Source organism: Melopsittacus undulatus, chromosome 2 (genome assembly GCF_012275295.1).
Source record: "Melopsittacus undulatus isolate bMelUnd1 chromosome 2, bMelUnd1.mat.Z, whole genome shotgun sequence".
NCBI lineage: Eukaryota > Metazoa > Chordata > Aves > Psittaciformes > Psittaculidae > Melopsittacus > Melopsittacus undulatus.
Window position 1 is genome coordinate 86,593,114 of NC_047528.1, and position 288,358 is coordinate 86,881,471.

The window sequence follows — 288,358 nt, forward strand, 5'->3', positions numbered from 1 at the left end:
CTGGTTCAGGGACCTGGGGGAGCTAGAGGTGCTCTACCTGGACCGCAACAGGATCAACTACATTGAGGATGGGGCTTTTGAAAACCTCACCAGCTTGGTTGCATTGCACTTGAACAGCAACAACCTGACAACCCTGCCCTTTTCTGTCTTCCAGCCGGTGTACTTCCTTGGGCGGCTGTACCTCTTCCGCAACCCCTGGGAGTGTGACTGCCGCATTGAGTGGCTGAAGGAGTGGATGGAGAATTACAGGCTTGTCAGGGATATTCCCTGTGCCTCCCCCTCCTCAGTAGCTGGGATTGACCTAATGGATGTGCTCTATGAGAGATCTCCAGAAGGTTACTGTCTTGACCCGGCTGAGCTAAATGTCACATCTGAAGGCCCGACCCCAAGTGGAGAGCCTTGGTCTACCACAGAGAGCAAGTTCAACAGCCTTATCTCCAAACTCTTGCTTCAGATGGGCCTTTCTGAAGAGGTGGCAAATACCACTGAAGTCTACAGTAATACCACACAGCTGGATGGACTGACTGATGGGGTTTCTTCTGGGGTGGGGGAAGACAGAATGGAGGCTGTCTCCTTCTCTTTTTACCTTCCAGCACTTTTTACAGTGATTGTTTGGCAATGCAATTAGTCCAAGGGCTACATGAAGTATGGGTCCTGCATAAGCGTTCCTGTACCTACTCAAGTCATTAGGGAAAAGTTTGTATTATGAGCCTTCAATACATAATTGGCTCCAAACTCTCCCATGTTGGGTTAGTTGGGTCTGACTCCTGATTCTCCTGGGAGCTGGTGGGATCTGGTTCAAGGCTGGGTCACACTCCAGGTGAGAAACCTGTCCTGTGGGTTCTTAGAGCCACCCAAACACTCACACTGCTGTATGGAAGATGAGCAAAGACAGAATAGTTGCAAGGTGAAGTTTCACTTAGAGACATGCAATGGCTCCTGCTGGGAGCAGAGGGAAGAGCAGTCTGTATGGATGTCAGTGTCGTACTCTGTATTCTGTTGGGCCTACTCCAGTTGACCAAACTGTCCACTTTATAAGAGCAAGACAAGGCATCAAAAGCATCCCCCTCTTCATATCCTGACAGACACCCACACACACAGTGGGTGCTTCTAGATGCTGGCAAACTGATTACCACCAGCATGTGTGGGGGGAACAGGGCTGTCCTGAGCAGCATCCAGGGATGAAACACTAGCCCTTGTGAGCAAGAGAACAGCATCTGGGGATGGCACCTGCCCTAGGCGGGGCTGGGATGGGCACATTCTTCTCTGGGGAAAAGCTATTTAAACAGAACAGCTTACTTACTAACATTGGTTCAATGTGTTTTCATTTCTCAGTATATTGTTTCAAGGAATGTATTGTATTTATTTGTAGATTATTTCATGGCATGAAGGGAGGGGCAGAACACTGCAATGACACATGCACCCACACCCTGCTAAATATTTTGTGTTTCTACCACTAATGTGTACCACATAGCATGTCATATTATGCTGTACAACCAACTATGCCATCATTTTCTTTCATAGAATCATAGAATGGTTTGGGTTGGAAGGAACATTGGGTGACATGGTTTAGTGTGAGATATTCCTGCCCATGAAGAGGAGCTGGAATTAGATGATCTTAAGGTCTTTTCCAACCCAAACTATTATATGATTCTATGATCTAGTTCCCCAATCCCCCTGTTATGGGTAGGGACACCTCACGCTAGACCAGGTTGCTCAAAGCCTCATCCATATGGCATCTAACATGTTTTTAATTTGAAATCTTTGATGAAAGCTGCTAATATGATCAGAAATAATTATCAGGCTTTATGTGCCAGAGCACATTAATAAAATACTTCGATATTTTGCTCACAAAAATAAATTAACTGCTCATACCCCCTTTTTATTTTTGAGTTCCTTGAATTATTCTGGTAGGTTTTTTATAGGCTACTCAAATTAACACACATGAATGTCCTTTTTATGGTCTAGAGCAAATGGCACTCTATTTATTGCAGCATAAAGAATAGACACTCTAACTTAGAACATGACAGTGCTTACATTTGTGTTAAGTAGTAACATTAAAAAATAAGTGACTATATAGAAATACACTTCTGTGATATTTTAACTGTATTAAATCATTATGCATGGCTTATCATACTATGATGTACATGTTCATACGAAATGATAGATATATACAATCTTTTATTACTGCTAAAATGTCATGAAATAGGAATAAAAATGGAAATCAATTAAAAACCCCTACCAAACATTTCCCTACCCCCTTTTTTTCCACTCACCCCTACTGCTTCCTTTCATGACCAATTCAACATGAATATGACAACTCCTGCCCCAGTTCAGTCCCTGTGTGTGCTGGAATAGCAGTGTCAGAGTGGGAGCTGCCTTGTCTCATGCTTTGCTAAGGCTGTGGTTCAGTATGAACAACAGGTTGGCTAAAACCTACTGAGAGTAGCTGTCTTTGCCTCTGGCCCCTCCCCCAGACACACACTGGTGAGTACCCAAAAATGCATTCAAAGGACAGATCAGCTAAGGGTGGACTTTGGGCATAGAACAGCTGAAAAGTGGTGGGTAATGAGCAAATTGATGCATGAAGACCTTTTATTAGCAGCTCCCATGCCCTTTTACGTCTGCGATGGTCTGAGAGAACTGGGGAAATAAATAAACTTCTTCAAAAAGGGCTCAACCCTTCAGCAAAGGTGCCTTGGGTCAGGTCTTTTCACACTCTTCAGCCTTTGGCTTCAAGCAGCACTGGCACCCCAGCACATTTGTAAACAACCCTATGGATGGTCCCACACCCTATAGGGTTGTTTAAACAGCTCTGGAGAAACCAGCATCAGCTCATGTGCAAAATGACTGTGTGCTCCTCAACTACTGGAGCAGCTGCTGCAAGAAACAGGGAAACTGGTTTTTTTGCCTGCAAAAAGGAGGCATCTCCAGCAGGTTCAAGACATATGCTTTGGGGCAGCCTGCTTTGGTCTGCAGCACTCTGTTCAAAAAGATCTACTGCTTTCTAATTAGCACCAGAAATTTCTAGAGGAAGGCTGAGTACAAGGGAAACCAAACCCTCCCTGTTGCAATGGCTTCTCAGCTATCTGTAGCTTGACCACAGCATTTTCCCCAGGGAAGAAGAGTGCCAGATGGTATGATAAATGCCCATTTGATCTGTTCTGTGAACTAAATTCAATGAGTTTGGATTTCCAGGCTATTTATGAATCCATTAATCTTCTTAAGTGCTAAAATTCATCTGTGTATTATAAAAGGCTGTTTTTCAAACCTAGTCCAGCCCAGTGCTGAAGAGGCATATTATGTTAAGGATGCCTTTACAGGGGCAATATTTCATCCTGTCAGGGATCAATAGGCTTGGCACAGATGGTAGGATATCGGGCACAAATGATTGTATTTCAGTTCCTATAAGTACGGATGCCTCATGAGTGAATTGTTTTTATAACCCACATTTTCATTTTCTGTGATGAAATACATTAAATCTGAAGATCGTCTTACTGTGCAATTGTTGAGCATGGCTTTGATGTTAATTAGTGCTTCAAAGATGCTTCTGCTTTATCTGCAAGAATGGCACATCTGAATGTGAAGCATCTTAAAATGTAGGTGTTAGCAGAGGTGGCACTGTCAGGTGACAGCCAAAGGGACTGTGTATCATACTTTATTGTGTAACAGTGGGGCCAGTGACCTTGGATACCAAGGATTTAAAAATTTCTGTAGTCAAATACCCTAACTACTTGCCCCAGAAAGCTTTCCCTGTGCTGCTGTAACAGAGCTGTGACTGCCTAGAAAGTGCGTGGCTGGCATTGTGCTGCATGTAATGGGCTTTCAGCTTCCTGGAAGCAATGGGAACAGACTTCATGCTCACCTGCTCTGAAATCCTGCTCTTCCCTCTGAGCCAAGAGATCAGCAATGTGTGGTTCCAGCAGGACAGAGCATCTGGCATGTGAGTGCTCTGAGTCAATCAGAAGTCTGTGAGTCTCCCTTTGCTCCTCTCTCCTCTGTGTTTGTCTTTTCTTGTAACTGTTCAGCTTGGGCATTGTCTTTAGCATGTGCCTACCTGGAAAAGCAGCAGCATTCTACAAGGGGCAGCAAAGTATGGCTGCTCAAAAGCCCTAAAAGGACTTCCAGCACCACAAAATCTTGTATTAGACTAGAAGTACCTGATTCATTTTCATAATCCTGGTTTCTAAGCTCTTAGCAAAGGGCTTCTTGTTTCACTGAATAGATGAATAGATGTCAACTCCTCATTTCCCCCCCCTAATTTTGCATCTCTTGATTGGCAAACAAGTTAAATTAAGGATCTACCTTTTGCATTAATAATTTGGGGGTCTTTATTTTCTTAGACTAGACTCCTGGTCCAAATTGTGCTTCAGATGGTAAACACGAACCAGCTGTTGGTTACTATTCCATGGCACAGCTCCCTTTCACAAACCGATTCTATTTTAAAAATTTGCCCCTGGACTGAGACACACCAAAGATGTCACAGAACTGCAGGTCAGGCCCTGCTGAGATGCCAGTCTCAATGATAAGGATGCCTTCCAGTCCTGTCCTTAGCGTGAGATGCCAGGAATTTACTTAAGGCAGTGGGGAGGGATGGTCATAAGTAGTCTGGTGTTAAAATACACTTCATAACTGAAGTTTATTGAGAGCTGGCGTTCCCCAGCTGAAGCATTTGAGGTCTTGGGAGAAGGCAATTTGTTTTACTGTATGGTACTTGTTAATATGGTGCTCTTCACTGGTTACAGGTGTTTTTTATGCTTTACAACAGTTGCTATTAAATTAGAAGGAAGAAGCAGTCAAAGTAAATAGAAAAAAGAATTTGGATATCATCTCCTGGACTCAGAATTCTGCCTGTGTTACATTCCTAAGGGTCCTACTTGGTGTTTAATATCAACACAGCTATGCTCCTCCTTTTTTTTTCTTCTTTACATTTATAGCTACTGCTAGTAATCTCCTGTGAAATGTAGCTATTGGCTTTTTGCTGATCTTGTGGAGTCTTACACTGCTTTTCTGCTTTGGAAAGAAATAAGTCCAGGAGGACTCAGGAATCATGGTAAATAAAGATGACTTTTGTTAGAAAGGCAGCAGATACTGACCAGCTGAGACTCAGGAACTGTTACGTATTTTAGCTAATTCTTGTCTTTATGACATCAGCTGCTAGCTCTTAAAAACCCTAAATCTTGATTTGTTGAGTTTTCCCTAGATAATTTTTGTGGTCACAATTTCAGGTGGAACCAAATCAACTGAGTTAAAGTTATTTCTTGCAGAAAACTGCTGTTCCTCCTTCAGAGTATATGAAGTCTTGAAAGAAAATAACCTGCAATGATCACTGCTGCCCCAGTGTGAGCTTCACAAGACATGGCTAGTCTGGGTGAGAAAAGAACACTTTCTAGGTACATGAAGCATGCCTTTCTCAAGGTCTGCTTTTGCAGAGTCAAGGTATGGGCTTTGCACATACACTAATAATATTGGTCCTTACTTTCCCCCTTACCCAAATCTGGTAGAGGCCTGTGGAGTTTGAAGACTCTGCTGCAGTGACCTCCAAAACAGTTTTAAAAGAGCTTTATGGAAAATGTCAACCATGGAATAAAGACCACAAATAATAAGAAACATACCACAAGTATTACTTAAAAGCATGAAGTTTCTGCTTTTTTTTTTTTGCAAAACAAAAGAATGTTCATGCTGAAAATGCATAAGGTCTAAGATGCAGCTGTGTCAAGGAACACCATCAAGTGGCCAGCTGTTGGGAAAACTTTAGATTTTACATGATGAAGCAGCACCTATAGGTCAAAAACAAAAACATGCACAAAGCCAACACCAAAAGTCTCTTTGTCTTGGGGCAAAGCTGGTCTTTTAAACTTCATATAAAGATGGATACAAATATGGCAAATAGATACTCCTGAACAGAGAATATCTTGCCCAAAGCCCAATTTTGTTGGCCCTGTGGTTAGTTCAACCAGTCTGATGTACTGTGTGGTCAGTTTTATCCTTGAATGCAAAACATTCATTACTTTGGCAGTTTTTCTCATCTTTGACCTTCACCGCATTCTTTGATTTCTATTATACTTCCCTCTTCATCTCTCTCTCTTTTAAGGATGAATTTAAAGTTAATTCTTAACTTTTATAGCATAAATCTCATATTCTCTATGAAGAATCACAAAACATTTTAAATAAATAGACATAAAACTTCCATTAGCTTTACTATACTCACCCATCCCATGGTTTACTTCAGGTACATATCCTATTTATTTACTTATTTGGATTACAAGCTAATTTTAATTTGTGGTTGTTCAGCATCTAAGACAGGGGCTTTGACCTGTGCCAGGAGCTTCTTGTTGTGGCTATAGGTTTACAATGAGACCATCTTAAGGTGTTCTTCTTCTGCCCTCTCCTTGTTTCCCCCTGTTTTCCTGTTCCAAGCCAAAATTTGCCTGTGCCCTTGGTGCACTGCTGCACCAGGCCTGGCTGTGCCTGAAACCGGATCACCAAAATGTTCCAGTTGAAAACAATACCTGTCCCCTCTGCTGTTTTTATGGTTAGAAGCCCAATTATTTCCCCTAAAATTTTATGACCCAGGTAGGGCATAAGTAGGTTAAAGTGGGGATAATAATAAGAAAATGAAATTGCTGCATTTGAAAGGGGGACAACCTAAATTGGAAAGACTGGGCTCAGCTGCTGATTTGCACCATATGATTTGCCTGTGCTGGCATGGATCTGGTTTGAAGGTGCAGGGAGAGGTGTTCTCTTTTTTTTAGGGCACAAATAAATTAATAATTGAATTTAAGAAACACTTTAGCAAAATAGGTCCTACACTATATTCTAAGACACACTGTAAAAATAATCTTATGCTAGGATTTTAATCGTTAACTCTTGTAATTGGCTGTACTCGGTGCAGAGAGCTTTTTTTGAGGCTGGCATCATTGCAGCTTGTCTACCTTGTCCCATATCTCCCCTGAAACAATAGATGAACAGCCTCTGAGTTGGTTACTTACATACTTTTATTAAAATGATGAACAATGAATAAACATCTAATAACTGATCAGATCTGATGGCGTACTATGAAAATGACTGCTGGGAGTTATCTCACTTAGCTGGAACAGTGTCAACCCATGCCTTAGTCTAATGAGAAAGGAGGAGCACAATTCTGTGCAAGGACACAGAGCTTGTGGTGTGGGATCCCACAACAGAAAGCTGTGGTTGTGTGGGATTTTCAGGGAGCTTCAATCCAACGCAGCCCTGTAGCCCAAATGAGGTGGAGGTCTCAGGCAGTGGTCCTGTTCTCCCTCTCTCCTGGGCTAGTGCTAGCATTTGAACAGCTGTGTGATAGCTGGATTAGGAACCACTGTCCCTGGGTCAGTTTTGGACAAAACTGGTTTCCTGAACTGGCTCCTGGGGAATGAGAATATAGGTAAGTGGCTGTTCTCATCAGTAGCAATGGGGATGGATAGCACAGATCCATGGGGAGTACGGAGCATAGAGAGTAGGGACCATATTCTAGCATAGATTTCAGCAGCCATGTAAACACAAACCTCTCAACTCTGAGAAGCTTGTCTCTGAGCACTAGAGAAAGGGCTGTACCAGCTGGCTGTTAACCCCTGGGAAGGACTGAGCTGTGAGCATTCATGGAGGGAGCAAACTGTGGGGCTGGCAGGAGCTGGGCCAAGGCAGAAGACAGCAGCCAGGGCTCCCCACCACACTGCTAGCCAGGCTGCCTCCTGCACCTTGCCTGGGGAGCTGCCTTGCCTGCCCAAGACTTCTGCTCCTCACAGCCCTCATGTCTGCCCAGGGTGGGCAGATAGAGCAGCAGAGGACAGGCAGCGAGGTCTGGATCTGGCATGTGTTTGCTCTAGCTCTGGATGGGTGAGATGGGATTTTGCTGGGAGCTCTGTAGGACCTGCCTATAGCTGACAGCACATGGGGACAGTGGGCATTAATTCTTGAGTAAGGGTTTTATTTTTTTATTTCTATTTTGCTTAGACTGAAGGTTGACTCATGGGCACAGGAATACTGGGTATTAGGGAGGCTTGGGCTTTGCAAGAGCAGACAAAGGAACAAGAAGGGTTTCCTTGATGCAAGCAAGGAGGCACTGCATGCCTGGTGGGATGAAGACTTGCTGGAACTCAGAGTAAACAGCATGCAGGCAGGTGTAAAAATATGCATAGCTTTGTGGGGTTTTGCTTCTGGGCTTTTGATGCTGAAGACAAGGCTGAGTGCACAGTGCCAGGAGCAGGCAAATGGGCAAACATGATAAATCAGTAACAAAAGACAGCTAGCTTGGGATGGAGTTGGCAGTAGCAATTCCTCACTGTACTGAAAGATTATGTCTCAATGTGCTGTGACATTAAAATAAATCTCTGTATAGACACTGTTTAGACAGACACTATCTTGATTTATAAAACTGGCAATCAGAAGACAAAGTATAGTAATAAATGATAAACTTGCAGTCAGACAAAGCTTGTTGTAAATATCTGTGCTGAAACAGGTGATTGCTTATTTTAATAGGCAAAAAGTAGTGCTGAAATTTTCTGACACAGATGTTTTTTAGGCCAGTACAGCTTAAAGTAGGTTTTGAATCGAGACCATCTTAAGAACCTGAACGTACACAAGTCCATGGGCCCTGATGAAATCCACCCACGGGTCCTGAAGAAGCTGGCGAATGAAGTTGCAAAGCCACTGGCCATCATATTTGAAAAATCATGGCAGTCATGTGAAGTTTCTGATGACTGGAAAAAGGGAAATATAACCCCTATTTTCAAGAAGGGGAAAATGGATGACCCAGGGAATTACAGACCAGTCAGTCTCACCTCTGTGCCTGGCAAAATCTGGGAGCAGATTATCCTGGAAGGCATGCTAGGGCACATGAAAAACAACAAGGTGCTTGGTGACAGCCAGCAGGGCTTTACTAGGGGGAAATCCTGCCTGACCAATCTGGTGGCCTTCTATGATGGGGCTACGGAAATAATGGACAGGGGTAGGGCAGCTGAGGTCATCTACCTGGACTTGGGCAAAGCGCTCGACACTGCCCCGTGTGACATCCTGGTCTCTAAATTGGAGTGTCATCAATTTGATAGGTGAACCACTCAGTGGATAAAGAACTGGCTGGATGGTCACACTCAAAGAGTTGTGGTCAACGGTTCAATGTCCACCTGGAGACCAGTAATGAGTGGTGTCTCTCAGGGATCAGTGCTGGGACCGGTCTTGTTTAACACCTTTGTCGCTGACACAGACAGTGGGATTGAGTGTGCCCTCAGCAAGTTTGCCGATGACACCAAGCTATGTGGTTCGGTTGATAGGCTGGAGGGAAGGAATGCCATTCAGAGGGACCTTGACACACTTGTGAGGTGGGCTGATGTCAACCTCATGAAGTTTAAACATGCCAAGTGCAAAGTCCTACACCTGGGTCAGGGCAATCCCAGGCACTGCTGCAGGTTGGGCAGAGAAGGAAATTCAGAGCAGCCCTGAGGAGAAGGACTTGGGGGTGTTGATGAGAAAATGAACATGAGCCAGCTTCAGTGTGCGCTTACAGCCCAGAAAGCCAACCGTATCCTGGGCTGCACCAAAAGAAGCGTGACCAGCAGGTCAAAGGAGGTGATCCTGCCCCTCTGCTCTGCTCTTGTGAGACCTCACTTGGAGTATTGTGTGCAGTTCTGGTGTCCTCAACATCAAAAGGACATGGAACTGTTAGAACAAGTCCAGAGGAGGGCCACGAGGATGATCAGGGGACTGGAGCACCTCCTGTATGAAGACAGGCTGAGGAAGTTGGGGCTGTTCAGCCTGCAGAAGAGAAGGCTGCGTGGAGACCTCATAGCAGCCTTCCAGTATCTGAAGGGGGCCTATAAGGATGCTGGGGAGGGACTCTTCACTAGGGACCGTAGTGATAGGACAAGGGGTAACGGGTTAAAACTTAAACAGGGGAAGTTTTGATTGGATATATGGAGGAAGCTCTTTACTGTAAGGGTGGTGAGGCACTGGAATGGGTTACCCAAGGAAGTTGTGAATGCTCCATCCCTGGCAGTGTTCAAGACCAGGTTGGATGAAGCCTTGAGTGATATGGTTTAGTGTGAGGTGTCCCTGCCCATGGCAGGGGGATTGGAACTAGATGATCTTAAGGTCCTTTCCAACCATAACTGTTCTATGATTCTGTGATTCTATGAATTCCAAATTACTTGAAAGACAGGTAATTTGGAGCAGTGTGACAGATAAAATAGATGCTGACATATGGCATACGACAGGGTCATTGGCCGAGGTGAGCAGCTCCAGAGAGGAGCCTTCAACCACGGAGCGAGGGGAAACCCCTCGTGCAGGGGCCTCAGTTCCGAGCGGCGAGAGCCACCGAGGGAGCCTCGAGCCCAGCCAGGCCTTGCCCGGGAGCCGCAGCTCCGCTGAGGAGAGCAGGGACTCACAGGGGGCGGGGCTAGGAGGGACGGCCCCGCCCTGAGCGGGGAGAACCCGGCCCGGGGAGCGAGCGTCCGGGTGAGGGCAGGGCCTGCTCTGGGAGCTCTGCTCCGGCTGCCCCGGCGGTGGCAGCGCCGGCACCAGACAGAGCCGATGGGAGGGGAGGCTGCAGCGGGGAGCTCGGGGGGCAGAAAGTGCCTGCACTGGAGTCGTGAGGGGAGGGTGCGCCATGGGCAGGGCTGCACTCGGTGCCCTGGTGGAGGCCTTCCTGCAGCAGGGGCTGAGCTGCGGGGCACTGTCAGTAGCTGAAAGGTGTCAGGGGAGCTGAGAGGGAGCTGGGCTGCTTGCTCCGGGCCCGAACTGTGCAGGGGCCACAGGCGTCCACCATAGCGCTTACAGAAAAGGAGGAGGACAGTTACTAGCTGGGAGCTAGTTACAAAACAAAACAAAACAAAACCAAAACAATTAAAAACCAGGGGCTTCCTCTGAAATCCAGTGCCCCCACTCAGAACCCCTTCACATTGCTGCAGGAAGCTAATGAGGAAACACCACACCAAATGAACATCCTGCTGATGCACCAGTAAAGAGGATCACTACCGGTGCTTCTGGGAAAAAGCCATGGGTGCACCTACTTTGAAAGGTACAGAGGCACCCATCTGTCAGCCTGACTCAGTCTCAAAGGAGGTGTGTTGCCTACTAGGGGTTTGTATCGGGATGATCTTGGAAAGGACCTTAAAATCATCTAGTTCCAACCCCCCTGCTGTGGACAGGGACACCTCACACTAAACCATATCACCCAAGGCTCTGTCCAATCTGGCTTTGAACACTGCCGGGGACAGAGCATTCACTTCTTTGGGCAACCTGTGCCTCACCACCCTCAAGAGCTTCTTCCTTATACCTAACTGAACTTACCCTCTTCAAGTTTAAACCCACTGCTCCTTGTCCTGTCACTACAGTCCCTAATGAAGATACCTGGAAGGCTGCTATGAGGTCTCCACGCATCCTTCTCTTCTCCAGGCTGAACAGCCCCAACTTTCTCAGCCTGTCTTCATACAGGAGGTGCTCCAGTCCCCTGATCATCCTCGTGGCCGTCCTCTGGACTTGTTCTAACAGTTCTATGTCCTTCCTATGCTGAGGACACCAGAACTGCACATAGTACTACAAATGATGTCTCACGAGAGCAGAGTAGAGAGGCAGGATCACCTCCTTTGACCTGCTGGTCACGCTCCTTTTAATACAGCCCAGGATACGGTTGGCTTTCTGGGCTGTAAGTGCACACTGAAGGCAGCTCATCATCAGTTTCTCATCAACCAACATCCCCAACATCTCTGCAGGGCTGCTCTGAATCTCTTTTCTGTCCAGCCTGTGGCTGTGCCTGGGATTGCTCTGACCCAGGTGTAGGACCTTGCACTTGTCTTGGCCGAACTTCGTAAGGTTGGCATCAGCCCACCTCACAAATGTGTCAAGGTCCCTCTGAATGGCATTCCTTCCCTCCAGCATATCAACTGAAACACACAGCTTGGTGTCATCGGCAAACTTGCTGAGGGCACACTCAATTCCATTGTCCATGTCACTGACAAAGATGTTGAACAAGACTGGTTCAAACAACCCCAACAACATCCCTGATCCAAACCCCTGGTCTCCAACCAGACTTTTAGCCGTTGACCACAACTCTGCGTGTGGCCATCCAGCCAGTTCTTTATCCACTGAGTGGTCCACCTATCAAATTGATGTCTCTCCAATTTAGAGACATGGATGTCATGCTGGACACTGTTAAACAATTTGCCCAAGTCCAGGTAGATGATCTCAGCTGCTCTACCCCTGTCCATTATTTTTGTAGCCCCATCACAGAAGGCCACCAAATTGGTCAGGCAGGATTTCCCCTCAGTGAAGCCATGCTGGCTGTCACCAAGCACCTTGTTGTTTTTCATGTGCCTTAGCATGGTTTCCAAGAGACTGCCCTAAGATTTTGCCAGGCACAGAGGTGAGACTGACTGGTCTGTAGTTCCCTGGGTCATCCCTTTTCCCCTTCTTGAAAATGGGGGTTATATTTCCCTTTTTCCAGTTGTCAGGAACTTCACCTGATTGCTATGATTTTTCAAATACAATGGACAGTGGCTCAGCAACTTCATTCACCAGCTCCTTCAGGACCCACAGATGGATTTCATCAGGGCCCATGGACTTGTGCACATTCAGGTTCTGGAATGATGATGATCCCAAAGCTGATCCTCTCTCACAGTCCCTGCATCTGCCTTCCAAGACTTGGGCAGTGTCTTCAGAGCATTTGCCAGTGAAGACTGAGGCAAAGAAATTGAGAACCTCAGCCTTCTCCAGATCCAGGGTAGCCAGTTCTGTTTCCTTCCAGAGAGGGTCCACATTGTCCCTAGTCTGTCGTTTGTTTGCTACATACCTATAGAAGCCTTTCCTGTTATCTTGCACATCCCAGAAGCCCGTCCTGTTATCTTTCACACCCCTTACCAGATTCCATTGTAAGTGGGCCTTAGCTTTTCTGATCTGGTCCCTTGCTTCCCAGACAATATCCCTGTATTCTTCCCAGGCCACCTGTCCTCACTTCCACCTTTTGTAAGCTTATTTTTTCCCTCCTAGTTTCCTCAGCAGCCCCTTATCCATCCATGCAGGTCGCCTGGCCCTCCTGCCACATTTTCTTCTAGTCAGGACACAACACTCCTGAGCTTGGAGCAGGTGATCCTTGAATGTCAACCAGAAGTCTTGGGCCCCCTGCCCTCTAGGGCTTTATCCCATGGAACCTTACAAAGCAAGTTCCTGAAGAGGCCAAAGACTGCTCTCTTGAAGTCCAGAGCAGTGAGCTTCCTGTGTGCCCTTCTCACTGTCCTAAAAATCTCAAACTCGACCATCTCATGATCGCTACAGCCAAGGCTACCCTGGAGCATCACATTCCCAACCAGCCCCTCCCATTTATTAACCTGCCAAATCTGCCTGTCCTTTTCAAGGTCCTTTTTGTCAGCCTCTTCTTCGCTTGGTCACTGTTCACCATCGTCATATCCCAGCCTGATCTTATCTCCAATCTGGAGTCCTGCATCTTCTTCTGATCCCCCTTCTGACAACGTTGCTACATAGATACCCTTGTTGGTCTTGTCTTCAGAGAAAGGATTCTGAGTAGGATCCTAATCAATGCCACCTCCAATACTGAACCCCAGAATCAAACTGTCACCTTGATGAACCTTATGTATTTCAATTCTTCGAACCACAGCAGTGATTGGCTGCCCCGGCACGTATGACATGGCCCCTTTGGTATGACATAACCACAACGTCATACCATGTCAGTTGGAAGTGGTCCTTTCCATCAGTTATCTCTTTCTTGTCATGCTGTGTTAAATTTATGAAGTGTTACAGCAATAAAACCATAATTTTATGTGAATTTACATGCTTTTGTGATACAGTTCAGTAAAAGGTCCCCAAACTTTAAAACAAGGCATAAATATTTAAAACTTTGGACTTAAACCCAACATTTCCATGTGAGGTTTCAACAGTTTGGTATTTATGGCAACATCAACCAATAAAACCCACCACATAGCCTTCAAGTATGTCATATATGGAACTGACCTTTTTGAGAGGGATTTTTTTTTTCATTAAATCACTAAAATGGGACTAAGTTTGTCAGAAACACTTCGGAAAACAGTGACAAACCAGCCAGGAGACAGACACAGCAACTGTAGAAGGAGCATTGCAGTTGTTGTCACACTGGAGAAGACAAGACAGTTTAAAAAAACAAGGCCAAAAGCCCTGAAACTGGAAATAAACCACAAAATGCTACAAGCAACAGATATGAAGTTATCTACATCCCACAGTCTGTGAAGTCGCAGTTAAGCTCTGTGGGCAGCTTCCTTTCCACTCCTGTGAATTTGTCATCTCTCAGTCTTCAGTCAATGGAGGCTTTTACTCAGGATGCTGCCTGTGCAGCTTAGTATTAAAAGAGCTAGTGTTTAATACCTCTGATTAAAGTACATCTCATGGTGGAAACCTGCTTGTCCTTTAGGCACACAGTGAACATCACACCTGTATCTACAGCACCTACTGAAACAGATTTGTGCACTGAATGTTACTGTGATGGGGGTAAATCTTTGATGAGTTACCTTACATGGAGCATGCCTGCAAATGCTGCTCAAGGGAATGTTCAGCCTCCCCATCAACTTTAAGCAGTGGAAGAGTTGTTAATATCTGTATGTTCTGGTGTAATCTCACAGCCTTATCTATGCCTGACACTAAAACACATGTTGAATGTCAAGTCCTTATCCACATGGCTTGCAACCTAAACAGATAGCAAGCACAATGTAGGAGGCTTATGTAGGGAGAAATGCAGTGACTTACCCCATCTTGCACAGCAGATGACTCCTGGAGTCCAGCACAGTTCTCATGTTCTCAAACCTGTTGCTTTATTTCTCAATCTTTGTCTATTTATTTTATTTGTAAACAACTTGGCCTTCTCTTTGTTCATTCAGTCATGTTTAATTTCTATTAGCAGGTACCTTACAAATCCAAACAGGGTCGGTTATGAACTCTTGAAGAAAGCATGTGGATTACTTATGTAAGGTTTGGGGATTTTCAAATGACAAGAGGAAGAAAACCTGTTAATTAAAGTCTGAGCTTAGACTGCCTTGATCTGTGGATTGAATTTGGTCGCTGTCACCTTGTTTCTGATCTCTGGTGCCCAGAAAGACGCTTAATTTTATTTAGTAAAATGTTTTCTGTTGCTTTAAGTTTTGGGCTTTTGCTGTTGACTGTTGCCCTAGACTGGGGTCCAAAAATTAATGCTTTTGATATATCCCCGTCTTTGTTAACTGTGACATTCAGCACAATCCACATGTTATCCCTGCTATTTTCAGGACTTGGTCTACCACAAACATCTAGTGAAAAACAGTGAAGAAGTCTCCATTTGAATGGCCGGCAATGGAGAAAAAGACTCATGTTTCAGTTTCAAGATGAGTTACAATAATCAAATTCCTCCCTTCCCCTTGGGTATTTTCTTTATGCAGATAGAAAAATTAGCTACTGATAAGGGAAAATTTGGAATGACTTTGCTAATACTAACATGAACTCTTGCAAGGACAAAGTGTGGAATGTGCTACTAATTCAGTTCTCTTCCACAACACAAAACCGGGCTCAAGTTACACATTAATCATAACACACATCGTAGAGAGGTGGCCAGATTCAGTTTACTTGTTATTGATCTTCCCGTGGCAGTTGCTAAGAAGAGATACAGCAGAATGCCTGAATGTGCATATACATGCTCTCTCCCCTTTGTTTTTTTCTTAGAAAGGTGTTAAGACTACATGAAAAGCAATTAACTTTCTAACTGCCTAAAATCTTAATTGGATTACAGGGATGTGAAACATATTTCCCATAATTAAGGTAAGAATTGATTATTTATGTATTGTACAGGTCTGGGAAAGAGTCTTTAAAAGCCTTTAACTCTGAGGCTGAATCATAAGAAGTCAAAAAGAGCCTGTATTTGCTTCAGTCCAATCCAGCCTTCATTGGATTGGATGACTGCTAAAAATCACTTATGGGGGAGAAAGTAAAAATTACTGTAGCTGCACTAACTGTGTGTATCAGCAAGTAGAAAAATCATGGTATGCACACAAGGCACACTCACTCATGAGAAGTTACTTCTGCCCTGTTTGTCTATGATGTATTTCCTGTTGTGCAGGAACTGATATGTGACTATATGACATAATGTGCAGCAGTCTCCTTGGTAAGAGTTATGAGTATTTCTTAGCTCATTAAAAGTAGTGGAGAAGCTAGTCTGAGACAGGCTTATTAAGAAAATGAATGTGCTTTACAAAGAGAAAGACTTTTTGTGGTATCTGCTTTAGCTCATACTGTTGATTAACTTACAAAAACAGATGACTCGAGTCAGTCAAGAAATGTACTTTTCCTTCAGTTTTCACAATTCCTTTTCTACAAGTATTTTAAAGCACCAAATTGAGTTCTAACTGCTTTCATTAAAGATGTTGAGAACTAATTGCAGTGGAAGCGAATGGGCCCTGAACTGCATCTAGATTTACAAAAAAACATGAACTTTGGCAGTATTTCCAAGTATTTGTTTAAATAATAAATAATTTCATTAGAGAAAAGAATAAAAGTGGAACAAATAGTGAAGTTAACCTGTGCATTAATTTTCCCTAATGGCTCTGGTATCAAGTTCTTCAAGTATACACTCCAGTTCAATGCTGCTCGTGCTGTAACATCTCTTCTATGTTGTCATTTCAAAATCAACTGAGTAACCTTACTAATGAAGTTTCTGTAGTAGGTAGCAATATTTTCACTTAGAGGCTAGTGGCACAGTATCTTTCTTGACCCAAATCAAATAAAAAGATAACCAGTGCTAAAACATACTGAAGAACTCAGTTTTAGTGATGAGTTTAAAAATGTCCCTCTGATTTTAAATAGTTGCATGACAGTGTCCAGGACTCTCTAAACTAGGTTACCATTTCCATACAATAATCTTACCACTCTGAGACATTGCATAACCTAGTGTACTTTTATTAAGTAAATGGAAGCAGAGGTTGATGAACATTTATTGGACTAACTTTAACACCTTGAAATCACAGGCATCAGTCAGACTGAGAGGCAGCATACTGATAAGACCAAGTTTTCTTTACAAATCTATGAACCCCTGTACAAAAATAAGGTATAAAAGGGGCAAACAGAAATATTTGTTTCTTCCAAATCCCAGGGCTGCTTCTGAGGTCACATTCAGCATGAATTTAGAGAAGTCCAAGAGATGCACTAAATTATGCAGTGATATTTACAACACTAGGAGGATGCTTCTCCAGTTGGGGATTGGAAAAAAAATAGAAATATTGTAACATTAACTCTATACCTGCATGAGTCTTCCCTATGCAAGGGAAGCTTCTAGCTGAATTTATGGCAGCCTTTTGCCCTCTACATACCACACAAATAACAGAGATGCATCAGAAGGATTTGGGCAAGGCAGAAGGGAGAGAAGGTGTGCATTGGGCAGACTGAGAAGTCCCTGGGCTTGTTCTGTGCTTGCTGGGACTGTGCTGGAACCAGTTCACAGAACTCACAGGGGTGCCTGGTTCAGCTGTACTTAAAGCCTAGGGGGCATTCCAAGTTAGTCTTTTGCTACTGAAGGTTCTCACAAGGAAAACAAGTCTATGGTAAAGGGGAGACAGGACAGTATGCTAACTGATCTGCTTTTACAGTTTTTGTCCCTTGATAAAAGGCTATACATAGGAATCAAAGAAACAGAGCACTCCAAGTTAGTCTTTCTACTGTGTAATATTAACTGAATGGTAGCTCCACTTAAGATAAGTGTATTAGTTACATTGAATCACTGCTTATTGTCATCTATATAAGGCAGAAGCACCCTTATGGGAATTATGAGTTTTCTTTCTTATAGGACGGGTACACAGAAACTCCAAGAAATCACTTTAACAGAGTCAAAAGTATGTAGTCAAAACATTTATGGCGGACTGTATCCAAATTATCAAAATTATTTACCTGTTTAATGTCATAAACATTTCAGAAGAAGAATGTGTCACTTAAGTCATATACCAGTGCTTACCAGAGAAGAAATTTGTATTTCTAACATCAGAAACACTCCACTGCTTGATTTTCAGTAGTAGGTTGTCCCACCTTTGTGCTTTACTGGGAAAAGAGGTAGTTTTCAGAGTGAATGAATCTGTCACTTCGATGAGCTCAGATAGCATGTCATACTACTATTGCAACAGCTGATCTACAGGAACACCTGATAAGGTTCATCCAGGACTAGAATGAGACAACACAACTACTTGAAAAATTATCTCTTACTCACTAAATAGTTCACAGTTTGCACCTATCCCCCTTTTCAGGGGCTAAATTCAGACCACATGAGCAGCTATCACTACTCCAATAGGTTCTTTTTTACACGCTGGCTTGCTTACCCAAGGCTCACACAGATTGTTTTTCATCAGTTAGTTTCCAGCACTTCACAAACCACAAGCTCAAGGAACCTGTTACAGTACTTGCTTTGGGATGCAGTCAGGTGAGGTAAAGTGATGAACCAACCTCCCTTCTGTGCTCCAGGCTGTAAGCTGACCTGTGGGTGCTGCACAAGACAAGCACCTTGCCTGATCTGGCTGGCTAGGAGCCCTAGCTAGACCTAGACTTTGCCTAAGGATTTTACAGGAACAGAGATTTGATTACCCCACCTGCAGTAGGAGTAAGCAGAAGATTAGCAACCCATGTGCTATATGATGATAGAATCATAGAATGGTTTGGGTTGGAAAGAACCTTAAAATCATCTAGTTCTAACACCCCTGCCATGGGCAGAGACACCTCACACTAAACCATGTCACCCAAGGCTCTGTCCAATCTGGCTTTGAACACTGCCGGGGATGGAGCATTCACTTCTTTGGGCAACCTGTCCCTCACCACCCTCAAGAGCTTCTTCCTTATATCTAACTGAACTTCCCCTCTTCAAGTTTAAACCCACTGTTCCTTGTCCTGTCACTACAGTCCCTAATGAAGAGTCCCTCCCCAGCATCTTTACAGGCCCCCTTCAGATACCTGGAAGGCTGCTGAGGTCTCCACATAGCTTTCTCTTCAGGCTGAACAGCCCCAACTTTCTCAGCCTGTCTTCATACATCGTGGCCCTCCTCTGGACTTGTTCCAACAGTTCCATGTCACTGTGTTGAGGACACCAGAACTGTATGCAGTATTTCAAGTGGGGTCTCATGAGATCTGAGTAGAGGGGCAGGATCACCTCCTTTAACCTTCTGGTCACGCTCCTTTTGATGCAGCCCAGGACATGGTTGGCTTTCTGGGCTGCGAGCACACACTGCAAGCTCATGTTCAGTTTCAGATAATTACCCCTATGATAAAAGTTGAACTGTGAGAACTTTTTCTGATTACATGTGCAGTGGTGCTAAACAACTGGAACAGCCCACAGATCAATTTCATCTGACAGTTCACCTCTGAGGATAAATCCTTTGAGGACACTGTATCATTTTAATATAAACACTAAACTTCATACTACACAACAGCACACCGACCAAGCTTTGAAGATAAATTGTTTTAAGGAACTCTGCATTTCTGACACCTAAAAAGAGGTGTCAATGCTTGCTCCTGGTAGCCATTTTCAGGAAAAAATGCAAAGCATCTGGGCCAGTAAGAGCATGAAGAAGGGAAACAAAACACCAGGTCAGCACGTAGTTAAATTTTCTTACTTGGCTCTGCTCTTAATTCTAAATTAGTTTAACTTGTGGTTGTACAGGTGGAGCAGAGCCCCTGGAACACACTGCAGGCTGTGCCCTTCCAAGGGCCTTCCCTTAACGGACTGTAAGAAACCTTTGCTTACTGCATGAGCCGCTGATTTGTTCTTGAAACTCCCTGCAATGAAATGAAGGACCCAAAAGCATTTAATTGTTGAACACATAAAAGGAAGTATATTTAAAATAAAAAAAATTGGTCAGACTGTAGAGTCAATTACCATTTTTGAAGGAATTTACAGGGCTGTTGTAGATGAGTCTTTTGGAATAGTCAGTTTATCGCAATGCCTAAACTGGTTTCTTCATTGCACAGTATTTTCCTTTAAAATGTGTGCATTTTTAAACAATTACATACATATTAAAAATCAGCATTTCTTTGCTTAAACTTAATTAAAACGTTAATACTCTCAGACAACACGGATCTGAAATGGTGAAACCAGTAATTGCCCCCTCCCACCTTACAACAAATTAAATTGAGACAAAATTACAAACACATTTCACTACATGATTATTATTAATAAAAATCAGTTTTGTTTTTTTTTCTCCTTTTTTTTTATAAAGTTGCCCAAAATGCAAGGGATGTGCATAGGTTTACAACTTAGTCAGAATAATATTTTACTTTATTCCCTTGGGTACGTGTTCCCATGAACGGAATGTACTTTGCTGTAGGTTACAGGTTTTATCAACACAGATACACCAACGGCATGAACGCTTGCGACTGTCCACATGCATTAAGAGTCAAGACCCAATTTCAAATTTCTAAGTTTTACAGAGTTCTTCAAAGAGACAGTATCACATTATCTGGATGTTACACAAAAGTACTTAAAAATGCTATCCTAGAAAAAAAAAAGAGCGAAAAAAGGCCTTTAAAATTTATGAATTTGTTTCGTAACCACTAGACTAATTACTTCAAATAAATAAAGGAAAGCGAAGTATTCCAATCCATAAAATCAGACTCTAAAAAGAATGTAGTGTTCCACCCCCAAGTTAAGGTAACAGAATCATATTATTATTACTATTAAAATAGATTATAGAAAGCAGCATCTATTTTGTGCAGTTTTTAGGGGCCCTTGAAATAAAAAGCTATGATTTCCAAAAATATAACATTCCAAAGGACTGAATAATACATATATTTAAAGATACATTTTATTAAAGTTTAGGAGAAATGATTAAAAAAAAGATACTGTCTCTTTAAATTAGTGTTTGATTTTTTTTTTCCCCCTCCTCCTATCTATTCGGACATGACAATAATTATATTTTAGGTCACACTACATCTAGGTAGTCTCTAGGGCCCAAGACCTGTTGACACAAGGTCAATAACGAAGAGGTTTTCCATGTATGAGGTGGTTCCCAGTAATGACAGATTTTTTTCTTTTCAATTCTCTCATGACTGGTCTAGTAGACCCAGGAGACTGGGACCCACTGTGAGGCTGTACACACAAGCTCGATGGCTTCCTCCAGGTGCCTGATAGTTTCATCAATTTCATTGTTGATAATTGTTAGGTCAAAGTAGTGTGCATATGTTCTCTGTAAGATTTCAGACTCCTTCTGCAGGCGCTGAAGAGATTCATCCTGTTTGGTGGTCAGAAAAGAAAATGGGAGAGAGAAGTTGGATCCTTTTGTATGCTTCTAAACCAGCTTTCTAACTGTTACTTACAGAGAAGGAAACAGGAAAAAAAGCCTTAGGGAGGTCTAGGTGGTTTAGATCTCCCACCTCTATCTATGGAAATTGCACGGGAGAAATGACACTATTTCTCTCTTGAAGCTGACACTCAAACAGCACTCAGATATTAATACTGAGACAAAACACGAGTCTAGTGTTAACAAAGGAAGGCAGAGAGGATGGAAGCTTAGAAAAGCAGCACAGACATGAGCAGCAGACACCATATGTGAATAAAATGTATGAAGTGCACAAGTATGAGCACAAACATGGCCTATGGCCAGGTAAGAACATGAGAAACAGGGCAGGTATATTGTCAGGTATCAGCTGTTCCTGATTTTGGTAATGTTTTCTGTTCAGCATCAGTCTTCTGGGCCTACTTCCTTTAATAATAATTTTCTGATACGGAAGTTTTCAACCCATGTTACTTTTTGGTTCCTATTTCAGAGCATGCCATTCCCAGCATCTCCTAGTGTGAGATCATGAGGAACAAACCACATAGTCCATGCTCAAGAAGGGCAGGTACAGCAGACTGGTGCTCTCCATGGCTCGGTGTCAATGTCCTCACAGAAACAAGTGCATCCTGCTTTATGGGTGCGCTGCTGGACTCCATGCAGCCAGCAATGCTACTGTGATAGGCTTTGTTAGTGAGGTCTGCCTTTCTGAGAGATCAGGGTTGCAAACAGCTTCTTTCTAATGCTCTGCAGCACTTACAAGTTTGAACTTTCTTCCTGCAAATTCCCTTAGAAATGAAAAAATAATCAAACAGAAGTAAAAAAGTAATTTGCTGCTTTTGTGAACCTTGAAATAGTCACAGGAAAGTGATCAAGTCCATTCCACCCCATAGGTTTGAACAGTATAAACTCCTGCTGCTCTGTAGTATCTATAGGATCATCCTACTTGATCAGTCAATTTGGATACACTTCATTATGAGAGTTTTAGGCTCCAGGAAGTACGGATATAGTGCCCATAGCTGTTTTCACAATAAATTATTATTATTTAATCCATCTAATAAAAGAATCCCTGCCTTCCCTTTTTTTCTGTTTTAGCTTCCAAGTATTTGCAATTATAGTGACAAGTAGCTATGGAACAGTGGCTTTCAGGTCCTCTAAAGAGAATAACCTGCATTGAGACAGTTCTCCTTCCCTATAGCAATGAAACCAGCCACTTCTGGAGAAGTTCTGTTACCAAAGTTACAGTTCTGCTTCTCTCCAGAAGCTGCAGCCTCAAACTGGGGGAGGGAGGATATTCTCCTTCACATGATAATCACTATAAATTTCATTCCAGGTTAGACAAATATCCCTCACATGCACTCTGTCCAAGGGATGCTCCTTACATGGACCATTATGCATTGCCAGCGATTCCTGGAACTTCCATAGAAAATACTAGTGTATGGAAATACAATTTCTTCTGTTAAGAAATTGAACAATATGGATCAATACTAATATTAAATATTTTTGTGCAGTGTTTCATATGGCTTAGTGTCATTAAGCCAAAAACCTAGTTAGGTACACTGCCAGCTTCTCATGGATTCCAAAAGAGACATCAATTTATATCAGCACAGGATCCAAACTTTTCTGCTTACATTAACCTACAAAGAAAATAAAACCATACTTGTCAAGCAGAATATTTCCAGTGCTTTAAATACATCTAGCTAAGATTTATTTTATGTTTAAATCCAGTCTTAACAAAATCATATTGCACCTATAAAAGAGTTTTAATCTCATGGCACAAGGCTAACAGTACCTGAAAACTCCCCATGAAACCTCAGAACTGTTAAGTCCTATGTAGCTTTTTAAATGCTATTCAGATTTCCCATGTCATCTTTACATACAAGTATGAGAATTAACTTTTCTCAGTAAAGCATCTGTCTTACTGTGACTGACAATAAAAATCTTAAAAATTTATAGTGATCTCACTTTAAGAAAACCTCAGCTGGTACATAAAGAAGACTGAATACTAATTTTTATCTTGTACATATAGATGTCACAAAACTGTTTAAAAAATTGTTTTTTTAATATTTTTCTGTCTTAGATTCTCTTAGATCTAACTTTACTGTATTTTGGAATATCTAAGTTTCCTAGTCTGTTGGAAATGTAAAACATTACTTCTTTCATAAACTTTTAAGGGCAGTAGTAAGTTTGACAAAGGCCATTGCAGCAGTTTTCAAATAGGTTCAAACTTTCTCAAGTTTTGCAAAAAGAGATTACAGTTCTTGATTTTTGTGCTATTCTGTGACCAAATTTCACCTGTGTTTGTGTTTTGTATCTATTTGTACATTCAAAACCACATCAGACTTTGCTGTTTCCTCTGTGTAAGTCTTAAATGCATCTTTGAAGTTAACACTTCCTCAAAATTTTTGCTGTAGTGAGATCCTCTCAATTTCTTTAAAATTTCTGAATAAAATTTTGAATAGAGAACACCTCAGATTATTCTCCAAGAGGAATATTCTCCATCATTTGTGCTCTCAATAGTGTCAAGAAAGATATTTACAGAAATGTTCAGCCAGCTGCAGACAAACAAACAAGTGGCCACAACTTCATTAATTCCACATCTGGGAGCAGAACATATCTGTCTTTTCTTCTTTCCTCAGCTCTCATGTAACAGGCTAATCTTCTCTCATTCTCCATCGTAGGTGGGACAGAAAGGAGTGAAACATGGCTTTTATCTATGAAATCTCTTCCCTGTACATAATGGCTGCAAGTAGTACCTTTAGTATCTGAGGGCTGGTTTCTTTTTTATTTTTTGCCTTTAAAGTACATAGGCCAATAGCTACCACTTGTGACAGCCAAAGCACAGCCTAACAAATTACTAATATTCCCTTCTAAGGCTGTGAATAATGTATAAACATACCATCGAGCCTTTGCCAATTTTGCTTCAACAGAAAGAAATTCTCCTCAATTTAAACAGCTGGTGCAATGCACAGTTCTTGAGAAAATACACTTTTATTCTTTGGTGGTAGGAAGGGAGAATGCACAGCTAAATTTCAGAAGAATTTGGCTCAATAAAGATTTACACACGGCTCAGTAAAGATTTAGATCAAAAAAAGTGGAGCCTGTCAAATCCTATGTGTTGCTGCCTGGGCAGTGTGAGTAAAAAACAGCTGGAGGAAAGAGGAACTACTCCATTGTTTCCTGATATCCTCTCTTCTCTCTGTTTTAGCACAGAAATAATCTGATTTAAGCTTTCTTTGTGATTAGACAGGTGGTTACACTCTGGGAGACTTCGTATATTGTTTTTATTGGTTTTGTGCTTTGCAGAATTGCTCATAGTCCAACCCTAACTATTCTATGATTCTATGTATTCTGTTAGAAAGCATAATACTTTGTCTCCTACCTCTTGCTGTGTGGTCCTTGATTATTGAGATACTTTGTGTGGTCTGTGACAAGCTAAAGTGTCTCAAGAGAGATACTTTTAAGGTCAGGCCTCTGCACTGATTTTACCACGAAGTTCAGATCTACAGCTGTAGGAGCAGAAATCTTATGCTGATGATTTTACTGCAGGTATCTGAAGTCATCATTACTTTAATTTTTTATTTCAATGGCAAAAGTAACGTTATATGGGAACAAGCATATCTACATTCTAAAACTACTGAAATAACCACGACTACCTTGTCCACCCCTAGCTGGTACTTACAGGCAATTTTCTGCACCATTTTGGCAGCTATGTACAATTAGTACGAGCGCGAGAAAATGAAAAGAAAAGCAAAGATGAATTTAAGAAAACATAAGGGGGGAAAAAGGATAGTCATTTACAGAAGTGTTCTCAAAAAGCATAAGTAAAATAAACACAGCAGGATAAGAGGATAAACAGAAAGGGATACTAATTATGCAAATGAACCTCTTCAAAAAGGAAGCATGAATGGGAAATATGGAACACACTCTCCACCTTTGTTTGCTGCCTTGCAGGCTGCTCACACACAGACACAGTTTGCATATCTCCTTCATGCAGGCCAGTAAACCTTGGAAAATAGGATCCTCTATGTGGGTAAGGTCTGTTCCTATTATGATTTCCTGCCCCTCCCTTTCCTTAATTGATTCCATAAATTAGCATGCTTAATAAGCATGGCCTCAGTTCAATTCATGTGCCTGAGTGAAACCCTGTTTGAAGAGACTTTAGTCACAAAAGCTTAAAATAAAGACAGTCTCACAGCATAAAGGCAAATATTTAGAACATAATACTTCTACATATATTTCTTTGGCATGAAGAAGTAGTTCCCCACCACTACTATAAGAGGTACATTTCTGTCTTCTTCCCAGCGTACCATAGAAAACATTTTCTGCTTCAGATGAACTGCCCCAAATTATCTCTGTATTATATCCTACAGCTGGAAGATTAAAAGTTAAGTGCTACTGGCAGGTGAGTGAGGGCAAGTAATACTATGTGGGAGCTGAGACACAGGAATGGAGGCAATATACCCAGGCAGTCAGATAATTCCGCAGGGTACCTGGCTGCCTGAACACTGCTATAAGCACAATGCTTGCCAGACACATCCTAAGAACAGTTAGTTTTCTTAAGAACAGTTATTTTTTTTAACTGCTGTCATGCCATTTGTTTGCACAGTGGCAAAGTCAGTGTAGAATACAAAATTTTAGTATTTTCTCAAGATTGTACTAATTTACAGCATACATCAACACCTGCAGTTGGACAAACGGTCACTTCACTAGCACTGCAGATTGTGATATCTTGAGATATCTTCATCTATACGCTCATGACATTTACCAGTTAGGGTATGGGTCCATAACATACAATGAATGCTTTTTCTGGCATTGGTGCTTGTCAGAGCCTTTGTGAGATGCTTCAAAACTGACAAAAAATCCCATTTAGAGCTAAAGTAGCTCACTAAAGGATCTGGTATGTGCCATGGCCAGTGCAGAGTGGCAGTACGTGTCCCAGAAGCAAGTTGGAGAGAATCAGCCCCTTCAGCAACAGTGAACTAGTAGAGTGCCTCAGCTGCCAGTAAAATTGCAGCTCAAGACCAATGTTTTTAACTCTCCACTTACTATTTTAATAATCATTCAGGGTATTGGCATTTAATACGTTTGTCTTGTTCCTTATTTTCCTGCAAGCCTCTGCTGTAATGTTTCAGTTTCATACTTATGATATTGTAGTTACATTTCTATAGAAACAGGGATTCTGAGTTTATTTTTGCATGATCAAGGAGACATGTAGGAGACTTGGAACAGATTCATGGTCAAATCCAATTGATTAAATACCTTAATATCATGGCTTAAAAAAGGCTGAGCAGATAAAGTGTTCATATAAATACTGTTTGCCCTGTTGTGAGCTCTAAATCCAGAATTGCTTGATAACATCTTTGATATCAGTAATAATCTGCAGAGTGGATACTCTATAGAAATAATGCCAGAAATTCAGGATGTGGACCTCCATGAATACTTAACATTGTTCTAGAAGCAATTAACCCTTTAGTCAAAGCTTCCAATTCTTAGAGAACAGTCTCTGAAACTAACCAGCTTATTTCTCACACATATGTTTGCTGTATAGAAAAAATACTAAAGATAAAGGTGGGATGTCAGCACAGTCACGCACATCCATTTCTTCAGTTCAGGCAGGCTGTGATTTAGTGCTAGCATTGCAAGTCAGAACTGAGTAATTTGTGCTAATAATTTGTGAAGGACTTGGAAGCAGGTCTCTGGGCTAGGGAATGAAATAAAAGAATATGTGTTTTTAGAATACATTGTATGGAACCTTTAACTTGAAGTTTGAATTTCAAATTAGAAAAATCTGTTACTAAACAATAAATATCTCTCAATCAATTTAATAATGCTGCCATACAGCTGTCTTTCTACCTCTCAATTTACAGACAAGGAAACAAAGAGGCTTATCTGCGTATTTGAATCTCATCCTTAATTCTGCCTCTGATAAGACATTAGACTGCAATATGCCATACCTCATTAATGCCTGGGGTAATTGTAGGTGCAGCAATAAAAACAACAAAAGGAGCAAACTCTGCAGTTCTCAGGACCTTCAATGCCTGGGTGAAAAAAGAAAATCAGATACTTTAGAAGAATCCCTCAACAATCAATATGAAACAAGTTTAGTCGCACAAGCAAAAGGTATAAAATCATGATTTACCAACATTGGTATTTGTTTTTAAATGAAAAAGAATCAAGACCTTTGTAATACAGAAACTTAGCTTATTGCATTATTTTACATTTTTGGTGGTTGAACTGTATCTTTATCCTTAATCTAAGTAAGTTTTCAAGACAATAAAAGTTTTAGCATTTTCAGAGAGGCTCCTCCCATACAGTCTCAAAGATCAAGAATTCCATTTGCATTTAAACTGAATGATTAACAGGTAAAAATATTTAGTCATGCCATAAATGGGGAAAAGAGCCAACTGTATTTTAGAATAAATACCAATTAGAATATATTTTTTTTACATTTTTTTCTAAGTTTTTCTACCCACTCTTCATTATTATTCTCTGAAACAAATAAAAATATGATGTGAGTGAAGTTTTTAAAAAGTGAGCATAGCACTGATGCAGTAAATGCAGCACCAATGCCCTGAACCAAATTTATACAAAAGAAAAGAATTATCATTAGAAGTTGACTCAGTCATAATTTAACTGAGTGACACTCAGAGCTGCCATATGTAAAACTTTGGTACAGATCCAAGCTAGACTGAAGCACAGGAAAGGAAATAAATGTACATCAGCTGAACTCACATGGATGGACAAGATGAAGTAAGGCTAAAGGCCAGTCTTTTGCTCCTTCTACTTCCTGTATTTTCCAAAGTTTGTTTTCTTTTTAAAACAAGCAAACAGACTATCCACAATCCACCCTTTTCCCAAGCTAAAGAGGTTTTCCTCTCTGCTGCTTGAAACTGACCTATGTATATTATCTATGCCAACATGCTCAAACCAGAGAGATAAATCCCATATATGAAAGTCAAAACTCACACAACTAAGAGTACCTAAGGGAAAAAAGGCAAGTGGTGTAAGGTAACTAGGAATAAGTCCACAGACAGGCTGGTCTTACTGAGCTAAGATGGATGCATGAGGAAGCTAGTTAAGAAAGAGGATTCCTATAGACATGGTAGAGGAAGTGTACCAAAGGTGGCTGTTACCAAATGTAAATGCATGCTAAGAAAGATTGAAGTGGCTTCTGAGAATTGTGATGTTTCTGAATAATGCAAGTTGAAAAGGTTTATCAATAGAATTTGCTTTTATTAGCTGCTCCATTTCAAGTAAGCATAAATGCTGCTCTCCCTGAGAACTGTTAAATATGGGGTTTTATTTTTCAGAACAGCACCACACCAGCGTATTATGTGAACAGTCCTAAATATTTTAGTCAGGTATCTTATTTCTGTTATGAAATTCTTAAAGAATTTGAAGTTCCTGAATCCATTCACAAAAAAGAAAGAGGGCAGCAAATTTCTGGTAACAATTCTGTCTTTCCTCCCATTTCCATCAGTATTGTAGAATAACATAAACATCATGTTTGTCCATATTCATGTTGTTCCACTTAACAAAACATACAAATGCATCCCTGTGAATTGCAAGTCATGACTACCTGGTTGTAACAAAGGAAATGTATCAGCATTTTCCACTGAAGATTCTATATAAGGAATGAACAATCTCTTAATGTTTCTTTGGAGCCTGATTTTCCTTCCTGCCTTCTTCTGAAAAGTCTAATACCGCAGCACAGAAAGGAGTTTATGAAGTAACAACACTGGTCTGGTCCCTCTGCAAACAGGATTAATATTGGTTTCTGACCATGTTCAATAGTGATATGGAGCCAAGAGTCAGTCAGGAGCAAGATTACCATCTGTAACAGCTTCAAAGAGAAATTTTTGAAATATCTAAAACATTACTGCTAGCAGGCAATGACAATCACTTGTTTAGATACATTTCACTGGACATGAGGCTAATATAGTAAAAAGTTACATGGTAAGTAGATTTTCAAGCTACAGTGTTTGCACACCAAGCTAAAGTATTAACTTGTTTCTGCTGTTTTTCTTCTAACCCAACCAGAATTCTACTTCACAAATTCATACCTTGGTGGTGCAGGGGTTTTTGTTTCATATTACTGTATACATTACTTATCTACTGTGCAACCAATAAATGTATCTCAATAAAATAAGGTTGATTTGTGATGAGTCCCATTTTCATATACTTCTCATGGTTACCTGAGGTTCTACATCAAGTATTGCAATTAGTCCCTGCTCGTGGATCTTTCGTATTGTTTCCAGTTTTGTCCCATACATTGCATCCTCATGGCTGCCATATTCCAAATATTCATTGTTTGATATATCCTGCATCATTTGGTCATGTGATACAAAGTAGTAATTTTTCCCATTTTCTTCATCTTTCTTTGGAGGTCGGGTTGTATCTGAAAACACAAAACATTTTTAGTACAAAAGCAATATTAGGCTTGTATATGGCATTTTGTTTTGTTTATCAATATTTATTTGCTGAATGATGACCCGTCAAATCACACATAGAACCATGAAGCATGAGCTTGAGGTAGGCAGAATGACAGAGGCTGGGAAAAGCAGGAGAATAAGGGATGTGGAAAAGGTAAAAATGAAAAGGTAACAGAGTAAGAACAGAAGCTCATAAATAACCTTTACTTGGTTGAGACTATCAGATCCTATCAGCTGCTTTCAACAGCAAAAAAGGCCAAATCCCACAGTTTTTACAGTTTCTAATCAATTCAATTAACATCTCCATTTTACTCCAGGGGCTAGTACTGGGTCCAAGCCTGTTCAACATCTTCATTAAAGATCTGGATGATGGGGCATAGTGCACCCTCAGCAAGGATGCCAGTGATACAAAACTGGGAGGAGTGACTGATACACCAGAGAGTCCTGTTGCCATCCAGAGTGACTTGACAGGCTGGAGAAACAGGTTGACAGGAATCTCAAGAAATTCAACAAGGGGAAGTGCCTAGTGCTGCCACTGGGAGGAACAACCCCATGCATTGGTACATGTGGGGGTCTGACCAGTTGGAAAGCGGCTATCCAGAAAAGGCCCTGAGGGGGGTCCTGGTAGACACTCAGTTGAACACGAGCCAGCAGTGTGCTCTCGTGGCAAAGGGCTAAAGGTATCCTGGACTGCATTAGACAAAGTATTGGCAGGATGCAGAAGACAATTCTTTCCCTCTACTCAGCGCTGGTAAGGCCACAGCTGGAGTGTCGTGTCCAGCTCTGGGCTTCTCAGTACGAGAGACACACGGACCTACTGGAGAGAGTCCATTGAAGGGCTATTATGGAACTGGAGAATCTCTTCTATGAGGAAAGGCTGAGAAAACTGGGACTGTTCAGCATGGAGAAGACAAGGCTCAGGATGGTTATCATCAATGAGTACAAATATCCAAAAAAGTGTAAAGAAGGTGAAGGCAGTCTCTTTTCAGTGGTGCTCAGTGATAGGACAAGAGGTAATGGGCACACACTAAAATATGTGAACTTCCACCTGAATGTAAGGAAATACTTTTACACTCTGAGGGTGACTGAGCACTGGTGCAGGTTGCCCAGAGGTGATGGAGTCTCCATCCTCAGAGATATTCAAAAGCCACCTTGAGATGGTCCTAGGCAACCAGCTCTAGGTGGCCCTGCTTAAGCAGAGAGAGGGATTGGACCAGACGATTTCCAGAGGCAGGGATGTCAACCATTCTGTGCTTCTGTAGGCCATCTGCTTCTCTTTCCCACACAGGCATGCTGACATCCACTTGCTTCTCTTTCTTCTAGTATTCTCTCACAAACTGATTTTCTCTCATATTTTTCCATTATCATATTTATGTCAGTGACAAATCTCAAACACCACATCTCTTACCAATCTAATCCCATATCTTCCAAAACCCCTACCATAATTTCAAACAAGGTATCAAAGAATTGAGCTCATCTTCTGTTTTCAATTATACCTATTATTGTACTGAGGATTAATCAGCATATTTCAAAGATGAAAAGTTCTATAGATGCATTATAGATCATAGGTATTATTTTAAGGAATGCAAGAACAACGGATTATATAAACCATATAATATCACTCTATTACTCACTGCTGCCCTATGTCTACTGAACTTACATACTCTTGTAGTTCCCCCACACCTTTTTCTTTTGTAAAAAAAGTCTGTATTTTCCTTTTTTTTTACTTAATTTTTTGTGAGGTTTCCTTATTCAGTGTGAAAGTGGAAGCCTAAAAAGTGGGTGAGGGCCTAATTACTTCTGGTCCAGAGAGATGAAAGCTACTTAGCAATAATGCACTTTTGAATATATTGCTTCTGCAGACCTATGTGATAAGAGATGTATGGCCTAATAATCCTTTTAATTAAATACTACTGTATGTGACATGATTTTTACAATCAGGTTTTCAGTAGGTGCATATTTTCTTCATAAAGCACTCCCCAAAACTCCATACCCAACTTAAGGCCTATTTCAAAATATACCTACTACTACCAGAGTTTTGTAAAAGAATGCAGAAAATGCAGTGAAGTCCATCCCTGAGAGTTGTAGAGAATAAATTCAATTACCTAGAGTCCACTGAAAGACAGAGCAGGTTTCCATAATACTTAAAGGGTATGTGATATATTTTATGTGACCTATTTATATCACTAACAACAAACTAATATAGTCTCTAAACACCAGCATAAAGTGCTATTTCAAATCCCCTAAATGCCTGAAGTCTGAAATATACATATAGGAACTACTAGATATAACAGAGGAGTTAAAGGAGGCCATTGCTCTTCTGGAGTGGGTCTGGAGGTCAGGTGATGTCTAAAACAAGCATCTAAACATCATACTGACGCTTAAGCACCTGAATTTCATGCTGATTTGCAGTCTAGGCTTTTTAGCCTTATATAATCAGTAAGACAATTCCAGTGCTACCACAGAGTGAGCAGGAACCTAGTGTAGGCAATCTAAGGCATGGCTGCCACAATTTAGGTGAGTCTGTTTTAATATGTATTTGAAGGTGAACTCACTAGTTCAGCTTCTACCTCCTCACAGCAATACAGTTAGTACTTGAGAGAGACCGGATGAAAAGTGTACTGTAAAGCATTTATTACTCTTTGTTTTAGTTCTTTGAAACTGAAAGCATATTTGCTGGGTTACTATTCCCTTCCCCCCATATAATCTTGTCTGTATTGGCAAGATTGTATATATATTATATATATATACAATTTTATTGAACATTCCTGGCACTGCACTTTTAAAGTGTCTAATCTAGGATTTTAGTGTCTAGATATAAACACTAGTGTGACAAACAGTGCAGTTTAGCGTTGCTGCTGGGGTGATCCAAAGGCTCATGCTTTTGAAAGGGCTACTAGGTCTTTCTGTTTTCCATCTGCTGGCACTGGTCTTCGTGTAACTCCTTAGCAAACAAGCCAGGGGAACTAAAATCAGCAGCCAACTAAAATCCTTTTCTGTTTCCAAATAGGTGTGCAGGTAAGTTCTTAAAAATAATATTTTTTAGCAACAATGAAATCCTCATAGGTAGCAAACCATGCATGTACCATTCTAGAGTAAATCACTAACAAGGTATAAAGAAAATAAATCAATGCATAGCAGTCATCAATGTCACTTCTGAGGCATGTATGACGTTTCTGAAGTCAGCCTGAAACACAGCAGACAGATAAAGCTGCTGGAACACTCTTGTTTCAGAATGCCTAGTTTGAGGAAAAAGAGTGCATCTCCAAGAGATTATGTAGTAGGATATGCTGTTCCTGGATTGTATTGATAGAGGTTGTCACAAAAGAAAAACACACCAGTGTTCTTCATAACAACTCACTTGTAAACAGTAAAGTTAATTGTGTTTTCTTTTTCTTATTATCATCTCTGGAAACTTGAAGTTATTTTAGTGTAATACCAGTCCTCAAGGCTAGGCTGTGAAAAGTAATGTAAAACATCCAGATAAGGAACACATTAAAGGTTTCCTCAAAATCCAGTTCATATGTCTTCTCACGGGAACTATCCACAGTTTTAAATGTCAAGGCTGTTCCAGTCTTACCTGAACTGTAAATATAAAATTAGCACAAAAAAAAAAGTTTTAACCTTCATTCTAAATTAACAAATCTTTGGGTTAGAGGCAGGTGTGCTTAACAAGAAGGTTTGTGAATATTAAGAAACATGCGTGGTGCTACTTACTACACTTCCACCCCAAAAAAGAAGAAATGTACCCAGTCGTATCATAGTTCCCACCTTGAAGACAGGATTCGTCTCAGCAGAACTGAACACACATAGCAGTACAATAGGTATGTTGTCAAGGATGATACAAAGAATTTTGCAGTACACATTGAGCATTGCTACTTACGAGGAATGGGGTAAGCAAATCTGTCCGGGTGTTTTGTGATGAGTGTGTTTTTTATGTGTCTTCTTCCAACACCGTGTGCACCTAATCCACAACACAAAAATGAATGATAATTTTTCCACCAGAAAAGATTCAAAACTATGCTACTGTGTTCAGAATAATAACTCAAAATTACCTAGTAAGACTAGCGTTTTCCTTTTGAATGCTGGCAGTTTTACTACTTCTTCGTATGTGACGAGATCTAATTGATCAAACACTAAAACACAAAAGAAACCCCAACAGGGATAAGAAAAAAAGGCATATTAAGGGTAATAATCAACTGTAGTACAAATTATAATTTTAGCAAGGTTTAGGTTTATAATACAAAGTGATGTATTATGGAAAATAAAAGCATTTCATTATGCAATTTTTACAAAATTATTCATAAAAAAACAACCGTTAAAAAGCAATAAAAAAGGTACTGAAATGCTCAGGAAAGTTTGCATGTTCTTTCATGCAGTATTCAGCAGACGACAAAAATTAGCTAAAATGGCATGCCATTCATTTTTGCATTCCTAAGAAATTGCAGTACTAAAGAAAAATCAGTAGACAGTGACCAACATGAATACAATATGAGAACATCTATTTACACTAAAGATAGGAATATTTTCATAGTCATGTTTTAACAAGATTTATGAGAAAAGTATAGAGAAGAGTGCTAATACTTTGATGCATAGAGAAGAGTCTTAATACTTTGTGGTATTTATTCTTCAAAACTACCACCACATTAATTGTACTTAGAGTTCTCTTTAAACAAGTGTGCTAGTTAAATGGACATGCTTTTAAAACTTGTGACAGAAAGAAGAATTCTAATGAAAAGTGATGGCATTACATAAAAGAACCTCCACCATATTTAGGGAAAAACTGTAAAAGTACAATTTCAGAATTTCAACTGCAGTTGAAATTGGATGAATTCCATCATGCCCATCAGCCTATTGCCAATTGCCAAGGCATACAAGGACTGACAGATCAAGTTCTGTTAATTAAAACCAGCTTATTCCTCCTGTGCCCAGTAATACATAATCTTTGGTAGTTCTTGCAGAATTCTAATGAAAAAAGAAGCCAGGAGGCTGTTAAATACAGTTATAAAATTTACAGCTATCAGCAATTGTGAGCAGAATAACGAACGAGTTTTCAGTTCTGCATTTATGCATGCTATAAGAAGGAGGGAGGAGAGACTGCATCTAAAGTATGAGATCTCTGAGTGTTTCTAAGCTGGTGTATTAACCTCTACTACATACCATCCATCTTTTAGGATAAGTCCGGATATATTCCTCCCCCCCGTCCAAAACCATGTAGGAAAGTAGAGGCGGAAGCTTTAGTTTGCTTGCTCCAGAAGTCTCCAGCCACCAAGATCAGCATTAAGACTGTGGAGTGTACCAGAAGGTACAGGCTTTTTGTGCAAAAGTCCCAGTTAAAGCAGCAAAGGATTTAATTTAATGCATTTCTTTTTATAGGGCAGATTTTTCAATTCACTGGCAGTCTTTTTTACTGAAGCGAAAAAGTATAACTACTTCAGTTTGGTCAAACTGCACATCAAGCAAACTGACATACTCAGCTTTAATACCTTGAAAAGATACAGATATGAAAATTTCCTAATTTATTTGAAGCATTTTGAATTTCATCCTAAGGAATCTCTTTCAACCTTTTCCCAAATACTAAAAGCAAGAATTTAGTCATATTTTTCTTGTATTCCACACACACGCAATTATTACTACAGTCCTTTTTGCAGCTTCACAATATTTAAACTAATTAATAACTCCTTTAATATTAGAAAGGGCTAAAGATCTGCAACATGCTAAACAGTTTTACCATTCTAACTATCTAGTCCTGCAAGTATCTTTTCCCATTAAAGAAAATAAATAATTAAAAAAAAATAAAATTGTGAATGCTCCATCCCTGGTGGTGTTCAAGGCCACTTTGGACAGAGCCCTGGGTGACATGGTGTAGTGTGAGGTGTCCCTGCCCATGGCAGGGGGGTTGGAACTGGATGATCTTAAGGTCCTTTCCAACCCTAACTATTCTATGATTCTAAAAAAAAAAATCAATCCTTTCTTTTCTTCATGAACAAAACCACAGTATGTTAGATAAACCCAACAAGAACAAACAACAGAAATGATACATATTAATGCCTTCATCACAAACTAGCAGCATGGAGAAGATGTGTCTCAGTAAACATGGATTTCACTAATGATTGCAGGGTTTTCAAATGCAAAAGAAAAATGATTAATTTTTTAATACACAAGATAAGGAATACAGGGCACATTTAAACACTGAAATTTAATGTTTCTGTGTTACTAGCTAATAAAAGGAGATCTTGAAAGGAAACAGTAAGAAGCAAATAAAGAGGCATTGTCACTTGACAGGTTACTTACATGCACAGAGGCCATTGGGAGTAAGACAGCATGAAAAATGTACAGGGGTCATTGAGATATGGCTTGTAATATATTAGTAAAATAAAAAGTATATGCACAAAATAAACTTTACCATGCAATAGTCTAAACACAAGGCAAATAAATCACATTAAAAAATGATAAACATATTTTATAAAAGCTTGGTAATTTTCTGCATTATGCATAATATGAAGCAAAGTTTTAGTATATTCTAAAGACTGTTATTTTATGAAGTCCTGCAATAATACTTAAGTAAAATAAAAAAATATATCTAGATATCACTGCAGTATATCTCTAGAGCATTTATAAAAATGTCCGTGAGATTAATAATGGAAAATAGTTCTTTTTTTCCTGTGGGCTTTGGTTTAAAACTGACTTTACAATAAGATGCATGATTGCGAAACTCTCTTGAAAGACACAATACTTTAATATCAAGTATGGAGGAAAGAAAAACAGGATATTTTTCTTGTAAAGGAGAATATATTTGCATTTAATTGTAAAAAGTAAGTGAAATATTTTCCTCTACTTCACAAACTGTGCTTGATTTGCAGAATAATTTAATTTCTAGTTCCAGTAATATCCCAATATTTCACAGCAAATACTCACTCTCAAATCATTAGCTAGCCACACAAATCTTAGCTGACTATGGAGTATTGTGCTAGATAATTTCTCAGTACCCCAATTCAGTCTCATCCCTAAGACAAAAATAACATGGAAGTCCAAATAGATTACACACTGCTAAACGATTTACTGAATTTTATACTAAGACGTAAGGGAAATAAATTCTACTTTATTGTAAGAGCAACATTTTGACATCTTGATTAGACTTCTCAGAGCTAAGTTAATCACACTTATTCTGGATATAACAGAAGAGAAAAATCTTGCTTTTATTCTGAGACAGATGCACTGATGGCTTGTAAAAGCCAGTGTTGCTGTATTTCTGATTAACAATACCAGACATGATAAGAGTAGTTCAGAGAAGACAAATTTAATATCACCTTAAACTTAAGTGAGCACCATAGCATTTCTGCAAACCTCTTTATATCCTACATTTGGCATCATTCCCTGCAATTTTACTGGCATCACCTTTAGTACCTCAAGGACACGAAAATCAATAAATATTTCTAAAAGAAATCGTGATTGTAATCAGTGCTTTCATTAACCTGTTGACTTCTGAGGGGAAAAGGAAAGTGTCAGATGGTATTCAGAAAAGAACGGGTTTTTTTAATTGTCATTATCATAATTTTTAATCCTTATGTGTCAGGCATTGGAACAGGCTGCCCAGGGAAGTGGTGGAATCACTGCCCTTGGAAGTGTTCAAAACCAGTGTAGATGAGGCCCTTAGTGACATGGTTTAGTAGTCAACATGGCAGCACTGCGGTAACGGTTGGACTTGGTCTTTTCCAACCTAGTTGATTCTATGATTCCATGTTTCCAATTTTTGGCAAACACTGTGCTCTGATGTAAAGTGGCTAACAGCACTGATGGTGGCAAGCACTAAGGCAAGCAAATTGTGTGACTCAAAGTGCTGTCAACCTTCTCCAAAATGTACTCCCTACATCAAGACAGTGAAGTCTAGATTTACTTCCTTTCAGGGTTAGCCCCAGCTGGTAGCTGAGCACCACATAGCACATAGGGGTTAACTGATACAAAATCTTTGAGCTAGTTTTACTCCTGAAGTAATTGTCTGCTCCTTCTCTGGCCATCCTCTTTCCTTTGCTTATTCCTTTGTAGCATGCTGTGCTTTGTCATGCTGACATTATTAAATATATACCTGCACTGTGAACTATATTAAGAAATATATCTGCCTTAAAGAAAAAGAATCAATTTTTTTTGTCAAGTGGTTTTTCAGTTAATCCAGTAAACAGCAGGGTCACAGAAAGTTATATTGACACAACTGAAGGGAGCAGCAGTGCTGTGGGAATGTATGCTGGAAGCAATTGATAATACTTAAAAACCAGTACTGTCAAAGACTGTAGGTCATAAAATCCAATTTAATCCCAACACTTTTTCTCAAGGTCATAATTAGTAAAACATGGTTTAGTCTACTGCAATGGGTGGAAATATTAAACCAAATAGAATGTTAAACCAGCAAAAGGAAGTAAACAAGTTAAAGCTTCCAATCTGTACTTATAAAGGGTTTCTGGGTAACAAGTAATTTTATATTTAACTGTGAACACCTTAAATGTGATGGTGAATTAAGGACTATAAGTGACAATTATTGTTCTTTGACTTTCTAAGATTTTCAAATTAGTTTTAAGGAAACATAAATTCTGTAGCACTGATACATGGTGAGCTCTGATGTCACAGAAAGATTGCACAGGTAAGAAGAAATGTGAAAATAGAGATTTATATTATTTAATTGGTGCATATATAGCCTGTATTAGGATATATTATGATGCATTTATGTTGTTGCTTGCCTCTCACTGATTAAGCTACATGTTTAAACAGCAAAGAAGAAGCAGCGTAATAATGTAATAATAATTAGAATTTTGCTTATATATTCCTAAGTACCTCATTAGGTTTATGTAACAGTGCCAGCTGAACAATTAGGGGCAAAGTTTAGATTGTGAAAAATATAAGCTGTTAAAGATACTCGTGTCTTTTTTTTCATACCTGCATTGTGCTTTGCCAAATATTTGTCTTTGTACTGCTTTTTTTTCTTTCCAAACCAAGTACAGCTGGCTTGTTGCTCCTGTTTGGTCTTCTCCATGGCAATACAAGCAACTCGCCTGGCATATGAAGGAGAAATTTTTTTTCGGTTGTAATTATTGAGTTTTAAAAAGTCACACAGAATGAGTTAGAAAAATAAGACTTTTAATAGTACAAGAGTACAGTAAAACCTTTCAAACCCTTTTATTTTTCAATGACTTAAACCCACGTTGATATAAGGAAAATCTTGAGGACAGATAATTAAAGCTCACAGATCAAGTGAGCATGGGAGGAAGGGTTACATTAGACTGGAAGTGCATCAGGTCTGAAAAGACCGCTATGGTCTAAACTAATACAGAGCAAGTTGTGTTGTGGAACCGTTGTAAGGTCGATCTTTAGGATGAAGTATTGCAGGTGTTCCTGCTGCAATGTGTACCAGTGTTCCCCTTGTGTCAGGGCTTGCAAGGGAGGTCTTCAGATGGAATGTATAGTCTACCTCTGTTTCTCTTCTAGTAAAATCTCCTTTTGTCAGTCCAGGTGTCACAGGTGCTGTTAAACCATTATAACACTCGAATTCTTTTATGTAGCAAATCTCCATGAAATATTTTGGGCTATGTTCTCCATATTGATACACTTTCTTGAGTTATGACCGTGACTTTCACGGCCCAGTGCTTGTTGCAGATTTTGTGCTGATATACTTCAAATATTTACTAACCAGCTTCTGCAAGAGGTTGTTCAAAGGCTCTGCATTGCTTTTTTGGTACTCAGTGCCATTGCTGCTCATTGAATCTGTAATTTGGGAATCTTTGCACTGTGATTTCTTTCTACTTTTTATCTTTCACAGGAAAAATGAAAAGGAGAGAAATCACAAAATTCTCACAATGACCTCTGTGCTTGATGCCTTGCTAACACCTTGTTCTTGCAGCACTTATGTGTAAGCAGTACCAATGAAAACACTAGTTAGAACCTAAAAGAGAAATTAAATTGACCCCGTTACATAAACAATTTGTATGTGGCCTTCAATCCTAGTTTCCTGTAGTATATCAGAAAGTACAATGTTTACTAACAGGGGAGCTTATTTTTCTAATGTAACCACACACCCGATACTGCACATAACCCTTACAGCTATGCATGTACAAGAAAAAAAGAAAATCAATGCCACACAAAGTGAAGCAATAGACCCTTTTTTCCCTGAAAAAAATATACAAAACGAAGCTATACAACAATGAAAAGCATGAAAGACAGAAATAAAAACAAAGCCAAATTATCTTTTATAGAAAATTTAAAGTCATACCATTCTTGAAGCTCAGGAGAAGGAATAAGACCTGCAGTACCATTTTTTGAGTTTTCAAGTTTACCCTGCCACCAGTTATGATCATCTTTGCTAATGATTTGGATAATATCCCCAACTCGGAATCTGATGCCAGCTTCCTTGCAAGGAATGAGGTCATCCTTTGCTGGATCATATTCAAATTGTGCTCTTACATATATCTAAAAAAAAAGAGTTTATAAAAGACACTGCGATATTATTACAGGTACAGTATTGAGCGTAACTGCATGTAGCTACATAAACTGCAACAAGCAAAGGAAGAAACAGAATGGCAAAAGCACGAGTGACTGAATGATAGCTGAAAATGAAACAATCCCCCAGCAAACAATAAAGACATACGATGTTATTTTTAAAGCAGTCTCCTACATAACTGCCAAACCTGACAACAAAAATGAACACGTGTAATAAACTGATAAGAGTCCTTCAAATCAATATTGACTATCATAAAATATTACAGACTATAAGCCAGGACCTTACAACTGAACTGTGCTGTACTTTCCAACTGAAGTCCCATGATTTAAAAATTTGTCTGACAGGAAATTTTACTGGAGAATATAAAGAATTTAGGCTACAGTACTGATCTTTAGTATTTAGACTGGAAAATCAGTACTTTTTCTGAAACTTAACAGGAAGTTGCACCTACTACATACAGCTACTTGTGAGGAATATGGGAATTCTCTGCATGGGTTTTTCAGTAGAACTCTACTCATACATGAATGGAAACTAACAATTTGAGTAAGTTATTATCTAAGCAACATTAACAGATAGAATTCAGATTCTGTCTTGACAATTTAAAATAATATACCAATCCTCGCTTTGTATGTTAGTGAGGTCTCAACTCTAGAAAATAAAAATTGAAGTCATCTCTCATTTTGGTTGCTAATTACAGCCATGATGCATCCAAGGGTCTTAAAATTGGAATTAAATGTCATGTCCAATATGGGTAATTTCTACTGTGTATGAACTTCAGACATCATCCTATAGCATCTCAGATGGCCATGTTTATTCTACTGCTGATTTTCGTACTAAAAACTGACTAGATTAAAAAAAATTACATTGCAAAGTCATATCTTTCATTTGAACTGCAACTAACACTTTTCAATTTTGCTCAAATTCTGCTTCAGAAGGAGCTGAAACTATACAGTGTTAGCACTATTCATGGCACTTAAAAAAGTGAATTTTTATAGTAGTCCAACCTGCAACCCAACCTGTGAATAAATTAACATGGAATATACTAAATCTGACCCTTGTTCTGCTGCGCATTGAGTGTGTGATTTCAAACAAGTAACCCAACTTCTTTTAGTTACCTGAAAAATAGGATCTTTTGAAACCAGTTACTTTTATGCAGTAATTGGCTTTCTATTGAGTAATCAGTAATGAACCAATCTCATATTTCCCCTCAACCTTATCTAATATAGTTCCAGAAATGTAAGCAGTATTTTTACAACCTAGAAACTTCCTTGCTTTTCAAGTCCCTCCTCCAGTTTGAGCCATTACCCACCATATATTGGCAGTTCATGGAAAGTAACAAGAGTTTTGTACAAATAGCAGGATATCTGTTATCCAAGCCCCTACAGTGTTCAAGGATTACAAGCTACCAGAGAAATATGCTGGCTTGATGGGAAAAGACTCTTGAAAAAAAACCCCATGTAAATGGTGTAAGTACAAGGAACACCATTATTTTGATGTTGCCTTGAACGAAGTCTCTTCTTACGGAAAAAACACCTTATGAGAGACAAATGAAAACCTAACAGCTTGGAAGGCTTTTCAGCTGGAAATCTCAGAAGACAACAGGAAGTTGAAAAAAACAGACAGCTATGGGAAATGAAGTGATAACAATCCATTCTTGTAATAGATATTTCAGCCAATTTAACCAGATGGTAGTATAAAAAGATTTTTAAAAACAACAGATCCTGGAGTTAATTGACTATTCTGAATGGAATTGCAAGAGTTATTATTAAAGCCATTGCTAGATAAAGAGGCTGAGTCTGTGGTTCAAGATTCAGAAGCAGATTCTGGAAGGGCCATATATAAATGGAGGAGTTACTGAAGAGGAAATGCAAATCACTTGATTGTACGTGTTGATTTGGAGGCTGAAGTAAAAAAAAAAAAAAAAAAAAAGATTAAAACTGCAAAAAGAATCACAGGAAATCCTCTGAAGAGCCCTTAAGGGCTTTCCTGGAATTCTCTGGAGAGGGAAGATTTTTCTTCGGTCCATGATGACATCTGCTACCAACAGGTCAAGTTGAGGGAGGTTATTGAATCTAGGCCTTAGGACTGAAAATGTAAGAGGCTCTATTCAGACTTACTGACCATTAATAGAAACTGCCCTTAATATTTTTGTTTGAAGAGCTTTGTTAATGACTAGTTATAGACCAACTTAAGCTTTAGATTCTTTGTCAGTACAATGTTTTAAAGTATTAGATATTTGCCCGACTTGTCTCCATTTCAGCCAAAATATAAAGTTAAGCTTTCCTCTAAGATTAAAATCTGCACAGGTCACTGCACAACAGTAAATCTATTAACGCATTCTGAACTAAAACAACATCTCTAGTTAAATGTAGATTGATTTTGTAACTTTCACATGTATGGAGACACACACACACACGAAAAGCTATTTTGAATTAGCCACAAACAAATGAGTTAAAAAGAAAAATGAAAATGAAAAAACCAAAAACCAAACCCCAAATTTTCCAGGCTTAAAAGTTTTAGTCCAGCACATACAGGGAAAAAAAAAAAAAAAGACAAGCAGGGATGTTCACTAGCAGCTAAGTTTACAAAAATTCCCACGGAAGATATCTATTCACCTGTCGTCCTTTTGGTTGTGTTGTCGATGGCAAGTCCTGCAGAATAAAGTCAACCCGGGAGAAGAAATTTTCATTTTACTTTTTAAGGGTATACAACACCATTTGTTAGTGATTCATACTACAGTACAGTAAATGGTAAGTCAGACAAAAGTATAAAGCGTTGACCAATGTTTAGAAGTATTTTTTTCTTTAAAGAAAAATCAAACCCAGGCTGTTTAGCAGCAAGCTGAAGAAAGCAGGTAAAAAGTTTAAGCAGATAGAGAATGTGCTTTTTAATAAATAATTCAGCATCTTCAACACAAAAGCACCAGCAAGTGAAAGAGGCTCTTTATCTGAACGCCTTTTCCACTTAATACTTAATCTTGTTTTTAAAAGAGAAGGATGGCTATTATAAATAGTAAAAAATTATAAAAGATGTAATTGTGCTGAGGAATAAGATTATAACTACTAATCATGTTACAAATGAAATTTAATTCACAACAATTTCTTAGATTTTGCAACTATTTCTATTCTTTTTTCTTGTATCAATTAAGCACTTTACCTGGTTGCAAATAATTTCTAATAGTCAAAAGAGTAGTTACTCGGTTTGGGTTTTTTTTTTAGCTAGTCCCATGAACTTCTAATATTGACAGCACTGATACTGAAGAAACTTGCGTGTATCATTACCACATTGGTCCAAACGATGACAAATGATAAAACAGGACAAATTTTAACATAAATATACTTTAGAAAAACAGCAGATCAACAGCACCTTGCTACCTGAATACATATGGAACGGAAGTACTTTGTGTTAAAGATGTGATGACAACAGCTTGGTTTGTAGTGCAGTTTAAAGCCACTTCCTTTTGCTTTTCATATCCAGGCAAGGCTCATATTTCACAAAGTATGTGCACGTACCACAACAGCAGAGGGCACACCAATTCGTTAACTCAGATAGCGGAAACCAGTACACATTCCAGATGTCTCTCAAAACACAAAACTTAAAAGCTTCTAAAACATCTTGAAATACCAACTGCACAGTTACTCCTTCAAACACTGCTTCCCAGTTCAGGATGGAAACAAAACTTCCACTTTAAACCCTTGCTCAGTTTTGAGGAAAATGCTAACAATGATTTAAGGATGACTGAGTATCACATTACAGTTATTAACATTTAATTCACTATATGGCTTTTAATGAGAAGAGGATGTTGGAAAAAAACCCTTAAAAACAGAAAATGGGGAATTACATATATAATAACCCTGGTTCTACCATCAGGACAAAATATTCCACTGACCACACAATAAGTATCACAGTAATGGCAGATGAGCACCAACAAAACTTTCACACTTTCTCTGTGTGGAACTGGAAATCTTACCGAAACAGAATTGTTAGTGCTGCTATGACCATTAGCTGGGGACTGTCTGGATGTAGAGGGGGAATCTCTCTGAAATAAGACACAAGGTTCATTAACAACACAACACTATCACAGGAACACAGATATATTTAAAAGAACAGTTACATCCACAGCCTTATAACCATTTGCTTAGCTGCTTTATCTGTGAAAGTTTCCCCACTACAAACTCCGTGAAGTCTGACAAGTTTTTTCACAGTTTAAGACTCAGGTTTGACATCTTGATGTATCCTAGATACTGCCTAAGCTTTTTAATTACTGAGTATCTGGGCCCTCTTAGATCTCATTGGCTGACAATGCTAAAGGCCATTGGTCATACAGGTGTCTTTGTCAGAGGTAATTACCATAATCACCTCAAAGTTATATGCTGAGCAACACATTGAATAGAATGAGGCACATGTTCCATTTTTAAAATGCTTCTAAATTTTCTTTCAGCTGTGTGGTGGTGATCAGCGTTGATCACTGTGACTTCTACTCTGTAAAATGCATCTCTCTTCAGTGCCTCAAAGACACTGAATCTAACACTGAGAAGGAAGCTGGACACTCTCTTCTCTCTCCTCATACATTTTATAGCACACTGAGGGCTTTTTCCTCCAGCATTCTTATAGACTTAAATGTGTTAAACCTTGCCAAAATGTATCACTTTTTAAAAAAGCCACCTCTTACGAGTCAAGACTCCAGTATGGTCCTACACTTCCGTGAGGAGACAGCAGATGCAGAGTGTATAGTGAGCAATTCTACAGAGAGGTTAATAGGAATTTCTGACTGGGTTTTGAGAAGGCAAACGAGTAACTTGCAGAGCAATCTTTTTCACATGCCATTTTGATTGTATGGTACTTAATTCCATAAGATCAGGTAACTGAGCCACCTCTTCAGGAAATAAAACAATTCACTCATACACCATGGGGAAAAAAAATATCTCATTGACCCTCCCAAGAATTTTGAAATACAATATTCCATGTCAAAGGTCAATCTAGGAACATCTGGTCATTTTGCATAATGTCAAGGTTAGCAGAAAAGAAGGGCTATAACATTCTTCAAAGAAAACAAAGTTATCCCTGTCACATTTTGTCAATACAAAGTGCCCTGTGTGAAGAAATTAAAACCCAGAATTGGAGCTAAACTGTTCATGCAACAAAGTAAGGGTTTTCTATTAGTATTCTTGAGCTTAGACTAATTACATGATAGCACTCATAGCTATTTTAAAGCGTCAAAATGACAGGCCATACTTCATCTCTCTTGCTACCTGTATGCTTGACGTATAACAACCTCATCTAGGACTTCTGCACTTTTTTGTGGACTCATTAGATATGATTTCACAGAAAGTTCAATATGCAGTTGTCTAGATACTTCCTTTGGTTTTCACACAGCTGAGGACAGATCTGACAATATCATGGCTCTAAAATCCTTGTGGTTCAAAGTATGTAGGTCTGTATACTTCCGCTACAGGCATAAGAACAAAATACTCAATACAACTATTTGCAACATACAATAACAGACTGGGGGAAATCAGCTCTAATTCTATCTACAAAATCACTCCAGCATAACAGGTTTAAAAGGCTCAAATGAGACCAAATAAATAAGCTATTCACTACTGGGAAAAAAAAAAACAAACAAAAAGGCAAAGAAAAGCCTAAAGGAACCATTAATCTGATTTTTTTTTTTTGCTACAGGATTATCAGCATTACCTTTTTCAGAAAGCAGCTAGGAGATACTGTTTTCAAAAAGAGCAGTGGCTTCCTTCATTTATAAGGAGAATTTCTGCTCACTATGCACTTCTGTCTCTGCCATTTTCTCACTTTCAAGAGGTGAAAAATTAATTTTATCTTTTTTACTTTTTCTTCCTTTTTTTTTTTTAACCTCGTTTATTATGATCTGCTAGTCAGTGATGTTTAGTAAGGGAAAGCTTTGGACAGTGATGCAAGCACCCAAGAAATCTGGAGGAAAAACAAGTTTAAAGTAATGTAGAGAACGCCACTATTTCTGGACTCTTGAAGGTTTCTCCCTTTGAAGGAAATTTTCTCGGTTTGAGAATGTTTTGATTTGTATTCCTCCAGCAATTCTCAACAGAATACAGGATAATACTCAAAGCAACTGTTCATCATAACATACTGAGGAAAATGCACATTTTAAGTGCTGTTGGTGACTTCAGTACTAACTGTAAGAAATTAATCTATCAAGCTAGTCAAGAGGCATATGTACAATTTTTAAATAATGAGGCAGTTCAGCCTTGATTTCAAAGTCATTAAGATTCTTTATTTCCTAAGTGTCAGACTCAAAAGTTAAGAGAAAAACTGCATTGTGCACAATCTTATGAAGCAAATCAGTCAGTAGAGAGATTCCTGTAGAATGCTAGGACTGCTTAGGACAGGACTGAAAACTTCAGTTGTGGTTATGAGTTTGTTTCTCCACTATATCAGAAAAAGCCCTGGTTTTCCTGGCAAGAAGAGCAGAGGAATGCTTGGAGGATTCAACAGTTCTGAGTACTGTAGAAGTGTTATTGTATTTCTGCGATAACTTGACTAGAGAGAGACTCTTCAAAATTCTGAAAATACATTTCCATTTCAGACTTGCCTGAGGAACTTGCCTGGCAATATTTTTAATACAAATGTAAAGAAGTTTTAAGGCTATAAGAGTCTTATAATCTGAGCACTAATGGAAACATTGCAAGACTAAAGGAAAAAATCCATGGTGGTTATCACCACATTTTTAGAATATCATATACATGTAAAGGCATTTCTTCTTAATGAAACAGCTGAAGCATTGCACAAAAATGATCTGAAGTGATTTTTGGTTTTGTAAAACTTAAAAAAAAAAAAGGCAATTCCCTTACCTTTCTCACATATCTGACACTTGGAATGCTTTGTCAGTACAAAGTAAAAATGCAAATGTAGCTGAAGCAAAATGCTTACTCAGTTGGATAAAACTGAAACAGCAAATCCAGTCATCAGCCATAAGAATATGTTGCAATAATTACGTAAGTTCATATTTATGTAACCCTAATTTCCTGGGTTTCTGAAGCAGATAACATCCTGGTCATTGTGTTATGTCAGTAGCTGAGTACTTCAGGTCATTTGCCACACCAATGGCTAAACAGGTCATCTCAGAGCAGATCAGCCAATCAAATTTTTATAGAAGGGAATTCATAAGTATTATGTATTCAAGCAAAATCTGTGCCACGAAATACAAGGCCCAGTAGCTGAATGGAAGGTGTGAGTGCAGGAAAAGCCACAAATCCCTAAGAAACTTCAAATTATTCAGCTGAGATTTTGGAAATTACCTAGTGACACTGAAGTGCCATTACATGCTATAGGGACAAAACTTCCTAGGTATGCAAAAGTGGTTTAATACTTAGAAAACACCACCACAACACTTCTCTTAAATGCCTACAAAAGAAGAAAAATATGGCAAGTGAAATATAATTCTTAGTTATTTTTTTAAAAAAGAACATCCTGTGCTCCCCCTCTATACCTTTGTGTATAGAGGCTTATAGACAGATTCTATGTAAAAGGCAGGTCAACTGTGATTCTACTAATATTTAGTCTTTCTTATTCAAGATGTTTTTCAATCCAATGACATGATCATGGTAGGAGACTCAAAAATCCCCAGTTATCACTTCTGTTTTATACTCCTCCTCTGATAAAACTATACTATGTGTGCACCAGTCTATGACTGAAGTGGGAGGGTGAGGCAGGATGGGACACCAAACACACATTTATACTAAATTATTGCAAAAAAGTACCTTAACTAGTAACATTATACTAACAAAGACCCAATATCTCTGAATTTATCCTGCTAGACAGCATGCAAAGCAGGCTTTCAGTGTCTTAGTAAAGTGTTTCAACATTCATTTTTAGTCTTTATCAATGGTTAAGAATTTGATTCATCATTTGAATCACAATCCTAATAAATTCTATAAAAAAAAATTAAAAAATTGTGTACCAAAGGACCAGTGATGCTTTAAGTAAGGTGATTTAAAAATGTTGGCTTTTTGTGTACACTTGTAACAGCTGAAAATCTAGCCAAAGTCATAGTGTGGCTGAGTAGGTGGCACAGATTCAGCCACCTCTGATTAAATGAATGCTAAATGCCACAAAGTGTGATAATTAGACATGCTTCCCCTACCCTGTATTTGATCACACATTTCTAGTTTTGCTGTTTTTTTTCAAAGGAAGGTAAGAGTCCATTTTTCTTATCCCTGTGAAATAAAGTGATTAAGAACCTAAGGACACAAAGCTAAGGAAAAGAGAGGACCGGCTACTACTAAAATGACACCTAATAGTATTAATTTAAAACTTTACGCTGAATTATTTTTTTCCAAATAATCATCTTCCCAGCAGGTCTGTAGTTTCATCAGTTTCTGTATTTAAATACTGGGGAGCGAGATAGCTTTTATTATTACTTTTTACAGCACAAAAGTCAGTATGTGAATTTGTCAGCACACTCTAAATTTCTATTTTTTTTTCTAAAGCTTCTGCATTTCACGAAAATCTCTTGCTTTCATATTTGTATCTTTTAAGAAACTCATCCTCATAGGTGAAAATTTGTCAAAACTTCTATCCCTAAAACCTTTTAGTTCTTGTACTTCTATTAGAAGAACAGAAGGCAACCAAAAGGCAGTCATTTTTTCTTGCAAACAGATTGTTCTGATAATCACAATAGCAGTTTGTGTGTGTTCTAGCATCTGCCAGGACACAAAAACACTTTGGGTGAAATCACAGCTCTAATTAAGATAAGGTGCTTGACTTCAACAGGGGCTGTGTTTCACTCTCAGAATTCTAATTCGGGAACTGTTTGCGCAGTTAAGCATGCGGCACAGAAAGACTGGCATCATCTACCTACTGCATATGCCATCTGTATGCTTAAATTGGAACAGTACTCTGAAGTAGCATTTTCTAGAATTTAATTCCCTTCACTTGCAATCTGGAACATAACTTTGTGAGCAGAAGGGAATTAAATGTTACTGTGCACAAATCATAATACCAAGTTTCTAGTTCAACAAGAACTCACTCCAAATCTGTTTTTGTTCTGTAATGACAACACCATTTTTTCATGGAAACATACTATTAAGCCACATGTAACTGTTACAGACAACCATCACAAATTTACCTCAACAGGGTTATACAAAAACAAATTCTTCAATTAACCCTTAACAGCCCAAAGCAGTAAAATAACATTTAGTGCTTAAAAAATGATTGTTCCTCAGCTTAGGAACTTTAATAGACTTCCTGGAGAATAAGTTTAAATGGTAATTTATTTTAAAGGGGCTTAAGGGGCTTCCTAAGTGCATGAGTTGAGGATCCCCTTTCCTTTCCCTTTTTTTTTTCTTTTTTTTAAAAAACCAGGCTGTAAAGAGTTAGTTAAGGTGCTGATGAGATGAATATGAAGGTAGGGCTGAGTAGGTAGGTGGGACCTACTCGTGTTCCGTTATCTTTGTTGTAAAATTGGTGTGCGTGATCTAACAGGACAGGCAGAAACAATTTCCCAGAAAGCAGTAACATTCAGCCATCAGCAGGCAGTTAGTTACAGAACTGAGGAAGAAATGGGATGGTTCATTAAATTCATTACCTCACAGGATGAAGATTGCGTGCGGTAACTTGGCACAATCTTAAAGGTAATACTTCCACGCATTTCCCTCTGCAAAAAGAGAAGCACTTCTTTAAAGACTAAGATACTGAAAATAGAATCTCCAAATCACTAATTGTTTGAAAGGAAAGCATTGTAGTTGGAGAGCAGCAGTATGTTTTGCTAAAATAAATATACAGCAAAGCTAAAATGCAAGGGCTAATTTGCCATATCACTTGTAAACAAACATTTAAATTTCCTCTCATTCATCTAAAAGATAAATAATTTTATTAGTTTGTTAGCCTGGACGTCCCTTATGAAGAGAGGCTGAGGGAGCTGGGTCTCTTTAGCTTGGAGGAGACTGAGGGGTGACCTCATCAGGGTTTACAAATATGTAAAGGGTGGGTGTCAGGATGATGGAGCTGGGTTCTTTTCAGTGATATCCAGTGATAGGACAAGGGGCAATGGGTGTAAACTGGAGCATAGGAGATTCCACGTTAACATCAGGAAGAACTTCTTTACTGTAAGAGTGACAGAGCACTGGAACAGGTTGCCCAGGGAGGTTGTGGAGTCTCCTACATTGGAGATATTCAAGGGCCGCCTGGACAAGTTCCTGTGTGATGTACTCTAGGTTACCCTGCTCTTGCAGGGGGGTTGGACTGGATGATCTTTTGAGGTCCCTTCCAACCCTCAGGATTCTGTGATTCTGTGACAGATTTTGAATGCTTAGAACCTAGAGCTGTATTTTAAGGTGAGAGATTCAGAAATGTGTAGGTTTCTTCCATGTCAATCTTTTCTTTGTAGCTATACTAAAGTGACATTTTCTTCCCTTTCATCATATGTTTCAAATAGCAAAAGCATATTCACAGTTTCTGCAAAGCTGCACGTAACTCTACTGAAGGTAGAAATGTAAGAAATAGTCTTTCATCAAAACAGAACATGGGGTCTGCTAGTTTGCATTTACTATGGTGCAAGAATATTCATAACAAGTAGTAACTGCGGAGTAGCAGGAGATTGTGGCAACACACTTGCTCAGCCATATTTTCTCAAATGACATTTTGAATATAAGTGTCACCAAATATCTGACAACTGCAGGACTTGACCTAGGCAGAAAGGTAAGCGGATTGTTTCAAGTAATCTTGGAGTTTTTTCCCTTTCTCTCTGTCTGGCTTATTGTGAGCCAAAAAATCAAGAATGCTATTTGCTTGGACTCACTTAAGTTTGTTTATATGGTTCTGGACACAACAAAAGGATTAGTGATATCCAAGATCCCGAGGTGATGGCTGCATACAGGAAAAATTTGCAAGTTATGGAATATCAAACTTTACTAGCAAGACCCAAGCATGAGTTTTCCTGCAAAAAGACAAGACTGTCTGAGCTCAAGATATGTTGTATTTTTCTTTTTTCTTTTTTTTTATTTGTAACATCAATAACTATCAACCACAATAGTTACAAATTGAAAGAAGGGATGTTCCAGCTACATATAAAGAACATATTTTTTCTCCATGATGATAATAAGTATTGCAACAGTTTGCCTAAAGAGGCACCTGTCCTGTCAAATTTCTGTCTTTTGATATTTTCAAGGCTTAATCTCACAAAGCCCTGAGCAACCTGGGCTGCATTCAATGTTGAGACTGCTTTGTGCAGGAGACTGCACTGGAAACCTTTGAGGTTACTTCCAACTTGAATGGTTCTATGATCTATTGCCCTTGTATCTGGGTAACAAGTATATCAATAGTCAAGAAAAGCTTATTCTCATAGTATACTCAGTTCCTACACTTGATGTAGACTGAAGATTTAAAACAAGGGCATGAAGTTTACAGACTACGTTGGGATGAGTAATAGGAGGAAAGCAGTATTTTTTTCTGTTATGTCCACCAGAGAAAAGAAACAAAACTCCTGCATTTCAAAGTAAACTCAAACATTAGAAAAACCTTTCTAAAACACAGAAGAGTTGTAAACTAAAGTAAGCTGCCTGGAGAGTTTGGGGAACATCCATTACTCAGATTCTTTTTAAGAGCTGGTCAGATGTACATCTCTTAGGAATGATTTGGTATCAATAATCTTATTGCTGGGACTACTAAACTGAATAAATAAAATGGCAACTGGAGGTTCCTTATACCATTCCTGCGTATGAGGTGCAAAAAACCCACTTCACTAAAAACCAGGAGAGAGCCTGTAGAAGGCTTTCACAGCTGAACACAGAAAGACTTTGTGTTACATACATTAGTAAACTATTGAGAAGAAAAAACGATTTTGTAAAGAACATGTAAATGATTTCAGGCACTTACAAGCATTTTTTGTAGTTGTTCTACAGTTTGATTTGCCACACTGATTCCGTTTATTTCTCGGATCTCATCTCCTACATGGAGCGTACCTGCGGGGTTAATGAAACACAATCACCTCAAACATGTTTTTACAAAATGAGATAATTGTAAGACAGTACTAATATTCATAAAAAGGCATAAATATGAAACAACACTAAAATAAGGACATCAGTAGCTATTATGAATCTGTCTGTACAATCAATGCACCAGCATGAGATGTGCCGGCACCCTATAAAGTACATGTGAAAGATGTAAGTCCCTTATACCAGGACACTGCAAAACCCCTCACATTGAAAAGAAAGTCACATGCAAGTAATCAGCTGAAAATGTTCAACAGAGATATTCAAGCAGTATTTTATCAGATGACTACTTAATGCAGTTTGGTTTCTGGACACAGTCTTAATATTATCTGTTAGACTGCTGTATTTTTTCATTTTTCTGATTTTGTTATATCATAGTTACAGTATGCATTTTCTGTATGTACAGTTAACTTCAGCTTTAATGTGAACGATTGCTGTGACTACCTACAATGTCAGATGAAACAAATATCTACTTATCTTAGGCAAGTCATAAATTGACCTGTTGAAGCTGGGATGGGAATGGCATGCTACAACATGGCTCTAAGACACTACAAAAGCTAAACAAGGATAGGGCAGTGAATGAATTAGTTATCCTTAGGAATAAAAGCAACCTAGGAGGTTCTTTTTGGTTTATAATTTCTGACTTGAGTAGCTCAAGCCCACCCAATTCTCTATCAGTTCTCAAAAAGAGCTTCCATGGTTTATCATTAGCAAGAAATTTTTTTTTTTGGTTTTTTTTTTGTATATAATGAATCATAGAATCAGCTAGGTTCGAAAAGACCTTTAAGATCATCAACTCCAACCTTTACCTCCATACTGCCAAGTCCACCACTAAATCATGTTACTATGGGCCTCATCTACACAGTTTCTGAACACTCCTAGGGACGGTGATTCCACCACTTCTCTGGGAAGCCTGCTGCAATGCCTGACCACCCTTTTCAGTGACGTTTTTCCTAATATCCAGTCTAAACTTTCCCTGGTGTAGCTTGAGACCATTACCTCTCGTCCTATCACTTGCTACTTGGGAAAAGAGACCTGCCACTCCCTTGCTCCATCCTCCTTCATGTAGTTGTAGACAGTGATAAGGTCCCCCTAAGCCTTCTTTCCTCCAGGCTAAACAACTCCAGGTCCCTCAGCTGCTTCTCACTGAACTCCAGACCCTTCACCAGCTTTGTGCCCTTCTCTGGACCCACTCTATCACCTCAATATCTCTCTTGCAGTGAGGGGCCCAGAACTGAACACAGTATTTGAGGTGCAGCCTCACCAGTATGGGGAGGGAATGATCACTGTCCTGGTCCTGCTGGATGCACTATAGCTGATACAGCCCAGGATGCCATTGGCTCTCTTGGCTGCCTGAGCACAAGCTGGCTCATGTTCAGCAGCTCTCAGTCAGCACCTCCAGGTCTTTTTCCACCAGGCAGCTTTCCAGCCACTCTCTCTCAAATGTGACAAGACCATTTACTTCACATACATTTCTTTCCACTGTATGATTTAAGTAATTTGTCCAAGCACACTTTTCTAAATACTGTACCTAATACAATTGCTGTACCTAATACAATTAATCTTATTTGGGAAACTAGCAACTGTTAAACCGTTCCTAAACTAAATCATATATACAGTAAATTACCTGAAAAAAGTTAATCAACTTGAATCCTGAAGAATCCTTAAAATCCTTTCCTGAACCAAACTAATCAGTTTTTCCAAAGAATACCATGCAAGTACAACTTTCAGCTGGACAAAGGTATGAAAACTAAACTGTGTTCCTGCTAAACATAAGCACAGTCTAAAAGAGAAGCATCCTGAAAAGCTCTGTTCCTTTGGATCTCTTCTGCAAAACAGAAGCTCACTTGGCAGTGCTACAGAGAGTGCCCGAAGTTCACAAAAACTCCTGGTACTCTCAAGAGTAAGTCCTTCAGCCACATTAAATGCTCCAAACAATTCTCTAGGAAGTGATCTGATGATAGTGAAATTTTAAAAAAGGACTCATCACAATGATTATCACAATTCATAGTTTACTGAATGTGAATGCAACAGTCCTGCACCTGAATTTCAAATCAATCTAGTTCACATCTAGAATATTAATGACCAAACCTCTAGTAAAACACTTGGAAAGTTTATTTCTTTTCATGCTTTCTCAGGAAGCCATTAAATACCCAATTCTTAAAAAATATTATAAATAAATGAGGCTTTCCTTTGACTGTATCATGCCAAAATTAAATTGGGTTTGAATTGAGTGTAATTGTTATTAAATAACAAAACTGAATAACACTGCCCTGGAATAGGATTAAGATTCTTTAGCATTATTCAAAATATAAATCTGATAGGATTAAATATTAGAATGAGAATTAGAGTCAGTAATATCCCTGTATCAAATTATTTCAACAGTGCACTTAAATGAAATTCCCTCTTCTGGAGCATTTCCCACTTCTGTTATTCCGACAGAAGTGAATATTGTTCTGTTTGTGCCTGGAATGGAGCAGTATACACAAAAATTGGGAATAAAGCATGGACATTTAGTAGTAGATGGTCATTCTGTTTTGGGGAGTGGATGAGCTAAGAAACCATAAGAAGACATTTTCAGTCTCAGGGAAGAAGCTATTATTATTCTGTAGAAACTTTATACTCTTCATAAATATTCTTGTTGGAAAAGAGTATTCTTGACATCTTTTAATAAGGGGGGGTTCTGTACCATTTGTAGCTCTCATGATACCTTTGCTTAGCCATCTAATTTTGGTTGCATTTGGTTCCTTTTCTATTGACAGCCCAGTGTTTCTTTAGAATTTAAACTACTCATGACTTATTGATGCATAACTCATTTGTAACAATAAAGAATGGATGTATTTCTGGAACAAATTATTTCCTTCTTTGTCTTTGCAAGCAAGAGTGAAGACAGTTTTAGGAAGTGTGTGCTGTTGCTTTGCACAGAAGTAGGAGAAATCCTACCCTATTAGGAAGAGCACAGAACAAATTCTTCAGAAACATGTTTTGTAGCCAAAAGGAAATTCTGAAGCTGAAAAGTGAAAGGCTGTGAACATATAATCATATTTTCACCAAGTCTTCACATAGGTTTTGTTAGACTTGAAGAAATATTATCAGAGGTATCAGTGTTTTAAGAATTAATGTGAGATTTACATTAAGACTCTTCGAGAATATAGTATAGACAATGCACAACTGTTGTTTTTCTGGTGAGGATAAATGGGCAGCCAGTAAATTCTCTCTCTTATTTGGAAATCTTTTAAAATGCCATACTGGGACCTCTTCTTAAACGCATCTTAAGAATCGTTTCACATTTAAGCACATATGCCCCAAAACCAGTCAGCAGCAAAAATACGGGTTAAGGTACTGAGAGACATATGCAGATCCCCTGAAAATAATATTTACAATGTAAGTATTCTAAAAAGAATCCACAGGTAAAAACTGAATGGACAACTGAGCTAAGTTAAGGCACAGACACAGAAGTGAAAGACATAATTAAAAGCCTGAAATCTAAGGTACATTCATGTACTTATCCTACAAGAGCAGACAGGTCAACAAAAAGACAATTTTTAATGGCTGAAACTATCCTCTGGTAGGTGCAAGTAGACAGCATCTTTACAAGCCTATCTTCCCACTTTAACTTTTGAATAGGCACAACTATACTCAGCAGGACTGGGTAGAGCTGGCATACAGATAGAAGGCAGACATCATAGGAATTATGCAGTTTGTACTTAATATTGCTAGACCTGAAATTATACAGTTCCAGTAACCCTCCCAGTAGATCTGTTATCTAGTCATTGGTGTTATGCTCTGGCAGTTGTCCATACAGAAAGAGAAGACAGGAGAAACAACAGCATACCCCCCTCTCCCACCCTCTCCTCCCCAAATAAAAGCCACAGATCCTGTCAATAGGATTCAAAGACATGTTGTGCTCAAGATCACTGTGAACTTGCATTTATATTGTTCTATTCAGTAAAAATATTCTAAATATAGGTATGTTGAATGAAGCAGTGAATGAAAGCATCTAGAGCACTAACAAAAATAGAAACATGCAGAAGAGCTACCTTAAGTGCAGCACATATAAAATAGGTTAAGTTTCCCAAATCTTTAGAAATAAAAGACACTGTATAATTAAAAAGAAAATATCAGAGTGTTAATGGGCATAGTTGTTTTTTTAACCACTTTTAACAGGTTTTAGAAGTTTTACTACACCCATATTATGGAATACAGTCTTGTGAAAAAATTCTTTGTAGAGATCTCCACTATTTAAGTACAGTTGAAAGAAAACCTTTTTCCTGTGAATCTTAGAGCAATCTCCTTGTAAAATTCACTTTTAGAAGCCAAAAAATTTCAGTTCAGAGGGTCCTCTAAGGGAATACATAAGTCCATCTGAATTCCATTTTTGCTTGTACAGAAAGTTTTATCTTTCCTGCTTATTGATAGGTTTGATCATATCAAGGAGACTAAGTGAATATATCAGGGAAAGGACTGCTGTACCCTTTCCCTGTTTTATGTTCTATCTCCCTAATTACCTGTTCCTAACATCCTTTGAAACACAACGGTAGACTAGAAGAAACCTTGGTCTGACAGATGATGAAAATTTGTGTATTCATCAAAAGAAGAAGATGGCAAAGTGGAAAAACTAAAGTAACACTTCTAAGGTGCAATCCAACCTTGCAGCTAACAATGTAGTGAGAAGTTTATCTGTTTAAAGTAGGACAAATCCCAACTATTTTTTTTTTACATCTGGTCTGGACATACAAAATGGAAAAAGGAGTAGACTGGAGATGAGAAAAGATGTGTGTGAAGCATTTGCTACAGTAGTGAAAACTGAAAACAAAGATTCAAGTTCCAGGCACAAGAAATGTTTTTATTTCAAAAATCATTTTGATGAGCCTCAACATCAAAAGTACAAAGATGCTGTGTGAAAATACATGGAGAAATTTATTTTCATTTTTGTTGAACAAAGCTCTTTTGTTTTTACACGGAAAAGTTCTGTAAGTAGTCAAGGGATTTTTTTAATTTTTTTTTTTAACAGAGCATTAAATAAGTATAGCTCCAGAAATTACTGGCATTTTAATCTCGTATTGAGCTATACTTCCATTACCCTAGTTAAGGCCTACATGAAACACAGTGGGCCCTCATCTCAAAATGCAGACTGGAAGGTGACAAAGGTGGTCATCTGGACTCCATCCAGATAGAGGTACACTACTATGGAATAGCAGCAATCAAAATGAGGAGTACAACCATTACACAGTTTGTACACAGTTATTTAAATAACTGTGTTTGAAGACAAAGCTAATAATGACAAGTAATTACCTTGCCGGTGAATCATTCCTCCGTGCATAATTCTTGCCACAATGCAATGGTTCAGCTCATTCATTTTTAAAGTGATTCCCTAGAAAGAAAAAAAAAAAAAAGAAGAAAAAAGCTTGAAGGCAGTCTGTAAGTCCTAAAGTTATAATAAAAATTTTGCCACTCACTTATATATGAGCAATGAAAACACTCTTTATAAGTGAAGATGCAATACCTTAATGCATGAGCATTCTTGTTTGTTAAAGATGCAATTCTGTATTACAGTGCAAAGTGTCCAGTTTAGTAAAAAGCTTAATCTGCTGTAAGTACAAGGTTGTTTTTAAACAAGACCAGCAGTAGTATGAATGCATACATAGCATTTTAAGTATATACACAGGAGAATAAATATCTACAATGGCTGCTGAACTATACCAGTTATAACAGCAACCCCACTTCAAAGTGCAGAAAATGTCATTAAAATCGTTATAATACTGATCTTTACCAACACAGAGTCAAGAATAATATTGAGGTGTCCTCCATACCATTGGTTCATCTGTGTTCTTCTGGAACTGCACCAGTCGAACTCGTGTTACATTCTCCATATCCATATCACCGTTGGCGCTTTCTGGAGAATCCCCGTTTAGGTATGGAGAGGTGGGAGGAGGTGTAACTCTCAGCGCTTCATCACTGTAAACTTCATGTGCCACTACATCATGAGTCTGAAGTAAGGCCTAGAGGAGATTACAGCAACAAAATAACAGACTTCCATAATCTCGGATGCCAACCACTCGTTTTTTATAAATATTTTTGAAGCTTTTTAGAAATTAAAGGAAATCCAAGATATTTGTACCTCACAGTCTATATAGGAACTTTTCCCTTAAAGAAAGTTTAAGATAAACTTCAGCAGACTTCAAATGTATACACACAACCCTAGCCTTTAAAATCTACATGAGTAAACTAGATTTTTTACTGTAGATGTCTCAATAAGAATGATGCTGCTTCCCTTTTCTCCATCTTCTGCAAGGTGTCAGAATGAAGACATCTTTATTTATGTGCCTAGACACAGAATTAGGAAGCTACCTTCTTTCTGAGCAAACTGTTCTATAGTAATTACCCTAATAAGATGGAAAGCTATTCAGATCCTGTGGTATTTTATTCTAATTAGGACAGGCTGTGCATCCGTTTTGTCTGAAAGAATGAAATACTGGTTTTTTTTTGTTGTTTACCAGCATAATCGCTTCCATATTCTCTCCTTCCTCCACAGCATGGACACGGCATAACCACATTGCATTCTGAATGCCTGATAAAAATTATCATCTAAACCAATAAACTGCTCAAATAGCACTTTGTAGGTTTTATTCTGTTTCTTAATGTAGGGAATGGTACAGCACATAATTGATTAAATGTCATTTCATATCTTCATTCAACTTAACATTATAGCAAACTTGTTTCTGTCCAAAACCTAGATATTATTTATATGTGAACATGCTAGTTCTACTGTTATACTGACTCATCAAGCATCAGACATAGATCCTGCTTTTATACCCAAATTGTTACGTTTCTCAGATGGGGATTGATAAATCAAGTCTAATTCTTGCAGTATCTCTACAACAGTAGAAATATCAGCAACCACTGCAGTTAGAACCATGTATATTATAGTTCACATCTTGTTAATTTTCATCTAAATGCTCAAAGCTCTTAACTTACAAAACACACCAATCTTGCAAGGCTTCAGACTGACATCTAGAATTTATTTTGGCAAAGCAATCTGACTCTGTAACATTCAAAATGTTGAAGTAGAACTTAAAATGAAAAAAAGTGATAAAAGACGTTATTTCTAAAGTAGAATCCAAGGGAGAAATGGGAGTTTCATGGCCTCTACAAAACCCTCTTTGTCCCCAAGGTAGGAACTGTAAAGTGTACCATGTTATAAATGGTAATTTCATAAACAGTTTAAGTTCCCTTTCCTCAAATCAGTTTCAAACTATAGTTTGGAATTCAGCTTTATAATGACGGAATGGAATTCCCTAAATTAGCAAGGCTCTACCCACATTCCTTCCTGTTTTTCTAGTGTTTCAAGCCCACCCACACAAATACTGCTTTTAGTTAAATACTAACCTGTATCCGCATTTTCTGTTTTCACCTTATTTTGTCAACCACTAGGCTCAAATTTACAATTCCTCTGCATTAGTCTGTACTACTAAAGCAGCATTTTGTTAGAAATCTGGACCATACATGTAAGATAAATCACTTTAATTAAATAAATTCTTAATATGATTTTTTAATTGGGTGTAACCTTTTGTGTGAATACTCCTATATAGGTTTAGAGATTTAGCTTGATTTTCATTCTAGCATTTGAAAACCGTTTGAAGTTGTGCCAAATAAGATAAGAGCAGCTGTGTGCAAACATGCATTAGATCTTGCCATTACAAGAAACATCCACTCTAGGAGTGAGTGTGGTCTTGGCTTTGCGTGCAAGTGCTTTTTAACAGAGCAAGATAATCTTCTATGCTTCCTTCAGCTCAATCTATTCAAAGCTACTCAACTTCATGCACCTGCCTGTATATGTTATACTCTCCATGCTTCAGCATTACACTTTTCATGTAATGCTGGGCCTTACATTTGTTTCACAGCATGTATTTGCTTTGCTCTATACTATATTTTTAGCAATAATATACACTTTGTAGGATGCTAAAGTATGGTAGTTTGAACATTTTTAAAGGCTCATAACTATACTAGATTATTTCTGAATGTGCTAACAAAACACAAATTCAGAAACACCAGATATTAAAGTACAGCAAGCTCAGTTTAAATATTGAAAACCTTTAATATAAAGACTGATATTGGACTTAAAGATGCTAATTTTCATGCATTTCTGTTAAGTTTGATAACTTAGATATTTCCTGTCTCCTTTTCATTTGCAAAACATCATGATCCTGCTGAAAATTAGTGTAGTGAGAACAACTGCTTTCCACTATATTGTAGGACCATTGTCTGTAAAGAACAGCGTAGGAAGGCACATGATGATGGCTAAAACTTCAATATGTAATTAAGTAAAGTTCTTCCAGTACAGCAAGCATTTCAATTGCTGCCACATACTAAACACACGTAATAGAACCCTTTGCAAATAAAACTGTCGCATTTGAAAAACTAGTTGTCTAATGGAATAAAAGCTCCTTGAACACAACAAATGAGGTACTTGATAATCTTTTAAAGAATTCTTAAATTAATTATCCACTGGAAGATCTCTATGCAAAATTGACATACGTTCGTTTAAATTAAATATTAAGCATTTACAGACTAAATTAATAATTCACTCCCATAGCCATGAGGCACCCAAGGATAAACCAAAGCTAAAACAAGAAACCTTGAACTTGAAGATCTCGGTGCCAGTAAGTGTACCTACAAATGCTTTATTTGCTTTGGTTTTGTAAAGGCCTATACATAGTCTAAACCACTAACACTGTGTTTAAGTGCATGATTCAGACTATACTCCATTGTCTTCTGATCAGGTATACACATCAGATAATAATATAAACAATAGTAAAATACAATGCTATCATACAGGTGATAACACAAATGATCCTACTTATTACACCTTATTGTTTCAGTCTCCATGCTTCAGTCTATGGTTAGCAACTTACTAACCAGAGTATTGCTCTGTACAGTGTTTGGTAAACACATTGAGTGTAGGCTGACAATACTGTTTTATAAAATTATTTCCTTTCGTAATGCTATCTATTTTAAAGGCTTTGGCTCTGAAAGAAAGTTTAGCATGACACAGAAAAAACACCTTTGTAAGGTCTGCAACCTTGTAAGAGGTGTATACAGAAGCAGGACTGGGAATGATGGGAGAGGACGGGATTGCCTCTGGCATCTGGAGACTCCTTGGTGTCTGCACCTTATATCCTCCCTAACCTGGATTGTGTGTTTGTTCCCTTGCTTCTTCTGGCTCTGGCAGCATTTAAGTTGTCCCTAAATCTTTTTGCTAAATGGATCATTGTTTTTTTTGGAGCAGTTTTCTACTAGTTTGGCACAGTACAGTACCAAAGTGTCGTGCAAGGGAGAGGATGAAATATGGGGAGAGCGAATGTGACTACATCAACTAGCAGTTTAGCCTGGGACACCGCAGACTAACTGAAATTATTCCTCAGCAAAAATACTCATTACAGATTTGCAGCTTATTCCATATAAAAAACCCCACCCCAAATTTTTATAAAATTGCAGCAAAAGAATTCTGACAGATGGTTTTATGTTTAGGAAGATATCAGGTGTAAAAGATTATTTCCAGCTCACTTTTCCTATTGCTTGATACATGATTTTTTTATATGCCACAATCATTTTTATTGATGCCTACTCTGAAAATAATTCATACTTAAAAAATGGTCTTTCCCCACAGTGCCTAATGTCTTTTCAACACTGTGTGGTAATTATGCAAAGAAAAAGGTAAATTAAATGAAAGTAGAGCACCAGAGAGTATTATTCTTGTGTTTTTCCTTCTCTGTTTTTTCCTAAATATTTCTTACAATACAGCTAAGTACCATTCCAGCTTGTTTTATGTTCTATTTCAAGCAAGTATTCCTGTCAAATATTCAACCAGATTTGTTACAGACTTCAGGATAGGTATCATCTCCAGGCAATAGCATATCGGTGTTGCTAAGTACAACATCAAAAGCCAATGTCTGCATTAGTGATTAGCGTAATTAAACAGGAATGAATTGGCAAGTAAAACAATTGGGTTAGTTAGGATGTGATGTACACACTGAACATGTTGCAGGAGTGATTACTTCTGACCAGCTTCTGTCTTGCCCTGTGGACTGAATGTCCATTAGATGCTGGATTACACTGGCTTCTGGAGTACATCTTTGAATTTTATTTTAGCTGAAAGGAGTCTAGTTTGCATGCTCTGGGGCACATGATACAAGCCAAAGCACTATAAGGTAACAATCAGGAGATTCACTTTGAAACACACTCCTACCCTGATTTTAAGTACTAAAATAAATGTACCCAAGGCTACAGTGGCCAACAAAAGAACACACTGGGACATGCAGCTATCCAGATTTAATCTTATACCTGAATATGAGGTTTGTTTCAGCTCACTCTTTCCTGGAAATTAGGCTTATCCTTCAGACTTACTGTAATTCAGCTTTCAGTTGAGCAAATTCGACAAAGCCCCCTGCAATAACCCTTGTGTAAGGAAAAGTCAAATTCACGATTTTAAACTGACAATAGGGTACAGCAGATTTAAGCAAGCACTTTTATTTCTGAGTTTATTAACTTCATCAACAGCATAAACAGAAGAAATCCTTCAAGTAGTTTGAAAAGACTGGGCTTCACTAACTTGAATCAAGTTATTAAGCAGTCACATCCCAGAACTTAGGACAATTACTGCCAACAAATCAGGTTTGTGAAACAGACACAGTAGGAATTGATCAGTAACTAGACTGCAGAAGCTATTGATTTATAGCAAAATCGTGTTGAATAAACACTTATTTTGCAATTAATTCATTCATCTTTATCCTAACAAGACCTTGGAAGAAAGAAAAATAAGGATCCCAGTTTTGCCTATGCACATCCAAAAAGGATTCACTCTAAGTGCAACATAGCTCCCCTAAAGACAGTGAAATTGTTCCATAATTAGATTATTCCAAACTGCTAGTAATGAGGACCAATAGTAACAGTAACTATTTTGCCAGACCAGCAGAAAAATTTATGAATAAGTATATTGTATTATATGCAGTTTCATCACTTGCAGATTTTAGGGAGAACTTACTGAACTTAAGTTGTCTAATGTAAGGAATATTATAAAAAATAAACCCAAGAGGGTTATTTGCTTACCATGAAATGAGGTTGTGTTAAAATACGCTTTAGCTCCTTTGCATCATTGTTCTCTGGGTAACATGAAATTTCTTCCAATACCTGCAAAATAAGCAGGAGAAATGCCCATGATAACCTTCTTTTAAATAAAGCTATTCAAACAAATAAAACCCCTCACTGATCAGTCAGAATATCTATAACAATATACAAAAGAATATTTTTGACAAGAGAGCACTTAGGAGAATGTGCTACCCCCAAAAGATTTTTTTTCTGAGAGATTAAAGCAGAAATTTGAAAGAAACAGTTACTCCTTTTTTTTTTTTTTCAATTGAAAGTATTCCTCCAACAGCTAAATATATGGAATCAGAAAGGAAGCGCTAATAGGAGACACACAGCACCACCACCAATTGCTACTTTTACACATGATCTCAATTTATTAAAATAATCAGTTTAAAAGCAGAATTAAAAGGACTCATAAAGCCTTCTCCCACAAATTAGATTGTTAAAGACATCAAGTGTAGGTGCAGTTCATCTGCTATCTCACCTCCAAGCTCCAGATTTTGTAAAATTGGAGCCATACTTCAGCTTATCGCTGGGGGAAGGAAGAGGAAGTAAACAAGCTTTAACCCATTTGCCTGCAACCTGGTACTTACACCTTTATTTTCACATGCAACTACTTGGAAAACAAAAGCAGAGTAATTTACTTCTGGAAGCACCTTCCAGGATTAACTTACAGTAAAATCTGCTGAATAGGACTTTAGGGTCTCAGTGTGACTTCAGTTACTAGACACAGTTTTAAAGTCTACCTGTTCATTCTGTTTTACTACCACTATTAACAGTGTTTCCCTTTGACACTACCCTTAAGAACTGCACCTATTTATAATATGTAATACAGCTATTTTGCTTTTATTACTTGCAATAAACAAACAAAATACTGTCTGTCAGGTATACTTATGAATATCTGTCTCTATTATCTTTGGTCAAATGGGACACCATCATTGCATTTCTAGGTCTGCTCTTCTTAGAGCTATGTATGATAAACTTAGCTTTTGAATTTAAGGAGCTGATACCTAGAAATGTTTTTTTTCTTTTTGTGACTTAATCATATAAACATGAAAATTCTGCAGATAAACTGAATATTAAAGATACTGCATTTATCCAAGAAGAGTATTCCTTTTAACACCGCTATTGTTGCAGCAAAGGTTAAATGATAAAACTGAGTAATGTATGCAACACAGACATAATTCAATGATGCACATTTATGTCACTTAAATAAGCAACAGTAGAATTCAGAAATAATTCAGATTATACAACAAAATATGTATCGATGTCTTAATGAATAAAAAAGTTTCACTTGAAATACAATCAAACTTTCAAAGTAAAAATAAAATATTTTAAAGCCATTACCTCTTTGGCTCTCTGTACAGCATCACTTGGAGGATTCCTGATTTGTGGTGAAGATTTTGTGTTTATTTTATCATAAAGCTGAAATAACAGGAAAACAAACTTTTGAAATCATATGCTACTTTACATAAAGTAATGATGAGTGCTAATAATAGCCTGCTTATGCTACCAGAATTAACATGACTGTTAAACTGTGTGAGCCACAGATGTTTTATATACAAAATCTAGCAGCTCAGGGTTTTGGCTTTTCATTTTTAAACATTTCCAGATTTGAACAGTGCCATAGATTCAGAGTTCACAGGATGACATGGGAAAGTTCAAGAGGTTAAGGGATTCTGCAAACCTCTCATGCTTTTTCCACAGATTTACAGAAACTATATTCTTCTACTAGAAGTGATCCTATGAATCTCAAATAAATGCTGTGAGCCATACATTCTGCTATAAAATCAAATGATTCTGTGTATCACGCTTGTCTCAATAAATCAAAGCATCAAACATTCGAACAGTAATTTAAATAAACCTCAGAATATGGGAAAATGCTCTTGAAGACAGAAGGGTACAAAAGCCAAAATCTTATAAGAGCAAATAAAAACTTCCAAAGAAGGAGTGCTCACACACACACACACACAAAAAAAGTACCCTTATTTTTACTAGCATTTCCTATTGGACAGAAGAATGCCAAACTATTTAAATAGGAAATGTAAACCTTCCAGGTTAATTATTTGTTTTGAAGAAAACTTTTAAACCCCCCTAACTATGCAAAATACAATAGGAGAAAGATCTGTCTTCAGTTTCAAATTAGAGATAGATATTACAGGCTTTCTTTCATGCAGACCTAACAGACTGTGTAGGTTTCAAAGGAATAAACGATACTTAAGAACAAAAAGGCATTGTAATAAGTACTATTTTCAAATAAAAATCCTTTGGCTTACTTTTCAAATGATATGAAGATGGACATGCCTGTAATTATTCCTATTTATGTTAGATGACTTCTTTGAAATGTTAGACAGAAAAAAGACACAAATAACTATTTTCAGGATGAGAATTTTTTATCACAGTGAGGGTGGTGAAACTCTGCAACAAGTTGCCCAGGGAAGTTGTGGAGTCTCTCAACTTTGGAAATACTCAAAATTGGACTGAAATTCAAAATAGTGTACATAAACAAAGATTCAAAACACACAAGGGATTCTTAACACCTTTGGCATTCCTAACATTGTAAAGGATGAGTTGACAAGAACGCCCCATTTAGGCTGTTCAGCAGGGGTTGCACCAGAAGCTTGCTTGGAGAAGCTTACAGCTGCATGGGTTGGCTGAGGACAACCTCAGATATTTGAAAAAGGGAATCTTGTCATGCTGCAGAAGTGCTCTCTTGTATTTCTCATGTGAAATACTATTCCATTTTACAAGGGATGCAAATTGCAATAAATGCAATCCAATAGCATCATCATAATTTTCCTCGTGTTCTCTAACAATCTATCCCACATGCTGAACATTTCAAGTCCATATGCAAATAAAGAGGAAAAATAGAAAAGTCAAGCTAAATCAGTTTCTTCCACATCCAACAACTTCACTTTGTGCTGCCAAAATACTTAACAGTTTAAGCAGCACTGACCACTGGTGAAGTCTTTAAATTACAAGCTTTCTGCTGTCTTGTACTTCAGGAGACATTTTAGCTGCATACACAATTATTTGGTTTTTTGTTTTCTTAAATAAGTAAACAAAACATACCCGATATCCAACAACTTCAAACTGTTAAGTATCACATTCATACAACTGTTAAGAAACTGCATTAAGCACTGTATACTAAGTGCAGTAGGAGCTAATACCCAACATGAATACGATTGAGTGTATTTTTCTGAGTCACACATATATCCTGTTTAATGAAATTGCTGAAATCACAGAAAAGATTAATGAAATTACATAAGAGTTAGCATGAAAATATCTTTATTAGTTATTCTAGCAATTGTTTATAAGCTAAGTTGCTGAAGTTGTGGACGACTCAAAGTGCTGTTATTGCGATTCAAAGGAACTGGCAGTTTACAGAAACAATCTTTCTCACTATCATGGGAGAGTTATCTTCTGAGACTAGGAAGGAGGCAGAAAGGAAAGTAGAAAGCAGTGCCTCTAAGAATGTTTAGAAAAAAAAAATTAAGGCAAAGTTCAGACTAAACAAGGGTGCATTTATTTTCTCATGCTGAGGCATGGCACTTGTATTTCATCTTCCAGGAATGCTATTTGCAGAGATTTGCTTCCAAAGCATCGAACTATTAGGAGGGACTCTGACAGTACTTAAAAGAAAAAGCTTCATATTTGTATTAAGGCTTAAAGCCTATATATTACCCAAGACACAGGATCCATTAATTGTTTCTGGAGGTAGAAGACAGCCTCAATTAGAGAAAGGATGTATTTTTAGTAGCTTCCCTAGCACAAGCAGCTCTCTTCTACAGAATCTTATTGGGTACTTTACCTTCAAAGCTTATTACAGTGGAAGGCACTCATCCCAGAGTCTAATAGAAACACTACATAAACAGCCTACACCACATTACATTAACCCTAAGTATAATGTGTTTTTCTCTAAAGTTCTGTCCAATCTTAACTCTAAAAAGCAAGAAGGAAACAAAACACGCAATAAATCTGAAAAGAAACTTGGAACTTCTCCAACTTGAAATGCATATTTAAATGGTGAATTTCTAATTGAAACACGGCATGGTTGAATTGGTATACTCTAATTCAAATTAGCTCATGAAGTTTTTAGGATACAACCAAGACATATCTTTAAAATCATAGGAAGTACTAGTAAGTAAACCCAGAAACAAAGGAAGTATTAGCACCTCTTAGTATTTGCTTAATATTTTAATTTTTTTCAAGGTACCATTTCAGCAATGCTTTCACAGAATGTTTTGGGCACTAAAATAAATCTAGTTCTAAACTGTCTTGTTTGGTATGGACTCATATAAACAGAAGGACACATCCAGGATATTATTCTGTATCTCTCATTTCCAATTTTAGTAACTGTATGTGCAGTCTGGACAGAATTTTTTATGTTATTTTCATTATGTTATGAACCCTATTTTAAAGAACTCATTAACAATAATTAGTCTTTATTGGCTACAGAAGATTATTAGAAGCTTTCTGTCAGAATACAGCAGAATCTGGCAAGAGGAGCATAGCTAATTAATGCACCAGAACTGGTGAGCAGTCCTAGTTTCTTTGCAATCTTCGAAAAAAAAAAGATTGTTTTGCAACACGTTTCAAGTATTTTTGCACTTAAACAGCAGCCGTAGCAGAAGCAACTAAGAAAAAGAAATGTACAACTCTATAATTTGACTCTGAAGGCATCTGAGTTTAGATGTTTCATTTTAACACATAAGAAGAATATTTGTTCCCTTAGACATATGTATCTAACACACCTTTAAATGAATGTTTTACAAAATGTTTAAGAAAACTGTGAATGAAACCTGTTTGCACACACTGTAGATTAAAGTAAACATTAATGACAGTTCCAGCCAAGCCTCATATATTCCTGTGGTACAGAATATATTAACATGTGCAGTTAGCTACACAATTTTAATCACAGAAAACCAGCCTGTTTACAATGCTGCTGTTTTTCAGCAGCCCTGCAACTCTTAAGTCCTTCAGGGACCATGCTAAAGGTGGTTTCTTATGGAACAGAATAAAGTGGCTCATTTTTCACTGTCCTCAACAGAACGTTTTTCTATGTAATACCAACAGACATTCAGTGGAGTAAAATCTGTATGTGTCCCAACAATGGGCTCTCTTTTTCCTGGGATGCTTTTATTTTCCAGCAAATAACTCTGCCCTTCACTACAATAGCCCAACCTCCAAGAATTTCACTCAGCAATAAGCATAAAAATAACTGTAAATTTCTAATAATAATTAAAAATAACTGTAAAATGCCACAGCAATTGTAATAGTTAGAATTTCCAGACTTCTGAATATTTTGCTTCTCAGTCTCACTTCTCAGCACCAATTTGGCATTTGCTACACAGAAAGTCAGAAAAAGAGCTTGCTATAGAAAAGCTTAACAGTCACAACAGATATGTTAACAAAACCTAACAAACATTAATTGACATTAAAGCTAAATAATAGACTAAAACTACTTCTTAAAAAGACATATTTTGCTTAAGTTTTACATTCTAGAACACAAACAGTATGAAGAGAATACCCACAAGAAGTCAAGTTGTGTCACTATCTGTTGCCCAGCTTCGTAGGAGTTGTCTTCTATCTGTATAAAAGGAACTCGTTTCTTCTGATGTTTAAAAGCAGACAGCCCAAAGCCTAATCCACAATCAGGCAGGCGAGACAAAACAACAAACTCGTCTCTTCTGACTAGTTTTTCAGATGTGCAGAAATTCCTTTTTAACTGTTTCCTGTAAGAGGAGTCATAATACTGCCCAAACACAACCCCCATTCAATGTCACACTGAAAAATTTAGATGCATCACAACTAGGAGAAATTTAGCCTCACTGTCTGGTCAGATCTTGAATGCAATCAAAGATAGATCACACAGTGAAATCAGCAAATATTTTATCCAAAATCTGGAAGTTACTGTGATGCAAAAGAGAAACTTTTGTTAAAACAAGAGCTACTGAACTGCTAGAGCATAAAATCCCCTGATCTTTCAACACAAACACATGGTTTTTGAGGATTCCATTCTTATTCAGACAGATAGATATTGGGTTGCCAAACTCAAGTATTTAAATCTCCAAACTGAAACATCTAAATCATTGAAACATGTAATTATGTATTTGATTTTTGATTTCTGAACAATATAAATATGTACAATACAACGAGATTAGAGGACTGTTTTTCATCACTTTTAGGTTTTGTACCATCTAAAAATTCTTGGGTGGAGGTGTTGCCCCTTGCACAACAACATTTACTAACAAATAGGCTTGCTGCTCTGTTACCTTTCACAGCTCCCTATCATGGATCTCCGTTTACTCCAGAGGTTTCATGTGCTGCAAGTCTGAAAGAAATCCACGCTCTGCTGAATGAAATAATATTCACAAGCAGCAATATCAACGAAATGCTAAAATTAAAAAGCCAATTAGATAATAGACCACCTCATTCTTTTTTCCACAAATTCTGTTTCGTTTCTCCTTTTCTGTTTACAATATTGTAACCTTCCTATGGGTGCCTCTTTCCCTGGGATTCTACGCCTTTATCTCTGAAGGTAACAATTCCTACTGAAAAACATACTGAGTAACAAGGTCACAGTCAGCACGGACTTTATCTTCAACTTTGTTTAAAGACAGTTTGTTCATTTAAATCTCCTATTTTTCACTGTTAAGGTCTGTGTCTGAAGCTCACTGTTACCATTTTAGCATCAGTGACCTAATATTAATTTATAATGAATGCTATAATTCTACAGAACACATTGTAATCACATCTTGTATGAAAGTCCGAAACTTCTTTAACACTCTATTTTCTAGACTCTAAAGCATTACAGGTTTCAGTTCTCCACAGCTTCAAACTTCTTTATGCAATACACTTAGCAGTACGATCAACCTCTGCTTTCAAATTCCTTACACTGTGAAATGCTGTGCAATGAAACAGTGAACAAAGCTAACTCAATAGAAAGCTTCAGGAAGTAGTGAATCTGCTAAAATGAAGTCTCCCTGACACAGTATGCATAGAACTAGACAGTCTGAACCAGTACATTAATTCTGTCTGAACAGACAGTATTTGCTTCTGTCATACCACAGAACTGACAGCTGCCATCACTACAGCTTGTTAGTTCAGGCACTCAGACTTTCAGTAACCTTGACAGAGGTTACGTTAATTTGAAATACTCAATTTCTTTCTACGTGTTCCCATTCATGCAACGTACGAATTATGTTTTATGTAAAAAAAATTCTTACAGTAGCAAAGAGAACTCTGAACTTCACTTTATTTATGTGATAGAACTGAAATATGCATACTCTTGATTTTTAGAGGAACACTTATCTGTAAAATGTAGGCCAACTGTAACTTGCTTTTAAAAGTCATCTGCATTCTTACATATTCGCAATGTGTTACTTGCAGAATAGAGTTACACTTACTGCTACCTGTGCTAGAAATGAACCAGATTTTCTTATGTCTTTACCTAAAACAACAGGTAAGAAAAAATTATGCCAGGTAAAGTCAATCAATGCTATGGAATTTTAACTTCAAGCTGTTTCTTTTTTTTTTGGAACCATCCCACACTTGGGCTTCTTCACTTATTTTAAATCAAGAACTTAACTTTTGTGGGAAGAAGAGAAGAGAGGAAACTCACCTAAACCGAGCCAAATATTTTTCTCTGTGTATTAGCACAATTCCCTCTGCACATGATTGCAAACAATGTGACAACAAACACTGCCTGTCAGCTGTGGTCCTACTGAGTTGCCAGAGCAGCATCTCAGTAAAGCACAAATGATCAAGGTTCATACTACTGAGGATGAATATAAATTAAAGGACAGAAGGTGACAGATACATTATCTGTCTGACAAAGGTGGAACCCTGAAAAATCACAGTTGTCTTTTTAGAGGGAAAACACATCCCCCCAAACCCAAAGAAGTGCACAGCCGAAGAACTGTGTATGCATTGCCTTCACAATAATCCAAGGGGTAAAAAGAAACCCAGAAAGAAATCCTCCTCATTGTCTTCACAGGGTCTGTGTATTAGTAGCAATTTGTTTACTTGACAGTGTCCTTGCTCCTGCTGAGACAGTTAATTTTCTTCCTAGTAGCTGGTGCAGTGCTATGTTTTTGACTTTAGTCTGAGAACAATGCTGATAACACAACAATGTTTTAGTTGCTAAGTAGTGCTTACTCTAAATCAAGGACTTTTCAGTGTCTCAAGCTCTGCCATTGAGGAGCTGCATTAGAAGCCAGGTGGGAGCACAGCTAGGAAACCTAACCCAAATGAGCCAAAGGGGTATTCCATACCATAGTATGTCATGCTCAGTATAGAAATTGGGCAGAGTTGGTGGGGAGCTGCAACTGCTGCTAGACCATCGTCTGGGGCATTGGTCAATGGGTGGTGAGCAACTGTATTGTGCACCATTTGGGTTTCATTCCTCTTTCCTATTATTATTGTTATTATATTTTACTTTATTTCAATTATTAAACTATTCTTATCTCAACCTGCAGGTTTTACCTTTTTCTGATTCTCCTCCCCACCCCATCAGGAGGCAGGTAACGTGGTGGTGAAGTAAGTGAGCAGCTGCACGATACTTAGCTGCTGGGTGGTTAAACTGTGACAGACAGTTGGAAAGAAATCATACAGCCCTTTGCCAGTGTTGGCAACAGGCAAAGATGCCAAGTGGCATTACATATGTTACCACTCAATATTTTATCACCCAAATCTTGCATTGAAAGGTTAAGGTGTATTTTCATTTTGTTATGTAGCTAAATGTTGGGATATCTGTTGTATCTTTTCATCAAAAACTTCAAAAAGTGAAAATGTGCCCAAGTTTAAATTCTCTCAATAGGCTACAATCCTGTGGTGAAACTGCAGGCAGTTGTGAACTGTGGGGAAATCACACAAAGTTCAATCTGAAACTAAGACTACACAAATCTGTGCATCTCAATACTCTAAATCCACTGTGCTTACATGTGTGGGTGTAGCCATTTTTAACTAGTTCTTATACTGCTAGTTTGGACAAGCAGCAATTTCAGCTTTTAAAATGATAAAGGAAATATTTCTACTTCTGCATCATCCTTGGCACATTGCGTTTTACAGTCTTCAACAGAAAGTAAAACATTTTCACAGTGTTCTAAATCAATCTTAGACCTAATTTTATTTTTTTAAACTGATAAGAGTTAAAAGCAGATTCAAAGACACATGCTTATACTGGTTCAGACCTCATGGTCATGTGTCAAGATGTTCAGTAGTATCTCATTTGTTCGTTCTATTTCTTTGCAAGGGACTGACTTATAACCTTCAGCCTACATGAGCTATGAACAGATTTTAGCTCTATTGTAAAATGTATACCTTTTAAATAGAAACTACTGCATGCTATATATACACTTACCCTGTAAATTCAAATCCTTCACACTTTAGAGGTAAAAGTGCTAAGGACAATATTCTTACAGAACAAACTGCAGGGTGTGTGTGTTTTCCATAATCATCCTTTTAAATTGTGCCAAGAAGGGGATTCTTTTTTTTTTTTTAATTGCGTCATAGATGTATCAATAATGAACTATTACATTACTCCTCACAATCATACAGGACTTTACTTCCTTCTATTTCATTTCAGGCGTACTAAATACATCATCCATGTAAGGAATCCAGACTCCAGTATCTGACATTATATTTCACTATAAATTAGGACTCTAACCTAGTAATTTATTGCATATTTAAAGAAAAAGACCATATTAATAATCATAATAAAAATTCTATTGGCTGTAAGTGCTGCAGTTCTCAACAAGTGATAGCAGATGTTAAAAGACATGCCAGACAGTACATGTACATAGCTTGCCAAAGAGGAAGAGGTTGCAATTAAGAAAAATTCTAGATCATATGTGATACATGTAGGTAAACATATGTTCTCTCAAATTAGAAAGTGTGGTAAGCAAAGCCTGGCATTGAATAACCTTAAATGAATAGATGGTACACTTTAAAATCATAGTGACAAAAAAATTACTTAGATTTAAGTAGACTGGCCGTTTTCCTACCTCCCTAAAGGAGGTGAGAACTCTTCAGTTTCTGCTGCCATGAGCTGACTGCAGATATCCAGGATACCCTTCAGTTACCCATTACAGACTACAAGACATCTTCAGTATGCCATCTAATCTTTTTCTGTTTCAGGAACTCTGCCACAGCTCCCTGCAGCCAATTTTTCTTGGGGTGGGTGTATGGGTGCATGTGTCTGTGAACTTCATTCCTATATTGTAAACCAGATTTTTCTCCGTTCACATTGCAAAACCTTACTTCTTTTATCTTTCCAAAAGAAGTTAAAGACTAGAATGAGATAAAGGTACTGCTTTGCACATCGCAGTGCCAAGAAAATTAGCATAGCAACACAATAAATTCAGTGGTCACAATAAAAAAAAACCCCACTCTCATTCTGGAATGTAGCAGAAGCACTGCCTACTGGCACAGGCTTCAACTGTTATTTCACAAGGTTCTTTATCATATTTGTAATATCAAGGACACAATTTCTTTTTCTGCATCAGGTATGTAACTGAAGCTGACCTCAAGGAAACCAAGGCAAACCACCTTGGTTAAACCACCAAGCATCTGGTCATATAAAAGCAAGCATTAAAGACATTGAGGTGCTGGATCATGTCCAGAGAAGAGCAGCAAGGCTAGTGAAAGGTCTGGAGCACAAGTCTTATGAGAAGCAGCTGAGGTAACTGGAGTTGTTTAGCCTGGAGAAAAGAAGTTTGGGGAGACCTTATCACTCTCTACAGCCACATGAAAGGAGGTTGTAGTGAGGTGGGTGTCAGTCTCTTCTCCCAGGTAACAAGCAAGACAAGAGGAAATGGTTTCAAGTTGTGCCTGGAGAGGCTTAGATTGGATATTAGTTAAAATTTCTTCCCCATAAGAGTTGTCAAGCACTGGAACAGGCTGCTCAGAAAAGCAGTGGAGTCACCATCCTTGGAGATACTAAAAAGACATGTAGACGTGGTGCTTAGGGACATTGTTTAGTGGTGGAATTGGCAATGCTAGGTTGATGGTTGAATTTGATCTTAAAAGTCTTTTCCAACCTAAATGATTCCATAAGTCCCAGGGAAATCGAATCCCTCAACACAGGAAAGACTATAAAAAGAGCTATGTTACATGGACAACACCTTGATACACGCCACAGAATAACCTTTATTCTTCTCTTTCCCCACACTCTCCCCCCTTCAAATATGGACTAATGACCTGCAGCAGGAGCTACAGACTCAAGCCTGCTGTCAGTTGAACTAACTCTTCAGGGTTAGATCACCACCTTGAAGAAAAGGATGCTAATGACCACAAACATCATTCCAGGGGGATATAAAATCCATATAAAACTAATTAAGTCCACAGTGATTACAGAGGGTTGGCAAAAGCTTCTCACCTGCTTTGTGACATGAAGCATATCTGGCACCAGGAGTTGCTAATGTTGGCATTTCAGCCATTTTTGGTTTTCCCTATCCATGTAAATTTTTTGTAATGGTATACTGAGAATAAAAATATACCACAATGACCTCATTACTACAAAGAGCAGTCAACATGTAACAGCCAATTACTTGCGTAACTGGAAGTAAGAGGCAGTGAGGCCTGACCGACTTCAGAGAGAGAAGGATAGCTTACTGGGCTGTTACTATATTGCCTTGGGTATTTTAAGATAAACCAAGTGTAGACTAAAATATAATTCTGAAGAAAGCTCCCAGCACCAATGAAGCAAAATGTTATTCAAGACTTGCGGACTGTAGCCCAGGTGTTGTAGCATTTCTCACAGTAAGTCCCAAGCTCCTGGAGAAACATTAAATTTGAGAATCTGAAGTTTTGTAACAACCTTCCCACCCCACACAACCCCACCCCAAACAGGTAGCCCTTATGGTTAAAAAGGAAACTAACTTGAACTACACACAACATAAAAAAAAGTGAAGAAAATGTAGAAAGCCAAATATGAAAATGATTCTCTTTACCTCAAAACAATATCAACGAAGTTAATTAAATGTTCTGCAAGTGCCAGGAATACAGTTCTAGAGTACTTTGACAGATCAGGACCCAATAATATGAAAATACACTGTAATCAAGGGAATTTTTAATTCTACATGCTAAGATCTATGGATTTATGGTTTTGGAGTAAGATATGTTAGTGCACACAGACACACACTTGCACAGACATTCATAATGACACACCACTGACATAGGGAAGATGACATTAGGCCAAGAGGAACGGGCTGAATAGTACAATTCTCCTCTAAAGTACATACTTTATTAAGCTGAATTTCACCTCATGATTCACCACATCAGCTCTATGCTTATAAATATTCAGAAATGACAGAACATTAATTAGAAAGAAAATAGTCTAAGTGCGACAAAGCTACTATAACAGTGTCATGAAATCCAACCCAGAATTATGCATTGCTGGAAACTGGCGGATACACACATTCATCAAAAATTAAAATCAATATAAAAGTTACTGTTATTTCTTCTTTGTTTTAGTCTTAGGTTTAAGAGACCCAGTTGTATATCAGTGCTATATGAGATATAATAAAAACATGGAACGAAAATTATTTCTGCTCAGAAGCATAAATATAAGACAAATTCTGTATATAAATTCATAAGACAGAGAAACAGGAAAAACAAGAAAACAATGAGATGATGCTGACTAGCACAGTAATCTACATATCCCAGGAACACAGAAAATGAAATGCAAAGATATGAAGGAAGCTGAAAATGGAAGGTATTCTAGAAAATTACTATGAAACAATGTAGAAGGAATTCTAGAATAGCCTCTGCTTTTAGTGTTCTTGCAGATATGGCCTCCCAGAGAAATTACCTTTCAGAGAAAAAGCATACTGCACTGGTGATGATGATCTAGCCCACCTGCTGAAGGAATTCTTCAGACAGTTCTCCCTAAGGCTTGGTCATTGTTCCTTCTACACTACTTGGGAAAGGAGTTCCCATTGCAGTGTGAGACAGTCCCTCCCACTCCCTGGGGCTGAGCATGCTGCCTCTGCTGGACTGGGATAAAAGCCAGATTTGATTCCTCAAATAGCAAGGTGCTTTCCTGCCAACATAGCTTTTTTTTTTTTTTAAACAAATATTTTCCATTTGCTTTTGTCTTACAAACATATCTCTTACAGATAAATAAAAATAGGAAAACGAGGTTTCTTAAAAATAGGAAAGGAGTATTTCACATAAGCATAACATGTTCTGGGGGAGTTTAGCAAGACATGTAGTACACATACACTTTCTGAACTGTTTTTGTAAAAGAAACGCATTCATGTTTCACTAAAACATGTTCTGCTTATTCGTTTTAACATAATCAGTATTCAAGAGGGTATGGACCAATGTTCATCTGAAAAACTTGAACCATACCATGTGAGTCACATGGAAAGCCATTATTATTCAAATAAAAATATAGAAAAAAAAGATGACCCACTAAAATATTAAAGCTTTTTCTATAGAGTTGCTGGTTTTATTTCTTTTCTATATCATACGATTGATATTCCACCAGTCTATTTGTGATTTAAATGAAAAGAGAAGAAAACAAAAATGTCCTGAAAATAGAAATCAAAATGTCTCTTGTTTTTTTTTTATCAAAGTATATAAAAGAATTGTTAAATCAATACACTTTGTTCAGAAAAAAGCAAATGGGGAATAAGCGTTCAAAGAGTTTAAAAACATTTTCAAATAGAGAACTATAGTATCAGTGGTGGCTGAGTAACTGCAACTTTTACAAAAGATGTTCAAGTTTACTGTGCCAACATCCAGCATAGAGAGGGTAAACAGAACAAACCGAAATAAATCCAGTAGAAAGATTTAGCCAGCCATGTAAGAGGCTAAACTGAGATTCAGACAACATTGATTCTGGCAAAAGAGAAAATATGCTTCCTTAAAAGTCTGGACTTCAAGACCATATCTGTTTGGATGACTGAGTTCAAAAGAAATACTAAGGGAACTCTGAAGTGTGCATGGATGCATGTTCCATTTGAAACATTACCATTATCAGCAACCGGTAACAGACAAAAGTCTCTCTAAGAATCATTATAACTTAAATGCATACACTGTGAATATACATTAAACTCTAAAGGAAGGAAGTGGCTACACATGTAGATACAATACCTATAGCTACTCCAAAATTTATTTAATCACATTTAGTTAAAACCATACATGTGTAATGTGTTATGCCAGCAAGAGGTAAAATAAACTTTTAAGAAAGTTCATAATGCTCCTATCGTAGACATACTTTCAGAAATAACAACACTTACCTTCACGATTACATCTATGAAAGTAATATAACAAACTTCTTAAATTAACAGCCAAAAGATACCAGGCTAGAGAACTATCTGACTCAGGACAGACAGGCACAGACAAAGCCAGTGGCATAGGGAGGCCCCAGTCACACAAAAGCTGATATTGTTCTCCTGCTGAGTGAAAATCTCACTTGTAAACCGAACGACATCTGCATTCAGAATCACCCACAGAGAGTGTCCCTGAAGAGGTGACCAAACTACTTGACTCAAGAGGAGAATGATTTCTCTTGTCTCCTTCAGCGTAGGGAGCTGCATAAAACAGCAGCTTCTGGTTTTACTTTTTAGCAAACCTTGCTTCCTTTGATGCATTGTCAGAGATAAAACATAAACTGTAAAGATCTTCTCCATTAGGTATGGTCTTGAAGGCAGTATACTTTTCAAAACAAATAATTAAAGTAAAATCTTGTGTCATGATACAGAAAATAGCTGAACACAAATGCCTCCAGAATCAATAACCTCTTCACATTTATTTTCAACTTCTTTATCAGTACTGCTGACACAAGACAACACTGCCTCCAGGGTCTCTTTCATGACTGCCAATAAAAAAAGGAAAATCGCAATTCAAGCATTTGGTAAGACTTCTAAAATCTGTCAGTGGTAATTAAAGCTGCTTAACTACTGAAATTTAACTCTCTTTTTCCATAAAGTTATTTATATCCTTTACTTAACTTTATTACCTTCTTTATAATCTAAACAGGATACCAGAATGAAACCATGTATAAAGATTTACATAGTCATAAACCAGGACAGTTCTATGTCACAGACAGGAATGTCCTACAGTGTTCACCAAAATTTTGATCATGGCATTTCTAACAGAAATGAGAAAAAAAAATTATCCAACCCAAAATTACACTTTCATTTTATAAGAAACGTCAATTATTAAACGTTTATTTTTTTTGGTAGTTAATATTTTTAAATGGTTGTTTCCTGAAGGCCCTTTTATTTACTCTCCCCAGTAAACAAAATGATGTTTTTAGTCATGAATTGTGCAACTTTTGTACAGGAATAAAACACTGAAGGAATATAGGTGTTCTGTAAAATTATTTAACAAAAAAGAAACTAAAAAATTACAAAATCAACCCATTCAATAAGCCCACATCAGGATATGCTGGTGTATTGCAGGGTTTGGTCTGGAGTGAATATGAATTACTTGTAAGTAGTTGGCACCTTTCTCCCCCTTGTTTTGAAAAGCTTTGGCACCCAAGTAGTGTGGAAGAGAGTAATGAAATAGGTATCTAAACAGACATACATAAATGAATCAATTAAAAACAATTGATGGGATGACAGGACTGCTGCTTCTATGGCCTTCAAAGGCATCTCTGTTCTCATAACACAGAAGTTAATGAATTATTGAGAAAGAAGACTTTAATTTTGTGATAAAAAAAAAGTGGGTACAAAACATTGTACCTTAAAAAAAAAAACATGTGGGTAACCTGCACTCTTAACATAAAGGTAGACTTTTCCTTATTTTTTCCCCCTTCTTTCTGAAAAAGAGTTAGTTCAGAAGGAAAAGGAGGTATTTTCAGCCACAGGAGTGATCTACCATCATGTGCCTAGTCTAAAAATAAGGATAACTCTTGAGAAAGAGTAGGAACATGAGTACAAATTTAACTGTGGAAAAAGGCCAAGGAAAAGGAACAGTAGTTTTAATGCAAAAAGACAGCCACAACTTCAAAACAGATTAGAAAATTCCTACTTAGTGGTATATAATGCTTTACAGGTGACGTGTTTTGATGGCCTCATTAACCCCAAATACTCCAAGAGAGGTAAACAGTTTCCCTGACAGAACTTCATCCAAGTACAACTGATGATTTTTTCAGACCTCAAACAGAAACTGGAATAGTATCAATGCAATTCTATCATTTCCCTTTCACATAGTAGAACAAAACTGCATTTTGATAGCATTTTGTTCTCACAAATATATTATTATAGTGTGCATTTACATACATCCATTTCTGTCTAAGAGAATGACTATGACTTTTAAATACAAGAATGGCAAAATGATATTAATTCATTGCATTTTTTTCTTGTTTAAAAGGGTAGGGCAGACCATTACAGAAATAACAGATCATTACTGAAGTACTATGAACCAGACTGGTATTGTAAAGAACAGGAAAAAGTAAAAGCATTGCAGAAGCATGAGCTAATGTCTGGTAAACCTGTCATAGACCAAAATGCTTAAACAAAAGCCATCTGATTTATCAAAGCCCAAGAAGTTATATAACATAGAATCATAGTTTGGGTTGAAACGGACCTTCGAAGGTCATCTAGTCCAAACCCTTGTAATGAGCAGAGACATTTTCAACTATATCAGATTGTCTAGAGCCACATCCAGCCTGGTCTTGAATGTCTCCAGGGATGGCACATCCAACATCTCTCTGTACAACCTGGTCCAGCATTTTACTACCCTCACTGTGAATTTTTCTTTTCTCACATCCAGCCTGAATCTCCCCTCTTTTAGTTTAAAATTATCACCCCTCATCCTATCTCAACAGGCCCTGCTAAAAAGTCTCTCCCAGTCTTTCATATAGGTCCCTTTCAAGAACTGAAAGGCTTCAAATAAGGTCTCCCTGGAGTCTTCTCTTCTCCAGGCTGAACAACAACCCCAACTCTCTCACAGTCTTTCCTCATAGAAGAATGGTTAATAAATACCTAAAACCTTTCTGCATGAGTGACACAAGGTGTTTTCGTTCTCATTATTAGACTCACATTAATCTTTTCCTGTCCAGGTTTTTATTTCTCATTCATATTATCTGATCAACTTTCTATACTGCAGCTTGTGATATAAAAATACAGAGCAATGTAAGCATTTGGAACACAAGCTAGATGAATTGACTGGGGGCAAAAAAGAAAATATCAAATTTTAATGCAAATTGCAAGACGACTTGTTGAGATGCAATTCAGGAAAGTCATGAGCTCCTAATCCCTTCTTCCTGCATGCTTCATATAATTTTATCCCATGAGTGTTTAATGTAAAATGCATAAACAGTTATCAAGAACAAAAATTAGAATTGTAGAGTCTTGTGCCAAAGCAATGCACTCATCACTTAACAGCTAACTATCTATGACTCTTTGAGTCATAGAGCTACATTGTGGGGAAGCTCCACTAGAAAGCTTATGTTCTCATACAGGCCAGTTCAGAACCCTGCAGCTGGGTCCTCTTCGGAAAGAAGTGTGTGAGGATTTGAATCAGTTAAACTTGAAGGATATACAGAATTCAGGTAGCCCACTAATCACTACACAAAGTGTAAGAAGTGTACAAGTTATCTACTACATTTTAAAGAGTCTGGGCACCCGAGGAACTATGGCACCATTTACATTCGCACCATGCCCCTACAAAGCTGCATATAGGAACTAAAGCATTCACCAATTTTTCAGAAACTGAAGTTTCTACAACAATAATCGTCTATCTGCAGATGAGATAGCTGGGTGTCTTCCACTGGGTAAAAAGCATAGACATCTTGTTAGATTTGTGATATTCACTGTGGTATCCAAGCCGTTACATTTGGTAATAAAACAGCCATCATCTATATGGTCACATGAGCATTTTAGTTTTGATTCAGGAGTGCATTTTTGAAATGCATCTTCTGATTATGCTCATCACCCATTTTTGGTTTTCATTGTCCAGTGTTGGCAGAGCATATTTCCTCTCAAATTACACTAAATTATATAACTAATATAAAGCAAAAGCCCTCAAAATACACAATGAGCAACAGATACAGAAGCACATTCAAACTGCTTAGAACAGAAAACTTACATCTAGTAGCGTGTGAAGATGCTGATCCTGGAAAACACTGTGAAGAAAATCTAAGTCTTTTTCACTGCAGTCTGTAAGTGCATGAATTTCTTCCAGGCTATCCAGCACCTGTGAGACTGCTCCTATGGGGCAATAAACAGGAAAAAAGAAAGAATAAAAATCAATAAAGCAAAGACTCACGGTAAACTGAACTTTGGAAAGGGAAACTTTCACTTCATCTGGTATAACGAACAGGAACTTCAAAAAGCTGGAGTTTCTACAGGAAAACTCACTGAATAAACTTTACGCATATCAACAGTGCCTACATATAGTGCAATTATATACAAGAAATTATTTAATTGAAAAGAGGTTAAAGCCTGTTTTTATTAAGCTTACTTTGCTCTCTTTTACCATGGTTTCTAATGATGTCTTATTAAGTTACTTTGGTTATCTGCCTGTCCTCATCGTTCTCACCCCAACCTTCGCTTTTTTCACTTTTTGAACTGCTGGCCAACCTCAAATACATATTCCAAATCAGTAAAAACTTGAAAGAACCAACATTCTCACAAAATCTTTTAAAATCAGCATCTGGATAGAGGAGGGAAGAAAGAGCTCACTGCTCTGTCCTCCAGAGAAGGTAAAAAGGTCAGTAACATGAGCTCCGTTTTTTGTTCTGTTTGTTCTGCTTGCCTGGTTATCTCAGACTCAGCACTTGCTGCCTTTTGACCAGTGATTGTTTTGGGTCATAGAAAGGTGGGCATGATTTTTGTATGGTGTAAGGGTGAAAAGAGAAGCAAGAGATAGGGGGACAGAAAGGAGAAACAGGAGACATTATGGAAAATGGAAGTCCTTGAGGACAGTTGAATTCACAGCAGGGGAGGATACAGAAACACAACACGAATCCATAGTAAACCAGCCCATATGGGCTCCTTTTGGAAGAACTTGTTTTGAAAATCAGGTGGCTGCCACTTGTGTACATTAATAGAACAGTAACTTTGGCTTATCTAAGCACAGTCCTTGTCTTCGGTATTTCCACAGTGGTATAAACATCTGGAAAGGTGTTAGCATACCCAGTGTTCGTCTAAAATGGTGGTGTCTGATGGTGAATGTTTCTTCATACATAAATTCTTAATTCAGGATACTGAATTCTACACATTCTGTACTTCACTAATTTGACCTTAATATGCATATTTTGTTTATTTATTCATTGTCAGGACAGATAATATCTGAAAATTGAGATATTTTGTGAAATTCTATTCTTCACTACATGAACAATACTTACCAGCCTTCCTTAACACAACCCCTTTTATAATGTATTGCATTTTCCAATGCAATTTCAGATGCAACCTAAGCTTCTCTTAATCACACAAGGAAACAAATTTAATTATTTATCCGAAAACTTTGAAAAACTGGAATAAACATAACAAAATACACAAACCCTATATAAGGCTTGTGACCTCATGGCTGGATGAGTAAGTTACAAGTATTGAAACTTACATCACACTTAGTACAAGTCTCAACCTAGAAGTCTCCTCACCATTCTTTGTACACCCAGGCTAACAACTCCTGGCTTAGCAGCAAGAAGCCTTCTTAGTCCACTCCCACTGAGTGTGTCTGACTAGTTATTTCCAACTGATGTATTAGTTTAAGTTACAGTCTTTAAAGTGGTGGTTGGTCAGCAAATAAAACTAATGGTTTGTCTTACTGTAGTTGCTACACGAGTCAGGTACACTGAAGAAGACGAAAAAACTGCTCTGTCTTTGATAATGAATAAGTATACTCAGCTGAAAGAAACTGTCCACATTCTCCCGCCTTAGTCACAGCTTCCACACTGGGAAACACAGCAGGAAACCTGAGAAAATACAGGGGCTGAGAATCTGCTCGTTTAGCATGGAGACATAAGAGCTTAAAGGTAAAGAAGGAAAAAGCTACCTGAGGACTCAAAAGGGACTGTATTGAGTTTCTTTAAACATTTTCACTATGCCACTTAAAGGCTGATGAACTCAGGTTTTCAAGCCTGAAGGAAAGTGCCTGACTTTCCAGGATGCAGTTAGTGGAAGAAAATTCGTTACAATTCTCTTTCTGTTCTTGTCATGCTCAAGAGTTCAAATTACTTATTTTCTTTTCTAACACAACTTTGCTTCCTGGGTTCAAACCCTTTCAAAGTGAATTTGAAGTGTTTAAGGAAAACTCAGGATAACAGTTGGATATCTTAAGGCTATCTTAAGTCTCTAATACTGCTCAATGTTGCTCATAACCACCAAAACATGAGCCAAAACCAGAAGCAACGAGAAGTATGTTCAAAGTTGTTTCTATTGGTGTATTACTGTGAAACACTGAATGGACCATCACTATGCTCTGCACCATCACATTATCTATTTAACAATATTACTTTGGGAATTTTATTTTGTGGAATACTTTGGGCCTTTCAAAGAGAAATCAAAGTTACTATTTTTTTTCATATTTGCATCTCAACAACCTTTTGGATGTCTGGAAATTCCAAAACATTAATCTTTGCTAATTAAGTATTTTTTTCTCCTGTCCACTGATTGCACTGAATAGACAGCTGTAAAACAAAGTTTCCAAGAATATACTTAGTAAGTTTGATGTGAAGTTCTGACAGTGACTTTGCAAATCTCTCAGAATCACAGTTTTATCTTTCAATTTTTTAACCTAAAATCTTATGCTGTATCTACTGCCATGTCTTTCATGCTTTTACAAATAACATGAGCCTGCATGAGAAAATGGCACAGCAGCAATATACTCACAGTCTGTGATTATATAAAATAGCGACAGAACAATTCTACAGGCGTTTCTGTGAACACCTAAATTCTCTCTGTTACAGACATCTGGTTGAAAGCCTAGAAATGCTTTTCAGAAGAGTTTTAAATTCAGATAAAAGACTACACAAAATAAAACTAAGCAATCCTTGCACTACACCTGTCCCTAAAAAAACTCATACTCTATCACATTTAAGCTAAGTTTCTAACCTTTGGGGAAAGTGTAAAAACACTCAATATTTATAATTAAAGCTTGTATCATCTAGAAATAGGATTTAATGTCTTTCATCAATGCACCCATTTTAGCCTCAGCACAGATTATAAGAGAAGGGCTTAAATGAGCTATTATACAGCCATGCAATCTAAAAGCTCATACTGCTCATGGTCTGTAGCTGTTACAGACAGAATTCACAAATATAAAAATTAGAATGATGCATAAATATTAGGAATCCAGGCCCATAAAAGTTGACTAAATTGACTGGCTTTGTTTGTTTTAAGACTCTCTAAAGTAAACTGTGAGAAAATGCTGCTTACTGCCCAGAACTTTCAATCAGCTCCAACCACTAAAGTGACATGAATTTCACCCTACGCCTTAAGTTATTATAAAAATATATACACATATGATTGTGAAGAAAAGGTTGTAATTCCAGTGATACAGGCAGAAAACTTTTCTCCACAGTTAACAGTAACAAAATCAGCACAACACATTTCTGTGCGATCGTACTGTAAATGTATATATGTTCTCAGGGTGCAAATGAGCAGTGATACTCTGAGCCATGCACAGAACCTTGTCTTTCTTGTATTCCTGTAAGACTACCTAAGAAAGGATGGCTGCAACTATTGACAGTTTCCTGAGGGCTTTAAGTAAGTTTAAACCTATGTGTTCTCACTATAGTAAAAAAAAAAGTCAGAATGCTTATGACACTTAAGTCAGTACTGGTACATGATATGTTTTTATGGTTAGTGGAATGACTTTTTAATGTGATACCAAATTTCTTCTAAGAAGATGGAGATGAACTGAGTAGCTTTCTGCCTACTAAAGCAGTTCTATTATCTGTCAGTTTGACATATTTGTTTTAAAAGGCAGCAACTTGGGATTATTTCTTCACCTGGTACGTAGTCAAAGTTATCACAGTTATTTTCCTGTAGGTTCTGTTAACTCATTTATGGAGAGGACAATCCAGAAACAGTTCTATCTTAAAGCTGAATTCTAGTTCTCATACAGTGTTCTTAATACCTTCTGAGGTTGGTATGGACACTGGCTCATCAACGTGCAAGCAGATAAAGCTTTGGTAAAATAAAGTGTTGTTATTACATCCTAGCATCTAGCTATTCTAATCTGGATCAGGTGGTTTGGCTACAGAAACTGAATTTTAGAGGTCAGTAGGAGTTGCTTCCTTCTTTCCCACAAGAGAAAGAGAACAAATCCTTAAAATATTGTTCAAATAATTGCCTATATATCTACAACAGCAATATGTCTCCACAATAAAGCACCCCAAAGGGCTGCTTTTCCAAGGCTCAGCAAACCAGGCAGGTACAATTGACTTCCTCTCTCATGGAGCAGGTAGTATAGAGTTTTTTTTAAGACCAAGGACTACAAATGCCCATTTAATTCTTCATCAGTCATACAACTTCTGAGAAATCAAAACTTGTTACAGGAAGCCTGACCTCATTTAAATACAAAGCTATAAAACTGTGACCTTTTTGCAAGTCTCCTGCAATTAGTAATCCAGGAAATGACTCTGTAGAAGACCTTATGACAATCATTATAATAATAGTATATTTTTATTAAAGAAAGACTGATTATCTCTAAATCCCTTACATTTGAGGAACCGTATAAAATTTAGTTCCTGACACCAACCAGTCATTTTAAATCTGCTCATTCTTATGAACAACCTTAATTTGGATTGGCTTTTCAACTGTTCTTTATGTTGTATAAATAGGTAAGTAACTATGCCTCGTAGATTTACAGTGGTTTTTAAATGACTAACCAAATCTTAGCAGTTATTTGCAGTATCTCGATATATTGTAATCCAATCCTTACATCAGTCAAGCTAAAATCGACATAACCTGATTTTTCCCAGCTTCATCTCTTGGCTGCCTTCTTGTGCACAGCTGCTGTAAATGAAATTAAAAACCAAACCTGGCTCTCAAAGCACAGGCATTTCGGAAGGTAGGATTTACATTTCACTTTGTGAAGACATCTGAGGCTAGCACGTACAACAAGGACAGAAGAAAAAACGTCAGAAATGGTTACATTTTAGAGAAATAAAAAATTAAGATCACTAAATGAAGTAATTGGATACAATCTCATAATACCAAGCATGGGCATTATTATAAAGTGCAGTTATTTTTAGGAACAAAAGTATTTTATAAATATCGCAAGATTCTGATAGAGCACATCTGGTGAAGTGAGAATGAGGTAAGTTTCACCAGCTTTGTAACGTGAGATTCAAGGTTCACGGATTTAATTTTCATTTTTCATGTATGACAAAACAAAGATTCATTGCTTCTGCTTCAAGACCTCAGCAACTTACACCTTTAAATGACTATTTAGTGATAACTGTATAAATGAATGCTTCCAGTAGTTTTGTTTTGCTGGCATCTGACTATGATACCCTAAAAACACAAGACATAAATAGTTTACACAATTAGGTAATTAAACACTATGCCAAAATGATGTGGAAATGATGAAGAATCTGTCTGCTGAGGTTTGCAAATCACAATCCCATAAACATTTTAAACTGTTCACTTCAGGCCTGGCTTGCCTTAGTAGCAGTTGATAGGAGTCCACTTAAAAATGTGTAAGATAGAACAATACTACTGCATGTTGATTCTGTAAAGAATTTACTAAACATACACTGTTTCCATTAAGGGCAAGAAAAGAATCTTTTACAGAGGTGGGACCTTTACACTACTTGTGCTGATTAACTTCTTTGATTAAGAGAAAGCTGAGTACCAGATCCCTTCACTTTAAACCACATCTGCAAGGATCACTGGAGCTGAGATGCCTCCAACCTCACATAGTAATTTGTTACTCTTTGCTACATTCCAGAGCAACTATCTCTGTAAGGACAGATGACAGCCAAAGCATGAGTGTGCATTTCTATGTATGTATATGCCTATAATAGTTCAAAATAAGGTGGGAGACACATGCTTCACATATACAGTCATAGAATGGTTTGAGTTTTAAGGGACCTTAGAGATCCCCTAGTTCCAAGCCCCTGACATGGGCAGAGACACCTTTCACTAAAACAGGTGTCTCAAAGCCCCATCCAGCCTGGCCCTGAACATTTCCAGGGATGGGGCATCGCAACAGCTCTTGTGCACGGGCTCCGCTGGGGCAAACATTCTGAGACAGGGAAATAGGCGGATAAGGAACAACATCACGCACAGCCTGTAACATCAAAAGAATGAAACAAACAACAATCCATGACTTAGATCAGAAATGGATCATGAGCATATGTCATACTGCCCTGACCTAGAATGGAAGAACTTTTAGCTTATAAGTCTTAAAATTATGCAGGAAACCACCCAGCTTTTACAGCTTGTATTGAGACGCTGAATTTGTTTTCGAAATGGTTGTGGTTTGTATCAAAGGGTCTAGAATTTCACACCTTCTCCTCTGTCTAAATAGTCTATAGATAATAGAAGTGTTTGCATTTTCAATCTCTCATGAAGTGTGCAACTATTTTGCAGCAGAACCTCTTCCCTACATGTCAGTAACATTCCTTCATTAAGGAGACACATACAAGATAATTACATCAGGTGTATGCATATACAAAATGTATATGCATATATCATTTATCACATCAACACAGAATGGTCAAGAATGTTCATGCAAGAGGATAGCAAGAAAAGAATGAATGACTAATATTACAGTATATGTTCAGTGTTAGGAGAAAAAAGCCCATTAGTCCAGGAAAACATTTATTTTGGAACTAAAATGCAAACTCAAATCATTTTATCCTTTATTAATCTGATAAAAATTAAATTTTATTTCAGTTGTGTTGCAAGTATTAAAAACAAAAAACCCAGGTAATTTTAATACTGCCTCTAAACTAGAATCTTAGGAATTTCTTGGAAAACATATCACTCCTGGTTAATTATACTGTCAAAATTATAGAAAGATTTAGTAAAAAATGTACAGGCTTTTTTTCTTGAACAGGCAGTATTAAAACTGAAAATAGCAAAGAGAAGAAAGTTGATTTTTAAGCATGCAAAGACACAAACCATAACTGAATGATATGCCTTAAAGGAAAACAAAGGGATACCTACTTTCTGCTGCTAGAAGTCCTAGTAGGAAGGCAGCATTTGGACAAACAACAAACAGTATGAAGATTTCAGAACAAGCCATTTATAAAGCTGCAACCTAGCACACTATTTTAGCCACAAAATAGTACGAACAAAGTGACAAGGACCCCCCACCCCTTTTTTTAATATGGTTTCTATGTCTGAAGCAAATGGGACTTGCAGGCTGGGATGGGAGGAAAACAAACACTTGGCATTGGGAATGTAGCACATGTACACAGTGCTAGGTATCTATAATACTAGACTTTTTCCAAAATTGGTTAAACTATTTAAAAAAAACTCATGAACAAAAAAATGATTTCAAGTAAGTTTATCATAAAAGGTGAACTGAAAAACTAATTCAACATACTGTAAATGAAGCATAACATCATACTAATTTACTAATATTTATTAACTAGAATTTAGTAATACTATATTGAAGTTATTTTTACCAAAGTTTCAGTAAGAACCAATATGAGAATCATTTAGAAACACAACCACTTTATTACTGTTTTTAATTAATAATGACTTTCATATACTTAAAAGGTTTTGTATCTAAACATATCAGAACCAGAAGCTGTTAGCTGAAAAATTATAAAGATAATAATAGAATATTGGAAACACTCAAATTTATGATCTCAAACCTGTCAAACCTGTCAGTTATTCCTGTAATACTAAATAAGGAATTAATAACAGTAAATGATAAGGTAAATAATTTCCCTCCCTCCCCCAAAAAGTCATGCTTCAAAACATTACACAAGGTCCCTTGCAAATATTTACAAAATAATTCATAAGTTTTTCATAACAACAGGATTTCTTTTTCTTTCTTGTGTCAACGAAACTGATAGTTTTTAAGATATGGACTTATACTGCCCATTTCTCATGAAATCTAAATCCCATAAAACTATTAAGCACTCACTAACTTGTGCATTAAGCTAGTTTAATGTATATTAAAAAACTTGGCCAGACATTTGCTATTTGATCTCACTCTGAAATACTATTTGATTTAGCTTTTTCCCCATTGCCATTACTTTCAAATTTGAAAATCAAGATCTCATACTGCTAAAATTTTCTCATTCAATACAACAGTAGAACAAATTAAAAGAATGAAAATTTCAATTTACAGCAATCCTGAGACAAAATATCAAAACGCATTTGTAAAAACGCCACATGAAATTTATGCCTTGCAGTTGTGAAAACAAGCTAGAAACACTGATGTACGCTTAAAGCGCCTGCTCACTGGGCAATGCAAAGGCATTGCTTCCATGTTTGTCACCTTTATTGTTACCATAGAGCTCAGAAATCACAGAAATGTTCAGGAAGTACTGCAACAGTGCTATTTATTAGCCTACCCTAAGTAAGTACATTTGGTCAGTCAGTGTGTTATAAAATATGCTCCTGTACCTTCTTTGTGGTTAAACTGAAATACAGCTTTACAAGATACCTTACAGGAACCTAGGACTTTTTGCAGCAAAAAGCTACTCTGAAACTTGTTAGTCACATTTCAGAATATGAGCACTATAAACCAAGCAATTCAAGTAAGCATTATAGAGGAAAGTCCTTCAGGCAAAAAGTAAGGTTTGCTTTAATCTAAAAATCAGTTACGCAGTTTTCCAAAGTCTATGGGCTATTCACTGGCTTAACTCCAACACTGACTCAGTGGTTCTGAAAAGGTGGCTACAAAACAATTTTTGGGAATACAAAGTCATAAACACCCTGTTCAATTTATGGGCTTTTCTAATTGTTGGCCTAAAAACTTAAATATCATAAATCTATTTAAAACTCCAAAGTAAACAGAAAGGACTTCCCGAATTCAGCTTCCCAAGTCAGAATGTCAAACAATTCCACAGCCTTTCCTTGGGCTGCTGCAGAATGGGGAAGCTGAAGAAGGAGGAGGAGAAGTGAAAAGCTTTACACTGCTGATGTTCGTTCTTCAGCCTTCTGTTAAAACACTTGAAAATTATACTTCCGTACTCTCCATAAGGTGACAAATGGTCAGCATTTGACATAGCAGAGGAAATTCTCTATCTTAATCTAATTTTCAATCATGCAATGGGACAGCCAGGGAGGGTCAGGGAGAGAGAAGGGAGTTGGGTGGAGAAGGGCAGCAGAGAGTGAACTGACTGTAATTTCTCTGGAACCTAATTAATTTCATGGTCCACTTCTAATACTCTTTACTGGGCCAATTTTTCTCCTGTGTCAGATATAGCCTTTAGGGCTGCTGATCGCTATATACTTGTTACAGCATATTAAAAATATCCAAAACATTCACTAACTTGGGAAACTGACATTTACAATGACTTGCAGGCAGGCAACCTGGCAGTAAAATGTTTTACATTCTAGGAAAAAAGTATTTGCAAGATGCTTGTCATTTGAGCTGTTTAGTGGCTTTACTAAAGAAGTTACTGAACACAGCCTATCAGCAGCAAAGTAATATTATTTTAGTTAAAAAATATTTATTTTTCAAAACATTTTAAAAGCCTTTGCCATACAGTCTCAAAATTTAGTGAGACTGACTTCTGCCTTGTTACCAACAGAATGATAGTGGGTTAAGTCTAGTCTTTCTGAGGACAGCTACTGACTAAAGAGGAAATAGATCACCCAGAACAAGCTGTGGGAACCAATAAGTATTAATACATTCTATGAATGAAAGGAAGATGTGTACAGAAAAATACTTGGTTGATTTTATATGAAATGTATTTGTGTCCATTGCCATCTAATTTAGCTATACAATTTGCTGACCCTTGTTGGAAAGCTCTCTAAGAAGAATATCTTTTGTGATTCTACATCTAAAAAAGTCACCTGACTTGCTACCTATAGTGCCTTCATATTCCAGGCCGTCTGGTAATATAGGAAGATGCTCGAAGGTTCCAGCAATCCCAGGTTCACTGAATTTTGAGGAAGAACACCTCTAGATTGATCCAGCAAAAGGAAAGAACTGAAATTTTTGTTTCTCTGTTTAGAAAGACCTGGAGGAGGACAGGATATACATTTGCATAACCCAATAAGCATTTATATTTTTACATCTTTATCTTGGTATGAGTTCCTCATTTGCCCATTTCTGACAACTCCTTTAAATTCAATTATAAGCTCTATGAAATTTTATGGGAGGATTAAATAGGTAGCAACATTTAAAATATTAAATGCTCTTCATTAGAGTTTATGGTCTGGAATAGCATTATGAGCTGTTAGGAAGGAAACTTAAATATCCTCTAAGATAGCCAAGTTTTTAGGGCAATTCAAGAGTTTTATGTCTAATATCTATAAAGCAGCTCAGTTTAGAATCATTATAAGAATGTTTCTTTACAAGCTAAAAATATTTGAAAACTTTATTAGTGTTCTTCTGAAGAGGATTGATTTCCATATCTAGCAATTACAGAAGCTGAACATTGCAGTGTTTATTAGTGTTTATCCTGTGATATTAAATATTTTATCAGCTAATGTAGTCAGTCAAGGACACATAATGAAAACTACTCACTTAGTATGATTTCCTGATCACCCATCAGTGAGATCAATGATGTTATTCTGGGAACAGCTACGCTTTCCTTAGAAATCCAAGCTATTGTTTCAGTTATTTCAGAGATGAACAGAACATAACAATGGATCCAGCATACATATTGCATAGAATCCATACATAAGTAGAGGATTCATATATTCTGTGAGCAGAAAAAAATAGAACTTGTACCTTTGTTATATACTGATATCTGCAATTACATCACTATATGAGGAAGACACATGCCCTGTTGATGTGAGACTGAAACTGGAAAGAGGAATTGCAGTTGTCAGATTAGGAAAGATGCTACTACCAATCACATTGGTGGCCTGTTTGTATTATTGAAATGGGGGAAGTAACTGAAACGAGAATTAAAGAACTGCAAGTAATTCTGGGTGAAATAAACCAGACTTACTCTTTCTTTAAAAGAATATATGGATACTTACTTACAAGTACATCAAGTATTCAAGAGCTAGCTGCCTGAAGTTAGGCCATGAGGCTGTTATTACCCATTTTTAATAAACAATCTGAGATTCCCATTCACTTCTGTAGCAACGATAAGCAGTGTGCATCTCTAAAGATGAAGCGATTTAACTGAATTCCAAGAAAAGCAATTTAAGAATTTCAACCAAAAAAATTACCCCCAATTCCTACATTAATGACATTGAAATAATTTATGAAAACTACTTGCTCATATGAAAAAGCAAAAAACACTCAACATATGCAGCTGATAAATAATTTTCTCACCTATTAAAATATTAAGGAAAAGAATCATCACACAGTAGTTCAGCACCTGTAATTAAGTTCTTGAAATGTCTTCCAGTAAAGTTGATGTATACAATAAATATTCTGCCAGTAGTATTCAGTTTAGAAAAATAAAAGAGTCCAATTTGCTTTTGATTTTTCTTAAAAGTTCATTTAACCTGATCCTAAATCCTAATTTTAGGTCAGATAGGCCAACACAGACTTTTGCACTGCAAACATTGTGAGTAACATTATATCAGAATTAAGATATGTAACTATGATAGGGATGTGTTAGTATAGGGATTGCTGGGTTATTTGAATTCCTGGACGAAAGGACTACTTGGAGTAAGATCACTGTCCTGACCAAGGCGTAGCTATGTGCTCAGAGCACAGCAAAGGTATTATCTTCCCCTTTGAAGTATGTTGGGAGGTCCCTGAAGCACAGGTGTTGTCTCTCTCTGAAGATTTGAGTTATAATATCAGAAATACTGTTCAATACCTTCTAAAAAGAAGACATCTTAATTCATACTATTCCCCAAAACAGGGGGTCAAGAAACTCTGGTACACAATATTGTCTTTCTATAAATAACTACTAGTAAGGTATGAGAACCTTGCTACTGCCCTTGCTACTTGCCCCTGATTCAAGACAAAATTTCAATAAGCTTTTACACTCAAGTAATATAATGAGAAATACGAGGTTATAGTACCATTTGTAATTAAATGTACATAATTTAAAAAATTAAAAAATCAGACAGGTTTCTGTAGAAACTTACAACTGTGCAGAGTTTTTATCTTCATTTTCTCCAGTCACCAGCACCATTATGGAAAACTCTTTATGCTTTCACATTTAAGTGTTAACTTAACATGCAACTTTATGAAATCATGAGAAATTATTAAATACTTGGTACCCTAGTCAGTACAGCATTAAGACAGGTTGACTGCAGTAAATATACTTTCTGTTACAGTACCTGAGGAGGTGGGGTCTTCAGAGAAGTCTGGCAGCTCTTCAGGGGGATCACCATAGAATGAGTTGAATTTGTGGCTTGACACAGCTGCTAGTACTGCCCCCTGAATAAAAATACCCATAAAGCCTAAATTACACAAAGAAGGATAATGAAACAGTTCCAGATATTTCGGATCACTCAATCTCCTGAGGTCTCTCAGGTGTTGACTTTCACATTGAAGAACAGATTTTATAGTCTTCAGCTCTGCTTCACTATCACCAGTGACCATACCTAACAGAAGAGCTGGTCATACACAACTCTAATAAACAGTAAATATGTTCTTTGCAAGGGGACTTATTTATTATTTTAAAATAATAAATGTGAAGCCTAAATTCCTGTCTTATAATGTAATAAAAATTTCTAATTTGGAGTCATGGAATCAACCAGGTTGGAAAAGACCTTCAAGATCATCAGCTCCAACCACTCCCCAGCCCTGCCAAACCCACCACTAAACCACGTCACTAAGGCCTTGTCTACACAGTTTGGGAATGCTTCCAGGGGTGGTGACCCCACCACCGCCCTGGGTAGCCTGTTTCAATGCCTGGGGGAAGGAACTGCTCCTAATATCCAGCCTAAAACTCTCCTGGTGCTGCTTGAGGCGGTTTCCTTTTGTCCTAACCCTTGTTCCTTGGGACAGGAGACTTATTTCCACTTCCCCTCTTACCTAGACCGGGTGGCTTAGCAAGCAAAAATTTACCCTTTAACACAACACAATATGTTGTTGTTTGAGAAATGGCCAGAATCTGACACTGTCAGAACTATATATCCGTAATATATCTATATGAAATAAGTGTTACATGGGAGCAAGTTTAGCAGCAGGCAAAACGGGCAATAGATAATTTCATGAAACATTCTGTAGAACAGTGCTTTGATTAAAATGATAGAAAACAAATAGCACAGGTGTAATGATCTTAAAGTCCTTTCCAACCCTAACTATTCTATGATTCTATAAAATCTCTCTGGTGACTAAATTTAGTTGCCTCCCCAGAAGAAATATGGGAACGATCTGAAACTGCATCTAGAGCAGGAAAACAGGTCGTATTCTGAAATGTAGTAGCCAACATTTTAATGAAAGCATTACCTGGACAAACCACCTAAGAGAAATTGCTGTTTGTGATGATCTATGACAACTGTTGCATCCTAATGCTGCAGCTACGTTAAGATTTTGAACAGCAGCAACTCAATATGCATATGTGATTCTGTGTTTTATTACAAATCATAAATACCACTCATGAACTGTAACGCTGCACACTTCTGTTTCAATTTTCTTAAACTTTCAGTGAATTTTAAAATGTTTTTCTGATAAACTTTCCAAGATAGGAACTGAGGGGAAACCATGTTGCCTTGGGCTAAAACATTAACATTCTTTTCAATACAGCTAGAAAATAATCTTTTGTATAGTTAACCATAAAGGGGATAAACTGAAGAATCCATCTCAGCTCTTTCTGAAAAAGACATTAAAACATTATGTTCCTTTTATTATAAATGTAACAGAATATTAACAGAAGCCATTGTACCATTCTCTCCTTTCCAGTAATTCGTATTACATAGTGTTACTGAATTAATTTTAAAGACCTCAAACACACCTGGCTTGATATCTGACAATTTGCACTAAAATTTAGTTTGAAATCTATGCATTAAGAAAGGATGAACACCCTCAACAGGACATTGCAGTAAACAGCTGTGAACTCTGTTTCAATTTGCTATTTTATTGCTGACTTCAGAGTATAGATTTCTCTTAGCACATTTAAAATGAATAAAGTATCACATAAAATTTAAGTTCTCTAATTATATTGGTTTAGCAGTACGTTCACTTTACCTTTAGTTTTCGTCTTGCATTGAATTTTCTCAATTGTTCTACTGTTTCTGGAAGATGAATCTTGTATGCATAGCGATCTCTCTCCTTAACAAAAACACAGAACCCCCCCAACCAAAACAAATAAAACGTTAAAAACAAGCTCTTAATATTCTCACTGCATTAGGAAACTAGACAAGAAATGTACCAGCTTATAAGCATCCTAAGGAGAATGAAGAGTAATTGCAAATGCAGGAAAATGTCAAGAAATTGAGAGAGATTAAAATATTTGAAAAAAATTCTTAATTTGGGCCAGGAATATTTTATTTTTGTAATTTTACTTCCCACTATGCAGTAAGACCCTACCCTTTTGTTTTACTGTTGTAGTTTTAGTCTGTGGCTAGCATTGAAGTTTGAAGGGGGCAAACATGAAGTAATTCTGCTACTCCCAGAGAAGCAACGTGTTCAAGCACTCTTTCAAGGGGTGCTTGGTACTTCAGGTAAGCTTGGGAGAAGGGGTACATGTCTAACAGAGGACAAAGTACAAGCTCAACGGCTGATGACATTGGCTCCTTTCAACTGGGTAAGTTTCAACCCACAGTTTCCCAATATTCAGAAGAGTGTCTTAACCACTGTTATTCCCAAGAGGTGCACACTCCTGTCCTCGTTTTATAAGCTAGACCATTCTGCAACTTGGAATACAAGAGTCAGAGACAGAAAGACAGCTGAGAAGTGGAAGAACCAACTCCATTTGCTGATAGAACATTTACTTGGAAGAAGAAGAGACGAGCCTGTACTTCCCCTGTTCTTTTTTTTTGTGGTCTTTTTTTTTTTGGTGTGTGTGTGTGTGAATATTTGTCTGCTGTATAACTTTATATGCAGTCAAAGAGTAGACATCAGAATACCACCCTTTCCAAATAAGTGCCTTGTTTAAGTTATTGATATTCTGATTCTCCACCCTGGGCTCGCACTATAGAAAATGAAGAGGATAGCAAAGAAAAATAGTTAATCCTTCAGTTTCTGCCACAGAAAATTAAATGCTCTGAACCAGTAATAGCCACTTTTTAAATGTGTAACACACCCATCATTTCTCATTTCAATGTCTATACCCTGATGCTGCTAAAGATGCATAAGTGAGTTTGCTATTGCTGATAACCAAGAGTTCAAGTCTGGCAATTATCAAAAGCTCAGGCTCTAATTGCATAAAGTATTTAAAGCACATTATGACACATTTCTTACAATGTCACATCTTCTATGAAAAGTTCAAAGAAATAAATAAATCATTTTCTCCCTTGCAGAGGAAACTGGTATGTCAACAACTGCTTTTACTACCTTTAACCAGGGATGATTCAGTGCTTCATATACTGTTATCCTTTCTGCTGGATCCAGCATAAGCATGCGACGTACCAGATCTTTGGCACTTTCAGAAATATGGCTCCATTGCCTAGGATTCATCTGATTACAAGCAAGAAAAAATTAAATGAAATTAATAATAAGAATATAGAAAAGAACCTACATTTTATGTAAAGTATTTGCATAGATTAAATAGCGGTTGGTACTTGTAAACATTTTATTACAATAAATGTAAAAAGACGTTTCTAAGATTTGTAATAATGTACAAAATCATACATTAGTAGCTATTGAAATGGCATGAAAAATTGAAAACAGTGAGCTCTGTATCACATAAAAGCTGATATATCCTTGGTATTATGTTATAATCGAAGCACAATTTTCTACTTATGCTACATTTTGTTCAGATAAAAGTGACTCTTCACTAGAAAAAGAAAAAATAATTAGGCTTTGTCTGACAGTTACCTATGCATATGATAAATGTAGAAATTAAGTCTACTCCTGAAATCACTACAAGGAATGGCGTGATAGTCTGTCTAGGTCAAACCACAATTTCACGCCAGTGATGTTGACTATGAGGGGAGTAAGCTAATGCCTGTTAAGGACTCCTCTGGTCCTGTTCCAGAGGTGTCATGGACTATTACTCTTATCAATAAATTCCTTTCAACTTTACAACAGCTAGGGATCTTCAGCCACTCAGGCAGGAAAGCCTACTAACATGTGATCAACAGTACAAGCAATTGCAACTCTTTTTAGAGCAGAACTGTATCTTGAGGAGACAACAATGTGAAAGATGAGTTTCAATACATTCTCATCATGTGCATATGCAGGTTTGTTTCCAACTAGTCAAGATCATAGAATCACAGAATAGTTAGGATTGGAAAGGACCTTAAGATCATCTAGTTCCAACTCCCGTGCCACTGGCAGGAACATTTCATCCGATAAAACCATACTAAAGAAAATTAGCTCTAATGGAAGGAAGATAATTGCAAATTTGCAACAAGATGGTTTTAAAATCCTTGCAGTATTTTCACTGAACAGACATATTATTGTGGAAACAGGAACAGAGAAGGAACTGAGAAGACACAATGTACTGGCCAAGACTACTTTTTTTTTTTAACCAGAGAAAAGTTAACTCATACACTTCCAGAAGTTTTTAGCTGTTTTAGAGGTTTCATAAAGAAATCTTCCATAAAGTAAAACTGGAACATCTACCAGTCTAAGCAGTTCCAAAACTAGTGCCATGAAGAAATTCTGTTGTTTCTAGGAATACAAAATTCCTGACCAAGTGCAGTACCACTGCTGTCACTTATATTTTAGCAGAATACTGTTAAATTCATATAATAAAATTATTTTCTAAACCATACTACAGACTATCAGGCAGTTTTAGGAGTTTCCACTCTTAATTTGCTAATACACAACTCACGTATGACCTCAGTTGCATACTGATCTTAGGCAAAACCACAAAAGCAGTGAAGTCAAAGCCTTAAATTTGTCTCCACAATGGCTCTAGGATACTTGTATTGTGAGACATGCTTATCTTGCATGCACACCAATCTACTTTCAGTTCTAAGCGGATCCTTTTGAATCATCATCAGAACTTTACTATATACTGTAATATAAAGAAAAATGTGTAACTGTGTATTTACAGTAACATGCATTTTGTTTTACATCAAGACAATATGATGACAAGCCTTTATGATAGTTCTTTCAGTTGATTAAAAAATTTAAATTATCTATAAAGCTAAGGAAATGAACAGTACATTATACTACACAGCTAAGCCTTACACAATCCTACTGAGCTAAATGTGTAATTAGAGTGTAGTTGTTGCACTCATTATTTCATCTGAGTAAATAGTCCTATATTCTAATTACCAACATTAATACAAAACACAGCAGGAACAAGACAGACTGGAGACAGAAAATCATCTCTCTTCCTGTGTAACACAGATTTCTATAAGCTTCAAATGATATGAGGCTAAATAAAAAAATCAACTGCCAGAAATTTTACCAGCAAAACTTCTCTCACTGGAAAAGGATTCAGGTATATTGTCATTTACCTTGTATTTTCCTTTAATAATGCCTTCAAATAATCTTTCCTTGGTTCCATAAAAAGGCAAACAACCACTTAGCAGGATAAAAAGGATCACGCCACAACCCCAAACATCTACAGGCTTCCCATAAGGTTCCCTTTTTACCACTTCTGGAGCCATAAAATGAGGTGTTCCTACACGTCCTAAATGGAAACAAAAAACAAAATTGAGTCAAAGTGATATGTGTCAAATATGCCAACAAAGAATATTGGTGCATTAAACTAAAACAGTTTTAATAAGTTTTGCTTGTGGGTTAAGCTGGTAACGCAACCCTTTTTTCCTTAAGTTTAGTATTTATTAAATATATCCAGGAAGACAAATCAGTTATTTTCCTTTTGCTTGATTTATGCTTTTATAAATTAAGGAATATTTTCTCCTGCCCTGCAAACTGGGAAATAAGACACATGTAAGAGCATTAGGATTATTAAGTGAAACATGACATATAAAAGTAAATATATCAATTTGGACAACCTTTGAAACAGGAATTATTTATCCAGGGAGCATGTACAAAGACACTGTAGAGCTGCTTCTAACTGGAAAGAACATAGATTTTTCTGATGTTCTGCCCAAGATTTAGCCAGTGCAGCCAATGCAAAATGCTAGCAAATATGTTGTTCATTTACTGGAAGAAGACAATGTCTTACCACGGATAAGAAGATAATGTTAATTTGTTCCGCAGTGTGCTTTCAATGCGTGCCACACAGTAATGGTTCTGGGACAGTACTGATTCTGGATTGGTAATGAATGTACACCCATAGAAAAAAACGTATTTAGTACTGACAAATTTTTTTAGTGGGTAAACTGATTAAACTGACTTCATTCAACTTCTTTGTAACACATTAAGCCAAAAGAAGCAACAAATATTTTACCTCTCCCTGTAAATGTTTCCCATTGTAAAGAGGTTTGTTTCCACTGCAAAGGATTTGCACAAATTAAGCTTGAATGCTCAAGGCATCAGCGACATATACAAACACTGCCCTATTTGGACTACCCTGGTTCCACCAAGTACCAACAGAAGAAAAAAATAACTGTAGTAAACTGTTACTGCTTGTACCATCTTCATAAATTATTCTTCCTTACTGATTCTACAGTGGAATTCAGAGGCTCCATTCAAGGCTTTAAGCACCTTTGTTCTGTCTAGGAGAGTTTAAAGTACGTCTGGAAAACCCAAGATGTTCACATGGAACTTACTTAATTCAGTCTTGTCTGGTAAAGAGACTCTCGCTAGACTACCCTAACCTTTCCTGCACACCATTTGCATGTGAGTTAACTAAGTCACAGCACTAGTAACAAACACCTAGGATACATTTTCCTGGTAGAAGCTTACTCAGTAAAGACCATCCTTCGTTTATATCATCTAATGCAGGAATATGATCTGACTGTGCTCTGTTAACTAGTCCTTATTCACTCCTTTTTGCATCTACAAGGAGTAAGAAGTTGACAGAAGGCATTTCCTAACTACGCCCTCCCCCCACTCCAAGATATCATCATTTATGACAACAAAAGCATCAACATTTCCGGCTCTGTATCAGGCTGTGCATGTATGCAAGCAGCAACACCTGCCTCTTCAAACATTATTCATATGACATATCGCAGTCTGGAAATCTTTAGTACAGAAGATATCACGCAAGAGCGCAGAGCAGTCTGGCTTGCCCAAGCCTTGTTTATCTCAGTGCTAAACTTCCTGGCATTTGGATGCAGAGGTACCCATTAGCAATTTTGGAGCAGGTGTAACCTTACACATTAAAAACCCCAAACATTTTTGGTAATAAATGCTGTTTAAATATTTTTTATCAATATGAATGGAAAAATCACATATACTCTGAAGATTTTGCCTTCCTATGAGGCTTTCAAGTTGCTGTTATAAAATCTGGGAAGTCTAGAGAAAAGCAATTTTTCAAGACAAAAAGCAAAAATAGCTAGAAGACAAGATATCACAGGGACAAAGACAGCTATTTAAAAGAGGCATTAAAATTCAGGGAGATATACAGTCATCTGGATCATATAGCTAATGACACTAAGAATCCTGTGTATCAAACGATACCTAATTTGACTGAATGTGTATTTCCAAGAATTATGTGTCATTCTTCTCAGCTTGGGACCTTGTCTGAGTTTTAAGTAAACAAATAGAGAGATGAACGTGGTTAAAAATGACTATGTGCTGTGAGAAGCAGACTTAAAGGTTTGGGGTTTGGTTTTGAGGTTTTTTTTTTGCAGTGCATTTAAGTCTGCTGGGCATTTGCAGTACAGTAAAGGCCAATCTACAGAACGCCTTGTTCTGATGAAAACGTGCCCTTGCAAACAACTGTCCATCCTACATTTTCTCCTGTGGTGTAAAACAGCATATTTAGCAGCAATACATACTACATAAGGAATACAATAGCATTATTTGATGTAGGTGTTTAGATATCAAGATGCTGGCAAATATGTGTGTGTGCTGCAGGAGTGTTCTCTTTGAGGAGTGGCTGGGGCTGCCCCATGCTGAACACTGGTGGTTCCAATGGACGCACTGCAGGGGCACAGCTCAGCACAGCAGTCAAGATGGTGGTGCTTCATATAAATGGCAAGAAAGGGAAAAACACTGCCCAGCAGTGAGGAATATGGGGAAAAGTGTGAGAAACAGCCAGTGAGCACTGAGGTGAGAACAGGAGGAAGAGGAAGAGGTGCTACAGGTGCCCCAGCAGAGACTGCCATGCAGCCCCTACAGAGGTCATGATGGAGCAGGTATCCACCTGGCAGCCCAAGGAGGACCCCATGCTGGAGCAGGTGGACATTCCCTGGAGGACCTACACAGAAGGCGGGGCACTGTGTGAGAAGGAAGGTGCGACAGAGAAGGGCTGTTACGGACTGACTGCAGCCCCTGATTCCCCATCCCCCTACAGCACTCTGGGATTGAGGTTAAGGGAGTCAGGAGCAAGGGAGTGAAATTGTGCCCAGGGAGTAGAGCAGCTGGTGTTAATTTTTGTCTTTGCTTCCCACTACCCCAATCTATTCGAACTAACAATAAATTCAACTCTTTTCCCCCCAAGTTAGGTCTGTTTTATCTATGATGGTAACTGGTAAGCAGTTTGCATGTATTTACCTTGACCTGTGAACTTTTTCATCCTATTTTCTTCCCTTGCTCTGATGAAGAGAGGGAGTGAGTAAGCAGCTGGCAGGATTTTGGCCCTTAGCCAAGGTCAACCCACCAAATGTGTTATGTTGGTGTTAACGTACAGAACACTGACCGAACAGGGAAAAATATGATCAATCTTCTGCCAAAGATACAGCTTGTTTCTTTCATTTTTAGTTTTGAAATACCACCTTAGATATTTTATACAGCCAACAATTAAATCAAGTACAGGGTCAAGAGATGATAAAAAATGTGTATTTTTCTTCCTTCTTCCCTTCAGCAAATAATGTTTCGAATGAAAATTACTTTGCTGAGATTGATAAGCAAGAAAAATCCTTCATTATTTATATGCACTCATAAATAAATGCAGAACAGAACAGTTTCTTGAAACTGAACATTAAACATCCTCCCTAAATTTTGCGAAGCAGGGTCTTGAGGTGGACAACAATTTCAGATATTCTTTTCCCCTCTATTTCACTTCCTGAGCACAGTGCAAGAAAGGACAAAAACACTAGGAAAACTATTGAATGTCAACAAGTAACAAACATAACTTGCAACCCTACGCTTATCAAAACTGCAGACAAAACATAATATGCGAGCTTTTCTTATGCAGTAGCCATGTACTGCCAGCACTCTGTTCACTGTCAGTGACCTTCATAATAATTTTTATCTTGAGACATATTTTTTTTCTAACAAAACATGCTTCTTGAGGGTTTTGTTTCCTACTCTATGTGATAATGAACAAATCATAGCCTCTTGATACTTCAAGGTTCCTATGCTGCTTTTTCTGGCAGCCTCACATCAGAATGCGAGGCTGCATGTTTAATTAGTACACAAGTGCTCTTACAGACAAACTGACAGACTTAGAAGTTATGGTTAAAAAACACCAGCCCTCCCTGATCACCCCATTTTTTTTTTTCTCCTCCCTTGGAAGTTAAAGCACATAGATTACAAGTGTAAGAACTGGATCTTCGTAGCCCTAGCTCAAAACCAGTATACTATAAAAATCCACTTTAATTAACTGCTTAATGCTGAGCAGAAAGAATTGACTAGTTCTATAACAGGAAACATGCCACACAGCTGTTTAAAACCCCAAGAAACTGCTGCTATAAACTGCATGAAAAATGGATTCTACTTAATAGCATGCTGAAAAACCAGTACTACTAAACCTTAATATTCACTTTCAAATTTAAAATGAGAGCTCTATAAAAACAAATGAAATGAGAAAGAAAGCTACGCTAACTTAATAAAATCCTGCCATTTACCACTGTTACATTATAATTACTGAAAATAATTACAGAATGATTTGATTTCATAACCTTTTTAGTACAGACTACAGGATCCTGATACTTTCGATAGGGGGGTGATGGTGGTGTGAAAAAGCAAACCCAGGACACACAGGAACTTAATTGGTTGATACTGAACTGTCCATTTAAATGGATAAGAAAATGTATATATACACGTGTATTAGAAACTTCAAAACTCTAAAGCAGTTTCCAGGACACGTGTCATCCTCCTGACAACAAACCACCGGGTTCATCAAAAGGAGCAAATGCTGCTTTTGAGGTTTTTCTAAAGAACTGATTTGAGCAAGGACTGCTGAACTGCACTTCTTGGTCACACTTAGCTCAGCAAAATGAATGGTGTGTACATCCGCATGTACATTGATAGGGATTTTTCCTATGTTGCAACCACAAGAACTGTAAGGTGAGCATCAGCAGGAGGATAAACAGAATTTGTAGACAGCAATTTTTTTTTAAATCATGGATACTCACTGTTCTTTAGATCAAGTATCACTTCTGCTGAAAATTATCTAGTACAAAATTTGCCTCCTGAACTCATGCAGTGTAAAATTTTAAAATTGTTCCAAACAGTTTAGTTGTTTAAAATATTTTAGAAGCTTTTGAATTTTCTTTGGTGTTCTGGGAGAAGCTTGGCATCGTTTTGGAAGCAGTGTGAGAAAGAATAGTAAGCAAAGGCATTTTTTTTCTTTAGGAAGGTAACATCAGCCTTCCGCAGGTCTTCTGTTCTTCAGGATATAAGAACACTCATGGATACATTTGAATGAATGTCCATAAAAATTAACATTGTTTTATTTAAATAAATATTTTATGCATAATGTTATTTATATAAATATTAATTATTAATCATTATATAAATAATACACACATTATTTTCAGTCGTATTTATATGTGAGAAGAAATCATATGGAAGACTGGAATCAATTTCCTGTTTATATGCGTCTAGGTTCTTCTTAACTTTTCTAGAGTAGCACTAACAGAAAATCATCACTATATGAAGACTCTGCAGTGGTATCCACTCTTTGGGATACTTGCATGCATCCAATTTATTGTAAGTAAATGCCTACATCAAAGTATTTGCTGACCTAAGAAGCACTCAATGCCTGAATAGGCACAGACATTTGATACCGTATTTCTAGAAGTAAGATTTCTTATCAGCCAGTTTTGAAGCATGATGGTAGTCTGGAAATTCATAAAATTGCTAATTTTACTGATTTTCCTGTGGATAAACAGAGACCTTCAGCCTTCAGATGTAGTCAATCTGATATAATTTACAAGCACCAAAGATAAATGTTGACTTACCTTTGATAATTTAGTTTCTATGACTCTTTCCATATTATTCCAGACAATAGGGCTATGCTTTCCACAAGAAGAAGAGTATATACAGAGACCCAATCAGATTTTGTCATCCCTAAGGCAGGGGATTGATGACCAAGATATCAGAAGGAGAGTCTTTCAACAGCAGTAGTATCTGAACGATGTATAAGGAAACAACTGGAACAAATAATTTTTAGGAAAAAAATGTGAGGTACTAATAAACATCACCATCTGACCTCTCATAATAGTGTAATAAGAAATATGCTCATAAATTAAGGAATTTCTAAAAGAGTGGGATGTCCAGAATAATGTGGAAGGAATTGAAGAATCACACACAACAGATCAGCTAGGTCAATACTTCATGCTTTTAATTCCTTTCCGCATTACTCCAGACAATAGAGATGTTTAAGGCAGGTGTACAGAGAAGATGAATAGATTAAAAAAAATTAAGAAAAAAAAAAAGAAAAGAAAAAGAGAAAAAAAAAGGCAATTCAGCTTCAGCACAGAAGACTGCCTGAAGAAAATGTATTTTAAAAGATGCATCAGCAGACAACTGGATAACCAGATATTAACGTCCAGAAAATGAACAAAGATTATATGTTAAACAGACAAGTTCTAATAACTGATTACATGGCATTTTCAGCCATAAAACTGTGATGGAGGAAGTAAACCTAAACTGACTTTTAAACAGATTAGCCTCTTGTACGTACTCTCAAACTGACCCAGATGTGAAGTGGAATTTCTGAGAGACAGTAAACCACAGTTGTATGTTTTGTTGTTTTGGTTTGTTTTGTTTTTTAAAGTCTAGCAGAGGTAAAAATTTGAAGACTCTCACATTTTTTTTTTTATTTTTCAGGAAAAAAAATAAAAGTGAAATAGTGCACTTGCTTTGCCAAAGAAAGAAATTATATCATTTAATAGAAAGAAGAATACTAGTGTAGGACATCAGTTTATAAACATTTACTTCTTGGAAAACAAAATAAAGATCTGCTGTATCAATCAGACAATGATGATGAAAAGGAAAAAAGTCCTATGCAGTGTACAAACACAACAATTAAAGAATATATTTTTAAAACCAAGAAGATCCAGTTTGGTGAAACACTAGAACAGGTTGCCCAGAAAGGTGGTAGATGCCCCATCCCTGGAAGCATTCAGGTTGGATGGGGCTCTGAATATCCCTCATGTAGTTGAAGATTTCCCTGATCATTGCGGGGGGGTTGGACTAGATGACCTTCAAAGGTCCTCTCCAACCCAAACTATTCTGTGATCACTTTTATATTGATGGAATGAAAATAGAAAAAAAAAGGAACTTAAAGGATCCTTCCCCAGTTCCACAGTTTTACTTGCAGGGAAATTTATGGTAATGCTTTCTTTTACTATTTTTTGTAGTGAGTCTAAAAGGCTAGTGGATGAAGAACCAAGAACACTTGATATTTATGTGCTGTACTTCTATTAAGAACATACAAGATGTTTGCCAGTAAGCTGATGATGGTTGTGATAGGATACCTGAAGATACTATGAGATTCTGAAGCAGTTTAGGGGGACTAACTAATAATACGTACAAATCAATGCTGGACTGGATTAGCATCATACCTGTGACATTTTGCTGCTAAAGGTAAAAAGTGAAAAGGAGTCAGCTATCCATATATATGACTTGACAGTATAAAACCTCATACAGTTATTTTTACTAGTGGAAACCAGGAGAAAGTAAGTAGATTAAGTGGAAGAAATAAGAACTTGTGGACTGAATGTCCTTTGTTCCTTCAAACTTTAATACCATATACTAGATAAAACCCCCAAGATTTAGCATCTGAGATATTTGATATCTGATAAATCTGATGTCACATTTATTTAAGAAACTATTGAGACTTTTCATACCACAAGTGAAAGAAAATCATTTAAGAAAGAAGACAGAGATAGTAGCGTGCGATTGCTTTATTAAATCACTGACTTCCCATAGGTTCTACTACTCCAGCTGCATGATAACCATGCAAACATGGGCAATTTCCTATCTACATCCTGTTCCACAATAGAGTTCACTTACAAATTATGATGATCTGTAACTACTGAGCATACTGCCAGAATTCCATCTTAAAGTACCTACTTTGATGCTTCAAATGGATACACTTAGGAAAACCTTCTCCTTCTGATGCAAGAACTGCAGGAAGAGACCTTGATATTGATAACTCATGAAAAAATTTTCTGTAACTTGGAAGATGACACATGCTTTTTATTCATTGCATTGCATCTTATGGACAAGCACAGTGGAACTGGAAGTATCCCCTTACATTTTCCCTTTTGGTCTTACAAAAAATTAGTTATGGCTATGTCCCCTTTTCTGGTACTTAATAATAATTAAATTATCTTCAAAATAAACTCAACAGGGTTGTTAGCTGACAAAACACAGTCATGTTCCTAAAATCTATTCCACAGACATTTTCATTAATGACATCTAGTATGACATCAGAGCTTGCTATCATAAGCTCCTTTACATGTCTTTCAAATAATCCTCTATCTGCTCAAAAGAACACTGTAGTTATAATCCTTCTAAACAACACAAGTCTATCTTTGACATACATCAAAAGATTGGGATTGGTCTACTTTCAATTCTCGAGACTTAGTTTAACTTAACTACAAAAATACTCTTTCTCACAAAAATCAATTTACACACTTGAAAAAAAAGATGTCTTTTAAGTTAAAAAAATTTTGTAGTCCCAAAGAAAGCAAAAGCTGGACCCTAGAAGGCAGGCTTTGAAGAGATTGAGGGAGAAAATTCCCTTTTATTTGTGTTGTCTTGGGGCCACACACTATCTGTGGTTACCAAGCACAGCTGTACCAGTGTAAAAAGGAAAGTAAAATGGCACAAACACATGAAAGCAATAAAAAGTTTCTAGAACACTGGTAACCTTTGAAGATATTTTATATACAGCAACTCCTATTTTAGGAGGAAAAGAGAGAGTTGCCATCACAGATATTGAAGAGCTTTTGTGTAATGGCTGGGGGTTTAGATTAAGGGAAGAGTCCTGGCAGTTGAACTTTACTACAGTTACATTACTTTCAGTGTTGATGTGCTTTTTCTAAAGGAAAGTTGCTCTTTTTTTGGTTTAAATGAGAAATTACTCCAAGATAAAAGATTTCTGCTCTTGAACATCAGTGTTATTTACATAGCGATTCACGCTAGTAATTGCTATATTCTGCTAGGGTACTGCAGTAACTCACATTACCTAGATACAGAAAGATTAATAAGTATTCCACTTTCTGTAAGTATAAGGCAGTGTGTTTCCAGTGTTGTAAAAATTTTAAGGTATACTTATCGCTGAAATGTTTTAGAAGCACAGAGGGTTTTAGGTCAGTAAAAGAACCTTAGTACCATAATAGGTTTTATTTAATAGAGATTTTCCTTTTTAGATGTGCTAAACACCAAATATAGGAATTTCCATGCTGAAAGGACTGACAATTGACTATGATAGGCTGAATTAATGTTTTTTACTAAAAATTAGGAAAAGCATGCGAAAGTGAATGGGTTGGGTTTTATACTGCTCAAACCTATCTATAGAGAGCTTCTATTTAATTTAGGAGACAACTGAAAAATAGGTACTGCCTGTAATTTATTGTTGTTATCAGCATTACAAAACACAACTTATCCATAGGGCACATAGGTAACTTAAACAAATATGTAGGTACACATTTTTTACAAGGAATTTATAGCCCAGTTCAAACAGACAGCATAACTTTCACATAGCACCTAAGGGGTGACACTGTAAAGCTGAAGAAATAAAATCTTGCAATTGAATCACAGAAATGCTGTAGATGGGACTATGCTTCAGGTAGGGAAGGGAAAAGAATTGCCAGCTAACAGATGTAGTTTGTTGCATAAGGATTTAAATGGAAGATGGCAAGAAAGAGATATGGAGTCAGTTAAGGAGAAATCTTAAAACAAGTAGTAGCACTGTGACCTTCCATGGTATATAAATGAAGTGGAATTACCCTGTGTATCCCTGAAAGCAAGAGGAATTTAAAAGTAGCAAGTGCTAAAAAAAGGGCTGCAAATTGGAAGTGACAGTTGAGAAAGAAAAAAAAAAAAGAATGAAGGAAGACTGATATGTCAGAAGTTGAGATGGATGAGGCAAAAGATATAGAGAATTATTATACTGATGGTGCTTAAGAAAGAAGCTTCTAGAAGTACTGTAAACAGAACAGAAAGAAATGAAAACATTTTCACATAAAAAATGAAAGGCTAGACCAGCACTGACGACTGTGTGGAGGTTGAGCACATGAACGATGTGCGGGATGATGGAACAGTGAATAGTAACAGAAAAGGAAGGATATGACAAATCTGGGGAAAAGCAGAGGATTTTTTTTCCAAGTTGAACTTGAGGTTTCCTAGGAGACAGCTAGTAGTCTGAAAGAAAGTACACTATATATGACTATCTTCAGAAGAGTAGCTGAAACAGAGGAAATGGATAAAGTTGCTCAGTGAGAATATGAAGAAGTGAGAGAATCATGAACAAAAGTGTAGGCACTCTCATTAAAAAAGCAGTGTCTGGGGTACTGAAAATTTGAGAAACACAGGAAAAGTAAAGAAGGGAGCGACTTTTCCATTAAGGAAACAGTAGCTTAATTGAATAGGTATTCTCTTTGAAAAGATGTATCTAGGTCTTTCAGTTAATAAGATACTTGGATATTTCAAGGGTATTAGTAACATCAGGAAGGGAATGGAAGCTATTGGCATGCTTATGTTGAATTTGCTTTTTAATTTAAAGAGCACAGAAAAACCAAATTGATGCAGACCTTTAAGTAAATAGATTAAGAAATCTGAGTTTCTGAAGAAACATGGTACTGAGAGGAAGTTACTTGTTTTGAAGAAAAAAATAATAAAACTAACAAAATCTTTTGCTCTGGTCTCCTACTCTGGCAATGAAAGCACCAGAAAATTGATTGGGTCTTCATCTGTGTAGGCTGATAAAAGCATAACCCTATTGTCTGGAACAATATGGAAAGCAGCTAGAGGAAATAAAATCCACAGAAAACAAAACACAGTCAAAAAATATACATATGCATCAAGATATTGATGTTTTATGCAATAATTACAATGAAATATTAAAACATAGAAAAGAGTCACATGTAAAACTAGTAAGATTTTGCTATTAAACAGCATAATCTTCTGACAGAAATTGCCGAAGAAACATAGAGGAGCATTGACGATGCTGTAGTAAATCCTTAACTGCTTTCATATACATTTCAATCCTGATAGCATTTTTATTTGATTGTTTTGTCAAGCATGGAAGAATTATGCCAAAGACTGTATTAAGGTGGAAAATTCTTTGCTCTTTTCAATTCTATTTCAATCAAATCAATGTAAGCTCATATTGAGTAACATTTAGAGGGATTTAATAGTCAGTATATGTATATACTATGTTACACATTACAAGCAATTTAGCTTAACTGTGTGCATTTATAATGTTAACAAGTCTTTAGTGAAAGATTATTTTTGAGTTCTTGTTTTGCAGGCCAGTCTGTGTGAGAATAACAGAACTCTACAATAAAACATGTATAATATTATATAACTTCAAAGGAAAACTTACCTCCAGCAACTAGCCCAGACTCTCCTAACTGAATTGCTACCCCGAAGCCACCAAGCTTCACTGGGGCTGAATTCTCTTTTGAGGCAAGCAGTACACAGTGTGGCTGAAAAGACAAAACCCCAGAAAAATTATCTTATTATTTGAGAAATAAAATTGGCATTTTAGAACTTGATTTCATAAATTTGCAAACAGAAGCTAGTTTTTATTTATTTGTTTATTTCAGTATTTCTTAATTTCAGGTATTTTTTTTGCTGTCATGGTCTCATCTTTCTTCACTGGCTTCCCTTTCAATTGTCCCAGGCACAGCAATATTCTTTCAGGACTTAACAGAATTCACAAGGAACACAAAATGAAATCATAATAAAATAGAGATAAAAATTAACACTTGCACTTTCTTTTTACTGTTCATCCTTAAGCTTTTAAGGGGTGGGGTAGGGGGTGGGGGGGCTGGGAAGGGGAGTTGTTTAGGCTTCTAAACTGATTCCAGGCACAGTCATCTTTGATTTTCCACTGTCTTTCCACTAGTGAGATGTAGCATATAAAAATGGAACAATATTACACAACAATTTGGATGGATACCGACTGCTGTAGAAGGAAGCAACATATAGACCATAATCTGTTCGAACACAATTTAATATATAATACACATAGCCAAACTACTACATCTGATACAGAATGACTTCCTTCTTCATTCTGCAGTCAACCATTATTTAAAAGGGAGAATGTAAAATGTGTATACTGTTTCTTGAGAATAAATTACTGCTTAAATTGCAAACCCTTCACCTCAAAATAGGGCAAAGGAGATACAAGATCAATCTGACTACTTAAAATCATTATCTGCTATCACCCATGTTTTCATCTAAAAAGCTTCAATTATACAAGACAATCCCCTTCAAGTAAGAATGCACAGAGCCTGTTTACAAGTCTAACTGAAATGTGCAGAATCCCATAAAAGCTTCATTCCTAAACAGATGATATATTAATAAAATTAACATGGAAATTATCATTTCAAATACTAAGGAGAATACTAAGTCCAGACAATGTTCTTGAGATGATAATTAAATTTAGGCTACCATATATCAGGATTTCTAGAATCCATTTCTAAATTTGCAATTTATAAATGTAACTTTCAATCCCTTTCACCCTATTTAAAATAATATTACCAGATGGTATTATCTCAGCACATCGTATTCCACTTTTGCCTCATTGAAATTCTTAAGCCACACCACTTAGGGTACTTTCACAATCTCTCATCGCTGTCATACTGAGTGGAAAAAAGATCAATCTCAAACTTCTAAGCCCCGGCAAGAAGGTAGATGGAACAAGTACACCAACATAAGCAAAATGTACCATTTTACTGTAGTGATTTATCTTTAATCAACTTCCATGACAACATTAAAAAGATGAGAGAATGCACCAACATAACTGTCATCTAAAAAGGAAAACACTGACACTGCTCAGCAGAAACAAAGTTTCTGAGAAAAAAATAAAATAAAAAAATCCAAGTCTCCAACTCAGAGAAAAATTTATTATGGAAGGTCTCCCAGCAAACCCCAAATTAACAGCAAAATTGATCTTTTCAATAAACTGAGTTTTGCTAGTTAAAACACATTTAAAAAAAAACCAGTTGCAACACTAGTTAAACTTCCCCTTGTTGCTAATTGTACTATGTCAGCTGATTCTCATCACTTTCATAGAGAAGCTGGTGATGAAGCTTTCTAATAAGAGGACTTGCATGTTACTCCTCCCTGTCTTCACTAGTGGTTTTGAAAATCAGCAGAAGTTCTCAATACATAAATGGTAAGTGTCTTTTATACTTTACCCATATTAAACCAGATTTCTAGTAAAATGTCATTTAACTGCAAAGGTACTACTGATCCTCAAACTTTCTTAAATACACCTAGGGTTAAGCATGCCTGTTTGCTTCCAGGTGACAAAACTTGTGGTAGTGAAAAGCTGTAATCTCATTGACCTAAAACTTGTCAACATTTTGCAAGTTAGGATGTCAATCATTTTTATAGAAAAGCATCATAACAAGAAAATCTAGCAGTAGATAGGTTTCAAGATGTATTTGAAAGCATCACATTTTTTTAATGAAACTTTCAAAATTACATCTTGCCTGGACAATATGAAAACAGGAATATTTTTTAAACTGCTAACATATTGTACGAATTTAATACAATTGTGAGGTCAACCTACATAACACATTTACAATATTTTAGTCTGTCCTCTCCATAATTCAGATTCTGTATGTGCATTAACTCTGAGATTTTTTCCTAAAATGCTGCCATTTTCACTGCTGTAGCCATGTCACATATTTACATGTAAATTTGAATTTTTTAGACCTAGCATGCAAATGAAAAACTATTTTAACACCAATTCTATAGTTTTTATGGGATTAGGAGAAAAAAAGCTTGCTCCTTTAAAATGAGAAAATCAAAGCAAACTTATTTATGGAACCTTTCATCACTATAAAATACAAAATGGGGACAAAGCTGTATCATTACTGATCAGTCAACCATCTCTCTAAACAGCTACTTCTGATTCTGCTCTCCTAACCACACACTTTTTTGTTTTTCCTTCTTTGGTCAAAACTGATTTGTAACTTCTACATTGTACCCTCTTGGTCAAAAGTAAGCTTAGTGAAACTAAAAACTTTGAAATTAAAACAAAGGAAACAACAAAAACAAGAAAAATGTGAAACAGTGTTACTGCATTAATGTGACTTCCAGCTAATATTAGTTTCTTTGTGTAATATTGATTTGTGAACAGTTAAGGAAAAAATACTTAAATTTACATGAAGATATAAAGTATTAAAACCACGCTCATAGTGTTACTTGTAACAGATTACATAGCTGAATAAATATTAATTTACAATTGCTTTTCTGACTGAAAACTGGTGACTTGCATGGGAGAGATCCTGGGCACTTATTTAAAATTAATACTGATGAGTTTAGAATTGTTTTGATATATTTCTATGTACTTTGTATCAACACTGAGAATACTTCACTTAGCTATGCTTACCCATTCTTGCATCTTAATTAAAAAGCTTTCTGTGTTAGAAAGACAAATCCTAACATCTGAACTTTAAAAAACTTTTGTACTTATAGAAAAACAAAAAAAATTTAATTTATAAAGTTTGCAGCAAACCATGGTTTATTTTGAAAATAGTTGATTTTGAAAACAATAACAGTTCTAAAGATATAACTACAAAAATGATTGTCTAAGTATTCTATACCATCTGTTCTTGGATACTTCTTGTGAACTAAACCAGGGAACTGGTTATTCTAGACTTACACTGTATCACGATATCTATCTGAAAGTCCTTCTACTCAGCTACAATGATACTTCAGTGCTTTTACTTTTGGTGATTTCCTGTAATGTTTATATCACATAAGACTGTATGCAATAAAGCAAACAAACACATGAAAATGATCCAGTGGTGATCTAATTCTTACAATTTCTCTTTGCACTCCTACAGAACAGCTAAAAAAATCCTCACAAATGATGGGTGCAGCTTCAGCTGATTTACTGACCATTATTCCACACAAGGAGGACTTTTGGAGTAACCTACCTAACCTAGCCCTAAATGCCTCAGAAACTCAGAACAATGCCACTTGTTCCTTGGAAGACAACTCACTGTCACTTGCTTTGATAGTTTTTTACTCTATTATTTTTGTTGTTGGATTGGTTGGAAATATTATAGCCCTGTTTGCTTTCCTGTGCATTCATCAGAAAAGGAATTCTATCCAAGTTTACTTGCTAAATGTAGCCATTGCAGACCTTTTGCTGATCTTCTGTCTTCCCTTCCGAATACTCTATCATGTTATCAAAAACACCTGGCTGTTTGGACTGATTTTATGCAAGATTGTAGGAACTCTATTTTATATGAACATGTATATTAGCATAGTACTATTGGGACTAATCAGCCTAGATCGTTATGTAAAAATAAATAAGTCTGTGAAGCACCCTAAAATGTTAACTACTAGACGAAGTATACATATCTGTTGCATGGTGTGGGCAATCGCACTAACAGGATTTATAATAGTAGTTGCACCATCTTTCTTTGAGAGTGAGAACAGCAATTCTACTATGTGCTTTCATTACCGAAATAAACACAATGCAAAGACAGAAGCAATTTTAAACTATGTTATTGTAATCATTTTTTGGATAGTTTTTTTCCTTTTGATACTTTCGTATGTTAAAATTGCTAAGAACCTCCTGAAAATTTCGAGGAAAAGAGCAAATTTTCCCAATGCAGGAAAATACATCCAGACAGCAAGAAACTCCTTCATTGTGCTCATTATTTTCACCATCTGTTTTGTTCCTTACCACATATTCCGGTTTGTCTACATCACATCACAGTTACAAAATCCATCTTGTCATTGGAAGGAAATAATTCACAAATGCAACGAGGTGATGCTCATATTCTCATCTTTTAACAGCTGCTTAGACCCAGTTATGTATTTCCTAATGTCCAGAAGTGTCCGTAAGACTGTATTCCAACTTATCTGCAGAAGACTTCATGGAGATTCAGGCCTAGCACTGGAAAGTACTTCAGAAATAAAACTTGGACAATATACACAGGAGCGATTTTCTACTACCACTCCCCACTCAAGTTCTTTAAAGAAGAAATCTCTGATTTGAATGTTTAAAGGAATGGATAATAATTTCTCTCTGTTGCTTCAGGATTTATATCAATTCATCGTCACATTAATTTAAGATTACCAAATGCTATACTGTACAGCTACTAATCCTGCCTCTTTCTTCCTAGTAAAAAAAAAAAAGAGAAGTCTTACTTCTGTTTGTGAAAACAAGAAGTTGCTTTTCAGAAGTACTTCACTCATGTTTATCCAAGAAAACAAAATAGGAAGTTCTCAGACATCTTCTGTTGGACTAAACTAGAACACTAACTCTTTACGGAGATTTCCATGAAGTGGACTGAACCTGTATAAGGAATTTTGTATATAGACATTAATATAACAAACTTCTGTATGTAAATAATGAATTTTGCAAAAAAGTAATGTGTCTTATTCAAAAGAGCTATATAAATCATTACAGATTTTATGTACTTCTCTGTTTTAATAGGTTTCAAATACATCAGCATTTTTACTACATTTATAGAAGTATTTTTTCCAAGAAAATATTTGACAGTTCAGTAACACGCATGGTTTGAAAATGAGGAAGAATACAACTGCCATTAATTCAGTTATAATTACAGAAGATACACTTAATTTTATTAAATAGCAAGCATTTTATCCCAAGAACTGAAAGGTGAACCAATTAAACACTAGGTGTTAAGCTCCATAAAATAAGGATTTATTATCCTGAACACAGACAAGCAGTATTGCTCAAGTAAGCTGATGTAAAGAAGTCAGTTTTAATATTACTACCAGTAACTTCCCTGATGGATCATGTCACTTTTTATGCCAAACCTGTGTCAAAATTTGTGGATTTTTACTAATCCTGTACAATATTCTGGTTTTACAAAAGTTACTCATAAAACTCATACTGAGCAAAGTAAACATAACACTTCTGCTATATAAACTTGGCTTAATTTTTATGTGATTTTACTTCATTCAATTTTGGTGAAATTGGGTATAAACATGTCAAACAAACTACAATGACCAGTCAGTGGGGTTCTTTGTTTTTTAAACATAAAAAGGGTAAGATTTCTTAATGTTCAAAAGAGAGATGCCTGTGAGTATGTAATTTTGATATAAATACAATGGCAACTGAATTTTTTTGGCAAGTAAGATATTTGTACGATGACTTCTGATCGAGTCTCACAATAACTGCATTGTATTTTTTTCATGATCATTATCATCTTATCTTTTTGTGTATATGCTGAAGTAAGAACTGCTTTGGCTCTGTAATTGTAAAGTGCATGGAATAGCACATTGCTCATCCTTTGCAATTCTGCTATGCGGTATAGTAGTTCTACATAGTTACATCAACTCTGGGAAATCTAGTGGAGTTTATAAACCATCATTTCACAAGATACATACATTATTTCATCATTCTTTCCTTGTCTGTATTTTTTCTATTATAAGTAGTTGATTAATGACACTGAGCACCAGGCCAAGGTGGGAACATGGGAGAGGATGGACACGAACATCTCTCAGTGCGGCTTGAACAAAATTTGAAATCTAAAATTCCTTTGAAGGAAGTGTTCTGTTAAAACCAGAGCTTTCATTCATAAAGAATGCAATTCATGAACACACTACATGGTTGCAAAAATAGGCTAAGAGCTCTTCAGAAGATCAACAGTACAGGGTTTCAATGAAAGAAACAAGACTTTTAAAGCCAAAGGCAAATAGGAATATGTTACACAGGACAAAAAAAGACCTTAGTATTCTGGGCATACTTTTGTAAAACATGCAATGCTTATTTGGTTACTATAATATTATTTTGGAATCAACTAAATACATAAAAGGGCAACAGGAAAATGGTCATGCAGTACAAGTTCAAGATTCTGGTCCATCATGTGAATAGAATTTTCAAACAACACACAGTCATTCAGGGTGGTCAAGCCTAAAAAAATTTCAAGATACAACTCTGCTCAACAGCAATGAAAGAGCAAACAGACTGTTAAAATTAAATGAGGAAAAACCTGAGAAGTAATAATTGTGATAATAATTTATATGACACAGATTCTATACAGACTACATTAAATAAATCAACTCTTCACTTCAGAAATGAAAATCTGAAAGGGAACACAACTGTGTAACAGCAGGTATGGCACAGAAGAGGGGAAATGGTATGACTGTACTATTTTTACCAGAGTATGATATTAATCGAGTAGCAGTTAGAACAAAAAAACAACCTTAAAAAGCAACCAGACAAGTGAAAATACTGATGAATATCCACAGCTATGTAAATCATTGCTTCAAGATGTTAAAAGTCGGATGTATCAACTGGCTTAGAAAGGGATCTGAAACCAGACAGCACTGTCATGTAGGAAACATCTTCCCCCTCTCCCCCAGTTTATTAAACTCTATCTCAAACCATTAATTTTCTTACTTTTACCTTACCAATTCTCTCCCCAGCCCTGTTAGGGGAGTAAACAAGCAGCTGTGCGGGGCTTTTCTGCCTGCTGGGATTAAACCACAACAACCCATTTTGCACCTAACATGGGGCTCAAAGGGCTCACGGTAACAACAGATTTGACCACAGCATGTACAAAGGAGCTGGAAAGAGCATCAGAAGCAGCAGCAGAGCAGCCACAAGAACAGGAGGCAGAGAGACAGAAATCATAAACAGGTTTTCACACTTTTACCCTTCTGATTCTCCTCCCACTAAGGCGGACTGAGTGAGTGGCTGAGGGGCTTACCTGCCTACTAGGGTTAAACCACAACATCAACTTTTATTTTCACACTGAAATTAACTATAATTATGGCTTTAACCTGAAGATTAACATTTTCCTGGGGGCAGAGAAGTTTTTTGTTTTGTCTTTTTTTTGATAACAGAACATGAGAAAATTTAGTTTAACAATTTCCCTCACAACATCAGTCAATGAAATCACAAAAGAGGAGCTCAACTTACATTACTGATAAACAACTGAGATTATTAGACCTGGAAATAGAAAGTTCCCATATGGATGCTTTAATTTAATGCTCTCTGTGAAACCACATACAGAATCAGGGTGGAGAGGAGGGAGTTGTGATGCACAATACAAAAGAAGTGTCTGGAGAAAAAGAACCCACTGATAATGTTTTACCAATCAAAATATATTTGACACTAATCTCTGTAGCACTGGGAACTCTGTGCCAGCCTTTTTTCCATCCCTTAAACAAAATCCCAGCTGTCAAATCCAAGAGAAAGGAGAAGGTGCTACAAAGCTGTGGCCATTCACTGCCTGTAGAGTGAATCAGCAGCAAAAATCCTCACACAGGATGTTGCTTTTACCGACACATTTTAGCTTTTTAGTTTTATTACTTTGGCATTTTCACAAAGGCTTAAGAACCTGGAAAAGCCAAAAAGCTGTTTGTTACACACAAACATATTTAACTTGGAAAACCACAAATGATAGTATGGTGCTGAAAAACACAGAGAAAGCTTCCTATTTTACTAGGATGATCAACAGAATTCTCACATTAAAAACCAATTTCTGAAATTAAAAGTGAAATAGATCATGACCAATACACAGCCACTGCTTTTTTAGAGGTAAATACAGAGACCTCTGAGGGCTGTACAAAGGAAGTCACTGGGGAAAAAATACATGAATAAATATGTTGGAAGATTATTTTTGTTAGTACTGTCAACTCGAAGCTAAATTTTCCTGCCTAAAAGACATTGTTTGGTTTGTGTTTTGTCTATGTAACAAGTACCCAGAGCCTGTGAAACACATAACTTTGCATATTTTATGACAACCAAAGAACTGAAGCTATGATTATAACATATCCCCATTCCTACATCCCTAAGGATGTCACAGTTACACTGCATATGCTTGTAATTCATCAAACAACATTAAGAACTTTCATTCTGGGACTATTTTGCTGAATCTAAACTTGTGAAAATAAATCATTAGTGAACAGCAAGCACAGAGTCAGCTCAAACTTGCTGAACATTTCATCTTCACTGATTCAGCAGAGTCAAGAAGAGTGGATTTAAACATGAACTTAGATGATTTTGCTTTGATAATTACTTCTTACAATATGCAACACATAGTGACTAGAGCTAAAATCCTTGTTATATCGAGTCAGAAGAGCTGCCCACACACTGGGTCACGCCTACATGGAAAGCTGATGAGCAGGCAGAGAAGAACCATGGCACTCTGCAATAACTCTCCCTATAGAGATGGCCAACTGAAAATGGTTATTTTGTAGTACATCTGCCTTAGAAATTAGGCAGTCAAAAAAACCTTCCAATTGCAATGTTTAAATCCACAACAAAACTAAGCACCAAAGTTCTAGGCAAGCTACTTGGCAAATTATTTTTCTTTTTAATAAAATATGGATTGCACTTGTGTAGTAGCCAGTGCATCTTAAAGATTTCTCTTGGTATTAGGTACCATACAGTAGTTCAAATTCCAAGTGTATGAAATTAAATCTCAAAGGCTGCTGCATGTTTGGTGAATGCTATACCTTTGCTCAGTATGACTCATCCTCAGCGTCCATAGTAGCCATGCCCAGGGTCGCACACTTTTATGTGCCCTACCCTCAGCAGTTGCCTTCCATTGTTCAAGATACAGAGACTGAGCGCATCTCTTGCGTCTTCCCCAGCACAGAGAACCAGGTCTGCTACAGGAGCCATAGGTAACTGAGCTGCTGCCTTTTTCCATCCTGTAAGGAGTAACTGATGCCAACAGATTATATGCTCTGTTGCAAAACAGGAACAGTCCTGTTCTCCACTTGGTTTGTAACAGGCACAAGGAGATAAGGGGTTGCTTGAGTTATGTTGTATCTCAAGCAGGCAGAGGGAACAGGAAATGGCCAGGCAGCCTGCAAGTGGACTACTCTGTCATATATAATTATATTACAATACATGCTAAGTATGGGTTATAGAAGGCTAGCTTAAACACCTTTCACCCCTCAGAATGTCCCTGGTTTTGTGGTTTCAGGTCCAAACTAAGTTGCCTTCATACCCTGGCAAAATGCAACATATGCTGCCTACTGGCATATAAAATCTAGTAAAATGTTTAACTCAGAAAGTGACCAGTAACTTAGAGTACAGCAAATATAAATAATTGAGAAGAATGAATGTGAAAGTCATTATGATGAACTTAAGAGTGACTTGTATGAAAGATGCACTCATACCATTTGAATATCATCAAATATATTTTACATAAAATATGCCATTTATAACTTAGGTGAATGGCAATAGTTCACTAAAAGAATAATGAAGTTGATCACTATAGCTGAGAACCAGTATTTCTGAAGTTTTGTGTTTGTTTTTTTTTTTAAAAACCCCACTTATAATATCCTATTCCGTTTTTATTCATCTCACTAATCAGTTGCAAAATGAAATGTGATAGACTGTAATTCACTATAATAACCTATTATAATAGGATCATTCAGTGAAAAATATAGCATTATCTCTTTCTACATCAAGAGTTATGGTCACTGAATTATAAATACTACAGGCTACAGTTAATAACCAACTGAATAATAATAATAATAATAATGAAAAAATTGCTCATACTATTGTTCAACATGCCTCCTCTTAGCAAATGTTCAGGATATGCATGTCTAAATCCGGATGGAACACCACAATAACAAGGACTTCTAAGACTACTTAAGAGACTATAAATATTTAATTAATATAAGACTCTTTCCATTAGAACAAATATAAAATAATTATACATTCAAAAGTGGAAAAATGAAAACAAGGTATAACTAAATCTAACAGGAACAAGAACTGAAGCACATGCAAATTAACTACAGCACTGCAAACTGATTACTAATACTCCACAGCAAGCTTCTCTCACTCAAATTTATTCTTAAATAAGATCAACTATGCAGCCTAAATAGGCTAGCACACCTGTGAATCATTTTAGTACAAAATAATTAATAATGCGACGGAACAATAAAATTCATAGTAGATCACTGAAAGGAATTCCTACAGTGTATGTTTAACATAAAGCAAAACTAACAAACCAAGAACCTTATCAAAATTGCAGAAGTTTTTATGTGGTATCTCCTCTGTTCTCATAGAGGAACTTATTTATAGCTGCAGAAAAGCCATATCTGACAATCACAGATGTATCAGAAGGAAATTCAAAGGTCTCAAGTTCTGCAGAACCAGACAGAATTTGACTGATCTGTGATTATACCTTCCCTGTGGAGGAAGGCAATTGTCCTGTAAACACTTCTAGGTTATTTACATAAAATAACATATTTCTTGGACACAGAGTCAGTTTTTCTCAACTGATGCTCAGAATGCATCAGCTGTAAATTATTTCCACACAATATATCACCTGACTAGACAAGTGAGATGTGTTCATTTGGTCACCTACATGAGGACAGACATGCTACAGCACTGTTAATGTGGGCTTCAGGAATAGAAGCCAGGTTTGTGGTAGCTCTTCAAGCTGAAGAAGAGTTAAACATAACAAGTGAAAATAAGTTTTCATGCATAAAATAGCAACTCTCTCCCATTTCCCTCCTCCCCCTTCTAGAAAGTGGGCAGTCCTAAAGAGAACAAAAGTAACAATTCCTCCACCCCCCAAAGAGTAAAGAACTATATAAAGGACTGTGAGGTGTTTCTGTGCCATACCTACATGACCAAAGGACTGCTACAATATCTCTTCCACACTATCTAATTCTTTTAATTTCTCTAATGGAACTGCATCCTGACCTCCTGACCTAATTTCAAAGTTCTTTTTTTGCACAGATTAACATCATCTTGACTGAACTTTAAATGCCTATCTGCTTTTTGACCCTGTAAAAGAAAAGTGCACATTCTGAAAACTCATGTCAGAGAGATACTGGTCTAACTATACTTTCCAGATTCAAGTATCATCCTTTTCAGTGCAACAGTGGAGATAAAATAGAAGTAAGACAGAAAAATTTCCTCTCTGAAAAGGAAGGTGCCGCAGCTTGTGTAGGTAAGCTTAAAACTACTACTTCTTTGTTTCACCTGACAAATTTGGGCATTGATACAAAACCAATCATTAGACTTTAAAATGACCTAATGAAAAAATACTTTGTGAATTTAACTCAATTGTAATGAAAGAATTTAGTACACTTGGTTCAACAATCCATATGAGACTTTGCGTACACTAAAATGCAACAGCTGTAAAAGTTGATTTGTAACTTGTTACGCATGGTCTAGAGCATAATTTTTAAATATTACTTTTACAACTTTTTGCTATCTTATCCGCCTTGTGTCTGGGCTCCTCACTGTAGTGCTCCACAGAATCCTCTTGATGTTCAAGTTCATCTGTTTACAACTATTTAAAAAAATATTATCAAAGTCTGAAATATTTCAATTTTCTCAATATGATTTTGTATGGGACAAAAGCTAACTCTGATGCACTTCACTGAAATAGTATCTGCATGACAATAAAACCTTTCTTCAGTACAGGCCAGTAAGAGGAAATGCCAGTTTTTATGCGTAGTCATTGTATAGAGCTATGATTTCTTATTTTTAGTTGGAAAATAGGAAAAGATGGAAAACTGAACTTGGAAAAAATATACTGCTGTTTTCAACAACCATTTTGTATGTTCAAAAGTACAGACAATTATTTATGCAAAATGCATGTGCAAGATTAGAGCTCTGAATAAAGTAACATTAGATACAGACACCAGCAAAAAATAAACGCATCTAGCTAGATTCCTGCATCATGCACAGTTCAATGTGTACTTAAATGGAGATACTGGATACTCCTCTGCATTTTGGCAGTTAAGTAATTCTTTGCACTTATTTTGTCTATTTAACTTAGAATAGCCTAGAAGTGGTTTCCAAAGTAGGTTACAGATGTTTCATAAGATTGAGAAATAAACTAAGAACACACAAGTTATTATTACATCCTAGCTTGAACCTTCTGTTTCCTAATTTATTTTGTTAGATTCTATGCATGTCAAATCTATGGGGTTTAATATCAGCCATCTTTTCTTCACAAAATCTCAGTGGAAGAGAACACCCAAAAAGTAACCTTATGCAAACTCAAGATGGTAGACCCAGAGCACAAACAGTAGTTAACAACTACTGGGGGGGGGGGGGGGGGGGGGGGAAGGAAAGAAAATTTAAAAAAAGGGAAATGAATGAAAGATATGTTAGATGCACATTACAGAAGAATAATTCTTTTAATTCTGTTTCAGCTCTGATCATTCATTCAAGAAACACCAGCATAAATGAGAAATTCAACATGTCTTCTTCAGCCATCACTAGCTACTACTGTAGCTCTACCAGTCATCTACTCTTGCCTATTTCCTGCTGGAAGTTTTGGAAATATTCTTGCTGCCTGGATATTTTCAAGGCAAGCACACATAAAAAGAACACAATACATTTACCTGGCAAACCTCGTCACTGCAAATTTACTTATATGTAGCACAATGCCATTTCTGGCTGCCTATTTTGCAAGAGGGTACCAATGGACTTACGACTGTGTAGCATGCAGAATAGCAAATCACCTTGGAACTCTTATTATGCACGTCAGTATGTATGTTACGATTATAATTTTATGTTCAATTGCTCTAAGTCAGTATGCAACACTGAAGAAAAACAGTGATGTACAATACTCTCAAGCAGTTAATGAAAACTTCTATAGGTGTGTACTTGCAAAGTTTCGTCAGCCAAAATTTGCTAAATATTTGTGCATCGTTATATGGCTTATTGTGCTCTGCATAACAATAATAGCTATAATACATAACATCCAGGCAAGGACTAAGGAAGAATTTCACAGATGCTACAACATCAGGGTAGAAGCTGGTGAATTTGCTGCAATGATTGCAGCTTTTGTTGCCACTTCATGTTTTTTTGTATCTTTTATGACAGTGGTGTTGTCATACTATTCTCTTACCAGACATCTGAATAAAATACAGAAAAATACATGTATTGGAGAAAAACACCTAATTTACAGTACCGTGAAAAGGAACATTTTTGTCATCCAGATGATACTAACTGTCTGCTTTCTTCCATATCATATTTTTAGGCCAATTTTTTATGTTCTGCTTACAAATAATGACTGCCCAAGGTTAAGCTATTTAGTGGAAATTAAGAATTTCCTTACTTGTCTTGCTGCTGCAAAGAGCAGTTTAGATCCAGTTATAACCCTTCTGTTAGATAAAACATTTAAGAAAAGTCTCTATGGCCTGTTTACAAAAGCCACGCCACCGGAACACCGCAAACGTAAAACTGGTATTTTCACTGAAGAGACTCTTGAAATGTGAGGGAATATGGAAAGGTTTTATTAGAATATAAGTAACAGTAAACTCGTTTTAACTACCTATAACCAGACTTCGGTATGAAATGGTAAATATTTAAATAAAATTATAACATATTACCTGTATTTTTCAAAATTGTTTTGCTTGCTATATCAACATTAGCCATAATAAATCCCATGTGTATTATCCAAGTAATTTATACAGTGAACTGTGTAAACACCTTTATCCATGAAAAAGACAACGCAAAAAGACGTGCAAAAAAGACAATGCAAAAGACATTTTATGTTTGACCTATGGACAGTGGAAGGTAGAAACTAGGCTGAAGTTGCTGACCCAGTGCTTTTTTATTATCAATAAAAGAGTCCCAGGACTTGGACACAGGTTTCCTTTACAAAAAAAGGGTGAACAAAACACAGATGTTTTCTCTGCAACTGCTGAATCACACATCACAGGCCTAAAGAAGCAGGGACAGAAAGCTACGAAATACATTCAAGATTAAGATGTATTTTTTGTTCATGAGTATTTAGATAGAAGGTTGATTCCTCTTTTTTTTAATGGGGAATTTCAATAATCCTAGTTCAATCTTGTGAGGTCAGTTCTACAGTTTAATTAGGAAGGCATAAATGCTTATTCTTTAGAGGTATCCAAAATACATTCAATGATAAACATTTAATGATTATTAACAGTATAAGAGCAGTGCAAAATAGGAGATTTTGTGGTTGGGTTCTAACTGTACAAGTTAGGATGTTATGATGATTTAAGTGGAGATTTCAGTTACTTAGAATCATTTCTGTAGAAGATACATAAGACTACATAATGGTCTTTTCCCTTGCACAATCTTTGCAACTGAGATCAAGAGTTCACCGACTGGAATAGTGTTATGAAATATTAGATATTCTGAGAAATCCTACCACTCACCCAAAACTTTTAAAACAGAAATGAGCAATTCTGTCTTCCCATCCCCACTAGTGACTTCCATGACACGTACACTAAACTGACCCAAGTGTCCGGAAACACAAAATGTGATTTCTTCTCTAGGGGGACCCCAGGACTGCATATCATCTGACAGCTGCTTTGTATTTTGCAGAAGTTAAATAAAGTAGCAAATTAAAAAGACATAAAATCACAGGAACTTAGTCCTTCATTTAATACAGTGTTACTCATAATAGAATTTAGTGATTCCCTCTTCCACAGGATACCCACATGGTGTTTAGCATATGAATTATGGAAAAAACAGAAGTGGAGAGCTTCAGGGTCTAGACTGACTGAGGAAGTGCTCCTCAGAAAAACATGGCCAGCTAGGACACCTTAATTCTACCTCTGCTATTGGTTTCACAACCTTAATAACATTTTTACAATTTAATTTGTTCCAAAAATCCTCACACAGCAGTTGCTGTTGGATCTCAATGATAGCTTCTAGAAAATACAGAAAAAGCATGGGTGGTTACTGACTTTTCTCAGAGAGCATGAAATAGGTTCCATGCCAAAGTGAAAAGAGTAGAAGGAAAGAAACATGCAATAAATTTCTTGGTTTGGATATTCAAAGATTGGAAAGAGCAGCTGGTCTTAAATGACTGCTTATATTCTGGTTATTTTTTATATAGTTAAATAAACACATAAACACACACAAACACGTATGTAACAAGCCCTACTGTTTCTAGATACACCTAAAAGCAGAAGTATAGGAATCTTGAACTCTACTGGCAAAATCTGAAGTGCTTAGCTACAGGTAGTTTAGGCAATGAATGATAGGAGTGGTAACTAAGTGTGCTGTCAGAATTCATATGGTTAATTAAAGTTTTGTATAGTGCATAAATTAACATGCAAATCTATCCACAAATCAAGTCTCAGGTCACCTGGACAAACTGAGATTTGTGGATGCCACACAGCAGTGTGTAACACTCAGTCCTACTCTCTGGAAAAAGAAGGTAGAATCTGTATATTCCCCCCCTCAGCAGTTTTATCTATTTATATGATCGCATGTCAGAAACAAATGTTCATATCTAGTGAGATAAACCTGTAATAAAGATTTTTGATGTCTACAGTTAGTCAACAAGCTTGCCCTGATTAGTCATGTTACTGATCACAGAAACAAATAGAAGCACCTGATTTATATGGATATAATAGAACAAAGTTGGAGCATTTGGACTGAACTAAGGATAAAACCCCTGCAACCATGATTAAATTACTCTTCTATCTGTTACATTAAAACACATTTTTCTGAGACGAGTTCTGCAACTATATAGAATACTACATAAGCATCCTAATATAGGCTAACTGAAGGCTGATTGTAAAACCTCTCAATATTTTACTGATGAAAAAAAAAACCATCCGGTTGAAGTTATTGCAAAAATTAAAGGTGAAAAAATCTGCAATAAACACTGAAGAAACACACTTTTTATAGAACACTGTCCTGCTTTATGAGTTATACAACACTTAAATAGTCTATTTCTTGAGCTGAATCACATTCTACTTTAAGTAACTAGCACAGAAGTCTTCTGCCAAGATCAGTGTCAGTCTTACTAACAGATAACTCAGTGGAACTCTCAAAACAAGACAAAGCAACTTTTCTCACATGCTGGGAATACAGCAACTTAAAATATTGACTGCTGACCAAAAGTGACTATCCTAAATGTACAATGATACTTCAGGTACTCTACACCACGTTATCTGCCATAGGGAATGGAAATATTCAAATTCATCTACTTGTAACAAACACCACTTTCAGCATTTAAAATCACAATTATTAAAATAATTCTATAGCAAAGAAGGAAGTTCAATGACCAGTGGTATCCTTCACAATTAAGAGTAGCAGAGGCATACTATTATTTTTTATCCTTCTTGAAGAGAGATTGCAGATATAGAGCACATTTTGGCTACCTGTTTTTAGTTCCAATAAATCTTGAGGCATGCATAATTGCCTGCAATAAATATGTTGTCATATATAAAGTAACTACCTTCAATTGTATTTATTTGAAGAGAAAAGATACTTGAATGCAGATTTAACACAATTTGTTACTTTCTTACTCCTGAAGGTGACATGAGAGAAAACACTATTTTGGAGGACAGAATATATAGCAAAGTGGAAATTTAGAATAAAGATATAAGCAATTTTTCTCCTAATTCTTTCTCCTGTTTCAATGGTTCTCTCCCACTCATCACTTTTTAATGACCATATTAACGAAACACTTTAATTACTGTCTAATACTGACAGCTCAAGAGAAAGTGACTTCAGTGACAACTGGTACTCAAAACTCTAGCAAGGGTTTTATGGAAAAAGACAAGAATCTCATTTCAGACACATATTACTCCCACTTCCTTTTTCTTTTTTCTGTTCTCTCACATAAAGATAACTCTGTGTACAAACTACTGTGTAATAACATTTTATATTGGAAAAGGTCCCACTTCAATGTTGCTACTTTTGGTAGCCATCTTCTGCATATTTCTGACAGGTTCTGAAAGAATAAAAGTAACAGCTGAGTCCTATATTACTAGGATGGCAGAATAGGAGTAAATGTTGTGGTAAGGGAAAAAGCTCTTGACATTTACATTTCTGATGCACAGCTGTTTTAGAGTCTTCCACCTTACTGCATTACTGAATGAACAAAAGACTACATTAACCAAAGGTAAAGGTGCAATTGTCAACAATTATAAAGCCTTTAAGCAATGCTGAAGGGGATCAAATGATACAGAGAGGCCTAAGAAGCATCTGGCTTCTCAGAGCATTGAAGGAAATTGAGACAACTACAGGCTACCTTATGAAAGCTCTCCTGTTTTGATTCTGTCATCAGAAATGAACCTGTAGCATACAGGAGTTTATCATAGGCTTCATAGTGCTCCAGAAGCTTTGGCAGATCTTGCTACAGAATTCAGCTGAAATCTAAATCTCCTAATTAGTCAAGAGCTAAGGGAGCACAAAAATAGCTAAAAGACACCTAATTCTTACACAGACTATAAGATGCAAATTTTCATGCACATCAGATAATGCTAAAACATTTTGCAGTTCAAAATAATATTCACAGAAAGCTTTAGAGGGTAAAAAAAAAAGTAGTATGACAATATCAGCATTACAGATTTGTATTAACAGGTTGACGAGAAGCTCAACGTGAGCCACTAGTGTGCGCTTGCAGCGCAGAAAGCCAACAGTGTGCTGGGCTGCATCAAAATGAGTGTGACCAGCACATCAAGGGAGGTGATTCTTCCCCTCTACTCCATTCTGGTGAGACCCAACCTGCAGTACTGCATTCAGTTCTGAGCTCCCAACATAAGAGATACATGGACCTATTGGAGTAAGGCCAAAAGAGGGCTACAAAGATGATCAGAGGGCTGGAGCACCTCTCCTATGAAGACAGGCTGAGAGAGCTGGGCTTGTTCAGCCTGAAGAAGATAAGCCTTACAGTTCCTAAGGAGGGCTTAAAAGGAATCTGGAGACAGACTTTTTACAAGGGCAGGTAGTGATAGGACAAGGGGGAATGGCTTTAAACTGACAGATTTAGATTAGGTATAAGGAAGAAATTCTGCACCATGAGAGAGGTGAGGCACTGGGACAGGTTGCCCAAGTTGTGGATTCCCATCCCTGGAAGTGTTCAAGGCCAGCCTGCATGAGGCTTTGAGCAACCCAGTCTAGAGGGTGATGTCCCTCCCCATGGCAAGGGGGTTGGAACTAGGTGATCTTCCAACCCAAACCCTTCTACAATTAGTTTACTGTCATCCATTCAGATAATTTGGAAAGTGGTCATTTTGTCTACTTTCTTTCAAAGCAATGTCTACAGTGACATCTAGAGCTGGGACACTGCAGTTAGCTTAATATGTTCTACACCCAAACCTTATAGTTTATATACACATTTTCCTAACAAGAAAAAAATTGAAGCAGATTTCATATGAATATCTGAAAACTAGAAATTTAATTGACTCTCAAAGTAAGTTGCAATCAAATGTATATGCAATCTGTGAATAAAGACCTCCTAAATGTTCTATATTGATGGAATTAGAGATGAGCTTTAATAATATATGACACATTAGGAGTAAACACAAATGTAGCAAATACAGCATCCTTTTCTAGAGCTTTTCCCTTTGTCTAAATTACAGAAATTAAAATTCAGTAGTTTGTACTATTGTGGCAAAGAAAAATGAAAGTATTTAAACTCCTTACCTTCACATCTCTGTGAATTATGTTATTATCATGACAGTAACGTAGAGCTTCCAATATCTGTCTCATATAATGACTGAAAAAACAAAGATATTATATGTGACAAACCTGCAGGAAAAATTACTATACACACATAACAAACTAAGTTTTAGGAGTCTAACTATATAAAACTAATCAACCAACTTAAACTTAAATACACAGAGTTCAGTAAAATGGAGTTTGTGTTTATAAAAATGAATATGAATATGTGCTGAAGGAGGCAATCCTTGACCTCGGGAGGTTCCAGCTGCTGATATCAAATCATCTTTCCCTAGGAACATAATTATGTACTGGATCAAGTTGCCCAGGAAGGCTGTGGAATCTCCATCCTCGGAGGTTTTCTAGATGCTACTGGGCAAAACCTTGAGCAACATAATCCACATGCAAAGTTGACCCTGCCTTGAGCAGGATGTTGAAATAGAGGCCTCTTGATGTCTTTTTCAACCTGTTTTCTATGATGCTAAATAATGTAGAGAATCTCATGGTCTTTGAGCTCAGCCACCATACCATGAGGACACTGGGCTTTGTTGTCCTTTTTGCAATTACATAGACTGTTTGATTTCAGTTCACTTCATAAGTGAAAAGTTGAAGTGACCATAAACATACATTTATACATATATCAAAGATGAGCAAGAGCATCTAGCAAGAGCAGTAAAATTCACACCTGTCAGGCAAGTCACCTAATGCCATTGCCATAAAAGGCAAGGAATTAAGTATTGTATGTGAAATACTATTTTATTCAATAACCCCACCCAAATATGCAACTAAATGACAAAATGTTCCAGAAATCTACCTTTATTATGCTAACTATTGCAATAAACATTCAGACCGTTGAAACAGGATTATTTATAGTATTCCAACTTTTAGCTACTACAATTATTTTCCATGTATGTGTCCTGTGTGATTAATTAAATTTACAATACATACCTGGCTACAGCCTCGCTATACACAAATCCAGCATCTGCTCTCTTCACAATTTCAAAACACAGATCTGCTCCATCCATACTGCAGGTAAAAAGGGAAAAGTGCTTAAGACAGATAACTACAATCAATTATGTAAAAAGGCTCAAAAATATCTGTTTACTGCAGTTACATAAAATACTCTGGCTACATGTACAATGCATTTATAACTAAAAAAGCATTTAATAGGCAATCTAATACAATATGGCTTGCCACAGGTGAACTGTTTTATGGTCCTCATGTCATAAAACCATACAATGTGCTGTACTATACATAATACTATATAGCAGCAATGGGGTCAGGTTCAATGAGAACAACGTAAGTCTGGATTATATAGCTCACTGAGAAAAAACCCTCATGTTAATCTCCCTTTCAGTGCTTCCTCACAATTTATTTCAGCTAGATGGGAAATAAAACTGAAACCAGAGCTCACACCAAGCGCTGCAGAACATACAAAATGTATGACTACCAAGAATTAGAAGGTGTCATTCTCATGAAGCAGCAGAACTCTTTAGAAGACTAATTTCACTCTGACTTGTTATAATATACAGATGAATAAAGATCCAGAGGCACTCCAGATTTTTAGCAGTATCAACAGTTCCCAACACACTGAGCCAAGCCTGTCATTTACAACTTTTCTATTAAACTGCTTATAATCAGAATGGTCTTTAACATGCATTTCTCTCTCTCACTTAAACATACCAGCATTTTTAATTTAAATTTTGTAACAGTAAGTGGCAGTGTGATTTTTTTGCAAATATTTTAAATTAGTTTAAATTATGTTGATATTAAAAATCTAGAGCTTTTATATCGATATTAAAAGCTTAACGCTCCAGACTGTGAGCAGTAATGTGTGAGTTTTATTTCATTAAGATGAACTCTATTGATCTGAAAAATCACAAATATGTGGCAGATACATGTTAATATCTGACTTAAACGACTTTTTCAAGACAACCTTATTTTAAGAATAGACTTTAATTTGTGTATAATGAGGGCTTAAATCACCCCAATGATATTGAATTTACCTGAAAACTTTTATCTAGCTGAGATTTTGTCCTGATTTCAGCAGGAAAAGCAAGAGTTAGCCTCAGTTTTAAGAAACCCCAGAGAGTTCAGTGCACTAACAGAGTAAAAATTCAGCAATAACACAACCACATAAAAGATTACTTTGCAATAACTGAAAGCCCTGGAAATGTTCAAGACCAGGCTGGATGGGGCCTTGAGCAACCTGGTCCAGTGGAAGATGTTCCATGGAGGGGGGCTGGAGCTAGATGATCTTTAAGGTCCCTTCCAGACCAAACCATTCTGTGATTCTACGATGGAAAAGCATTAAAGATCTGAGATAGATCAGGCAGTCTCAAGGTTTCGTGAAGCCTGTCAGCTTTAGGCAAGTGAAAACCACAAAAATAAAAGAGTTAAGTTAAAAACCACTAAAGTAAACGATATACATGCTGAAAACAAAAAAACGTTGGTAAAATTACAGCACACTCAGGATTTAAGAGAGAGAATCACCTGATACCAGCAGAGGGCACTCACGGAAGCCACATAAACTGACTGGGACGGTTTCCCTTATTTGCAACACTGGAAGTGGCAAAACACCTCTGAACAGGAAGTTAACAGGCACCACTACCGCATCTGAATTGTTTTGGGTATTACTAGGAGCTATGTCCCCCAGTTTCCTATATTCTAGTATTGTTTTTGCCATAATTTTAGCAGAACTGTGCCTGGATCTTGGCCCTTTAGATAAATGTTTTTTTCTATATAGCTCTGATCAGTGCTACTGTGCACCTTGACAACCATTCTATTATTCTTCATAAAGCTGATGATAAATTGTGGGCTTCCCAGAAAGTTTACTTCTGATCCATATTCAGTGCAGAAATCTGTGCTGAGGCTAATAGTCACTCTGAAGAATAAACTGTATACTCCAGAAGAGATTTACATTTTAATACCAGGGTATGAGAGCTTTGAATTTGAAGATGATCTATTAAGGTGTTACCTACACCTTCATCTATTTATGAAGAATAAGAAAGTACTACTTAAGGGAACTGAATTATTACTTAAAAAAAAAAAAAGAAAAAGGTTGCGCATGTTACTCATAACTGAGTTTACTGAGCTTTGCATATCATATATGTTCACAGAATCATAGAATGGTTAGGGTTGAAAAGGACCTTAAGATCATCTAGTTCTAACCCCCAAAGGTGAAAGACTAAAGGCTTGTGCATGACAACATTTTCTCCCTCACTTGGACAGTTTTTATACACTTGCTATCTTCATTTACTACAAATAAAAAATCATAAATTAAAGTAAAAATATCATATTTATGTTTTCTTGGAGCCCTACATAGTAACCTCTGAAAATTTAGACCAAAAAGTACAGAAACTCATTTCCTATATACAGCTTATTCTTCTGGGGAGCAGCTGGACTGCATATGGGGGAAATCACTTGACAGAGGCATATACCCTCTCATTGATGATGTAATAACATCTAAATACTTTTAAAATAATAACTTCACTTTAGGAATAAGACTTTCCAGTACAGCATCTACTTCCTGCTCTACACATGCACTTCTTCTATTATAACTAACTGCTTCTAACATATGGCTAATTGCAACCTACTGGAAACAGGACACAATAGTCCCGTTCTAAACACTGCTTCAATCTGTGTATCATCATCATCATGGCTTCACTTCGTGAACAAAGATTTGGGAAGGGCTTTACCCACGCTTACTACAAGCGTGCTGATGACTAAAAAGGCCAATGTGGGATAGGCAAATCCGGTTGCACACTGAAAGGTCTCCTTGGGTGCTATAGGTGGGGTATGATTCTTTCTATGTTGTCTTTTCTCCTTGAGATAATTCTGCGTGAGTTCTCAAAGGAGTCAACGGCGCTACAGAGCGACCAATGTCCTGAACCCCCTGCATGCAGGGCTGGGTCTGTGGCTTCCAGTGCACCTTCCCACTTGCCATTTCATCCCTCGCCTGTCACTACAGGGCTTTGCAAATGTGGGTAAACCCTTCGGGCCTGCGCAGTCGATTGTTTAGGTGAGGCACAGCGTGTGTGGAACTGGCCCCACCTGTTACACCTGAGGTTTAACTGCTAGGGCCTAGCAAGCTTGGACAGTGACAGAAAAGTCCTCAGGTCATACATTTGGTTAGAGTGTCCTTCTCTTAGATGGATGCCCTTGCAGGGCTAAACGAGCTCCATCTGCCCGGGTTTGAAGTTAGAGTTGTCCTTCTCCTAGGATGGTTGCCCAAAGGCTACTGAGCCCATCCTGCCCATGGACACACTTTGTCTGACCCTTCAGTTGAGACCTGTCTGGCATAGGAGACCCTACCAGAGGCATATGCCACCACCAGCATAGCTCCCAGCCTCACAAGGGCACGCAAGCTCTTTCCCCACGACAAGGGGGTGTTCATGAAAGAGCAAGCTGTGTATAAATACTGGTTAAAAATATAGCAATTTTTTTGCATTAACCTTCATTGCTACTACTCATGTTCATCAGCGCTTCCAAGAACTTTGACTTGATTTTTTAAATGTTTATTTAAAAAAAAAAAAAATTCAAAATTGTGCACAGATTTGTTTTCTCCTGAGAGGTACAATCTCTTGTTATCAGATATATGCTGCATTTGCTTATTTAACTTGTACTTTTTTGTAACAATAGATTTGGCCAGATATTCAGGGTCACTGTAGCAGCTGCTCTGTGTAGCTTACAGCTTCTGAAAAAGTAGTGGACCTATGTATCATTTATGTGCAACTGATAGTACAAAGTTTTAAGTTGGGTCATTCTGTATATTTCATGTGCTGGACCTGCGTTCATTTCTATACAAAGCACCTGCTGGGCCATTAATACCCTATCACCAGCTGGGCTTATAGCTCCTTGCAGATCTGTGCTGTCTTCTCTTTTCCTGTCATTTCAGATTAAACAGACACTAATAAAATACACTTTATTACTGTCAACTTTGTTGCAAAGCAGTTAAATTTGTTATAATAACAGCATAACAAAGAGAAAGCAGTATGTGGGAAAGTAAGTTACCTAAAATACAGAGATGCTTTCCTACTAACTACTAGTTTGTTATTATGCCACTAACCCAATTAAACTCAGACAACGCAGTGTTAATCCACAGCAAACACTGGTCTTCTGTTGAATCACTTTACCAAAGCATCCCCTCAAGCCTAATGCATTGTGCCCACAACTCTTCCATTCCCTGCTGCATTCTGAGAACAGGTGTTCCTCCTGTCTCATTTTCCTTCAATGTTTGTTACAAAAGAGTGATGTTTTGTAGTGTACAAGGCAGACAAGAACTATGAAATGGTAAAGAATTATGATCCTTCACATCATTTAGCCTCATGTTTTCTTCTTTCATGTAGCCTGAAGTCAGGTACAGTATTTGTGTAGTAATGCTAATTGTTCAGACTTACTTTTTATGTATACAAACATAAATGATAATAGGCCTGTCATTAAAAAATAATTACTGCTTTTGTCTCATATTTCTGAACTACCGGCATGGTAAAAATAGAAGCAAATCCTTTCTTCCATTTCAAAATCTTGTTAATTATCACGGTATGTCTCCCCAAGGTGTACATAATTATTTCATAATAGGATAATTAAAGTTCCTTGGTCCATGCTTTGGGAATTACAAAATAAAGACCAAAGTATTGAATAAAACTTGCAGAAAGGAAAGCATAAAACAGTTATTTCACAAAACTACAAGTTTATAAATTCATCAAAAAAGATGCTGACTTTCAAGCAACAGTTTTCAGCTTTACATCATTTGTTTTGCTATTACCACCTAAATGTTTCTCTACCTGAATGGTAAAACTAAGATGTGAGAATTAGCGAGTGCACATCTCAAGACAAATTCTTGGGTCTAGTGGACATGCTAATTAGACCTAACACACTGGCATGATGTGGCTTGCTTCAACATAAGCAGGACAAATGTATCAGAAAACATTATGCAGAAAGATCAGAGAAATCAAAGAGGTATAAGCACACATGCCGAGGCACACCAGAAACACATATATGGGGAACATAAAAAGAAGAGCTCATAGGTACACAGAAGAGAAGGAAGACCACGTATGGATAATGCACAAATTACCATTCTGTGTGTTTGTTTTTGTCCTTCCCAGTCAGCTAACACCTAACTGAAGGAGGACAGATAATTTTCCCTGAAAGAAGGAATGTGTCAATTTAGGGACTGCCCTCCCTTTTATTTCTCATTGTTTATTAAAAGTACTTGTCCACTGCTGAAAACTCATGTTTTGTTCACTCTTCCTTATGGCAATGGTAACTAAATTGTTACATTCAAGCTTCCAAAACTTATCTTTTAGCCAAATGACTATTTCCATATGATGTGAACAGATATACTGATTCACAAGAATACTTAAATACTCCAGTAAGCTTTATTTTCTTATCTAGTAAATGGAAAAGTGGTGCTAAAGAAACAACAGTGGGAAAAAACCCCAAAAAACCAAACACCACAACAACCAAATAAAACTTAACAATTGGAATAGAATGCCATCAGTTACCCAAAGATGAAAACGATCAGCAGATTTTTAACTTGTTCTTACGTACCCTATTAGGGACACAGCAGCCACCAATGAAGCCTGCCCTTAGAAAGCATGCTATAAAGAAGCAGCCTGACATTAGCCACTTAGCCACGGTGACAACTTCTTTTTATTTGGGACAACCTGTACTTGCCAGAAATAAATATTTAATAGGACTCAAGACTTCAGTCACAAAACAAGCAGGTGAAGTCAGATATACTTTTAGGATTTTATTTAGCAAATAACAACAAAGAAAGGTAAAAATCAATGAGAGAAACTTACAACTCAAAGACCATATAAAGCATTCCATCTGAGCTGTATGTCTCCAATAGTTCAACAATATGAGGATGCTTCAGCATGTGACAAATACTGGCTTCTCTCTTCAGATCTGTGGAAGATAATAAGGTAGTATATTAACTATATATTCAAGCTGATTAATTAAAAAACCCCAGAAACAATTAGAACATGATGTTAGGAAAGAGATAAGATCCTTTATAACCCTAACTATTCTATGATTCTATGTACACATCTGAAATTATGAAGATTAAAGAGTTTATTAGAAAAGAACACTGATGAGATGATATTTAACTATTCCCCTTCAGAACTTCAACTTCATCTCAAACTTAAAAACTCTCACAGATCTCAAAATACAAACACACAAAACTTAATAGGTTTTCTTGATTTGAGCTATTAACAAAAGATCTCCTTGGTCATAATCTGAAGAACTGCACAGTAATAAATTCCTTTAGTGCACATATGCAGATTACACCAAGATTTTAATTCTAAACATACATTACTGCGAAATTATCTCCAAATAGAGAAGACAGGCTCTTTCACCTCACTACAGAACTATTAAAACCTGGAAGTCTTTAGTCTGATACCTCTGCTCAAAGCAAGATTAACTGCAGCAGGTTGCCCAGAACTACATTCAGTTGGGTTTTGAACACTTCCAAGAATGGAGAATCTATAAACTGCCCAGGAAATCTATACTGGTATCTGATTACACTCCTAAATAAAAAAGTTTTTTTTCTTATGTTTAAAGTTCTTGGAGTTTACTTCTTTAATAGTGATTTTCTTTTAATCACAAATATGAAATTACACTGGCATAAATTTTAACCAGCATATATTAGCTTGCAGCTCTTCTCTGCATACAAGGGAGTAAAGCAGAAATGGTTCTGAATAAAGAGCAGAAAGCATTATGACATCTTTCAAAACTTAAGAGGTGATTAGCTCAAGAATGGCCTACATATGTATGTATGGGAAAATATAAATATGGTTTCTTCATTTGAGAATGGTTACCATCGTGTTGCTGTGCTACACAGAAATTTATAATGCACTGTTTTCATATGTGCCTTACTACATTTCTAACATGAATCAATAACATTCAAATATTTGAGCAGCATTATGAACATTTTTCATGTGAAGCATTTAACAGCTTACTAAGTTATGCTAGACTTTTGCTCTTTTAGTCATCTATAAATGCAACAGAAATGATCAGAAAGTGGAGATGCCTCAATTTTCGGGAAAAAACAGATTCAGAAAGTGCAAATTTTGTTAGTAGAACTTTCACATTACAGTTACATTATGCACTACTTCTCTCATATCCTTGGAAATATAATTTAAAGGCAAAATAAGCAGAGCAACCCCTTCAAAAGCATTATGTAATGTCCTCTTGGGAAGAGCAAACAGAGCAGCAAAAAGAAGAGAGTTAACAGTCTTTCACTGATGCAGAAGAAATTTAAATAAAGACATCAACATAAAATTTGTTGTTTATACAGATATGAAATTCTATCAAGAAATAAAACAGCAGTATGTCTTTCACTGTTCAAAATACAATCATATCAATTTTTATACCACCTTCATGAAGAGTAACTACTAAAACCACATTCCAACATTCCCTTCCATCACACTTTGGTATTGATTTCACACTAAATGATTACCACCTCTTTTCTAGGTAGTGAGGTTCTCCTTGTCTTTCACTGAAGTACACATCCAGAGTTTCCTAAGTGGAATCATAGGTAAGCATAACAACAGATAGCGTAAGAGAATAGAAAACGTAGGGGTTCTGTGAATGATGACAGACTTCAGAGAATACCTTGCTTTTGTCTCTTATTGTATAACAGCTTTGATGTTATCACACTTCACCATGGTATCTGATACCTATTTTAGATGGAAAGCAAAGTGAAAGTCCAGTAGGAAACTACAGAAAAACTGTTTTATTTAAAGCAAAAATTGTAAAATTGTAGAAATTGTGTTCAAAATAGTTTACTTTGACCATTTACTTTACTAATTTCTTGTGGAGCTTATTTATATTTTGAAGAGAAGTAGAACTGTGAGGAAGAAAACATAATGCTGCCATTTACTTTGTTCCTTTGTCTAATACTGTATGAGTGAAAAAATTGCTCACAGACTAAGTGTCAGCAGCAGAGGAAGGAGAAACAGAAAGTGGAAAATAATAACTCCAAACAGGAAAAACACAAATAAACAGAAATCACACAACAAGGTTTTGTATGACTAAGAGGTCTTGGCGCCAAGAGAAGAACAAAGTCCTATTTTAAAAACAGCAGGGACTTTTTAGAGTAGACCTATTAAGGAAGAGAAAAACTAGGTATAGAAAGACAGATGAGTAGATACCACATTGATTGAACAAAGCCACAGGGTAAGAAAGAGATGATGGAGCCTGAAGTCCATTTGGACTTCAAAAAATGTGTCAAAATATGTCATATTTAAGACCAGTAAAAAGGAAAATTGTTTCCACTTAAAAAATGACATCATCATGTACTCAGTCCTCTATCAAATGCTTTTACCAGACTAAATTGAATTTTACCTTCACGCATTCCTCAAGAGGTAAATAAAATCCCAGGTGCCTACAGATACCGTTCCAGTTCTGAATACAACACAAAACCAAAGAAATGTTTGGCTGCAAGCAGATGACTGAAGATTTCCTAAGAATAATCCCATTATTATCTTGTGACCCACTGTAATACCTGTAATTTATCATGTTGAATATAAAACTGTATGAACTATTTGCTACCTCCTGTTAAGTTTTTCTAAATCCATGCTCAGTATTTCAGCCAAGTTGTGTGATAATAAAGGTCCCACACATCCTATATGAGAATAAGACTTTCATATTCAAAACACCTAAAAGAGCTTCATGACAGCTCTAGAATCTGCCAATAAAGTAAGCTGGCTCTAAAAGCAAGCTTCAAGCAGCAAGTGATGACTTGTACCATTTATTAATAGCTATGTACCTCATTTAGAATGGTCTCTTTTGCTAAGAAACAAAATTTACCCAAGAGGACATACCCTAAGGCAAGACAACATCTCAGAAAACTAAACTAACCTGCCTTATTTCAGTTGCTGGACTAATTTACTTTATATTGGAATCGTTTTTGAACACTTCATTTATTCATGCTTCTTTTTTTGATATGGCTGAAGAAATGGCTTTCTGGTCCGTACTTTAAGGCTCCTCTGTCAGCACTTCTTTCAAAATGAAACATTAATGACAACAGCAATAAATAGAAGACCAAGGTTTAAAAGCACAAGCCTTAAGAGTTTCTCTGCTGACTGCACGAAAGGTATTGTTACAGAAGCAGAAATAGGAAGAAAATTAGGTGTTTCATTTAGGTTGCTTAGGACATGGTTTGATACTTTACATCACAATTTGAAAAACATTTAAAAGCTCTCATTTTACACCACTGTTACCAATAAATATTCCGGAATTTCAGTCTGTTCACAAAACTTTGAGGTGTTTTTAGTAACTGGAAACAATAAGGTCTCCATTATATACATGTTGAAATTGCATGAAAGTCAAGACTTCTGTAACAAATGGGAAAGTATAAGAGGGAAAAGGGAATTCCCAGTGATTATTGCCACACAGACAAAATGCAGTCCTGTGTTTGGATAGCTACACTGAAAATGACTTGCTGGAAGCACTTAAAAAGGTAACTGCTCTAAATAACTGTAGACCAGTCTTTGACAGAAAATGTAACACATTAGCATCATTCCTCCAGAGTTAACTACCAAATATCCTACACATCTGTGACAATACTGGCAAACACCTTATTTCCTTTCAAAATCTGATACCCAAGGTTTTAAAACATCTCAAGCATCCTGAGCATATTTTGAAAGTATGCTCTTGCTATCCTACAGCATGGAAGAATTAGATGTTCTCTAGCAGCCTGGGTTACAGCACCATTTTAACATCTTGAAACTGACATGCAGAAATTGTAGTAACCACATCTTTTTGGGGGGAGGATGGCATCAAGTTAGCAAGATGGAAGATATGTAATTCTTAAATATACAACATTTTGATTCTCCAGGGTCAGTCCCTTAAAGGATTAGTTCTCCAGCCACAACTTGGGTTTAACAGCTTTTCTCATGCTCAACTTCACCCATTCTCTGAATGGTGCAGGGGGTGGGGGTCAGTACATGGTGGTTCCTCTCTGCTGTTCCTTCCTTCTCACACTTTCTGCTGCTCCAATGGGTCCTCCACAGGCTGCAGAGGATATCTGCTCTGACACAGCAAACCTCCTTCCCTGATCCTGGTATTCCCCTCTTTCTGTTCCAGATTCTCCATGCCTCATTCCAGTGTTCACTACCCTTCCTCAAATGTATCTTCCCAGAAGTGCCACACATATGTCTGAGATGTTCAGCTCTGGTCTGTTGGAGCTGTTTGGAACTAGCTGTATCCAGGCACAGGGCAGCTGTAAGCCTCTTCTCATAGAAGCTATCCCTGCAGCTTCTCATTGCTCAGAACTTGTAACTTACATTTAATACATGTTTGCTCCATTTCCAAGTAGCCAAGACTGCACTAGACACCATGCTTCAAAGGGTTCCAAAAGAGTACACTACCTCCAAGTTCAGCACACAGCTATACACCTCTGCTTCAAGACAGCACATAACTAGCACATGACATCCTTCACAACAGCAAACTGCAGTTTAACCAATTGTACTGTACCCGAGGTCACACTTCCAAAACCAGGTGAACTTTCAGAGCAATACTAGCTTAAAAATTTTCCCTGTCCCTATTCTGTTTGCTCATCCTTGCTCCTCTGTGAAAATCGCTCTAAGGCTTTATTATTCTAATAATATAGCAAAGAAGTCATAAAAGCTCTCAGCACAGCCAACGTACTGCAACAGGAATGAGCAGTTGGAGGTGGGAACATCTTACACTGACACTGGCAATGAAGCTCCTATACTACAGAAACAGAGCGATATTTCTGCCCCAAAGATTATTCTTCCTTTTACACACCCACCCCTCTGCTACAAGGGAGTATTCCCCTTTCTCTTAATTAAAACCACATTGAATGCCTTCCTGGGATATGTGACTGACTCCTCATCACACATACATCTGACCGGTTAATGACTCCTTGTTTCAAGAAGTAGTAAAAGCTTTCCTGCCTCCCCTCCCACACACTTTGGGGTGGCTAAAGCTCCGTGGTAGCCAAGCTGATTTAACTGCTGGCTGTTTCTCCCTTCATCCCACACACATTCTTGTCCTCTGTTCCACTGTGCAGCAGCCTGGAGCTTGTCACACCACACAGCGAACCATTCCAGTGTTAACTCAGTGAAAAAAGAACAAAAAACATTCATTTATTTTTTCCCCACTGGCTCGGTGTCATGCAGTCTTGGCATGTGAAATGGCTCAGTGAGCAATCTCAAATACAGAAGCTGGCTTAAAAGAAAGAAAAGGAACATGGAAAGAGAAAGCAAATAAGACTGTGAAAGCCAGCACTTGGAGCTCCTTAGGATGTCAAGAAACACAAGTACAAGCACAAGTACACATCTTTCCCTGCAAATGTTTCTACTGTCATCAAATTTCTTATTGCATATCAATCTGTACCTTAACAAAGACATACAAAAAAAGAGAAACATGCATATAGCTTGTGAGTGGCCCTTGCTAAAAACACCATGGTAATCAATAATTATAATGACATTGTGAGACACTCCATCTCCTGTCAGTATCGTTTGTTTTAATGCTACTGGAATATTTGGAAGCAAAAGAATGACATGAAGAAAGAAATCCAAAATGCAGTTACAGCTAATAGTCAACAACCAGAATACATTTCTGAGCCCCTATGCAGAAACCTATGGAAGTCTTCATTTCTTGGAATCAGACTTTATAGATGCTAACTTCTGAATAACTTCCATTTTCTACTCTACTCTCTCGGTGTTTGGACATAAATATAAACACGTTAATGGCTTTTTAGCTGGAGCTGGTGCCTTGGGAGACTTAAAAAGCAATTTACCTTCCTCAGTTTATACTCCATCAGCTATGCAGAACATGAAATTTGGTGTGAAAAAACTCTTTCCTTGCCTTTTCTCTCACAAACTTCTGATACATTCACCAGACTTGTTCACAGTCACATATCTAACAGATATTTTAAGTTAGTTTGCATAGTCATGTCCATGAAAGCCAACCCTGCCGTTTTTTACTTATTTCCTAATTTTTATTGGCGTACAAATAAGCAATGCTTCATAAATAAGACAGCATATTTTAGGTAATGGGTCAACTTGAACTAATAAAAATGTTTAGGAATGTCTGAAAGAATGACAGCTGCCTACTGAAGATAATTAAGGCCAAATAATTTCATTCGTTTAATTAGAGGATAATTTTTAGCATCTTTTCACAAAGCACCCACCACAGTTAAAAACCCCTCAAATTCAATCTTTCTCAACCAGGAAGAAAGACTGGATCTCTCTCCTGTGAGGTTTTCTACATTCTACATCCACTCAAGTTTATACTCAACAGCAGGTTCAGTGAGGTAGGGGAACAGAGGAAGAGGAGAGAAACACGTAAAATTGAAACCAGCACCTCCTGGATTATTTTTTTAGATGCACAATCTGTATTTTGAACTGCTGCAAAGTAGCAGTTTCAAAAATGTTTCATAAACTCAAGGAGGAACATGATAATAAAAAGTAATGTTATAAATGCCGTAAGTTAAGTTAAAAAGGAATAAAGAGAGCTCTCTGTGTCACAAGTTTGAATTGACAAACAGAAATGGAAGTTGCTGCTAGAAACATTGGAACCTCTGCTGTAAAATCTGAGGCACCTTCCTTTTCTCTTAACATTGCTTTGTCTTCAATAATGAATGAAAGGAAATTGAAAATAGTCATTGACTTTCAGGTTGTGATCAATCAAATTATAAAAGTAGGTTCACTACTGATAACCATTATATTAAATCCCATGTTCCCACCTGTGGTGCAGCACTGTATAACAGCCTGAAACACAGCACCCTCACAATAAGCATAGACCACAGGTTGCTATACTACAAACCACTATTTTAAACACTTTGTGATACAATGAATTCTTTAACAGAGGGAATCGGAAAGGTATGCGCAGCAGCACCCTGTCACATGTTGTGAAACTTCTTTTAGAAAATAAACAAAAAAAATAGAAAAACTATTAGATGCAAGGTGTGTATTTGGTATAAAGAATGCTACATGCTGGCTGGAGCACTGAACTGTCAAAATGCTCAGCTGTAAGGTCACAGTGGTCTTTATTGAAATGACTGAAAGGTCATAATTTCATAGTTACACTGACTGTTCTTTCTTGTAGTGAAAACTAACTGGTAAACTCTTAAAACCAGCAGTCCTATTTAAAGTAGCAATTGTTCCCCCTCCTGGCAATTCATTCTCCCCTCCTGCACTGTGTCTCCCCTCCATGCTAGTGCAACTGCTTGTGCAACTGCACAATAAACAGAATCAAGGAATCAACCTGACTTCAAACAATCTTTTTTTTTTGTTTTCCCCAAAGAGCTATTTTTCAACCAGACTAGTTCTGGGTAGTTCTGGGTATCTGCACAAACACTTATGAGCACAATAGTGTTGACAGCAGAGCAATAGAAACAAATGGCCAGACCACAGCAGCATTGCTCATCTCAACAGCAGCACTGGCTTGAAATGTTTGACAATACGTCAAATCACAACTGTCCTTTTGTCCACATTGCTCTCCTCCTCCTAAGAGTAAAGATGTCAGATAACTAAAAGCACTAGCATTTCCTGATAATACTGAAATCTAACTTACAGTAGCTTTATAGCTTCGTATATTTAATGGAGACTCAAACGGAAAACAAAGCTGTAAGTCACGTCCTATTTCTCTTTCGGTAATTTCTTGTTTGTGCAACCCCACGTCGACATGCGTACCTACAGATTTCTCACTAGATGGCAACAAAGCTCCTACTTTGCTCTGATACGTAGTCACCAACTGAATACAAAAGGTGGCCGCTTTTATTTAGTCGTGAAGAGCTTTACATTTGGCTAGTTTTATACCATTGATCTGACTAATAATGATTACAGTTGAAACCTAAGAGCAACAACAACAACAACAAAGTAGGCCACCCTAAAACGATTAAGGTACATCCAGGGCAAAGCACGCTTTTACCCAGATTCTCTGGAAAACAATTTTCTCTACACCTAAGAAACCATTTAGAGCTAACCACTACACCAGTAATATACACTGCACACACATCAGTAACTGCATTACACAACTACAACACATAAATTCTTGTTTAATCCACAAAACAATAACAAAAGAGTGTATTTATTGCTTTGAAGTCTGGCAAAAAGCTTTAGAAAGACAGTACCTGCAAATAGTGTAGTTTAAATCTCTTCAATTTCTCCTTTTCAAAGGTTAATCACACAGGGTGGTTTTTACTGGTTTGTGTTTTCTTTGCTTGTTTCCAGGGATATTTTTGCTGCACATGTGTGTGCACGGATGTATGTGTGTGTTTATGTTTTCTCTTTGGCCTTTGGCCAGAGTAATATAGATAATGTATATCTCAGAATGTGCTAAGAGCATCATTACCAGTGCTGAACTTAGATCGGTAGAAAATTTTTACACCAAACTTTGACATCTCTCTAATATTTTGGCTGAAATTCACTTAGCTGATCAATTTAGCTAAAGGTTAGACTTTGCAGTCCTTTAAATGAATTTTTAGTACTCATGTACTAAAATGTAATGACATTACATGAAGTAAGTGCCCTTGAAGGCAATGAAACATTATCAAGAATGTTATTTGATCCTGAAAAACTTAAAGGTTTTTTTCTGTTGCTGATCATTCTAACATTTGCAGTTTTATCTGAAATGTCTTATTTTGTTGTTTAGCCTCTACCTTAACATAATGAGAAGGAAACCTGCTTTTTGATATTAACAAAGGATCTCAATTTTACAGGAAAAAAAAAAAACCCAACCCTGGAATTTCAAAGAGACAAAGGAGACCTACTCATAATTCAGCTGAGATAAACTCTCCCTAACTTCTATTCTAGGAAGGGTTAAACAATCCATTACACTGTTATAGGCAGAAAAAGAGTGCCTGTCCAAAGGCACTCAGAAGAGGGAAGTGACTGCTTAAGACGCTTCCCATACAAATAAAATTTACTTGTTTGTTTGCTTTGATCAAACTTTCTTAGGCCCTGAACTGTGGGCTCCGCATAGCTAATATGAAACCAGTTGCTCACTGGTGCTAGAAAGTAGATAGTCTACTTTGCCCATATCTAACCTAGACAACCCAAGCAAAACCAGTATCTAAAACATCAATGTACTCTGACGAAGGTAATTCTGCAATGTCACATAGCTCAGTGAGTGACAACATTTTACTTGTGGCAGCTGTGGCATGCCACACAGGTTACTTGACAGATTTTTCAGGTAAAACAGCACAAGATGCATTATATGCTGCTGTGCTGAGGCAGCCTGAGTACCAAAAACTCCCTTCACAGCACACTGAACTAGAGGGCAAACAGCATCTACAGTGCACTGGGGAGACGCACCTTGAGTAATAAATAACTAGCAAATTTTAAGGATGATACCGATTCTGTCCAGCTAGGAAATCCTGTAGCAGAGTCATGTCTGAACGCTGGAAAACAATTACCTTAATTATCTGTTTTCTGGTTCAGTGACAGAACAATGCCAGGAACTAGAAAACTCTTTTCAAGCAGTAGTAATCCAGGATTACTCATTTCTCTGTTCCACTTCTGCACATGCTTCTCTTTGCAATTATTACCACAAGTCATAGATTTTTATTTTTTTCCCCCCTTTTCTTTGTTAACTGACACAATAAGGGGCTTTGAGCATCCTGGTCTAGTGGAAGATGTCCCTGCCCATGGCAAGTGGGGTGAACTAGATGACATTTAAGGTCCCTTCCAACCCAAACCATTCTGTGATTACAAACCCAGTTTCATAAAACAGTTGTGCAGCACTAGAGAACGTATTCTTCATCAGAATTCCATGCTAAGAACCAAAGTTTTAACTAGATTTGTTACTTCCACATATTCATAAAATACTTTTAAACATTGTCTATTAAAGATGCAAAGCTTTAAAAGAGCACTTTTTCCCTTTTCTGCTTGTGCAGTTGCAATACTCCTCCAAGGATCTGAAACTAGTGCTCTTAAAATATATTCCCCCTTTCATTCCATAAAAATGTAACACTGGTGATGAAATCAGTGCACCTGAGCTCAAACTTGTTTCTAGCAACATCCAAGTCACAGCTGTAGGAACAAGGTTTTAGCTTGCCTAACTTGGATTGTACAACAAGCTGAAAATACCGCAAGATTTTACAAATCATCACTCATGCTTTCTTCTCGGGCAAACATAAGTGACAGAGGTAACATATCCCTGTAAAGAACCTATCCAATGACAATTTTGCCTGTAAACTGATTTGGATCACAACTAAAGGGCATCTGAGAAATATTTTCTTTCATAATATTCACACACTTTTCATGGTATTTAAAGAGCAACTCCTCTTCATCAATACAGATATGAAGAGGTTACTTCTTTAATCTCACCTAAGCATTAAGAAAATAGTATTTAATTTCCCTTCTTTATTATCTGGTGATCAGCAAAGAACAAAAAATACCTAAAATTTATACTTAGGAAAAATTGAGTTAGAAACAGTTAGGTCACCTAATCCAATATGTGAACTTGGAAATTATATGAGAAATTAGGAGGTACACACTTGAAAACAGTGTGGCTGCATGGCTTTTTAACTAAATTCTGAGGCAGTTTCCCACTGCCTCTGAAATTCCGGGTGATACCAACGGGATAAACCACATAGGGAATATATTCAACAATTTCCTTCACTGTCACAGTGAAGGGACACAGATGACTGACATCAATCTATGAAGCTTTGCAGTAACCAGCTGGGGATAATGCATTCCTCCTCCTGCTTGACAAAGCAAAGATTATTTAAGTACTTACGCTCATAGTACTTGCAAGTAAACACTCTCAGAACTGAATTAAACTTCTTCAGATATTAAAAGACTTGACTCAAATTTGTTCCAACAACTAACCTGTACTACCTCACTCCTGCATGCTCAGCATAAGATTCATTTTCTTTTGTTGGTATCTGAATGTGAAATGATGATCAATTGGAGTAAGAACAGAAACTTATAAATTCTGCTCATTTTTCTTGCTCTGAAGTGCAACAATAAGCTTGCATATATTAAATGGTCAAAGCATATGTCTACTATTAGATTTTAGAAGTCCACAGAAGTAAAATAACTGATAATAATCTACATCCTCTCTTGAAAACAGAGCCGTATAAGACCACTGGAAAAAACAATTAAGAAAGTTCTTTTGGCAAAAGAAAGAACCAAATTTCCTTTCCTCACAAGTTATTAAAAAAAATTAAAAAATAAATAAATCTGTCTACATTAAATACCACCAAATACCACCAGGATTAAGAATTTTGTTGACATGATGGGTTACTTGGAAATGTAAATGTAACACTCACATAGACCACCTGACTTGAGAGCCCTCTGACCCATTCCACAGATTCTTTAGACCACCCTTCCTGTCTACACAACAATATCAAACCAATATCTTAACATGACAACCCATGACTCTCAGGTCGAATGCAGCATTGTCCTGATCCTGAAAATAATCCAAAGCACGCTTAGTTGCACAAGATGTACACTCCTTGAAGGAGGAAGCAAATACTAGTTCCTGACCTGCCTTCCCTCACAGTTCCCACACCTCTCCTGGTGAAACAACCTGTTCACTGTGTCTCACAATGCACAACCATGTTCTTATTTTTCCAGAGTACTGCAGGAGGCACAGGAAGACACGAAACTGAGGCAAGGAGGGGTATACATGCCACTACAGGAAAGGGATGAGTTACATACCTATGTCTTTGACATAAAAAGTCAAATTTGCAAGTCCCTGAGCTGTTTATGAAGGTCCTATATGTGACTGCAACAATATCAAGAGCCATTTCAGGTCTAGTAGATTTTATTAGTTTAAATGCAGTAAATGCATAACAGCTATCCTGCTTCAGGGCTTGATGATACAGTATCGTTTTTTTCCAGTCAATACCCAAATTAATAAACCATGATGGACTTTGAGCTAGCTCTACGTAAAGTCACAGTGAAAGTCACAGTGGTGACCCAGGTTCCTGAGGATGCGCTAACACTCACAGAAATGGACTGCCAAGAAAACAGGGCTGATACTCACCAAAGGGTCAGTTCTGGACTGGTGCTAAGAAAGAGCTCACAAATCTTGTCAGATGCAAGCATACTGTACAAGATTTGCACATCCACATGCTTTCTAACACATCCCACTGTACCTGTTTTATTGCACTTCTTTTTTCTTATTCGCTACAGTATCTCAGTCTCCATTTACCAGAGAAGTAAAATTTGGCAGCTTAAATCCTCCTGTTGCATTAAGTCTTCATTCATGAACAACTAATTAGGGGAAAAATGGCCTCAGAGCACAGATGAATGCATACATTTTATATAGATACCCTGGGGTTTTTTTTACACATACTACTGTCAGTTTGGAAAGCCTATTTGAGATTTTTAGGGAAGCAGGACTTTAAAACAGAATAAACAGCATCATAGCATTCTTAACCCAAAAAAAAACCCGTAATTACCAAAGCTTTCAACACATTTTTTAGGGGCTGCCACCCCTGCAGGGACCAGCATATACTAACCCCACCTCCTCCCTGCCCATTGACTCTCTGGAAAGACTTGATGTTACACATGTGGCCAGGAGCATGGAGACACACGTGTGTTTGTTTCAATACCAGAACCAGCAATTGAAAGTTTGTCAACTGATGATCAATTAAGCTGATTGAAATACCCCTTAAACTGGTAAACTCTTCTTATGGCCATGTGATGGGGAAGGGAGGGGATGATGACACTAAAGCAGCAAATCTGAACTGGATGACCGCCTTCAGTAAATCAGGCAGTGCCTGTAAGAAGAGCTAATCATACAGACAACTCCACACCCACAAGCAAAACAGGACATGACAAAAAATAGGGGAAAAAGCCTGGTAGCTCAGACAATTTCTAGAATGGACCACCTAACTTTCAGTCTTTAATTAGTATCTAGTTGTTCACCAGGTACTACCAGATGGTCAGGAACACAGATAAGGATAGCAGCTTTGATAACATCTGAGGCTTTTTCTTCTCACTGTGTTGTTAATGTTACCTTGTACGTGCACTTTCTCCAGCTAATTTGCTTGCTTGCTTGTTATTTAAGGCAAAAAGAAAAACCAAACAATGCCTATGAGCTATTTAGGAAGAAACTGAGGTTGCAACCACAGCTATTTACAAGACATGCTTCTGCAGTTCCTTGTCCAACCCCAGCTTGCATTCATGTGTTAAACAGTCACTGGTAGCCTTTAGAAGTGAACCTCTATCCTGTTTTCTAAGTATACCACACTGGTTTATTATCTCATATTCTAGACTAACACACAACATATAGAAATATTTTCCTCTAAAGACACCATCAAAATTCCCAGCTGAATAAAATCAAACTATCCTTGCTTACATTTTCCTTTTAACTCTAACAGGTTTCTAAAGAAGATGTATTTAAAAAAGTAAGCAAGCCAATAAAGAGAAAGTAGGAGACAGAGGGTGCAAGTCCTCTGTTCACTTTTTCCCCCAACTTGAGTTAAAATAAATCAGTCCAAAGGTAAAAATAGTACCAAAGCCAATGCAAATGAAGCAACAAGGCTGCACTGTAAAGGAACCTGGGTTGAAGAAGCAGGGTTTTCCCTCTCCCTTCAGCAGCCAGGAGCTGTTAAATCAGCTCAACCAGTCTTACCGAGGGGAAAAGGGGAGAAGATGCAAAGCAGTGTGACTCACCCACGCACTGCACAGATGGTAAGTGGCATCTAATAATCCTAGATGTTAGCATCCTACATTTCCAGGGCATAGTAGTTTCTTTACTGGTTTCCCCTCAAGCAGCTAAGCTTTTGAGAGAGAGACAGTAGGTCCTCTATCACTCTATAGCACAAGAATAGAGGTTCTTGCAAACCTACAACATCAGAGGTAAAAAAGCTTCTTTCCAACACAACCACCACACTTGTCCAGCCCTGTGCTGGAAACACAGGCTCCAGTTTGGCATAGCTTTTCAAAGAGAATTACGAGGACAAAATAGAATACAACAATGATAACCCGTACAGACCTGAAAACAGTGATGTGTAACACACATATACTGTAATAAACATCTATGTGGTGCAACCTAGATTAAAAAACTTATTGGATTTGGCAAAGCAAAAAAATCTACCTTACTCAGGCAAAGCGGTATTTCATAAGCCATTTTTGCTATTTATGATGCTATAAACTAAGGCAATATTTTCACCAGGACCTGCAATTGTTAATTGCCACTATATCACAGGCAATGTTAAAAGGGGCAGATATTAAGAAACCTGCCATAACTAGATCTGTCACAGTTGATAAAACAATACAATTTTTAACATAACTTTATTTAGTTAGTCTTCTGGGAAACCACAGAAAATCAAGAAGCTTGGGTTTTGTATCACTGATTCTGCTAGTAACTTTCTGTAGAATTTGGAACAGGTCTTTTACAGTAATTTCTCAGTTCTGTAAAGTTTTGAAAATTAATCCTCATTTATGTGTCTTAACAAATGATAAGGCATTCTGAAAGAATAAAACATTACTTTTTAGCATCAGTCACATTTGTGATTGGGCTTTTTCTTCTACAGCAACTTCAAATGAGAAAGAATTTGACCACTGCATATTTTAGGGAAAAGAGATAGAATGATCCCCTCCCCTACCCAAGAGACACAATGTAAGTCTTACTCGTACATGAACTGATTTAAAAAACAACTTCCAAGACAAATTTCTGTCATAGACTTTAAGCAAACCTGCTATAGATCACTGTATTTTTATTTACATTGCCAATTTACTTACTGTCACGGCGTATACTTCCTGGTTGAATTCATTTTAGGAAATCAAGTGCATACAATACATTCAGCATGAGTAGGCTACTCTGGTGTCCCTGATCAGCATCATCATTAAAACAAATGACTTACAGCTGGAAAATGCCATGGCAGTAAGCACTGTTTCAGAGTGCTAAGACTGCAGTAATACACAGAGCTGTTAAAAACAGGTTTCTCTCCTAAAGCCAATGGCACTTAAAACCCCCCAAAACTGTTAAGTGATAACATTAAGAAAGTGCAGTTATCTTGCAGTACTTAGTTAGATATGCTATAATATTCTCATCCTTCTGTCTTCTAGGTACTTAAGTGTGAAAGGTTTTTAAAACCATATATCTTCCATTCCATTACTCTGCAGTGGGAACAATGACAGTTGTCTCAGTAAAATTCTTTAAATTTACTGGCTCTACATGTAATACTTATAAAAGCTAGAATTAGGAGGAAATGCAATGCAATATTAAAGATAAAATTGATTTCATATAATGCATGTTCGTTCAAGTTTTAAGTAGCCTTTAGGTTAAATTTAACTGTATAGAAAATCATTGTATGTAAATTCCTTCACTCTATTAAAATAATTAATATAGTGGAAGACAACTGACAGGACAATAATTGACACGATAGAACTAGAATACCAGATAAAATGTAGAAAGTCTTTAAGAAACAGAATTAAGTTAATAAGTCTTCTCAGAACTCCCAGGTCTCTGACTTATTTAAATCAAAATGCTTCTCTTCATTAAGAAGCTATGTATCTCCAATATTCTACTCTGTATGTTAACCAAGATCTTTTATTTAAACTGTTTTACAAGATAGTTTCCAAACAACAAACATTTCCATCTGCCTACACATTAGGTAGACTTAACAATTTCTCTCAACATTTTTTTTCCTCTTTTTCCCCAAGATTTTCTTTAGTCAAGAAGGTTACAAGATTTTTTTTTTTTTACTGAAGCAACTGGTATACTGGAAAACACAGCATTGTTTGGCACTGTTTACAACTGGACGAAACCCATTGACTTGCACTCAAGAAAGGCAGACCTTCAATTGTGAAAATACCTTTCACTGTAGTTTCTATAAATGCAGCACAGATTGTGACAGTTTGTCACTGTTCTTTTAGCTTTACCTTTTTTTCCCCCCTGCTTAATTTTTCAGATTGAAGACCAGTTAGGTGTTAGGGGGATTATACTATGTGTTTTAATTTTAGTAAACTGTTTTACAATCACCAGTGCATATGCAGCAAATCAACAAAGGTGAGAGCTTCTACATTCAAAGACTGATACAAGTTAACGGCAACCAATGTCAACTATTAGGTAGCTCCTTTGTGTTTTCTTAAGCAAGTGATCTGAAGTACTTGTGATCGAAAATCATTTTTTGATTTTATTAGAGGCATGCAGTCTTGTTTATGAAGAACATGCACATTTATTAAGAATACCATTTGTATTGTGTATCAAAAACATGCACCTATTTTAAAAGCTATCATTCTTTCTCCCAACCTATTATTTAGGCAGTCCATCAAGGTTTGCTAACATACCTTTACTTCTGCAAATTTCTATTTCTGCTAGCTCAAAACCATGTTCATCCATAATCTAGTAAAAATACTAGCACATGCAGAAAAGTTCCAAGTGGAATGTTTGTAGCTGATTTGTGGCAAGATTATCCAAGATCATAATGTACCTACCTAACTTAGCAGAAATCTCAGGAGAGTACAAAAGTACAGGAATCTATGAATTACAAACCATGAAATCTCTCTTTTGGGAAAAAGAAAGATTTTAGATGGGATTTTCACAGGATATAAAACGATCCGAAACAAAAACCATATAACCCAAAGACACAATTTTTGCCAATATCTTACACTATGGCAGAATACAGCTTTGTCACTCTGACATGAAAAGCAGTTCTAGAAGAGTGAAATTGCACAAGTATTATTATTTATCATACCACCACATTATTTGATTAAAAAAAACCAAACCCCAGCATTTAAGAGTCAAAGAAGGTTCTCCCTGGACTAATGAATTAACAGAAATTGCAGCTCAGCTGCAATTAATCTTGAGTTTTGTTGACTGAACAAACCAGAACAGAATACATGCTTGCATCCAAACAGAAATATTTGAAAATACAGCTGATGCTTATTATCTTCCCTATGTTTGCAACCAGCCTGAATTATGGCAAGCACAGTTAGAAGCCTATTTCTGGACTATTGGCAAGAATCATGACTCGTTAGACGAGTACAGACTGTGTAGAAAGGGAAGTGTTTTGGAAAGCGTTTTCATTTTTCAGAACAGAAGTTGGACGTACCTCATTCATTTTGCAAAGAGATTGAAGACAATCATGTTTAAGAATGAAAACTTGAGAGCATTCTCAAAATAAATATTTTAAAAAGCGTATTTCCATATTTCTTTGCATAAATTTAAGTACAACTTTGCTTTGCAAAGAGAGTGAAGAAACACACCTTTGCAGTTTTGTTTATTGTACTGGTAAAAGCTGCAGGCATTGCTTACTACTTTAAGAACACCAAAGGAACATCCCTGCTTCCTTCTCCAACCTAGATTTCTTTTTCAAACAAGCTTACTTTCTCAAACTCTTTCTCAAAGAGTTTGCTTCCCTAAGCAAGAAGACAGCTATAATTAAACTAGGGCTTCAGAAAAGAAAAAATGTTGTTAGGTTGTGTCATAAAACCTTGTCTACAGGCTCAGCAAGGAATACAGAGAGACAATGGCATGTGGAGCAGAGGAGATCTCAAAGAATACCCTGGTCAGCCTCTCGCAGGCTTATCACAGGAAAGCCATTCACTCATCAAGAAAGTAATAGAGCTACCTTCACAGAATGCCAGAATGGTAGAGGCTGGAAGTAACCTCTGGACATTATCTGGTCCTACCCCCCTGCAGAGGCAGGGCTACTTAAAGCATGTTGCCCATGACTATACCCTGATGACTTCTGAATAACCCCCAGTGATGGAGACTCCACAATATCTCTGGACAGCCTGTGCCAGGGCTCAATCACCCTCTCAGCAAAAAAGTGTTTCCTCAAGTTCAGACAGAGCCTCCTGCATTTCAGTTTGTGCCCAGTGCCTATGGTCCTGTCACTGGGCACTAATGAAAAAAGCCTGGCTCCATTTCCTCTGCACCCTCCCTTTAGGTGTTTGTACACATCAATGAGATCCCTCCTGAGCCTTCTCTCTGGCTGAGCAGACCCAGCTCTCCCAGCCTTTGCTTGCAGAAAAGATGCTCCAGTCCCTTCATCATCAACCTGGGGGCCCTTTGCTGGACTCCCTCTAGCAGCTCCATGTCTCTTTTTCTATGCACTGGGAAGCACAGAACTGGACCCAGCACTTCTGGTGTGGCTTCAACAGTGCTGAGTAGGGGGGATCACCTCCCTCTACCAGCTGGCAACACTCTTCCTAAGGAGGCAGCCCAGAATACTGTTAGCCTTTTTTGCGGCAAGGGCACACTCTGGTCTCATGTTCAGCTTGGTGTCTGCCAGGACCACCACAGGACCTTTTGGCAATGACACGTTCTAGCTGGATGGGTCACAGCATGTGTTGGTGCATGCATTTGCTCCTCCACAGGTGCAGGACTTCGTACTTCCCCTTTCATGAGGTTCCTGTCAGCCCATCATTCCAGCCTGTTGGGGACTCTGGATGGCAGCATGACCCTATGATTTATCAGCCATTTTCCCAGTTTGATGTCATCTTCAACTTTGGTGACTCTTCCCCATCATCCAGATCATTAATGAATAGCCTGAAGATGTCTGGACTCAGTATTAACTCCTGGGCAGAATGGTAGTTACTGGCTTCCAGCTAGGCTTCATGCGACTGATCAGTATCCACTGGGCCCAGCTGTTCAGTTTTCAATCCACCTCACTGTCAGCTCATCCATCCCATATGACATCAGCTTCTCTATGAGAAACTTACTGGAGTCGAGGTAGACAAATTCCCTCGCTCTCCTTCATTTACCAGGACAGTAATTTAATTTTGGAAGTTTCTCAAGTCAGTAAAGCATGACTTCCCCTTGGTGAATCCATGCTGATTGCTCCTGATGACATTCTTGTCCTACACGTGCCGGGAAATGGTTTCCAGGATTAGTTGCTCCATAACCTTTTCAGGTATGTAGGTAAAGCTAACTGACCTGTAGTTCCCCGGGTCCTCCTTCTTATGATTCCTGAAGACAGGAACGACATTTCCTCTCCTCCAGTCTTTAAGCTTCTCTCCCAGTCAATATGATTATACAAAGATTATCCAGAGTGGCCTTGCAATGATACCTCTTAGGTCCATGAGCACTTTTGGGCTCTAATGTATTGGACTCACATTTCTGCAAATACAGTGGGGGAGCAATGAACACCTTAACAATACATCATCTCCTCAGGTAGTTTAGTCCTGCTTCTGATTGACTCAAAGCAGAGAGTTCTTGGGCATCTCCAGTGGAAACTCTTCACAATTCTAACTACAAAAGGTAAGCACATAAATCACTATACTCTTAAACTACCACATGCATGCAACTAAATATTTAGTAAAGGAACAGTCAAGATTTAGATAGTATGAGATCTTAAAGACTGATTTTGAATAATAGTCAAGTGTGTCAGTAATATTTTATTTTCTATGTTTTTTTTCTGGGGAGAGAGATAATTAGTACAAAAGGTTATTTAGAACCCTGCTCAACTACAATCCTTCTCCTTATCATTTAGGAGACGGACTGTGGAAAGCAGCACTGGGTTCCAAGCAACTGACTGAGAATGCAACTGTAGCTGACTGGGATGGACATTTCAATGACAGGCTTACCACTGGCTAAAAAATAAATACAAACAAACTCAAAACAACCTACAAAACAAACCTTTGACACTTATTTCTGAGACTTCTGTAAAGCATTCAAGTATACCACAAGGCATTCCAATTACCTGGCAGTCATCTGTTACTAGTCTGCTTCAAATACATAGTATCAACTGCAGCTTATCATTTGGGTTCTATGATTTATGCTAAACCACAAGCACCCTCTGAAAATGTTTTTCCTAAGTTAAAAAAATTCTATTAAGAATTTAAAATATTTTCCAGTTTAATTTTCAGTGAAAGCTGCGTTCTAAATGGCTGGCTCACATTAAGCAAAAGTGATACATAAGTACAAGTCCGTACAGAAGTTTTCCTCAATTAGTAACTATCCTTTATGACTTGAAGTGACTAAAATGTGCATAAATTACGTGGATTTTTTTTTTCTTCAGAAAAATAGTTTGATATTATGTATTGCCCAGAGTCACAAATTTAACAATATTAGTTATTTCAGCAAAGATTTTAATCAAATGATCACCAAGTCCTATTTAATACGTACTAAGAGGAATTAACTTCTAAGCTGTAAATCATATTCACTGACATTCCCTGACTGAAATGACAGCAAGTTTAAAACAACGTTTCATAACAAGCTTCATTTGCATAGGTCTTACTTTCTTGTTCACATCTATGAAAATATTTTCTTGTTTCACATATATGGCAGTGGGATGTAACGTGAGAGAAAAGATTATAGCAATGCTCCTTCTGGAGCACTTCTTAATCAATTATGACTGCTTTTTAAAAAAATCCAGGTCAACTGCACACTCAGTTACGTAACAAAAATAACAATTAACTTACATATTATGTGCTGTGTTTAATTGTTTACTGCTAATTACATAATTATTATATGTGTTCTAAGAATTTCAAGATACAGCAATTTTTTAATTAGTATTCTAATATGTTATTTTTAGAATGAATAATTGCTACAATGACAGTCAAATACACTTCATATAATTGCATTTTGCGAGCTGTAAAGGGTACCGTTTACATTTATAAATCTTTCTGCTTGTACCATCACCCAAAGCAGTTTAATTATAAGGTTATGTAAAGACCTAACTAATCTGGCAATGTGCAACTGGTCCATAGGTGTTTCAGCCACTAAATTCAAGTCATTTTTACATTATTGGCACTACAGTGAAACCAAGAACAGATAAATTTATCAGAATAAAGCGTAGTCAAGCAGTAAAGATCAAAAAAGAGCGGAGAAGAGGTATACTCCTGCAAAGCTATTGTATGTTCAAGTACTACAGCAAATACAGTAAAACCAGATACATATTAAAGGCAAGAGACTGAAGTCGCATAGCAAACAATACTGTCCTTGTTCTGGATACTGATTATATAAAGAACCAATTGCTTGCAAAGCACAAAACTTAATAATTTTCATTCTATTTAAGTAATAGCTCATAAAAATAGGTAAATATCCTTGTGTGCTTTAAAGTAGGTGTAATAAATTCACAAGCTATGCCTTCCCTTCTGAAGATGGAAACAGCATTACGTCAACACTGCTGTGAATATGCTTGCATCAAATTTCAAGAAATATTATATTCTTGAAATAAAATAATACCATGTAGTTGATCCTTATTACTCTTTGCTTATGATCTGGATAAAAGGCCATATTTTCTTGTAGAACCTTGTATTTGCTTCCCTGGATCAATCAAATTCCTATGTGGGACTCCAAATGAGGTCTAAACAAAGTGACACTTAGTAGCCCACTCCTGGAAGCCTGTATTTGGCCACATGCTAGAAACAGCACCAAAAAAGGCCCCTAATATATAACACTGTATTTTATGCTTTATATGTATTATGTGAAGTGTTGCCCAAGACTGAATTCTGTATTTCTAACCACTGAAAAAACACATGCACCTTTTCTGCTGTAAACTTACTTGCAATAGTAAGAGATTAAAAAGAATCCTGAAAAAGAAATCCTTGTCATGTTCTCATGCATTCCTGTGGTTCATTGGATCTATTGTCTGGTTAACATGCACAAACACTTACTAAAATGTCTTCTGGGCAAAAACACTTGGTTCCATCTCTCATGTTTTATTTCTGCACAGAAGTACTTAATTTTCATAACACTTTGTGACACTTATAGCAGAACCGTAAAACAGACATTTATGAAAATTATACATAGAAATTAGTTAAACTGAATTTATAACCAGAGCAGCCCATGGCTTTTCCAGAAAAAGAAAAGAAGAAAACTAAAATCCTTCATTAAGTTAAAACAAGCAAACCCCTCAGAAAGGCTTAGAAAACATTTCCTGTACCAAAACAGGAACAGTTCTACCCACGTGCATAAGAAGTAGAACTATGCTAGAAATGGCACAGTCCCCAGAAAAGTAGACTCTTGAAATGACAAATATCAGACGTCATTTTAAGCATCTGTCTTCAAGTCCTGGTGATAAGACAAACTCTAGTACAGTTCCCTTTCATCGTGACCTTGACACCTTCCCTGTCCCCAAAACATTTGTCCACCATACACAAAAACTGTAGTGGTATTTAAAAGACCAGCAACATAAACTCCATGACAGGCAGCTATAGACATTTTAAACACCTTCACTTCAAAATTCCGTATTTATGTATTTTCTTCTCAACAGAGGTGTCACTAATACCATCTGATTTTTGCAGTCTATAAACAGATGCCTCAGCCTGTTCATTACCAATATGTACATACTCAGTGAATTTTCAAGAAAGCTCCTTTATAACAGTTACATCTGCAACACTAGTATCACTAAATACTTCTAGATTTCTCATAGGTTTAAAATAATACAGGAAAAAACAGTCAAGCTGATCTAGTTTTTCATTCTCTGAAATATCCTCGTATTTTCTGCTCTAGTGAAAGTAAACCCATAATGGTGCCTTCCTCATACTCTCACTAAATTACAGGAATGCTGGTGTGAAATGACCTCTGACAGTCATCTGATCAGACTCTGACTCAAAGTGAGGTTATCGTTAGATCAGGACAGCTGTGCGTAAGCAAATTCCTGAAAACCTCCAGTGACAGAGGTCCTATGACCTTTCTGGGCTACCTGTACTTGCTGCACCACCATCCCAGTGGACAGGTTTTTCCCCACGTTCAGCCTGAACCTCACAAGCAACAATTCCTGACCATTATTCTTTTCTGTTATAGCTGTCATTATTAAGGACAGCTTGTCTCTGCCACTTTTGTCATTTTTTCAAATAGTTGTAGACTAGTGTTATATTAGCCTCTTGGCCTCTTCTTCACCAGACTAAATAAACCCTTCTTTGCCCATGATGTGCTCTAGGGTCCCGACTCTTTTTGACAGTCCTTTGCTGGGACCTTCCAGTTCTTTAGCATCCCTTAGATTGTGAAGCCCTGAACTAGACACAATAGCTCAGATGTAGGCTCAATAATGCCACACAGAAGGAAGCAACTTCCATCTGTGAAATACAGTACAGCACAGAACACACGACTACTAGAAATTCCATATAAATTGGTATTTCCAAATCAAAGGCAAAGAGTCGCTCTTTCATCAAATTCAGTCTACATATGATATAGTATCATAAAATTTGATGCCATACAGATTTGCAATGCCTTTTACTTGGAGACATAAGCTCAACACTAACACTGCATTTTTTTTGCTCAAACGTTTAAAAAAAGCAGGGATATAGGTATTGAAATTTATACACAGATACTTTTGCAAAAAATAATTTGATTCACCATAGCCTTCCAACATCAAAAGTTAAGATACTGTTGGGCATCTTTATCTAGAATTAAACAAAGCTTTTAAAATTAACAGCACTGACAAAGCAATTTCAAAATGCAAGTCTAAATAATAATAATATTAAGAAACCCAAACAAACACAAAACCAAAACAACAACCAACCCTCCCTCCCCTCAAAAAAACCAACAAACCAAACCCCACAAACGAGCAACAAGGGTAAAGTATTTCAGGAAAGAAGGAGAACAGGAGTAAGGTCTCAACAGCAAGAAAATAACTCACAACCCAAAAGTATGTCAGGGAAAAGACCTGTGGGCCCTTTGTGGAAAAAAACAAACCAAACAAAAATCAAACTAATGCAAACTTTCACATTTCCCCCCATCTTGTCCCCCCAACTAATTTTGGAATTCTTCTCCTAAAATGGATGATCCATAACAACTCTGGTTTTGATTCGATTGTCTTGCCTCAGTGCTAGAAACAGTCCAAGAACTATATTCAAAATGCTTCTTTCTTGGCTACAATTTTGTTCTTTGACAGAGCCATAACATTTTGCAGAGACTTTCTTCACAGCTTCCAGTAGAACCAGTTGAGGTTCTAAAGGAAACCTGAACCATTCCTTATCAGCTCATCTGTTCTGCTTCACAGTGACACACACACATACAAACCTGTACAGATTCGTATATCAACCTAATAAATACAGTCTAGCCTATCATCAGGTTGTGAAAGTAATTCTAATAACTTTCTTTGTGAGGACATTTCTATCAAAATGAATTACACATAACTGAATCTAATATACAACGAATTATATCTTGAAAAACAACTTCAAGGAGATGTTGTAAGCACAGGGCATTGCCATTTAGATTGCTTTAAAAAACACTCAGCATGTTAAAAGACAGCCATCTGACATTACAAAAAGGCAGGCAAATATCCTATATTAGCTTTAACTAAGTATAGTAAAGAACCCATCACCGTTCTCTTCCTGAGAAACTGTTTGCACTTAAGAGATACTTGGTGTTAGAACCGCTGACTAAAAGAAAGATATGCAAGCCATACAGAGAATTATAAAGAAAAGGAAACTTCATGGGATGTGAAGATAGCAGCAGAAGAAATGGACAGTAAAAGGTAACTATGGTGTCAGCTGTAACAAATTCGGAAATAAGTAACATGCTTTTTACAGTTTTCTATACCAAAAGTTCTGAGTATAGCAACTAAGACCTGTATGTGAAAGTAAGTTTATTTACACTATTTTTATGAGACCTCAATGAGTAAGCCTGTTTCTGAGAGCATCAAGTATTCTTCAACATAATCCTCTAAATTGAACTGTGCAAAATAGTATCTTTTGTACCTAAAAATATTAAAGCTTTGCATTTCATTGTGTATATTTTTAATTTTCTGTCATATGAAAGCACAGTGAACTGTACTAGAATCTGTCACCATGTAAACTAGCCACCACTAATCCAGTAGATCACGCAACCACGTGAACAGTGACAAGGTGTCAATATACTTCATTAACATGCTTGAATTACAATACTACAGATATGGATGACACACCATATGCAAGACCATGAATATGAATACTTAAATCCAACGGAATTCAGCCTGAATTAGATTTGTTAGCTGTCAGGCATTGTTACATAGAGCTATTTTCCCCCTCCCCCTGCATTATCAAACTACTGCAGAGATGCACGCAGACACAAAATTCACTTGAGATGTCATTGTCTATACACACTATGTGTATTGAGCAGTCTTAGGGAAAGAATGCTCTACTGGATAGAAGTTTGCCTTGCAAGCTAGTGGCTCACAAATGCCCATGATATTTCAATTGATAAGCACAGATTAGCTTAGAGAAGTATCAATTTTTCAAGCTTGACTGCTATTGTTACTGTGGCAAGACAGATACCATTATTGTGAGAAATCAGTATAATTTTTTTTTAACGAATTGTCTAGACTGTCAAATAGTCCTTTTAAAACATTCCCAGCCAACCTTAAAAGAAGTTGAAGGTTAGAGTTAATTGAAACATCGCATCTAAGCCAGGTTTAAATTAAAATGTTGTATCAAAGGCAGTTTAACTTTTTTGACTTGAAACATTGTGTCAAACAGTTTCAACTTAACTTTTTTAACCATAGTACTGTTACACCTGAATTTCTCCCTGTACAATATTAAAACTATACTGCCCACAGATTACATGCAGACTGTTGCTACTAATACCACAGAATCACACAGGTTAGAAAGAATGTCCAGAGGTTATCTTTTCCATACTTTCGCTCAAAGCAGTTCAAAGTACACAAGGCAATTCAGAGCCTCATGCAGCTCAGTCCTGAGTATCTGAGGAGTCTGTCCACAGTCTCTCTATGCAACCTGCAGCAGTTTTACCATTCACAGGGTGATTTCTTTTTTTCTTGTCTCTAGTTGGAATTTTCCATGTTGTGAGCTGTCCACATGGGTTCTTGGCTTTTCAGTGTGCACCAAGATGCAGAGTTTGGCTCCATCTGCTCTGAACCCTTTTATTAAGTAGTTGAAGACAGCACTAAATTTCACCTTAGCTTCTCAAGGCTAGACAAACCCACTTCTTTCAGTCCATCTCTGCTGGATTCATGCCTATACAGCATTGTTTTTCCTATATGGGGGAACCAAGACTGCACACAATGCTCCAGATGTGGTCTCCCAAGGCATGCACAGAGAAAACAATCATTTCCTTTGACTTTCTGGCTACACTTCTGCAACAGTATGCTATGCAGTTGTCTGCCTTTGCCACAAGAGTACACTGCTGACAAATATAAAGGTGAAGTTATTGTCCATAAACACGTTATCTCACATGGGCACTTTTAAATGAAAGCACTCAAGAACAAAGACCTCGTCATAAATACGGAGGCATATTGGCCCCTTTACCATTCAACACTCTACATATTTGTGAAATTAATGGAAGGAACTGTGTCATCAGCTACCTCACATGCAGAATATCCTGCTCTCCCAGTCCTGTGCCTCAAAGAAAGACTGAAGGTGGAAAGTTGTACAAAGATAACAGGTGGCAAGCTCTGAGGTAAAGAATGTTCCTAAGAATCAATCTTACCATTCCATTCTTACACTTTAACACAATTAACAAATATAGCTTTCCCACAGTTATGTAACATTTATTTTATGCAATTACCACCATCAGCAGGGTCTGTAGCGATAGGGCAAGGGGTAATGGGTTTAAACTTAAACAGAAGAAGTTCAGGTTAGAAATAAGGAAGTTCTTTACTGTGAGGGTGGTGAGGCACTGGAACTGATCACCCAAAGAAGCAGTAAATGCTCCATCCCTGGCAGTGTTCAAGGCCAGGCTGGACAGAGCATTCAGCGACATGGTGTAGCACGAGGCATCCCTGCCTATGGCAGGGAGATTGGAACTGGATGAACTTAAGGTCCTTTCCGACAAAAACGATTCTATGATTCTATATGATTCTATGATCATGGCTCCCTACCAATGTGTTTAAGAAATGCCATATCAGAAATAAGCAAAAAAAAAAACCCACCAAAACCCCACCCAAACTAGACCCTAGGGGAAAAAAAAACCAAACAAAACAACAAAACAAAAAGACAGAGGAAAACAGAAGGAAAAACACAAAATAAACAGCACACAAGATAGAGGATGTGAAAAACAGATTCAGATTCTTATGCAGAGTTAAGAACTTACTTCACATTCATTTATACAATTATGTGTCTTAATATTACACATCTAATGCCTAACAATTCAAAACCTTAAAAAAACCCCAACAAAACAACCATACAAAACCCCAACAACAATCCATCATCACAACCAAAACAAAAAGCCTCTAAACCCAGAAGGTGTTTATGATCTGTTAACTCAGTGACATGCTACCTTGAATTACAATGCTATCAATACAGCACAAGTGGATTAAAAAAAAACCAACCCAAAATTCTTAGCATACTCCTAAGTCTTTTCTTTACACCCAGGCAGCAAATGCAAACTATCAATGAGTATCCTTCAATTTTTCAGTGATTATATTATTATTATTATTGCTTTCTCTTTTCCTCCTGACGAGTCCTTTCTCTTCTGTCTACTATTTCTCCCTCTCAACAATTCTTTCACAGCCCAAAAATTACTCTCATGGAGCAAGGAAAGCCATATTCCACTAGAGATAGAAAAGTGTCCTAGCAGCAGGAGTTAAGATAAGGCTCAAAGAAAGACTACAATACGGACAGAACTTCTTTAAAAGATATCAAATCATTTTGATAAAAATACACTAGCTCCAAATGCAGCATTGATATAACCTGCCAAAACTTTAACGCAGCTATACATAAGCTGAATATTACAGAAAGTGCTGCTCACACTTGGTTGGAGGTCTAGGAAAAACAAGCAATGGCATTATCAGATTTAAAGTTTGAAGTAAGACTTGTGAGTTACTTTGTAAATCAAACTAGGTACTGTTTGCTATAATTACCAACAAAAGTCATTGGCCCTTTTATGCTGCTGAACCTGGGACTAAGTCATAAAGACTTGGACAGCACAAGTGGAATCCTCCAAAAGAATATGATCTCCAGAAAAAAATACACTGGACATGGAATACACAATGATTGTTATTCAGTTACCATGCTCTTTCTGATAAAGTGTGAAAGAAGCACTTTAAGCACACATGGGTTGTATATTCAACTTAGAAAGCCAGCCTTTTATTTACACTGTAGCAGTTCTGCAGCATTGTTTTAAAATCCTGGCTATATGAAAAATGTATAGTTTTTTATGTCATTTTATACACCTCAAATGCAAGTTTTTGCTCACTTTGTAGCAAACTACTTGCTAAACTTGCACTAATTAAAACAAAACTGATGTGTTCTTTATTTCCTTTGTATGCTTTTTGTTTCAGAATTTGTGTTTTGTTTCAGAAATTCTCATTCTTAAAAAAAAATGCAAAGAAATAGCAATGGCTTAGCATTAGTATAGACCTTCTATTATTTCCCATATTTATTATTGCAACTGAACACCCATAGGAAGTACTAAAGATTAGAAATGCATGTAAGTTAAATTTGCAATATAAGATCTTGCTCTAAAGCTTCTACAAGATATAAACCAGAGAGGATCTTACAAAGCACACAAACATGTAAGAGGTTGACAAAAAAAAAATCTGTCTGCTTAAAATTTGTTAGTTTGCTTGTTCTTACCTTCTGTGCTTAATCCAGGACTTGAAGTGAATTTTGCTACATCGACAATCTTTACAGCAAACTGCTGCCCTGTTTCCCTGTTGATACATCGCCGCACAACACTGAATGGACCCCTGGAACACACACAAACAGAAAACAGCAATATATAACTGATTCTCTTTTATGTGTTGAGCTACAGTTCCATTACTCCTAAACAAAGTTTAGATTCCAACATTCAAGTGTACTAGTTCCACAAAAGCTTATACCTCTCATGCTTGATGCTCATTAAAATGTAAAATTAATAATTTTAACTACAGACTAGTATAAGGAACACTAAATGAGTTTTGTATTTTCCTATATTACAGACATACTCTCTTACCCTGACACTTTAGAAACCCTGTTCTCTTAGAAACCTTGTGTAGCACACTGACATTATTATTAGAAGTATGCTTTATTTTGATACATAATCCAAACGGGAGGGGATGGGGGGAACTCAAACCCAAGAAGAGAAGAAAGAAAACCAAAACCCAGCAACATCTCCAAAGAAGAGGTGAAAAGTTTAGAAATTACTATTTCAAACAATGGAAAGGTTATTCCTTCTAAACAATTATAAGAGAATTGTTGAGCCCTTCTGTTTGGTTTCATTTGTTTGTTTTACATAAACTAGGTTTATTCTGAGCTCATTTGACATCACTGGATATAAACAGCCTCCATGACAATACTTCAAAATTCCACAAAAAATTACAACCTCTCATCTATGGCACTTAAGAATCCTGACAGAGTTACAGATAAGACTTATTAAAATTAGTTCAGACAGATGTTAGTACTGCACTCAAGTAATAAATTATGAATGAAATCATACTTGCCAAGACATGAGTTAGAACAATGTCAGCCTTTTAAAAACCATGACCACCTATACATTTTTGTAAGCTTCCTTTAGAGGATTATTTAAGCTCTTGGTGCCTTGCCTAAAATATGGACACTTCCATCCAATATTAAAGAACAAACAATACAATCAGGTAACTATGGTCAAATTTTCAAACATAAAAAAATTAATAGGCCATGAAAACAGATACGGCTGCTTCAAGACTGCAATAATTGCAGCAAATCAAGTCTTTTTTACTACTACTTATTTAATGACTGACAAGATAGTTCTGAAGAAACCCATTCTGCAGTCTTCTCAAAAAGATGTAAGGGAAAATCTGAGGATGGAAAGAGCCTTTGTTCAGAAGTTTATTTATTAACATTCACCTTGCTGAGTGAAATAAATGCTTAAATATAGTTTAAAAGACAAATTCTTCTGTTCAAGCAGTGAACAGAAAGTTAGCTTACAGGTTTCTGAGCAGTAAGATTACAAAGCAACACAATTCTTGAAATAGAAGATTCCCTGCAAAGGGAGAAACATCCCCCTGAGGGCACTTACAAACCTTTATGACCGGCTTTTGGTATTCCTTTATATAACAGATAATATAAATATGTAACTCAGCACACTACCAAACCTGTACTTCCATAGCTAAAAACCAATTCCCATATTCATTTAATAACAGACTTGCAAAGATTTCTATAAATTGGATCATTTCTGACACAAAACATGAATACCAAAACCAGGCAATGAATCACAATCTAAGCATTCACAAACAAGGAAAATACTTACTAGCACATCTATATACATCAAATTATGCTGTTGTGCTCAAACAGAACTAACTATACAAGAAAACACATGGGTTTTCCCTCTTCCCTTGCTCCTAACATGCATTGAAATCCCCTCTGAATCCACACTCCACTGGTATTCAGTATCTGGCCTTTTACCAACAGCTACCACAGATATTTTAAAAGAAGTTGTTCAGTTAATACTCTAATACTTAGAAACTCACGCCTGTAAATGCAAAACGCTCAACTTCTTTTGGCACTAGAAAGACTACAGCTATTGACTTGTAATCCTTCCCTTCACATTTCAAAATGTAATCACTTATTAAAAAGTCCCATTTTACATAGATCAGTGTCACCTGCTTATCCCAAATCTGTTTACTCTTTTAGCATTTGTCAAAGTAAAATTGCTTTAAAATAGTATAAACACATTTACATTATGGTAATTTGGAAATAAATTACTAGAAACTAAATGTGTTTCATTAGACTGATTGTTTTCTTTTCATTCTCATTGTTTTTTTCCCCACACAAAGCCTTTCTGAAAACATTAAATAACACTTCTAACATAATCTGATACAGAATGGTAGATCACTAGACTCTAGGGATACCTTTCAAGACCATATCCTTACTTCTAGGTAGACCCCTGACTTCTACTCATTCACTTCAACTCTACGAATATAACTATGTTTTGCTGTTGACCAAGCTACTTCTAGATTTCCCAGGTTCCTCAAGTCTGGGCTGGACAGCCTGCCAAGCCTGAATATGCATACATACTTAGAGCAGATAAGCAGAGATAGTTGGAGGAACCATAAATCAAAAAAGAGCATATGAGCTGCAGCTCCAAGAGAGATCACACTTCTGGTCATCCCCCCCCTTCTCTCTCTTAACCATTACTTCTTTTTTCTTTGCATTATATATTAACATTTCATATTAACCCTGACCTGACTGCTCTGCTTCCCGCATATTAAGTCTGGGACAAAAAAATTTAAGCATCTTATTCAGTTATCATATCCATAAGTGAGAGGGTACAAGAGACATCTGTACAGTCTCAACCTTTGTGGCATATTGAAACTTAGCTACAGTTTTAACAGAGCCTTCTCTACTTAGATTGAGGAATGCAAAGACTCTTTAAGTAAATCAAAAGTGTTTCAAAGCATAGAAAGTAAGAATTCAGTGACATCCACAATAAACTGATTTTATTATCAAAATACACCAATTTAGAGTTTCATACAGAAATGAAAAGATTTTTAAACATAACCTGAAGATTCAGCTATTTACAAGTCTTAAGACTCGAACTTTCTCAAAACAAGCTCTCTCATATTAAAGCCACGGACAGTCTCAAAATCTATGACAACAGCAGCACAATAAAGGCTTGAATTTTCCAAGGGCAAGACTTCTGAGGAGTGGCTGATATCACTTGGTTTGTTCCGCCTGGAGTAGAGAAGGCTGATGGGTGACCTGAACACAGTCTTCCTCAAATGGGATGGTGGAGGGGGAAGTAGTGACAAGTGACAGGACTCAAGCAAATGGAACGAAGCCACATCAGGAGAGGTTCAGGCTGGACATGAGGGAAACATTTATGAGGAAAATACTTATTAGCACAAAAATATTTATTACCCTTCACTGAGAGGGTATTCAGTCACTGGAACAGATTCCCCAGGGACTCTGTTGGTCACAGCACCAACCCTGTCAGTGTTCAAAGAACCTCTGGATAATGCTCTTAGTCATGATTTAGTTTTAGGTAGTCTTGCGAGGAGACGGGAGTTTGACTTGACGGTCCCATTGAGAGAGGATCCATAAAGGATCCTTATGGATGCCTTCCAACCCGAGATATTCTGTCATTCTGTGATCTTAAAACACTCATGACAGGTGCACTCATTAATGAAGCAGACACCATTGCTTCCATATGCTAAGTAGCAGAAAAGAACTTTTAAATAAATAGCTTGCAATTAGTTTTTTTACTTTTCCCTCACAGTTGCAATGACACACAGCAATTTTACAAATAAAGTTTTAATAGCCCATGGTGATACTGTCTAATCTGAGTCGCAAAACAAATGTGTATGCTTCCTAACACAGTAGTTTCAAACTTTATTTGGAAGTTAAGTAACAAGTCTTTCAGGCCACCCTCAGTCTCAGCAGTAAAATCACACTCTTCACAGTCAAGAAAAGGACTACAGTATTTCATCTCTCTAATAAGGAGCTATTCAACAGTTGTGTCTGCCACTGGGGAAACATATATCATATCGTCTCCAAATGACAATTTCTATAGCCCATTTTACTAACCCTGCAGCTCAAATTATACAGCTCTAAAATACAGAGGTAATGTAAACAGGGGAAGGGACAGTTGTAACATTAGATACAGACCTTCAAACCTGTTATAGACAGATCAGACTGATTATTTCTTTATTTATTAAAACAGAGGAACCAAGTTAAGCTGCATAGCAAGACTTCACCTTGTAAGTCATATAAACTACAACTATAAGGTCAGGTGGTTTATATTTTGTTTCTCTCTGTGCTACCCTTGACAAGCATTCCTGCTGATACACACAAATCTTTGATTTCAGACCTCCTGCCTCCCCGCAAGCTTTCAACATCTTTCACTGCAGTTTACATGCACACAACAGGCTACAACAGCTCAAAACATGAGAATCATTAAAACAATGCAAGTAGTAAGGACAGATGTTTTTTCACTGATATTTTGTCAACACTGGTGGAGCCCATTCCAGCACCTACAATTCTTTGAGTCCCACCTGCAATGTATATCAGAAAACAAAATGTATTTGCTTAAACTGAAGTTGAAATGCATGCTGATTCTGGCTGTCTACTGCAACTGCAAATGACAGTGTAACACCACATTATTAAGAAAGTTATTGATTACAGGTAGGCCATAAAAAAGTGGATAGGAATGCTGAAGAGGTGCCTTACAGCCACTTCTTTTCATGCTTCCAAAATTTGAATAAGCAGGGAAGGTCCTGATATAACCTTAACTTTATTGAAACTATTTTATGGTGATTAGCTTTACTGTCTAGCACAAAACAATTATTTTTTTTATATCAGCTAGATGCCAACTTGAAGAAAATCAATTACTCCCTCTTTCAGAAGTATACCACTTAAAGAATAAAATCCTAAAAATCTGAGACCATCAAAGTCCATTTTATAATCTCTTTCACTTTAGATTATTTTACTTAGTGTATGCCATTAGGACTTCAAGGATAAGTACCATAAGCTGATATTTTGCAAACTATTTTTTTATAGTAGATTCTTGTTGTTTATATGCCTGTCTTGCACTCCAAACCATGTTTGGACAGAGCCTTGGGTGACATGGTTTAGTGTGAGGTGTCCCTGTCCATGGCAGGGGGGTTGGAACTAGATGATCTTAAGGTCCTTTCCAACCCTAACTATTCTATGATTCTATGCTGGTATGCATGAATGAGAACTGGTTGTGATTAAAATATACCTTGCTGATTCTTAACAAGCACAAATACCTGCAACCAGTAATGACAGCCTCTTCCCTTCCCATATCTGGAATGAACTGATCTTTGGGAATGGAGCTCCCACTAAAGGACAGTATAAAGACACATTCTGATGCTTATCCTTCAGAACCCCAAAATTTAAGATTCTAAGTAATTCATATGTCAGATGACCAAGGATTTGCTCAACATCTCTCCCAAACAAATAAGAATTTTCTGAGTAACTTAGTATAAACCATCAAATTCAGTTTCATTAAGTTAAAAAAAAAACAAAAAACCCCACCAAAAACAACCAAACACACAAACAATTCCCTGAAAAAGAAACATTTTGTCAGTAAGACCAACAACACTGAACAACATCTCCTCCAATGAACAGAGTGCTCCTTTAAAAATGACCTTCCATTTAGAAGTAAAAGGCCTTCGATTCTCCTTTCCCATAAGAAAATGAATTAAGAACTTGAAACGTGATTAAGAACTTGAAACATGCAATACAGGTCTTAAAGTAACCTTTATTCAACATTTTAAATGGAAGATCAATATTTCCTTAAAGGGATTATGTCAGCTTGTTGCATGAAGATACTATAAATGAATACAATGTCTGTCACATAAGAAATTTTTTTTTTCCTATTTAAAGGCTATGCATCTGCTTACCTAAGCAGCAGACAACACTGTTTTTGTCCTAATGTGCTTAATACTTCCAAACCAACTTTATCCAAATTTATAAAAATTGTTGGGAAAAAAGCAAATTACAATCACATTTTAAAGAGATAGATCTCTTCCCTCTTCACTCACCCATGTCATTTATAATATATAATTGTTCTTTAATTTTCCCTTTGATTGAAATTAACCTCTTTTGAAAATTAAGTATTTCCAAGATCAATTAAACCTGCAATTAGTCATTATATCAGCTCATTCGCACATGGAACTGCAGCTTAAAACAGTGACTGAATCTCTCTGTGAATCAGCATATTGGATTAGAGGGCATCCACATTTAAAAAGCAATTGCACCATTGTTGGGTAGACATTTTCTGGTTTATTCTCAAAGGAAAAATTCAAATACTGCATTATTATGACTGTGGCACAGAAGAACATTTGGTTTGAAGATCTGATACTTCTTTAAGAAAATCTGATACTTTTAGAAGATCTTATACTTCTTTAGAAAACCAGATATACCAGAACAAGTCACAACACAGAGTTCCCAGGCAGCAACATTACTATCACAAGTATACTTCAACAGGTCACATCGTGGAAACCAAGTCAGTGTCTAACTCAGTTTTAGGGCAAAACTGACAAAGGACAAAGCACAAGAAAGCAGCCCTATATATATACATATATATATATAAATAAATATACTAGATATAAAATAAATACAATTATATGTTTTATTAATGTATATATTAACATATAATTACAGTATATAATATTATATATACTGTGTACATATGTACCTTCTAATATTAATCCAACAGAAAAGAGAACATACAGAGTACCAAAACTGTGGTTCTAAGGTAGGAAAAAACCCTAACAACTTACAAGTCTTCCTTCAACTTCATGATAATTTTTATGAGATGTAAGTAAACTTAAACACTTTTAAAAGTACTGAATTATGCTGCTTATATAACATTTGAGTAGAATATAGATTTTCTTTTGTAGTGATTTTGGAAATAACAAAATAACTGGAGAAAAGCTACTGAGTAAATTGGTAAGATTTGAAACATTTAAAACCAGTGAAACTAATGTGAATAAAAGATTGGAAATTGCAAGTATTTTTTAAATAACAGCATTTAAAGAATTTAAAAATATTAGCCAGGTGCTAAAACATGTTTTATAAATTATTGTTACAATTTAAAAATATTCAACTGCTATCTGTTTTAAAGGCTTAAGCAAGCTTTTATGCATAGGAACAAAAGAACCATCAGGGAAAACACTTGTCAAAAATCCTAGACAAAAATCCTTAAACTTAATTTTTCAACACAGAAATACTTGATGGGGAGGTGACGATGGGGAAACATGCTTTAAGAAACATAGTCATATCAATGCAGTGCACTATAGGAGCTAATGAGGCATCTGGAGTGACCTTAGCACTCACAGACTTTCTGCTGTAGAGACCTCATTGCAACTCCAGACAGAAGCAGTGGCTGCTAGTGTGGACTAGACACGCAGTCATGGTCCTCCTTCCAACCCACTGCTCTGCTGGCAGCATTCTCCTCCTTGCAGTATTATCAGAACCCATGTTTTCAGCCCTCCTCAAAGCCTTATCTGACTGAAACACTCCTCAAGAAAGCTTTAGGGTATGCTTAGAATGTACGCAACATACTGAGAAAATACTGGCTTTCAATTTTAAGATTTTATCCTATAATTCAGAAGCTTGTTTACATGTTTTTGTAACTATAAAAGCAAAACACTTGCAGAAAGAGGAAAGACAAGATAGCAAAAGAGATCTATCTTCAGCCTGCAAGAGGGATAAGCTATCCAGCTATCCTTACCTGATCTGTAATAACCTCTATCAACAGAAATAGTAAGTTGTGGCCCGATTATTCTTATCAAGCAAAAAAGCAAGAATGAATTTATCAGTCATTCTACATTTTAATATATGAGGTATTTACCAAATCTCTTAGGCATGTATATGCTATAAACAGATGCTGGTATGTAAAAATATCTTTAATTTATCTTTAGTTTGTAAACAACTCATTTTATCTTGACTTACTGGGATACTGAGGGGATGGGAAAGGAAGAACACTGAGACAAGATACTTACTAGATTTTCTATGAAATAAAAACTTCAGTACAAGTCAAAACCAACATTCTTCACATGCAAGCTATTCAGAAAATATTTTCGTGTTCACATGTACTACAACACCCTTAATTTTCAGAATTCCATAATTATCGGTTGACACTGACCTTATCCTTGTAAACTCTACCATCTTATGCATAGACAAATGGAAGAACTTAGGTTGAAGGGTACTTCTAAAGGGACATGCTTAACAAATTTTGCAGGACATCCACTTCTGCTATCAAAACTGATACTGCCATGTTACCTAATTTTCTGAATACAACCACTTACAAATAGTAATTCACCTCAGCATTCAGGTAAGCAAATTCTGCTTTCAATAAATATTGCAGTAATAGACTTCACAGCCTTAAAAGAGTTGGTCCAAAAGCTGCAGCCGTAGCAAATATAGTAATGGCAAGGGTACTCTCCCCCTGTTCCACCTTCAGGTTGGTGAGAACTTACGTCTCATGCAAGAACTTACATCTCATCAAGAAGTGATTTTGCACAGGTAGAGACCGGTAGTGAAAGCACAAAACCTACTTCTTGAATAGGAGAGGGGAAAGCTTTATTCACTGAGAAATTCCCACTGGAAATACTTCAATAAAATTACGGAATCAAAATCCACAGAATTTTAGTTTTATTCTGCAACACTGCACATAAAAATACAACACACCAGCAGCTGAATCAAGAGCATCAGTTCAAGTGTTCAGAAAAAAATATGCTGTTCTCCTAACAGATACTTTAATATCTGAAGAAATCTTTTGCCCCTTTCTGTTTTTTTGTGAAGAAAGAGCTATCGAACAAAATCAGCAGGCAGTAACGGAAACCTGAAAAAAAAATTGTAAAACTACATTAGGTATGAAATCATTGAACAGTGAGAAGAAAAGCAGCAAGAATGAGCAAATGTGTTTTAAAAAGTACTGCAATCACAGGAACAAAAGTGAGTATATTAAAAATAATAGCTTTGCCTCCAAAAGAAAAGCATATCTTCAGTCTCGTCAGCAAGAGACAATGATCATTACTTTTCTTTTTCCCCATTCTGAGAACCATTTTATCCCATTCACATCTTAACACAGTCTTGTTCCATCTTAGGCTGTGCCTTCACCAGCATTTCTTCAGCAGCAGCACTGGCCAAAACAACAACCCTTCCAGATATTATGCTGGTTATGCTGAACCAAATCAAAGCAGCAGCAAAACCCACGAAAATATTCCACACAAACAGCTCCCACTTTTTACTGTGTTACTTTTCATCTAGAGCAGTTGCTTGATTTTGCTTAAAGCAAAGTTATGCAAAAGAGCTCTGTCAAGACAGTCAAAACCAGGAACAAACAGCTAGGACACAGGTTGAGCTTAAACAGTACTGCTGCTAAAAGTGAACCTAGTCTCAGACCACAAAGATTTTTCATATGGTCCTACAGCCACCTGTAGGACCTGCACTAATACAGCATATATGCATTCACGCAATGAAGCAAAGGAACTCATCTAACTGAGAAAGTCTCAAGTAAGTCCATATATAGCTGGCTCCACTGTGCATAGTTTATTTTACAAGTGCTTTCCGTAACACATAGCACACAGAGCAAGAAGAGAAAGGAGGACAGGCATATGTCATTCACCATTGTTGCCAAAATATCCTTCATGAGATTACATCCTCAAGTGAATTATCATCATTAAGAACTCCCTACATCTCTCCCTCCTGCATTGTGATTCGATTTTAAATTTCCACTTTAAGATTATTAATTTCCACTTTGCATCTATTAGTCCTGCTAACAAGTTAAACAGAGCTTACATACTACTTCCTCTTCTCTCACACACACCTTCTACCGAGCCTAACAAAAATGCACTTTTTTTATCATGAAGTCATTCACTTAAGTATCTGTTCCGTGAATCTGTTCCAGTTTTATTTTTTCTTAACAAAAGGAACCAGAACTGTACGTAGCACTCCAGTTGAGGTCTTATGAAAAGTTAGCACAATTTTAACAATGTTTTCTTCTCTGCTGGAAATATTGTGCCTACTACAAACCTATACTTGCCATCATAACACACACATCATATAGCTACCTAATATAACTGCACTCTTCTCTTTAGTTATTTCCAACCAAACAGCCTTAGCCTACTCCAAAGCCTGTTCCAAGTTCTTCCATTTTCATGTGGTGGATCCTGTATTTAGAAGTTCATAATTTCCACTACTGAAGTCCGTGTTTTTTTTCCCTTCTCTGGATGATGCCAGATCCTCCTCTGCAGCAATTATCTCCAAATGTTGCATCAAAACCCCCAAAGTTTAACCATTATATTTCAATTTAGTGTTTTTACTTTTAAAATAATCTGTCAGACAACTAATCCAAAACTTTACCTTTTTCAGTCTTTCCTCTTTGAATGCCCCTTTTTAATTTCTTCTTCAGTCCAATCTACAATAGCTTGCATTTATCACACTGTAATTTTTATTGTTTTAAAGAAACTAGCAACCTAAACTACAAGAGGGAAGTTAGAGGGAAGCACCAGCATATTTGCCTGACAGAAGGGGTTTTCTCATTTCTTCAAATACATCACCACTAATTCAGCTGCCCCAACACTACTGCATTACAAAAATCGTAAGTTTGCTACATGTTCATAACAATAGAGAAAGGCACACTTAACTTGCATGGGCCACTACAGAAGCAGAGAAGAAACTTAACATTTTAAATGGAAATAGCCTCATTTAGATACTGTTATTATGTCTGTGATAACATATAACAGTTCCTCAAAATTGAAAATTCATCACCTTTATACTGTAGTATATGCAAATGGTTCAGAGATTCTTTGAGGGCTTCTCTCTCCCCCATGTGACCAACAACAAAACTCACATTTAGTTTGCTACCACTACTTGAAAGACAGCAATGGCCAAACCCCACAATGTTTTTAAAATGCACACATATACTAGAAATCAGTATCTCCCACAGAACCAATACCTGAATCTAACCAGAATTTATTTTGGTAATCAGTTCAATCAAAACTGCTTCCTGCATCACTCAGTATTGAAATTTTGCTTTTAAAATAAATAAATATATAAATCTCAGTTCAGTCTACCTATCACTTAAAATCATAGCCTCAAGGGTATTTCTGTGTGCATACCAATTCACAAGACCCTTTGGAACCCAAAAATGAAACCAGAGGTTACCTCAGCAAGAGAGACCAATTTTCTAAGTGAGAAAGTCTGCCACTGCAGTCCTGATCCATAAAGCTATATTATCCAAAGAATCTTGATTCAGACAGACAGCTTCCTATACTTCTTATAGGAGTTTGGCCTCTGAACTGCCTAACACCTTCACATGTTAGGAAACCAAAAACTCTCCCGAAAAGAAGGTCTGTTTTGTGTGTTTCAAAAGTATGCAGATTAGTATTAAATTTCATCAATTCTAATCAAGATCATGTATGAAGTGAAGGAAAACATAAATACTTGAGGTTTTCTTTTAAAGATGTTGGAAGACTTCCAATATTTCAGAAGCAGAATTTATTACTCAAATCATCAGCCTTTAGGGTGATTCATAACATTTTAAATTACGGAAGGATTATGGGATTTATTAAGAACATTAAGCTAAATATTGGGAAAAAAAGTTCCTGGTTATGGTATTTATAAAAGGTTGTTGACTTCTCTCTCCAGGGGAGAAATGAATTAATTCTGACCTCTTGCAATCTGAAGCTTTCAACTATGTACAGGAATGAAAAATCTGACACATGACGTCTAGATCTCTTAAGTTTCTGAACAGTAGTTCTTTGTATTATTAGATATTTAATGCATGTAAACCACTGTTTAAAGTCAGGGTGCATTTTTGTTGTGGGTATTTTTTTTGTCTTGAAGTAGAGATTGCATTTCAACAGCCTAGATATCTCTATGAGAAAAACATTTTTCTATACCATTTGTACTAGTCTGGCCTTTTTCTAAACTTTAAGCAAGTTATGTTTTCGTATTTTATTTAAAAACACTATCTCTCTTGCTAACTTCAAAAACTAAAGATATCTTGGAAAAAGCTAATGCAGCTACATGAAAAAGTTTTAAAACTAAACAGAGCTATTCACCTTACTAAGTATTTGGAAGGTATATTGTTATATAAGTATAGTAGGAAAATTAACCACTCTTCTTTGTAAAAGCATAAGTATCTAAACATGAAATACCAGCTTCCTTTAAAACACCTGTTCATGATTTTTAAATTCAACTTGTCTTCATGTGCTAATTTAAAGTTCAAGGTCTCTTCTTAGCCTGATCTTACCATTAGAAAGACTTTACCACAAAAATGCCTCATATTAACTACAGGACAATTATTTCTATTTTAAATATAATCATATACAAGTCAATCATTAATACACATACAGCATACGGTATTATATGGCAATTTCACAATTTCTTCATTGAAAAACCCTACATTATTTTTCTAATAGCTAAATATTTAATAGAACTGTCAACAACCTGAAACTAAACGTAAAGCCTTTACTTAAAAGATATGTTGAATATTTTTTTTTTTCATTTCATAAAAGGAAAAGCTGCCTAGATAATTTCCCTGTCAGCTCCAAGACATATCTGTACTAAAGGCTGTACTAAAGTACTCATGTGAAGATCGCACAGGGGTGCCAGCAACCTGCCAGGAGAGGACAAGGATTTTAGTACTGCATGTTTTTTAAAAAAGACCAGAGAACCAAAGTAATTCCCTAAACCATTGTCACAAAGCACCAAACCACCTGTGCACTGACATCCTCAAAAATCCAACCCAAAACAAAGCAATATTCATGGAACTATGAAATTAGCAGGAATTAGAGCATTCACTCCATCCCTGCATGACCATGTAAGGTGCACACACTGAAAGATCCACACTCCTCCTGCAAGGGATTATTTGACCTTTGGGACACTGACAAAAATAGGAAGTTGAATTCATGGTCCAGGTCAGGAACAGCATCTGACATTTCACCAGTTTTGAGATGCCCTTTATTTATTTTATTCAAGGACTGATTAGTGAAATGAGCCAGACAAGCAGCACTGGGGGCCCAAGATTAGATCTCAGTTTGTTTCCTTAAGATATTCTCATTCCAAGACAAAAAATGGTCAAAGTTTCAGTTACATCGCTCAGTTAAAATCAAACTACAAGTGATTTCAAATGCAGTGATAAATGGTGTGGCTCCTGATTAAAGTAATTCCCTAAATTACTGTCTCAGAGCTATCTATGCACTGATGTTTTCAAAAAATACAACACAAAACAATGCAGTGACACTAGCAAAAGTCCTAAAAAATAATTAGGAGACTATTAAGTAAGAAACTTGCTGCTACTTATTTGAGGCAGTCCCAAGCTTAGCTTGCTTTGGCTGCCATGAGCAGCTGGTGGCAGCTGCTACTGCTGTCACCATAAAGGAGCCCAGCAGTAGAAATGCAGCTTCCAGCTTTGTTCTAGGCTATATGTACACGAAGGGGTAAACACATAGCCACACCAACCTCCCTTTCTTTAGAAGAAAAAAAAAATTGAAGTGGAGATTTTAGCTACTACTGTGGTTTGAATGATGGTACATTCTCGGAGCTACGAAGAATCCTAAGTATTCAAACAGCGAGGTTACAAATTCAAACAAAACTACAATTTGAAACTACCAACTGTTTTTGGACTAAATGTATGAACATGTGCTATGGAACCCTACCATAGCACCCTCCTGATTTATACTAGAAATTTCATTGTAAATTTAAGTCTAGCCATATTTTTAGGTTAATTAAGGCTGTACAAAACAGAACCAGAAGTTAGCTGTTAGAATAAGCAACATTCAGGAAAAATGAATGAGGAGAAAAGCACTGGCAATTGAGAATGGAGGAGAGGGAAATGGGAAGAAAATAATCAAATTATCGTACTGGGTTTTTTTTCATTATGCTTCTCAAGACACCTCTCTTGCCTCTTTTGGGAAATCACCACAACTAGGTGTCTTTTTGAAATGCCTGTGTAATAACTCATGCTACATGGAGAATTAACATGAAGAATGTGAGATCTACATGAAAGTTCAGAACAACAGTGTCCATTGGTTCACAGAAACATGATGGGCTGGCTCACTGAACTCGAGTGCTCTAATGTGTGGGTACAAAGCTTTAGAAGGAACAGGTTGTCACAGTAATGAAGGGGAGTTGTTCTTTATGTAAGAGATAAGCTTTATGTGTGGAACTTTGCCTTGAGACTGATGAGGAGCAAGGTGAGAAACAATTCAGGATTAGCAAATAACCAACACAGGAGACACTGTGGTGGGTTTCTGCTACTGACTGCCTGGTCAGGAAAATGCAAAATCATAGAATGATTTTGGTTGAAAGGGACCTTTAAACATGATCTAGAGTCCACTCCCCTACCACAGCAGGGATGTCTTTCACTAGATCAGGTTGCTCAAAGCCCCATCCAACCTGGCTTTCAACACCTTCACTTCTCTAGGTAACCTGTTTTCTACCACTCTCATCATAAAGAAACTCTTCTTTATGTCCAATCTAAATCTACTCTCTCAGTTTAAAACTGTTGCCCCTTCTCTTGTCACCACAGGCCTTGGTAAAATGTCTCTCTGCATCCTTCTTATAAGCCCCCTTTATACAATGAAATACTGCAATAAAGCCCAACTGGAGTCCTTTCTTCTCCAAAAGAAACCATCTCAGCCTTTCTCCTTAGGAGGGTGTTCCAGCACTCTGACCATTTTCCTGGCCCTCCTATAGACTTACTTCAACAGTCTTACTTGTACTGGGAACACCAGAATTGGATGCAGTACTCCAGGTGAGGTCCTGCGAAAGCAGAGTAGAGGGGGTGAATCATCTCATTCGACCTGCTGGCCACACCTGATTGGCTTTCTGGCTTGCTAGTGCACACTGCTAGTTCACATCCAGTTTTTTGTCCACAAGTATCCCCAAACCCTCCTCCACAGCGCTGCTCTCAATCCATTTATCTTCCAGTCTGGATTGATACCAGCAATTACCATGACTTGGGTGCAGGACCTTGCACTTGGCCTTTGTTGAACTTTTGGTTTGCACAAGGCTACTCCTCAAGCCTGCCAAAGTCCCTCTGGAGAGCATCCCTTCCCTCTAGGATATTAATTGTATCACTCAGCTTGGTGTTACCTGCAAACTTGCTGAGTGTGCATCTATTCCCACTATCTATGTAATTGAAGATACTAAGTAGTACCCATGCCAGTATGGACTGTTGCAGGACACTACTCATTACTGGTTTTCACTTGAGACATTGAGCTATACCATATATAAGTCTTTGGTCACAACCATCCAGCCAATTCATTATCCCTCTTAACAGTCCATCCATCAAAACCATATCTCTCCAACACAGAGGCAAAAATGTTGTGGGGAACTGTATCAAAGGCCTTAGCACTAGTTTAAGTAGATGCCATGCGTAGCCCTTCCTTTGTCTGCTGAGGCAATCACTCCATTGTAGAAAGCCACATCAGTCAGGCATGACTTGCCGTTGGTAAAGCCATGCTGGCTGTTTCTGATCACATCCCTGCCTTCCATGTTTTGACATGTCCTCTAGGAGGTCTTTTAAAAAAAAAAACTGGAAGAAGCCTCATGTTTACAGAACTTGATCCTCATGATGGACACCCTGACACCTGCTGCAGGGATAAAGCTGCAAAGTGCATGCAATCCAAGAGGTTTCTGGAGTACATTGATGGTAAGTTCCTAACACACATGGTTAAGGAACCAATGAGGTGGAAAAACTTCACAAACAATGTTGGAGGCAGCCTTTGCTGCAGGACCATGAAACGGTGGGATTCCGAATCCCCCAAAAAAGGAGCAAGGCATAAGGTGGCATCATAATCCTAGATTTTAGCAGAGAAATGAGGGCAGGAGAGATACTTTTTGTCGCTTACCAGAACACCTAGCTAGGCATACAGAAATAATAATAATTAAAAAGAAATAAATAAATACATAAATAAATCAAAGGATGGTGGCAAATACAGAACTACAGAAGAAATAACTGATAGCAGAAAGCAGCTTTGACATCCTGCAATACCAGAGTTACAAGGAATTTTAATCAAGCTGTTTTGGTTTTAGTCATCTAGATAAAAAATCTACTTGTTCAGGTAACTGTCAGAGTAAGAGTTTTGCTTGTAACCCAACTGTGTATTTTAGTTTCCAACTTCCTTTAGTGTCTGTGGTATCCCCAGATGAACTCTTACAACAAATTATGGCTTCATTAGGAGCTTAACAATATCCCTGCAAACAAACTTTATTGACTGATAGTACTAAACTAAGTTTTACTTTCAAATGAACATGTGGCAACATATTTAAAGCAGTGATTCCTACATACCATGAGGAATTAATACACCTGACTCTCTGGCAAAACAGCTATAATATTCAAAACTCACTCCAAACAACAGCAATTTCAAAGAGATATCCAAACTGGATATAGCCTTTCCAGGGAGTTTCATTTGAGGTAGCTGAATGGGTACATCTCTAATAATATAAATTGGCATAGAGATACGATATACACACACCCACGTATTCACACAAACACAGTTAAACTGCGGTATGCCAAAGCAATTCCAATATATGTTCAAGTAAAATCTTTTGCAAGCACTTTTGAAATCTGGTTTTCTCATTGGAAAATGAAGTGCATATGAGACTGCCTTAGTGAGCCATCATTACATAACTCAGATTATTCTGCTATATTTAATGCTACTGGAGTTCTTATTCTGCAAGGCTCAAGTATGCAAGCTAACCCATGCTCATAATAGAAAGTTACCAGATAAAAGCTGTTTTATTCTGGGGGGGGTGGGAGGAAGCACTTGATAAAAGCATCATTCTAAGTTTTAAATTTTCAGTTCCATCCACTCTTTCATAAAATGCAGATACTGGTGTATAATTTTACACTACCTTAAAGTTACATATTTTAATTGTTGTAGTACACCAGTACAAAACCATCTTGTGCGTTAGGTCAACCATGAGGCAAAAGCCAAAGAATTTAAGACCTGATACTAAATTTGATAGTCTTTAGAAATATTTATCACCAATGTAGTTGCAGATTAGACAACAATTTAATCTATCCTGTAAAAAATGTATCTGAGCAAAACTTACAGATCTTAGTTTGCAGAAATACAGAAAAGTTATTGTCTATGAAGCACCTGATGATTTAGCTTCACAGATTAGCAAAAACAATTCAGCAGGATTGACTTTGATACCTTAACAGCTTGTCAACTGCTAAAACTAATGAAGGTTTTATGTTCTTCACTTTTTTCACCTATTAGCTAAAATCTGTGCATTAGTACAAAAAGAAAAACAAAATCAAAATTTTCTTGTTTCTTCAGGAAAGTTAAAAAAATTAAATCCCAATGAAACTGTAAACTCAGTGCATTACTGAAATATACGGCTCCTCCTGGCAATTACTGCTGTGCAATTCTAAAGAATCATTGTCTTCAGCTCAAAGAAAACTCCACTTCTACAAATTGCAAACTAAATAGCAACACAAGGAGCCCATTCCAGTTTTGTGAAGTCTATATTCACGACTTATAAGAAAGACTTACTTTATTGTATTTAATCAAGTGTAGGTTTGGATTTTTTATTAGAATGCACAGTTATGTTCCATCTCCTTTCTTTCCCTATCCATCTTTCCCATCTATTGAAAAAGGTTTAGCTTCAGATCGCAAACTTACAAAAGACAATCCTACACAAATATTTTAATCAATGTTTTTATGCTGTGCAATAGATCTTTATCTAGGAACCCCAAGCACTGAATTTAAGTTTAAAAGAAATAAATAATTCCTCTACAGACAGCAGAATACATTTTGAATATTTTTATCAGCTGACACTTTTAAAATCCATAGACAAGAATTAAAAAAAATGAGTAAAATTATGAGTATCACAGAAGTCTCATTTCTGAAGTCCTTACAGAAAAGATATGTTAAGGTCTTTGATAATGAAGTCTCTTTCCAAGTTGATATGCATACATATTCACAAGAGCACACTGCAGGTATGCAATGATACCTGGTATTCATGTTCCCTCTTGCAAGGTAAACCCTTGATACCAGTTACAAAAGAAAATCACAGGGGACATTCCTCCTTCACCTCTTGATTCTTCAGGAGCTGTGTGTGAAATGTAGAGCTACAGAAGTTCACCATCTACCAATATGATACAGTAGAATCCCCACATTTTTCTTGAAATATTTCTTTAAAAACCCCCAAACATTTTAAAAGGCACATCATAATCTGCCTAAATTAAGTTTCCAACTGCTCTACTGAGAGCAAATAAGACCACTTTGGAGGAAGAAAACATTTATTGAGTTTTTAATTCAGAATTTAAGCAATCCTGTGATACCAACAGAGAAAAAGCTAGCTCCCATGCTTTCATGTACACTGGGAAAGAAATATGGATAACACAAATTTACCAATAAAGAGAAAATACTAATGGATAATGGTCCTTTTCTCAGAGCATTCTACTCTTCTACTGTTTGCGAAAGTTATATTGAAAGCTCTGAAAACAAGCAGAGCTGCGTATATAGCAATTATGATCTGCTCAGACATTCTTCATATTAGAACTTCATAATAAGCTCTTAAAATTCTTCTTCCCTGTACAGTTTGACAGAACCATAACAATTAATCTGTTATCCACCTTGCAGCATTCTCTAGAAATCTTTAGACAAAGGTCCTTCAGTAATCAACTAATGTTGCCTTATTCATGGAGGCACTTAGCAAGGGCTACAGTTTCAGTATATGGTTTTCACATATATTCTACATATTTTAAGTATAATAAAAACAAATTCTTCCTAAAAGCTAAACAATAAAAAAAGTGAAAATCAGAAAAAGAATTAGTTACAGGTAATTAACCACAGTTCCTGGAAATGTTTTAATTTCAATTTTAAGCTGACATGCTTGCCTTACACAGAGCACCTCTGTATCTTAAGGTCAACATAGGCCACACCAAAGTGGCTGAACATTACACTGTGACTGAATGACAAAGTTAGTCTTCACAATTCAATATAAAGTACAAAATCTTTTACCTTGTATCTGAACAGAAGTCTTTCAAGACTGGCTGCTTTCCCAACAACCTTCCTTCACAAGTGCAACCAGAGATCAGGTCAAACAGATTGTAGGAGCAGCAGTCTACCGATCGATGTCTAACCACCTTGTACAACCATCCTGCCAAACACATATGGGGTATGTATAATAAAATGCTGGGCATCCTAAGTCTCTGCCTATACTACTCTTTGACAGCTCTTCACCCTAGTCCCATACATAGATATTGCAACAGGGCACCTCCTTAAGGCAGGAACAAGTTGAGAGATTCAAGCTGGCTGTGAAAGTCAAATTCTCTAGCACGTAATTATTCTCCTTCTTCACCAACTGTATCTTCCACACTTGTATTCATAGCTCTGCCAAGAAACAAGGGTTAAAAAAATCCAAAACCCAACTGATGAAGTTGCAAATCTTCATAGTTCAAAAAATTATCAACAAGTTCCACCTAGATTAACACTTATAGAATATCCAGTTCTTTCCTCTCTGGAGAACATCAATCTGTTCTGTGTTGCTTCTGATGCTTTAAATTTCTTACAGGCAATCTAGTTCATTTTCACATGTAAAAGATTTTTTAGGTTTTTTTTAAAGAGTTTTTGAACTCTTGAAAACCTCTTTCCAGCTTCTGCATTTATCTGCAGCTCTATCACTACTTTGCCTCTACAACCATCTCTCTGCTGAGGCTGAGAAGTGGCTTTTGCAAAGCACTGCTCAATACTAAACATCAATAAAATGATTTATGGCCAAAGTATATTTAGCAAATTAGCTATCCAGAAATTAAAACAAAAAGGTTATTCCTGGATAGCTAATGTAATTAGCACAGTTGAGAATGTAATGCTTATATATGACTTTGTACTATAATATTTATCTAGACAAAAAAAAATACACTCCATATTGTATTAAACAATTTTGTACATTAGAGTTCAGAGTTTTCTAGGTGCTTCTTTGCACTTAAAATACAGACAAGTGCTTTCACTTTATTTGAAAGCATATTTCCTGCCCTCAATGCATCAAATAACAAACAGAATACACACACACACCAAAAAAACCCCAACCCACTTATAACCACTGTAATACATACCTTACTGTAATTTAGGTAACATATTGGGTCAAAACCAAATAGCACCAGTTAAAATAACCTATTACTTAACATTAATTTGCAGCCCAAGCAGACAAATGCTAGACAAGTGCGCACCTCATTTACACACAAGCAGATTATTTTGGCAAGACTTCAATAACTCTTTCCTGTGCTCTACTGCACCTCTGGACCTTTTTTAAGAGCAGTAAAGCTGGGGAGCCACCAAAAGTGACTAACTGCCACCTGGACTATGGCTTGATGATTCCTTTGAAATGAATCATTATGCAGGTAGTCACCAAATGAGGAAATCCTGTTCTTCCAGGCATGTACTTCTGCCAGGTCCTTTGTACTAGCCATGGCAATTGTGTGGCCACAGGAGTCAGATGGGTAAGAAATGTACCTAGCGAAAAACAGATCATCAGAAAGAACTGGGCTTAGATGAGTTGGTTTTCAGTTATTTTCTAGTCACTGGAAGGATCAACTTTTTCAGAAATAGATATTACTTCTATCAGCTTGAAATAAAAAAATGGAAGCATAACTCAAGTGCTTGTCAATGTTTAAGAACAAAATATTGTTAGCAGAACCAGACAGGTCATAAAAAAATCCTGTTTACAAAACAGGCTTAGTTTCTCTTTTATACTGATACTCTTCTATTTCGCACAAACCAAAATTACAGCTGCTATAACTAAGATTCCTCCAGACAGAAACTTAAATATAAAAGTAAAGCTAAGATCCCACTTGTATGGAAGCAAAATTGTCATTACATTATTTCCTTTTTGTCAAAAACTAATTCATTTTTGCCTAAAGTTTAAGTGCAAAGAATTAACCTATCATTCAAAACTATTTTGCATCAGTTGAGAATCACAATACAAACCATTAAAACTCTTTTGCTGTTCCTACAGACTACTAAAACAGTAATGGAAACTTAAGATGCTTTTGTATGCAATCAGATGACCATAAAAAAAGCTCTCCAAAACATGTATCACACTCTCAATTTGATCACCCGCACTGCAGTTCTGTAATTATGCAAGTTTAGAAGTTATTTCAGACATAACACCTACCTGAAATAACCTTGCAAGTCACATGCCAAATGTGACAAAAGGAAAATAATTTTAGGTGAGCAGCATTTGGTCAAGCTTCCAATATATACTACCATTTAAATAAGTTTCCTAAATGATCTCCACAAAAACCTTCTTTTAAAGAAGAAGCTACTATTTAAAACAATCCAATGTTACTTCCCACAAATTTCAGACTATCTGCATTTTCAGCATTTGTTTCCACATCTGCTTTTAACTATAAAATGTATTTAAAGGGTTGGAAGGTATCTCCGGACCTGGTATCTCCGGTATCTCTGGTTCAAGCCTCCTGCTTAGACAGGGCCACCTACAGCATATTATCTAGGACTTTGTCCAGGGGGTTTTTGAATATCTGCAAGGATGGTGACTCAAAACATCCTGGGCAACCTGTGCCAGCGCTCAGTCACCCTCACAGCAAAAGAAGCGTTGCCTCACATTCAGACAGAGCTGCTGTGTTTCAGATTGTGCCTACAGTCTCTCATCCTGTCACTGGGCACTGCTGAAAAGGGCTTGGCTCTGTTTTATTTGCACCCTCCCATTATGTATCTGTACACATCAATGAGAACCCTCCTGAGCCTTCTCCCCTCTGCCTGAGCAGTCTCAGCTATCTCAGCCTTTCCTTACAGCAGAGGAATCTTGGAATCATAGAATAGTTAGGGTTGGAAAGGACCTTAAGATCATATAGTTCCAACCCCCCTGCCATGGGCAGGGACACCTCACACTAAACCATATTACCCAAGGCTTCATCCAACCTGGTCTTGAACACTACCAGGGATGGAGCATTCATATCTTCCCTGGGCAACCCATTCCAGTACCTCACCACCCTAACAGTAAAGAACTTGCTCCTTATATCCAACCTAAACCTCCCGTTTATGTTTAAATCTGTTACCCCTTGTCCTGTCACTACAGTCCCTAATGAAAAGCCCCTCACTAGCATCCTTATAGGCCCCCTTCAGATACTGGAAGGCTGCTATGAGGTCTCCATGCAGCCTTCTCTTCTCCAGCCTGAACAGACCCAACTTTCTCAGCCTGTCTTCATACGGGAGGTGCTCCAGTCCCCTGATCATCCTCGTGGCCCTCCTCTGGACTTGTTCTAACAGTTCCATGTCCTTTCTATGTTGAGGACACCAGAACTGCACACAGTACTCCAAGTGAGGTCTCACAAGAGCAGAGTAGAGGGGCAGGATCACCTCCTTTGACCTGCTGGTCACACTTCTTTTGATGCAGCCCAGGATACGGTTGACTCTGTGGGCTGTAAACGCACACTGAAGCTGGCTCATGTTCATTTCCTCATCAACCGACACCCCCAAGTCCTTCTCCACAGGGCTGCTCTGAATCTCTTCTCTGCCCAACCTGTAGCTGTGCCTGGGATTGCTCCCACCCAGGTGTAGGACCTTGCACTTGTCATGGTTAAACTTCATGAGGTTGGCATCAGCCCACCCCACAAGCGTGTCAGGGTCCCTCTGGATGGCATTCCTTCCCTCCAGTGTATCAACAGAACCACACAGCTTGGTGTCATCGGCAAACTTGCTGAGGGCACACTCAATCCCACTGTCCATGTCACCGACAAAGATGTTGAACAAGATCGGTCCCAACACCAATCCCTGAGGGGCACCACTCGTTACTGGTCTCCAGCTGGACATTGAACCGTTGACCACAACTCTTTGCGTGAGGCCATCCAGCCAGTTCTTTATCCACCGAGTGGTCCATCAATCAAACTGATGTCTCTCCAATTTAGAGAAAGCCTAGTTGTGGCCTGTTGCTGGACTCCCCCTAGTACTTTCATGTCTCTCATACTGGGGAGCCCAAAAGTGGATCCAGCACTTCAGGTGTGGTTTCACCAGTGCTGAGTAGGGGAACCGGGGAGCTGGCAATGCTCCTAAGGAGGCAACCTGGGATATTTTTTTTCAGCAAGAGAACACTGTGGCCTTATGTTCAACTTGGTGTTCACGAGGACCACCACAGAGCCTTTTCTGCAAAGGTGTTTTGCAGCTGGTCAACCCCTAGCATGCGCAATAGTCCATACCTTTAAATGGTAGTAGTTGGATATCTGAATCAGTACAAGATTACATCCTTCATACTATATTACCACTGCAATCACATGGTCTAAAATGTTTTAGCAAATCAATTTGTATCAAAACTTTGTTACCATATATATCTGAAAAGAAAGATAACTTGTCAAATTCACTAGGACAGCTAAAAATGAACATAGCATCTTTCAGGTTAGAAAAGATTTAAGATTATTGAGTCCAAATGTTAACCTAACACTGCCAAGTCCACCACTCAACCATATCTCTAAGCACTACATCTACACATCTATTAAATACTTCTAGGGATGTTGACTCTACCACTTCCCTGGGAAGCCTGTTCCAATGCTTAACAACCATTTTGGTGAAGCAATTTTTCCTAATATCCAGTCTAAATCTCCCCTGGCACAGCTTCAGGCCATTTCCTCTTGTCCTATTGCTTGTTACCTGGGAGAAGAGACTGACACCCACCTCACTACAACCTCCTTTCGAGTGATAATGTCTCTCCTGAGCCTCCATTTCTCCAGGCTAAACAACCCCAGTTCCTGCAGCTGTTCCTCATAAGACTTGTGCTTCAGACCCTTCATCAGCTTTGTGGCTTTCTCAGTACCTGCTCCAGCACCTCAATATCTCTCTTGTTGTGAGGGGCCCAGAACTGAACATAGTATTCGAGGCGCAGCCTCACCAGTGCCAAGTACACGGGGACAATCACATCCCTGGCCCTGCCAGCCACACTATTTCTGATACTATTTCTGCCAGGCAGCTTTCCAGCCACTCTTCCCCAAGCCTGTACTGTTGCATGGAGTTGTTGTGACCCAAGTACAGGAACTGGCACTGAGCCATATTGAACCTTAATACAAGCAGCCCTTGCCCATCAATCCAGCCTGTCCAGAGCCCTCTGTAGGGCCTTCCTACCCTCCAGCAAAGTATACTCCCGCTCGACCTTGTGCTATCTGCAAATATTCTGCAATACCTCTCCTGTCAAAAAATTTCAAATTATGTAGAGAACATTAGCAAGTGGAACAGTGCAATAGAAACAGATTGGTAAAGAGTACTGAAAAATCCAAACATTCACATTGAAAGTATTTTCAGAGGTTTTGCTCTGAATTGTCTCTGGTCTGGTCCCTTAACTAAATACCCCATTAGGCTGGAGAGCATTATGCTCACCTCCCAAGCACATTATTCAGTTTAGTTTAACTCAAAAAGAGTTCAGTTCACACACTCTGAGATCACCCTATGAAATGAAGCAAAGGTTGGATGATCAAAAGACTTCAAAAGAGCACTTGTGACCTGAAATAAAATACCAAGAGATACACCCATACTGCAGGTCTGCTAATTTGAAACTATTTTTTCTGTTACAAAGCAATCTGAAACTCACATTGGAACTATAGAAAACATATCACATACTGCAAAACAAGCTACAGTGCAAAGAGGAAGGAAATTAGAGTACTGTATCTTTCTTGTACATCTATTATTAGGGAAAACATATGCTAATTTTTACTTATTCAATTGGTAAATTCTGAAGTGTTTAAAAATGCTTTGACAAAGCCCAGAGAGGTAGTATGGCTTAGACAGTTCTGATAAAGCACCATGTTAAGAGCCATCCTCTTCTCTCCAACACCATTAAGAGTTAAGCTGTGATACATATTGATGTGACTTGAAAACACTAAGTCAGACTATTGTGAGGCAGACATCTGGAAAACAACAACCACCACAGGAAAAAAAAATAATGCAAATGGAAAGCTTTAACAAATAATAAAATTTTAATTGTTTCCCTTTGAAGAATTACTGTAAGAGCTGACTGGAGAGTTCAGTCTGCTCCATCTCAAATTTATTTACATTGCTCAATTCATCTCTTTCTCTTTTCTCCACAGAATTCACAAGGGGGACACTAAATTAACTTTAAGTGCTTTTGCAGCAGTCTTCTAAAGATACTCCATCAAGAAATGCACCCTGTAATCTATGGGCAAATACTGTTACAGTCTTTTTCACATCTCCACTGTTACTGGACCCCAAGAGATCATATCTGGTTTTTTGTACTCCAACTTTTGTACATGTACTTAATTTTTGTTATTTTATACCTGATATATTTATTTATTCTGCCTGGCTTTCCACCTCCTCCCACTGTAATCACACTGATCTGCAGCTGAGACAATTTGGGGAAACAGTATTTAAAATACCCATACTGTACTTGCTACACATAATCTGATACAGTCTGGAACACTACATTTGTAACTGCAAGCAATAATTAAATGGCTTCACCTAATAATTTTGTACATCCAAACGTACAAAGCTAGAAAGTGACCTTTGAACTGATGAACAGCCAAATAAGAGACAACTGAAGACACATTCCTGGACCGTAGGTTAATCAACAACACCCAGCTCATATATGCAATGTTCACAGCTAGCCAGCTCTAAAGAAGGGGTTTTGTTTTTTTTTTATTGAGAGAAGCAGTGAGAGCAATCAAAGTCTAAGGCATGTGGAGAGTTAACATCTATGCATTTAAACATTTTTGGTTTATATTTGAACTTAATTACTTGTTATTTTTTTAGGATCACAGGTATATGCCCTAAAGCACAGGGGGCAAGATGCAAACAAGTTGCATGAAGACTATCCATATTCACTGCATCAGTGTTTAAAAATACTGTCTTACATTCTCACTGTTAGTCAATAATGGTACTGTATTGGTGACCTTCATGGTTTAAACCAGCAGGCAGCTAAACACAACCCAACTGCTTACACACATACGCACACGCATGCACACACACTCCTCCTCTAACCCCCCCAGTCCTGCAGTGGGATGGGGGAGAGAACTGGGAATAAAAAGTCAAATTCATGGGTTGAGATACAGACTGTGTAATGTGACAGAAATTGAAGGGAATAAGGCTATACATAACAAGTGATGCACAATGCAATTGCTCACCACTCGCCAAATGATGCCCAGACAACTCCCAAGCACACAGTCAGCTTCCTCCTCCCCTCCTCCCCCAAGTTTCTATACTGAGTATGACATTCTATGATTCTATAAATATCCCTTTGGCTAGTTCAGGTCAACTCCAGCTATGCTCCATCCCACCTTCTTGTGTAGCTCCTCACTGGCAGCGCCTGGGAAACCAAAAAGTCCTTAATTCAGGTAAGTACTATTTAGCAATAACTAAAAAAACTTGTGTGTTAACAACACTATTCTCATCCTAAATCCAAAACACAAAACTATACCAACCACTAGAAAGAAAATTTACTCTATCCCAGCTGAAACCAGGACAGTAACCAATACAGAAAGGAGTTTCAAAAAATGACACTTTAAAAAAAGTTAGTGGAATTTGTTTAGTTGTACACTGGAAGTTCATAGAAGTTTTGGTCCCAGACATTTCTGCTTAACTTACAAACTAAATCCCTCCCCCCAGTCTACATCAGGATCTGCAAGAACTTGCTGCCAGCAGAAGAGATGTTTCAGCTACCCAGCAGAGGAGCTAGGACACAACTTAAATACATTCCACAAAAACAAAATCAGCATTCTCTTCTTCAGTGTGAAAGGTCAGACTCGAAAGCAAACAGCAAGCTACTGTAACCAGCGCTCAGAACAAACCCAAGGTATTGTATTGAATGATTGATAAGTTTCGAACTGCATAGGTATGTACAGACAATACTAGTAAGACAGCAATGTTAGAATGCTAGACATTTAAAACACAGTTCCGTTTTGGTAATAAAATCAATAAGCCAAGATTGCAAGACATAGTATTTCTCAACTTATTCATAACCACAAGTACCAGCAGAGCAGTTTTTAGCAAAAATGACAACTCAAAGAATTCTTTACAGTGAAAATACTAAGCCTAAGTTATCTGCAAACATAACCTTGAGATACATCATATTTACTTCTATGTATTCAGAAATGACAGTACAGAATCCTATTTGAATAAGGATTTGCCTTATTCAATTTGCCCAAAATGCCAATTTGCCCAAACTATTTTAACTGCAGGGGTAAAGTAAGCCACAATCCAGAAATAGTGAAATCTATTAAACACTTGTATGTATGATCTGTAGTTTTACTTGTATGTATAATCTATGGTCTTACTGCTTATCTGAATGATAGCCTTAATGTTAACAATATTAAAGAAATTAAGCAACTAGTATTTGTAGGATGAAGTTCCATAAATTCTACTGTGACACCTTAATAAAAGTATTCAGACAATACTTCCTCTAATGAGCTCCGACAGTAGAGTTTAACATAACTCTAATCCCATAACAACATGCATATTATTAACTGCATTCCAATTTTGTTAGAATATTTTAGCATGAACAAGCAGTTACTCTAACAATATTAAATTCCCAAAACACACACAAAGCATAACACCAAAAAACCCCATTGTTCCAACTAGTAAAATTCTAGGCAACCAATAGTTTTGTCTCAGACACAGAATTAAGTACCTTTCATTAACGCTCAAAATTTCATAGGCAGGAATGATTACATCACAAAGTGGGGCACTCTCTCCCCTGGACCAGTTTTAACCATCTGTCAGTGACATGTACATGCTAGAAAAGCTACAAACTGTTACAAAAGAATAGTTTAGATAACCATAATCTGTGTAGCTAACACAGAAGATGCTATTCTTAGCAGCCATGACAAAAACAAGCCTCTTGCAAGAGCAAAGTTTAATTTGAGACACATTTCAAACTAAATACATACAACTAAGTGCTGCACATACTCCTTATGTGGTAACCATATTCACTTAATGTCATTTCATTACGTGAACCACTGTAGAACTTCAATACACGCAGAACATGGCCCTTCAATGCAAAATGTGTATTAGTTTGGAGAGGGGCCTGTATGTTGCATGTGTTTGTGAGGTTTTGGTTTGCTGTGGGGTTTGTTTCTTTGGTTTGGCTCTGTTGTGTTTGGGTTTTTTTTTTATTGGTTGGTTTGTTTGTTTGTTTTTAAATAGACTGTTAGGTCACAGTACCCACATAGGAGTACTATAAAAAGCCCTTTTAATTGTGCTTAGAAAAGCATTTCAGTATTACTTTGATATGTTGGAGAATACATATGGAGATCAGTTTATTATACAGTAGTAGTACAGCAATTTTTACAATGTACAATAAAGTTACCTGGAAAACATACAGGAATTCTACAGCATTTTAATGCTTGTTAGCTGTGTGATACATATTTGCATCTACTTTTTTAAAGTATCTCAAATTATTCTTCAGTTTTGAACAGAAAGATTAACAGATCCATAAGGAATATAACTAAAGCAGTTACAGGTACAAGTATAAAGATGAAAAATTCAGAGTTAAGAAACTTATCATTGTGTAGAACTTACACAGTTGTGCTTGCAATCAAAAACAGTAACACTGTTATTTTATATTAAAGAATCACTGCTCACTGGTAGCTGAATTTGAAATTATTTCATTTCTATTTTCATTTAATTGAAAATGGTGGGGTCACAGAATCACAGAATCCCAAGGGTTGGAAGGGACCTCGAAAGATCATCTAGTCCAACCCACCTGCAAGAGCAGGGTAACCTAGAGTACATCACACAGGAACTTGTCCAGGCGGGCCTTGAATATCTCCAACGTAGGAGACTCCACAACCTCCCTGGGCAACCTGTTCAGTGCTCTGTCACTCTCACAGTAAAGAAGTTCTTCCTGATGTTAACGTGGAACCTCCTATGCTCCAGTTTACACCCATTGCCCCTTGTCCTATCACTGGATATCACTGAAAAAAGCCTAGCTCCATCATCCTGACACCCACCCTTTACATATTTGTAAACACTGATGAGGTCACCCCTCAGTCTCCTCCTCTCCAAGCTAAAGAGACCCAGCTCCCTCAGCCTCTCCTCATAAGGGAGGTGTTCCACTCAATCATCTTTGTGGCTCTGTGCTGGACTCTTTCATAAGCAGCATCTGCTCAGGCCACAATCTTGGTTTAGGGAACCTTAAACTAAAGGAAACCACTAAAATTATTATTCAAGCACTGTGCTATAAAGTATTACTGCACAGAGGATAAAGTCACTTAAACATTGCCCATATTAGTAAGCTACAGCATTTCCAAACCAGTAGAACTTGATTATTATAATACTTGTTTGCCTCTGCTAGTGATGCTCCCATCATGAATCTCTCTTACATGTATAGGTCATACACAGATCGCACTGATGAAAAAATGGTATAATACATCACTTTGGGAAAACATATAAAGCAAACACCATGTAGTCATGTGGATTTTTGAAAAATGCAAGCCTCACAGAGTATCTAGATTGGTTCTATTTTAGCCACATGGAGTTCCCACTGCAAGAAAGCAATGACAGACATTAATTGTTCTCTATAATATTCTAAGATGAACCTTCTGACAAATTTGTATTTGTCATTTTTCAAGGAGATGTTATTAGTCACCCTACAAATTATGTTTACATGCATACAGACTACAAACTACAGAACACAACTCTGGAATACTGTGCACGGTGATATCAATGTAGAGCCAAGCCTGAGAAACTTGTATCTCTCTATTTCTCTTTATGCTACACTAAGAAATTTAAAGTTCTAAGTGAAATGCCCAAATAATACATTTGCCAGTTATTAGTGAAACTGATTTCTTTATCTAGCTCTGTATTTGCAGAGGCAGTACTTTTCAGGATTGGGAATGGGAATGCGCTCATGAAATTAATTTTCTTTTTGTACCGATATTAAAGTCCTTGCCACAATTATCTTACAAAACAGTTTTGCTACAGAATAACAGAATTTTCTGTATCATGGCTGGCATTAGGGTGACAGCCATCTCCTAAACCCCAAACAAATTATATTCAGATGAAATGCATGCATGCATTAGTAACATTCTTTGCACAAAGGAGTACAGATTAAAAAGGAAAAAAGACAACTTTTCTTAAATTGTTATTAGCTGTCATACCATTTTTCATCTCATGAACATAACAAAATACTATTAGATTCCCAGCTATTAGTTTCAGTAATTTTGTTTTCAAATTGAAATTCTGTGTGAATGGGTTGGAAAACACAAACATGCCTAATGTCTTAAGTAGTCAATACTTCGAAACAACTGGCTATGACAACTGATTCCAGTATTAGGCACAAAAGCAAAACCAGCTTACAGACTGCACATAACTGACAGGTTTCAATACTACTAGCAGTTAAACAGAAAACTTGGCATTCTTCATCAAGAAGCTGCTTTGTGTATCATGGAATTCCTCCCTCCATTTGTCACTGTACTCTGCAGAAAACAAGACATGCTGCTTTGCATAAAAACCATTACAGTCTACAGTATATCATCTCAGATATCTTGGGGTTTTGCTTTTACAGATAATACATTCTACAGAACAATTTTGATGCGCTTCAGCCACTTCTATATATGTATGCATACTCATTTTAAGCAGATTCAGAAATGAATCTAAACATACAGTCTTTAAGATTTAATTACTCATCACATGCCCACAAGATCATTTAAATGAAAGAAACAGCATCATGCACTCCTGAAAAAGATTTATAATTTTCTTACCAAGACACAGAATTTAATTCAATCTGATCCCCCCATTACTTTGACATTTCTCTAAAAAATTATGTATCTAAACCAGTTAAGGTGATCTCTGGTCTCCTATTCTAGCACAGCAAATTTTGAGAACATTCTTTCTAGTTACCTCATTTTTTGCCTTAAATTGGGATACACATTAATTTAACTATGGAAAGGGTATTTTATGTTTACTCTTCCTGAGTAGAAAGTTTGAAGCAGGTGATCTTTTATGCTCTTTTACATAACAAATTTTTACTTGTGTCTCTTTCAATCACTGAGTAAATTATAAATTATATCAATTGTGATGTGTTAGATGTGGTATATTCTGAGAAAACCAGGAAACTTTGGATACTTGATAATCAATTTATTCATCCATCTAATTAGTGAGGTAGCAAAGGCATGCTGTTAACTCTTGAAGATTTTAGAAGAGATAAAAATCACTAGATGGATCCAGCCCCTCTATATTTTCTCCTGACTATGAATTTTATTTTTTTTCCCTATTTACTTTCACCATTGAAAAAAAGGTCCATTAAAAAAGTGAGCTTACTCACCAGGTGGGTCTCCCAGACATTCACAGCTCTAACTGTAAAGCCACACAGAAGCCTGTTAAGCGGCCTGATGCCAAGGACCAGCTTTAGATCTATTTATAGCATAAACATGGTGAAAGCCAGATAAGTCTTATTAGCCTATTTAACAGTTATTTGAAGATTTGTTTATTTAAAACGCAGTAACTTTAACATAACTGCATAAACCTCAGTTTCTTCAACATATTTTAAAGCTTAAGCAACACCCTATTAAATGTTAGCAAAACTACTCTTGAAAGCCCTTCACACCTTTAATAACTAGATAGTATATGTTACATTAAAGGATGTAATGAATTCAAACAAACTGGACAGTAACAGCAAACAAGCCATTCATTACTTCAAGTGAAAGCCTGTATATGCATACTAAATCAGCAAGACAAATTCAAGAACTAATATCTTTCTGTAACTGGATTTAAATAAGCTAATTTTGGTCTTCAGCATTGGGTCTAAGTAACAGGAGGGAGGTATTAAATTCAGACCCATGTGGCTAAAACAGAGAAGAGTAAACATTACTGGGGAAAAAACAAACAAAAAAAAGCAAACAAAAAAAAGAAATGTGAGAGAAGACTGTCATGAAAAGATTAAAAAAAAAAAAGAAAGGAAAATAATCTTAACTCTGTGTAGGTAGTGGGGTGGAAAGGAAGATACTCAAAGAACATGCCAAGAAAAAGCAAAGAAAGCTCTCAGAATCACTCATGGCCAAATTAGTGTAAGTCAAAGTCTTAAGAAAAAACTTCTCAGGAAAAAAAAACTGTTAATTCATAATTAAGAAAGAAGGAAAAAAAAGAAAATAATAAGCAGAACTGACAACTGTTCATGAACTGCAAGCAGCTGGGCACATTTTGTTACAGAAAATTGAACAATTACTGATGACCACAGTTTACTACATTGCACTTTTACTGTGAGGTGTATCTTAGTATAACATCCCACTGGTTTTACGTTTCTGTTTAAATGCCACTATCATTTGGAAGAATGAGAAATTCATTTCATAATTAAACAAAATTAAATAATGGTTTTAAATTAAGCTAATTTTTTCCATTCCTATGAAGAGGGAAATTCACTTCTGGTTTAGTAAAGGTGGTCCAATGACCTAGTCAAATGTCTACATTAATTTACTGAAGACTGAAGCAGAAAAGACTACCTTGTGCCCAAGTGTTTTAACTATTGTTATCTTCCTTCTCTATAGAAGTCTACATGGAAAGCCATCAGGAATATTCACTGGATCTGCCCCAGAAACATGAATGAATGTGCAAGACTACCTTTGAAAAATATTCCACTTCCTACTTCTCTGTACAATGCAACATGAGAGGAGGCTGTGAAGCCACTAAAACTTTAACAATAATTTGGTTTACTAGCACAATAATTCTAAGAAAACCTTCTCCATGTTCACAGCTTCTATTATAGCAAACATTAACTGGAATGTAGTGTTCAGAAGCAGGAAAAGATTTGTATCCTTCTTAATTGTTATCTTACTGTTATCTCTGTTATCTTACACACTTTTAGAGAATGATTTATTTCAGTTGTTACTAGCTTTACAGAGCTAAAGACAATAGCACCACACTGTGGGAGAAATCATCGCCATGCATAGTGAACAAGGCAGCAGTTAGGAACTGAGGCAGTAATAGAACAAGTGGTAATGGGCTTAAACTTAAACAGGAGAAATTCAGGTTAGATATAAGAAAGAAATCCTTTATCATGAGGTTGGTGAGGCACTGGCACAGTTTACCAAGGGAAGCTGTGGCTGCCCCATCCCTGACAGTGTTCAAGGTCAGGTTGGACAGAGCCTTGGGTAATACAGTCTAGTGGAAGGCATCCCTGCCCACAGCAAGAGGGCTGGAACCAGATGATCTTAAGGTCCATTCCAACCCAACCATTCTATGAGTCTATGAGCATTAAAAAATGTTCCAAATATTCTGGAAGTTATGTGTGCCACCCAGGTTTAGAAGGACATGAGGTCTGGAATGCTGCCTGATAGCTTCTAGTACAAAATGAAAGATCCGATCCCTGCCCATGGCAGGGGGGTTGGAACTAGATCATCTTAAGGTCCTTTCCAACCCTAACTATTCTATGATTCTATGATTCTAAGATGACAAACTTAAAGATACATTACAGCCAGATTTTCAATGTATTTCTGATCACAGCAAACCTGGGTATGTAGAACTGGCCATCCCATTCCCACTTTTTTTTATAAATTGCAATATATTGAATATAGTATCAGAAGCTATTCCACTCTCAAAAAACATTAAAAGCAGCTATGACAAGAAAACCTAGGTTGGATTCAATTAAAATCTCGAGCCTTTAGACTATTGAGGAAACTTGCCACAGAACTTGTAAAGAACACGAGGTACCATCTATTAGTCCAAATCATGTACACAGAATCACAGAATGGTTGAGGTTGGAGGGGACCTCTGGAAGTCACCTGGTCTGAGGCCCCCCTGCTCAAGCAGAGACACCTAAAGCCAGTTGACCAAGACTGTGTTCAGGTAGCTTTTGTATAACTCCAATGACAGAATCTCCACAATCCGAATAATCTGTGCCAACACTTCGTCATCCTCACAGTAAAACCCCCCTATTTTCTGATGTTTAGACAGAACCTCCTGTGTGTGTTTGTGCCCATTCCCTCTCTTGCCTCCTTCTACCTGCTGGTAACACTCCACCTAGGGAGGCAGCCCCAGGATACTGTTAGTCATTCTGCAGCAAGGGCACATTCTGGTCTCATGTTTTAACATAGTGTCTACCAGGACAACCACAGGGCCTTTTCTGCAAAAAAAATCAACTTGCCAGCCAGCCAGCCTGCAGCCTGTATTGGTGCATGGGGTTGTTCCTCTCCAGATGTAAGACTTTGCATACCTTCCCTTATTGAACTTCATGAGGTTCATGTCAATGATGGATCCTGTCTGGATGGCAGCATGATCCTCTGGCTTATCAGCCACTTCTCCAGTTTGGTGTCACCTGCAGCTTTGGTGTGTACTTTGTCCCATCACCCAGACCACTAATGAAGATGCTGAAGATTATTAGATCCAGTGATTATTGGTTTCTGCTGCTCAGGTACACCACTGGTTTCTGACCTCCAGTTATGCTTGGCACTGATGAGTATGCTCTGGGCCCAGCTTTTCAGCCAGTTTTTAATCTCCCTCACCGTCTGTTCATCCATCTCATGTGCCATCAGCTTCTCCATTAAGATCTTACGGGACACAGTGTCAATGGCCTTCCTGAAGTCTAGACAGTATCTCTTGCTGTCCATTCATCTACCATGATTTTTTTTTAATATAAGAAAAAAGATGGTGATGTGCCAACTGCAAATAGGTCCTTGGAAAAAAAATGACAAATAAAGCATCTGATTTCAAATCATTTGGCCTGTGAGGACAAGATGAAGAAAATGAGCTTATATAGCCTATAAAAGATAGCATAATAAGGTACCTATCAGTAGTCTTTCAACACGTTAGAGGTTATCAAGCAGAAAGAACCAAGCTCTTTTTCAAGGTATACAGTGAATGTATACCTTGTGCCACAACAGTCATAAAAAGAAACAGTGAAAGTTTCATCTGGATATAAGGAAAACATTTCACCCTAGGAAAATAATTAAGCACTGAAACAGGCTGCCCAGGGAAATTATGGCTCTCCATCCTTTTCTAGACCCAACTGGACAAACCCTTAGGCAATCCACTTCAAGCAGATCAGACTGAAGACCTCTTGGGCCATTTAATTGGAAAGATTCTATGAAATCAATTTTACTTTATGTTTAGAGTGTCCTAACACCACACATGTAGTGAGCATACACAGCATAACTCATTCATCTCCAAAACCTCATTCACTTATCTGAGTCTTCAGGGTTTTTTCCTTTGCCAAAGGTACAATGCAGCACATACATTATTTATCCATCATGCTGCCTCTGGACTGATGGGTCACCATATGGGAAAGAAAACTGCCACAGCTTCAGTGACTTAAAGAGATATTCTTCATTTTCTCATCCATAAATCTTTAGCTATTCAAAGAGGCCAGCAGCAAAAGAATTTGTATTGCATTCATACTGTATAATACATTAAGCATCTCCAGTCTTATTAGTCTGAGGCAGAGCTGACAACCACCGGCTTCTTTCCAGCAGCATAAAAGACAGAAAAAGTCTGTGGGGAGGAGGGACAGAGCATCATTTCCTATTGTTGACTGAATATAAACAACTGTCTGATTGACACAAAACCCCATCCTCTGACTACACCCATGCACTGGAATCTTCTTTTCTAGTGACAGATAAGACCATCACACAATTCTGTAGAGACCTGGAAAGCTGAGTGGAATCACACTATCTTGCATATTTTTTAAGAAAGAAATGTAAGAATTACAGTGCTTGATTTTTGTTAAGCCAGTATACAAAAATGTGATATAAGCAATGGCTAAATTTTTATTACATATAAGAACAGAAGGTTCTTTTACAGAAAAGCAGGACTTAAGTAGAAGGTAATCTCCAGTTTTATATTTGTAAAATGCGTATTTCTATATGGTAACATCCTTCCAAGAATGTTTAAGCAAGTGTTCTTTCTTTGCAATGTGCCATCACCAACAATAGCGCTGCAAGCTGAATTCTCTCTGCTAGTAACCTTGTACAATCCTGTCCTTACTCAAGAAGATTGCAAGGAAATTATATAGGAAATTGTTGCCAGTTTAACAACCACATGCTGACTTCTACGCAACTCATTCAAGCCTAGACAATAGATTTAAAAAACACTCTGGTTATAGTATTTATACTGTACATCACAGGAAAGGTGGAAAGAGTTACACTTACTAATTAATCCTGGCTAATTTTCAGTTTGCAATACTAACAGTATTATCTTCTTTCCCTCCTTCCCTACCCTCTCCCTTTAAACCAATAACTTAACTGCATTAACCGGGGTGCCAGGAGGAGCTGTGCTTCAGTGCCAATCACTTCTGAAGCAGCTATAACCACTTCACAGGCTGCCAGTATCCCTTTTTCAGGTGGAGTATAGTCGGCCTTGGATCCTCTGTATCCCTGACTTCAAAAGCCAAGGAGCTGACCTCAAGTCTCCCCTGAAGCTTTCTGCCAGAGGTTCCAGACAGGACCATTCTCCCCAGCTGCAGTATAGAAGGCATTTTTAACACCTTGCCCAGTCCAGACTGGCGCAAGAGCTACTGTATGAACTATCTACAACTGTCACAGCTGAAACCAGGGCACTGATCAAACCAATATGACTTTCTAAAGAAAAAAAAAAAAACAAACATAAAAAAACCCAAAACCAAACCAAACACCACCACACACACAAAAACAAAATGCAAAACCAACAACCTAAAACAACAACGCAAACAAAACCCACCAAACCAAAAAACAGCATTCATGAACTGAACTGTACACAAACAGCCAGAGCTAGAAGGAGCACACCATACACTAATTGATATACTGAAATCCTAGATGGGTCTAACACTTCTCCTGCTGCAAAGACTTCTATACTCTTCACTACAGCAAACTGAACAAGATGCATAAATAGCACTAGAAGCTCCAGACTGTTCAGCACAGTTCCCTTCGCAGGCAAGAACACAATCTAAATTCCCTACTACCTGTAGCCCTGTAACAGTGTATTTTTGGGTACAGAGTCATGCAGCCAGAGCAGCAAGACTGTAGAGCTTCACATCTAAGTCCAACTTCTAGCACAGTGCTCAGGGCACTTGGTCAAACACAGGTCTCCAATAGCCACTGCTGGTGCACTAATCACACACTGGACAAAAGAACTTGTTTCCTGCTCTCCTTCCCCAGCCCTCCTTCCCCTCGTTTTGATCAAATGTAACCATGCTTGATGAGCTCTACTCCAAGTTCAAAATATTCTAAAATGGCCAGACTTGACCTGAAAAAGCATATGTTCTATTAAGTTCTATTCAAACAGTGAGTGCAACTGACCAATAACTTTAGAAAGTACATTATACAGCTAAAGGCAATTCTAGCTGGGGAAGGTGGGAAGAATTAAATGACACTTTAGAAATACTAAGCAGCATTCTTTTTCTTTAATGTAGAACTACATCTCTAGAAACTGCACATTTACCTTTATCAGGACAAAAAGCCCAGTGATTAACTCAATGCCATTAAACAACAGATAATAATCCCTTTAGTTTGTCACAATATAAAAGCTCAAACTTTTAATTTGCTTTTATACCTTATAACCCATAAGAGATGTGAATATGTTTCAAAAACATCTGTGCTGGGAATATTTGGAAAAACATAATTGTTTCATTCATCTTCAAGCAGCAATGCAAAATACTAATTAAGATAAAATTCAGCAGCTCAATATGAATGATAGGTACAAAAAAAAAGGCAAAAATCACATCTTTTGACAAAACAGAATGCATGTAAGGTATCTGACAGTCTTCAGTCTTTGTTGAGACCTTCAGGCAAGTTAGGACTGGAGTGGAGAGAAGTCCCAGAAATGGACCTAAGTTCCCACAAAACAATATGCAGTTACACTTTTAATAGAAAAAGGTTTGCAGATACTACAGTAAGGGCATATACCTGCCTCAACTTTGTGTGCAGACAAAGCTCAGTTTTGACAGTGAGAAACTGACAGGAGAATTGAAGCATGCATCCTAACTGGTGGTGAAAGCCTTCTGTAGACATGGCAGCAGATGATAAATATGACATACCCTTCTGCAGAGATGCAACTTCAGTACAGCTACAAGCATAAAAAAGTTCAAAGCCTGTAATGCATGAATCTTCACAGCTGGAGCAAGGCTGAATGCTGAAAAGGATCTACTGCCTGCCTGGCAGTAAAACTCACATTTATTTTTTTCCCCAACAACATACTAAAATAATGCCATGCATATACTTTAAAAATAAACAAATGAACTAACCTTTTTTCCCCCCAGACGGCTAGCAGCTTATTGTGAAACTCTCTTGGGTAAGCTTAGGCCATATTTCAGAAGTTAATGTACTAATTAAAATAAGGACTAGCAGCAGCTAAGCAAAGTTTTCTTTAATCAGTTTACCCAAGCATTCATTTCAATCTATCCTACCTTGCAAAATACAAGATTTATTTATTTTTACTTGAAAGCCCAATGATTCCTAGTAGGAAGTAGGCAGAATTGGTCACTGCTATTACCTGCTTTTTCTCTCCACATTCAGCTGAGAAGCAGCTGAACAAGTCTAGAACTGTCATCTTTACTAGCTCCCCTGCTAATGGAGATCCTATTCCTGATTCTCAGTGGAAACACATACTACAAATTGAAACAAAGCCCTCTTTCTCATTTTTAAGTTAAAGTGCAATTGAAAGAACTGAAGCAACCTCTGCACACCTCTCCAGATCTTGCTTCTTTTCTCCCCTCTAATTGCAGACTTGGAATGCAGAATAAATATGGTCTCCTCTATACCTAGGGTTATTTTCCCTCTGAACAGAGAGGCAGCAATCACCCCATTTGTTATGGAAATCTTATTCAATAGCAACTGCGATAGCTAAAATCAGATCTTTCTGTGGCCAAAACCAGAATACATAATCCACAAAATGAGTGCTCTAAGGTATCTGGAAATCATTTTACATAGTTTGTGGATGTCATGGTTAAATCATATGCCTGGGGTAGCCACCTTTTTATTTATTTATTTATTATTTTTATTTCCCAAACAGTTTAGGCATACTTTCAAAATTGATTCTCTGTTTCCAATTGATTGCTCCTTTCCTATCCTAAGGAGCCCATAAGGCTAGAAAACTCCATCTTTACAGTCTTCTCCTTTCTGCAAGAATCTGCCCCGAACAAAGCTCTAAAACCATTACTCTGTTATTCAGAGTCTAAATGTGACTTAAAATACAAGCTGGAGGAAGATTATGCCAAACTAAAAGAAGGGAGGTTTTCAATACATATATTCAAAACTGCTAATGATATCTTGGTCCTTATTCTCCTGGGTGGTTGTGTTTGGTTTTCTTTTTTTTTCTTGGGGGGGGGGGGGGGGGGGATTTTGGGGTTTTTTTGACATTCAAGGAAGCTGCTGGCCTGGTTCTCAACAAGATTTCTACACATAGGATATTTAAGGGATAAATAAATCCATTTACTACATGACACTCCTCTGTGACAAACTAGATTCCAAGTATCATGTCACCAAAAGAGATCCAACAGCAAAAATCCCTTCCCTCATTAATATTTCCCAGCATGTTAAAACCACATGTAATCCACTGAGAAGCAGAAAATATTTGCCCAAGAGGTAAAATAACTGATATAATAGGTACCTCTTAAAAATCAAAAAAGTGTAATCTTTCTGACAAACTGGTTTCCTGGCTTAACTGTTTTCATCAAGACACATGGCTGTTCACACAGTAATTTGCTTTCTGGTGCTCCCTGATTGCTATCCAGGTAAATATGAAGGTTTTCAGAGTAATTGCTCTGCAGCTGGAAAAGTGGCCAAAATCCCTGAAGAGAATGACTCAGTGGGAAATTTATGAAAGGGGTGGGAGGAGAGAGAGACACTCTTTTTAGTCCTGAGTTGGGTTTTTTCCCAGCCTAGTTTAGGCCACAAAACAGTAAGAATGTGAACAAAACTGACAAGGAGGGGAGTAACATACCTAAAGGAACCCTACTTGACAGATTTTTTTTTGGACTTCATTATATGCATTTTACTATGAAATGTAAAAATCTTTGAAAGTGAATACTTGCACAGAAACTCTTTTCTGGACAAGGTAATTTGATCTGCAGTATCAATATTGTGAGCATTTTCTACTACTTGCTGTCAACTTCCTCACAAGCAAATTTTTCCCATTTTACAGAATTATCTATGTAAATCTGAGATTTTCATATACTACATAAACATTACAAACTGTTTACGTAGACCAACATGGTCTATGATTTAAATAAACTGTTTTTATGACAAGCATCTGACTACAGTCAGCATCTTCTACTACTAGACAGCTTTTTCTGAAGTATGTAAATTGAGAAACCATTTTGACTGATGAAAGAGCATATGCTAATCTATTTTAATTAGGAAGTCACCTCCAACATAATACTGAGAAGCTTAACATGCTTTTTCAGCCCACTCTGAGTGGAACCAAACAGTCGTAAATACACTGACAGTTTTGGATACTGGATCATTCCAAACCATATCACCATAGTTTTTTTGTTGATTATTAACTTGCTAATATTGAGTGATAGCCCTTCCCACTTTACCTCTTGGGAAAGAGGAAGTAACAGATTACACATGCTTTACTGAGAAACAGGACTGAGGATATAGAAAACATCTGAAACAACTGGAAAAACAAACAAATAAAACAAATACTTTCACATTAGATCAATACTGTGTACTTTCTCATTTCTACTATATGCATTAAGTATACCAGGACCAAAAATTTGCTCCTGAGAAAGACACTGACTAGAACAACGCAGCTCATATCCATTAAAGCAAAAAGGAATACAGGTTTTTTGCATGTCTCACAGGATCTTAACTCCAAACAAGAAAAGCACTTAATGAGTAACTGGTCAAGTGTGAATTTGGACTTAGCACACCTCTGTGCATTTAAGCCACTCCAAAGAATGCTGACCAAGAGATTTTTACATGTCATTAAAGAACAACATACTTTCCAAAGGTTTTAACAAATTTCCAAATATCATTTCAGCTGATAGGATGGAAGATCATATTTATTTTTACTAGAAGTGAAGGAGAATAGGGGTAAAAAAACTGAAGACTTTTACCACCAGCACACTTACATGTGGATAAAGATGATGATAATATACAGTGTTGATATCATCTCTTGTTCAGTAATGGGGATGATCACCCCCCTTCAAACAAGCTTACTGAAGTAACATTTTCCACAGAACACATACACTTCTGCAGAAGATATGTTACAGTGCCAGACTTGGGAGATATGACTTCCTCCTTTCTCTTGGAGGCTTATATTTCTGTAAGTAACCAGGACTTTGAACAGGGGCATTAGGCATTCCAGTTTCCATTTCCTGAAATTTCAAGTGCTATCCTGTAAAACAGCAGCTTAGCAGGGACAAAAAGAGAAACATTTTTTAACCATTCTTTGAGGAGCATCCCCTGCCAAAGCCACGAGGTCAGATACTAGAAAACTGTGAAAAATAGAAAAAAATGATTTTGCTAGTTACAGTACACAGGAATGACTAATGCAGGTTTGTACTTATTAGGTATAAAACACGCTTGTGTGCTAGAAAACCCTTATTTTCCCAAAAAGGGATTAGGTAGGGAAGCACAGTTGTGCAAACAAGGTGGCCAAGATCTTATTTCCCCCAGTGAGAAAAGATGAGGTAAATTTCTTTCTTCCACACATGCTCACAGGGATACAATTTGAGTGCAGAGAACTACCTCTCCCCTGAATTCTAGGCAGAAGCAGTGAAGCAACAAACTTTACTTTTACCATGCTGAAGAGGAAAAGTCAACCTGCTAAAAGTTCTTTCCCCGAGCGCTTTTACAAATATTTGGGGGGGGGGGGGGGGAGAGGGGTGTTAAGACACAAGTATCTGAACTGCCATGAGGTCTTTCGAGAGACAGTAACAGAACAGGTTACTGTGTACCACTCCCTCCAAGGAAAACAATCCAGGTTGCAACAGGACGGTCTGCAGGTGGCTGCAGATTCAAAGAGAAAACCATAATGTCGACACTTCTTTCGAAGGTTCTTGTAACCATGAGCACTAGAGAAACTTTTTAGTTTGATTTCAGAAACCAAAATTGCAGTTCAATTTTGCAGCAAGCCAGTTTCCATGGGAGGAAAATTCTAATTAATAAACTTCCTACAGTGTGCTGGGAGGCCAGTGACTCTGAAGAAAACTGAAGGAGATCTCACTGTAGACCAGCTAGTACAGTGTGAAACAATGTATAACAGCATTACTATGAAAAAGAAATGCAAGACAAAGTGGGGGGAAAAAAGCCAGAAAGAAGTTTTGGCAGATACCGAGGAGCTGTATATTAAAAAAAAAAAAAACAACTAAAATAATGAAAACTGGCAGAGGAACACTTAAAGCATTAAGGAATATTGACACTCAAATTGGAAGTAAAATATTGGTACTGAAGAGACTAGCAGAAAATAAAACTGGTTTGTGTTCATTAACCAAGCAACAGAGAGCACAGAGTCAGATCCAGTATAATCTTTTCTTCAAGTTATTCTGAAAACACCCAAAGGCATAGGAAGGAATAAGATGAACAAAACTTTTTTTTTCAAAATATATAAGTATGCATAGAAGTGACACGAAACATTATATTAATCTCTAAACCAAAACTGTAATCCTTCTTAAACAGCTCTTAAGATTACAGAAAACAAACTAGGATCAAAAATAAAAGGTACTGTATCATAGTAAGAACAAAACAGGAGTGCCACGTGCAAATTTTTAGCAGCCAAAATGAAAGCAAAAAAGCACTGAAAGTTTGCTCATTAACTACAGCTCTATCCGAAGATGAGGCAAGGAAGAATGCAAGATACTTCTCTTCACAGAAACTCCCCTTTTTTTTCTAAAGAAAATAAACACACAACTCTCTTTCACTGACACAGGCTTTACAAAACAAATTCTTGTAACAGCAGTCAGTAATGAAATCCAGCCAAAATTTGTCATTTTAAGAGTACAGATGAAAATGTAGAACAAAACAGCAGCTCAAGATAAATTTCATCAAGGAACTAGAGATGGCAGCAAAGTCTCAAGCTATCAGTTGAGAGTAAAAGTTAAAATGAAAGTTCTGAATAATCTTTACAGCCTTCTTCAAACAGTAAACATTTCAAGTTGATTTTCTCTTTTTCCTTTTTTTAAACAGTGATAAGACAGAAAATAAAAAAAGGAAACCCATTAGAAAGAAAAGGTACAAACCACAGTAAGACTTCATTTTCAGACACAAGGACTTCACAGATCAATCTTCAGCACATATCAGAAAAAACATTTTTAAGCAGTTTTCAAGAAAAGATGCATATTTAAATCTATCATGTATCAAGGTACTCAGAAGTCACCACTGATTTCTGAGTGTTCCAACCATGTATCTGAAACCACATTTCAGGAATGCATTAGTCTCATGCTTTTCCTCAGCTTTGCAATCCTAATGAATACTGAAAAATTTGGTACAGGCTCAGTTGCAGGAAAACAATCCCCACCTCTTAGTCTTCCGCAACACCTAGTTTTCTTTAAAAATACATTAGTAGTATTGGAAACTAAGCTCTATTCTGAAAAATAGCAAATATTCAGGGAAAGAACCACAAAAGTTTCACAAAGTGATCTCAGATTTCTGCTAAACTGCCTCCTGAGAATACTCTAAAATGCTACACTTCTGAGTTTGCTATGTAATTCTAAAAGAAAAGGATCCTCGCATATTGAAAAGTTCTGTCTCAACAGCAACAAGTAGTTCAGTATCTCACAACTAAGAACACCAAAACCAACAGTTCTGCTACATATTTTGTCAAGCTACTAACTGTGGCATGTTCTGAGAACCAAACTGTCACTCCATGTCCAGTGCAGCAGCATCTGCTGCTCTCTCATCAGTGCTTGGAACACTCACTCTGAAATTGGGAGGCACATATTCAAGTCCTTCCGTAACACACAGCACCTGAAAAAGCACTCATCAGAATACATGAGAAACAAAGGTATTCTCAGCACTGCTGGCTGCTGTTTTATGGAAACATTTAATATTCACCAGACCACTAAGAAGGGAAATGCAACATCCATGATGATCATACTCACTAAGCAAAAAGAAATCTGATTCCCAGTCCCTGTTGTGAGAATTTTATCTTATACACACAAGGAAACAAACTCTACAGCCAGCAATCTATTTGAAAACATCCTGACCAGCAGAGCAAAGAGGCAATTCAGACTTTTGAATACTTTAAACAACTAAAAACCTAAGGATTCAAGAAAGATGATACGTCTGCAAGAGTTCAGAAAGCTATGAAGTATTCAATACTTTCCAACTGGAAGTGCTGGCAGCTGATTTAAAAAAAAAAAAAAAGACACACTCAAGATCTAAGGTTAGAGAAAGAGCTCCTGATATTTTAAGCACCCTGTTTACTTTAAGAATAAAGGAGACAGAGGAACATGGTTTAAAGATAACTGAACCTTAAGGGCTGAATATCCAAGAAACCTATCCAACAGGTAACCATTTTCCCATAGAGGGAAAAAAAAACCCCAACAAACAAACCCAAAATATAAATAATAAATAAAATCTTAAGCTAATAGCTGTAACTGAGCAAAACAGTTCTGTCTGACCTTCAATTTGAAAGCTCCTTTTGTTGCTTTCATCTCTCTGGGGCCAAAGCTCTGGAATTAAGACACTTGTAGGAACACACTAAAGAAGAGATTAGCTCCAGCTTGCGGGTTGTAGAAAGAAAAACAGTGTTTTCTGTAGGCCGAAGTTGGTACTTTTAAATCTAAATGATCTAGATATACGAATACAGAACTTTTCCTTAATTTAAAAAAAAAGAAAAAAAAAGGGAGGGGAGCAAATATCTTAATTGAAACAAGCTCTTGACTAATGCAATACATTTTAGATTTAGTTTTAGAACAAAACAAAATCTGAAGAAAAGGGTAGCTCAGGAATATTTTGAATTTCTTAAATTTTTCTAAATATCTTATCAGTACTGTTGCACACAATCACATCAGAAGCAGCAGAAACACACTGAGATTTTGCTTCTATAAAAATTAGAAGCATTCACAAATGTTAAGCCTGTTTGTGGTTCAGAGTCTGTCCAACTGTTAATATTCAAGTCCTGAAGGACCAAACAAAATACATGCACACTTCAAAAGCATCTAACCATGTCATAAGCTAATATGCTTCAAAGACTTAGTTCAAACATTCAAAAAACACAAATCCCACATCACACTTTGCCTTCATAATTTTAATTTGACTCTATTGTGTATTCAATTTAAATCCTAACTGAGGTGAGGTCCTGATGAAGTTAGTGCTTAGTTCTAATTAAGAGCAATGTCTATGTGCATAGAAAGAAGGAAGAAGCAAATTAATAACATAAAAGCAACTAAGTGTGATTTGTGTGTGTGTGTGTTAATAATTTTTTGTTAATTCAAAACTTATTTTTTCCTTAAAACAACAAAAAGAAAAAAACCCAAACAAAACAAGAAATTCTTCCCCTTTCCTTACTATTTTCTGGATTACTGCAGGAAAGAGCTTGGAGGCTATCCTTCTGTTTAACATGTAAAAAAGCCAAACACGCTTTACAAAAAGTAACAACAAAGCATTTTATGATATGGCCTTAGTAGCTCATTGTTGTCAAAGGCAAGAAGCGGGAAGTTGCCCTGCACATTTCTCTCCCCCCATTCCTAAATTTTCTACCTTGAGCTAGCCCTGACTGCATTGTAGGTCTTGCTAAGCCAGTGAAATCAGCAGAATAACAACCCATTCAACAATTAAATATTTTTGTAGTGCACCTGGCTTATATAGATCAGATGAACACTAAAGCTGGCATAGAGGAAGGGTGGATATCACAGGGCATGAAACTACATAATTAGAGCAAGACCTCCCTCTTCCAGCAGCAGCAAACTTAATTCAGCTCACATTATAATTGAACTCATATGCTCACAGTGCCTCACACAGAGGCAAAAAGAAGAGAAAGGCTAATACTACCCTGTTTACAGAATTGACAGACCAGCTATAACTAGATACTGCATTCCTCTGGAATCATGGTATTCTTAAAAAGGCTGCAGGATTACAGAGATGCAGGATTTAACCTCAATTCCCTTAACCTCAATTAGCTGCTCTCTAGTTAGACCAGTGCTGGTCAAACATGTTTTCTCTAAAGCCATCTGAACCCAACCTATCTCATCCTGCTAGACTGAAGTTCAACCCTAGCAAACCTAGTGTTCCACAAAGATCTGCTCTGTTCTATGAAAAGTTACTAAGTCAGATCATTATTGATGCAGAAAAGATGCTATTACTAAAATAAATCCTTCCCTAGGTTTTTTGTTTGCTTGTTTGTTTGTTTTTTGTAATCTTCCCAGGCTACCCTCATTCCTACTCTAGATCACCTTTTCACAACCAGTAAGAGAGGTGGAGGGAAGGTTTGGAGAGGGAAGTAGGATTATCTCATTTGCTTCCTCACTGTCCCTTCCACTTACAGGTGTACAAATGCCTCTAACCAAGTGTAAACTGGTGCTTCCCTACTGTTCAGAACTGTTTCCCTCTGCTCAGTATCCAGAACAACATCTGGAGAAAAAAAAGAGAAAAGTGGGCAGCTGACCACTACATTTGCAGCAACAGCTGCAGCATTTCCCTGGAACAGGGTGGAAGTAAAGTAACAGGAGACTGTTTTGACTGGCTTCTCCAAACTGAACATCAGGAAAGCAGTCTAAGGTTTTATTCATAGACCCTCGTCCCAAAACAAAACCAGGAGAGTAAAGAAGATAGTGGAACATGGCTGAAGACCTTGTCAGGACCAGTTAAACTTCCCTTAAGGAGAAATACTAAGAACCTTTTTCTTTTTTGGCTTGTGTTTTTCGCTTGTTTTTGCTTGTTTGTTGGTGTTTTGTGTGCATTTGGGTTTTTTCCTCTCTTGAAAGAGCAATGAATGAGGGACTACCTTTGTACAGATCACTTTTATTTTTTTTCCTCTTTAAAGACAACAGATTTAATACTGGGAAAACCCATAATGACTTCTGAAGGCACAAAAGATAAATGGATACTTTACATACTCAAGTAAGAAGACATCTAGAGACAGACTTCATAAAGTTCTGAATATCTTAAAGGCCACTGTACCTGCAAAGCCTCAGCCAAGACATTTTCCCTTACCCCTAGAGCTCTTGGATCAAAAATTTTGAAATGTGAACTACCTTCCAAACCCTGGTAACAGTGAGTTTAAATGAAGTTACCCAAGAACCATGTGTTTCCTAGAAAAGGAACACTTCAAAATTGTTTCTCATTCTCAAATACAGCAGAACAAACATTTTAATGAGACAAAACTAGTTTTTCAGCTGAGCTGAAAGTGCTTCCTAAACAACTGAACTGAAACAGAACATACTTTATACCAGTTTAAATGCCCACTTATACCCGAGCTTCTACTTCTAAAAATTTTGTTCAGAAGCAAGTTCTTTACAACTTTCTTAATTCACATATCCCAGGAAATGTACTCAATGTTAAATGCTAGGAGTAACTGCTTATATAAGACTAGAATATGGGGATGTTAATAAAAAATGAAATTGGAGTATCTGCAAGCACTTACATATGTCATTGGGCAGCCAAACAAGCAAGTGAAGGAGCCACGTGAAAATCTATTTAACCAAATGCTATTTATAAACCTACGGTGGAAGGAAAACACACAGAACTTAAGGGGCACACAGTGAGCTTTGTAAGTGTGTAAGAATTATACATCAACTATAAATGTCTTCATATGGTGAAGAAATATTTTAATTACTGATTTCTGAAACAGCAAAGTCAACACAGAAATTGACAAAATATTGACAGTACAAGAATAGTGACACATCCTAAGACTTGAAGGAAAGTACAGCCCCATTGTACCTTGAACATTGCAATAAAAGTCTGAAGGTACATAGTAACTTTCTGGCTACCCCTGTTCATGCTATTTTAGCAAAAAGATATTAAAGTAAAAAAGCAAGGCACTTGTTAACCAAAGTACAGTCACTTCTGTCATTTGAGACTACATTAGGAAATAGTCCTTGGTCTTTTTAGTTCTTAAGTTATGCTGTAACAGATTTCTAGTTGTTTCTCTGAAAAAGATGTCTTTGCTTCTCATACAAACTGAAGTGAAAAATTAAACCCTTACTATGATGCAAAGGTCTTTTATGGTCAAGCTCCAAAAATTATTCCAAACCCTATTTATCTGTTTCCATTTCAGAAAAAGATAATGGCTAAGCATGGGGCTTAAACACTAGTAACATTACTGTAACAGAAATGCCAAAGCTTGTGGTGCACTTCTTTTTCTGTCAAGGGAGGCATTATTTTCCCCAACAGACATCTCCCAAGAAACACTGTAACTCACTCTGAATACAGCAGAAGTTTATTATAAGAAGTTACTAACCTGACACTCTAAAAACCAGTTCAGTTTACAGCTAAATTGAAGTGAAGGTTCTCTCTTCCCATGCTTTCGATGCCTTGCCTAAGTGTCTCCTTACATGCATATCTGACATATTCAAAGAAAAAGGGTTTCTTGAGGTTCTTGCTGTGGGTATATTGACTGATTGGTATACTATCTTCAGAGATCAGTCTATCTTTTTAAACCACTAGGGATGACAATCCTGGCCACCACGTGTCAGGTATCCTGTAGATGTGTTTTCACACTGTATATTTAAAAAAAAAAAAAAGAAAAAGTACTCACTACTGGAAAGGGACAATTCATAGTTATTTTTATCAACTCAAAATTTAGTATAAGACACCTACATTTAATGACAACCACTTTGAATTCTGAAGTCACCATTCTCTAGATGATGCACTACAGGTTTCTGAATAGTGATCTTTGGAAACATCGTATTAGGATTAATGCTGCTTCACTACCTTTCATTGTAGTGACATCTGTATGAGATTATAAAAAGGCCACTGCATCAGACAGAGAGCTAAGTAGATGAGTTTTTATTGACATAAAATGTGTCTTTTCTTTCACTAACATTTCTTTATCCTAGAGCATTTTGTCTCAAGCATTGTATTTAAGTGATTATCAGGGATAAAGCCCCCATTCTTGAAGGCAGCAAAGTTTCACACTATTTTAGTAAAAAGATCAAACTCTTGGAAATCTTCAAGACAAGGTAGCTTTTTTTTTTTTTCTGTCCTACAACTTTTCACAGACAGCTGCTCCAGAACCTCAGTAGTAAATTGGTCTGAAATCTAATTTTCAGTCTCAAACTACTCAGGACTGATCTGCACACATTTGCTCATCTGCTCTTACCTTCGAGGGCTTCCTTCTCTTAGGTGTTTAAGCACAAAAACATATTTGCAAAGCCCTTGCATGATCTTTCTCAGTTTGCATTTTCCTAGATCAAGTTCCTTTAAACCCCCATCTTAAGCGAGGCTCTACTTCCCAGTCATTACAGTGGTCTTGTTCACACCATATGGATTTATGTAAGAATGCAGCTGCTTATCAAAACAACACTAGAAAAAGCAACAGAAATGGAGAGTACTGATTAAAATGTTGTAGTCTGCAACCAGATATATCACTCAGTGCTCAGCCACAGTTGAACCTCTTAAGTATAAACAAGTCACTATTAAAGTTTCAATCCATAGCAGAATAACCTAAGGAGATATTCTAGCAATTATATATTTCAAACAATCTAACATTATTTTCCCAAAGCAATGCACATTATGACCTCATGCTTAAATCAAATATTCATTATCATCTGCTACACTTAAACACTGTAATACAGAAACCAGTGTACTAATAAAACATTCTCGTCTATTTCAGTCTTAAAAACACCTCAAAATCTAAACTAGACAAATCACTTTCCATGTTTCAGAGAAGTTCTCTTCACTCTCCCCACTTTCCACACAGTGACATAACACAGTTGTTTCGCATTTTCATTTGATTTGTCAAAATCATACCCATCAGTTACCTGCATCACTTCACCAGGAGATGCAAAATTTCAACAGTGTATACAGAAAAAGTACAGTATCCTCACTCCTGCGCAGAGAAAACAAAGGCAACAATGAAAAGGAAGTATCACTGAAATCATCAAAATACTCCTAGATCGTTTTGTTATCACAGTAATTCAAATTGTAAACATTTCTCCTTGGACAAGGAATCCATGAGCTCTCTCCTTTCTTTCCTAGGCACTCCCAGTCTAGAGCATAAATATAAAGCATCTCCATGTCAAGGTAGGAGCTTAGGATGGAACTGCAACCACCATCCTCTTGCCTAACTTCAACAGGATACAAGCCTTCATACTTTAATGTAAAACAACCCCATCCCCTGTCCTGCCTGAAGACCTTGTATCCTCGTGCACATCTTTTGCAGTGTTCCAGCAGTGCTAGTAGGTTGCTGAAGAGAAACACCTGCAGGCTTCAGGCACTTAAACTCCTCTTTACTAGATGAGCCCAAGCAGAGAGAATTATCCTATCACGGGGGAAGGAGGGATGAAAACAAACTAAAATCCTCAAGTGTGTAGTGCAGAAAAGGAACAGACTGATCCCAGATGTATTGCAGAGAACATCCTGAAAGCTACAACAGTAGTAGCACCGATCATCACATTATACTTAGGTACCAAAAAAACATGCACTACTATTATGCACAATGATTGTTCGTATATAATCCACCACTGGAAGGCAAAATTACAAAAATTACACTTTAAGTGACAATATGAAGACTAACAATTTCCAACTGGGTTCAATGCTCTTTTTAACAGGAGTAAACATTTATTAATTTTATCACACACTATTTATAACTTAAAAATGTGGAGAATTTTTGAGCAGCCTGCAATCCTTTACAGTACTTCCCTAATGCTAACATAATTGGAGATGAATCTTAAGAGGTACAGAAGCTCAAGACCAAATGACGTAAAACCAAGTCCTTGCAGAACAAGGACTCTATCTCATGTTCTTGTCTTCTAGATTCAATACCAACTAAACACAGGCATTCTGTCTTTGGCATAAATAAAACTTTTGCTATGTTTATGTGAAGCTCGTATGACAAACTCAGACCAGTTTTCACCTCAGACGAATACCCAAGATATTTCAACACTACACCTACTATGTTTTATAAACAAATAAATGCATTTTTCAGTAAAGTGTTAATAAAAAAATAAGTAGTATACTTAGAACAATTATCTGTGAACTCTCAATCAAATGCATGGTCTTATCGACATAACAAAAGGCTTAAATATTTTAGACTATGTACTTATCCAACCCTATTCTACTATTCTATGATAATGCATGGGAAGAACCTCTTCAAAGTTACCTGGAAGAAAGTCTATGGGAAAAAATGGCACACCTGTGTTTTCCATCACTACTACTTTGTGTTTTTCATCACCACCTGTTATCCTGAGATATGTTAACATATTTTTGAAGGTGAGTGTAGAAATCCCAATTCTTGCTTGAAGTGTGTTTGTGTCAGTCAGGTCGGAAGACAAGACAGTAAACCCAGAACTAAACACACCTAGGAAAAACAAAGCTGCATGACTAAGGATAGGATCATAAATGCCACTTTAAAAGTTCAAGAAGAAATTGGTATTGTTATTTCAATTTTTATCTCCATATAGCTTTCAGTGACAGAAAGGTATATTGGAAATATATGGAAATTAAGATCTCACTTTAATTTTTTTTCTCTAAAAGAGACGAACTAGAAGTTATCTTTATCCCTCCTGGCCTTTCTTTTCAATATGAAAAATGCATGCTTGCAGAACTTAAACACATTAAATGTCACATGATAAACAGTTTATCATTGTCACTCCAATCAATTCATTCATATACTATTATATTGTAAGTGTTCCACACTCCAGCACACCAAAAGCTATCATCACTGCACTTACACAGAGTCTTACCAGTTTATTATATTTTAAAGTGTTTAAAATTTATGCTAAAGATCAGAATATGCCTCAACAAATTGTACTGCATACTGTCAACTAAGAAACTATCTCCTTGTTTAGCTTGTGAATTGCATGGGAACTTTGACTAAATATTCAGTTATTTCACAGGCAAAGATCTCTTTCCCACACTTTTTGGAAAATAACTTTTACTACCTTACATGATAGTGGTAACTACTTATTTAGAAAAGATAAATTACCTGGTTTAATATTTCATGTGTCCAAAACACAAATCGGAGCCAGATGTGCCATTTGCAAGAATTAAATTACTATATCAATCAATGATAAATCACAAGAATGTGCAGACATTTAGTGGATGTTTCACTGCAAGAGGTTTAGTAAGATGCATACGTAGCAATTGAAAGCAGATTTGCAGCATCTTTCCTCAAGTTGCTTCCAGGCAGCAAAGGTGGTATCCAAAATCTGTAAGCTAAATAAAGGTGCTCAATTCCTGGCTCCCTGGAATTCACCTGCGCAGTATTGCAACGAAATAGGAATTACTCCTCACACAACTGTTCATGAAATGATGTATTTATTTCAACTGCCTTTTTTTTAGAGGACTGACATGACATCTGTGCGGAAAAGCCTGAGCAATCACAACGAGCTATCAGCCCTTCTCACCATCACTGCTGCTATTTTCAGTGATCCACCCTGTTTTTGCTACAGTACTCTTGGCGGCATTATGCTACTGTGATTCAGTATTTATCTGTTACATCTAGTTACATCACAACACTGTCTATACTACCAAAATTTCATGTGGAACTTCCGCAGCTAATACTGAACCCGCAGTTTTTGAGCACTTTCTTCAAAATTCTCAGAACACAAAACAAAAAAGCCAGTTGAGGTGTGCAAACATCTGGACTCCTGTGAATCATCCATTCTCTAAAATGGGCATGAGGTCATACTTAATCACTGCACCTTCTTTCTAAGAATAATTAGGTATGAATAAAATAGTGTGTGAACTACAGTGGTTAGCATAAAACCACTCATAAAAGGAGTGTGCCAAAAATTGTCCTCAAAACATGCTTAATAACTGAGTTTTTGTTTCTGAGCTACAGAAGCTCCTCACCAACAATCAGCATTACACTGAAGCAATTGCTTACTGATTATGGCAGCAAACAAGGCCCTTTAAGCTCAATATATTAAAAAGTTGTGTTGAGAGAGGTAGCAATACATTGTGAAATGACAGAATTGAGTGCTGAAACTTCTGCTGACAACAAAGTCACCTGCCAAGTTCAAGACTCACATTTTCATATAATCACCAGGAAAGATTAATCCGAGAATATTTTCAACCCCAGCTTTGAAAGTAGGCAGCACTTGATATAAACTGGAAAGCATACCAGTGGAGAGCAGGCAAGAGAATACACGCAGAAAAAATCCTTTGTTTATAATCAAAACATGGTGAACAATTACTCTTATAAGGTTAATTGTCAGTAAGAAAAAACTCCAAACACACCAAACGGTGTCACTACTAAGGCTTCCACAGCAATCTCAGACTTGGAATCAGAAACACACAGAAAATTACAAAGTCACAATACTGCTACATCTTTCATGTGCATTTTGCAACACAGACACAACTACAGAAAATATGTGAATGACAACAAATAAATAAAAATGGATTTTGAAACTGAGCAGTCACAAAAATGGGCCAGAAATAGAGTTCAGCTTTAATTTGCTATTACCATCTGATCTGGGGGACTCTGCATTTTCTTGGTGCGATTACACCAACCGAGACTTAAACTGTCATTTCCATCCACCCTGTAACAGTGGCAATCCGAAACAGGCAGCTGGGGAACGCCAGCAACTACCTCAACTCTTAGGCTGGATAGAAGCCTCGAACATCGGTTTAATAGCAGTTGCATAATAAGACTCAAAAGGCCAAACACTCCTACTGCCTTACACATCTCTATTTCCACACGAATGAGAGTGGAGGGAAAGATCTGGACGAAAACCGAGCACTACCCGAGCTGCCACTAACAAGCTGGTTATTATGCAGCATAGGAGAAGAAAAAACAACACCTGGTGCACGGACATGCAGACACCCAGTGAATAGGTGGATCTACGGAGAGATATCTTCCCTTTTCCTTCCCCAATAGGCAATCCTCGATGGGTGTGCCAGGAATGGGATATAGGGGGGAGGAGAAGAAAGGGGGTGGGAAGTGGTTGCCGCTTGCTGCAGCCAGCCTGAGCGATGGTTAGGTGGTTAATCATGGTGGCTGAGGAAACACCGGGTCACTTCTCCCCTTTCCGCCTCCCTTGTCATAACGACGGTGGGCAGCGCGGCGGAGGCACCCGCCGTGCCACCGCCACCAGCCGAGGCGGGGACGACCCGGACCCGGCGCCGCTCGCACGCACCCGCCGGCGGCAACTCAGGTGGGTCCCGGGCAGAGAGAGCATCCCTCAGCCCCCGCGCCCGGCGGGAGGGGCCCGGGGCACCGCCGCCCCCTCCCCCGCTCCGCCCGGCCCTGCCCGCCTCCCTCTCCCTGCGGGACTCACTTGCCGATCACCTCGCAGAGCTCGTACACGTCCTCGAACAGCACGTCGTCGTCGGCCATGGTCCGGGCCGGGGGGATCAGCCCGAGAGGCGGTGGCCCCGGGGAGGGGGAGCGGGGAGGAGGGAAGGAGGAGGGAGAGGGGCGAGGGAGGGGGGAGGGGGGACCGCGGGCACGGTCCCCGCCGCGCGGCGCGCTCCCCCGCCGCTCAGCGCCAACCGCCACCACCACGGTAAATCCCTGCCGCTAAGGCAGCTCCCGCGGCCGCGCCGGGACTCCCCGCTCCTCCTCCCGCGGCCCGCAGCCGCCGCTCCCCGCGCGTGTCACACACTCCGCGACCCCACCTTCCTCCGCCCCCCACCCCCCTCCCTCCCTCCCCTTCTCAGCCGGCTACTCCCCAGCGGGCAGGCGGGCAGCTCCGGCTTAGCGGGGCGGCGCCAGCTCCATGGAGGGGATCGGCGCGGTGGGGAGCGGGCAGCGCCGTCTCGTTCTCTCGCCGAGCGGGCGGGGGGGGTGAGAGGGGGCGCGCGCCGGGAGGGAGGGAGGGAGGGAGGGAGGATAATGGTGGGAGGGGGAGAGGCGGGGAGCTGCAGGCGCGGCCCTTGATTACGCTCCCGGGCTGGAGAAGGAGGAGGAGAAGCGGCAGCGGCCGCGATAGGCGCTGCCTTTACTGGAGGGCGGGAGCGCGCGCGCGGGCGCGCTCCCCGCCACCGTCACGCAAAGCCGTCACGGCGCGCGCGCGCGCACGCACAGCACGCGGGGGGCTGCGCTTGCTTCCGCTCCCTTTCTTCCACCTCCCCCCGCCCCGCCAGAACCGCGCGCGGGGCCACGCCCACCACCCGTTCTGGAGGGGCGGGAGAGGGTCGGTCCGGTGTGCGCAGGCGTGGGCTGCGGTGACGTCATGTGCGGGGAGTGGGGTTTGGCAGCTCGGTGGCGGGTGCTGGTGGTTGCCGTGCGTGAGGGTGCGGCCGGGCCGGGGGGAGCGGCAGCGGGTAGGGCCGGGCTCAGGTACCGACCGTCCTCATCTCCTCCTCCGCTGTTCTGGTGTTGAGTGCCAGTGGTTTCGCGCTGGGCTGGTGGCGCGGCCGAGGGAAGGACCGTAGGCTGCTGAGGCCGCGGGGGAGCGCGGCTCTGCGATTGTAGGCGCATCGGCAGCTACCGGGAGGGGAGGCAGAAGGCCTGGTGCGCCCTGAGAGGGTGGCGATGGCTGCCGCTTGGACGAGGGGAGCAGCATTTCAGCCGCACGCAAGCGTGGTTTCTAGTGATGGGCGTCCCTTCTCGTTTTTACTGTAGTAATAAAAGAACTTCTGGCTTTGGAGAGCTTTGTCCAGGGGCCGTTGAAATGGATTTTTTTTTGGGGGGGGGGGGGGGGGGGGGGTGTTGGGGTTTTTTTTTTCGCCTAAGAGGTTATAAGTATTTTCTGGAGCACAATTTGCGCCTTCGACATTATTAGGTAAACAGTTGTCTTCACATTAGTGCTAAAAACGGGGAATTAAAAGAACCTTTCAGAAGTGCTCTCAATGCTCTTCCAGTTGGGCTACTAAGTGGCAGTCGTTTTCTCTCAGTAGCTACTTTAAAACAACATCTAAGACACCTGCTTTCAGAATGCTAAGTACTTCACCTGATCTGTTATGTTACATGATTTTTAACATGTTGCAAAGAAAACTGCCGATGCAAGTTGTAGCTGTGAGCTTTCCCAAGTTTTGAATTGTTTGTAAAAGAAAGCAAAGCTCTCTTATAGTAATTAGTTGGGAACTGTTGCAGTTTACAAAGTGGTTTATTTTTTGCCAAAGTACTTTAGCACACATGCAACTTCTTAGAAGTCATTAACAAAACTAAATTATACAGTTGTTCCCCACACAGAAGAAAAAAAGCCTGTCACAGCAGAATTACCTGATTAAATGGTTTAAAGGTTTGATTTAAAATGCAGAGCTGACCACACTTCACCAAGAACACCTTGTTCCTGTCTCCAGATAAATTCAAAAGAAAAAAATTGAAGAAAAGCAGTAAAAATTACTCCATTTCTCTATTGCACAATGTTAAGATACAAGGTGAGAGACATTCCTGAGGCTGTGCTCTATATCATACAAACTTTTAAAAAAGATTTAAACAGTGTCTGCTCTTTGGAAAAGCCAATATATTTAGATCGTTCCCCAAATTTAATGCAGCAAACATGGGTAGACATTTGGCCTCACATAGGCCTCACAGCAGTGAGTTTTAGAATATGGGTGAGTATCCACTTATGTTTTCGGCTGAAATTGTCGACTATGTATTTCTGCTCTCCTCAACATAAGAAGGACATGAAATTGTTGCAGTGAGTCCAGAGGAGGGCCACAAGGATGATCAGGGGACTGGAGCACCTCCCGTACAAAGACAGGCTGAAAAATTTGGGGCTGTTCAGCCTGAAGAAGAGAAGGCTGCATGGAGACCTCATAGCAGCCTTCCAGTATCTGAAGGGGCCCTACAGGGATGCTGGGGAGGGACTATTCATTAGGGACTGTAGTGATAGGACAAGGGGTAACGGGTTAAAACTTATAAAGGGGAGATTCAGGTTTGATACAAGGAAAATAATCTTTACTGTGAGAATAGTGAGGCACTGGGACAGTTTGCCCGAAGTAGCTGTGACTGCCCCATCCCTGGCAGTGTTTCAAGGCCAGGTTGAATAGGATCTTAGGCAACCTGGTCTAGTGTGTCATGTCCCTGCCCATGATGGGGGTTGGAACTAGATGATCTTAAGGTCCTTTCCAATCCTAACCATTCTACAAGAAATAATTATACAAAGATGTGGGAGAAAGAAGAATGCTCATAGCAGGTTCCTTCCCAGAGCTGAGGCAAATTCTTCTGCCATCCAGCTATGCCACTATCCAGATGTTTCGCCTCCCTCTGGGTGCTAAGTGCTAAGCATCACACTAGGCCACATCACCTGTGTGTGACAGATTAAACTGGAAACAAGGAATTCCAAGCACAACACGATGGGGTCTTTGAGCCAAAGTGTTGTAATAGAGCGAACCCTTTAAGACCTTGGAGGGCAGTTGGGTCCATTTGGGGATGACACCGCACATAGAATGTTTTTTTGCTAAGGAATGCGTTTTCACAATGCAGGGTTGGAGAGTTGTGATGGAAAAGTAGTTTCTTGGAAGACAGTGAACAAAAAATGAACTTTCATGAAGAGAGGTGGTTCATTTCATTCCTTGGCATCTAGCTTCCCTGAAGGGTCCTACTGCTTTTCAGGCTTCCCTTCCTTTCCCTTCCCTTCCCTTTTTTCCCCTTTCTGGAGCAAAGGAGACATGCTTGTTAAAGAAGCTGTAGCACTTGTTGCTTAGGCTGACAAGAAGCAAGGCAAATATATCAAAACCTACAAACTGTGCCCGTTGTCCACATTCAGTACAGGGGAAGAGCAAAAATGTGTTTTACCTACCACTGGAGTTGCATGAGAAGAACTTGTCTGAACTGGGATTTGTCTGCAGATCACTGAACCAGCAAAAACAGCAAGGATACCACTGCATCAGCAATTACTAGAACAAATGAGAAATATGCTGTAACTCAGGTTCAGATTGAATGGGCTTGAAAAAACACGAGCATTAGTTTGCCAGCAGTCAATACCCGGTAATATGACCATCCAAGCAATGCATATGTAGACATGCTTGTGATGGTGAACACATGCCCGCAACATAAGAAGGATGTGAACCTGTTGAAGCAAGTCCAGAAGAGGGTCATGAAGATGATCAGAGGGTGGGGGCACCTCTCCTGTGAAGACAGGCTGAGAGAGTTCGGCTTCTTCAGACTGGAGAAGGCTCTGGAGAGACCTTCAGGGAAGCTTCCAGTGCCTAAAGAGGGCCTACAACAAATCTGGGGAAGGCTTTTTACAAGGGCATGTCGTGATAGACAAGGTGGGGACAGTTTCAAGCTGTCAGGACGGTAGACTTATATATAAGGAAGAAAATCTTCACTGTGAGGGTGGTGGCACACTGGAACAGTTTACCCAGAGAAGCTGTGGCTGCCCCATCTCTGGCAGTGTTCAAGGCTAGGTTGGATGGGGCTTTGAGCCACCTGGTTTAGTGGGAGGTGTCTGTGCTCACAGCAGGGAGGCTAGAACTGGATGACCTTTAAGGTCTCTTCCAACCCAAAACTATTGTGATCACCATTCTGTGATGAATTTCAGCTACAAATTTGAAAGTGGTCATTCCCCTTTCCCTTTCACAAGCAGGTATTCTTGTTTTTCACCCACGTATCCAATACATCTTATAGATTTTTGCTTTAATATAAAAGTTTGAGTTTAAATTCTGAAATATGTGTGTTTAACATCTTACTAAAAAGTATGTAACAATGTTTGTCATACAAGCAGAAGAAACTTTGCACTTGAAACCTGGAATGGTTTACTGGCAAGGATAATGGTTGGTCTGTCTGAAAACAGTGCAGGGCATCGCTTGTTTCAGGGCTGGAAGAGGGACTTGTTCCTAGGTGAACAGCAAGAAAAAGGCACTGACTGTTCACAGGAAGGAAATGCTTTATAATCCCTAGTAGCCTTTTCCAAACCTTTGCCCACTGCCTGTCTGTCAGATTCTGAACTGCAAGGTGAAGGTGTGGTAAACCACTGTTTCACTAGAAAGTTTATTTTGAAGTCCTGAGAAAAAGCCGAGTGTGGGCTTGGGCACTAGAAGACTCATTTCTTAAATTTCATGGGGTTCTCAAGTTTTGTTTGGCTGTGTCTTGTACAGGGTGTGCACATACAGTCTGCACACTGTTGGTGGGTGTCCCCTTAAACCACGACAGTGAGCCATAGGGAAGGTAAGTTTCTTCAAAGTTTGCTTATGGAATCATAATTATCAGTTAGTTACATACAAACAAACAGCCCTTATAGTGTTCCCATTTAAAAGTGTGATGTAAAAGGTATGTGACAACGAACAAGAAATTTTAATGGTTTGATAGTTAAACCTTCCTACCAAAAGAGGTAGAAAACACCCAGTTCTGTGCCTTAGGTTCCAGGTATAAGGCCTCAGTTACTTTGATCTGTAATGCATGTATCAACCTCAGTCCCTCTTACAAAGTTTGAGGATGATACTGACAGTGAAGATGGGTATGAACTGTTTGCACTTTGTGAGAGAGAATGTTGGAGGCCTACCAGATTGCTGACAAGCTTCCATATTGTTTAGGAGTGCAAATTCTTTGAACTGAAAACAGTTCATATTTTGGACAATAGAAAGGTATATTGCTTGCAATGAAAAGACAGCGTTTTGATCCTGATAGATGCAGACCTTTTCAATCCTCTTAAAAAATGTTGGTCAAAATAATCCTGAAAAGCTGTCAAACATCCCTGAATAACTGGATAACTTCTTAAGAAAGCATATAATTAAATCAGCTTGGAAATCTACCGTGTGGCCGGGCAATCTGCAGCTGCAGAGCTCAGATGTAGCACACTGCACAAGTCATGCCATACCATAATTAAGGAGGCTGGTTTCCCATGACTACATGTCTTAACAGATGAATGATGTTTGTCTAGGAAGATAAATCTCCATTTTTCTTCTTAGTGGAGGTGAGTTTTTTTAAGCTCCTCCACAGTATCAATTCTCCATTGTTCAATGAGAAGTGGACTTTCACTGCCACTATTCCTCATTGAAGACATTATCAGGTCTCTTCTTTGCAGCCCCCTATCTTCAAAGGAAAGTTGGAGCTTATCTCTGGAATCCGTACCTTGCCCCCATCTAATTCTGTTGAAACAGACAACCAGGTCCAAAAGTTCCTGGGAAAGATACAGGCTTGTATATGCTTGTGACCATGGTAAAGCATAAATGTAATTTCTAAGGCAACTGGCTAAGAGCTGCCTCTCTTGAGTGAGGAATTCTTTTTCACTGCACTTCAGACATGGGGACCACATCCCCTTCACCAGACAGTTGGCTTATTCTGACCCAGCCACCCAACTGTGAGAGTGTCAGGTCAAGTAATCAGCTGAGTCGTGGTCAAGGAATGGTAAGGGAGAAAGTCACATTCCTCATCTGTAATTAGGCTGTCATCATAATTAAACATAAATTACAGTAACACTGCTGAAGACAGTAAACTAAACCAAACCCAAGCCTATCTGACACTGCTGAAGAAGCTCATGGTCACCCTTCAGAATTGATTTCTGAAAGTGAAACAATCTCAGGGAGGAACAGCTGGCAACATAAAAAAAAAAAACATAGAAATTACACAATCCCCACTTGGTGGAGTTCCTTTCTTCACTTTTTCTTGCAATTCTGGTTATTTTTCCCTTCCTTGTTTACTGTGTACCTGTGAAAAATCTTGATTGTATTACTGGAGGTGCTTATTTCTTTCTCCCCAGTTGCAACTTTTCTTCATTAATGGGTGTGGATTAAATAATAAGAATTGTGGAGGAAATCTCTCCATGTTGCATTTATTGAAACTTTTTAAAATTAAAAAGAGATTACAAGATATACAGGGGACAAAACAAAGTAATAAAACCAACTCATAATTTGGGTTATCTTTTGTTCATTATCGAAAGCAGAAAATTGCATCCGTATGCTACAGTTGTGCACCTATGTACAGAAAAATAATTAAAAATCACATCACAAGAATAATACCAGAATGCTACATACTAGCACTGAAACAAAACCGACAAATGGCAACAGATCAACTTGTATTTTCCTTTTATATCCTTCTTCTTTGTTGCATTTCTTGCCCTCTTACTATGTTTTGTAGAAATGTATTAAGCTCTTTTGAGTAGGCAGGTGCCACCCTAATAGTTAAGAACTCCAGAAGGGCCCTGCAAAGCAGAGGAATTTCCCAGAGGTGCTTCAGTGTAGATAAATGGCAAAGAATACTGCATCTAGAGGAAATCCTCATCTACACCACCCATATGTGATGATGAATTTGGAACAATCAGTTGCAGCTCTGGAAAGAGCCCTCAGACTCATCATGGAAGTTCTCTGAAACCATTGCTGCAGTGTGCAGTGACAGTCAAAAAAAGCCAATAAAATATCAGGCATATCAGGACAGGCATGAAAACAAAGCATGACGTGTGTTTTTGCATCCATGTGAAGCTCTTGTTCAACCACAGCTGGAGGGCTGGAACATTTCAGGATTCTCTCTGTCTCCAGAAGGACACAAAGGAGTTTGCAAAGAACAGCCAGAGAAGGGAAATGAAATGAAACTGAGGGTGAGCTATCTTTCTTGCCAGGAGAGGTCAAAGGGCTGGGACCTGCCAATTTTAAGTGGAGACACCTGAGGTAGGATATAGTTGAGTTTTACAAAATCATGAAATTGGTAGATAAAGTGAAGGCAGAACTGTTATTCACCAAATCATGCAATACTAAAAGTAAAGGGCGCTCAGTAAAATAAGTAGGAAGGTAGTTTGGCAGATACATGCAATACATATTTAAAATAGAAAAAAACATACACACACGCTGTGACCTTTGAGAATGTGCTGCCACAGGAGACGGTGGACACCGATAGTGTCAGCAGGTTCAGAAAGGAATTAGACCATTTCAGGGATGACACATCGCTAGAAACAAACACTGATAGGAATAGGCAGGGGTGGGCTATGGAGCACCCCTACCTAGTACAACAAACGTAGACACTGGGGAAGTGGAAGGAAAATGACTGCAGGTAGTGACTAGACTTCCATGTACTTTCTAAATTATATCCTACTGCCACTGCTTCATTTTCATTTTTGAAGGTGTAAACAGTCTTTCACTACAAATTCTGTTGTTAGCTTCTTTACATTCAGGGAAATCACCAGCATCAGCATACCTGGAATGCAAAAAATATCCTTACCCAGGAAGGCCTTGTTATCGATCTCAGTCTATCCCCTATTGGGTAAGTAGGGCTAGGTGGACCCATTAGGGCATTTCTTACATTTTCAGCCTTTTAGTTTCACTGTATGTTTAATTTTTCATTTGCAACTTTGTCCTTTATTTTGTCCTCATTCTGCCACCAATTTCTTTTCCAAACTCTGTTTATGTGGTTTGAGATACCTATTTTTTTCTTACTGCATTTCCTAAATAACTATTCTATTGTGCAGTAATACAATCCAAAAGCTGACAAGACTTACAGTTGAAGACTTATAAGACACAGCTATAGCTTTACCACTTACCTTATAGTCTCAGGGTAAGCCAAGTTTACCACATTTTATAACTTCAGAAGAGAATATGAATTCTGTAAATAATTATTTGGCAAGCATTCTGTCTTCCTCTCTGTCACACAGCCTTTCTTCCCATTCCTTCTGGTTTTCTCAGCCTACTTTTTTTTCCTTGTGGGGTATAGCTTCACAGAGGAGAGCAAACACCACTCCGCCTGGCCACCTAGTTATTTCCCACTTCCCTCTCCCTCTTCCTTATGCTTTCCTTTTCTGAATTGTTCTGCTGACACTGCATGACAATTCATCCCCAGACTTTGAGGCTCTTTTAAAAGAACAAACCCACCTGCAGTGGAAGGAGTTAATATTGACTTCTTGATTCGAACTGGCCAATTTACCATTGGAAAAGCTTCTTGTGAAATCCGATTCACTGATTGCTTACAACAGATCTTTGAAATTTAGCAGGGAAAATGTCCTAGAGAGCAAAGATATATTCTGTGTCCCATGGAATTCTATTCAGGTCTGACACAGGAAAAGCTGGGAGAAAAATATTGTTTTTTCCTATGGCTTATGTTGGCAGCAGCACTCTGGCAGCCACCCAAGGGATCAGCCGTGAACATTCTTGTCCCAGGAATTGTCCACTGAACACAGGATTATGCTGGCAGACTGACACTGGCTGTAGCTAAAAAGCTGTCATGAAAGTAAAGGTTAGAGACAGCAGAGAGAGAAAAAACAAAACCATACTCTGTAATAGCTCTCTCTAAAACCAGCACATGGTATCTCTTTGATCTCTTCCTTTAAAGGCTCAAGAGCACCCTTATTTTGAAGAAATTCAAGCCATAACTCCCCTGATGTGATCACCTGTGTGCTGCACATGGCCCAAATCTCAGCAGAGATTTTTAAGAGTTACTTGAGGCCTTTTCATATAAGGAAGAAAAAATGCTTCCACAAAAGCAAAATATTTCTTCCTTTGGGAAAAGGCTTTTTGTGTGCAATGTGTGAGGTGGGAAGAAGTGGGTGGGGAATCTTGATGTTGGGATGGGATATTGACACACAGGTGAACAAATTGTTTTTTATTTTGTAGTAAAATGTAGTCCCTGGTGATGCTTTGCTCACTGTTTATAAATGAGGTCAATATGCTCAGCTTCAGGGTTTTTTTCAGCTGTCAGTGCTCATCTGGAGACAAGACTTTGCCCTCAGTTTTCTCACAGCTCTATGTGTACAGCAACAACAAACACATCTCTCTTCACCAATGTAAAATCTGTGTATTATGATAAAAGTAGAGGAAAGCCAAGGCTCATGGAAATATATGAACAGTTTCTAAACAACTGTGAATACCTATTCTAACTTAGGTTATATTTTACAGATGATAGCTCCTTATCAGAAACTCGGTCTGATGCTGGTAATGTACTTAGCACAGGTAACACAAAAGCACCTAGCAGAACTAAATTCTGAAGGTTATATTTTTACTGTAAAATAAGGAGGAAAATCTTTAGGAGTAATTATGTTTTCTGTGAGAAAAGAATCAGAAGTAACACTTTCTGATGAATTCTGAAAAAAATTGTGATTTAGTTGCTGTGAGGCTGGCTTCTGGGCTAAATGGCCTTCTGTAAAAAGAACTTAAGAAAATTAGGGCTCTGATGATGGGAAAAAGGGGATCTACCTTAACATCTCTTTTTTTCCCCGCCTCTGGAACAGAGGCTGTGTTGTCTGTCACTCAGACTCCAAAATACCCACTTACAGTGCAGTGGTTTAGGCTAATTAAACCCAATGCTGTTGCTGACAGTCCACCCAGACTGTAGGATGCTGTAGCAGGTTCAGGGAAGCATTTCTGAAGCCAGCCCAGAGCATGAATACACACTGGTGTCCTCTCCATGCTGTCACTATGTGTCACTCGAATCCCTCTGGCTCCCTTGCTGTTTGGGTTCTCTTTAGGGAAGATTTACAAATACCATGGTGTATGTATGTGTGCTCCACACCCATAAGCTTTGGGCGTGCCTGTGCTCAGTCATTACAGTTTTGGATAAAGGACAGCTCTGAGACTGGAGGCTCATCAGTTCAGTCATAATAACTGATTCTTTCAAATAAGAACAAAAAGGAATTAAGTGTTTTCTTGTTTCAGAAGGAAGGAGATACTATCTAAAAAACTTCTAACTTAGCATGGTAACTAATAATTAACTGTTAAGTACTTATTTACAGTAATTGTCAGAACAATGGGTAAACCCTATCATGAGTGGAAAAGCTGTGACTGGTAGTGCCAGTCCTGATGCTGGTTGCATGGTCTGTCCTTTGGTGCCTTTGGTTGGAAGTAGGAAGGTAATCACAGAGCAGATGTGGCATAGGGTAGTTGTTGTACTTGTCCAGAAGCATGTCAGGTTGTCAACTCAAGAATGTGAAGGGCCTGCACACCAAGAATGGAACATATATAGGAAAACATTATTATTACCTCTGCTGTATAGCTACAGCCAGTGCCCAGCTGTTATCTCAGGTAACCAAGATTTTAACAAGTGGTCATTAAGTCTGTTTTCTCATCTGGTATGTTTCTAATCCAAATCATCTCATATAACTTTAGATACCAGTTGCAGAAAATTCTACATCTTAGTTTTCTGGGCTTCTTTTACAGACAGTCAACAGATAAAGGCATGTCTGGGGCATAATCACTCTGGATATGCTGGGGAGGCAGCGAGTGGCTCCACCAAAGTTCCTATGTTTCTCTTATAACAAATAAGGATATTTTGCCTTTGATCTTTCAGAGGGATGCTTTAAACTATTCCATTAATATAGTATCGAGTGCCATAAAAGATAACAAGAAATTACTAGCTTTTTAAAAAGTAATGAGAAATGTATTATTTTTTTTCCTGATGGCTTTCACTTTCCACAGAAGGAAAAAAGATGTCTCCTCCATATGTCTGTGCTGTCCTGTGACTAGCAGGCACCATGGAGTTTGATAGGGATCTGCTTTACTTGGAGTATGAGCTCTTAACAAGAGCTTTGCACTTTGTACCTTGTATTTAATGACTGGTTCAAGCCAGAACCTCTTAAAGACATGGTTCTCAGCAACTTCCCTCTGCATCCTGAAATTAAGCATTAACATAATAAGCAAGTTCAGATACCAACTTAATCTAACTTAATGAACAAGCACACATTCAATTAGTCTCTGAGGTACTCTGCACTGATTCATGGAATTGGAAATATCTCCCAGAGTATCAATACTCTTGCTGTCAGATGGCATCAAGTCTGTTAGTTCCAGTTGTGCCATGTTCTGAAACCAATTCATTTCAACCTGCTGTGGCTTGTTGACTGCCAGAATTTCTTAGATACAATGGCTGTGTTGGTACTGCTTCTTTGGAGAAATTGTCACTTATTCGTCTGTGTAAGTCCACCTGGTGTGTCAAGTTTAACCGTAGGATTGTGACATTATTGCTGTTTGTAGTCACTGCTTTTCATTACAGTCTCTCAGCTGTTTTTGCAGAATGGTGACAGCTCCCATTACCACAGATTTTGTTTCCCTTTTACCTTCACCCCACCCTGTCTTTTTTTTGCATAAATCTGCTGATGTCCATGACTTTGACATGAGCTCCTAACAGGCGCTCAAGAGCAGGCGATCTTGTTTTCAGTCTTCTGTTGAATAAAGCGCCAGCAAGTAACAAGTCATGTTACAGAGGTATCACTCTGTTGTTTAGCCGTACCAAGTACAGATCAGAATTGGCATGTGTTCCTATATATTCTTTAACCTATTTTCTGGCAGCCTTCAGAGGGTAGAGATAATGGAGGCTAAGGTTATATAACTTATATTTCAGAGCAGAAGAGTTAAGCACGCACATGTTAAATGTCAGGCATTACTATATTACATATACCAAGCCTAGGATATTGAATCAAATTTGAGATGTCATCTTTCTAAGCTGTTATGTTTTCTATCAACACTATCTCAGGAAAATAAGAATATTCTACATACATATTTTGGAGTAAGGGATTGCTGACTGTATATTTTCCTTTTGATCCAGGATGTATGTTTCACCTTTTCACTGGGAATAAGAACTGTGACAAGTCTTACCACTTCCTTAATGGCATTGTTTCCTTAGGATCACGACAAATCTCTAGTCCTTCTCTTAGAGTTTTCAATCCCTAAGTGAGTTCCTGCTGACCATTTTATGATTTTCCAATAATGTCTTCAAAATGACCTCTCCGGTGTCTTCAAACATCCATCTGGTGCTAAGAGCTTCCTCCAGCTGTAGCATGATAAAGGTTATCAGTACAGAGAGTACCACATATTGGGCAAGGTATGTAAATAGTTTTCATTACATTTGTAAGTAACTTGTTTGTAAGAGAAGTTTTTACAAAGTGTATTCTGGCTCTACTGTTGCTTAAAAAGCAAATAAAATCTTCCAGATTCATGTAAAATCTGACCCTGGACTTTGAATCACAGCCCTATTGTTAAGTAGGAGAGTGTGTCTCCAACCACTAAAAGTTTCCTAGGTTTACATTCAACTTGTAAATCCCATACCTGTAGCTCAATATCCCTCTTTAAAGAACTGGTTCCCAGGTCCCTGTGGCTGCTAGACACTTTCAGCTAAACTTGAACTCTGGGGAATGAGAGTGTGAACCCCTGTAGCTATGGGGCTGTCAACCATTGCTTCCCTTGCCTTTTGAGGGCTCTGGCATTTTGCTGTCACTTTCGACATGCATGCCACTGCTGTGCAGCTCAAAGAGGACTTGTACCACTGCCTTTCTTGGAGCAGGTGGCAGAAAACTGTCTTGTGATTATTTTTACAGGCCTCTCTAACTCCTTTGGTTTCTCAAAAGCTTTGCCACTATTGGTAGTGCTCGTTTCTTAGTCTTTGCCATGTCCTCTGTTTTGTAGCGTGGCAGGCTTAGAAAGCTGGTTCTGGCAGCTCCATCAGGCACAAATTTGCCTATGACATTCGTCTCTCCAAGGAATCTTTAAACCCTTTCTTGTCTGTCAGGCTAGGTGTACTAATGATAACATCAACCTCCCTAGTGTGATCATTTGCTAAACCATTCTAGAGAATAAGCTGGATTAATGAAGACATTATTTAAATTGCTAAAGCTGCCCAGCTCATTCTGACTCAACACACGAGCTTCTGCCACAACTGCTACAACCAGAATGGATGTCTATCGGTCCCAAAACATCCATCACATCCCAGTTACAAGATTATTACCTTAGTTTAAATGTCATAAACTAAAGTAGCTATGACAAAATTTCTGAAGAGTGTGCTCATATGCTAAACTGGTTGCATATGAAAGTACGAAACTCTGCATGGGTTAATTTGTTCTGTTGAAAGCTCTTTAAACTTGCCTCAGATATCTGTGCTGTCCATTGAAGTCTTCAGTGAAGTTGTACCCTTCGCTCATTTGATTTTCAGTCCCAGGCTTTGTTCTGAAAGCAGACAGAACGAGGATGTTTGAATTAAATCTGATTCATTCCCTTTCAGATACCTCACTGACCACCATGGCTTAACCTGGCTGTCAGCATCAGCTCCTGGCTTTTTCTGGAGCTCTGGAAAGCTGCAGCTCCCATGCTGGCCAGCCTTAGAGATGATACTGTCAGCTAACAGAAGCTGTGGTTGAGAAAATGTTCTCAGGTCTTGCACTTAGAAGTCTATGGATGGCACTTGCAACTATCACTCATCTCTGAAATATGCTCCCTAGTGCTGAAAATGTTTACAGAATAATTTGTTGTGGATAGGCAAAAAAAAAGCTGGCAATTTAATTGTAATTAAAAAAGTTTCATTTCAGCACTTGAGAGAGTCCACCTGCAATGTGAAAATGTCAGAGGTCTCAGCAGTCCTGTCACCCTTGGCAGACCCTTATGCTGTTAGTCAGCATATACTTGTTTTACTAGAGTTACATTTGAAATCAGAAGTTAAGATTTGCAAAATAACTTCTGCTTTTTGTTTTCTTTTAGGTTTAATCTCTCACGTCTAATAAGAGGAGGCTGGTAATATAACTGCTCTGTTTCTTAGATGCTACATTATGCATTTGCCTGATTTTTTTTACCTTTTCCTTGTTAGGCTTTGATTTTTCGTGTTACACAAATGACACAGTAGCCCTAAATATAGCAGATGATTGCTCATTAGACTCTCTAAAATTAATCTTATTAGAAGAGTTGATTAAACTTAGTTCTTGACTCAAAATTAATTATTTTCTTTCTCTCTTTGTCTCAAGGTCAATTTTAAGCACCTTTGTCATTTTCTGACAGATAGGCAGAATATTTTGGAAAATATATTGATGAGAAATAGTATAGAAAAAGCTTTGTTTCCACATAGTTTTAAACCCCTGGAGTTCAATACTGCAGCACACTGGAAGATCACATCTGTAATTTACTCCTTAAACTTGGGAACTCTCATGTGTAAGGTCAAGTGTGTGTTTAAGTATCTGAAAACTTTGGTTTGTCTGTTTAACTGAATCAGACTTCTCTGTATGGTGATATCAAACTCAAGTGCACTCTGAAAGCATGCCTGGCTCATTTTCAGCCACTGAAGTAAAAAGACCTGCCTCCAAGGGAGAGGTAATGCAGGAGAGATGCTAACCCTGGAATCCCCCACCAAATTCAGCATGTAGCCTGACCTGTATAATTATTTCTTTGCTGATGATTCATGCTGCATAACATCAAGCTTTAGACTAGGTCTTCGGGTCATATAGACTGGACATACAACATGAGAAAAACATCACTCTAAAACACAATTCTGTATATTTTTACCCCTGTCTTAGTACGCTTATGGGAGAGATGCTAAGTGAAAATCAACCTAAGCAGAATCTTCATTACATTACAACAGGTCGTTGTCAGGAATTCATCATGAATGATCACATAAGTTTACTCTTCTGTCTTTAACACAGCATACTGAGATAAGGAGAAATATTGGCCTACACAAATGTGGTACAAAATCAGAATAATGTTTTCTGATTCAAGCACCAGCATCTGGAAAAGAAGAGAAAAACTCTGTTCTCAAGTCAGTCATTTAGATGGTGCTTTGGCAGAGAGAAAGCCAAGAGCTCTGCTGAAATAAGGCAAGAAATACATGGAACGTGGAGATCAAAGCCAGCCTACATTGTTGGAGGACCAGCTGGCATTGGCTGGTCTCTGTGATGTGCTTATTGGAATAAAAATTTAAATATATATTTATTCAAGTAGTAGTAGTTCTAAATGTCTAAAGATCTCTCTCTTCCATTTGTATGTTGGTCTTGCATAAATTTGAGTGGGACTAAATTGCTTTAACTGATTTTGAAGTCAGCTACTAATATTGTAAATGAAGCTGCTAACAAGTCACAACCATAATTGGACCAATAGAATTACTATGAATTTTGTTACAAGCTACTGAGTAAATAAATTCAGAATTCAAGTGGTGTAATTTCTCTCAGACTTACTGCAGTCAGAGTCTTATGCAATACTTCATGAAGCTGAAATCTAATACAGTATTAAAATGACAATACTGCAACAAGTTAATCAGATTCCCTAATTACTTTACATACGAGAAGACCCTGAAACTAATACCTGTATCATACAGGTGCATTAATCCTAAAACTGGTGTTCTGGCTTTGAGAAAGAAGATATGCGTTTGACAAGAAGTGTTTATGATTAAAATTACAATTTAAAGCACAGGTTAGGACAGGACACAATGGAGGCTACTGAGACAGAAACCAGAAAAATGAAAAATGAGCAATGTAAAAGGTTTGTTCAGCAAGAAGATTTGGGTGGTCGTGAAACTTCTCCCAAGCCCAGCCTTAGAACAGTTAAATACAAACTGAAATATTTGGCAACTGTGTCCTGCTTGAAAATATTTATAGAAGGCTAATACTTAGCAGGTGGTAAAATTTCCCTACCAAGGATCTCCAAGCATTTTACAGAATATTAATAATCAAGTTTCATAAAAAATGAATATGTAGCTTTTCCAGACATGTCTGCTCCCAAAGGCAGGAGGTTTGAAGCCCTGCTGCCTGGCCCTTGGAGCCAGTTTCCACTCTGTGCCTGCAAAGTGTTCCCTGTCTCATCCAGAAAGGAAATCCTCAGAAAGCTGGTGGGATATTCAGAGATATACAGAGGAGCAGGAGGCCCTGCTTGCTCTGCATTCATGTACCCCGACTTCTAATGCTCTGACAGAGACATCTAACAAGCCCCCAGAATCATAGAATCATAGAATAGTTAGAGTTGGAAAGGAACTTAAGATCATCTAGTTCCAGCCCCCCTGCCATGGGCAGGGACACCTCACACTAAACTGCATCACCCAAGGCTTCATCCAACCTGGCCTTGAACACTGCCAGGGATGGAGCATTCACAACCTCCCTGGGCAAACCATTCCAGTACCTCACCCCCCTCACAGTAAAGAATTTCTTCCTTATATCCAATCTAAACCTCTGCTGTTTAAGTTTTAACCTTTTACCCCTTGTCCTGTCACTACAGTCCCTAGAAAATAGCACTAAGACAAACACAGAGACCTGTCAAATTTATTCTGTGATGTTGTTAAGCACCATCTACATTGGAGAAAGGAGGGAGATGCAGAAAGATTAGAAAACTTACTTAAGACTACACTGCCGGTAGTTGTCAGAGCTGGAGCAAGAATCTAGTGTTGACTCTGGGCCTTCTGCCTGCATCACCAGGCTGGTTTTTATTCCAGGGAGGTACAGCACAAATGGGAAGTGAGACATTGCAAGGTTATTAGACAGCTGAACAGATTGTAAATGCTCTGGACAATCTTCTGATTACAGCCTTTGTGAGCTTTGCTGGGTAAATTGGATTAAATAATTATGAATAAGTACAAGACACCTAAGTGGATGTAATGTGGTAGCAATAAACATTTTCCCATGAAAGTAAATGCAAAATGTTTTATAGAAATTAATATAAAAAATCCTTTGTAGGTACCAGGAACCTGTGAAAAATGCTAATTGTTGTGAGGGAAGAAAAAGTTGTTATTTAAACATAGTGAGACAGATAAAGAAATGTCAACAGAAGTGGTAGAATGGCCTGAGGCTGAGTAACAGTACTTAGTGACTAATACAACTCACACTCTGTAAAAGAATGATCAGTGAGGTGGCAATGTTTGCAATATGACAAAATTCTTTGGACTAATTAAAACAAGAGAAGACTGAAGAGCACTACTAAGGCAGCTAAGCCAGGTCACTGAGCATCAGACAAACATTAATGTGGGTATTACATTTTGTAAGAATTGCCAGAAGTCAGAGCTCAAATTTAATGGCAATCAGTAAAAAAAAAAAAAAGTTTTGAGTGAAAACTTCAGTGCAAATCTAGGACTGGCATGGAAGAACGTATGGATTTACATGCTTAATAAATCTCTGTTATGTTTATTTGGAACATTTCAGCTCTGATTATTGTGTAAAAAAGAAAGCACGAGCAGCAGAAAAGAGGAACTTAGAAGCTATTGGGAAGAACAGTATGGAAAAATTTCCATATAAACTGGAAATTAGGATTATAAAAAGTGAATGGATAACTGTTGAAATGCACATTAAAATAGCTAAGAAAAGATATTTCCTGTTCTTGTGTTTTTAATTATAATACTAGTGCAAGGAGATATTCAAAGCAAAGATAAAACTTACCATATTTAAATGAAGACAGAATGGATAATGGATAGCAATGGATGCAATGTTAGACTATAATCCTGAGGCCAGGAGTAGAACCAGATGGAGAAAGTTAAAAGATATTTATGTACTCAATTAGAAATACTACAATATACACAGGACTGAAGAGAAAGAATAATAAAACGATCATAATTCAGGGACTTTAAAAAAACCCCATCAAAATAAGGAAAAGGATTGGCTATTTCATCTTTGCACAATGAAGAGGATTTTGTCTTCCTCAACTGAAGCATCTGGGACTGTCAACAGATGTTGATGTGATCCTAGATTAGATGGTGTTGTCTAGTATCCCCGTTTGGAAGTCAAAAGTGCTAACTGCAGGAATCAGTATGAACAACTGAAAAAAACAGTGATTGTTGAGATTGGATATAAGGAGGAAGTTCTTTACTGTGAGGCTGGTGAGGTACTGGAATGGGTTGCCCAGGGAAGTTGTGAATGCTCCATCCCTGGTGGTGTTCAAGGCCAGGTGGGATGAAGCCTTGAGTGACATGGTTTGGCGTGAGGTATCCCTGCAAGGGAGGTTGGAACTGGATGATCTTAAGGTCCTTTCCAACTCTTAACTATTCTATGATTCTATGATTCTAAGATTGTGTCCCTTTTGTATTTTGGATGATAAGATGATCTGTTTTATTTAATCAGGAAATGTATTTTCACATGGGGTACATAAAATTGAACATAATAATTCATTTAGGCAGTATGTTTATCCTTAGATTGATATATTTCAGATTATAATGAGTGCTTTTATAGTTACTCTCAGCTTTAGTCAGCAGGAGACAGAAAATATGTAGGCATGGAGGAGTTTCCTTTATTAGCTTTGAAGAGCACATGACCTACATATCCCTGCCATCTGCCCATCCTTTACCCTAAGGTAAATCTGCCTCAGTAAAGTACTCCACAAAAGAAAGAAAATACAGCTGTGGGAAATTTATTACCAACCAGGAATCCTCAACCGTCATGTAAGCATCAGAACAAAGTGGTTCTGCTGTTGCATCACTAACCTTGGCTATAGCTATTTGAACAAACCTGAGGTCAGAAATATTTCCATTTAAAATAAACAGTCATTTGCGAAATGACAGGTAATTCCACAGAACCGTGGAGACTCCTGTCTCCATCTTTGCTTTGTTCACATCTGCTTTAATGGCTGGGGTATTTATCCTGAAGAAGAAAAACCAGAAAGTGCCTAAGATGTGTCTGAACTCATAGTTTTGTCTTTCATACTACTGAGTTTCACAGAATCATAGAATCATAGAATGGTTTGGGTTGGAAAAAACCTTACAATCATCTAGTTCCAACCCCTCTGCATGTGCAGGGACACCTTCCACTAGACCAGGTTGCTCAAAGCCCCATCCATCTTGGCCTTGAACACTGCCAGGGATGGAACATTTACCACTTCTTTGGGCAACCTGTTCCAGTGCCTCACCACCCTTATATCTGAACCTGAATCTCCTCTGTTTAAATTTGAGCCTGTTACCCTTTGTTGTATCAGTACATGCCCTTGTAAAAAGACCCTCTCTGGCATTCTTGCAGGCACCCTTCAGACACTGGAAGGATACTATGGGGTCTCCACACAGCTTCTCTTCTCCAGTCTGAAGAGCTCCGGCTTTCTCAGCCTGTCTTTGTACAGAAGGTGCTCCAGTCCATTATCATCCATCTCATCATGGCTTTTCCATTTCCTAATAGTGTGGATGTCCACAGATGAAGAAATCTCATGTGCTGTGTCTTGTCAATTGATCTTAAATTTTGATGGGTTCGATTTAATGTGATATAAAGGCCATATATCTCCTGGAAGACAGCTTTCACATTTTGATGTAATTGGGATGGAGGCAAAAATTAAGCAGTACAGAGTGTGAGAGGATGTCAGTTACACAGTTTGGTTTGTAAACCTTTTTTAGCAGATGGAATACATAACTAAGGGGACCTGTGTGATGACCTGAGTCCTTTGGTCATGTACAATGCAGCAGGACCTCAGGTTACACAATCACACAGAAGTAGCTGCCCTGGCCGCAAGCTGTGAGCCCATTTGCCTGGGTTTGTTTCTAGCTCAGTGTCACTGGGTATAAGCAATGACAAGTTTCCTAATCTAGATGTTATAGAAATGTTCCCCCACACCCCACCATATTATTTAAACACCTTATTGAAAGTAGTCACCCTGTGAAAGGGTTAGGTTTTGTAAGAATGGGGTCACACATGGACCCATGGAAAGCAAAGTTTTTAGCGACCTGTGCAATGAGAAATATTATTGAGGTTTGTGTTTAAAACATAGATCAATTAGTATTTAAAGAGTTGTACTTAAGTAGCTTGCTGACCTCTTCACTCCACATTAATATCCTTTATTTTTTCCCCTGAAAAAGAACCCCTACTGGTTCCTATCTTCTGCTACATTATCTAGTAGGCAGGGGCTTCTTTCTGCTGAGGATGTACCACCATTACAGCTTTCCAGACAGAAGTGCTCAGGTGTAGCTAACAGCTGCACCACAGTGGCTGAACTGGGACCCCTTTGCTCCCCTGCCAGACCTGATCATGCTCTACCTCTGCACTCCAGAGACAGTGGAGTTTGCTCACACTCCATCAGGTGAAGAAACTAAGAGATGTCAGGCATAGGAGAAGACATGGGCTTATTTCTGCTAAGCCATTTGCTGCTCTATAGTATGAAGCCACACCGGGTAAGTGCACTCTACCTCTGCTAAAACCTCAGTTAGCTATTTCCACAGCATCCCTGGAGGTATAAAAGTGTCATTCCAGACCTCCTCAGGCGTTAAAGTGTATTTAGAAACATCTTCATCCTCTATTACATGTTATAGCTCTTGCTCTAGAGACCTGAAGTTGATTTGACATACACTGGTGAGAGTTTTTATTATAGGATGTTCACAGCCTAGTTCCTTAAATATGAAGGGACTCTAGTCTGGGAGTTTAGTCTTCTGTTATGGAAACAACTCATATATTTATACTGTGCCTTTTCTTAGTTCTGTATTTTAAAAACCAATACTTACTTTCAGAGTTTAATTACAGGCTTTTAGTACTCTTAAGTTTGCTTTGTCCTCTCTTTAGTCCAAAAATATATAGCTTTATTGTTTTCTTGGACCTACAAATAAAGTTTTTTTCTTAATTTCAGAGTCTATGGCTTGCTATTCATATCAATCCTGGTCAAATGTACATCTTTGAGCTTTCAGTAGAATATTCCCATGTTATTCTGTGTGCCTCATTCTGATCTTTAACTCATTTCTTACATTCTTCTCATAGCTACCTCTGATCCCTCATCTCTCTGTTCAGTTTAACTTGCAGTCTGCATGAACCTCACCCTACCTGTGTGGCTGTCTTGTCACACTTCACTCTCACTGCTGGGACCTTCTCTTTAAAGGACAGTTCAGGTTTCCAGAGTTTTCTAAGTTCACTTTGAGTGACTCTTTCTGAGAAGTATCACCCCTTTTAACTCAACCATTACCACCTACCCATAGTAGGGCTTTGGGGATTATTTTTTTTAAGCTATCCTCTTGTTGCATTCAAAGCCTAGAGATTTTAATAGCTGAATATTTAAAAAGTCACAGAGTAAAAGCTGCAAGAGTAACATACAAAATCTCAACTTGGCTATTAAAGGAAAGTAGTTACTAAACATAAGAAGTATTGTCAGCGAGCCACTGCCTGGGGCAGCAGAAATACTTCATCCTACAGTGTATGGGTTTTTTCAGGGTGGCAGCAAGGTGTGGGTAATTACATCCCTACCTACAGTTCAGCTTAGATGATTGTTGTGGTTCAGTTCAGCTACCTAGCAGTAACAGACAAATGCCATGAGCAAGAGGTCACAGACCATGATAATTAGACAGTCACCTGATGTGAGGATATAGTAAAGACTTTCCAGCCTTTAGGGCCATGGTGCATGTACAGTTCTGCACACCGCTTACCTGTCCCCTTCTCTTACAGGAGGGTTTCTAAGATGCTGCCACAAAGTCTTGTTTATAATAGAGTGATTAGAAGATGAGTCTCATCTGCTCTGATTCAATGAGGTTCAGCAAGGTTAAAGCAGCCTTTTTAACCATTGTCCGGCAGACTGGGTGAATCTCCCATTTGTCTGACTGGGTTGACTTCAGATGTTCCCTTCCTGGAAATCCAAGTTATTTGATAAGGATTTGTGAGATTTCAGTCCCAAGTCCACTGTCTCTGGTGTTTAGCAATTGGTTAGCTTGGCTTTTGTTATGTGAACCAATGGATGGTACTAAATTGCTGTGCATTCAAGGAGCCTCTGGACAAGGTGCTGCTAGGACACTGCAGCTCTGGACTGAAACAAGGCTGTAAAACTGGTGACTGGAGGGCTCCAGATGGGCTGCCTTTGTTGTTCCTGTGTCAGATAGATGTATTGCTTTGTCAGAGATCAGCTTAGCAGATTTATCTTGCAAATTGAGGTTGTTTTTCTCTATAGCTTATGAATGACCAGTAGCAGGGTTTCTGAATTTGGGATGCAGTTAATGGGTTTCATTGCAGTTCTTGGAGTTTAATGATTCATAAAGACTCTCAAGTTTAGGCTCTCAGAGTTGTATGCAGTACTCGCAGCAGCAAAAAAGAGTAAAGACTAACATTTTTCTATAAAGATTTGGTGATGCAGTCTGTAAAGGGAGCAGACAAATTCAACTGAGAATTGCCATTTCTAAAATAATTTCCTTCCATAACTGTGTTACAGGTTACTTTATTGGAAGATGCTGTTTACTCAGAAATAAAAGCATGTAATTTCGTATTTTGTATCAGGCTATTTAATTTCATAATAAGCAAAGACATAATTTAAAATATACATAGAACAACATGTTTGCATCAATGCGCAACGGTAAAATACTGAAACCTGTAAAGTCCCTTAAAAAAAGCCCCATGGATGAAACACTGTGCTTAAAAAGCCAACTGCTTTTTGATGAGCCTGAGAAAAATGTTGCTTCTTTCTTCAGCCAAAATACTGTCAAAAAGATATTCATATATGTGTGCTCTCTGGCTGTTTGGTAGGAAGATTGCTACAAGCCTTGCTTATCAGGGTATTTGTGATGTATGAGTTACGACATCAACTCAAAATGTATTGCCAGCAGTAATGGAAGTTTGTAGAAGGTATAGGAGCTTATGTTTATATTGTTTAAATTTTTCTGATTTATCCACTAAAGCTGGGGATTCTTTTGTCTAGCATCCTTAGTGATGTTTTATGTGTATACTGTCACTGAAGATATAGTGGTGAATATCTCTAATGGGCAGATTGAGGGAGGTGCCAGTAGTATTTATAGTATCTTTACAATATTGGATGACTTGCAGGTTATGTATTCACTCTTAGCCTACCTAATATCCAAGAGGTAAATCAGAAGAGGGCAGTAAAGGAAAGTTACATGGAAGATAAAACAATGGGAAAAATATCATTCCCTAAGGAAAAATAGCAGAGTGAGGGGAAAAAAAACCCTTCAACCATATGCCTGACTTCATCCAGTCTAGGAGTGTTTACTGTTCCCAAGGCTTGAAATAAAAGAGAATGCTTAAACCCCACAAATTCTCATTCCAGGAATAAGAAGTGAGTTCTCAGGAAATAGAAGATGATAGCCACAGAGAGAGAGGGGTGGGAGACAGACACAGTGAATATAACAGCTTGTTAATCAGAACTGGGTAGAAGTGGGTCTCCTGAAGCTAAGGGTGGTAGAGACTAAGCCAGGGCATCAGTCACTCTGTGCATGCACTTTCCCAAATATCTCATCAGGAATTAACAGTGCTGTGTTTCATGGGATCAGTTTGGGATGGCATTGTTAACTTGGTTGGGTAAGTAGATCCGTTTTGGCACACTGATTTGGTTACCTGGTTTCATCTGAATGGGGATTCAGCGAGCCATACACATTACCTACCAGTGTATTCCAGAGACAAAATAAGCATTGATTCCCTAGGATAGATACCCATATGAAATGAAATCTTGTGTAAAATGATGCACTTAAAGCATTGCAAATATTTCAACAGCAACTGACTCAAATTCTAAAGGAGTTAGTAGTTTCTTCAGAAAAATTAAATTGCAATCTAAACGAGACACTTATTTACTGAGTAATGTCTTATTAAGATACTTTTTTTCAAAAGTAAAACAATAATCATGATTATTATTATCAAAATGGGATCTCTGCATCATAAACCCTCCTAAATGCAGTGCAGTTTAGTTTATAAAAGCCTGCATGTAGTTCCTTGTATTTCAACTAATAATCACTTGAAATAAAAAGAGGAAGATTTTAATAAACACTTCTACTGTAACCAAAGTTCCACTTTTTACCTCTGGAGTATATAACAAATGCTAGTTTGGGTTTGGGTTTTATTGTTTTGTTTTGTTTTGTTTGTTTGTTTGGTGTTTTTTGATTGACTTTTCTTTTTTCTTTTCTCCAGGAAGGAAAAATTTCTAAAAAAGCCTAAAGCTTTTGTCTCTGTAATGATTTTCGTTTAAAGGAACATATGCTTTACTCAGGCAAAGTCTCATTCACATTGTGACTGGCCTGGCTATATGGTTCCATAGCTTAATCTGTCATCCTTACCACCACATCAAGTTTACTCCTGTTTCTGAATTAGTAAACCCATGTTGGCCTGTTCTATGTATATTTCTTATCTCTGGGAAGAAACTGATGGACCAAACCTTCTTTTCCAGCACTGCTTCCCTCCCTGTGGCACATCAGTCCCTCTGGAAAGGCAGCAGCTGCTGCAGCGTTGATAGTTGTTGCTCATGTACATTTGGAAATTGCAGCCTCCTCTACAAGCATTGCTGTCATCATGCAAGTGTTAGAAAATGGATCTAAATATTTTAGACCAATTACTGACCACACTAAATAAATATGCAGGGTTAGGGAAAGGGTGAGGTTTAACCTGACCCCTGCACACTCTTGTTGCCATGTACACAGGGACACAAATACCACCATATTTTCTGCTAAACTGGGTGGTAGCTTTGGGGCTGGAGCATACGCTCTGCCTTTCAAAGGCATGGCTTTTGCTATTCCTGAATCTGTTGTCTACTGAGCGCCACTAGAGTATCAGTAGAAGCATCTTGGCAGTTAGTACTTTTAGGAACACTAATTGCCTTTAGGAGCTATGGATTAACTTGCCTCCTTATTCTTATGCCTCATTATTGGATCATGCACTCCAGTGAGAGGCTACAGTATGGCTCTCTATGTTGAAAAAAGTAACAGTCCTGTTTAAAGTCTAGGGAACAAACCAATCACTATTTTTTTTTGCTGCCTAAGCATTTATTTATGCTTATAAAGTGGCAATTACATGCTTCTCTTGAGAACAGCTACCCGTATGCACTTGTTGGTGTTGCAAGAGGCAGTCAGTAATGAACCTGGCTGTAAAGGACCTATCGAAAACTTCTTCCTTAACACAAGCTTCCCAGACTCTGATGGAAATTTCATTTTCTTTTTTTTTCCGGAAAGAATTTCTTCCGTGTATGATTAAATTGGATGCACTTGAGCTTGTGTTGTGTGGTTACTGACTGTTAAAGCTAAATATTGAGACTAATGTACATTTATTTTGTAAGTTGCAGCTTACTGATTAAGATGCGGTTGTTGTACCTCATCTGCAAAATGGTTTTGTTTTTAGTGAGCTAATGGCAGTGCTGTCCCAAAGCACCACATTGTAAGCAAAAGAGCATGCAGGAGTTTAATTTGTAAGTGTACGAGGGGGTACAAAACCAGCTCATCTGTTAGGAACACACAGATGAAGGACAAAACTGGTAGATCGAATAAGCATGTTCAAGTGTAAAATGTCTGAGGACTGTAGTAGTTGGCAAATTACAGGAACCTCAGGTTTCCATGAACCCAGGGCTGCTTTGGAGAAGGAAAGTATTTGCATTTGTACTGCATATTCTGCAAAAGGGAAAGGATGTTGGGGTTATGATTAACAGGTAAACTTGCAAAGAGAACAAGTTAGTAAGGGGTTATTTTTTTATTTTTCAGGTAGTAATGATTATTTCTAGACTTACTAGCTCAGTAGAAACTAGTTGCAAAAAACATCAAAAAATATTTCTATGTCTTACCAAGGCAAATAATCTACATAAGATTAATTTGGCAGAAAGTACTAATGGTGTTAAATGTACTAAATATTTATTAGCTTCAGTTATCATGATATAGTTGAAATTCCTTTTTTTCCTCAAGTGTTCTCTCCCATATGTAGGAGCACAACCTCTTGTGTATGGCTTCAGCCTTCTCTCTGTACACAGCTGTTTGTGAAATCTCGCATTTGGTTACAAAGTCTGGTTTAATGGTAGTATTATTTGAGGTTATCATAACCTCCAAATGTGTTCTAATAATCTTTTTGAAAAAGAACTGAAATATTGTACTAAGTTTGTTAATTTCTGAAAATTAGGCTGTTACTTTTTTTCATAATTACAGTGTGTGAACAAATCTTTAAGGAGATGATAAGTTTCCTGTATGTCCTAAGCTTTTCCTTTGGCAGTCCAGCTCTGGTGCTTACCACTGTTCACAGACTGTACAAGGCATGAGGGAGTTCCTTGTCCATCCACTGAGAATGGAGCAGGTGATCTGCATGAGTCCATGCTACCACCACCTCCTGCATTCTCTCCCTTTCATTTCCCTGGTTTTGGATGCAGATCTGTATTGCTGGTAAGCCAGGAGTAGTTTCTGTTCCCTACCTATTCCTATTCAGGTTAGCTGAGACAACAGGTGTTCAGCCCATCAGAAGAACATGCACTTTCTGTCAGTTCCAACACCTGTTATGAACTTTTTGTTTCCTCTTGTAAGAATGATGTGGAATACCGTTCTTGAAAGGTTGGATGCATTTTACCCCCATGTTATTTTGTGACTAAATATCACATATTCCTTTATGTTATGAATTTTTTCAGAGGAGGTGAGGTTTTAAATACAATAAAAGAGTCAAACATCTCTGAAGTTTGGGAAACATCAAGGCTCCGTCTGCCCCCAGCCTCTGGCTGGCAGTGTGTCATTGCGAAACAAGCACTCTTCTGAATACAGAGATAGCTAATTGCTGCCTGTATTTTCAAAAAACCCTTCAACATTGGAGAATTCGCTTGTGTTGCTTTACAGCTCAGTCCAGCTGGCAGCACCCTCACTTGAACCACAATGACAGCAGGTAATTGTAACAGAACAGTCCCTGTCAAAACAAAAAAGATATACTATGCCAGTGGATAATGAAATGAAGCAACTCTTGCAAGCAATAAAGAAAAAGTAGTGCTGGAAAGATGGAAAGTCATATCCACACCTTTAAAAACTATAAAAACAATACAGTAAAAGAGTGAGCTGTCGAGTGTATCACTGCTCAACATATCAGGGCAAAAGTAGAGCTGTGTTCACAAGCAGCTTCTGTAGACTCACTTTGCACCTGGGCAATGCTTCCTAAGCAACTATGATGATTATTCCCAGCATCATTAGGACTGCCCATATCAAATCCCATACTGGGAACTCCTCTATTCCAATATGCTGGCAGCTTCTGAGACCAGCTCACTCCAAACAATTTAGGAAATAAGAAACAAATAACTATGAAATATATTGTCTGTAGTCTTCTTAAATCTGAACAATTAAAAGAGAGTTTTTGCTGTTTGCTTTAGCATTAGAGTTTTTCAATGTCTATGTGGGATTTGTCTCTTCTCACAGTTTATAGAAATTTCTGCCCTTTTTTGGAATGCTTCTGATCTGTTTGATATAGTAATGTGTGCTAGAGAGGAGAAAATCCATCAACTAATTATGCCTCACGGGCAAAAATATAAGATGTGTTTGGTTTCTATTTTACTGACACTGTCCTAGTGCTGTCTTATGCAAAGGAGTATATAAGGAACACCCATCTATCTACTGTGCATTAATCATTATTTTATATATAATATTTTTATTCCTTTGTAATACAGCCAAAACAGTACACCAAAGTCAGTGCTATCGCAGCACTATACTGGAAGGATGCTCAGGCCAGTCTTAAATTGACTCTCACAGCTGCTGCCTGCAGCTTGATGGTAACAGCTCCAAGTACAGCTTGGGCTGCCAAACCCACCCAAGAATCAGTCAGGACAAAGCCAGGTCTGCACTGCTGCATTTACAGTACCAACTGCAGCTTTATATCAGAGAGCAGTCTGGGTATACCTTGAACTTTCCAGCCCTTTCCCCTGTAGTGGCTTTGTCACCTAATTTGGAACTCATTTGTTAGCAGCTATCTTTCTTTCTGGGAACATGCTAGCTGTATGTTTATGTACACTTCTTTTTTCAAGGAACATGTAAAGACTAAGTTTTGGGGTGTTCTAGAAGTACTGCAGATAGAGCATGAGGATATATATACATGGATAGAAATTACTATCCTTTTATCCTTTCATTTCATTACTCTCAGTATCTTTTCCCTCTGGCAAACTGCAGTGTTTTTTTCAAACTGGGCTATGCCAAGGATCTCCCAGTGGCAATAGACACATCCTTAGGATATCAGCAGGAGCAGATGACTGTGACATTGCAAGAAGGAAGAGGTGAAGGCAGCCCAGTTCTTCACCCTCTGAGCTGTCCTGTCCCTGCTCTCCCTGGAGTTTCTATTTTTATTTTTGCCTGTGGGATTTAGAAGCAAAACCAAGTGTTGTGTCTCTCTTTTTGCAGTTGTACAATAGCGTTTCTAGTAGGATCCTTCTGTGGACTGAATTCTTATGTATGATTTGGTGCCAGCAGCATTGTATATTATATTATTTGCTATATAATGACAGTATTTTTTTAGTATTAATTGCTTTCTCTACTTCCTGGCATTCAGGAGTCAGAAAGTACCAGAAGACGCAAGAGAATGGAGGAAAAAAAATCTATTTTTCTGTGGGCAGCAAGCTAACTTTTATTTAAAAGTTCAAGCTATATATATTCTCATGTGTTTAGCTCAGGCAGCCTACATTTATTACAGAGACAGTGTCATCACTAAAATCTTTACAGTTTTGCCTTTGAGAGAAGATTACCATACTATTCCTTAAGTGCTCTCTTTCCTTAACTGTATATTAATTACCTGCAAAAGCATTTATATCAATTTAAAATGTTAACAACTCTAATGTTTATAGTGTTTTTGTATGATTAATTGCACTTTGGCAATATGTATGTAATGGGATATGAGTTATAGTCAATAATAGTTCACTATTTGAAGCATGTTTCACAAAAATAATTACTTTCTGTATTTGTGTGTTGGTCTAAGTGAACACTCTCAAAGCATAGGAGAAAGTAAGTCAAACAAAGCACATTCAGCTGTGTTTGGAAGACACCACTGGAGAAAATTCATGTTGCTCCATTCTCTTTGTATGAGAGTACATATGGACTCTGTCTGTCCTTTCTCAATTTTGGTCCCCTGCTCCCTCTTTCTTCTCATTGTCTCTTGTTGCTCCTCTCCTGCCGGCATGAGTGTTACACAGCTCTATTGGGTGAAGTAAGAAAGGTGATATATACTTTGACCTAGATAAATATAATTTACAAATTGGACAAAGGGTACTTTTACATTCTGTCACTTGGAAGTTTTAGTCTATTCCTGGTAGCTGTTTACAGATAACACAAGAACACAGTTGAAAGGCATCATTTTTCTTTACTTTTCTTTTTTTTTTTTTTCTGGAGCACTTCTTATAATTCAACAAAACCATGAGTTTGTTTTATTTAGTGTCAAAAAGTGCTGTATTTAAAAATTAATTTAACTTAGACTTTGAGGTGTCTCCAATAGCAACTTCCTGGAGTGGAAGAATATGATGGAGAATGTTTGTAGAGCATTTGGCCAATAGCCCTCAGCACTCACAGAGTAAATGCCTACTTAGCTTTTTTGGTTACTGTTACGTTGTTGATGTGAAATGTAGTGACAAAACCTGCCAGAAATGTGCAAAGGTTGCTAGAAAAACACCACTCTCTTGTCATACAATTTGTGTATTTGCTTAACGATGCTTCTGCAAATATCTTTTAATGAGAAGAAATTACAACTATAACATGAACAAGTCATCTGTCATGCTGGCAGTATGGACAGTCAAAACTTAATATAATTTAGATACGGGCTATAAACATCTGGCAACAGTGATTTTAGATTGACAGTGTACATTAATTTGCAATGCAATTCTACATCATATCTGCGATTGACACCATATAACCTTTGTCATGGTTGCAACAGTCAATATTCTCCTGTTAAAATCAAGAATTCCTAAATTCAAAAGAAAAGGAAGTGTTGGAGTGCACAGGAGCTTTTAGTTGTCAAAAAGGACTGCATAAAAAGCATTTCATACACAGAAAAAGAATTTCACAAATCATTCCCATCTTCTGCACTGTTCAAGCAGCCAGCTCATCACTGAGCTGTGGCAATGGAGGGAAGAAAGAGAGGATAGCCAGGGTGAGCAGACTGCAGCAGCACCTCTATGCAGTGCTTTGTTTTTTTTTACCCACTTCATGCTGCCCAAGTGAAGGAATAAAGTTTAGTCCCTTCCAAGATCTGCAACCAGGTGCATCTTAAGGTGCAAAAGTGTCAAGTGCTCTGGATGCTCTCTCTTTAAGATCCAAGTTGCAGACCATGAAGTGTTTTCTCTGCCTTCCACAAAGCACCAGGAACTGACTTTCAGGAATGGGTCTATGTTCAAGAATGCACTTTTCCAGTTGAACTGACAAATAACTATGTTCCAGCTGATGCACCCTCCAAGTTCACATGCAGAACATGGCTAATTACTGGGGGGTAGGGAGGGAGGGAAGAGAAAAAAATAAATCTAAAAGTTAAAAAGAAAACTAAGAGGTATTTGGGACTAAATATATCAGGGGAGGTTTAGGTTGGACATTAGGAGAAGGTTGTTCACAGAGAGAGTGGTCAGTCACTGTAACAGTTTCCCCAGGGGAGAAGTCATGCACCAAGCCTGTCAGAATTCAAGGAGCATCTGGATGATGCTCCTGTCATACGGTTTGCTTTTAGGTAGCTCTGTGAGGAGCAGAGAGTTGGACTTGATGATCCTTATGGGTCCCTTCCAACCTGAGATATTCTATGATTCTTCTATGGTCCTTTCCAACCCTATTATATGATTCTATGAAATGTTGAGCTCTATTACACAACCGGTGTTCTGGCACAGATTGGTCCCTTTTCTGAAAACAGAATTACCATTTCCTTTCTGGTTTCACTCATATGATGTAGAAATAGGAATCTTCTCTTTTCAAATTAGCCACCGAAGATGGAAAGATACACCTGTTTATTTAAATAACCAAAACAATAATGCCTGAGGGGTATGGATTAATATATTACATATTCATGTTGTCATCCATTTGTACTTTATTATTTCCAGTGCTTGAATAGCCACCTAAGTCCCCTGCTATTTCGTTTGTTCTGTAATTAGATAACTATCTTGTTGCTGTTTACAAAAGTGCCAGTGCCTTCATGTGAACTTGCAAACATATTTGTTGCCTTTGTAGAGAAAAAAAACCCCACCTTTATGTGAATATTTGCAAGGAACAAAGGCACTATGAATATCAAAGCACTAGAGTGAAATGCCCTTTTATTTCAAGGCTTTCTCAAATACTGAGTATCTCTGAACAATTAGCAGAGACTGTACAGGGAAATTGTGTGGTGGAGGCTATATTCTATTCAGTGCTTTCTAAAATGAAAAACAAAGCACTTTTTGCTCTGTATTGACTGATACTTTGCAAGTTGTCCCTGTCAGTGACATGCTGTTAAGAGACGTCCACTGCTCGCAGCCATTGCCAGGAAGCTGATTAGATGGTAGGAACAAACAAGAAATTTCCATTCCTTTCAATTTGAAACCAAAGGAGGGAGGCCAGGGAGCTGTGTGTTTGATGAGATGTAAAATCCCATGTTTGCTGAAGCCAGAAGCTGTATCAGCAATTAATTTAATTAATTTAATCTCCAGTATTCTGTTTTCTCCATTTGTCTGCTGTAACCTATCATTCCCTATGAAGATACCCCAGGCTAATATGAGGAGGGTATTGGGTTGAACCTGGGTTCAGCTGGGCAGTGCAAAGCAGGTTGGAGTGCTGAGTGAGACTGAGATGTCTCAGAAGTGAGGTCTCGAAACCTCTCTTAATACTAGATAAACTGTACACTGAGCGCTTCAGAACCATGTGACAGTTTTGTTCTGTCTATAAGTAGGACATAACTTGAAGACAAGGAAACAAAGGATACTTTTGTATGCTTATAAAGCAAAATAATGTCTTTTTTTTTTTTTTCTTTTACATTAGATGCAAAGTTTAGGAAACACTTTGGGTATTATTATGGTAAAAAGAAGTACGAATTATGGGGCAAAGAATAAAATGATCAGGAGTTACATACACTCAGATGTAAGAATGCTCTCCTGAAAAGCACAGCTGAGTAATTAACAACACTCCCACACCCTGTTATAAAATGTGTGTGCATTTTGGAATTTGAAGCAGCCCTCATCACAGCAGAAAATGTTGAGCTCAGAATTGGCAGTACTAACAATTAGCACCTTAAAGTACTGTCAATTCCTCTTCATGGAAAACAGACATTGATCCCCTATACTGGGTGTTAAGGGATTTGTTACTTTGTAGCTCTATCTCTCTCTAACCTGGGCAGCTGTTCCTGCTCTGACTCAGGTAAGGAAATCACGGCATGTACATTTCTCACACTGAAAGTCTAAGGGCTCCAATGCTAGTTTTAACTATATCCCATAAATAATAGTTATTACTGCACACAATTTGCATTACAGTAATCCAGAGAGACCTTCACCCAGACTGGTCGTGCCTGGGCTTGTGCAGTATGAACACACAGTGACTGACAGCTCCTGCTCAAAGAGGGTATCTTACAGGAAGAAAGAAGCCTGAAGGCCTGTGACAAGGTGTCCTCGTGTCACTGTCAGATCATCTTGAAGGTTCACAATTTTCCAGTGTTCTGGTTTCACAATGATTGCTGGTATGTCTGTATCACAGTTTTTTGGATTGCTTGTGGAAAAACACCCTCCTCTCACTCCTCCTGGTGAGGTTCTGTGTCTGACCTCTGCTGTTTTCTTGTGTCTCTTGCTACAGAATGGCTGTTGCCCCAGGCAATGTTGCAAAACCCTTCCATAGCACCTACTTCATGCCATTATATAACCCATCCCTTAATCTCTCTGGTGTTCATTCCTTCAGATCAGAAAGGGAGATCCTAGCTACTGGAGTGCAAGACTTGGAGGGATGACACTACATGTTGTCTCTGAGAGGCAACTAATGTCATTGCAGATTCCTGCTGGGGTTTTGATACCTTTCCGTAAAGACTGATTTCAAACCTTACATGGATTTTGAAGATGCTTGTAAAGAGCACAAATTATTGAATAATATTTTAAATAAGGAAAACCTGATTATGTTCTATAAATATTAATCTCAGAATGTAATTGCTTTACTACTCTGTTATATTACAATAAGCCTGCTGGTGTTGCCGCATTTTAAGTAAGTGTAGATGATTTAGTTTGTTCTTATGCTCTTCGCAGCAACAATCTTCAGTCTGAAACAAGATTGCAATTTGCTGATTAAAGATGTATCACCTAATCAAGTGAGATTGAGGACTTTAATTGGTTTTTTTTACACTTTTTTTTTCTTTTTATTTACTCTTACCAAATGTTTCATTTTGGGAACATTTTATGCCTTTTCTACTCTTGCTGTTTAATTGGCATTAATAAAATGTTCCTAACCACATTCACCTAGAAGATATCACATATCCAAGGCACATGATGAAGGTTCGGTTTGGAAATGATAGCTTTGGGAAACTACCCAGAGTGGCAGCAGTCCCCTGATTACATGATTTCTGATGCAGTAATGTTCCGGGTTTTACTGGACACTCATGTGACTGGTTGTGAGACTTTGGGGAGGGGGGCTGAAAGAAGTGGCTTATATTTAGAGCTAATTCAGGTAATTCTGCATAAAAATGGTCTGGAACAGCATATTGGAACTTGTCTTTTGTAAAAATACCATGGTATCATTTGATTGACAGGGGGCATCTGGCTCTTTTTTCCATTCACGGAGGAGGAGCTGTATGTGAGACATGAAGGGAAAGCAAACTTGCGGGATGAGTAAGGCCACAATGGTTTTTGCTGGAGTAAAATACGTGGTTGAAGTTGGTATTCGCTTGCTTCAGTCCAAAAGCAAGCAGTGGTGGAATCCATGCTAAGAGATGTGATTCCTATCACATCCCATTCAGTTTAGCGTCTTACTAGTTGCAGTCAAATGTTTTCATAACTCATGTCTGTGCTCTTAATGATCTTTTCTTCACATGCAGCTGAAGTGAGAAATGAACCTACACATACAATGAAAATGAGGTTTTACTTTTAAGTAGATGTTCTTATAAACATTCATGCACCGTTTGTTGCCCTATGGCTCATGCTATTTTTCAGTCCTCACAGCCAAGCTCTTCTTGAAAGTTAAAGACACATTATTTGGAAAAGATAAGTGAAACCGGCCCTGTGGAAGTGACTCAGAATCATTGGGTTCTGGTATGGTGGAGTACCTGAGGCTTTTAATCTTCTCGATAGAGCATCTCCTTATCTTTACTTTCCCACTTCTCTCTTCATATTCACCATTCTATATATGCCTTATCATCAAATTAAAATTGCTCTAAGTACTGCAGAGCACTTCCCTCATAAGACATCATGTAGCTTTTACATCTCTTTAACAAGTGACAAATATATGTCTCCATGCACATGGGCAACCTCACCTGAGGACCTTAATGTCAAGGTGGAGCTTGACTCAGATGTGAGGGCAAGTGCAATCTAAATAAGTGTCAGGTAAAGGCCATAAAGCCATGTGAATTAGACGTAGGGTTGTTACCACTGTGGCTGCTTTTTAAATTCCTCAGTTTCAAATTTCTTCGGATAAAATATCTTTATATATAAAAAGTTTTTATTATCTTTGCAGAACACCTGGCCTGATGGAACCTTGTTTATGATAGCAGCTTAGCATGTGGCACAAACCAATGAAGAGGGAGCAGCACAAACATTTGTGCAAGGAAAATGAGAGTTGCACAAATAATTACAGGATTTGACAATGCTGTGGATGGGCTTAGGAACATGTGACAAAGATCATCATTAATGTATTTTCTTTCCTTCCTTAATGGCTTGCTGATATCTGTGTACTAAAATCTACTTTTTTTCTTATGGAAGTGTTTGAATATTCCTTTATTATTCATGAAACCACTAAATTCTTACCTGGGGTATAGTCTGCATTGAAAACATGTATATGAACGGAGAGCAGAACAGCAATACACAACCTAACTGTAAATTAACAGAACGTAGTAGTCTGGCTGCAGCGATGCCAAACTAAGCCCAGTATAATTGTCTTTGGTGATACGTGACTTTGAGTTGTAATGGACAATGTTTAATCAGCCAGATTATATTAACTGTGAAAACTTTACAATAAGAGAATTGAAAGTATATCTTAACTGTTACTTACCACTGGCTTTCCAGCACATTGCAGTTAAAACTAGGTAATTTTAGCTCGGTGATGAAAACCTGGTGGTGACATGGGAAGGCAGGTTTATTCTTAGGGTCAGTTGTACTTTAAAAAATCTTTATAGGCAATGTAACAGGTAGGTGCAACTGCAATATCACACGTATTTGTACTACAAAACACCTAGTAACTGAATGTATTTGAAAGCAGCTCTTTTGATCTTTTGCTCAGAGAGACCTAAGTGTCAACTAGTAGATAGTTTTTTTTTCTTTTTAAAGAGCAGTTTGTAATTTTTCCCTTGGAATGAAAGATTTTCCCGAATTCAAGCCCATTTCCTTGCTGCAGTTAAAAGTCGAGTGAAAAACCCCTGTTTTTTTCAACTAATAAATCCTCAAAAAAGGAAATCTCATTTGTGTAATGAATACATTTAATGGCTTTTTGCTATAGACAATTAACTGTCATTAATTGGAGTGGTGTGCTCACAGAGGAGGGATTGTTTATTTGACAGAATGACTTTTTGTGAGAAGAAGCCATTTCCGAGAACTTGCCAAAATAACTTCATCTCTGGCTGATGGCACTGAGTTACTGCAGGCAGTGCAAATGAATGCTGTCTGGAGAGCTGCAGAAGGGTTTTGTGACACTGAATGACCATGTAGTAAAACAGCAGGTGAAATTCAGCACTGGTGGGTAGAAAGAAGTGTAAATGGAGATTTTCTCACAGTTTTATGTGTACAACAACAGGGTCTGACCTAACTGTTACTGCTTGGGAAAGAGCTTGGGCTGTATCAGGCAGTTTTATGAAAACAAGCAGTGTTCAGCAGCAGGCAAGAGGAGTCTGCCTGGAATTGCTGGCAGAGGCACAAAGAACAAAGAGAGTTCACTGCTACACTGCAGTGTAAACCCTCAGTTTCACTGTTCAATGTCGACCATTGCTGTGCTATCCCCAGCTCAGACAGCTCCTGGGCTGCTCAGTGGTCCAACCGGCCAGGCCCAAGGTCAGTTGTGTACACGGGCTTGGCTCAGTTGACAGGACTATGCAGAGGTCCAGTCCAGATGGACCTGCAGGTTGTGGTTTCACTGCCTGATACCCTCCTTATCGATTGTACTTTATGCTCACAGTCCCAATTATTTGCATTTAAACAGGCATGCCTGTGAAATGCAAATCAGACACAAATGAGTATAGACATCTCTGCATGAGCCTGAGGTTTGAGCAGTGGGGTAATTCCCAGAGCCGGAAACTTACTGCTGCTCCCTGCTGAGAGAGGCAATTGACTTTGAAGGGGTTGAGGGGGCTTCAAAGCCCACCTCCTGCCTAAACCAGCCCCACTCCTGTCAGTGTGCAGGGTCACTGCCATGTCTGGTTCTCCCAGCAGGGAGATATTTTGTTCAGTTTGGGATGTTAATATAGGAAGATAAGGGGGAAGCAGGGTGTTACAGTTCAGTTGAGAGCAGTGTCAGGGAGATGTCTAATCCTACAATCTACTTATGTCCATGGGAAAAAAATGTTACCGTCTCTGTCTCCCTCTATTTAATTTAGCAGCCCCTGGGGACAATTACTCAGTCATAGCAAGTTGAGTTTCAGAGTCTGGAGTCCTGACACCACGAGCTTTCCTGCTTTTGCAAGCACTGGAGCCTGACTTATACGCAGTGGAATACAGAAGGTACTAATTAATATGTTTTTGCTATTGATTTTGCTTTTTCCTTTGCGGCAGGATCATTTTACTATCAGCTTTGTGATTTTATTGGTAGATCTGCATAATTTCTTTCTCTCATGTTATTTTTTCCTTGTTTGTGAGATGGAATTGATGCTGCTGTTAAGGATCTCTATTATTTGTTTTCATCACGTGTAAAGAAGAAGTTATTATCTTCTAAAAACTTGCATTATCATTTACTGTTGCAGTTGTTAGGCATTCTGTATCAGTGTTCCTGCTTATTGTGAAGCTGATAAAATGCTCCTGAAAAATAGGCCAACTGAAGTGCTGCGATCAATATGCAATATTTCTTACATGTTAACCTTTACTGTATGGATTTAATATCCCATCTGATTTACACCTAATAAAACAAGAGTGTGCCTCCAGAGTAAAGCTCTTTTTGATTTATTGATTTATTGATTTATTTATTTATTTAATAGGATGGGGCATTTTCTGCTTCAGGTGTCACTGTGTGTCACACTCTGCTCAAGGAGCTATACCATGGTCTCCCCTAGGACCCCTTACCCAATCAATCTAATTTCAGCAAAAGAATTCCTGACTTAGCTATCTGCCAGGCATGGGCAGAGCTGAATTCCCTGTTCCAAACTCTACTGCAGTGACAATGGTTTAAACCTGGGGAAAAATTATCTGCCTAAGCAGAAGTGCTTGAGGCAAGAAGATTTACCACACCATCTCTACAATATTTTAACCAAACTCTTACACATTTCTGGCTGTGATCATCAGATTTAGTTTGCACTTTTGACAACTAGAAGTGGGCATCCTGCTCTCCTGATTTGTAAGTCTGTTCAACCCTACTGATTTCAATGGGATCAGATTAACAGGGGATTCCAGGGCAAGTCTGACCAGCTGTCTTGCTAGACTGTGCGCCTCAATACTGTAGATACATTTCCCTGGATTTTACTATATAAGGAGGCTATCACAGAATCATGGAATGGTTTGGGTTGGAAGGGACCTTAAAGATCATCCAGTTCCAACCTCCTTACCATGAGCAGGAACACATTCCACTGGATGAGGCTCATGGCTGCTTCCTTGGAGACAGTGATGCAGTTAAATGGTAGAACATGTTTGCAACCAGTATCTTGTTTCAGAGTCTGGGTCTTTTAAAATAGATACTCTGTGATCCTCTTCAGTGTTTTGATTTGTTCCTTTAGGTTATGATCCTTCAAATGTTGACTGCATCAAAAAGATATGTACTGATTTTCTTCTATTCAATTAATAAACATTTAACCCAAACCACCTGTGCTGTGGTAGCAATGAAATGGTACTTCGAAATGGTGACAGCAGATGCATCACATGTTCCTCCCTGGTGTGCCAGGACCCTATTGCCCAGGTGAAGGATACTCCTGGACCCTAGCAAAACACATACTGCAAGTCCAGGATACCTGTATTTTTTGAGAATAGATTTTCCTACCTACATATCCCTGTCTATAAATGTGGTATCCGCAAAGAAGGAGGTCCCTGTCTTCTCCAGAAGTTGATCTCAAACAGTATGCATATGCTTTCCTATGCATAGGCAGAAAACCTAGAAGCAAATGAGAAGGTTTTTTTTTGCAGTCTACTGCTACCACATTTTTTTGTGAAGCCACAATACTTAGAGACACATTGCATGGGTGTGGGGGACTGTAGCAAGATGAGGAGTTTTGGGGTACTCCTACAGAACTGGAGCAGGACAACAGCATCACATTTAGCATGCATGTACCATGATGGACCAGTCCCCACCATTTCCAACCTCTTATCTTAAATTTCACTGTCTAGAAAACTAATTCGCTCCATAATAAAGACTAGATGTAAATGGAAATATGTATGTGGTGTGGGCAACTGGGATTTCAGGTCTTTTCCAACCTAGTTGATTCTATGATTCTGTGGTTGAAAATGGAGAGTACTCCACCTGGATAGCACAGAAGTCTCAGTGACTCATGTCTGGGCACCTCATGCATCCTTCCAGAATGCTCCTGTTTGAGATCAGGCAGCACTCGGCAAAGCAGATGGAACAAGATTTGTCTCACACATGCTACTGTTGTGAACTTTCCTGTTGGTCTGCTGGAGTCTCCAGAGATTTCACCTACTATTTTGAGGGGGATGAAATGCTGCACCAGGAGCTCCACATTTTCTGTGCATTTTGACTTGGATTTTTTTCCATTCCTAGAATAGAATCAACAAGGTTGCAAAAGACCTTTAAGATCATTAAGTCCAACCTCTACTGCCAAGTCCATCACTAAACCATGTCACTGAGAGCCTCATCTACACATTTTTTGAACACTTCCAGGGATGATGATTCCACCACTTCCCTGGGCAGCCTGTTCCATTCACCTTCTTCTCTTGTTGCAGAACGTCACTATCTATGATTTTCTCCTCTGTAGGCCTTTTACCTCTCTACAGAGGCGAACAACAAGAACTGCTTAATCCCTAGCATACTAATCTGTTCCCTTTTCTTCCAGCATGCTCTGAGCTCTGTATCACACCTGACCACTCACTCTGTTAGGAGTCAAAAAACCTGTGAAGACTTAGAAGGTATTAAGGCCCAATTATTTTAGTTGTGCTACTGAATAATAGACTAAAAAGCAGGATGCCTGGAGTGCATCAAAGGCCTAGTGAAGGTCTGTAGAGACGCCTGTGTTATTTTAGGAAGAAATATGTGCAGCCTAAGTAATGTATAACTACTGCATTTAAAGATCTATGGCATGAAGAGAACACAGGATGCTTCTAGTGACAGGAGGTTGAGAGCATCCTTGGCAGAGGAATAAAGTGACTAACTACAAAGCATATGATTTTTCCATGATGAAGATGATAATCATCTGGAGAAACACTATAAAACAGACAAGGGACAGGATAAGTGTAGATGGAGAGAAGCTGTAGGACTGAGGTTTTTGCACAGTGTCTCCACGAGCTGTGCAAAAGCCCTTACCCGATGCTGTGCTTGGGGTCTGCCTCAGCAGGAAAAGGTGGGGGAAGGTCTTGTGCCAAGCAGGGCAGCTGGGCAAGATGAAGTGCACATTGTCCCTGCAAGAGAGGGGTCAGAAACAGGCTTGGAGCTACCCACTGTGGTGAGAAGCTGCCCCAGGGATGCCAGCAATCTCACTGGTGCCTTGGATGGTGGGGAGTATAGGGAGTTGTTGGGGGTGGCAGCTTTGGGAAGACGGCCATCACTTCACACTTGGCTCTGGTGGGTGGCTGCAGGTTGTGACAGCAGCTCTTCAGGACATGCGGTACCAGCACCTGCTGAGCCTGCACAGCGTGCAGCTGGGTGCTGCTGCCTTTAAGGAGTTTTGAATTTCTCCCTGGAAAAGCAGTATGTGGAAGGGCTTCCGGAGGTTTGAGTTGGTCCTCGCTTGACAACCAGGAGCTGCTCATGGCGTCCTCTGAGACCAATAAATCTTAAAGACTTTTCTCAAGTGCATGGGGTATAGCTGTGACACTGGGGTCTCTGATGTCAAGTGTGGGTTCACAGCGTGAGAGCAAAAATAAATCCGAGGTGGCCTCTTGTGCCTCTTGTTCCCCCAAAACCCCTCAGACAAGCAGTGAGGACCAAGCCTCACTCTGAGACCAGAGAGGTCGGTGTTACCTGAGGTAGTCATGTTATTTAAGCAGGAATTAACAGAACCTGAGATCCTGATTGTACGATCTCAGTGGTGAATTAGTTCTTTATGGCCAGAGGTGGATGAATATGAGAAGAGCACACAGGAGACCAAGCAAGCCCTACACAGCTATTGTGGGGAGAGGCAGGAGCCGTTTCAAAGTGAAAAACAGCTAAACACTTTGCTGGCATTAACGCAGCTGCTGAGAGAATTCCTCCTATGTTAATCTACGATTTTCATAGCCCAGCGCTCCATTACTTATTTATAGATTTACAGCTCTTCTCCCTTCAACCCCCCCTAGCATCTGGCTGCTGTGTATGAGACACACAATTACAAAATGCCTTCTGGAAAACTATCACCACCCCTGTCTGCTGCTATGTGTGAGGGTAGCTGGCAATTACAGCTATTGCATGATATGCGTTGGCTTGGCACCTGTGGGCTCAGAGGCACCCACTGAGCACCCAGGGCCAGACTAGTGCCACCCAGGGCCCACCCAACACTCTGGATCAGCTTGTACCAGAGCTGGGACCAGTTGTGCCAGGGTGCAAGGGGTGACCCATGGGCAGGGCCCTTTTCCTCCAGCAGCAGTAACACTGGTCTCTGTTGAACCTCAGGAGGATGTAGGTGGCTTTGGTCCTCCCTACTGTTCATGTCAGAAATAGAAATAGATCAGTTAATGTATTTTGGGTCTGCTGCATCATCATCGTCTCCTACGTGCAATCTCTGTGTAAGCATTGGAACAACAATCCTGCATGTGGCAATTAACTCCTCCCAGGGACTGTGTTTTGGGCTGTCTTTGGGCTGGGGTGGTATCACTGCATGTGTTGCGTAGGGGTGTCTTTTATATGATTTTGTGCATGTATTTTTATAGGTTTTAATTTTTACTGCGAATTACATTCAAGCTGTATGCTTTGCTTACTTCAGGAGCTGGGATCCTCTTGAGCCCTACGAGGGAAAGGCAGCTCCAGGACTGTGGTCCATGCATGGAGGATGGGCTACTGGCATTTCCACATGTAGGACTTCACAGAATTAGGGAAGCAAAGCATTCCTGCTGCTGTGGGAGGTTCAAAGAGAAGAGCAATCTTTTTTGAGGATAAATGTGTTAGATATACAGTATGAATTTAGGAGGGTAACTGGTACCTTGAATAACAGCCAGAAGCAAACAGATAACTATGAGAGAGTGCAGTGCTTGCCCGTGTGTACCACAGTAGGTCATGCACATCATGTTTTCTGCTGGACAAGATTTCTCTAGATGTTTCAAAGATAGCCCCAAGAAAAGTGGTTTTCAGCAGCCAAGTTGTGGAGCTGAACATGCGGAGTAGAAACTGCACAGTCATTGGCAGAAGTTGTTTGCTACTTGTTAATCACATCGTGCTTTCTAGCATGTCTCTCTTATTTCCACACCGTGTGCTGTGCTGAAGTGAGAGATCTTGGTTATGGCTGTTATTTTAGTTGCAGCGCTGATGGAAGGTTCAAGGAGCTGATATCCAGCTGATATCTGATTCCTTAGTGCAAGTGCAGAAGCTTTGGGAACAGCTGCCTCATATTATTATATTTTACCTTGCAAGTGCTTCAGTGGGATGTATTATTCTGCAAAGCTCTTTGTCATTTTAGCACTTCTGCCTCATCTTATTCTGTGCTCTTTTTTAATGTATCTGTGGTGTCTAGGTTTTACTGCTGGAATCTTTGTATTTTTCTGAAGGATACCACTTAGGTCTGTAGATACTTTTTTTTTTCTCCAATATATTTTTAATGATTAGCTTTAAAAGATATCACTGTTGTCTTAAGGATTACTGCAGGACAGTTTAGATGCTGTTGACAGATATTCTTTTATGGCTGTGTCAGTATTTCATCATATTTTACAAAGATTCTGTTCTATTTAAGTGAATTTGATTTTCTGTTGCCCATTAACTTCCCAAGTACTGTTATCCAATTGTTTCACTTGCAGAATAATTAAAAGATTATTAAAAATATAAATAAACAAATCCTGTTTCTACGCCAGGCAGGTTTGCAAGTGTTAGTAGGAAGTTCAGTGGTGAGAGCTGAGTTAAATTGAAAATCCTTGATTAGTAATTTTAATCCTACTCTGTAAGGAGCTACACAGCTAGATAGCTCTCTGCACCTGTCAAAACCTCGATCATAGTCGTAATTTTGTTTGTTTTGCCACATTATTCAAGTCCTTTAAATTCAAGTCTTCTGTACCTGAAAGCTGTGTCCCATCATGCCATGGACCGAGTAGGTAAGGTAAGAGCTTTTACCTCTATGGAGGTTTTTAGATAGGAGAAATAATCAGTGGAGGAAGAGAATAATTTCCTGTTTCAATGCTTTTGTTACATGACTGTCATCTTTCAAATTCAAGAGTTCCATCTAGAGGAATCGTATTTCACAAGCTTAGTTTTGCTGGCCTTTTAATAATGTGTGTCATGTTCATTGGCTGAAAATAGATGAGTTCATTCTTCTTTCACAGTTTTCTTTGTTGATTACCTACGAATTCCATTTTTTTCTTTTTGGCAATTTTTGAAACAACACTTTAACATCAATATTCCCTGTTTACACTTAAGATATTGTTGTCATATTTCTGTTTATCAAGCATCCTGAAGAGAAATTCTGTTCATCTGACTGTCACTTATAAATTTGTATCCCAGAAAGTTATGAGGCTCAGATTTTCCCATCAACAGTAATTAAATACATCCTTAAGCAAAAGAATATTTAGAGTAGCTGAACAGACTCTTGCAAGACTGAAACCATGTAATAATACTGAAAATACCGAATGCAGACATACACACTGAGAACTAGTAGTTCTGCAAACAGAAATAAATCTTTATTCAGTTTGGTTAAGGAGTCACCCTTTCCATGTCTTTTTTTCTTAACCTGTAGAGAAATATTTGGGGTGGGAAGGGTGTTGGAGGGGGTGGGGTGCGTGTGGAAATTCAGCTGAAATGCTAACACAAGCAATTTGCTGTTATCTTTGGGGGTTAGGAGTTAAATTACTGTTATTTTTTTTATCTAATGAACCTTTTAGGCCCTCTGAGGCTCAGATACTTCCGTTTATCTTTTCTAATATTCTTTGTTTGTCAGGCAGATTAAATACCTCACTAATGTTTAATAATGAAATCTCTTATCTAAAACTATAATAGGATGATCTTTGTATTCAGATGTGTGAAATTTTGCTAAAACAGAAGCCAGCTTTCTCACTGTCAGAAACGTTTAGCTCTCAAAACCATGTTAGCAACAGGGTGGCATGGCGCAAATGATAGAAATGAGCTGAAGAAATTCCAGTTTTTAAAGAGAACCCTTTGATGTGTTTTCTAACTATAGCAGATGTGTGGTGTATGTAGGTGCCATACTAGAAAACTGAGGGCAGATTGAAAAAGCAAATTACCCAGGCTGTGCCTGCATGTCTCAGTAAAAGAAAGCTAAGGGGACACTGAAGCTGAGTTATGTGGAATAGCTTGAATTTATAATGCTTAGAGCTAGTCCGTTAGTAGCAGATCTCTGTAGGATGTATCTGATTAAAATAGTTCAAAACAGAGTTTGCAAGGCAATGACCTAAGAGTTAACTAGTATGAATAACCAGAAGACCAGTGACTGCGCTGGATCCTTGGTTATCTCACTTAGACGTAAAGATTTCCCTTAAATGAGATGGTTCACATCAAAAAACATAGGTACCTTTGAACATATAAACAACCTGAGCACAGCAGATGAAGTGTGTTTCTCCACTTAGATTATTTCTTTCAAGCTCAAGGTAACATGGATCACTTTTTACCTAATTACCTAATTTTCCCCAACTACTTAGAAGCCAGATCAGATTTCTGATTGTCAACCTAAGCTTTATTTCAATTTTGATTATGTTGTACAGTGTTGTCTTCAGTTCTTTTCCTGCCAACATTTTCTGAAATTTTTAGATGTCATTATGAAGACAAACTAAGGACAATTTCATAACCCCAGGCTTAAATTTGTATTTTAAATGAAGCCACATTGTGATGTGCAATCATTCATTACTTTATCTAATTGACACCTACCACCTTGTTTCTGTCGATGTTGACTACAATTTATTGTAGTTGTTCTCATCTTTGTCCTTCTTCATTTTGCAGCTAGCTTTCCAGTTAGGTAAATTTAGGAATGGAGCAGAGACAAAATATAAATTTTCATTATTTTTACTACCTGTTGTACTGTGCTTAGGAGATGATAACCACATGGGTGTTTCAACAATTAGATGCAATTAACCATAGTAAGAAGTTTGCTTAGAAGATATTTCATGTTCTGCTTAAAAATGCAGACAGGCTTACAAAGGTACCTAAGGATTAGTGAAGTCTTTTGCTCCTCAGGGTGTCCAGAATTGGATAACTGCATGGCAAAGACAGGATCAAATGTTTAGGTTTAGCCACTGAAGTGGCTAAAAGCAGACAAAGTCTTCCTCAGCCTTTTTGATTTACAGTTCCTTTCAACTTGTCGGTGTGAAGCCCTTCTACAGTGAACTTCATTCCTCAGACTACCAGATTACTTTTCTGGGTTACCTTTCAAAACCCCAACGAAGTAGTGTTTCATAGCTGCCCTGGGTCTGCAGGTTGCAGGCTGAAAAACACATGTCTTCAACCTGTGAGGAAAGCTGGTGACTACAATGAGTTTTGAATGGCAGAGGATACATCTTGGCTGGTAAGGTGTTTGAAGTAGGTACCTCAGGTATCTCAGGGTAGGTGGAATGAGTACAGAACAAAATACAGTCATAGAAAGTTGAAAGAAATGTTCGTAATCTTCTGAGCCAAAACTGGTAGAAATAACATCTCCTTAATATCCCACTTGAAACAGGAGAAACAAACTCATCTTAAAGAAAATCTCAGTGTTGGCGATCATCAGTTTCAAAGGATAGGACATTCCAGTCTTTGCTAGGACCACAATCTTTTGTGGCATTGTAGAGAAATGCTGCTCTGTACAATGCAATAAAACCCAGGGACTCTGTTCTTGTTTGCTCTTCATTGTGTTATTGAGGTACTGAAATTATGATTTAGTGCCAGCAGAAGGCCAAATTAATGGATATGTCCAAATGTATTCAGAAATAAGTTGCTCAGTGAAGGTCATCTATTTATTTGCACATATATTTGGTTTACTCACTGGGCATAATTTCACCTGCACAGTGTAATTTCAGAAAAGACTGTGTTCCATAAAGAACTTCCCAAACAAAATAACTGTAAAGCAAATTTAATTGTAAGAATTTATTGTTCTTCAAAACATTGAGGCTGTTTATTAAAGGTGAAACAAGTACCAAAAATCCAGGAAGCCGGCATTGCAAAGTCTTCAACTTCCTTAGTTTTACCCCCGTGTCCATGCTTACCATCCATCAGGTGAGGTTCTTAACTAGCTGTCACATGAAACATCACTCCAGAGTATGTGCATTTGGTTTTTGCAGGATGGTATTTGCACTGAAACTTATTGTCCATTCGATGTTAAGTTGTGGTCTAAAGTGATAACTCCAAACCAGAGAAGCATTTACTTAAACAATTAAGTTAACCATAATGTAAGTGCTTCTTTAGTGGGTACAAAGGAATTGATCTTTGAATCTCCATGCCTGTGGCTCATTATATAGAAGCCCAAATTTTTTTAAGGGAGTAAAAACTGATTGGTGCAAAGTGCAAACTGTCCTTGTCTGAACTGCAGAGAAAACCTCAGGAAGATGGACTGATGCTTCCATAAATAGAGAGTGGAAAATGGATTTTTCCCAATGGAAAGTGTATAATTTAATCAAGGTGGAAAAGTTGCATGAGAATGTGCTGTTTTCAAGATTAATTTTTTTTTTTTTTTTTAGAAAATAAAATCAACAATTCAAATATTTTCACTGCAGAGTCCTTTCTTCCTTAAAGGGATTTTTTTTTTTTTGCATTAACACATGTACAGGATCAGGCTATAGTTGGCATTTGAAGGAGAATGAATGAATTAATAAAGGCTACCAAATATCATTTAGAACAAATTTCCTTCCTGAGAAAGCAGCAGAATTTAAATGACTGTTTGAGTGTATTCATTGCCAACATCTGCCAAGAATATTCATGAAAGGAGATAGGCTAGAGGTGAATTTCAGAATGATCTTTGAAGGCTGAGGACTTCACTTTTACATTTGATAGATACAACGGCAGAGAGAGGGGACTTTTATGTAAATTTGATAGATATAAGTCCCCAGACATATATAATGTATCTCCAGCCACCAAAGTATGATAGAATTAGATATAGGACAGGTGATGTACTTGTACCCTTTCCCTAAACTTCTCATGGGGTTGTACAAAGTGCAGAGATCACTTTAGCAACAAATCCTCCTAAGGGCTCTTGTCAAAATATATTGCATGTCTTCATTGTCAGCACAGCCAGTGAGAAAACTTTTGTTCAACATCAATTTTGGGCTACGAATGGGCAAAACGTTCAGTATGAAAGGTTATATGTTGCTGGCTTCATGTTCTGAAAAAGCAGCTCCTCCTAAAACCTGCAAATTCCAAATGTTTTCCTTTGACTGGGACTAACAATGGAGCAGTGCAAAGAAAAATGTGCTTAAGCATTCTGATGAAATGAGCTTTACAGCAAAAATTGTTCTGGAACCTCAAATAATGGGTCAGTACTATTACTGTGTTATAATTTACTTACAGATCAGATGACTGTTTTTGCCTTAGCATAGTGTATCTCTCCTTAGCTATAAATGCAAAATATTAAAGAGTCAGGTGGCTAAAACAAAATGCAGAAGGCAGGATGTTTCAAATAATGCCAAACATTTTATGTAAGATTTATCTAATTAGAACTTAGTTCCCTACTTAGTATTAGGCAACAGATGCCTCCAGAAGTAAAACACCTTTTCTTTCATCAATTTTACCAACACAGGGTGGATCTGGACTCTGACCATGTATATTTGTTTTCTGTAGTAGTAGGTATAGTTATATATGTTGTGTAATTATACATCATATATATGTGGGTGAATTTCCCTGCTTTTAGTCTAATTTTGAACTCCTAGTTATTTTCTTCTATTTTGGTGCTTCAAAATGAAAGACATAATTACAATAGTAATAGCAATAACAATAAGGGGCTTCATCTTAGAGGTCCATACAGACTTTAAAACATGGATGGGGGACAACTATTTTTACTTTTTCAGTATTCATCTTTGTTTCAACTTTAGAAGTTATCTGACAGGATTACAGATGAACATATACCAGCCAGAAAGTTACATACTACCAACTAAAACTCACCTGAAGTAACGCTGATGTTGTAAAACAGTGTCTTTCAAATGGAAAGTCTGCCAGAGGAGTAGGACAAAGTGGACTAGCTGGGAACTCTGAGAAAATACCAGGTGAAACTATCTTCACCTCTAGATTTGAAACGAGTGACTGATGCCTATACTTGTCTGACCTCTTCTACGGGAGGGAGTTGAGATCCTGTATTTATTCTGATACGTGCTATAGTGTAGCCAGCTGCAATGATCTCTTTTTACACCCCCCCAAACACGTTGCTGACCCTTTAGCACTACTGGAGGAGGTTTTGTGCTCAAAGGCAGATGTAGGTACATTCAATGAAAACACCTTCACAGGTCGGGGAAGCTCTTCAGTGTTTATTCTCTCTTTTGACATCAGGTGTTTCACCCTCATCTGTTTTTCCAGATGCCTTGGAGAGATGTATTTCTGTAATGGCTTACCCTGTAAGTTTAAGGCAACAGTTAAAGCAGATCACTTGTGTTATTAATTGTTTTTCATTAATACACGTGAGAAGGTCATTAAAATCCAATGACAGCAGGTGAAAAGCTCAATGGCACAACAGGTCTTCTGTTTTCACATCATTGATTACACATTAGCAATTTTCAAAAGTGAACACTTCGAAGTAGAACTGCTATTTGAAAAATTAACCAGGCCAGCGGACCTCAGAACCAGTTATAGTTTTTTACTTTCTTGCCATTGTGTTTGAACAAGTATCTCACTTTCTCCTAGAACCTCACAGGTCACTCACTGCAGCTGAAATAGCAGAAGCTGATCCCTCTCCTGGTCTTTGAAAATTTGCATGTTCAATGCAAACATTAAAAGGGTAGCATGCAGCTTTATTGCTCTCCCAAAACATGTGAGAAAAACGTGGTGTTTCTTTTTTTTTCTGGAGGTCTTTCCTACTTTTCTTGTCATCTTCTCTGAGGTATTTAAAAAGTAATCCCAAGGATATTCAAAACTAACAATAGTAAAGAGGAGCGGAATGCTGCTAAGGCTTTAGATGTTCCACACCCGGTCCTCATGGCATTAACTGATGAATCCCTACAGCACTTCTAGAACTGCAGCTTGTGCTAAACATTTTGTTGCCTGGACTCCACCATATAGCATAAAAATCAGCACACAGATATTCAAAGTAACTGAACAGTTTATGTCATGTTTTTTCTCTGTTTTTCCTCCCCTTTTTAATCACTTTGTATTTTTTTTATTGTGATGTCTGGAGGACAGATAGAACAAGTGCTGCTTAACAGTGAGGACAGAAGTTTAGTATGACTTCAGTTGTTGCAAAGCCAGGAGTAACTTGGTGGAACTTCCCCAAAAGAATCACTATAACCTTAAGGCAAAACAGCACTATTCTGCATCTTCTATAAATCCTACTTTGCCACACATCTTAGATATTTTAAATATATCTTAGATTTGTTCAAACAGTGTATTAGCACTGTGCTTTCCTTGTATACATCAATATGTAAGGAGACTAAGTTCCTGAGTTACCATGGAGCCAAACTGTGCAGATCTTGGAGGACAGTGAAAACTAATAAAACAGAATGAGAGAATAACTCCCTGGGAGCTGGATTTCCAAAGTGCAAATAGCTGAACACCGCATCAAATATACTTTTGCCTCTTTCTTAAAAGATAGCAGATGTGGATGAACTTTGCTGGTCAGATTCCATTGTCGGGCACATCTGTGATGTATAGCTGGGGTATTATTTTCAGACAAAATACAGCCTAGCATTTTCCCTGAGGTGAATTTCTCAAGTCTCTGTGTCTCTGCAGGACTCTGCTAGAACCTCTCAACTTGAACGCACGCAGCTCCTTCCTCTTTTCATCCTGGCAAAGAATATCCCCTGCACTCCTTATCAGGGACACTGCTCTTGTAAAACAAAGTTTGAGTACCCACCCTCCTCTTGGGCAGATGCAGTACAAGAGAAAGGAAAGAGTGTTCCCTCTTGAGCAACTCAGTAAGTGCAAGCAGCCTCAAGAAAGGGTGGAATTCATTTTGCTAAATGAGAATACTTTCATATGAACAAGAGGTCCCAGTCACTGTAGAGAAACTTCTGCTTTTAAGCTTCTATTTCTGCCTGAAATGAACAAAGCATACCTCCCCCCTCAACATTGTATTGACTAGATTTTCATTGATTATCAGACCTGCAGATGCCTGCTCTGCTTGAAGCTTCAACGCAGCAGGGGAAACCTCATGCAGGGCTCACTTCCCCTGCAGCCTCCGGACAACTCCGTCTTGTTTCACTGAGCATTTTTTCCTGGATGTTCAATGGACTTACGCTGTGATTGACAGTATCCAATCTTGCCATTATTACCTCTTCCCATAAGGCCAGTTAATTTTGCTCCTTGGAACCTGGGTCTGGGGAGGTAAGATAAAACTCAAAGGCTGGGAGTAGGGACTGGAAGATCTCTGGAGACACGTATGTTTCATTCTTTCTTCACAAAAGTAAAATGTGGAAAACCTTTTAGTTTTCTGTTTCTAGTGGGCATGTTATAAATAGCTAAGTGGATTAATTTGTTTTCTAATCCAAGCAGCTTTGTTAGCCAATTTAACATATATTCCTGTGTGTTTTGGGAGAAATCAGCTATACTCACAAGGATTTTCTAAAAACGTCTGAAAACCCCTACAAATAAATTCACAGAAATGTGTCCAAGTTTTAGTTAGTTTAGAAATTACTTAATATATCTCAATTAAATATTAGGAATACTTGTCCCCGTGGGTCAGGTCTTGCAGAAGTGAACTAGCTAATCAGCTTCTAACAATTTTTTTTTTCCTGTGAATAATTGAAAAATCTGAAATACTGAAATCTTGCTACTCTTGAAAGCTCACATCAAGCGTCTGGTTAAAATACTGCCTGTGCTGGACACTTTGGTCACATGCAAGGGGGACCAGAAACAAGAAAGGTGTTGGTTTATTTCCTTAATGACATAGTTTACTCCAGGACTACCAAGTCCACCGCTAGCAGACTTGACAATGCTAAAGGTCTTTTCCAACATAGTTGATTCTATGATTTAACCAATGCTTGTTTTCTTCAGGCAAAGGGATTGCTGCCTGAAGAGGGATGTAGAATGCTGATCCTGTTCAGCTGTGACCTTCTCCCTTGCTTTCAGGAGCTTTTCTACCAGGAGACTGTAAGTGGGTAAGGGGGAGCTGCTTTTTGTGGCTTCTTGCACTCAACTTCTCTAGGAGCAGTAACTGCTACTTTCATTGCAGGGGGCAATATAGAATCATAGATTGGTTAGGGTTGGATGGGAGCATTCCTGTGTAAAAAAATACAGCTATGGTGCATTTTGGCAGTCACTCCTCTACTTCCATGACTCAGGAACCACTTCACCAGGACACGTATTGTAGGGGGCAGTGACTGGCCAAGGAGTCCATGAATCAAAGACCTATGAAAGTAGGACTTACTTGCATGTGTTTTTGAACTCTGGAAGTCTGTTCCTGACTGAATCCTCTTATTGTTCAAACACCGAAGGATGCTATGGTTATGCCATGCATGTGTGCTTGTGGGCTATCATTTCTCCACTCCCTACAAATAAAGCAATCTTATGTTGGCATGTTTTGTTGCCCTGGCAATCACAGAGAACATTTGAAAACAGAGCAGAAAACAGAACAGTTTTAATGCTTTTGAATAAAGAGACAAAATTAAGCTATTTAAAAAAAATCCAAACCAAACCAAAACCCAGCCCAACAAACAAAATAACAAACAGACAAACAAGAGAATCATCGACACCTCAACAACTTCTTTTCTCTAGGATCCGCATGTGAAACTTGCTCCCAGAAGGTCTCAGAGCATCTGGACTTTTTGTGAGAAAAGGGAAAAATACCTAGGTAAAGGCACTTTGCAACTTCTCATGTACTGCCTCATCTTAAAAACCCATGAAATGTATCTAGCTATCTTGGGAAGCATCTAACCTCTCATTACTCTGAAAATTAATCCTTCAAGGCTCACTTAAACCAGTGAACTGGAGGATTATGTTCATTGTAGTGGGGAAGTTCTGCTTGCAGCACATTGGCCTTCTGATTGTCAGCAGGACCCTGTGACAAGGAGGAGGAGGAGGGAGGAGCACAGTGCTGGTTTTGAACTTCATAAAGCTTTCCTGTAACCCAGCATGAAAATTGGTGCATCATGGGGGATATTAGTTAAGTCAACCAGAGTTTCTACCAGAGTTTGCTTTTCCTAGGGAAGAATTTTTATTGTGTCCATTAGAGGCTTTTTAATTATTCTCAGCAAAGTTGATCAGGGAGGTTCCCATTCCCTTCTTGAGATCTGGTTCTGCACAAACAAACAGCAAAATTCACATCACCTCAAACAATTTGCAAACTATAAACAAGTACAAAAAGCAGCAAAGAGATTCAGCAAACAGGCTGGGGAAGCATAAAATAACAACCAGACAGTTATGACCAACATGAGATTATTATGATTAACAATCTAAATTATTATTGCACATCCCTAAGTGGCCTATTCTGGCAGGCCCATAATGTATGCAACACACTGTACCTTCTGCTGTTCTGTATACTTAGAACTGGTTGCTGGTAATTTCTGTCTTTGTCACAGTATTTGATGTTTGGTGAATTCTTGATTGTTCTTTCCTATGAATGTAGTCAACAGAAAGATAAAATTTGCATTCACAGTGCTTGCAGTTGTCTGGATTCTGCAGAATTTTTAAGTTCCAGTCGTTGGAAAACAGTTTTGATTTAACTTTAAAATAAGTAGGATACAATTAGAATAATTAAATTGACCGTCAAAAAGCTTAACTTCAAGGGAATTAAAACCCTCTTTAAGATACATGATTATCTCTCAGTCTGTTTGCTATAATCTGAGCACTTTTATCAGTGGAGAATCTTACCAAAGGGTTCATGAACATGAGAGAAGATCAAAATGAAAGATCAAAGCATGCAAACAAATCCTGTTAACAAACTCTAGCAAAAGTGGATTATTTTATAATTAAATATAAAGACAAATCAAATACTGGGAAACACTGAGTGGGATCCCATTGTATCTTTTGGGGTGTGTGTGCTATACATATTAGGAAGATGATTTTGTCCTCCTGCCGCTAGTCTGACCAGAAACCATGTGTGAGGAGCCTCACTGCACCTCTCTTCTCTCCCATCAGTATTTTCCTTTTTCAGTGTCATGCTTTAAGGTGCCCTCACAAATCAGCAGCTAATTCAACAGAGTAAAGAAGCAGTGAGCTTGAAAATATTGCATTAAACCCCTCAGCTCCCCATGAATACGTGGAAATGCCCGCTGGGAAGAGAGACAAAGATGGAGTACCAGCCTCTAGGTACTTACCTGGGGAGTTTAACAAAGTTTCTCAGGCCTTCTGGAAAAGGTTCAAGAAGCAGAATTTACTTCTATGGTTTTCTGTAAATCCTTTTGCTTCTAATGGTACTACTATTAAACAAATCTTTTGAGGTAGCATGTGAAGGCTGTGACTAATTTGCCTTTGCCCATGGTTAAGCAATACAAACTGCTTCCCTGGACTCAGAATAATAGACTGAATTATTCCCATTTCCTGCAGATGAGTGAAAATAAACAGATCCAATCTCAGCTGAAAGAATGTAAGTACAACATGCCTTCATTTGTAGGGGAAAATAAACTCTGCTGATCCCTTAGATCTGGGAGTATAAACAGCATCTTTTTCCTCCTAAGGCAGTGTATAATGTGAGTGTGTGGTTTGAACAACTTCAAAATAAACAGCTAATCACCCTTTCTGACCTAATTAGGTTATGTTCTGGCCCCTGGCTCTAGGCCTCACACACTATTTTCTCCAAAGCATTGTTGAGGGAAGCCCTGCTCCTCTACCAAGAAAGAGAGCTCGTCCAACTCTCTGTTAGTTAACATTTGCTCCCTCAGGAAATCCAGCTTGGGGATCTTCCTTGCAAGCTTGTCAGATCCAAGGCAAGAATATTCTCATCACTTCCCGCCAGGAACAAATGTAACCCTTTCTTCCTCTCTCTGCTCATTGCGACAGACACAGTGGGAGGATGATCAAAATGAGGGGACTTTATTCTCTTTTTTTGTCTGGATTTGAACTCTCTGCCTGTTTGCTGTGTATCAGCAAATTGTAACGCGCTAGGTTTTTTGTATGGGTGTTTATTCCCTCTTTCTAAAAAGGTGATTTATCAGCAGTACAACTGTCAGTGTCCACTGCAAATGGTAACTAATTAATCCATAATGATTGTATAGGGCCAGTGTTATTACTATGGTATTGTACACAGGGGACTGAAGCACAGATGTGCTGTAGGACTTGCTCAAGCTGACTTTTTGCTAGGGAAGACCTGGGAGTTCAGAAGTTGCTGACTGAAGCTCATGAGCTGGACCCTGCACTGCTGAGTCCCTGATGGGGCTGCTGAGAGTGCCAGTGCACTTCAGCTGCTGCACTGTGATTATGAGCAAGCAGAATTAATACAGTGGCAAAGGCCAAGTGAAAGGCCAACTTTTCAGCTCTGGTTTATCAAGACTTTCTGGGCTGTGGCATAGGGTCTGTAGGAGGAGAAATAGCTGACCAGATTCAGAGGATTTCCATATTTGCACTTTTCTGGGTATCTCTTAAAGTGTGTTTGGATCTCTGAATAAGTTGCCATTTTTCATTGCTGCTTTTAAATAGCTGTTCTTCCATGTGAAAAACATACTGTTCTAACTTCAATCTCCCTTTCAAAATTTCTTTTCATCTCAAGAACAGCTAAAGGTGCTCTGAGGACTGTTTAAACTGTAATTCCCATAGGTGCTAATTTCCTCTCTTATCCTTTCTGACCAAGGCTTGCAGTGGGGTTGGGGCAAAGCTGCTGAGGACCTCAGTGGGGCCCAGCTTTCCCAAGAAGTTGTCCATAGGTGGGTACCAGCCTGGTCATGGCCGGTTTGGTTTCTTCTTGTCTCAACTTCTATGTCCATTTGCTACAGGAAGCAGTTACTGCATCCAGTGCTGGGTCTAGATGCACAGACACTTTTTTAGTGCCCTTTCTTCAGATTGAGGAGTGTTTGGCCATCCTGTTGACACAAACCCTGGAGCTGAGTCTCAACTCTTTTTTGCCTCTCAGATATACATCCCTTCATTGTTTTTCTTGCTGTGGCTGCCTTTTAGTAACAACAAGCCAAGGAAGATAAGAAAAGCTGAGCAAAAATTTCTGAGCCACAGGCCCGTCATGCTCTAAGATATCCTTAGAAGTAATGTTTATATACAGTGCCTGATTTGATTGCACTTCTCTGTAAGTGCAACCTGGGGGACAAGGTGAGACACTGCCATTTCCTCGCTGCTGTCCTGAACACTCAAACTATCCCTGCTCTACCTCCCAAAATACATCTCCCTGCTCTCACCCAGGAGCTGCAGCTCCATCAGCGGCTGGGGTCTCCTGCAGAAAACTATGTAAGTCTGGGGTGGTGGTGGAAAGGGAGATGCAGCTGCGGTAACCCCATGGTGAGGTCTCCTTGGGGGACAGGGTGTGTGTGCTCAGCGCAGGATGGGAGGCGTGATGAGATGAGGAGGCAACAGAACGAAGAGTGTTCACAGTTTAATAGACATATTTCACACTGTCACAGCATCTTTGCAAGAGCTCAGTTCCCAGTTTAGGTATCCAAACAAGTGACAGACTGCATGGAAGGGCTGTGACAGGGAGGCGTCTCCCCTCAAGCCGCACTCTCAAAAATCTTGATGACGGATGCAAATCACTTAGAGCCAAATTAAGAAAAGTATATTTAGGCACCTAGAGAAGTAAAGAGGCACTTAATAGGATTTTCAGAAGTGCATAAGCAGATTACGCATCCAGCTCCTGTTGAAATCACTGCTGATGGAGCTCTTAAAAATATATATATCTTGGGGTATCTCAGCACTGTTGCAGCCTGGGCCCATTTGCAGCGGGTGAGTCGGCTTAAAGACGTGTTTTGTTAAAGATAAGCCTTACAAGTAACAGAGCTCTCTGATTGTACCAAGTCTTGCTCCAATAGGAGGAAGTTCTTAATCTCCTGCAAAAGCTGAATTGCACTGGCCTGTAAGAATAAAAGAACAAGCCCTGAAGGGAGAGGTAATGAGCTCTGTGTTCCTGCTTATGTGGGAGAAGGAGCAGGACTTCTACAGAAACAGGCAGAAAGTAATACAAAACCAATGAGACAGAGCAATCACTGGATCTTCACTCAAGAAAAGGCCTTGTGACAGCTTTTTTTTGACTGGCTAAGAAGGGAAGGAACTGCTGGTTGTTTGATTTTGACAGGGAAACAGCACTTTTGCAGTGCTTCTAAATAAGTGGTTTTGACCCAAAGAAACATCTTCTTTTGTGGCCAGTTTCTGCCTAGGGTAGAAAGTACTTGTCAGAACCTGGATTTTGCCTCGCTTGCATTGATACATGAAGTACAATGCTGTAAAGTCAGTTCCCTGCCTTCTTTGAAACACAGCTCCTAGTCTGTCGAACTGAAATAAGCCCTTATTTGCTTTACTGAGTAGTAGTGAGGATACATACATTAAGGACTGTGAGACACTATGGTAACTGGAGCCAATTAGCTGCTACCCGAGGGCAGCAGTTCCCAGATGTGGGATATCAGACAAATGTGGACCTACAGAATTGCTAACAGATCACTCATTATTCTCCTCCTGAGACTTTTAATGGGGAATTAACACAAGATATTTTCAGTGAATGTCCTGAGAGCATTCATCTTCTTCTACGGCATGTCACTCCCTTAGGGAGCACTATTTGGGAATCAACCACTGCTCGAGGTGACAGAGAGGAGTTACCTCCTCTGAAATGCCTGTTCACATGAGTGGCTGATGCAGACAGTAGGCAAAAGATACATGTTATAACTCCACTCCCAAACACATGAATGACATTGAATAAATGAAGCAACCTCAGGTACCTTATCAGCTGCTGACTCCAGCCTTGTAATGGTGGTTTCTAAACCAAACTTGGCTATAAGCCTCTGCTACAAAGACAAAAGGAAATGACATGCTGGGGAATTCAGAATGGTTATTAATGTGAATGTGCTGAAAGAGTCAGGCGAGACAGGGAGCTGATTTATGGGCCAGCAGGCAATATTTAGCTAGGAAAGTCCTAGCTTACTGACTGGAGAAGAAACATGGAGGTAGGGAAGAAAACTTCTCTGTGTTACAACTTAACAGATCAACACCATTAAAAACCAGTAGGGACAAGTTTCTAGATGCTGCTGGGAAAAAGGAATTTATTGAGGCTTTTGGCCTTCTTGCTTCATAATGCCTTTCCTGTAAAAGTTAGACCCTTCTGACCTGTGGTGGTGAAATATCTGAGGTGTTGTAGTTCTTTGCTTACCCAGAAGGAAAGTAAAAAGGAACCTTGATAGGCAGTGCATGCCTTATGTTTACTTATAATATTTTCTCAGGGTTGTAAGTGCTGAATTATTAGTTTATTGCCAATAAAGTCCATGTGAACTCATGGAACAGTCTCTCATTTAAAGAGAAGCGAATTTGACAATTTGCCAGCTGGCTAACAGGATATTAATCAGACAATACCTAGGGACCAACACCACTATATTGCTTTTAATCTTTTGACCAGCAAGGAAAACAGGAAGAAATCCATTTCCCTCCTTTCTTTGCTCAATGGGATAACCAGCTGGTACAGACTAGCTGCAGCTCAGCTCCATTTAGGAGTAAATATTTGGGTTTTAGCTGGGTAAATGGGAGAGTAGCACTATTCTCACCCCAGCTGCCATGCAGATGGGTGCTATTCATGCCTATAGTGGGGCTCCTGCAGGTCTTTAGTTTCCTGAGTCACATATTAATAATCAAATGTCATTTTGCATTGGGAAATGTATAGCTTTGCTCAGATGTTCCTAGAAAGGGTTTGTTTGGCTGTGACACAGTCATTTAAGGTGATGACTGCAGACAGTGTTCAGGACCAGATTTGCAGCCTGAACACTAAGTGCAGCCCCAGGGAGGAGAGGAGGGGTCTTCCAAAGCATTGGAGTGTCCACTGAGCAGAGACCACCCTGTGGCTAGGGGCCTGGTAATGTGATGTCAGGGGTCTGCTTTGTTTGGCCCCAGATAAGAACATATAAAACAGAGCTGGGAATAAGTTATATTTCTATGTCCTCACAGGATTATCCTTTAAGGGTGGTAGAGATGTCCTCCCTGAGCTTGCAGGCAGTTCTGCAGTGGCTGCAAGAGGCAGAGAAAATGCTGTCTGACTGACCACACCTCCATCACTGGCTATGGAGTTCAGGTCTACCTGAGGAGGTGGAATGCCCAGATTTTGTGATTTGCACCCCTTCTCTGAATTATGGGTATCTTGTAGAAACCTTTGGGGACTTTCTGGTGGGGTTTAGACCCGAGCTGGTGGTGCCTTGTTTCTGTGTGCTCTGATGAAGAGCAAAAATTAATTACCTAGACCTTTAAGGGAGATTATCATGCAAGTCCTTCTGACCAGCAGTGAAAGATTGAGGCATTTCAGTATCCCAGGATACCTACATGGACACAACTGGCTCGGTTCTCTTGCCCCAGTACCTTTCTGTCAGACTCCTGGTGGGGACAATCCATCTCATCGATACTCCTGGCAAGACCATCTGTTTCCCACACAGACATATCCCATCAAATCAGTACTGTCAGCTTGCAGCAGGAAACGGGGACAGGGGCCCACAGCAGACTAGTTCTGAAGCTATCTGAAAAGACATCATTAAATTTCCCCTCCACAACGTGAATGAAGAAGCTTTTACATGGGGAAAAAAGGGAAAGTTTTTGTTAGCTTTGTCCAGAGAGAAAGAAAATCTTTGAGGTATTTTCTGGCACATGGCTGCTGTCAGCCAGCTGAGCTGTTTTCCAAAACACTGGTACGTATTTTCAGCAATAATCGGTCAACAGAAGTGGAGGCAGTGAGGGTATCCTGTTGTACAGAACAATGGGTAGTTCTTCAAGGTCTCAGAGATGAAGGAAAAACCACAAAAGCCAGCATTTTGGGGAGTGTTAAACCTTTCTCAGAGTGTCACTGAGATTGGGAGAGGGGACTTCAACTAAGGGTGAAGACTGGTAAGTGTTTATGGAGCTGGAGGTACCTCCTCTCTACAAAGTCTACTCTCAAGTCTGCTGAGAATATTCCCATTGCCCCTCAGTCTTTGTACTAGTCTGTATATGAATTACTTTATTCTTTATTCTTATTGAGAAGTCTGTGGGAGGGAACTTGGAGACGTTCTGCTGGTACTAGTGGGTAAACTCTTCTGAAAACTGAAGTTCCTGTTCTATGTTGTCTCCTAAGAACAAAACAAATCGCTAGAAAGATCTGGCCCTCCATGTGATGTAATTTGCTTACACATTAATTTTCTTCTTTATAATGAAGCCAGGAGAGAGTTCATATTGTATTTCAGGGAAGTTATGTGATTTGCAGGGTGAATATGTCAGATAAGGGGGTTCTACTGTATAGCAACAAGTCAAAAACAGTAAGTCTGCTGTCTTTCTAGGATGGTCTTGTGCATTAGAGTGTCAAATGATCTAGGACTTATAACGCAAGAAGACAAGATCTTTCCAAGGCAATGAGATAAGGGTAATTAAAATGTCAGATAATGCAAGTTCAGATTGTTTGAAGCTTATCTTTATGAAAGAAATAAGATCATCATTAGAGGCCATAAACTTAACTTTTTAATGAAAAATAATTGCAACAATTTTTTACATCAAATCTGACCTCTGATGCTTACAAATTTGGATTAATATATCAAAATACATATTGCCTTTAATATTCCTGTCAAATCTGAGCTGTGATGCATGGATTTATTCCCTACTTGAAGGGATGCTTCTGTGAAACTTAGCTAATAAAAACGTGCACAGCTCGTGATTGATGTCTGTTCTCCCAGGGCGTGTTAGTGTGGGACAAACACCATGTACATATTCTCTTCTTGACATTGAAAAACGAGATGAATCTAGTAAAAACCACAAGATGTGCTATAATGGTCTTGCCATGACCTTCTTGTCATCTTTCTCCCTCCTCACACACCTTTCTCACCTCTTGATTCTTTCCTTCCTTCCCCTCTACGCCCTGAGCCTACAATTTATCATGCAGTGAGGTCCCTGCTGCCTCTGAACACATCTTAAGCTTTCAACAGACCCCTGGCAGATTTGGGCTTCCTCTGTGGGAGATCTTTGGCTGCTTTTTGCCAGCTTGGATTGTGAGAGGACAAAAATATAAAAAGAGCTTGTCCTGGTAAAATAAAGATATCCTAAAAAATATTGCAAACAAACTCAGCAAAGAATCCAAATCCCGGTTCTACCAACCTGGTAATTTGTCAGTGCCAGGCATCAGCCCACTATTAGTCTTTTTCTGGATAGAGATGACAGAGCTCTGTTGACAAGCTGTAGGACTTATTTCAGGAGCTGGCACCTGGCTCCCTGGCACGTCCCCCTGACGCTGTGTCACACTCCTTGAAGCTGCCTTTGGCTCTGCAGAGGTTACAGCCGGCACAGGCTGCCTGGTGCTCCGCAGACTGCCTGCTTGGAAACCTCCCTGTTTATTTCTATGGTTACATGTCTGTGCACTGCTGGCCCCAGGCCTGTCTAACACCAAGCAGAGCCTGCTGCGCTGGCAGAATGGGTGTCCCAGGGCTCACATGCGCAAAGCACCAGGGGAAAGCTTCTCACCTGTCCCCAGAGGGGCTGGAGGGTGCTTTTGCCTCTGTCTTGTCCTCCCTCTTCTCCCACGTACCTCTATCCCTCTTCCCCTAAGCTGCTTGCTCTTGTCCTTTCTTGACGCCAGCATCAATTGCACAGGACCACCGGGTGCCTCCCCAGGGCACAAATCCACTCCATCCCTTCCCACAAAAGACTATAGCATCTGATCGGGAGCTTTCCTGCTCGTGCCACAAGAAAATATTTAGCATTTTAATATCTTTTCACATTTTTAGAAATAATTTATGTATGAACATACACAGTGCTTAGTAATCATTTCTCAGATGAATGTGGAATTTTTCTAAAATTAAACTATCATTCTTTTCACACTTGGCTGTCATATCTTTCTTAATGCAAATCAGTCATTGACTAGAGACACCTACTGTAAGAAGCTATTTTAGCTGTCTGATGGGTTATAAATTGATTTTAAAAGTGAAGACCGTTTGGGGAAGATAAGCTGGGATTGGTAGGGAATGGAAAAGTAATTCAAAGGGGAAGTTTTGTATTTGAATGTAAGTGATTATTTACCTCTATCTCAGAGCAAAGACTATAATCCAGGGGTCCTATCTCTCTCTCTTCCTGCTTTAAATCTTAGACCACAAATCCTCCACCAACCCACACCCTATAAAATGCAAAGCTCCAGAGGATCAGAGGCAGGTACCCCAGGACAGAGCCCGGGAAAAAAATATGTCCCCCTTCAGTCTACATTTGCTACTGGGCAAAAGGAAAGGGAGAGATTATCTCTGAAGGAGCCTGGAGGCTCTGCTGCTCTGAAGCAAGTCCCTTAATGCTGGAATGAAAAGGAATCCATTACGGTTAGTTTCAGAGAAACCTCCCTTCACCACAGTATTTCCCCCTGCTATGCTTCAAGTGCTCTTCAGAGGGAATATTCACATTTTCCAGGCAAAGAAAATGGTTTTGCTAACACAGTAGAGGTCTGCACAAAGCAGGAGCAAAGCAGGGAAGATTCCCTGGATGCAGCTTGAGAAGCTGGAAAAATGAAAACTGTTTTCTGATTTTCTTTTTTCTTCTCTCTATTCTTCAGGGCCAGTTCTGATACTGTCTGCTAGGGCTGGAACACGGAGCTTAAGTTTTAAGGCATGTCTGACTTCTCTCTCTGCATTTATTTTTTGTTCTGTTGCTTACACTGCCGGTTCTTAACATGTAATTAGAAGTATGCAAACAGTGGCTGAGTTTTTAAATTACTTTAGTTTGAGTGAACATGCTTGCAAACATTAATGTTTGCATGCTGTGCTTGTACCAGTAATAGTTACCCTGGCACAAATATTGGGGAGAGTCGATCTTGAAGCCACACAGATAAACAAATATAGAAATCAATTTCTGCTACAAGTACTTTAGTTCTTTGCTGGTTTGTTAAACCATTTCTTTTTCCAGATCAAGTTGCAGCTAAGCAACATTATTCAGATTTTGATTATTTATGAACAATCCACCTTGTAAAAATGTTTCTAACATCCTCCTTTTAACACAAAATTCAGGGCAGTTATAATCCTTCTGTACACTTGAGTTAGAAACAGAGCCCTGAAATCAAATTGCAGTTTTGGAGTGAGGCCAGTTGCTAAAGAAAGTGATTCTTTCCCCCTCCTTGTTTCATTTATTAAAAGATACCCTTTGCTCAGCTTCCAGCGAAGCTCCCTGGGAACCCGGCACTGCAGCCTGCATCAGTGGGAAGGTGCAATGCCTTTGGCAAGGCTGTGTAGCGAGCCTGAGCCACCCCGTCCATCCAACCACGCTGTAAAGGGAAAGCACTTCCCAGTTTGTTATGACAGCTCTTCTCATCAGCTGTACTTGAAGCTTTATGCCATCTGCTTGCATCTTTGCTGTAACCTATGAGAGTGTGTTTTATTAAGAATTCAGCACCTGTGTCTGGTCTACAAGTGAACGCAAATGCATGACTTCGGCATAACTGCACAGGAGCAGTTGCAGGCAGGCAGCCTAAGGGCCCATCTCCCCCCTGTCCTGTTCTGCAGCAACAACCAGTGGGGTAAGGAGGGCTGGCTGTGCTTGTTTCCCTGAACTGGGAGACAGATGTGCCATCTGTAGCCAGAGAGGGTTCATAGCTGTGCGCTGTCCTGTGAGGCAGGAGCCAAACTACTGCTGCACCCAGCACTCACAGGGGCACAGCACTGGTCTACATGTAAGTTAATCATGCCACTTCCAGACATTCCATCACAATGTCTGACAGAGCAGGCTGTGACTGTCTCCTGCTACCCTGTGAGCACCAGGTGCTTCTAGCAGTGAAGTACTGCAAAGCCATTGAACTCCTACATGTCTTCCACATCAGGACTGCCCTTCTGTGGCCACCTCTGCTTCAGGTTGCTCCTTCTCTTGTCTTGAGAGAACAAGACTTGCATAGGCTGAGAATATGCTCCCTGTGAGCTGGGACCCTGACAGCCTCATACACGGAGGTCTGCCAAATCACCTGCCTGCAGCCCCCTATGCCTGGCTTAGCTGGGTGAGGTGCCCCAGCCTGATAGCTGGGAATGGGTGATTGTGAGTGATTTTCAGGTCACATATTGTACTGCCCCATTGATTTATTCTTGGCTGTTAACTTGGAGACCAGGTTGTTCATGTGGTTACAATGATAGGTCTGCAACTCCAGCCCAGTTGTTGGCTGGGCAGTCAGGCCTTCTGCTGTGCATACACACAATTATATTCACATTAGTCTTCCTGGGAGCTTGTGCAGACTATGAATACTCCAATATCTGCCTCTCAGACCCCTGGACTCTCTCTGGTATCCAGCCCCTGACCTATGATCACACATCATACATACACTCACAAACACACACGTATACAGAACAGAGTCACCCAGCCAGGAAAGTAGTTAGAAGTGCAGTTTAAGCAGAAGACTGTGGTGCCCGGGCATGGGGCACGACCAAAAAAGCATACTGACTAGCAGCCTGGGTACATGGAACTGGATCCTTCTATCTACTTAACTCTGTATTTTTCTACACTTGTTCCTTTGCAGGCAACTTTCCTCCTGCACTTGTCTTTGGTCTTTATCCTTAATATTCCACATCTCACACATTCCCACTAACTGTTAAAACATCCCTCAATAAGTTTTACACTATTCCCCAAATGCTTATCGTGTAATAAGTCCTGTACACCTGCAGGCAGTAATCCAACTCAGTCTTCATGGCTGGCTGGTGAGGGCACTCCCTGCAGACTTCTCTGACATACAGGCTGTGGCCAGGCTGTCCTCTGCTGAGATCCCTGAGAGTAGCCTGATCTGGGAGCTATTTGGCTTCCCCTGCCTGGCACTGTCCTCTGCCTACCTCCAGGCCTTTGTGTTTATAATGATTAGCTTTTCATTACATAAACTAACAGATCCCACCACTGTAAATCTGGGTGGCTCTCAGAAGAGTAATTCCCCAGTCTATACCATTAAGCATCAGCAGATCCACAGTTTGATCTTTAGAAGTTGCATAACTTTTGCTTCTTTCATGCTCCCTTGATAGAATTCTGCAGTCAATACCATTTTTATGGCCACGTGTGGAAAAAAATAATCTCCTAAAGCACATTTACTGTTATTTTATAGGAAACCACATTATGGGGCTAACAAAGGAATGTGAATGGCATTTAAATACTAAACAGGCTGGGGCATCATGTGCCTCATTCAGTAACTTGGGAAAGGAAGACAACCCTCTGACCTTGTCAGACAACCTACCATCAGCTTCTCAGTGAGATGTGTTGCTATTAAGTATTAAATATTCTTCCTTCTGCATGCAGGACACTACATGTGAGCAGTGCTGATAGCCTTCAGAAGCTGACTGGGGAGTGCCATTCAGAGGGACCTTGACACGCCTGTGAGGTGGGCTGATGCCAGCCACATGAGTTTAACCATGCCAAGTGCAAGGTCCTACACCTGGGTCAGAGCAATCCCAGGCACAGCTACAGGTTGGGAAAAAAGGAAATTCAGGGCAGCCCTGCAGAGAAGGACTTGGGAGTGTTGGTTGATGAGAAAATGAACACGAGCCAGCTTCAGTGTGCACTTACAGCCCAGAAAGCCAACCATATTTTGGGCTGCATCAAAAGAAGCATTACCAGCAGGTCGAAGGAGGTGATCCTGTCCCTCTACTCTGCTCTCGTGAGACCTCACCTGGAGTATTGTGTGCAGTTCTGGTGTCCTCAACATAAAAAGGACATGGAGCTGTTGGAACAAGTCCAGAGGAGGGCCACGAGGATGATCAGGGGACTGGAGCACCTCCCATAGGAAGACAGGCTGAGAAAGTTGGGGCTGTTCAGCCTGCAGAAGAGAAGGCTGCGTGGAGACCTCATAGCAGCCTTCCAGTATCTGAAGGGGGCCTACAGGGATGCTGGTGAGGGCCTACTCATTAGGGACTGTAGTGATAGGACAAGGGGTAATGGGTTGAAACTTAAACAGCAGAGATTTAGACTGGATATAAGGAAGAAATTCTTTCCTGTCAGGGTGGTGAGGCACTGGAATGGGTTGCCCAGGGAGGTAGTGAATGCTCCATCCCTGCTGGTGTTCAAGACCAGGTTGGATGAAGCCTTGGGTGATATGGTTTAGTGTGAGGTGTCCCTGCCCATGGCAGGGGGGTTGGAACTAGATGATCTTAAGGTCCTTTCCAACCCTAACTATTCTATGATTCTATTGTATAAATGGAGTTGCTGTTGTTCTGTTGCCATTTGTGAGACTGTATCCAGAAAACTTAAGACTATCTATCTAAAAAACCTAAAATTTTTGCTCTGAGATGTAAACAGTGAACACTCAGCCTGCAGGGTTAGGGATGGGATGGGGCTGTCTCAGGTTATGGACCTACAGGGCACATCAGGGATGTACTGCATGCATTTGTTGTCATATCAAAAGCAATCCAGCAGTACGTGGTTCAATAACTTTGTCTGGAAAGATGTTGTGGGAAGTCACCATGGTGCAGACCACCTGTCTTCAGCCATCTCCACAGCAACAGGGAGGGAGATAAGGTGCCAGCAACTCTGGAAATACTGGAGCTGCCAATGTGAATAGTTTAGATTAAACTCTTTGTGCAAAGGCCATGTGCATAAATGTGCAGGGTACATGGAAGCATTCCTAGGAGAGTGACTTCAAAACCATTCACAAACTTCTGTTTACTATTAGCAAATTTTTCCAGGAGACATGTTTATAAGGAATATGTGTAAAAGTTGGCACCATAGCTCGAGGTTCTATCCAACAACTGATGAAGGGATGGCATAATACCTGTGCTGTCAGGCTTGATACAGTTAGAGATGAAGTACTTCTTTAGATTAGTATGAAATTAATTCTGTTCTTGGCTACAGAATACTTGTATTTGATGGTGCCCACTTGGAAGAGATGCTTAAATGGGTCAACAATGTTTCTGATAATATTTGCCAAGAGCATTCTGACTCAGTCCTTTACAATTACTCATTTTTATAAATCATGCATCATTTTAAAGCATAATGCGGACATCTAAAAGCTGTTGAAAATTAAAACCTAATAGCATTTTGTATTTCTTACATTCTTGTCGTACACTTCATGTTGGAATGAACATAGTTGTCCAGAGAAGCAGACCAGATGTGATGTTCCAATTCATTCAATACCATAATTATCTGGACTTTTTTGTATTAATAAACTACTTTGCAAGACGGATTTACTAGTTAGTTAGTCAACCAGCTTTCAGAACCATCTTAAAAATGACCAGTACTTACCAGAAGCACACAAGCTGGTGATGAATGCCATGGTTCATACACTACAAGCATACAGTCTGTGGTTATAGACAGTGGTTGCAAGACTCAGCAGTGAAGAAAAATTGAACGAGTCTCCTCCTTCTCCTCCAATTCTTGGTCAAAGACTAGGAAAAGTATATTATAAAGATAAATGACATGACATCGTTCTCTAGAGCACGGGCACATGTCTCTACTTAAGCTAACCAGTGACCACTGTGAGGAACCCAACTTCAAAAACTTTGCAGTGAGGAGGCAGGTGCAAAAATTGTTTTGCTTGTCCTGCAGGCCTTGAATGGTGGATGAAACCAGACGTAATCACTGATGAAAATAGTGATTTTTTTTTGAGTTCAGCAAACCTCTTTCTTGACAGTGCACTAGAAAATTGGAACATAAACCTGGGAAATATTTAGAATAATAAAGTGCATGTTGTCTTGGTACTTGCATATATACAAGCCATTGATTTTCAGCATGCCTTTTAGGGAGGCAACAATTTGGATGTTTTCAAAGACAGAGGAATTCTAGGAATTTAAAACCTAGCCAAAGGAAGTGCACTTAACAGAATTTTTCTGAGTTTGGGCAAACATAGGAGCTCTCATCACAGCTTTCAAAAACTGTAGGAATTCTTGAGTTATCTGTGTGCCCCTGAAATTGCAACAGCTGGTAACAACTACTGTTAGCAGCTCTGTTGTGACAAATAGGTGAAATAGGTTCTGGTGACCTGATCCCATATGAAAAATACTTTGCCTGGCTTGCACTGAGAATACCCTACCAAACATGAGACTGGAGATAATCCTTGCAAGAGGTGAGCTATTGTTGCCTGTCTTAACATTGAATGGCTGGATAACTGATAACTGCTGAAAATATGATTGGGGAGTGCCTGGACTACAGTATCCACAACTAGCATGACTCAAGAAACAGTTCCACCCATTGCTGCCAAAGCAAGGACTCTATAAACCTAAATTATTAACTCAAGTGGGAGGAAATACAGAAACTGTAAACCTGAGGATGCAAATGAATGACAAATTACGAAGAGCAAGATGGAGCTCAGAATAATATCACTGAAAATGGAGAAAGAAAAACTAAGGAAAATCAAGGAAAATATGTGTTGATTTTTACTTTCTTTTAAATATATGTAAACAATGTAAACAAGGAATTTTGGTTGTTGGAGCTGTGTTATTTGCCTTATTTCTGCTAGGCTGGTACATGGCACTTTTATTACAATTTGTTGCAAATATGCCCTCTTATATATAATTGACATATGTGAAATAGATGTAGAGTTATTAACAGTAATAGAAATGTAATTAGCAATATACAAAAAGATAGCTACCACTGATTTACACTTCTAAAGACTAACCGCATTTCCAAAATAAGTAGTCAAATAGAGTTGTGGTTGTATCTAGAAATATTTTTAAATAGAAACTTTATCTGTAGACCTTCATCTGCCCCTGTTTCCAGCTGAAATGGTGCAGCATAGAAGTTGATCAAAATCCTCTGACAGCAAACCTACACATTGCATCCTGTTGTTACATTCTTTTTTATTGAATAGTAAAATGATGAACAGTGCATGTAATATGTGATGGAGCAATATTCCTTTATTTAATTTAAAGTTAAGAACATTTTGGTTAATGGAAGTGAAGATAGCATTAAGAGGGTTATTATTTATCAGTGATTTATACAGCAATGGGATTGTACTGTAAAGCAATGAGTTAGTTAGAAAAATTGACATGTTAAGTCTCCTTAACTCTCAAGCACTGGAAAATTGCCCTGGGTTCTTGTTGAATAATACACATTGGCTGATAAATACAAGGTACAAACTGTGTATAGATTCATTTAGAGCTCCCAGGTGGGAGGATTTAAGTATGTTTTCAATGAAGAGTCTATTATCCCTTGGAAATTGAAAATATTACATGTGAAAAATATGGCATCTAAAATGAGCTATCTTAAATCCAGACAGAGCTGGCTGACCACATCAAATTCACCTTTTTGAGCTAACCATCACCTTTTTTTTTTCCAATGGTAACCATTTCTCAAATGTTCCAGTTAGATGTTTGCCTAGTAGTGATGATAATTTAGCATGCATCTATTGGAGATGTGATGTTTCTTTGCTAAAAAGCAAGAACTAGAAAAAACCCAACTTGTTAGTTGCATTATTTCACCATTTGTAAGATAATTTATCTAGTAGACAATTAATTCCCCAGGGCAAAGACTTTTTTGTTCATGTTTGCAGTCTGTTATTCAGAACAATGGGACGATATAGTCCATAAACAACAATAACTGGGCGCCAGTTAATTTCAGATTATAGACTGAAAAAAAAATTCAGTCTACAATTTTGCTTTCTCTGCATGATTATGTAAGATTTTATATGGTGATGAACATTATAGCAATAAAAATTTTAATGTGATCCCACGCCAGGAAGATATTCACAATCAGTCTAAACCAAATGCCTCTGAGGACTTTCTAGACCTTCCAGTTGCTAATGCAAGTGCTGTTGTTTTATTCTGACAAACCTAATCAACATATTAATCCAATAGCTAAAAAGAAATATTATTTTTCCTAAAATCTGTTATAAAAGAATAAGTGCTTACTAGTCTGTACCAGCAACTCATAGTATCTAGCATGGAGGCAGTGCTGTTTCATTAGAAAAAGAAGGCATGTATCTGTGGTAGCAATTTAACCTATTTTGAAATACATAAATATAAAGGACAGTGAAAATCTGGAGATGAAGAAAGTTGCTCAGTTCAGAATGCCAGCACTTCAGAGCTAAAAGGTAAGTGACAGCCTCTTACTCTTCAGGTGTGTTACATGAGGCTGCCTACCAGAATGAAATTGGTGAAAAGCCGTATTTTCATTATTTTATTCTGATTTTGATTATTGCTTTGAATGCTGCTCTCCTTAATTATGGCAACAGATGCTGGCAGTACTGTACAATATGTGTCTGCACAATACGTGTTCTCTCATATTTTGTTCTTGCAGAGAGTGAGACTTGAATTTAGTTTTATTTAAAATTAAAGAAAGAAATTTATAGGATGTTCAATAACTGGAATTCTTACAGTCTCTTTAGACGGCATGGGAAAGGTTCACAGTTCAAATGCACTGTGTAATGTCAAGGGAAGAGTAGGTTCTTCCTTACCCTCTTTCTCTCTTCTCGGTGATGTAGGATATTTTTTAAAAAAAGACTAAGTGACAAACACATGCATTTTGTAGCTTGCCCAAAACATAGTCAAACATCTGCCATACAGTAATACCAATAACAGCGTGATATGAATGGCAGTCAACTAAGGATTGTCTCTATCAGAAAAAATTACGGATTTATTGAGGAAACCTGTGTAAGATGCAGCTTTACCCTGGCCCAGTCTTTTTTCTTCCCTCACCTTTCATTTTGTGAATGAATATATATATATATGTACATACTCTATCTTCCTCAGGCCAAAAATTGAAATGAAAGTCCCATAATGCAGGGATATGGACTCTGGCAACATCTAAAAAAAATCCTGTATGCCTGTGAAATACGGATCTCCTCTTCTGGTGAGATTTGGGAAATGCCAAGTGACTGAAATACAGCAGTTAGGGTTCGCTGGCCTGAGTGCCCTCATCTGAGTGTGATGCCATTTAAACAGTTTGCACCTCCTCTCCTCCCCACTGACCCGCCTTCGTCCCTTCTCTCTCCTGTCACTCTCTGTCTTGTTGCCAACAAAACTGATGAGCTGAAAAATTATCTGAACTAGTGTTTTTCCATCTGAATCTGTTCTCTGACATGTCTCCCACTGTGACCACACACAGCTGTGGAGGTACTGGAGGTAGGAGTGGGAATAATTTTAGCTGAGTGAAGTAGATCTGCAACTGCGTGTGAGACCATGGCCTCAGTCTTTCTATCATATTTCACCTTAAT

The 288,358-nt window shown here is 38.2% G+C and overlaps 4 protein-coding genes across 8 annotated transcripts in view; 3 read left to right on the plus strand and 1 right to left on the minus strand.

The window, feature by feature from the left end:
* The window catches only part of NYX (nyctalopin), a 4,737-nt gene extending 4,109 nt beyond the window's left edge, over positions 1 to 628 (plus strand). Inside the window, exon 2 of the mRNA XM_005151821.2 lies at positions 1 to 628. This exon is cut by the window's left edge and continues 772 nt beyond it. Within this exon, the coding sequence (XP_005151878.2) occupies positions 1 to 628 (628 nt within the window).
* A 19,173-nt stretch (positions 629 to 19,801) lies between these two features.
* On the minus strand, positions 19,802 to 218,913 carry CASK (calcium/calmodulin dependent serine protein kinase). 5 transcript variants are annotated; one of them, XM_034074362.1, is made up of 26 exons: positions 218,624 to 218,749; positions 164,558 to 164,670; positions 136,010 to 136,115; positions 130,152 to 130,229; positions 129,189 to 129,261; positions 110,208 to 110,310; positions 98,860 to 99,035; positions 96,782 to 96,904; positions 95,474 to 95,557; positions 93,619 to 93,718; positions 81,365 to 81,486; positions 64,661 to 64,738; positions 63,275 to 63,355; positions 57,979 to 58,167; positions 57,461 to 57,539; positions 52,050 to 52,135; positions 49,762 to 49,830; positions 44,158 to 44,226; positions 42,803 to 42,838; positions 39,960 to 40,156; positions 38,630 to 38,745; positions 33,757 to 33,837; positions 33,585 to 33,665; positions 29,465 to 29,667; positions 27,224 to 27,307; positions 19,802 to 21,224 (listed from the first exon to the last, which is right to left on the minus strand). In XM_034074362.1, the coding sequence occupies exons 1-26, from the start codon at positions 218,680 to 218,682 to the stop codon at positions 21,048 to 21,050; spliced, it is 2,763 nt and encodes a 920-aa protein (XP_033930253.1). In that variant the 5' UTR covers positions 218,683 to 218,749; the 3' UTR covers positions 19,802 to 21,047. The 5 variants fall into 5 exon arrangements, with proteins under 5 accessions (XP_033930253.1, XP_033930254.1, XP_033930255.1 ...); XM_034074363.1 differs by lacking the exon at positions 42,803 to 42,838 and having other exon boundaries at positions 218,624 to 218,913; XM_034074364.1 differs by lacking the exon at positions 44,158 to 44,226 and having other exon boundaries at positions 20,784 to 21,224.
* On the plus strand, positions 111,933 to 115,991 carry GPR34 (G protein-coupled receptor 34). The gene is made up of 2 exons (XM_005151721.3): positions 111,933 to 112,007; positions 113,689 to 115,991. The coding sequence occupies exon 2, from the start codon at positions 113,712 to 113,714 to the stop codon at positions 114,852 to 114,854; it is 1,143 nt and encodes a 380-aa protein (XP_005151778.2). The 5' UTR covers positions 111,933 to 112,007; positions 113,689 to 113,711; the 3' UTR covers positions 114,855 to 115,991.
* GPR82 (G protein-coupled receptor 82) lies at positions 123,005 to 124,042 on the plus strand. Its single transcript, XM_005151753.2, has one exon. The coding sequence runs from the start codon at positions 123,005 to 123,007 to the stop codon at positions 124,040 to 124,042; it is 1,038 nt and encodes a 345-aa protein (XP_005151810.2).
* Positions 218,914 to 288,358: the final 69,445 nt, after the last annotated feature.

Coding starts and splice junctions, on each gene's coding strand:
- GPR34 (XM_005151721.3), top strand. CDS start 113,712: ATGATGGGTGCAGCTTCAGCTGATTTACTGACCATTATTCCACACAAG.
- CASK (XM_034074362.1), bottom strand. CDS start 218,682: ATGGCCGACGACGACGTGCTGTTCGAGGACGTGTACGAGCTCTGCGAG. Junction 164,671..218,623: donor CTCTGCGAGGTGATCGGCAA/GTGAGTCCCGCA, acceptor TGTGTGTTCCAG/GGGTCCATTCAGTGTTGTGC. Junction 96,905..98,859: donor TTATTAAAGGAAAATACAAG/GTAAATGACAAT, acceptor GCTTGTAATCAG/ATGAATCCTAGGCAATGGAG.
- GPR82 (XM_005151753.2), top strand. CDS start 123,005: ATGAGAAATTCAACATGTCTTCTTCAGCCATCACTAGCTACTACTGTA.